This window comes from Delphinus delphis, chromosome 6 (genome assembly GCF_949987515.2).
Source record: "Delphinus delphis chromosome 6, mDelDel1.2, whole genome shotgun sequence".
In the NCBI taxonomy this organism is placed as follows: Eukaryota; Metazoa; Chordata; class Mammalia; order Artiodactyla; family Delphinidae; genus Delphinus; species Delphinus delphis.
Window position 1 is genome coordinate 26,203,403 of NC_082688.1, and position 288,358 is coordinate 26,491,760.

The following is a 288,358-nucleotide window of genomic DNA, read 5'->3' on the forward strand; positions in this document are numbered from 1 at the left end:
AACCTCTCTTTCTAGAATCCCTTAGACTATGTTGTAATTAGTTGTTTACAAATGTCTCTTTAAACTGATCAGTGATTCTTGGCTGTTGTGTTAAGGTTGGCAGATAGATAATGAATCTTCCCCTGATACACTCCCAACATTGGCTCCAAGTGTGAAGCTTATTTTTGCTACAACCGAGTATACACATTTATTATAGTGACTTCTGTCAGAAGGTATGATGAGCTGAGCAAGTTGTGCAACGTGGTATAAAACAGGGTGTTATTTGCTACAGGGAAAGGTAAGAATTGTCAACAGAAGGCCGGGAATGAATAGAGATCAGAAATTTATGTGAAGCCAGTCCACAGTTCTACCCCAACAATGGGACAGTGCTTTGTGATTGATGAAGGAAACTTAAACCCTTCAAATGCACACCCAAATTTCTAGTATTTAAGAGTGTATCACAGGGAATTACTTGGCGGTCTATTGCTTAGGACTCCGTGCTTCCAATGCCACGGGCCCAGGTTCAACCCCTGGTCAGGGAACTAAGATTCCACAAGCTGCGCAGTGTGGCAAAAAAAGAAAGAAAAAAAAAAGTGTATCACAAGTACAAAAAGAATGAGGCACCACTGGACTCAATGTTGAGTTCCTTGAGGGCGTGAATTTGTATTTGAATGAAAAATATAAGAGTAATACATAAGCGCGCCTAGAGCCCGTTCTCTGCAACGAGAGAAGCCGCCGCAATGAGAAACCCATGCACCGCAACGAAGAGTAGCCCCCTCTCGCAGCAACTAGAGAAAGCCTGCGCACAGCAACGAAGACCCAACACAGCCAAAAATAAATAAATTAAATAAATAAATTTTTTAAAAAAGAGGAATACATAAGAAACAGGACTGGTAGGTCTAAAAGGGGAATTGGTCAAGTAATTTACTGGTGACTGTTAAGTGTGTCACTTTTCTAATGTGAAGTAAAGAGATTTTTGGTAAAGTGATTGTCAGTGACCAAGTCGTTTGAGCAAATAAGTCCAGTTTGTTTTGTGGTTAAGATCTTGAGCTTTGGGAAGTCCCTAGTGGTCCAGTGACTAGGATGTGGGTTTTCACTGCTGTGGACCCAGGTTCAGTCCCTGGTCGGGGAACTAAGATCCCACAAGCCACATGGTGTGGCCAAAACCAAATGAAACAAAAGATCTTGCGCTTGTACATCAGATGGATGTGTGGTCAAACCCCAACTTGGCTGCCTATTACCTGTGTGATTTGGTTGCTTAATGTCTCCAAGCCCCACTTTTCTTGTCTTTAAATGAGGCTAATAGACTACATCGGTTGGGATGATTTTGCCTACAAGTAACAGACGTTCCAACAGTAAGATAACTGGCTGTTTCACATTGCTAGAAATTCAAAGGCACAGTGGATTCCATTGTGAGATTCAATGACTCTAATGTTCTTTCCATCTTTCAGCATTATCATCTTCAGGGTTCACTACTTTCTGAAGGGAAGTAGAGGCCACACATTCCAGTGTCTGTGGCTTAGGAGCAAGGGAAATTTTATCTGAAGACCACTGGATTAGCAGCTTACTCCCAAATTAATGACTGGTAGCAAGGATGGAATTATCATAACTGGTATAGACCAATCATCTCAGGACAAATAAATGCTGGAGAGTCCATCACAACCACTACAAAATCAACGTTTTTTTTTGGCCATGCCACCTGGCTTGTGGGATTTTCGTTCCCCAACCAGAGCTCAAACCCAGGTGCCTGGCAGTGAAAGAGCGGAGTCCTAACCGCTGGACCACCAGGGAATTATTTATTTTTTTTAAAGGAAACTGTTTGCTAAATTCTTAGCTCATTGTTTGGAACATGGTAAGAGGGTAGCTCTACTTACCAACCAGCCACGAATTCAGACCTAAAATGACCGACTCAAATTTTGGATTTGTAATAACATTTCTTGCCCTTTTCTTCCTTCTTTTACTTAGAAGTCATTTTTTGGCCTAAATCCCTCTTCTCACCGCTCATCAAAATTTGCCAGGGCTGTGTCTCACACACAGTGGACATAACTGTGAGCACCTTAATGTCCTGGTGCCTCTTTGCTCACCTGCCAGTGATTTTTAGGTATTGTAGTCTGAAAACTCTCTTTTGGCCTGAGGAGTTTGGATTTTGTTCTGTGTGTGTTCTTGAGGAAGGCAGGAAGCAATTCCTAAGACTAAGAGTCAGACCCTGGATTACGTGCTTTCATATAAGATTTGGCTGAAGCAGACCTGGGCTACCCTATCTCTCCCACTCACCAGCTGGGTAATCTTGTGCAGACTACCCTTTCCTGGGAGGCTCAGTTGTCTCTTCTGCAGAATAAGGATGATCTGCTGATCAAGGAAATAAGGGTTTAGAAAGGTTTCCTAAATAATTTAGCTCTATGAAGATACTAGTTATTTTTCCTCCACTTGATAGCTTTTTTGTGTACCATATAAACGTAATAGTCAGATGGGCATAGCCTACTCAAGGGGAAGGTAGAAAATAAACAATGCAAGTGACTTGATCTGGGAGCAGCTTCCTATGTTTAAAGAAAAAAGAAAGCATGTTTCTTCTTGTTCTTCTTCAGGAACTTCCCCACCCTTGATATTTGTAGTGACCTCAATGGGACTCCATTGAGACTCCATTGGGAGACTCTCCCAGTGTTCAGAAAATGTCTCTGACTGAACAGGAACAAGGTGGGTTGGTTGGTTTGGTCTATGTTTGGACCTATGGTCTAGGTGGAGAGTTCCACATTTCACCAATGAGAAGCAAAGTCATCTGCTTTTCTGGATTGATGGACAAAGTGCTATAAACCTTTACACATTTGGTAAATCAATGAAACCCACTCAAGGATAAGTGTCAGTCTCTAAGTGTTCTTTTCTGGGGTTTAAGACTGAAATGATCAGAGCTGTCTTTCAGATAATGAGAACTATCATTTCTCGGGAAGTAGTATCAAATAAAGTGACTTTTAGGGATATTCCTTGGTCTAATCTAAACTGAAACAGACACTGCACATGGCTTTATTTAGGAGCCTGGAAGTTGAACATAGAAGGAGTTCTTAACTCAACATCCTTGCAGATTGTAGAAACTGGTTGATATTTCCTGACAAGGCCTCTTGCCAATCTAACCTCTCCTAGCTAAGCTATTTTAACTCTGGTCTTAGGCCGATGTATCTCCTAGCAACACATCTTCTCCTAAATAAAAACAGATCTCCCAGATGGTCTCATTCACTCTTTCCTTCTATTGACCAACTGTGTTACCCTTTCGCATCACTTTCTCAACCTTCGTCATTATTTTTCTTTTCTATTTTCTTCTTTGCACCTCATTCTTTTATTGTCTTCTCTTCATCCTTCTAAGCTGATGATCTAGATTAGCACTGTCCATTGTGGGAGCCATTAGCCACATGTGTCTATTTTAGTATAAATTAGAATGAAAGAAAATATAAAAAATTCAGTTTCTCTTCAGTTGCATTAGTCACATTTCAAGTCCTTAATAACCACATGTGGCTAGTGGCCACTGTATTGACTGGACAGTGCAGATACAAAAGATCTTCATTATCACAGAAGATCCTGCAGATAGTACTGATCTAGGTATTCAACTTTTCTACTTCCTGTAGTGCTTTCCCCCCCTACTTTCAGCTAATGTCTACCAATTTTAACCCTTATTCTTATAAAAAGGTCAAAGATACTCATTTGAGACAAAAGAAATATCTTGATAAATTGTTCACATACGTGGCGCAAATGTTCTTTGTCTTGGGCATAGCCATTTTCTAGTTTCTGTAACCTTTTCAGCAGATTAAATTGGAGATCAGAGAGTTGTTGTAGTCTTTAAGATTTTTATTCTCCACGACAGAATTTCATATGAGCTATGAAGACATGTAATCCCTCATTCTTCGAGGCGGCCATCAGCACAATTCAACAGTGATTACTGAGTGGAAACTTTGTCATCAAAAAAGGACAGTAGCTTCCTTCACACCTGTTAGGATGGCTTTTATCAAAAACAAAAATGTAACAAATGTTGGTGAGAATGTGGAGATATATTGTATATTTTGGTGGGAATGTAAGTTGGTGCAGCCACCATAGAAAACAATGTGAAGGCTCCTCAAAAAACTAAAAATGGAACTACTGTGATCTAGCAATCCCCCTTCTGAGCATATACCCAGAGGAATTGAAATCAGGATCTAGAAGAGATATCTGCACTTCAGTGTCCATTGTAGCACTTCTCACAATAGCCAAGACACACACACACACACACACACACACACACACACTCACGCACACACACGGTGCAATATTATTCAACCTTAATGAATAAGGAAAGCCTGTCATTTGCAATAATATGGTTGAATCTGTAGGACATTATGATAAGTGAAATAAACCAGACACAGAAGGACAAATACTATGTGATACCACTTACATGATAAATCTAAGATAGTCAAACTCATAGAAGCAGAGAGTGGAATAGGGCTGCCAGAGGCTGCGAAAAGGGGGGAAACTAGGAGGTGTTAGTCAAAGGGTACAAAGTTTTGATTATACAAGATGAGTAAGTCCTAGATACCTACTATGTAGCATAGCATTAACAACACGGTATTGTGCACTTAAAAATTTGCTAAAATGGTAGGTCTTAAGTTAAGTGTTCTTATCACAAAATAATAATAAACATAATAATAATGATAATAAATAAGAGGGCAGGAGGAAATTTGGAAGTGATGGGTAGGTTGAAAGCATAGGTTGTGGTGATAGTTTCACCAAACTTATCTCCAAATTCATCGAGTTGTATACATTAATTATGTATAGTTTTTGTATGTCAAAAAATCTTATTCTATTTTATTAGTTATTTATTTTTGGCTGCATCGGGTCTTCATTGCTGTGTGTGGGCTCTCTCTAGTTGCGGCGAGCAGGGGCTACTCTTCGTTGTGGTGCGCGGGCTTCTCATTGCGGTGGCTTCTCTCGTTGCGGAGCACAGGCTCTAGGTGCGCGGGGCTTCAGTAGTTGTGGCATGTGGGCTCAGTAGTTGTGGTGTGTAGGCTCTAGGGCGCACAGGCTCAGTAGTTGTGGCTCACGGGCTCTAGAGTACAGGCTCAGTAGTTGTGGCACACAGGCTTTGTTGCTCCGCGGCATGTGGAATCGTCCTGGACCAGGTATCAAACCCGTGTCCCCTGCACTGGCAGGTGGATTCTCAACCATTGCACCACAAGGGAAATCCCGAAAATAAATTTTTTTCGAGAGGCCGATCTAACTTTCAGATGTTTTTCTCTACCTTTTTGCCTTTCCGTCCCTGCCAGCTCTGATCTTGACTTACTCCTCAAATTGACTCTTGCCCGTTGCTTTTTGTCAACCCTTTGATTAGGGTTGTCATCTTTTTCATTGGAGTCAGCTCCTGATTTCAGCCTGTTCTGTTTCGCTCCTATGCTAATCTTGCTAAATTTGATGACTCACCTGCATCATTGCCAATATGCAATCTCCCTGCACCCAGATTTTGCCTTGCCCTTCAGAATCTGAGGGCATACTTGGAGTCTGAGGAGACTCTGCTTAGTCCTCCAGTAACAAGCATGAGTTTTTTTTTTTTTGTGGTACGCAGGCCTCTCACTGTTGTGGCCTCTCCCGTTGCGGAGCACAGGCTCCGGACGCACAGCGTCAGCGGCCATGGCTCATGGGCCCAGCTGCTCCGCGGCATGTGGGATCTTCCCGGACCGGGGCACGAACCCATGTCCCCTGCATCGGCAGGCAGACTCTCAACCACTGCGCCACCAGGGAAGCCCCAAGCATGAGTTTTGACTTCTTCTATTTGCCTTGCACTCAGCTTGGAGAGATTGAAAAGTAAGAATTTTTACCTTCAAGGAGTTTACATACTTGCTGGAGATGAGGCAAGAAATAAGACCAGATGATTAACAAGGGTTGGGTCCATGAGTGGTGTAGACCTAAGAACGATTAGAATTAAGAGAAGCGTTTAGATTATTTCATTAAAGAGGTAGAACCTGGCTGTCTGAGGAAGTTTGGGCAAGGTTTGGATTGGCCAAAGGACAGCATCACAGTTGGTGGACTAGGGTAGATGACATGCGGACGAGAATCACTTAGGACTTGACTTTCTTCTACATGGTTTGCTTTCCTTCTTCATTTTCTGTTGACAGTCACATCCACATCTGGGCCCTGGGTGTCACCATCCTTGATTCTGACGCCTTCTTTTATGTGGTTTCCCTTGACTGCCTGTGCTAGTGACTATCCCAGGGAACTTAAGATTCATTTACTTTTATTTGTTGGGCATATAGGAGTACATTTGGGATCTTTCACTGGGGATAAGTCACTCATTCTAAGAGCTGAGATTAAGTCTGTGGCAAACTGTGCCCGTATCTCCCACCAAGATGAGAGAAAGAAACGTTGCTTGTTGGTTTCTTTTCTGGGCACTTCTGAGATCTTAACTATTTGAAGCCCTTCCACTGAGCTCATATCTTTCATGTATCAGTTTTGGGTATAGACGGGTATCCGGGGTTTATAACCCTTATTTTTCAGATGGGAGATCTGGATTTCCACGATCGGAAATGATGAGCTCAGGATGTGAGCTCCTCTAGGGGTTTGGGCTGTTCCTTTTTTCTCCCCAGTGCCTGTTGTTGTTCCTGGAACATATCAAGTTCTCCGTAAATGTTTTCTGGGTGAATATTTAATGAATGTCTCAGAGAAAACAACAGTAATGCAGCGTTTGAGCAGAGCTCAGCAAAGCTTTTGCAATGATTTAGAGTTCTTCTACTTGTTCAAAAGTGTCCAGTGTTTAAAATTACGTCCTCTCTGAAGTTTTGCAGTGACATCCCCCTCGACTGTTAGGCACCGATTCATTGTGATTTCATAGCACTTTTATCCCTCAAAGCACCAAACACATGATACTTTGTGACCTCTTCCCCTGTCTCTTCCTCTAGCTGTTGAGCTTTTTCAGGAAATCATTTCTTGTTTACTTTTCTAAGTTCAGTACCTGGCACATAGCGGGCACTCAATGATTGCTTTGAGAATAAATGGTCCTGTGGCCATATGTCACAGTGGATGCTGTCGGTGCTCTACACAGATGCCCTCAGATACCATCCCCAAGCTCCTGTATGGTTTGCTTCTAACAGTTCACACCATCAACCTTCTGGAGAGGACTAGCCTTGGGCCATTGGACACTCTGTGCCCTGACCTTCCAAGATACATAGTGCTCGGTAGTTTACATTCCTCAGGGGTATCCTGGAGCTGGTGGTTTACTGGGTCAGGAGTATGAAATCCCAGCTCCCTTTCCTCAAAGTTGAAAACAACTCTGCAGCCTTATTTATCCTCCAGAGCTTGTCGCAAGTTCAGATCGATGCTGGAACTTCCCCTGAGCTCACACCATGTTTGGCTTCTTTCTCTGTCTGTCCTGATTTCTCTGCCCTTCCCAGTTTCTCCTGAGAACACTTCTTCAATAGGTCTCCCCTGAAGGAATCCTTACCTCAGGTTTTGCTTTGGGGAAAGCCAAACTAAGACCTATGCTAATTCTGAATGTTGGAATTATACATGCAAGTTTCTCTGCAATTTATACTGAAATAATAATCATAGTTCAAACACTCAGGTAGTTTCAAGAAGTATTTGAGATAGACCTCCTGAAATAATTTCCAATACCATTTTTTATGATGCAACATACCTTTCATGGGGAAGTATAGCCCTTGATAAACCTATTGCTAGAGAGGACTGGCTTTCTTCCTCACAAAAAGAAGTGTGTGTTTCTAAGGAAAAAAACCAGGGAAGCCAGCACTGATGTTAAACTGGACCACTCACGTATTAGAGCTGAAGAGATGAGACCCTAATGTATGAGTCACAGAGAAAACACAGCTGGAATGAAGCAAGGCATACCAGCACATTCAGGAATGTCACCAATTCATTTCTGAATGCGGGGAGGGAAATGTAGTCAACTGTGTAACACATACCTCTCTGTTTGCTATTTCCCATTGCACCTCTTCGTGTCTCCTTTTCTACAGCTCTCCAGATCTGTTTCTCTCACTATCCCCACATAGCTGGTCAAATTTCCTTCCATCTCCTGGTGAGTCACCGCAGTAGGACCCCAGGTGCCAATGGAAAGAGTAATGGCTGAAAACTCTGGCTTTCTTAATGGTTGTGTGTATATTTCCAAGAAGAATAGATCACTGGCATTTTAAAGGGATCATAAATATACCATTAATGAAACTGGAAGCCATCTCTTCAGCAGCCAGATTATTGTCAGGCGTTGACACTGTTCCTAGAGGAGGGGAAAGCACTGAAATAAAGTTCCCTGGGTCTAAATATCTCCATGCTGCACAGGCGTTGGGTGTGAATGACACCTGGCGGTGCATCAATATCTTTTACGTGCACACTGTCCCTTCTTAAACCCTTGGGCTGGTGACAACTTGACACACAGAAGGCGTCGCTCTGCATAGGCTATTTAACCAAGGGAAGATGATTGTCAGTTTTCTCCAGCGTTCTTTTATTAATAGTCTGTAAACACGGACGTCCCTATTAGGTGCACATCCTTTTCTTTATTTGAAATCGCCATTAAATTACTCTCCCCAAATACTGTAGCACAGCCGCAGACCTCACTGAACATAAACTGTATAAGCTTGTCCTCTCTCCCTTGAGCTTTCCCCTGCTTAGCTGCCCGTCCTCCAGCTCTGAGTGTGTCATCCGGCCTGCTCCCCAGCTGAGCATAGTCAGGAAAATGGCAGCTCTCACGGAGAGACAGCAGAGCCATCCACGGTCATGGAACTATTGAAACATTGACAGATATGACAGATATTTCCAAAGCCGTGTGAAGCATTAATTTTAATGTACGCTGTGTGTCGTTACTTAGTAAATATTTATTTGGCCGTGAAAGATCGGAGAGGTAATCACTTCTTTCCTGCAAATACAGTTCCTGGCGGAGTTCCATCTCCCTTTTCTTGAGGGAGCTCAGGACTCGGTGGAGTTTGGAAACAGAACATGGGGAAAGAAAAGATGCAAGAGGCAAGATCTCTCTTCTAGAGTCAGACTTGAACAGTCTTCCGTGTTTCGTCCAAAGCGTTTCCTTTGGCCACGTGGACATAGCCTAACCAGGTTGGCTTAGCAACCAATAAGAACCTTGTTTAGCTAGAAAATAATTTCTAGGAGGTCTGGATTGCCAATGAGATCTTATCTGAAGACAGGTAGATCTACCTGACACTCTCTTCCACTCCACTTTTCCCACCTGAATCTCCTATTATAGACTTTTCATTTGACCTCTATAGTCATTGGCTGTCAAATATACACAGAGGTCTGTTTGGGGTCCATCTCTTCAGATGCACAGCAGGCCATCTAAGCTAAATGGATGGAGAAGCTGGAAGGCAGTAGATTGAGTTAGAATAATAATCATTGAACACCTGCAAAGGCATATTTATTTCCACATGTACTATCTCAGTTAATCCAAACAACTCCCTCCCATTCAGGCATTTCACAGAGGAGAAAACTGACACATGAAGAGGACAGAATACTTTTCCCAATGTCACCTAATGGCAGAATCAGAATTTAGACTTGGGACTTCCTAATCCAAGGTCTAGTGCTCTGTCAGCTATACTGGCACGGAGAACATTGCATACATAAAAGCATTTTGTAAACCTTAAATCTTTATGAAAATGTTAGTTACTGCTATTGTGAATAGTTAGAAAAATGTGCTTGTTAGTTTTGTCTGGCTGGCCAGCCGTCCAGGGCTTTTCCAATGAGGCAACGAACCCAACAGGGGTGAGGGGATGATCTGCCAAGCCTTTCACATCAACTCTGTGCGCACTAATTAAACATTATGCCTGGATAAATGGCCCAGGATGACAAAGTCCACAGCTTCTCACAGATGGTTCCAGGAAGTCGCATGGTTGGCTGGAGAGAATTTGGTCATGAATAAGATGCAACCTCAAACCTCCTCCACTGGTTCTGTGTGAACGGGTACATTAATCTTCCTTTGTATCAGTAGCAAGCTGTGGGGTGAATGGCAGGTGGGCCCCAGAAGTCAATTTCCTATTGGTAAGTATCTGCTAAATGTATGCTGATTTCATTATAATATATAAGGAGAGCGATATGTATATACTAGGGTATGAGATTGAGCTCTAAAATACTAATTCATTTTAAGTGTTTTTTTTTTTTCTTTGAACCTATGCTGTTTATCTTGGCAACCTCCCTTAAATATCCTTTGACTTTTTACAAGCTGGTTTATTTGTCAAGTTTGCTCTCTTCATTTCTTTGTATTCGGTGGAACTTCTCTGGGATTTTCCTCCAACAAAATTTTACACCAGAGAGGGAAATATACATAGTCTAATTCCCTAGGGAATGAAATAGGTTTACAACTTATGCAAGATATTAGTCATGCATACTATTATTATAATAAATATTAAGACAACTCTAGCTTGGAGTCTCAGAGGCAGCTAGCTGTCTACACAAAACTTTACTAAATCTGGAGTATGCTCTACCTTTTCTGTCTCAAGTTCTGCAAGTATAGAAAAACCAATTTTTTTCTTCACTTCAGTAGTAGTGTGACTGACTGATTACAGCTTTTGTGTGTGTATTGTGGTAAAGGTACGTTTTCCTGTGGAGTACCTGAAAAATCAGTCAGAAGAGAAACTACTTAAAAGTCTTGAATCGTCTAGTCACCCAAATGGGAATGTATTTGCTGATGGTTAACATGAAGATGGGTCTTGTACACCCTCTATCTAATGTTACCCAAGATATGTGACTTCAGTGGATCCACCCCACTGAGTCTTGGACAGGGACTCAACACCTGGTATAAGCAGACCATAATCTTATTTACCCCAAGCTCTTATCCAGATCCAGTATTGATATTTGGGGCAAGTCTTTATTTACTTGACACCATGCTGTTTTTTTTTTATATTTATTATCATTTATTATCCTGTTAATGCTTAAAAAATACTCTAAAGGTGGTTCGGTTGTTTTACAAATAGAGACACTGACCTCCTAGAAGATTTAATTGATTTGTTCAGGGTAGGAGCTGGGATGTGAACCCAGGGTTTCTAACTTTTAATTCTATTTCTTTCATTGGTGATTTGGTATAACAGGCTCCTGTTGTTAACAAGATATGGTCTGTTGAGCGAGGAGGAAACCACCAACCCATGCTGGTTAATCTTGCCCATCAGTCACCTTGCAGGCATCGTTGGTAGTCTGCACCCTCTTTTTTGCCCAACATTTAGCTTGAGGGTGATGAGGCATGATGGTTCTCCAATAATGCTCCTGCCCATAAATTCTTTACCCTCAACCAAGATTAATGGTGAACTATTTTAAAACAAATGATGGTGTTTGGTCATTCATTTGCTTCAAATAACTGACCTAGGGCTGATGCCTAAGGTGGAACTAGGCACCACTCTAGTTCACAAGCCCTTTAGAGACATCTACAGTCAATATTTCTAGTCCTAGAAGAGTCATACAAAGTCATCTGGACCTGGGATACAATAAAGAATTTAAACTTCTCTGTAGAGAAGAATCTATCTCCAAAGTCTTAAGAGGAAGATGAAGGTAGGGGGGCAGCAACCTTGATTTCTGTAATAAAAAGATGAGCTTTCTGGTCAATGTGTATGCAGTTAATTTCTGAAGATGAGTTTATTCTTGCCTTGTTAAAAAAAAAACTGAGCAATTTAGTTTTCCAAACATTTTGTGGCTGAGCAAAGTTGAAGTGAATTACTTGTGGTTAGAAGCCACGGTTTCTGTCCATCATCAAATGGTAACAAAGCCTCAAAAGTCCAAGACACATGTTTCTTTTGATTAATTCAATGCCATCGGACACTTCCTCTGCATTAGAAAGTGAGGTGATCTAGCCATGGTTGCATTTTGTGGAAGAAAAATGTGGTGAAAATTGAATACCTCTAGGGTGGCTTAAGGACCTTGTTTTTGGAGACCATGTGACATAGATTATGCTTCACTTCATTTCAGAAGAGTGAATACCAGGGAAAGTAATGCAATAGACTAAGAAGATTGCATGTTGAACTCCTCTTCCTGGAATGATTCCCAGAGCTTTCACTGCTTACTCTTCTCTGATGATTCCCAAATTTATATCTTTAGCTCAGGGCTTTGCAATGAACTCCAGACCCAATTTTCAACTGCCTGTTCAACAGTTCCACCAACGTGTTTTGCATACATGTATTACTTCTTTGACCAACAGAATCACTGTGCCTCTGTTTTCTTGTCTTTCTTAACTGTAGCTAGAGTCATTCTAGAATCGTTCTTTTCTCTTGTTCATTTGATGAATCCCTATGTTATGTTAATCCTACCTTAATAGTATCCCTCAAATTCAATTCTACTTCATTTACCACTCATTCCCACTTCTCTTTCCAGGATTGTTACAGACATTCCCCACCAATATCCCTGCCTCCACCTCTCCTCTCTCCAGTCTCTTACATGATTTGCTGTGAGAGTTTTCATCCTAAAAACAATGCCATCATGTTGCTTCCTTGCTTAAAGATCTCCATTGTCTTCTCCTTGGCAGCAGCATAAAGTTCAAACTCGTTCATATGGTTTACAAGGTCTTTCACAATCTGGACCTGACTTATCTTTTCAATCTCATCACTTGCCACTCCCCTCAATCACACACACTTCACAATCACCAAACCGAACTGTCTCGTTCCCTTAACACATGGTGTGTTTTCTTCATTGTGTTTGTTTGCATAAGCTTTTCCCTTGGCTTGGAATCCCCTCTACTTTTTCTCAGAGTCCCTAGTCATCTTTAAAAACAGCACAGTCACTGATAACAGGCATATTAATTGACCCTTTAGTCCGATCTAGGGACTATGTTAAGGGCTTGGCATGTATCATCTCAACTTTTAAAACAATCCCAAGATGTGGGTATTATTCACATTTTAAAGAGGAGGTAATGAGATTTAGAGAGCTTGGGTAATTGCCAAATTTACACACGGTATCCAGGCTGGAGGACTCTGGAGCCCATACTCTAATCTCTACAGCGTAGTGCTTGAAAAATTAAGTGATCGAATATACGAAAGGATGAACCAATAGTACTAGGAAGATTGTGAGCTTTGTTTTTGGAGAAAACATGGCATGAATTATATATTCTTTATCTTTAGAGTAGGAGCTACCAGCCCTTTTTTTGCACTGAGAATTGTAAATTTATCATCATTGAGCCTCTTCTCTGAAGCTCCTGTGATTACCGCCATAACCCATTCCAGGTAGGGTTCATAGGCCCTCCCACTGTGCTCCCATAAATTCGTACTTCTGTTTTTATCAGAATTGATAAGTGGTGAGTTCTGATAAAAAATTATCAAATATTATCAATATTGGCTCAAGTGTTTGTCTCTCACCAGACAATGAGCTCCTAGAGAATCAAGAAAATATCTCTTTCCTCTTTTAACTGCTGTGGTACCCAACATGATAGTTGGTCCAGAGTAGGCATATGGTGTGCGTTTCTGGAATAAGTGAATGAATGGACTTAACACCTTTGCTTTAGTCTAGGAGTAGATATAACTATTCTGATGCATAATATTTCTGCTTACGTTTACACTCAGTGAGCTTATACCTCAGAGTGACTGTGAATTGTAAGCTGTAATTCTGGGGTTCCTAAGTGTCTCTCCAGGCTGCTGTGTGCCTCTTCTAGTGGGAGCATCTTGCCATGCTAATTCTATGTCTAGAGTTTAAGACAGTTTATATTTTTGTCTGTAACCGGGCCTCTAAACACATGCTAATGATTTTCTCTGGTGCTCAACTGAAATACTGGTGATCCATTCTAATCCTAGAAGAAAAACTGGGTATTTTTGGCTTCTACAGTTGTTGAAGAATTATATTTTATAGGGACTTCCCTGGTGGTCCAGTGGTAAAGAATCTGCCTTCCAATGCAGGGTATGTGAGTTTGATCCCTGGTCAGGGAACTAAGATCCCACACGCCGCAGGGCAACTAAGCCCATGTGCCACAACTAGAGAAGAGAAAACCAGCACACCACAACTAGAGAGAAGCCCACATGCTGCAACGAAGAGCCTGTGTGCTGCAACGAAAGATCCCGTGTGCCGCACCTAAGACCTGACACAGTGAAAAATAAATAACAAATAAATCTTAAAGAATTATATAAAACAATGGAAAAATGGATGATTTAAGGAATTTCAAGAGTAGTATTTCTTTCTTTTTTTAAAAATTATTTATTTATTTTATTTATTTTAGTTTTGGCTGCATTGGGTCTACATTGCTGCCCTCGGGCTTTCTCTAGTTGACGCGAGTGGGGGCTACTCTTCGTTGCAGTGCGTGGGCTTCTCATTGCAGTGGCTTCTCTTGTTGCAGAGCACGGGCTCTAGGCACGCGGGTTTCAGTAGTTGTGGCACATGGGCTCAGTAGTTGTGGCTCACGGGCTCTAGAGCGCAGGCTCAGTAGTTGTGGCTCATGGGCTTAGCTGCTCCACGGCGTGTGGGATCTCCCCTGACCAGGGCTCAAACCCGCGTCTCCCGCATTGGCAGGCGGATTCTTAATCACTGCACCACCAGGGAAGCCCTCTATTTTTTTCTGTATTGAATTTTTACCTGAAACAAACACTGGAAACTAACCTTCAAATAAGATGTGACTCTACTCCTATTGAGTGGCGGATAGAGTATTAATGTAAAAGCTTAAGAAGATGATATTGAAATTCTAACTTGACTTCTAGGTCTCTGATTTGTAACTTGTCAGAATGATGTACAGCAATCAAAAGTCTTTTTATGAATTTATCTTCCCTTTTTGCGTGCTTGGTATGCTGTTTCTGCTGCGTAGACTGTTGCTAGCTGCCTAGGCCAACTAAAGCTATGGAGCCAAGTACTAGCAATCAGGCCAGGGGGAAATGCTATGGGAGTGCATGTAGGGCAGATAGGATAGCAAAGCCCATCCTAGGAAGAAATGTGAAAACGGGGGTGATAGTTGGGAGATGTGGTCAGGGCTTAAGTCAGTATCGGAAGAGCAAAATAGATTCTATGTTTCACAAGTGAAATTCATAACCTGGGGGTTGGCGATTTGATGAGAGAGGTGAAAGTTGACAGGAGCATATCGGCTTATAAAGTATGTGAACTTTGGTGAAGGCCCAGTTCGGACAGAGTGGTTTCCTTGAGGAATAGTCATATAACTAAAGTACGGATGAATCACCTGGAGACCTGCTCTTGCCAGGTGACACATTAACAACAGCCCAATAAGTGCAGATCACTGCCACCACCCCAAACCACTATCAATTTAACTCTAAAGACTGGAAAATGATGTGGATATTGACTATCTTTTCTTGAAGGACTGCTCCAGGGGTTTACACCTTATTTCTTTTCTTTTTTTTTTTTTTTTTTAAGAAGATGTAGGGGGTAGGAGTTTATTAATTAATTAATTTATTTTTGCTGTGTTGGGTCTTCGTTTACTGTGCGAGGGCTTTCTCTAGTTGTGGCAAGCGGGGGCCACTCTTCATCGTGGTGCGCGGGCCTCTCACTATCACGGCCTCTCTTGTTGCAGAGCACAGGCTCCAGACGCGCAGGCTCAGTAGTTGTGGCTCACGGGCCTAGTTGTTCCGCGGCATGTGGGATCCTCCCAGACCAAGGCTCGAACCCGTGTCCCCTGCATTAGCAGGCAGATTCTCAACCACTGCGCCACCAGGGAAGCCCTACACCTTATTTCATTCGGCAAAATATATTAAATTTTTTCTTCATTCATCCATCTGTCCAAAGACATAAAAAAATTTCCCTTCTTTCCATTTCCAGTTCAATCTCTGATTCTCAGTCTCTGACCCTAACTCTGTGTTCCTTGCCCCTCCGTCATTCCTTTCCTCTTTTTCTATCCTGGGACTACTCCGACTCCCCAGTCCAGAGCAGGATTCTGGTGAATAAAGTTCTCTCTCTCCTTGCAGAGATCAGCCCTCCTTTTTGAAGACTCAGTGAAGCCCTAACTTCATCTCTTTTAAGGTATATTTCTTCCAAACTATCCTGACATTGGAAAATTTTATGGGGAAAAGAATTTCCAAAGGGAAGGCATGTAACTTGATCCTTCCCAAGCGACAGTTGCTTCATGGAAGATCAGCTATTGACCAAGTTGGACAAGGCTAGGCTTTGCAAAGTCCCTGCCACTGGCAAGAACATCCAGAACCAGATTGTCCAAAGATATTGTATATATGGGTTGCTGCTTAAGAGTTTGTGGTTACAGCTGCATTCTCCACAGTGCCAACTATTAGGCAATAATAAAGGGGAGGACATGGCTAAAAGGGCAGTGCTGGTTTGAGGACACTAATTATTTGTTGAAAAATCTTCAGTTTTTTCCTTTGGAGCCAAAGATGATTTCTAGCATCAGAATAAATTGGTGCAATGGCTAAATTCAGAATGAATGAGATAGGCTTATACAGTTTTTCAGAGAATATTTTGGGAAATTTTCTGCCAACTTGTTGAAATTGGGATATTCAAATGATATTGATGATATTAAAAGTGGGAAATACATTTAGAGAAATAATTTGACAACATCTACGAAGTGTCTTAAAAATGATCATTAATTCCATTTCTGATTATCTCTCCAATGAAATGTCTGAAAAAATGAAGACTATGAATAAAGATGCCTATTGCAATGTTCTTTTTTTATTTTTCAGTTTTAATGTTTTTTATTGAAGTATAGTTGATTTACAATGTTGTGTTAAATTCTACTGTACAGCAAAGTGATTCAGGTATACATCTATATTCTTTCTTTTTTTAAATATTCTTTTCCATTATGGTTTGTCATAGGATATTGAATGTAGTTCTCTATGCTATACAGTAGGCCTTTCTTGTCTATCCGTTCTGTATATAAAAGCTTACATCTGTTAACCTCAACCTCCCACTCCATGGCCCCCTCAAGCCCCTCCACCTTGGCAATCACCAGTCTGTTCTCTGAGTCTGTGATTCTGTTTTTGTTCATTTCTGTCATATTTTATATTCCACATATAAGTGATATCATATGGTATTTGTCTTTCTCTTTCTGACTTACTTCACTTAGTATGATTATCTCTAGTTGCATCCATTGTTGCTGCAAATGGCATTATTTTGATTTTTTTTTATGGCTGAGTAGTATATATGTACCACATCTTCTTTATCCATTCATCTGTCGATGGACATTTAGGTTGTTTCCATGTCTTGGCTACTGTGAATAGTGCTGCTATAAATATAGGGGTACATGAATCTTTTTGAATTATAGTATTGTCTGGATATATGCCCAGGAGTGGGATTGCTGATCATATGGTAATTCAATTTTTAGTTTTCTGAGGAACTTCCATACTGTTTTCCACAGTGGCTGCACCATCTTACATTCCCTCCAACAGTGTAAGAGGGTTCACTTTTCTCCACACCCTCTACAGCATTTGTTATTTGTAGTTTTTAATGATGGCCATTCTGACCGGTGTGAAGTGACACCTAATTGTAGTTTTGATTTGTATTTCTCTAATAATTAGCGATGTTGAGTATCTTTTCATGTGCCTATTGGCTGTTTGTATTTCTTCTTTGGAGAAATGTCTATTTAGGTCTTCTGCCCATTTTTCGATTGGGTTTTTGTTTTTTTGTTGTTGAGTTGTATGAGCTGTTTGTATATTTTGGAAATTAAGCCCTTGTCAGTTGCATCATTTGCAAATATTTTCTCGCATTCTGTAGGTTGTCTTTTCGTTTTGTTTATGGTTTCCTTTGCTGTACAAAAGCTTGTAAGTTTGTTTAGGTTGGAATATATTTTAAAACCGCTCCAGAGTCATAGCCAATGTCAGCAACAGAAATTGCCTGCAATGTTCTTCGTAATAGAGATCAATTGGTAAAAGCTAAAGGGACTATTCTGTTGAGAAAAATATTATACAAATCATGGTAAACATGCTCAATGGATAATTAAGTGGCCAGTAACCTGGTACTGTTTATGGCCATGTTGTAATATTCAGTGTAAGATGTAAAGTTATAAATAATTACAAGTTTGTAAGAGATATACAAAACTATATATAATGTATATATGTATTAAAAAGACCCATATATATGCTGTCTACAAGAGACCCACTTCAGACCTAGGAACACATACAGACTGAAAGTGAGGGGATGGAAAAAGATATTCCATGCAAATGGAAATCAAAAGAAAGCTGGAGTAGCAATTCTCAAATCAGACAAAATAGACTTTAAAATAAAGACTATTATAAGAGACAAGGAAAGACACTACATAATGATCAAGGGATCAATCCAAGAGGAAGACATAACAATTGTAAATATTTATGCACCCAACATAGGAGCACCTCAGTACATAAGGCAAATGCTAACAACCATAAAAGGAGAAATTGACGGTAGCACAGTAATAGTATGGGACTTTCACACCCCACTTTCACCAATGGACAGAAATGAAAATAAATAAGGAAACACAAGCTTTAAATGATACATTAAATAAGATGGACTTAATTGATATTTATAGGACATTCCATCCAAAAACAACAGAATACACTTTCTTCTCAAGTGCTCATGGAACATTATTCAGGATAGATCATATCTTGGGTCATAAATCAAGCCTTGGTAAATTTAAGAAAATTGAAATCGTATCAAGTGTCTTTTTGGACCACAACGCTATGAGGCTAGATATTAATTACAGGAAAAAAACTGTAAAAAATACAAACACATGGAGGCTAAAGAGTACACTACTAAGTAACCAAGAGATCACTGAGGAAATCAGAAAATACGTAGAAACAAATGACAATGAAAACATGACCTCCCAAAACCTATGGGATGGTGCAAAAGCAGTTCTAAGAGGGAAGCTTATAGCAACACAATCCTACCTCAAGAAACAAGAAAAATCTCAAATAAACAACCTAACCTTACACGGAAAGCAATTAGAGAAAGGAGAACAAAAACCCCCCAAAGTTAGCAGAAAGAAAGAAATCATAAAGATCAGATCAGAAAGAAATGAAAAAGAAATGAAGGAAACAGTAGCAAAGATCAATAAAACTAAAAGCTGGTTCTTTGAGAAGATAAACGAAATAGATAAACCATTAGCCAGACTCATCAAGAAAAAAAGGGAGAAGACTCAAATCAATAGAATTAGAAATGAAGAAGGAGATGTAACACCAAGTAACACCAGACACTGCAGAAATACAAATGATCAAGCGAGATTACTACAAGCAACTCTATGCCAATAAAACGGACAACCTGGAAGAAATGGACAGATTCTTAGACTGAGACCTTCTGAGACTGAAGCAGGAAGAAATAGAAAATATAAACAGACCAATCACAAGCACTGAAGTTGAAACTGTGATTAAAAGTCTTCCAACAAACAAAAGCCCAGGACCAGATGGCTTCATGGGTGAATTCTATCAAACATTTAGAGAAGAGCTAACACCTATCCTTCTCAAACTCTTCCAAAATATAGCAGAGGGAGGAGTACTTCAAAAGTCATTCTACGAGGCTAACATCAACCTGATACCAAAACCAGACAAAGATGTCACAAAGAAAGAAAACTAAAGGCCAATATCACTGATGAACATAGATGCAAAAATCCTCAACAAAATACTAGCAAACAGAATCCAACAGCACATTAGAAGGATCATACACCATGATCAAGTGGGGTTTATCCCAGGAATCAAGGATTTTTCAATATCTGCAAATCAATCAATGTGATACACCATATTAACAAATTGAAGGATAAAAACCATATGATCATCTCAATAGATGCAGAGAAAGCTTTCGATGAAATTCAACACCTATTTATGGTAAAAACCCTCCAGAAAGTGGGCATAGAGGGAACTTACCTCACATAATAAAGGCCATATATGACAAAGCCACAGCCAACATCATTCTCAATGGTGAAAAACTGGAAGAATTTCCACTAAGATCAGGAGTAAGACAAGGTTGCCCACTCTCACCACTATTATTCAATATTGTTTTGGATGTTTTAGCCACAGCAATCAGAGAAGAAAAAGAAATAAAAGGAATCCAAATCAGAAAAGAAGAAGTAAAACAATCACTGTTTGCAGATGACATGATACTATACATAGAGAATTGTAGAGATGCTACCAGAAAACTACTAGAGCTAATCAATGAATCTGGTAAAGTAGCAGGATACAAAATTAATGCATGGAAATCTCTTGCATTCCTATACACTAATGATGAGAAATCTGAAGGGAAAGTTAAGGAAACACTCCCATTTACCATTGCAACAAAAAGCATAAAATACCTAGGAATAAACTTACCTAAGGAGACAAAAGACCTGTATCCAGAAAACTATAAGACACTGATGAAAGAAATTAAAGATAATACAAACGGATGAAGAGATATACCATGTTCTTGGATTGGAAGAATCAACATTGTGAAAATGACTCTACTACCCAAAGCAATCTACAGATTCAATGCAATCCCTATCAAACTACCAATGGCATTTTTCATAGAAGTAGAACAAAAATTTCATAATTTGTATGGAAACACAAAAGACCCCAAATTGCCAAAGGAATCTTGACAAAGAAAAACGGAGCTGGAGGAATCAGGCTCCCTGACTTCAGACTATACTACAAAGCTACAGTAGTCAAGACAGAATGGTACTGGCACAAAAACAGACATATAGATCAATGGAACAGGGTAGAAAGCCCAAAGATAAAACCATGCACATATTATCACCTTATCTTTGATAAAGGAGGCAAGAATATACAATGGAGAAAAGACAGCCTCTTCAATAAGTGGTGCAGGGAAAACTGGACAGCTACATGTAGAAGAATGAAATTAGAACACTCCCTAACACCATACACAAAAATAAACTCAAAATGAATTAAAGACCTAAATGTAAGGCCAGACACTATCAAACTCTTAGAGGAAAACATAGGCAGAACACTCTATGACATAAATCACAGCAAGATCCTTTTTGACCCACCTCCTAGAGAAATGGAAGTAAAAGCAAAGATAAACAAATGGGACCTAATGAAACATAAAAGCTTTTGCACAACAAAGGAAACCATAAATAAGATGAAAAGACAACCCTCAGAATGGGAAAAAATATTTGCAAACGAAGCAACTGACAAAGGATTAATCTCCAAAGTATACAAGCAACTCATGCAGCTTGTATGAGCAATCCAAAAATGGGCAGAAGATCTAAATAGACATTTCTCCAAAGAAGATATACAGATTGCCAACAAACACATGAGAGGATGCTCAATATAACTAATCATTAGAGAAATGGAAATCAAAACTACAATGAGGTAGAACCTCACACCGGTCAGAATGGCCATCATCAAAACATCTACAAACAATAAATGCTGGAGAGGGTGTGGAGAAAAGGGAACCCTCTTGCACTGTTGGTGAGGATTTAAATTGATACAACCACTATGGAGAACAGTATGGAGGTTCCTTAAAAACCTAAAAATAGAACTACCATATGACCCAGCAATCCCACTCCTGGGCACATACCCTGAGAAAACCATAATTCAAAAAGAGTCATGTACCACAATGTTCATTGCAGCTCTATTTACAATAGCCAGGACATGGAAGCAACATAAGTGTCCATCGACAGATGAATAAATAAAGAAGATGTGGCACATATATACAATGGAATATTACTCGGCCATGAAAAGAAACGAAATTGAGTTATTTGTAGTGAAGTGAATGGACCTAGAATCTGTCATACAGAGTGAAGTAAGTCAGAAAGAGAAAAACAAATACTGTATGCTAACACATATATATGGAATCTAAAGAAAAAAAAAAAGAAAAATGGTCATGAAGTACCTAGTGGCAAGACGGGAATAAAGACGCAGACCTACTAGAGAATGGACTTGAGGACACGGGAAGGGGGAAGGGTAAGCTGGGACACAGAGAGTGGCATGGACATATATACACTACCAGATGTGAAATAGGTAGCTAGTGGGAAGCAGCCACATAGCACAGGGAGATCAACTCGGTGCTTTGTGACCACCTAGAGGGATGGGATAGGGAGGATGGGAGGGCAGGAGACGCAAGAAGGAAGAGATATGGGGATACATATATATGTATAACTGATTCACTTTGTTATAAAGCAGAAACTAACACACCACTGTAAAGCAATTATACGCCAATAAAAACGTTAAAAAAAAAAAAAAGGAGTCATGTACCATAGTGTTCATTGCAGCTCTATTTACAATAGCCAGGACGTGGAAGCAACATAAGTGTCCACCAACAGATGAATGGATAAAGAAGATGTGGCACATATATACAATGGAATATTACTCAGTCATAAAAAGAAACGAAACTGAGTTATTTGTAGTGAGGTGGATGGACCTAGAGTTTGTCATACAGAGTGAAGTAAGTCAGAAAGAGAAAAACAAATACCGTATGCTAACACATATATATGGAATCTAAAAAAAAAAATGGTTCTGAAGAACCTAGGGACAGGATGGGAATAAAGACACAGACGTAGAGAATGGCCTGAGGACACAGTGAGTGGCTGGGACAAAGTGAGAGAGTGGCATTGACATATATACACTACTAGGTGTAAAATAGATAGCACAGGGAGATCATCTCGGTGCTTTGTGACCACCTAGAGGGGTGGGAGGGAGACGCAAGAGGTAGGGGATAATGGGATATATGTATACGTGTAGCTGATTCACTTTGTCATACAGCAGGAACTAACGCAACATTTTAAAGCAATTATACTCCAATAAAGATGTTTAAAAAAAAAAAAAGAGAGGAAAAAAACCCCCAACCCTAAACTGATAGTTGTAGTTGACTTAGGAGCTGATGCTGTGGGTTTCCTGCATCTTCTTTCCACTTTTCTATATTTAACATTTCTTTTATAAAGACCATGTACTTCTTTAATAAGAATAATAGTAGTAGTAGTAGTAGTAGTAAACATTGGTAAAAATATTTATTTATTAAAAGAATGTTTTTATTGAAGTGTAGTTGATTTACAGTGTTGTGTTAATTTCAGGCGTACAGCTAAGTGATTCCATTATATATATATATATTCTTTTTCAGATTCTTTTTCCATATAGGTTATTACAAAAGGTAAAAATATTTAAATACAATTCCAAATGGAACAGTGGTCTTGGGTGCTTAAGCTTATTGCTGTAAACACTTTCCTTTTTTTTTTTTTGTTTTTTGGTTCCACTCCCCTTAAAATGATACCTCACAATGCAATTTCTAGCATCGTCAGCTGTGAGATTGTTGTAATCTCAAGGAATGCATGCTGGTCTTAACAACCATGGCAACAGACTTTGCAAAAATTTAAATGGAATGTGTCTGATTAAGGATCTCCCACAACTGAGTTCAATTTGAATCTTACTCTCCTGGTTGGTGTTGGAGTTCTGTTTTCAATTCTAGCGCAGGTGCACTGTGGTACCATTGGAAGAGAATTGCCACTTATTCCCTGTGTGACATTTAGCTGTCACTTATCTTCTTGAATCTCGGTTTCCCTCTCTTTTGAACAAGGATAGTAATACCTACATCAGAGAACTGTTGACTGAAGCCAAGGAGGCAATTACTATACAGAAAAGCACCACGTAGACACTGGGGAAGCAGTTCAGTGTGTAGGAAAGTGAGCATGGTTTGTCGTAGAGCACACCTGTGTTCTCCTGGCTCTGCCAGTTGCTGTGTCTGAGGCCTTCAGAAGATGACCCAACACTCCTGACCCTTACTTGTTCCATTTGTAAAATGGGGATAATGGCACTCACTTTGCAAAGTTATTATGAGGGTTGGAAATAATATTTGTTAAGAAAATGCCTGATATGAAGCCTTTAGAATTAGTAACCACTATTTTTAAGTATTTATCAAAAGCAACTTGACCTATATTCCCTGAGTATGCTCCAACCATTCACATTCACTGTATCTGAATAATCAAGAACTCTTGATGACAGGTATGGGCACTGCTAACAATGTTCCTAGATTCCAGTCTAATGGATTCTGAAGAGCATGCTCGGCTAACGTTATCCTTTCTTCTGGAGAACTTGCACTTCACATTGCTAATTTTGTAAGTAGATTTTTTTTTTTTCCCCCAGTACGCGGGCCTCTCACTGCCGTGGCCTCTCCCATTGCGGAGCACAGGCTCCAGACGCGCAGGCTCAGCAGCCATGACTCACGGGCCCAGCCGCTCCGTGGCATGTGGGATCCTCCCGGACCGGGGCACGAACCCGTGTCCCCTGCATCGGCAGGCGGACTCTCAACCACTGCGCCACCAGGGAAGCCCCGGGTAAGCAGAGTTTTAATGTGAGTCTCTGCAACTTGGTTGGGTTTGCTATATCTGAAATGAATTATGGAGATTCTGGTCCCAGTAATTTTCTGATCTTGTAAGTCAGTTGTTTAAAGATTTTTGTCTGTGCTTTGTAGAAAGTACTGATTTGGAAGCTATGCCCTTGCTTTCTGAAATATTTAATCATGCAGCCTTGTTGATGATGTAGAGATTTTTCCTTGGGCCATTAAAAATGACCCCAATTCAGTTTCAATTCAGTGCGACCTTACAGGAGTTGGTTCACTGTGGTCTTTTCCAACAGGAGAATCTTGAAATACATACATTAGTGAATTCTAAAATCTGCCGTCTTGAGACAAAAGAGATACCTCTGTGGTGCAAATAGCTATGCGCTCAGCGGGGTGCTGACTGGATTTGTAAAATGTCAATCTCTAAACAATGACTAATGATTAGAAGATAAGTGCTGCTTTAATACTTTGGTCATTTAATTTCATATCCTCCCCTTAGGTAAAGGAGAATCTGTGAGAATTCTTACCATCTGGTTGGTGGGGGATTGAATGAAAGCCCCTAACACATGAGTTCTGTGAAGAAGCATGATGGTTAAGGACTCTTAAGTATCGTCCAGGGTAACCATTTAAGCACAGAATGTACTCAGTTTCGGGGTGATGTCAGGATTAATTTGCTTACTGAGAGAATCTTAAAATGGAATTGCAATGCATCTTGTTCCATTTTCTCCATTTAAATAAGAACTCATCTTACTAGAAGTGACAGGATTTGAAGCCATAGAAAGAAGCTTTGACCATGATTGCAACACTGAAATATATTACATTGGAGAGCTGCACACCTACATAACTGCACCCCTGTCTGTAACATATGCATAAAGAAATCCCCCAAGAGCAACAATAGTAGGAAATTTTAAGCATTTCCTCCTAGGGTTTCTCCCCCTTATCTAACATACACCAGAACAGTCAATGAGCTCTGGACGGCTTGTTGGCTTCGGAACAGGGATTTTCATCCAACTAGAAGCAAGTGTTCTATTTTGAACTGTGGATGAAAAGTTATTGGTATGAAAGTGTACAGGAAGGAAGAATGACATCAACCTCCTTGATGAGCAATGCAGGCTCCTCACATGTTTTTCAGGTGGCAGAGAACATGACAGAACACTGCAGAATAATGATTCCTTTCTTTCCATTACACACATTGGTAACAACTCTATGATAAAACAACAACAACAATAATAATAATGGTAATAATAGTAATAGCTAACATTTATTGATAAATTCATTAGTGCCTGGCAATGTCTGACACATACTAAGTTCTTAATCAATGTTAGCTATTATTATTTCATTATCATAAATGTTCCTGATGGTAGAGCTATTCCTAATGCTTATACTATACAATATGTATATTTGTGTGTATATGTGTGTATATATATTCATTTAATTCTCAAATCAACACTGTGACATCGTGTTATAAGCATCCCAATTTTACAGGTGGGAAAACTGAGGTACTGAGAGGTTGCATAACTTTCCCAAGGAAGGAAGCACAGTTCATAAGTGGTGAGGCAGAGGTGTGAACCCAAGTGGAATGGCTCCAAAGCCTGAGTTCCTACCTCCCTGAGTACTTGTTCATGAAAGAACAGACACAAATAAACAGAGAAAAACTGAGTGCAGACTATCACTCACTTTCTCCATTAACACTTGCTTGAACTTGTTATTATTTTGTTGTTAATTTGAGTGGAAACTTGAGTAAAAGGACTAAAAAATGTAGAGAAGAAAAACTCAAAATGGAGCAAAATGTTATTCATTAATATTTTCCCTTACCAAATAGTAAAAGACCAGATTTTGGTTGCAGAACTCATTAGTCCAACTCATGATAAACTATTGTTTTGTGGGATCACCATTTGAGAACTACTGGGGTATGAAAAAGAACCTTGGGCTTGAGATAGAAACACAGGGTCTTATACATTTTTACTTCTGGGCTGCTCTATGGTTCTGGGCATGGTGAACTAGAAAAAGGTTGGAGAATGAGGTGAAGTGTCACTAGTGCACACCAAGACATCTCCCAGCAACTTGTCTTGATTTACACTCTATCCCTTATACTCTCCCCACTGCCTGATTGAAGCTTCCCAGCTTGTGTATCTTTCAAATCCCACACATCCATTCAGTCCTTTCTCAAGTCATAGCTTCTCATGAGACCTTGCTTGCCCATGTCAGGTCCTCACTGAGCTCACGCGGGCTTCACAAAGGCTGCCAGGCCAATAAGAACCTGGGAGGTTTTCAAGATGTTCTTTTCGTAATTACCATGGATCCTCAGCTCGAAGGTAAACATCTTGAGGTCGGGGCTGGATCTTTTTTGACTGTTACCTTGCCTGGCACAGGTCTCAAGACATGTCTGATGGTGGATGGTGTTGAGTGAGGGAATTGAATTTGTGTTGCCTTAAAGCTCTTCTCCTCTGGTGTCTGAAAGGGCCATCCATCGAGGAAGATAGAAAAGAAACATTTTTAAAGTCTGTATAACAGAAAAGTGCTTTTAAAAAAAACCACAGGGCTTGCCTGGTGGTGCAGTGGTTGGGGGTCCGCCTGCGTATGCAGGGGACGTGGGTTCATGCCCCGGTCCGGGAGGATCCCACGTGCCGCGGAGCGGCTGGGCCCGTGAGCCATGGCCGCTGAGCCTGCGCGTCCGGAGCCTGTGCTCCGCAGCGGGGGAGGCCGCGGCGGTGAGAGGCCTGCGTACTGCAAAAAAAAACAAAACCAAAAAACAAAAAACCACAATGAACTGTTTGAGAGGTGAGTTTCTGTCAAATGGAAGGCTGAGAACCTTGCTGAATTTGACCATGAGAACTAGGGAGAGCTGACTTGTTCTGAACGGCAGAGAGGAATTTGGATTTCCAGGGGAAATCTGGGAAGAAGGTAGGAGGGGGTGGAAAAAGGAGCCAGGAGCAGCTGGGAATTTAGGTGTCCTGGGGGGCACAGGTCACAAAAGGAACTCTCCTAGAGGCGGGGTGGCCCGAAAGGACTTTTAAAGACCAGAAATGTCTAAAATGAGATATTCACTTGTCTGATTTAAGTGTGCTGTTAGACCCCTTTACTCAGCCCTGTGTGTGTGTGTGCGCGTGCGGTGGTGGTGGTGTTGCTTTTGTCTCTGTAGAAATTGGCAAAGGGGCTCGGTTTCACATTTTGTAACTGTGGAATAAGGAATCAGGATTGCAGGAAGTGGACACAGGCTTGGGGTCAGAAGCCCTCTGGGAATTTGCAAAACTCTTGGAGAAGGATTTGACTTTTTTACAAAGCATTGAATTAGGATTCAAGTCCAGAGTCCAGCTCTTGAGGGCCAAGTCTCAGGTGATAGCTGGGTTACATTTGGCAAGATTACATCTTGCCCTAGAAATAATAGAAGTGATGAAGTACTATAGTGAAAGGAGGCCAAACTCGGAATAGGACGACAGGGTTTGTAATTTGACTCTGTGACTTACTGTTTGGGGCCTCAGTTTCATCATTTGCAAAAGATACCTACCTACCCAAAAGGTATGAAAATGAGGATAAAATATGGAACACATACTAGCATATGGTGTGTGCTCGATATGTGAATAGTTGGTCCTACTTTAAAATAGAGTTGATTCAACTTTCAAATCTGTGACGCTCATGCACTAGCAAGGCTAGATTATACCTAGTAACAAACAGTCCACAATTTTTATTGGTTTTTAACAATGAGGTTTATTTCTCACTTGCTGTGTACACATATCACAAAATGGCTGGATATCTGCTTCTGGGTATTCCATTCCGGAACCAGGACGATGAAGCAGCTATTATCATTGGCCATCATGAGAGAGAGGAGAAAAGCTTGGAAAATCTACAATAAACTCTTTAAAAACTTTTTTAAAATTTTATATTGGAGTATAGTTGATTTACAATGTTGTATTAGTTTCAGGTGTACAGCAAAGCAATTCAGTTATATATCTATATCTATCTATCTATCTATCTATCTATATATAATCTTTTTTCAGATTCTTTTCACATCTAGGTTATTACAGAATATTGAGTAGAGTTCCTTGTGCTGTACAGTAGGTCCTTGTTGATTATCTATTTTATATATAGTAGTGTGTATATGTTAATCTCAACCTCCTAATTTATCCCTTCCCCTCAAACTTTCTCCTTTGATAATCATAAATTTGTTTTCCAAGTCTGTGAGTCTGTTTCTGTTTTGTAAATAAGTTCATTTGTATCATTTTTTTAGATTCCACATATAAGCAATATCACATGATATTTGTCTTTCTGACCTACTTAGTATGATAATCTCTAGGTCCATCCATGTTGCTGCAAATGGCATTGTTTCGTTCTTTTTATGGCCGAGTAATATTCCATTGTATATAATGTACCACCTCTTTCCACTCCTCTGCTGGTGGACATTTAGGTTGCTTCCCTGTCTGGGCTATTGTAAATAGTGCTGCAATGAACATAGGGGTACATGTATCTTTTTGAAGTACGGTTTTCTCTGTATACATGCTGAGGAGTGGGATTGCTGGATCATATGGTAGCTCTATTTTTAGTTTTCTTTTTTTTTTTTTAAGGAATACAATAAACTTTTGAGGAGAATGTAACATTCCCATGTGCCTGCAAAGTAGAAAGCTGCAATTATGTAGCAAATAGCACTAAGGCTGACACAACAATATGTCATGCTTTACTGTTTCTCCAGTCTCTTCCTGAAGGCTGAGGCATGGGGCTGTTGGGCAGCTCCTTTCTGGGAGTGGCAGGAAGTTTCCTTGGCTTACTGTACCCTCTCAGGATCAATTACCCTCTGGTTAACAGCAGAGGATTGCTTTCAATGTATCATAATGATTTTGAAGCAGTCGATTTTAAACATCATTTAATTGAGTCAAAGATTTAGACAGTGCAAGTGCAGGATTTCCTGATGCAAGTTCTGATGTGCTCAATTTTATGGCATTTGAGGCTAATTCTTCTGTCTCCATAAGAGATAAAGATACTTTATATTCCAAGTCGAATTTGAATAACTGTTGCTAAAGTCAGATCATCCAAGTGTTGAGTATGAAGCGTCTCAGTTCTGTTATATCTCACGATGATATGTTTACAGGCTAAAGTATATATCTGTACACATGTCTGCCTGCGTGTACACTCTGAGAATAGAAGCATATTTGTAGAGGTAGATTTTATTTATGGTTCTCCAATTGTGCCATTAAAATATGAGGGTGTGGGAACTGTTAGAGTTGGGTTTCTGAAATAATCATAGAAATGGAGACAAATCTGGCCAGTTTGAGTTCTTTATACTTTCTCCCACCTGCCTAAAATCATCATCAGCTATGCTGATCGCCGCCCCCCCCCCATTTTCCCCAAGTGCTGTATACTTTTGTGCATACTGAGGCATAGACCAACCTCACTTTCTTTACCTAGAAGATTCTTGCTCCTTAATTACTTAGCTCAAATATCTAGTTTCTTCTGTGAAGTGGTCTGTATTTTACTGAAAGAGATCAAACTGCTCCCGCCTCTCTAATTCCAAAGCACTTTGACGGTGATTCTCTCATAGCGCTTAGCATATTGCATTGTGATGGTCTGTCTCTCCCCCCCTGGTCATTTCTATATCACTAACACCAAGCGCAATTCCTGGTACACAGTGGATGTTACATGAATAAATAAAAGACATGAAGCTGGAGCTTGAAATCGGGTCTTATAATCATGACTGCAAATCATGTTTGATTTTTTCACACTGCTCGTGACTGACTTAGCAGTAGAGATGTTCTCCTTAAGAAAAAGGTTAAGAACCTCATAAAAATATAAGTTCCTTCCTAGAACATGTGTGCTTTGAGGACAAGGATCTTTTTTGACTTATTCAATCTTATAATGCTGGTGCCTAGAATGTTATCTGATCTATAATAGGGAGACAACAAATATTTGTTGAATGAATCTGTGAAATACCAATAGAAGACATTTTAGCCATTATGACCACTGGGCATTTTAAAAATCATTATTTTCCCTTAGCATACCAGGTAGAGGGAATAGGATGCCGGACAAATACATTGAGATGTTAGGGGAAAAGAGGAAAGGCTGGGAGCATGGGGTCATCCAGGATGGGCAAGTCTGTTTATGGTAATAAAAAGGAATTCTGTGATCCCCACGGCTTACCTGAGATTCTCTGCGTTGAAAGAAACAGGGTGATTTTGAACCACAGGCTCCCTGCTTTGCCACCAGACATGCCAAACTCTTGGGGACTCCAGTGTCTGGACTATAGTGTTTCTTCTTTATCAGAATCATGTAAGTGAAATTGTCATCTCTCTTAATAAACCTCAGACCTAGAACCTCCAAGTTTGGCGACAGGGTAAAGCCCTGGTGGGTTCAGCTGGCTGACCCTGGTTGCCATGACTCCATCCTTGCTAAGATTTCCCTTCTCCTGTAGATTTCTCTGCCACCACCCAGCCTGCTCCCCCAGGAATATGTTGGCCAAAGTGTCCACACACATTAATTCACTACAGTGGTATAGTGAAGTGGATAAAGGTGTGTTTCTTCCGTTGGGCATCCAAGACTTGGCTTTTTGGCTATGACAAAGCTACTTCACTTCTCTAAGCCTCAGTTTTCTTAAGCGCAAAATGGGGAAAGTAATGGCGTTACCGATCGAATTGTGTCTCCCCTAAATTGCTAACCTTAACTGCATTTGGAGGTAGCACCTTTAGGGATGTAATTAAGGTTAAATGAGGTCATAAGTTCAGGGCCTTAATTTGATAGGATTGGTGTCCTTATAAGAAGAGGAAGAGACACCAGTCTTCTCTCTCTCTCTCTCCCTCTCCCTCCCTCTGCACAAGAACAGAGGAAGGGCCACATGCGGACACATGAGAAGGCAGCTGTCTATAAGCCTGGAAGAGAAGCTTCACCAGAAACCGAATTTGCCCAAGCCTTGATCATGGACTTCTGGTCCCCAGAAGTGTGGAAAAATAAGTGCCTGTTGTTGAAGCCACCCAGTCTGTGGTATTTTGTTATGGTAGCCTGAGCAGACTAATACAAATAGTATCTCGTAAAGCTCCTGTGGGAAACAGGTGGGGACTCAATAAATGTAACTCATGTTTGTTGTAACAGTGATTCAAGCAGCTGAGAAGAGGATGATTCACAAATAAGACTTTAGTAGAGGTCTGGGGATAACCAAAGGAGCACAGTCACATCCAGATGGGTACAGGGAACCTTCTGCTGTTCTTTTCTTTGCAGGCAGATAGGGAAAGTGGAGTTAAAAGCCTGAAAGTCCAGGACCGTCCAACAAAACCCGGGCCCCGTGGTAAAGCTTCGTGGAGCCTTACATGGACTGGGCGGTAGAAGGTGGTGTCTTGTTTTTCAGAGAGACATTTCTGGCAGTTGTACATTTATTACCAAGAGTCAAAAATAAACATTATCACTTGTCCCCTCGTCTGGGGCTTGGTGGGGGAGACATCTACTGGTCTTGGTTTTGGTGAGAAGTTTTGTCATTGTGCTGGTGGTTGTTTTTGAATTTTATGACACAACCATTGGACTCTATATTATCCAATTTCATGTGGGAAGCAACACACTGGTACGTCCTGTGGTGAAAAACATTCTTGAGAGCCAGTCCTCTGGCTGCCTCGCATCTCCCTGAACATTGTTGTACTTGCTTCCTCTGCAACATTCCTTGCGGGTATCCATGTGTCGCTGAGGTCTGCCTGGCCACCTTGAATAAATCGCAGCCCTTCCTCTCCTGACACCCCCTCTCTTGTGTGCTATGACATTTACTTCCTTATGTTGTCTCCCTGCATCCACGAGTGTGAGGACTTGGACTGTTCTATTTCCTGCTGTGTCCTTAACGCTCAGAACACTGTCTGGAACATTGTAGAGATTCAAGACACGAGCATGAAAAAAGTTAAGTGAATATTCTTATTGTTCTTAGTTTTAGCATCATCAGTACTATGATAATGAAAGTCTTTCTGGGGAAGGTTGGATTATGTCTACCTCTTTGAAGCTCACCCTGAACTCGGTCATCTCTGGTTTACCTAACCAACACTGCCCCCATGGAAGCCCTTGGCCTTGTCCCATTTCTCCATGGCCTCCCCCTAGTCCTTCTCCCTAGTAGGAGTTAACTTTACAACCCAGTGAACTGCTCGGCGACTTAGTACTCCTCGTTGTAAACAGAGTGCAGAGCGTGCACTGAGAAAGATGAAGCTCAGAGTTTTAGGCAGTAATTCTTCTTTAACACACATTTATGAAGTGCTCAGCACAGACCAGGATCTGTTAGCATCTGTTAAATGGAGCAGACACAAACAAGAGTGGCCCTCGTGCGTTGAGTTTGCGGACAGCCTCAACATGTGGTGTGTGACACAGTACGAGGGGTGAGTTCAGGGGTCTCAGGGAGTACAGAGGAAATTTCCCCACCTCACCTGAGTCCCCATCTGTTTGTTAGAACTGGGCTTATCATGTGACATGTGGTGATAGAGGCGAGTCATCTATGCTGCTGAGATAAACAGGCAACCCCCCAAATGCTGAATGCAGTTAAATGTAATGGATTTTTCATAAGACATGTTGGAGGTATACCACTGGAGTGGCTTCCGATAGTTTCCAGAGGTTATTCAAGGTTTCTTCATGTCTTGGAGAAGTAACAGAAGTTGTTTTCTTTTTTTCATGGCCACATGGCCCTTTAAAACCCACATTGGACACGGGGATCAGACTTGCCTTTTGCACGTTATATTCAAGAATGGGGCTGCCTCGCTGAATCTGGCGGTGGTCTTCACCTAACCTGTACCAGAACACATGCTTTGTCCAGAAAGACCAAGTCACGTGAGTGTCTTCAGAAGGCCAAGGAGTGAAATACTAACCCTGATTTTCATGCCAAAACCTAAAAATAATCTAAGTCCAGAGCACAGCACATCACAGAGGTCTCCTCAGCTGCAAAACTGTCTTATTTTCCTTCGCTCTCCAGTGCTTTCCATGTGCCTCCTTTATATGAGCTTGTTGGTTTGTACTTCATGGAGGCAAGATCAGACGCTAAATTTCTCAGTTTTTAAACTGGAGAAATTATTTGACAAAACTGCTCACCCTCATTCATGTAAGGACAGCACCTATTCTTGGGAAACTTTAACTTCAGGAGTTAATAAATAGGTTTTGATGTCATGCCTGAGAGGAGTCTTGGGTTTAGATTGTACCTCATCTCATTTCAGAGGCTGTTTGGGACTGAGAGAGTTTCCTTAAACGTGTTAGGCCCTACATATGGTTCTAACTATAATCGTGTTCTCAAGGGCCTAGGAGATAGAGCTCTCCAAGAACTCTTCTTATGTCCAGACTGGGAATTGGCTGTGGCTAGCTTGGCTTGAGGACACACTCAATACTTTGAAAGCTTTCCTCCAAAACCTCCCTGCTTCTTCTCCCTGCTCTGTCTGGCTTTCTCTTCCAGCCCAGGATTCTGAGCTGGGTGTGAATTCATTTGAGGGAGGTGTCATGATGCCTCATCTCTGCCAATGACATGTGAGGGAGGAACGCGTGGTGTTATGAGGTGCCTACCTGTTACCAGGTTTATCCACAATCCCAGATATGGTAGCTGTCTGTCCCTGGAGCCCTCAGCCATGCCCAGTGCAGGTCTTAAAGCTCACAGCTTGGCCCTACCCAGTCACAGAGCCAGCCCCGTACAGGCTTGGCCCTTTGACAGGGGCTTCTTCCCACCAGGAGGTGGGTCTGATATGTGTCTTGCTGCCATCATCATCTCTATTTCCAGGGGAGCTGGGCCTGGCCCGCATATTAGCTCAGAACCTTGCCTGCCTTATGCTCCACTTTTCTTGACACCGGAACTGAAGCCCTGAGTCCAATGCATTGGCTGGAACACTTGTCCAATGGAAAGGTGATGTGAGCCATGCATGTAAGCTACATGTGTAACTTGACATTTTCTTATAGCCGCATTGCAAAAGGTAAAAAGATGGGAATTACCCCTGGCGGTCCAGTGGTTAGGACTCCGAGCTTCCACTGTAGGGTGCACGGGTTCGATCCCTTGGCGGGGAACTTGGATCCCGCATGCTGTGTGGCGTGGCCAAAAATAAATAAATAAATAAATAAAAACCAAACCAAAACAAAAAAGAGAAACAACACCGAAACAACACAAAGAAAAAGGTAAAAAGAAATAGGTGAAAGTAATCTTAATGGTATATTTTATTTAACCCAACATAACCAAAATATTATCATGTCAACATGAAGGCAATATAAGAAAGAGTATTAATGAGCTATTTTGCTAATCTTTTTCATACTAAGCCTTTCGAATCCAATGTGAAGTTTACACTTACGGCACAACGTGGTGGACTAGCCACACTCCACGTGCTCAGTAGCTACATGTAGCTGTGACTATCTTGGTGGACGATACATGCCCCAATCCCACACTGGTTAATTCGGACATTGTTGCAGCCTGGAAGGGGGACCTGGAGTTGGTGAGCTGCTATTCTCTGTGAGGGCATTTCTTTTTTCTTTTTTTTTTTGGCCATGCCATGCGGGATGTGGGATCTTGGTTCCCTGACCAGGGGTCAAACTCGTGCCGTCTGCATTGGGAGCGTGGAGTCTTAACCACTGGGCCGCCAGGGAAGTCCCTCTGTGAGGGCATTTCGGATGGGAGGTCGCTGTCCACCAGCTCAGCCCCCAGCTTTCCCTGGAGACTGAAATCGACCTGCAAAGGACATTAATTATAGTTTACCCTGGGCCAAGCCATGTGCTAAGAGCTTTGCGAGCATTATCTCATTCTATCCTCAGGACAATCTGGAGGTTCTTTTATTACCTCTGGCGCATAAGAGGTTATGTAAGTTGCCTAAGGTCAAAGAGTTGCTAAGTGGCAGTGCCAGGATTCAAAACCAATACTGTCGAACTCTGGAGTTTGAGCTGTTACCTGCTGTGCTGTATCCCCTTTCCTCTCGCCCTCTTGGACATTGGGACTTGGAAGGCTGCCCTGTCTCTCAGAGCCGAGTTTACTCTGTCCTCCATGACTGTTCCTGCTTACTCACCTGGCCCTGCTGACTCAGCATGGACATCCCAGCATGCTCTGCAGCTCAGCCTGCCCAGGTTGTGGTGGTAACAAGCCTCTCTGGCACTGGGTTCCAGGAAAAACAGATCTGTAGGGCGATCCATGTGATACATTTCTCTCTCCTCTGTTTGGAAAAGCCGGTGAGCCCTGAGTTCCTGGCAGGCTTGCTTGCAGCTAATGAACTCAGGAATATGGAATTAGAAAACATAGCCCAAGCCAGTTGCTCGGCTAATGGAGACATATTACGTGTCTCAGGAGCTTGTCTCAGGTCTCCAGGGACCTGGAGCCTCTGGTGTTAAACAGCTGCTTTAGCCCATTGTCTGACCTGGGAGCGGGTGCTGTGGAGAGCTCTTATGAGGAATCCTTGGGGACTGGAGGAATGTTTGCTATGAGGTGGGTTTTTCTTGGTGCAAACACTCCCAACCGGTCTGATCTTCTCCTGGGAGGAAAGAAGGATTGGACAGCGTGCAGTGAAGATGCAGAGAGCGATGAGTAGCTCATGGACCTTCATGACCTCTGTGGGCATTCATCGTGGCGTGACACTCAGCTGTGTCCTAGGGGTGTTTCCTCCACGCCACGGGCATAAGATACAGTCTACGTTCTGAGCTGGCTCACTTTGTCCTGGGGAAGCAGAAGGGGCCCAGGACTGTACTGAGCCCCTGAATATAGGAAGCATGTGCGTCCAAACATCATGCACGACCTTTGGGGCCATACTGACAAGACACTGTGTGCTCTGAGCCTCGGTTTTTCTACCTCTAAAATTGGGATTCCACTTTAGGGGGATTGCTGGGTACGTGAAAGTGACTAGCACATTCCTGGTTCATAGAAGACCCTCGACGTATGCTAGTATTCATTCCTATAAACAAGGTCAAGCTGTGGAAGTGCAGAGAAAGGAGTGATTAATTCCAAGAGAGCGAAATCAGAAAAGATTTGATGGAGGAGGTAGGTTTGGGCCTTGACTTTGACAAAGGAGGAGTCAGAGAGATGGAGAGTTGGTGGGTGCATTTGGGGAGAAGCAGTCAAGTTGTCTCCATACAAGTGAACTCTGGGTCTGCACACTCTCTTCCTGGATTCTGATCTCTTGACTCTCTCGAGTCTGAATTCGGTCCCAATCCACGTGCTCCCATAGCCCCCTGTACTTCCCTATCCGGCGCTTGTTGAGTTTTATTGATTGTGGGTGTACTGGATCGAATAACGTTCCTTCAACATTCATGTCCACCTGGATCCTCAGAATATGACTTTATGTGGAAATAGCGTTTTGCAGATGTAATTAAGGTCACACTGGATTAGGACGGGCCCTAAATCCAACGACTGGTGTCCTTATATGAAAGCCAGAGGAAGACAGAGAGAGAAGAAGATGATGTAAAGATGCACAGGGAAGAAGGCCAGGAGACGACAGAGGCAGAGATGGAAGCGATGCAGCTACAAGGAATGCCAAGGATTGCTGGCAGCCACTGGAAGCTAGGAAAAAGCAAGGAAGGATTCTTTCTTTAGAGCCTTCAGAGAGAGCATGACCCCACCAACACCTTGATTGTGGATGTCTAGACCCCAGAACTGAGAGAGAATACATTTCTCTTGTCTTAAGCTTTCCAGTTTGTGGTAATTTGTTACGGCAGCTCTAGGAAATTAATAGCACAGTGGGAATATTTAATTCTTTCTCTATTAGCCTATGAGTTTCCTTACATGGTTGTGATTTCAGTGCCCAGTACAGTTCCTAGCCCAGAGTAGACATTCAGTTTTTGCTTGTTGAGTGAATGAATGAATATCACTTGGCCGTTTAAAGCATGAGCACTTGGTGTGACATAATTTCCAGTCCTCCCCACCCCCAGCATTATCTACAGCACCCTGTACCTATTATGTGACCTTTTAATAGTTTGATTCGTGTCTAGGTTTCATTTCTCTTTCTACGGTTGCAGTTTCTAAAAGGGTACAGTGGGATCCTGCCAATATGGCCTAACATAGTGTCCAGTACTGGCTTGGGGTAGACCCTGCACAGTCCAGGCCTCCGTAGCCTCAGAGAGGAGCTCTGGAGAAGATCGTGAATGGACAAGCTTCAGTTATTACCTTCAAAGTGGACAAAATACTGTTCCGCTCCCAGGATTCTTGTATTAAACGAGGGAACCAGCACAAGTGCATGGAGGTGCTTGTTAAGCGGTGAATATTGTTACGACAGTTTGAGTCAAATCTGGTTTCCCCTAAGATCAAGACGTGGCTGGGAAAAAAAAAAAGACATGGCTGGGTTTGTTCAGAAGTCTGATGGGATGGGCTCCTCTCTGTTTTATGTGCCAGCAGAAGAGACTTCATTCTAAAGTTAGACATGATTATTCCGGTATCAAAACTTTAGAATTTATAGGTAAGGATGGGTCGCCCACCTTCAGCCGTAGTGTCTGCCATTCAGAATTCTCCCCTGGTCCAGCCCTCTGTAGATTCTTATATGGACTCCAGAGAAAGAGCGAGCTGCAAATAAGCATAAATACATCACTACAGTTGTCGTAATACTTCCACTTACAATGGAGCTTATAAGACTCTCCCTCCACTTCTGCACAAAGATGAGTTGACTTAAGTACCTTAAAGACTGATGGAAACAAAGTGCTGCTTTGGCATCTTCAGAACTACCTCACATTAGCTGCATTTTTGGTGGGTACGTGGGAGGTGTTTTGATGGTGTGCCCTAGCAACATTGTTGGGGTGCCTTTACACAGCTGTGAAGGTGATGGACATCGGGGAGGTGTTCTGGACCAGGAAGGGAAGACATGGTATGTGGTGAGAGCAGACAGAGTGAGGAAGTGAGCATGCGTGAGACAGCCCTTAGAGGCCTCCTGGGAATCAATGGGCAAAATGATGAGGATGATGCCCGAGTCCTCCGGGGGTCAGAGGAGTGAATAGAGTCAGACCTACTGAAATACTGTTTTAATGAGAATCCATTTCTATCCCACAGGCTGCTTTGTCCTGGGACCACACAGGCTACATTGATACTAGGAGCCTGATAATCCCATTGAGCCTGAATTTATTTGCAGGAGTGAGTGGCATAAAGAAAAGGATACACGCGAGGAGGAAGGTTTGAGTAGACGGTTCAAAATAAGAGAGGCAGCATTGGGTCTTGTTATCAGTAGGTCCATGTGCACCAGGTCTGGACTCTATAAGAGAGGTCTGTTGTTTCCATTTGTGCATAGAACTCAGCAGGGTCTTAATGCATTAAAGACTAAAGGAGAATTTTTGGCACCTCTGAGGAAGACAGCTTTGGGTATCATCCTTTGGTGTCAGCACATTGGAATGCCCATTATTCACCCAGAGAACAGCAGGCAAGTACTGGAGGGACCTGACGCCCAGGGACAGCTCCAGAGTTTCCATCTTTTACACACTGTCCAGCGTGGCTCAGTCAAATCAGCATCCCTGGTGCTGTGGCCCAATGAAATGTCATAGAATTTGGACACCTCTTCTTGAGACAAAAATGGAGGTGGATACAGGGAAAGGCAATTTCAACATCTCTCATCTAGAGTCAACATCTAACAATTGAAGGACTTCCCTGGTGGTCCAGTGGTTAAGACTTCACTTTCCAATGCAGGGGTGCAGGTTCCATCCCTGGTCCGGGAGCTAAGATCCCACCGGTTTCGTGGCTGAAACACCAAAACATAATACAGAAGCAATACTGTAACAAATTCAATAAAGACTTAAAAACAAATGGTCTACATCAAAAAAAAAAAGTCTTAAACAAAACAAAACAAAACATTTAACAGTTGAGATGGTTTTGTTCTCGTGGATCAAGAGTGGATTTAAGAGACAGTTGCCTCTTAGGGAAAGAATAGCTGCTGATCAATCCTTCCAAAACCAATGTCACCGTTTTCGATAGATAAATCAATTTTAAACTCATTTATAGTGAATAATCCTATTTAAAAAGTGGCATCAATCGTTAGGTTGTGTACATTTTGCTGTTAGTTTCTCTTGGTGAACGTGCCAGGAAATTGAGTTGTTTAAAAACTCTATAGATTTCATATATACCTGTGTGTATATGTGTGTCTTGTATATGCATATATGTATACATGGCTAATCGGAGCATTACATCTGCTTTGCATTTTTTCTTATACTTAGGTCTCATTATTTTGAGGCCTCTCCTCCTGTCCCTGTTAAGTTATTTTTATTCAAATTGGTAGTGGTGTGATGAAATTGGTCCACATTGAAGGACACAGATTCTACTTGTAACTGACCTATTTTAGGAATATTCTTGAGGATATTGCTCATTACATTATGTAGTTTCTTCTTTAGGAAGACTAGTGGGTGAAAGCTCTCCCTGGTTTCAGCAGCAAGAATAGATGAGTTTCCTTATTTATTTATTTTGGGGTATATCTGATTTGATCCTGCTTTGTAGACAAAGTGAATCTTCTAACTTGTTAATCTTGTTTCCTTTTTAGCATTGGTTGCTAGGAAGCTCAGAGCCAAAGTTTGGCTTTATTTCTATGGTGATGTACAGGATTTACTGACTTGCATTCGATAAACTAGTTTTACCCTTGAGACTACTATCCTTATTTCTTTTATGTGCTTCTCAAATGATTTATTTTTAGTTCAATTTATCTGACAGTGCTATATGCGTCTTTATAAGTTACCTTAAGTACCTTTTTGGAGTCAGGCAGAACAATAAATACACTCATATTACAATATTGTTCTTTAACTTTGGGTTGGAGGAAAAGGTAAGGACTTAGAATCAGTAGACTTGTCACAACTCACCTCATTTGTCTGATTCTCAACTTCTTCATCTATAAAATAGGGCGAACAGTAAATTCTATCCCAGTGGACGCTTGTGAAAACCAAATGAGACAGTGGATGCAAAAGTACTTTGTAATATTACTTGTAATAGTAAAAACATGAGACTGCTTTTCTTTTCTATTAAAAATCACATGTGTGATACATGTAGTTTGAACATAAAGTAGTACTAAAATCTTACATAAAATTTAATAATTCCTTGCCCCAACTTTTTCTATCTCTGGTCTGTATTTCAGAGGGAGCTACTTTAAACTCGTTTAACAGTTTCTTTTGATAGTTATCTTCAAATATATGAATAATATACTTAAAATTGTTTTTTTTGATATGTATTAGATTCCTATTATGTTCCTTGAGGATTTGTCTCCCTTATAAACCCATTTCTTCCCTTTCCAATTCTCCAGCTTCCCAATATAATTATACAATATTTTTGACCTAATTTATAGATAGGGCAATACTGTCACAACTACTTAAATAGTTCACTACCTAGCTAAGTAGTATGAATTCTTTATCATATAATTTTTGTTTTTTATGCATTTAATAAATACCTGAATTTTTTCCACTTATTTAATTTTCTGTTTACTTATCACACTATTTTTTTTTTCCTAAGCACAGCAACAGACATGTCAAACACCCAGCAGTAATTTTTCCGAATGCTTAAATACATAAAGTAAAAGCTATCAATTCTATATTTTTTTCCTGGGAAGTTCTTTCCTATAGTTCTCAATACCCCTCATCTAAACTGGATGGGTTTTTCTCTAGGTTTGGTGCACATCATAAAATTCTGTTTGCCACTCTCCTTTATTCCTTAATCTTTGAACTTCCATTTTCTCAACCCAGTCCTTCTTCTGCTGAAGTACATCCTTTAGTAGTTTCTGAGGAAAGGTCTAAGAGGTAAACATTCTTGAGGCTTGGCATATATAAACATTGCCCTATTTTTCCTTCTAACCTGAATGATAGTTTAGCTTGATACAAAATTCTAAGTTAAGAAATGTCTCACAAACTTAAAGGCCATACTTCACTAACTGAAAATGAATGTTGATGCTGAGAAATCTAATGCCCTCTTTTATGTATTCCTTGTCTGTGACCTATATGTTGTTTCTGGAAGCTTTTTGCATTTTCTATTTATCTCTGACATCTTAAAATTTCATGATGATTTGCATTTATGTATGTTCGTTTTTGTGTACGTACACACGGGCCCCTTCAATTAAAGATTTGTATCCTTTATTTCTTTGATGATTTCTTTTCCTTCTTCTGGGTTCTATTTTTCTTTAATTTTCATTATTGGGATGTAGTTCCTCCTGGTTGATCCCCTTCCTCATCTCTGTGTCTTTTCGTTCTGTTTTACATAAGATTTTCTCTACTTCAGTACTTCTCATGAACTTTTACTTAGATTAACGTATTTTAAATATCGGAGAGCTCTCTCTTCTCTGATTATTTCCTTTTTATAGCACCCATTTCTTGTTTTATGGATGCAACAGTGTCTCTTATCACTTTAAAGATATAAGTTTCTTTTTCAAAAGCTCTCTTAAGCTCCCTATGTTGTCTCTGTTCCCTCCAAGTTTCTTTTTTTAAAAAAATACTTATTTCAACTCTTAAAAAAAAATCACGTCGATGGCATTTCTTAAATGTCTAATTATGCTCTCCACTCTGTTCTTACTTAAAACTGAGCCATTATCTGGAAGCTGTGTGTGTGTGTGTGTGTGTGTGTGTGTGTATGGGTGTGAGTTGATTGAATGTTTATGAACTGGTAGGCTTCAGTCTCGGCAGATCAAGGATGGAAACTGTCTCACCATGGGTAAAACCCTGGAAGGTTTGTGCATGGTCTTTTCTCTAGAACTGTTTAATTTTTCCAGAGATAGAACTTCAAAATGTCTGCTTTGAACTGTTTAGATTACTGACCTGTGGAGGCTGCAGTTCACAGGTCAACTTACTTGTAAATGGCTTGTTTCAGTCTTGTCCCCCAGCCCCTGCTTTCCATTGTGCTTGGTGCCTCTGAGTCTGGGGTCTGTCTGAAATACACCTCTGTCCTACCACCATGGAGGCTGAGGAAGGGGTAATGATCTAGCTGCCTATAGTGAAGGAGGGGTTGGGGGGGTCCCATTCCTCTCCATACAGACCTTCAGCTAATCCCTCTTTTATTTTTATATTTCAACCCCCTCCCTCAAGTTCTAAGCTTCCCTCTCTTTCCCTCCAGGGATCCTACAGAGAAAAATGCCCAGTAACTTCTCAAGATTTTATTCATCCATCTGTAGGCACTGAGTTTGTAACTTCCTCTGCTCAGCTAAGTTCTAAAAGCTGTTGAATTTTCATCTTCTGAAGACTTTTTATTTCTGTTCTCCTTGTCCTTGGATGTCTTATATCCCTTCCTTTACTACCATTTTAGTGAGGTTATGAGAAAGGGAAAAGTAAAATAAATCCAGCATCTTTAACTGGGAGACTTATTTGAATTTCATAATGAATATATCATTATTTAAACTTTATTGAGATGTAATTTACATACAGTAAAATGTACCCAGTTTAAGTGTACAGGGTAACGACTTTGGACAAATATAGCCATGTAACCACCCCAATCAAGATATACTTTTGTTGAAAGAAATACCGCCATTTGCGAAAATACGGGTGAAACTTGAGGGCGTTATGCTAAGTGAAATAAGTCAGACAGAGAAACATAAATACTGTATAATCTTATTTATATGTAGAATCTAAAAAAAATCTTCGAATTCATAGAAACAGAGAGTAGATCAGTGGTTTCCAGGGGCTGGGAGGGTGGGAGAAATGGGTGAAAGTGGTCAAAGGGTACAAGTGATAAGATGAATAAATTCTGGGGATCTAATGTACAGCATGATGACTAAGTTAACAACACTGTATTGTATACTTAAAAGTTCTTACCCCACACACAAAATGGTAACTGTGTTAGTGATAGATGTGTCAACTAAACTTGTAATCATTTCACAATATACACACATATCAAATCATCACACTGTACACATTAAACTCGCACAATGTTATATGTCACTTATATCTCAATAAAGCTGGAAAAAATATGCTGTTATTACCCCAGAAAATTCCTGCTTGCCCCTTATAGTCAGTCCCCCTACTCCTAGCCCCGGACAAGCGCTGGGCTGCTTTCTGTCACTATAGATTACAAATGTATTATTTTTGTTTCAGAAATGATAAGAGGGGTTATGTGGTTTGTGAGATTGTGAAGAATTTTTCAAAATTGACTTTGTATTGAAAAAACTAATATATTTTAGAAAAACATAAAACATACATCTAACTTAAAAAAGTATACAGTAAACTGTAGAGTGCTTGCCAAACATTACTTAATATATTTTTTAAATCAACATGTACCTTACTGGAAATTGACAGGAGGAGAGGGATTTTGCCAGGGGAGGGTGGTTCAAAGCTTGGCCGGGAGATGGGGCTGAGAGTGATAGCCGGACCATCTGGAATCCCAAGTAGAAATTTACCACTTGTTTCCCTTTGGAGAAACTGGGAACTGGAGAAAAATTATCCTAAGTCTCTGTGAGATGAGCGGCCAGTTAAATGTTCACGAGCCGCTTCATCTTTGGAGCCGAAGAGAAGGACTGTGCTCTCAAGGAATATAGGCGGTAGAATCAATAAGGTACCTTGTTCAGATGGTGTTTCTCCCATCTGTGAGCAGCACAAATCCAGGCAACCTAGTTGTTCAACAGCAATAGAAGCAACAACAGCATGCAGATCTGAATGAGGAGAGCTTAAGTTAAGAGCCGATGTTTCTCTTGGATATAAACAGAGTAGGGGGTTGAAATGTCCCTAAAGTCAGGAGGGATTTTCTTCCTTTTTTAAAAAAAATTAAATTGGAGTACAGTTGATTTACAATGTTGTGTCAGTTTCAGGTGTACAGCAAAGTGATTCAGTGATATGTATATACATGTATTCATTCTTCTTTTTTAAACATCTTTATTGGAGTATAATTGCTTTACAATGGTGTGTTAGTTTCTGCTGTATAGCAAAGTGAATCAGCTATACATATACATATATCCCCATATCTCCTCCCTCTTGTGTTTCCCTCCCTCCCACCCTCCTTATCCCACCCCTCTAGGTGGTCACAAAGCACGGAGCTGATCTCCCTGTGCTATGAGGCTGCTTCCCACTAGCTATCATATATTCATTCTTTTTCAGATTCTTTTCTCGTATAGGTTATTGCAGAGTATTGAGTAGAGTTCCCTGTGCTATACAGTAGGTCCTTGTTGGTTATCTATCTTATATATAGTAGTGCGTATATGTTAATCCCAAGCTCCTGATTTATCTCCCCTCCCCACCCCCGATGTTTGCCCTTTGGTAACCATAAGTTTGTTTTCGCTACCTGTAAGTCAGTTTCTGTTTTGTAAGTAAGTTCATTTGTGTCATTTTTAAAAAATTAGATTCCGCATATGAGTGATATCATATGATATTTGTCTTTTTCTGTCTGACTTACTTTCTACTTAGTATGATAATCTCTAGGTCCAACGAGGGATTTTCAAGTCCTTGAACTTCAATGTTTTAAAAGGGCAGAAAAGCACACATCTTTAGGATGAAGGTGATTAATAGCTGGTTGGAATTATGTGACATATAAAAGTTTCTTTTCCTTTTCAATTCCAATCAAAAAGCCTTGAACTTAAAAAAATGAAATCAAGGTTTTTTTTCTTTTTAAAAGTTTGAACTTTGATAGCATAAATGTTCTTCATAGTTAACATGGATTCTTAATGGACAAGAAGGATGAAGAGACTTAGTGGGAAGGGGAGGGGTAAAACAATTCTATCACTCGGAACACTTAAACTCAGTTGAAGAAAAATCAATAACCATATTCAGGTTGTTGTGGAAAAATGACACAATTAAAATTCACTTTACTCATGAGATTGCATTTGAGTTTTTTTTTGAGGTTGAAAGGGAAATGTAGTTGGGAATTTAATATTTAAATTTATTGAAAGTGAGTCTGTCACCGCTGGGATTTCTGATAACTTTGGACGTTAATAAGGAGGCAGATCAATTATAACAGCAAGGGTGTTGTTGAAAGTGCTACTTGATGGCATGGGACAGAAGAATACATGTTCATGTAAAATGGTCTGATTGGATTTAGTGATCTAGTTTTCACTGTAATCTTATTCGACAAATCTTCAGTTTTTCTTGCTCTTTTCTCTTTCCTAACCCTTGACTAAGAGAAGTAGACACTGGTTGAGTAGTCAAAGAGCTGTGACAGATGACATCCAGAAGAGTCTTACTGGCCTTGGGAAGACAGGTTGTAGTGTGACGCCAACAGTTTCTTCAGTTGCCTAACAAGGGGCAACCTGACAGTGGGAAGAAAAAAAGGAGAGAAGAAAAAGGAGGCCAACCCAGCTTCAGTTTGAAAATTTTAAATGTTTTCAGGTAGTTTTTTGATTTTCCTGTGTTAGAAAGACATTTCCATAAAGGTTTTTTTTTTCATTTGTTTGCTTTTTGTTTCATTTTCTTTCTTTTTTAAAAAATTTATTTTATTTTATTTATTTTTGGCTGCGTTGGGTCTTCATTGCTGCGTGTGCGCTTTCTCTAGTTGCGGTGAGCGGGAGCTACTCTCTGTGGCAGTGGGCAGGCTCTAGATGTGTGGGCTTCAGTAGTTGTGTTGTGTGGGCTCAGTAGTTGTGGCTTGCGGGCTCTAAAGCTCAGGCTCAGTAGTTGTGGCACACGGGCTTAGCCGCTCTGCGGCATGTGGGATCTTCCTGGACGAGGGCTCGAGCCTGTGTCCCCTGCATTGGCAGGCGGATTCTTAACCACTGTGCCACCAGGGAAGCTCTGTTTGTTTTTTTTTTTTTTTGGCCTCGGCACTCAGCTTATGGGATTTTAGTTCCCCGACCAGATATTGAACCTGGGTCTTCGGCGGTGAGAGTGCAGAGTCCTAACCACTGGACCGCCAGTGACTTCCCTCCGTAAAGGGACCTTAAGAGTAAAACCACAATTAACTGGGAGATTAGTGAGTTTCTGATTCATTGAGTTTCTGCTTAGTCCCAACTTATCAAGGTAAAAATAAAAACGAAGTCTAAGTTTGTTGAGAAAGGGGCTTGGGATGTTTTTATAGTTAGAGTATAGGGTTCAGGGAGTTGAGTTAAATGCACATTGGCTCAGGCCTCAGGGTGTTGAGGGTCTGTTATCCCCACCATCACCACCAATTACATGTTCTGGTTGTCAGTTTCTTCTTTTATTTGGAGAGTCTGGGGAAAACAGTAAGTGAGGAGTTTGGTTCATTTTGTTCAAGCTACTTGATGTTTACCTGTGTTTGCAAATGCTCTGTAACTATAAGTCCTATTTTAGTTTAAAGCAAAGATAAGAATAGCCCAAGCCTGGGCTTCAGGAAGCTGGGAATTCTAGTGTAGGCTGTGCTCACTGTATGATCTTGGGCAAGTCTTCTCGTCTTGGTTTCGAGCTTTTTTGTGTGTGGTAACATATATATAACATAAAACTTACCATTTTGGCCCTTTTTAAGTGTACAGTTTAGTGGCTGTAAGTACATTCACAGTGTTCTGCCGCGATCACCATTATCCATGTCTGCAACTTTTTCATCATCCCAAACTGAAACTCTGTCCCCATTAAGCAACAACTTCCCGTTCCCCTCTCCCCTCAACCCCTGACAACCCCATTATACTTTCTGTCTTTATAAATTTGACTATACCAGGTATCTCATATAAGTAGAATCATACAATATTTATCCTTTTGTGTCTGGCTTATTTCACTTAGTATAATGTCTTCAAGGTTCATCCATGTTGTAGTATGTATCAAAAATCCATTCCATTTTAAGTCTGAATAAACTTCCATTGTAGGTATACCACATTTTTTTTATCTATTCATCTGTTGATGGACTTTAGGGTTGTTTCCATCTTTTGACTATTGTGAATAATGTTGCTATGAACATGGGTGTACAAGTATCTGTTTGGGTCCTTGCCTTCAGTTCTTTTGGGTATATATACAGAAGTGGAATTGCTGGGTCAGATGGTAATTATATGTTGAGTTTTTGACTCATTGCCATACTGTTTTCTGTCGCTGCTGTACCGATCTACGGTCTTTTGCTGTTGAGGATAAAGTTAGCTGTGGGGTTTTCATATATGGCCTTTATTATGTTGAGGTAGTTGCTTTATATGCCTAGTTTCTTGAGTGTTTTGGTTTTTTTTTTTTTTTTTTTTTTTTTGCAGTACGCGGGCCTGTCACTGTTGTGGCCTCTCCCGTTGCGGAGCACAGGCTCCGGACGCACAGGCCTAGCGGCCACGGCTCACGGGCCCAGCCGCTCCGTGGCATGTGGGATCCTCCCGGACCGGGGCACGAACCCGTGTCCCCTGCATCGGCAGGCGGACCCTCAACCACTGCGCCACCAGGGAAGCCCTCTTGAGTGTTTCTATTGGCTTCAGTTTTTTATCTGCAAAAATAGCAGGTTGCATAAGGTGACTCATTCAGCATGATAAACATGGAAGTGTATCATTAGGGGACCTTTGATACTTAAACTTTTTGAGACTTGATTTCTCATTTGTAAAATGGAGATAATAGTGTCCACTACACATGGTTATTGGACATACTACATGAAATGAAATATGTCGATTGCACAGAACACATAGCAGTTTAATAAATGTTAATTCACTTGTCTACCCCATTTTGTCATTCAACAAGCATTCATCTAACCCCTACCTCTGGGCAAGTTGTTGGGAATATAGAGCTGATCAGCACATAGAATTTGCTCTCAATATGCTTACAGTTTATGGGTCTCTGTGCTCTCTTCCTGTTCCAATAACCTTTTCTCATTCACTAACAATAAATACTTTGTATGTCTACTATAGACCAGACGCAGAGCTAAGCACAAAGTTAGGTGCTAATAGTCAGTGGTGACTCCCTCCCTTTTCCCCAACAAACACACACAAAACAGATACAGTCTTTTGCCTTCATGAGCTTACAACCTCGTGGGGGATATAGAGAATAAATAAAAAAGGAAATACGTAATTTTCAATTGTGCTTGGTAAGTGCTATGGAACTAATAGAATGCTATGAGAGGGTGAGTAATAAAAACAGACAAATTGACTGGAAGATCAGAGAAAAACCTTGGTCAGAGGTGACATAAAGCTGAGGCCAAAAAAGGAAGAAGGAGCCAAGAATGGGAGGAGTGGGAGAAGGAGAAGCCAGCCAGAGAAGATCATATATACAAGGTCCAAGGTAGGAAAGGACATAGTTTGTTAGATGCTAAGTTATGGGGAGGTGGTTCAAAATGGTGGTAGTGGAAGGCAGAGGCCAATGGAAGAAGTTTGGATTTCACTCAAAGTTCAGGGGGGAGCCAGGGAAGTAGGGTGTATGACATGATCTGATTTATATTTTAGGAGGCATGCCCTCACTGTTGGACGGAGGATGTATTGTAGAAGTCAAAAGTAGAAGCAAGGAGTTAAGATGGGAAGAACCTGTGTTAGTTCAGGGGAGAGATGACGGTAGCTTGGTCAAGGTGTGGCGATAGGGTTTCTGGTTTTGGTTTGAGCAACTGGAGAGATGGTGGCCCATTGAGTTCTGTTCTTGTAAATAAATATTTAGGTCAGATGGACATATTTGTGGTACTCATTACTGGGAAAGCTACCTCATTACTTTGGATTAGTTGTAGCCCCACTATTGGATTTGTCTTAGAAGTGTCATGAGACTCTCCTCCTGCAAACTACTCAAGCTTCCTAAGATGTTTCTTTTACAGCCTAAAGTAGATTCAGCCATTCATTCATTCAAGAAGTATCTACCAGTATTGTTAGAGGTGCTGGGGATAGAGGAGAGGATGAAAACGCCAAAAATCCCTATTCATGTGGGCTTTATGTTCTACAGATGTGTGGCAAAGATTTTGTTACATTTGACTTTCTCTAGGGGACTGAAAGGATTTCAAATATTAACATTTCTTTTTTGAATTAAATTTTATTGGAGTATAGTTGCTTTACAATGTTGTGCTAGTTCCTTGCTGTACAGCAAAGTGAGTCAGTCATATGTATACATATATCCACTCTTTTTTAGATTTCCTTCCCATTTAGGTTACCACAGAGCATTGAGTAGAGTTCCCTGTGCTATACAGCAGGTTCTCATTAGTTATCTATTCTATACATAGTAGTGTGTATACATCAGTCCCCCCAAATATTAACATTTCAGTTTCTCTTGCTTTTCTTTTCTTTTTCCCCTTCTTTCTTTTTCTTTTGCTTTTAAGAAAAAAGGACAATCAGTAAGCACTTGTACTTAGGAACCAGAACAACTTAGCTCACATTTAAGTGTAGTTGACCCTGGTCAAGTCACTTCGTTTCTCTGAGCCCCAGTTTCCCTTTTTGATTCATGGGGAAAATAAAGAAAAACCCGACTTGCAGGGATTTGCGAGGATTGAACTCACGTCTAGGGGAGGGCTTCTCAAAATGCAAGTGTTCAGTAAATGGTAGCTATTAATAATCTTATTATTATTGATTGATTTGTTATTGACATTCTGGGCTAGATCCCCACTGAGAAAGCGTAACCCAAGTCCAAACTTTCAGATCACAATGAGGGATCAGGCTGTCATCAAAAGTGGGTTAATCCAGGCTCTGACATTTCTTATCCTCGTGACCTTGAACAAACACTTCGTAACTCTCAGCTGCAGTTTGCCCATTTGAAAATTGGGGACAGTAATGTCCAACTCATAGTATTCCTGTAAGGATCAAAGGAAAAAGTTTGCATGACGGAATCCAGCACGGGGGAGGGTAATTACTACCATAGGGAGTGATGAAGACCGGGGACTCTGCAGCTGGACTTGCCAGGCTTAAAGCTTGGCTCTTGCACTTACCCACTGGTGCACTTGGGCAAGTTACTTAAGCCCATGCACTTCAGTTTCCTCATCTGTAAAAAGGAGATTATAATAGTGCCTACCTTGTAGTGTTGTCTGAGGATTAAATGATTTAAGGGCTCAGGGCCTGGCATATAGAAGCACTACACGATGGCCATTGTTATGATCACTATAACTACTATAATCATCTTGTCTGCCCTCTGTCAGAGTCTGTAGAATGCCTTATAAAACCATTTATAATCTCTCTCCCCATCCTCCCCCCACATTAAATGAATGAGGTCTTAAAAAAAAAAAAAAAGAGCCTCCACCCACGAACTGAAATTCCCCTGTTGGGAGTACTTCCCCATCTCCTGCCTGTGGTGACACCACCTGGAGGGCACACGCCTCCCTCCCCACCTTGGCTTTAGCAACAGGCCTGCTGGAGATCTGAGCAGATGTTTCTGCTTTTCAGACCCAGGCATTTCCTCTCTTCTAGGAGCACATGCCAGCACAGTCAATATCTGGAAACCTGCTGCTTCACAGTAGGGCTGAGAACTAAACTGGTACTTTACTAGAAAATGGTAATAAAGCAATTTAAATTGCTTTTCATCCTCCTTGCTCTTAACAGCTTTTAGGTTCATACGAGACCAATCAATTAATCCTGCTTCAGAGCTGCAGGAATGGGGTGTTTTCCAGCCCCTGAATAAAAGATGGGCCCATAACAGAGATCTCCTAGCGCTACCCGCGAGGACCATCCTGAGTCTGGTGTCTGGGGCAGTGGTGAGCGGAGGTGCCCAATTGGGCGATGCCATGTTCCTGCAACCTGGCTGGCTCCCCAGATACTCATGAATCGCCTCTGCCCCAAAGGTGAACCGTGACTATGATTCTGCTTTGCACACTCCTTTCCTCACCCGCTCACTTCCTTCAATTCCTGGTTTCTTTCTGGGAGGGTTAATAAGGTAGAGATGATGATTTACCTGGATGGAAAAAGACACACAAATATGAAAAGGAGTTGCCTTTTCTTTCCTGACCAAGTGCAAGGTAGCTCGATTAAAAGCTTCTTCTCTCACCCCGAGGAAGTCCTCACTCATCCCAGCATCTCCAGAGCTGTGCCCAGCATAGAGTAGCTCTTAGAGAATAATGCAGGAAGTGAATTAAAACAAAAATGAAGTGAAAACTTTGAAAGAAGGGAGGTTAGGGCAGGATTTTTTTCCCTTCCCCTCATGACCAAGTATTGAATGTTATTCTTTTAGGAATTAAGTTCTTAAAAACAAAACAGAACAAAAAACAAAACCCCACAAAATGTAGGACCGAAATATAAATGATTAATCCGTAAGTGGAAGGTAGCAGATTGAAAGTGATCAGTGCGAGGAGACTGTCTCATTGTTTCTCCTGCAGACAAATTGGTGACGGGACGAGTTGATGCTTTTCCCTTGTTGTGGAATCAGTGTGGGATATTTCTCCATCTCAGCACAGATTTTGCCAGAAGTTGTCTTGAGACCTCAAGCACAACTTGTTTAGACATTTTCCAGTTGTAATTTTTTTCTAGGCTGTTAAAAATATTGACTTTGACAGCTTTAAAATGATGGCCTCAAAATTGGAATAATTTACATTCTGGAATTAAGATAATTCAGGCATTTCTGCTGGCAACGACAGCGTGTAGGAGCCAGTTATATAAATCCCAGATTGGAGGGAGACTGAGCCATTAGCATAGATTGGTCTGCTGTGGGTATTCAGAGCAGTCACCTTCCCATGTAAATGGATCTTTCTGTCTCTCCCAGGCAGGCCCAGATTCTGAGCTATTTTCGGAGCTCCTTTTGGATCAGGTGATGTAGAAGAGGGTGGGCAAAGGCCGCCGACTCAGGCTACATGCCTGTTGCTGGCCTCTTGGTGCTCTGCAAGAGACGCGGAAGGCCTGAGGAAAAATTCTAGCCGCTGTCTGGCCGTTGTGTGTTTACCCTAGACGTTCTCCCCTTTAAATCCTGGGTCTGAGTCCCAGGGAGTCAACATAGAAGGCATTCAGAGCAGCTCAGTGGTCCTGGCCCTGGCCCAGAGCTCTCTGCCAGATTTCAAACACACCTGCTAAACAGATTCCTTTCTCCCAGCACTCTGCTGACATTTTCAGCTGGAACCAAAGTCCCTCTCTTGGTCCATAGCATTCCTTTGACTGCTAACTGGATCATCTGTCCACTCCTTTTCTCAAGAGCTGCTCCTTGACTCTGGCTGGAAACACCTAAATCAAAAGGAAACCTGGTTCTGGGACTTCCCTGGTGGCACAGTGGTTAAGAATCCACCTGCCAATGCAGGGGAGCCCTGGTCCGGGAAGATCCCACATGCCGCGGAGCAACTAAGCCTGTGCGCAACAACTACTGAGCCTGCGCTCTAGAGCCCGCAAGCTGCAACTACTGAGCCTGCGCTCTAGAGCCCGTGAAGCACAACTGCTGAAGCCCGTGCGCCTAGAGCCTGTGTCCCGCGACGAGAGAAGCCACCGCAATGAGAAGCCCGCGCACTGCAATGAAGAGTAGCCCCTGCTCGCTGCAACTAGAGGAAGCCCGTGCGCAGCAACGAAGACCCAACGCAGCCAAAAATAAATAAATAAATAAATTTATTTTAAAGAAAGGAAACCTGGTTCAAACCCCAAGGCTACGGCTGGGAAATGATCACGTGGTGATCAGTTTCCGTAGGGAAAAATGAAAGCAAAAGCTTCCCATTTGGAGTTCCTCCTTCTCTTTCTTGGTACCAGGTATATTAGCTCCAAATTGCTCTGAGATGTCATCCACATTTGACATGTGGGAAAACACAGAAAACCTAATGAATTTGCCCAGGGATACCTGACTGGTGATTGGGTCAGATGGACCCCAAGCCTGTGGTTGGGATGTTTTAGCTGTCACTTCCAGCAAAATGCTGAGGACTGAGTCTGTCTCCTCCGTGGAATCCAGCAGGTAGAAGAGACACGATAGATGACTAGGTCCTCTCTCAAATATGTGGCTTATAGATGTTTTTGTTTTTGCGGTACGCGGGCCTCTCACTGTTGTGTCCTCTCCCGTTGCGGAGCACAGGCTCCGGACGTGCAGGCTCAGCGGCCATGGCTCACGGGCTCAGCCGCTCCATGGCATGTGGGATCTTCCCGCACCGGGGCACGAACCCGCATCCCCTGCATCGGCAGGCGGACTCTCAACCACTGCGCCACCAGGGAAGCCCTATAGATGGGTTTAAGTTCAAATCAGTCACAGCATCTTTGGCCTTTGGAATTTTATGATTTGGAAGAGTATCAAAAGGCATCGAATCCAGCTCCTTAACATCCAATGCCTGAAATCCTTAAGAATATATAAGTAGTTCTCGATCGGGGATGATGATTTTGACCCTCAGGGGATGTTTGGCAATGTCTAGAGATATTTTTCGTGCTCCCAACTGGGCTGGGGGTGCCTCTGGGTAGTAGAGGCCAAGGATGCCCCTAAACATCCTTCAACGTTCAGGCCAGTCACCCCTCCTCGGCACAACAAAAAATTATCTGGCCCACTGTGTCCGTAGTGCCAAGGTTGAGAGATCCTGATATATGGGAAGGCAAGATGATAAAAACAGAGCGATTGGAGATAAGCTGGACCAAGGTCCTCATTGTTACAGACGGGGAAAAAGAGGCCCAGAATGGTGAAGTCACTTAGGCCTGATTGCACAGCAAGATTTTGGTAGAGCTGGATCTACATGCCATTTGATACTGACACACGAGGTATCTATATAATATTAAAGTGAAAATTTGTCTGTACATGCGATGCACTTATAGAAAAATGTACAAAAAATATTAACAGCTATTATCACCAGGCATAGTTGTCACATTTACTCTGCATTCGAAGTTACAACAAAGATGAATGAAAGATACTGCCTGGATATAATTTCTATTAAAAAAAACAAACAAACAAACTGTTGAAGAAGCTGAGGGACCGAGAAGGAAATAAGCTAGCTTAAAATCTCACAGCCAGTAAGTGGCAGAGCTTGGAATTAAGCCCATTTTCTCTAACTCTTAAATCAAAGGCCTTTGGGGTGATCAGCCTGGGCCTTGGTTATTCCCATGACTGTAGAGGCATGAAAAAAAAAGAAAAAAAGAAAGTTACTGTCCTTATATGTGAGAACTGAAGGATGTTCAGACACCTTGTATTGTATCATAGTTGTCTGCATTTGATATATCTTTTGAGTCCACTGCTATGAGTACTGCATTGACTTCTGTTGGGTGTATAAATTACTCTAAAATTTCTGGAAGATAATTAAGTACTATGTATGAAGAGCCACCCTTTGATACAGGGATTTTACCCATTGGAACCGGTCCTAAGAAAACAATCGAGTGCAGATAGATTTATGCACGAAGATATTATGATAATAATAATGGCTGGGATTTATCCAGCTCACGCCATATGCCAGACTCTGTGTTAAGTGCTTTACAGGCATCATCTTATTTACTCCTTATAACAATGTTGTGAGGTGAGTGTTATTCTCATCTCCATTTAAACACGGGAAGCTGAGGCTTAGAGCGCCTCAATCATTTGGCCAAGGTTACTTGGCTATGATGTGATAAAAGGGATTCAAAGCCGGGCAGCCTGATTCACAGGGTTTCTTCATTTTCATGACGCTGCAATACTGACTGATAGCAGTAAATCACGACTTCATTGGGGAAAATTGGAAGGAACCTGAACGTCTAACGTGAGTGCTCTTGTTTAGGTGAATTATGACCTTTTACCTCTTTTTGTACCTTGGCCTGAAGTACTCTTGACTGTGCCTTCCTTGGGTAACAAAGACACAGATGTAGACGTGCTTAGTGACTTTGCAGATAGTTGGCGCTTGGGTGGAATGTTATTTGGAGCTTAACTCTGGTCACAGGAAGGAGGATGCAGCCGACTGGAAATCAGACTGACCTCAGGTTGAATCTGGGTTTGGCACGTCCTGGAAGCTCAGTCTCTGATGAGTCACCTTTTCTTTACCGAACCTCACGTTAAAATAGGGTCGTCACATCCACCTTATGGGGTTGCTGTATGGAATCGCTGACTTGCGGAAGTGCTTGGGGCATACAGTAGGTGCTCACTGAGTCAGACAACTGCAGATAGGCAGAGGTGGAGCCCTCTACTGGTTAGGGCTTTGAGAAGCAGGGCTTGCTGTTGTCCTAGGGAAGTGGATTCCCAGCTGTGCTAGGGATGAGGAAGTCGGTGAAGGGCACCTGAGAACCCTGCATTCTTGTGGCGAAGTCCTGTGAGCATCTCTAAAACAATGTAAACAGGATAATTGGCTGTGGGAATTGACACAGGCAGGAAAAACCGACTGGGAGAAATCCAGAGACCTGAAACAGAGGACTCTTTCTTCTGTGGAAGTCCCAGCAGGTCTCTTGGACTTAGTTCGGTTGTACCTTGGAAGGGGAGAAGCTTGGAGAGGCTTGTGTGACCAAGGAGCTGCCTCTGACATCTGGCCCAGCCTCGGACCAGACCTGCTGGTCCTAAGAATTGACCTTGGGATATTACTGCAGTGACTGAACTCTCATTTCCTGGTCAAGCCCAGAATAATCTTTGTTTCAGAGGTGATTCATCTTGGAAAGGCCGGGACTGGTGGTCCTTATCACAAGGGTTTGACTCACAGATTGTGAGAGCAAGAGGAGGCCTTGGAGAGAAATCATCCCAGTAAGCTTCTCGTTTTGGGACATGAGAGAGTCTCAAAGAGACGAAAGGACTTTACCGTCTGGCCAGCTCCTAAGGGACAGGGCCAGAACACCATCCCAAGCACTGCTGACTCAGAGTTCAGAAGAGCTGTTTTCCCCTAGTACATGAATGTTGTTTATTTGTCATCTTGGAGGGTCTATTTATCGAATTATGGCTCTTTACTCAAGCAGTTAAGGAACTTACGGACTTCTGTAAACTCAAAACGTGTATGGTGAACACAAAGAAGTATATATCCTGTCCATAGTGCTGCCAATTTTAATCCCCAAATATCTCTTGACTCTATTTCCCTCCCTCGAGGGCAGACATCTTTTCTGGATCTTTGTAAGTATCTAACTGGTTGTCCCATTTTATTAACTGCTTCTCTCCTTGAACCTTTTTTTATCAACCCTGCCACCAGCATCAATTTTCAAGGAAATCTTTCCATGGTTCCGTTGCTAAGCGGACAAACTCAAACATCTTGGGAGGACACATTCAAGACCTTTTTATAATCTGAGCCCAATCTCCCTTGTCAGGTTCTTTTTTAAAAAAAAATTATTTATTTATTTCTTTATGGCTGCATTGTGTCTTCGTTGCTGCCCGCGGGCTTTCTCTAGTCGCAGCGAGCTGGGGCTACTCTTCGTTGCGGTGCTCAGGCTTCTCATTGCAGTGGCTTCTCTTGTTGCGGAGCACGGCTCTAGGCGCGTGGGCTGCAGTAGTTGTGGCACGTGGGCTCAGTAGTTGCGGCTCGTGGGCTCTAGAGCACAGGCTCAGTAGTTGTGGCACACGGGCTTCGTTGCTCCACAGCATGTGGGATCTTCCCGGACCAGGGCTCGAACCCGTGTCCCCTGCATTGGCAGGCGGATTCTTAACCACTGTGCCACCAGGGAAGTCCCCCTCATCAGGTTCTTGTCTAACAGTGCTGCCCACCCAGGCATGATGTACTCCTGGCACATTGAACAATTCACAGTAGCTGCTCCACGTCTCCCTGCCTTTTTCTTACAGGATTCCCTCTGCCTGGAAGGCCCATCTTCTGTGCACCAGCTCAGAAAGCTTTTGCTCATCCTTTTAGCACAGCTTCTTCCTGAAGCCCTGCGTCATACTTCTCCAGGCAAAACCCACCATCCCCTCTGCTCTGTTTCTCCAAGCCTCTGCACACACTTGCATTACAGCTCTTGTATTGTATTGAGGGGGGTTAATTATTTGCCTGACTCTTCAAGGAGGCTGTGACTGAGCATTTTCACTCTATCTCGCCTGCTTCCAGGTTCTAGCATCGGGCCTAGCACAGAATGTGTTCAATAGTGTTTTCTGATTTAATGAATAAATTATTGAATTCACTTAAATAAAAATTGTTTATTGTGTATCTGTTGTCTTGGGAGGCAAAAGATGTAGGTAGATGGTCACCAACTTGAGGGTCAATTTGAGATGGTTTGAATTAAATTATAGCCTATGTAGGACAGAGAAATTTGCTGAGATAGAGAAAATACCAGTGATTTTAAATATACACCCCAGATAAAAATCATAAGGGAAGATGCCTCAAAATGCAGGTGCAGAAAAGAAACAGAACTGCTTCTCATGTGGACAACTCTACCCTGCATACACAGGGGGAGTGACACATGTTTACGTAGATAGTGAAGACATGATGATTTCCAAATGCAGTACCATGGAGGCCAACTGGAATGCAATAAAGTGTTTAAGTCTGATGAATACCAAAGTGTTGGTTGCAACATCATGTGCTTTAGGCAGTCACTATGGGAGAGTTCGTCCTGTGTCAAGGACAGCTTCTTGGAAGAGATAAGCCTTGAGAAAAACTCCCCTTCACCACCATCACCACCACTACCAAACACGGACCTACTATTTTAATCCCTCATGGCTTCAGATGTAATCTCCTGACTTACGTGTGGTGGATCTGACCTCCTGTGTTTTGAACTTTTATGTTTAAGACAGTACCTTTTAGAGGGATTTGATGTTCTTGAGTCAAACTATGTTCAGAGAAGAAATGAAAAGCTAGAAACTTTCAACAAACATTTTCTTAGACCTCAACTGACCCACAGGTGACTTAATTGATAATGAAGTCTTTCAAGTTCGTATCCTTTTCATCCACTAATATTTTATATTTGCCTGTAAGAGATGTGGAAATGGGTTTAGAAGACATAGATGAGAAATGACTCCATTGAATTTAAAAATCCCTAATTAAGAAAAATTATGCTACTGTGTTAAGGTTGACATCCTTTGCTAAAAAGATTTGTATTAGTCATGATTTTTATCTGTCCAGTTAATCTTATTTTTCATCTGCCTGCATAGGCAAAAGCAGGTTGTGTTGAAAGATACTTCCTCATAGTAGCTGGATACTTCTACATTTGCCATCTTCCTGTGTGTTCCCAGCAGCCTGGGATGGGGGACTTAATAGACCCATTTTACGGATGAGGACTCTGAAGTGCAGAGATGTTCAGTAATTTTTTTCTTTTTTTTTTTTAATTGGAGTATAGTTGCTTTACAATGTTGTGTTAGTTTCTGCTGTACAATGAAGTAAATCAGCTATATAGTAATCTTGTAAAAGAAGCAAGTGGCACAGAAGAAACTTAAACCTAGATTTTGTGACTTCCGTTGTAATGCTCTTGGGTGGTTCGTAGCTCCTGGATTTCCATCTTGTCTCCATCTCTACTTACAAATATGATTTGGAGTAAGTTACTGTTCTCTGAGCTTCAATTTCTTTATCAGTAAGATGGGCATTACGATATCTCTGTCTCTGGATGCTCTTAACTTCAGGAAACACAGAATGTGAGGAAGTAAAACTAGCAAATGTAAATAAATGCAACTGATTCCCTTCATGTGGCTGGAATGTAGGGCGGGGAGCTGGAGTGCTGGGACTTGAGGACCTACTTTAGAAGGTGCATGCCAGTTTATTCAAGATCTCATGGAATTTGCATTTAATCCCAAGGGCAATGGAGACCATTGAAGATTTTAAGATGCTTTAAGAAAATGGAGAGGGGGGGACTTCCCTGGTGGTCCAGCGGTTAAGACTCCGTGCTCCCAATGCAGGGGGTCAGGGTTTGATCCCTGGTCGGGGTTCGATCCCTGGTCGGGGTTCGATCCCTGGTCGGGGAACAGTCCCTGGTCAGGGTTCGATCCCTGGTTGGGGAACGATCCCTGGTCGGGGAATGCTCCCTGGTCGGGGAACTAGATCCCACATGCCACAGCTAAAGATCCTGCATGTGGCAACAAAGATCCTGCGTGCCGCAGCTAAGACCCAACGCAGCCAAAATAAATGTTTATTACGAAAAGAAAATGGAAAGATGTGTCTTTTCTAGCAGAGTCTCTCTGGCATGGGATCCTACAGGAGTGTCTTAACTGGTCTCCCTACATAATTTCCCTCTCCAGTCCACCTCACAGTGATATTTCTGCACCACATTCTGGCATCTCAGTCGCCTGCCTACAAACCATCACTAGCTCTGCGTATCTCACAGGATGAAAGTACAAGCCGTGTATGCTGGCATTCAAGGCTCTTCACCCTTGGCCTTTGCCAACCCTTCTGGGTTTGTGTTGCTCCCCTCCCCCAGCAGTGGCTCACCCTGATGGAAGCCCCATGATGGTCACTGCTGTTCCTTGCCCTTGTACACAACACTCCTGGAGGTGCAATACTTTATTCTGGTATCCAACCAAGGGATGCAATGCTAATCATTACCGAAACTCAGCTCAGCCAGCTCTGTCCTGCCTTACTGTGATTATGCGTCTGCCCCAGCCATCAGACTGTGAACTCCTCAAGAACAGTGGCCTCGTTCAGTGGCTTATTCAGCTCAGAGGCTCTAACATGCAGCACAGTGCTCAGCCCCACGTGGATGCAGCAGATGTGCAATGAGCCAGCATGGGCTCTGGGGTCAGGCTGCCTGAGTTCCAGCTCGAGCTTTGCCACTCACTAGCTGTGCAGGTCAACGCAACCTTACTGTGCCTTGGTTTCCTCATTTGTAAAGAGTACCAGCCTTCTAGGATTGATGGATTATGTGTACGTATGTATCTCTGTTTAATACTGATATTATCTAGCAGCATCATAGATAGAGTGGTATATATGATGTATAGAAGTGGCTAATATATAGTATATCTATACATTTGTATAGATAGATATAGATATAGTGTGTAGCATATATAGTGATAATAAAAGGGCTTGACACACAGGGAGTCCTCATCAGACATCAGAGTGGGTGTCGTTAGCATCCTGATTGCAGCCTATGAATTGGAAAAGCCATAAAATGCTCAATGATTTTCTACTCCTTTGGACTTACTGTTAGTCATGGAGATGCAGCAGGATTTGGGGTAGAGCAATCTATGAAGTCAGAGGTTACGTTTACCATAAATTTCTACTTTGAGCAGGGCAAATACCTATTTCTCCAGTCTACAAAAAAGGAATCCCATCTAGACAGGTGAGTGGAAGCTGAAACAGAACCTTGGAATGGGACATGGGCTCCATTTCCCCTTGGTACTATTGATGAATGCACTCAAGCTGGGCCATGCCGATGACACGTGGGGGTAGCATCCAGACAGAGACGGCACTGGGTCCAATAGTAGAGAGGTCGCAGTTTGTCTTTGCAAACGCTTTCTCTTGCCCTTTGCTTACCTAAAGATCTCAGAGTTCTAGCTTCAGATGAAGCTTGACCCTCCTTACTTGTCTCAATCAAAGCTGACTGTCTGTGTCCTCAGTCTTTCAAGATCCTGCTTAATTTCTGCAATGGTGTGATAGTTTGTGGTAAATGGTTTTTCAGATGAATATGTTCTAGTTACCATCTCAGAGTCTTCCCGGGTGACAGTAACCCTTTAGCAAGACATAGCAGACTAGTCGGGACCATGAAACGTTTAGACACGTAGCCTCTCAGCTGAAGGTTGTTGATGGGGATGTCAGTGTCCAACCCTATGTTGATGTTCTGATGACATAGAGATTGGTCCATTTGCAGCTATACCACATCCCATCAGTGACCACCTGTTTCAGGAATATGTGAGACTATCCTCAGCTCTAGGACTAAACCCATTCCACGTTTCTGGATGCCCAGATAACCAATGAATAAGTTCAAGTATGTGTGGGAAAAGGCTCACACGTGATGGTGGTGGTAGTGGGTAGCAGTGGGAAATAGGGAAAAATAAGAGAGGAAACCTAGCAGCATCTCCAAGAAAGATGCTCAGACTCCATGGGGCTGACTTCCGTTTCAGATATCATGAAACTAATGGTCCAGTCTTTAATAAAGTGAATGATTGCCTAATAAATAATATATAACATATAAAGGCAAAAATGCTTGTTCTCTAGATCTGTTTATTCAGCTGCTAAGATTTATATCCAGGGCACTTTCTCTTTTTCCCATTAAAAAATCTATTTCATTGAAAAGATACAACATCCTTCTGGCATAAGTTCTGATGTAATTTTTTGAGAAATGTGAAATGATGAAAATAGAGAACTTCTCCACCAAGGCCTTGCAAACCAGCTGGTTAATATTTATCTGAAAGAACAAAAGAGGGTATAAAGTGAGATTGTGTACATTCGGGGTGGGCTGGAGTCAGGAGGTGTGGATTCTAGTTCCCTGTCTGTCACCAACTGGCTGTGTTACCTTGGGTAAGTGACAACTGAACTCCTGTGACCTAGACTGACCTCATCCGAAAACTGTGCTTGACTTAGAGGGTCATCAAATTCCCTTCTTCGTCTCTGGTGAAAACATACAGTAGTCCCTGAGGGCTGGAAGCTCTTCAGAATTCATTTTTTATGACCTGTTGCCCCAGATGAACACCGAATGCCCACGGCGCTGCTTAGAGCTTTTTCTGGTGCTTTTCTTAAACCATCGCCAAGGAAAGAGATTCTGCAAGTTGCCTTCGTAACTCAGTCCACTGTTTAGCACCCCCTCCCATCTACTGGAGTTCTTCCTTTTACACTGAACGTTGTAGAATGCTTTAAAGAACCCCCCCCCACACACACACATACACCCCCACACATACACACACACACCCTCCTGACTGCAGAGGACTATTCAGATGCAACAGGTGCAGTGAGTTATAGATCTTACAAAGGACACAAAGAAGCACCCAGTCGGCAGGAACAGCGGTTGCCAAGAATTTAATTCATCAGTACAAATCCAAATTTACAAAGAACTAATCCCACATAATGGATAAAGGACAAAAAAGAAGGATTAATGGGGGAAAAGGGAGTTTCTGAAAATTCACATCTCAAGCCTGCTAAACTCCTTATTTGGCCTGCTTCATTTTCCTTCTTTTCCCAGCACACTTCATTTTTCTTAAGAAAAATAAAGTCGTCTGTGATGAATAGTTGCAACCTAAGAACATGTATGTGCTCAACTGCTCTGAAGTTGGTCTGAATGTGTCTGGGTGTGGAATGGCGCTTGTGTTGGGAATGTGGAAGATTGCAGTTGGAAATAATGAATCCCTTCCTCAGGACTCGCATGGCCCTTGCAGAGTCAGGGCAAAAAGCTGTTTCTTCTCAAATGAAAAGAAACCTTCTTTCTCTCAGCTGTGGAAAGAATATTCTTCTGGTGACAATCCAAGATGAGATGTTGGCCACCCAACATCTGAGGGGTTCAAATTCATCAGGCCTTTCTTCCAACTCCTGTTAACGGCTCACTTCCATTTCCAGCATTTCTCCTAACTCTGCTCTCCACTGCTCACTTTCTGGTTGCAGTTGCTTCCCATCGAAAGCACCAGTGCAACTTCCGTGACTTATCCCCATCATGTATTTAATTTTTCTCTTATGAAGCATCTTGCCCATGAAGACCAGGACAATCTTCCTAAAATAAAATTCTGATTAGATATTAGGTAATTCTACTGTCAAAGGCACCTGCTTTTTTATTTTGCTTAATTTTAGACCCTTTCCCTGAGTTTCAGTGGTGGAAACCCATGGCATCTGCATAAGCTTATTTTCCACTAGTCCCTGCACATGCCTCATGACGGCTAAAATGGAATTTTGGTTACTGGATACATGTACACACACACAGTGAAGCTCTGGTGTTCCAGTCAGAAGACCTGGCCGTGAAATTTGCTTTCATCTCTTACTAGCTGAATGGCTTTGTGTGAGTTCCTTAACCGAGCCTTGGTTTTCAAATATGTTAAAAAATGGTCTTAATGCAGCCAGTGTGATGAGATTTTTGAGAAGGTTGAGGTCAATTGGTTTCTATTCTTTGAAGCCCTTTCTGATCTCCTCAACACCCAAGCATTCCTCCTCTCAGCCTCTGCCTTCTCCAGAGCTTCCACCCATCTCTGAACAGATTGTGTTCCAATTATCTGATAATAACAACTAACATTTCTGAACACTTAATTTTCATGTGTCAGGCATGATGATAAACACTTTACGTATATCTTTTCCATATAATCCTTTCCACCTAGCCCTGTGAGGTAGGGACGATTATCATCCAATTGACAAGTCTTTGAAGGTAAAGAACATGTGAAATTCTCTTGTATCCCTTTTGCCAAGCACTTGCTTGGCAAATGACGGATGCTTGCGGTAGGCAGAATTCTAAGTTGGTCCCCAAGAATCCTGCCCCCTGGTGTCCATGCCTATGTAATCTCCTCCACTTGAGTATGCGTGGGAACTGTTCATATGATGGATGTTATATACCTATTAATATGATGGATGTCACTTCTATGATTAGGTTACATTATGGGGTAAAAGTGAAGGGATTTTAATGATCTCATGACTCCCTAGCCTGCAGGGTAGATTTGTGAAAGATTTGTCTACAGTTGATAGTTGAAATAATGGCGAAGCTGAGCTTGACAAGAGAAAGTGTAAAGGGAGAAGAGGAATAGAGACAGAGCAGTGACCATCACATTCACTCTGGTGGAGCAGAATAAGCCTTCCTGAACAAAAAGGAATAGGGAAGCAGCCTGGAATAATGCATTAACCCAGAAATTAACAAGGTAGCATTTTAAAAGTTACAAATTACCCATCCCCCAGTGGACCCTAAATTCATATTGATTTTCCATCCTCTTTCTTTTTCTCTACTGTCATTCAGGGTAATGAAAGTATTTTTTGAGGAATGTCGTATTTTGCAAAACATTTTTATGTGATCTTATCACAAGTTACTGAGGTAGGTATTATCATTACTATTTCATAAATGTGTAAGCCAAGGTATGGAGATATGAAATAGCTTGCCAAAAACTCAGCCACCTAATTTATGATTAAATCAGGATTCACATTCAACGGTCTGTCTCCTAATGCTCTGTTTTTCTTTCTTTTTTTAAAAAATTTTTATTTATTTATTTTTTGGCTGCACTGGGTCTTTGTTGCTGCGTGTGGGCTTACTCTAGTTGCGGCGAGCGGGGGCTACTCTTCACTGCGGTGTGCAGGTTTCTCATTATGGTGGCTTCTCTTGTTGTAGAGCACGGGCTCTAGGCATGCGGGCTTCAGTAGTTGTATCACGCAGGCTTCAATAGTTGTGGCTCACGGGCTCTGAGCTACAACGAGATTTAAGAATTCCCTTTCCTAAAATGATCAAGTAGGGTTGTAGGTGTCTGGATAAAATATTGCACACAGCAATGGAAGTGGGATGAGGAGATTAAATGTCCGAAGGCTGGTAAAAGAGAATTAGAGGAGAATATTCCAGGTCTCCCCAGATTCTAAAAAAAAAAAATTTTTTTTTGGCTGCATTTGGGTCTTCATTGCTGTGCGTGGACTTTCTCTAGTTGTGGTGAGCGGGGGCTACTCTTCGTTGTGGTGCACGGGCTTCTCATTGCAGTGGCTTCTCTTGTTGCGGAGCACGGGCTCTAGGCGCGTGGGCTTCAGTAGTTGTGGCGCACGGGCTTAGTTGCTCCGCGGCATGTGGGATCTTCCTGGACCAGGGCTTGAACCCGTGTCCCCTACATTGGCAGGCGGATTCTTATCCACTGCGCTGTGCCACCAGGGAAGTCCCCTCCGCAGATTCTTCAACTTGCAAGTCAATCAACTTCTCAGAATGCTGGAGATGCCATACTTGCCCCTCGTGGCTTCAATGTCCCATAAAAGACATGACAGAGCTAACATTTACTCACCTATTATTGTAGAAAATTGAGTAAAAGCTTTTCCATTTCCAAATCATGCATGAGTTATCAGCAAATTGCCTTTTCTGCTGTTGACAATTCTGTGTTTAACCCAAGAGGCTTTTGCTTTTCTTGTTAGGGACACAAAATAATAATAATAGTATGATCAAGGTGATGATGATGATGATGATGGATATTGAACGCTAAGGCATTGTGCTGCATGGTTTACAGATTTGATTTCGTTTAATCATCACAACAATTCTGAGAGATTTAGAAATTTTTATCTCCATTTTGCAAATGAGGAAACTGAGGCTTGGGAAAGTTCAATGATCTATTACAGAATACAGAGCTAGAGAGAGTAGAGCAAAGTTTTGGGTAAAGATCTGACTCCACAGCCCTCTGACCCACTAAGCTATATAGCTACTGAGGTATCTGACCACTGAGCTATATGACCCCTGAGCTATATGCCAAAATGCTGCTCCACACAGGTGGTTTGAGGTACAGGAGTAAACATATTCCTGATCTAACTGTTTCACTTTACATCTTTTCCTTCCTTCCTTCCATGAGCTGTCAGTAACAGTAGGTAGAAAAACACTATTAGGGCTTTAACAGGACATGTGATACAGAGTCTGACATCTAGTCTCTGTGTCTTAATAACTATGGGAACTTGATCAGTTTAGTTCAAGTGATGGTTATTGAACACACACTGTGCGCCAGATGCGGAATTAGGTCCCTGCTTCCATGAAGCTTAGAGGGAAGACAGGTGTTGAGTAATCAGATATGAGTGGGTGTTAAAGACAGGTAATCTGGAAACATCCAGCAAGGAGACCTCCTCTAGTCACTGAATAGTTTGACCAACCTTAGTTTGCCTAACTAAAGAATGGAGATGGTACTGCTCTCCTCATTTCATAAAAACCAAAGTATTGTGTATGATTGTATCATGTAAAATGTAAACATGTAAATGTGAATTATCCTATTATCTGGAATTGTTATCGTGAGATTGATAAGGTCCCCGTCAGCTATTAATCTTCCCATTCCATATTACTTCTCTGTAGGCATCATACCCCCAATTTGTGGTTTTGAGAAATAAATTCTTAGAGGGTGTATATTCAAACCTACACATTAGGCAGACTGTGGACATTAGGCAGCTTAAGGACTTTGCAACTAATTTGTTCATGAAATACATGAACAATAGAACTATATTAGCATTTAGTACCTTGAATTCACAAAAATGCTGAATTATTGATTGGGTGGGAAAGATAGGGATTTATACCTAGACATAGAGTCAATTGGAAGTTTACCAAAAAAATATAGCTATGACCCTTTATTGATACAGTTGGTGGGAGACTTTACTTTTTTCTCCGCTCTTCTGTTTTCTTCCAATCGTTTTAAGTGTTTGGCTCAAGGAAAGAAAATAGTTCCATTTAGCCAAAAACATAGGCATTTCCCATAAATTCTGTAGTCATGGTCTTGAAGTGAAATCTCAAAACTGAATTTCTAAGAGGATCCGTTGGAAACTGATGCTTGATGTAGGGAAGGAAAAGCTTTTACTCAATTATCTACAATAACAGCAGGGGAAATGCTGAAAATTACTGACACAGTAAATGGATTTTTGCATAAATGTTCTCTGTTTTCAAGTTTACCTTAGTGTGAAAGACCTTTATTATGAAGCGGTCCCTCTAGCTCATCTCTTGTTTTTCAAAGAATAGAAGATCGATTTAGTTTTTTGTCAGAGACAATGGACAAATCACCATGGTAGACTGTTTAGTCTTAAACATCTGGCAGCTCCCAAGATTTGATTTTTCGCAGGTGGACAATGTTTGGTGGCTTGGACACAGGATAATGTGATCTTAAATGTGGACATCTCTTTCTATTTTCTTCCCTTTTTAAAAAACAGCTTTCTTGAGATATAACTTATATACGCGAAGTTCAACGTTGAAAGTATAATTCAGTGGCCTTTAGTATATTTACAGAGTCATGCAGCCATCGTCATAGTCTAAATTTAGGACATTTTCATCACCTCAAAAAGAAATCCCATTAGTAGTCACTCACATTCCCTCCAACTCTGCCAGCCCCTTTCAACCACTAAACTTTCTGTCTCTATAGATTTGTCTATAGTGGGCAATACATATAAAGTGTATCATACAACGTACATGGTCTTTTGTGATTGACTTCTTTTACTTAGCATAATGTTTTTTGAGGTTCATCTGTGTTGAAACATGTATCAGTACTTTATTCCCTTCCATTGCTGAATAATATTTGATTGTATGGATATGCCACATTTTGTTTATCCAAAGTCCTACTTTTTAAAAAATTGAAGTATAGTTGATTTATAGTGTTGTGTTAGTTTCAGGTGTACAACAAAGTGATTCAGTTGTATATATTCCTTCATAATATATATTCAGAATATTTTCAGAAATATTTCTGAATATGTATTCTGAATATATATTTTCTGAATATGTATTCAGAAAAAATAGTTCAGAATTTCAGATTCTATTCCATTACAGGTTATTACAAGAAAATGAATATAATTCCCTGCGCTATACAGTAGGTCCTTGTTGCTTATCCATTTTGTATACAGTAGTTTGCATCTGTTAATCCCAAACTTCTAATTTATCCCTCCCCTCTCTTTCTCCTTAGGTAACCATAAGATTGTTTTCTATGTCAGTGAGTCTATTCTGTTTTGTAAATAAATTCATTTGTATCATTTTTTAAGATTCCACATATAAATGACATATGATATTTACCTTTCTCTGTAAAGTCCTACTTTTTATTTATTTATTTATTTATCTATTACCTCTTTGCAACCCTTGCCTCCGTTGGTGATTCCTTGGAAATCCTTCTTCCCTTGATTTCTGCAACACCACTTTTGATTTTCCTCGTATTCCTCTGGCCCTTTCACCTCAAACTCCTTCATGGGATCCCCTCTTTCCACTCACTTTTTAGCCATTGATCCTCCTTGGACAGGTCCACTCTTCAGACTCAGCAACAGGGAGCCCTGGCCTGAACAACATCCTTTAGAAAGTCCCATGTATCATACCCTCCCAATATGTTTATTGAAGGACACAAGGACACCTCTACCATTTGGTATCCAGTGCTCAGCAGGGGCATACCATGTCTCATAACCTTAACCAATTACTCTCATGACTAACACTGTTCAAGCCCCAGGGAAATCCTTCCCTACATCTTTCAACCATGACTTCTAAGCAAAAGACCTCTAAGTTCAAGTCCCATAATGGTGTGTGGGTTATGCTGCTGAGGAAGCCAGAGATGGGCACTGCTTTGGAGTATAGGGAGGATCTGAGTGGCAAAAGTGCTTAGATAAAAGGAAAGACAAATTAATTAACGTGTCAAAACTTTCCTCTCAGATACCATGAATGCAATACATTCTTATATAATGAAGTATCATTTCTACAAAGTACCAAGTGTCCATTTTCTTGCTTTTCTTCACTTTCTGATTCAGAGTTCTAGAAATATTCTTGAATGAATGTAAAATTTACAGTAGCGTCACATAGAAGCAGAGAAACATTTTGTACTGTTAGCTCATATTTCTCTTAAATTTGTATATATGAAGGTTTAGGTGTAATAAGGGTGAAGTATGACACTGAATTTTTATATTGCTCTATAGATCTAGATACTACTCTAAGAGATAATGAAGTTACAATATTCTGGAATATTGTTTATATATTCTGTATATTACAGTGTTTGAACATAACATGTAAAATTAACAATGCATTTCTGAAGTGAAGCATTACTTTAACAGTTTTTTGGACATTTCCAATTGCTACTGCCTCAGTTTTCTATTTTGGCTACTGTGAAAAGAACATGAATTATATGAGAATCTTGATTATAACAACATAATTTGTGATTTTTTTGAAACGAAGACAAGAAAATAAATTTCAGGGAACAAATTGGTAATAACTCATAAAGTGTGTATGAATTTTTTTTATCCCTTATTTGCACACTGTTGGCCTACCAACAGAACATGCAGACCTTTAAAATAGTATTTGAACTCAGTCATCTTATTAATATTTTGCCAAATTTTAGTCATCTAAAATCATTATTTTACACATTTAAAACTGTATTATCACAAAGATATAATCTTATTTATTTTAAAAATAAATGTATTTATTTATTTATTTTTGGCTGCATTGGGTCTTCGTTGCTGTGCGAGGGCTTTCTCTAGTTGCGGGGAGCGGGGGCTGCTCTTCATTGCAGTGCGCAGGCTTCTCATTGCAATGGCTTCTCTTGTTGCAGAACATGGGCTCTAGACGCACGGTCTTCAGTAGTTGCAGCACGCGGGCTCAGTAGTTGTGGCTCATGGGCTCTAGAGCACAGGCTCAGTAGTTGTGGTGCATAGGCGTAGTTGCTTCGCAGCATGTGGGATCCTCCCGGACCAGGGCTCAAGCCCGTGTCCCCTGCATTGGCAGGCAGATTCTTAACCACTGCGCCACCAGGGAAGTCCCACAAAGATATAATTTTAAAAGTAGCAGGATCAAACATTTTCACAGCCTGTTAATTTGATGTTTCACTTTCAAGTATTTAACCATATGCATGGGACTTCCGTTGGTACTCTTGCCCAAGACCCCATAAATGTAGACTGTCCTCAGGGATGTTCATGAGGATGCCTCTTTTTTCACTTTATATCCTTTCTCCAGGTGATATCCATTTCTATCTCTTTGTACCACCTATTTGCTGTGGAACTCAATTTTCTTTTTCCTATCGAGATTTTTCTCTTGAGCTTCAGATGTGTATATCTTTTTCTTTTAACATCTTTATTGGAATATAATTGTTTTACTATGTTGTTTTAGTTTCTGCTGTATAACAAAGTGAATCAGCTATACATATACATATATCCCCATATCCCCTCCCTCTTGCGTCTCTCTCCCACCCTCCCTATCCCACCCCTCTAGGTGGTCACAAAGCACCGAGCTGATCTCCCTGTGCTATGCGACTGCTTCCCACAGGCTATCTGTTTTACATTTGGTAGTGTATATATGTCCATGCCACTCTCTCACTTTGTCCCAGTTTACCCTTCCCCCTCCCCGTATCCTCAAGTCCATTCTCTGTGTCTGCATCTCTTTTCCTGTCCTGCCCCTAGGTTCTTCAGAACCATTTTTTTTTTAAGATTCCATATATATGTGTTAGCATACGGTATTTGTTTTTCTCTTTCTGACTTACTTCATCTGTATGACAGACTCTAGGTCCATCTGCCTCACTACAAATAACTCAATTTCATTTCTTTTTATGGCTGAGTAATATTCCGTTGTATATATGTGCCACATCTTCTTTATCCATTCATCTGTCGATGGATACTTAGGTTGCTTCCATGTCCTGGCTATTGTAAATAGAGCTGCAATGAACATTGTGGTACATGACTCTTTTTGAATTATGGTTTTCTCAGGGTATATACCCAGGAGTGGGATTGCTGGGTCATATGGTAGTTCTATTTTTAGTTTTTTTGGGAACATCCATACAATTCTCCATAGTGGCTGTATCAGTTTACATTCCCACCAACAGTGTATGAGGGTTCCCTTTTCTCCACACCCTCTCCAGCATTTATTATTTGTAGATTTTTTGATGATGGCCATTCTGACTGGTGTCAGGTGATACCTCACTGCAGTTTTGATTTGCATTTCTCTAATGATTAGTGATGTTGAGCATCCTTTCACGTGTTTGTTGGCAATCTGTATGTCTTCTTTGGAGAAATGTCTATTTAGGTCTTCTGCCCATTTTTGGATTGGGTTGTTTGTTTTTTTGATATTGAGCTGCATGAGTTGCTTGTATATTTTGGAGATTAATCCTTTGTCAGTTGCTTCGTTTGCAAATATTTTCTCCCATTCTGAGGGTTGTCTTTTCGTCTTGTTTATGGTTTCCTTTGCTGTGCAAAAGCTTTTAAGTTTCATTAGGTCCCATTTGTTTGTTTTTGTTTCCATTTCTCTAGGAGGTGGGTCAAAAAGGATCTTGCTGTGATTTATGTCAAAGAGTGTTCTTCCTGTGTTTTCCTCTAAGCATTTTATAGTGTCTGGCTTTACATTTAGGTCTTGAATCCATTTTGAGTTTATTTTTGTATATGGTGTTAGGGAGTGTTCTAATTTCATTCTTTTACATGTAGCTGTCCAGTTTTCCCAGCACCACTTATTGAAGAGGTTGTCTTTTCTCCACTGAATATTCTTGCCTCCTTTATCAAACATAAGGTGACCATATGTGCATGGGTTTATCTTTGGGCTTTCTATCCTGTTTCGTTGATCTATATTTCTGTTTTTGTGCCAGTACCATACTGTCTTGATTACTGTAGCTTTGTAGTATAGTCTGAAGTCAGGGAGCCTGATTCCTCCAGCTCCTTTTTCTTTCTCAAGATTATTTTGGCTATTCTGGGTCTTTTGTGTTTCCATACAAATTGTGAAATTTTTTGTCCTTGTTCTGTGAAAAATGCCACAGACGTGTATATCTTAACGTCTACCTTGGATCCTCCACCTCCACCTTGGACACAATATATCACTAACTAAATGCACTCTAATTCTGCTCCTACTCAAATTGACTCCACTGAAACCTGGGAATCACCTCTGCCTCCTCATCCTTCTTCCTCATCTCTTCCTCCAATAGCATCTTCGCTGTTATCTTCTGCTGATCCCACCTACCTGGTGTCTCTTGCCCATCTTCTCTTCTCCATTCCCCTTGCCATGACCTTTGTTAAGTCATTCCTCACTTTATGTTTATTTTTCTACTAGTCTTCATGATTCCAGGATTGGCCCTTCCGGCAAAAGTCTGATCAGTTTACTATCCTGCTTAAAATTTTCCAGTGTCACATCAGGACCTTTAGGAAAAAGTCCAAACTCCTTAATATGGTATAAAGGGCACTTTGTGACATAGTCCTTACCGCCTTCTTCTCCAGCCACATCTTTTTTTTTTATTTAAAAATTTTTAATTGAATTTTTATTTTATATTGGAGTATAATTGATTTACAATGTTGTGTTAGTTTCAGGTGTAGAGCAAAGTGATTCAGTTATACATATACATGTACCTATCCTTTTTCAGATTCTTTTCCCATATAGGTTATTACAGAGTATTGAGTAGAGTTCCCTGTACTATACAGTAGGTCCTTGTTGTTTATGTATTTTATATATAGTAGGTGTGTATGTTAATCCCAACCTCCTAATTTATCCCTCCCCCTGACCTTTCCCCTTTGGAAACAAGTTTGTTTTCTATGTCTACAGGTCTGTTTCTGTTTTGTAAATAAGTTCATTTGTATCATTTTAAAAATTCCACATATAAGTGATATCCTATGATATTTGTCTTCCTCTGACTTACTCTGCTTAGTATGATAATCTCTAGGTCCATCCATGTTGCTGCCAATGGCATTATTTCACTCTTTTTCATGGCTGAGTTGTATTCCATTGTATATATATACACCACATCTTCTTTATCCATTTCTCTGTCAGTGGACATTTAGGTTGCCTCCATGTCTTGATTATTGTCAGTTGTGTCCAGCCACATCTTGAAACAGTTTCCCCCTTGCTCACTGCTGTGCTCCAGTCACAGTGGCTTTGATATTCTGAATTGCACCATTCCCCCTTCAGCATCAGTGCCTTTGAACTTGCAGTTTCCCTTTGCCTAGAATGTTCTCTCTTGCCATATTTCGCCCCTTCACCCAGTGTCTTGGTGAATATATGATAAATGTCTATCTCTACTATAGGTGATCCTTTTGGGCAAATTTCACATATTTTTTCCATCACAACTTTATTCCTAGTATTTGACTGGCACAAAGTAGACACTCATTTGTTGAATGAGTAAAAGGCTCGTTCATTGCTGTATCCCCAAGGCCAAGCAGGATGAATGGAATAGATTAACTGTTCACTAAATGCTGAATAAATGAAACAGATAAATGGATGCATTCTATAGGAATATCTAGGTAGTTGTCTGAAGGATGGCTCTTTGGAGCCTGAAGTCACTTGGAGGTCCAGCAACTTGTCCCTTTAATTCACTAAGAGCTTAACTAAGTGCTGGTTGTGTTCAGGAACTTAAACGGAATAGGTGGACATGGTAACGATCATGAAGTTTGCCTCTACCTGCATATGGTCTAGATTCTCTTTTTGGTAAGAGATGTCAGGGGGCTGGCTTAGCAAGTGAGTGTTCTGTAAGTGTAAGGGAGGAGAAAAGGGTGGTGTGTGATTTGGGCATGGAATTAAGGGACCATATAGACTTGATAATTCAGTGTAGACCATTTAATCAGTGGGTCGCCCAGCTGAGGATGAAGGCCAGCAACACCGCCCACAGCAGGACTATGGGACCAGGGATATGAGGGGGAATGGCCAAAGCAGGTATGGGGCCTCACCTGTTGGTTATGTTATAGCAGGTAGAAGGGCTATGCTTTAAAAAAAAATCTTTAAAAGTTTCAGTCAATTTAATAAACCAAATGTATTACGATTATTTTGGCCTCAAGTAGCAAAGGAAACTAATTCTGAGTGGCTTACCCAATAAAGAAGTATATTATTTCATATTATAAGAAATTTAGAGATAACGGGGACCAGTGTTGGTTACTCAACAGCACAATATCAAGAATTTGGGGCCTTGTTTCTTTCGTCTCTGCCATCTTTGTCCTTGTCCTCAGGCTAAATTCTCTCTTGGTTGCAAGATGGCTGTTGCAGTTGTAGATATCACAGATAGGCATGACAAGGTCCAGCGGAAAAAGAGAGATCAGGTTTTCCTATGTATCTTTCTTTTTTTTTTTTAAGGAAAAATTTTCCTAAAAGTCTCCAGCAGATTTTCTCTCACACTTCATTGGCTTGAATTACATCCATGCCATCATCTAAACCAGTTGTTGTCAAGGGGAATAGGTTCATGACCCATCCCTGGGACTGGAACTAAGGGCATGCATAGGCAACCAATGGTATCTGTTTTCCTCAGGCTTACTCTATCCTGAACTTCTGACTCAAAAGCTTTGCCAAAGAAAATGTATCCTCTTTCCCCCAAGCTCTCACTCCACTGGAGGAGAAGGACTGAATTTCAAAAGAATTAATGAATTTTTGTGTATAGACTCCATTATACGCTGGAAGCATAGTCAATGGTCCCATCTCTGTGGGTTGGGTGTAAGTTACAGAGTCTGGAGAGCAGTCCAGGGGTGCTGGAGATTAATTGCACAATGCATAAGAGTGATTAAGTTTAATCACTGTATTTTCTCCCCCCTCTTACAAAGAGCAGCATAGGTGGGGTTTACCAATTGTATCAATCTGTTCCAGCTTCTAGGCCAATAGTATTTGCAATTATGTGGCCCTGGAGTCACATTTTCTGTTACCATTAACCAAAGGAGCCACATGAGCCTAATAGAATATTCTAATACAGAAATAAAAGGTCTTGCAACTTTGCAGGTTACAGAAGAAGGACCCACACTCAGCCTATTAGCTTTTGCCTGAGACTGTGATTTCCTCAGACAAAGCTCCAAGCTTGGCTTTGTATCCAGAGGGAAAGAAACTGGTCAAACCAGTTTATTTTTTTAATCTTTTGTTTTCCCTTCACCATTTTTTATCTTTGAAAACATTAGACTACCACGCAGACAAAATTATGTCAGAAAAATGAAATTCAATCAAGCTGAATGTTCCAGAGACACTTAATTCAATTCCAGAGATACTTTTTGAGCCCCTACTATGAGTAAAGCACAGCACTAGATATTGTGGAGAACTCACAAACTAGCAAACAGGTCACCAGATACACATTTTCTGAGAACCTACCTTTAGCCAAGTACTTGGATAAGTTTGGGGGTGTAAGAGGCATGAGAGCTTTCTCTGTTTCCAAGGTATACGTGTGTTTGGAGTGAGACAATACAGATAAGTAAAAACTCCACTGCTATAGACTGAATATTTGTGTCCTGTTCAAATCCACATGTTGAAACCTAATCCCCAGTGTGTTGGTATTTGGAGGTGGGGCCTTTGGGAGGTGATTAGATTGTGAGGATGAAGCCCTCATGAACAAGGTTAGTGCCATTTTAACAGAGACCCCAGAGAGCTCGCTTGCTCCTTCCACCATGTGAGGACACAATGAGAAGATAGCTACCTATGAACCAGGAAGAGGGCTCCCACCAGACACTGAAGCTGCCAGAGCCTTGATCTTAGACTTCCCAGACTCCAGAACTGTGAAGAATACATTTCTGTTGTTTACAAGCTCGCTAGTTCATGGTAATGTGTTATAGCAGCCTGAATGGATGAAGATATCCACTGAAGTTCATTGTGATATGTCAAGTTATTGCTGGTTTCTATGGCATCAAAGAGATGGCCAAACCAAGGATGGGAAGAAAGTGAGGAAGTCATTTCCAAGGAAGGGGTACTTAGGTGAGTATTGAAAGGCAAATAGGGGTTTGCCGGATGATCTTGAGCCCTAATTTTCAAAAGTAGAAGTAAGATATTTACACCAAAAGCTACAAGTCAAGACATCACGTGCAAAGTTCTCTAAGGGGGCATGATGCAATCTTCAAGGAGGAAGGATCTTTTGTTCTGGGCTGGGGTGGTCGAGTGGGGTAGTAATGATTAGAAATGGGCAAAGGGCATTCCAGGCAGAGTGTGCATTGTCAGTATGACAGAAATAAGACAAAGTGTAGAACATTTTTTTTTCAGTCTTTTCCACTTACACTGTCTTCTAATGAGGAAGAATTTTTGCTTGTTGGATTAGCTCTGGGGCTTTCACAGGAAAATTCAAAGAAGCCAGGGAGGCTGACATGTTATAGATATGAAGAGCTTAGTCTAGCAAGGAGACAAAAGAGCTTGATGTGGGCTCGAAGGCAACCTTGGAGTAGGAGTTGGGGAGGAGAGAGACTTTGTGTCAGCCTTGATGCATGGGAAAAAATAAGAGAAAAGAATGGGGAAAGACAGGTTTTAGGACGTTTTCCTGTGTGTTGTGTGAGCATGTTCTCCCTTTTGGTGTTTTTATGAAACACTGCCAGGGGTTTAATTAATTTTACATGTTTGGGTCTGGGTTGATGTTGCTTCAACACAGCGCTGTATTAAGATGGTGTTATATGGCATCTGGGCTTTACATGGAATTAATAAGCTAAGGTGTAAAGGTGAAAAAGCACAAGCAGAATTGGAAAGCAAGAGTCACACTGGATGACAAAAGACAAGGCTGCTTGAAGTAGAGTCCTGGGATGGAAGTTAGGTTATCGCAGCAGTGGAGGGCTTAGACGTCAAGGTTAGGAAGGTGGTATGTGCTCCTGGACGAGGCAGAGCCTCTGAGGTTTCTGAATAGGGTGGCTCAGTGTCAGAGACAGGTTTTAGGACAATTGCACTGAAGGTGGAACCGGTGGGAAAGGGATAATGGAGTAAGAGATATCAATTAAAGAGCGTTTACAAAACCCGATGCCAAAATAATAGATTCAGAAGATTTTTCATGGAATTGATTTGCTTCTTTATATCAACCGGGGGTTTGGGTTCATCCACACGCAGGCTTCCCCAGGGCTACAAGATGAAAACATGCTCGCCAAACTCATTTCTACTTTTTATTTCTATTATGTAAGGAATGACGGAGGACTTACAGAGTGCTCAGGGTGGATCTGGAACATAAGGCAATAGAGCAAGTTTTATATTGATCCCCCACCAGGTGGCTGGCACCAGGGCCTTGAGCACCGAGCTTACCCTATAATTATAGTTACCAGATCAACACAGAAGCCAGCTCCCCCCAACTCCCACCACCCAGATGCGGGTGGTGGGGGGTGGTGGTGGGGGTGGGGGCTGTAATCTAATGAGAGGCAGATGTCAGCAGGGAGCAGATGTTTGCAGCACTTTAGTTTATATCAAATTAATCATCTCCTGACTTCAAGGTGCTTCTTGGAGTCCAGGAAATGTCCCTGTAATAAATTGCTCCTGGGATTAATTTTTAAAGTGAGAATGTATATGCCACTGTCTTGAATGCTTTAGAAGAGTTCTACCCAGAACCAGAGGAAGTTTTTTTTAATATGGACAAATTTAGGTGGAGGTAAAACAACCAAATCCAAACTCATAGATCTATTTCTAAACAACAGAGAGGCTGCCTTTTTATTAATAAGATTAGCTGCTGGTGCTGCTCATTAGTCTGCCCGCCCTTTCATTACTTAGCAAATAATTTTTATGGACACACTGTGTACTGAAACCACCAATAGTGTGTGAAAACACAGATGCTGACCTCATGGAGCTTGCAAATCGTAGTAAATAATCATGCAAATACACCTAAAATTACAAATGCAGTGAGTGCTGTGAAAGAGTTATGTGATTCCTAAAAAGTGTTCATGCAGGGTTTGGTCTTAAATCTGCAAGACCTGAGAAGTCTTTTCTGAGCAGGGAACAAGAGCACAGCTCCTCCTTCTCCCTTTCCTTCTCCTTTCTTTTCTCCTTCCTCTCTCCCTCCTCTCCCATCTCCTCCTTTTCCCCTCCCAATCTGCTTTCTTCCCTCCTTCATTCTCTTTCTGTCCTCCATTCCTTTGCCCTCCTTCCCTCCCTCCCCGCTACCTTCCTTCCATTGTTCTTTTCTGTTTCTTTTCTCTTTCTTTTCTTTGCTCTCTTTTTGTCACCTTTCTTCTCTACTTTTCTTCTATTCTTTTCCCCAATCGTCCTTGAAAGCTAGTTAGGGACCCAAGCCCTGCCCTGGGTCTGGTAGGCAGTAGAGGGGTTGAACAGGGAACTGTTCAGAGTGCTCAGAGACAGGGACTTCTCTGGTGGTCCAGTGGTTAAGACTCCGCGCTCCCAATGCAGGAGGCCCGGGTTCCAGCCCTGGTCAGGGAACTAGATCCGATGATGCAACTAAGAGCCTGCATGATGCAACTAAGACCCGGTGCAGCCAACTAAATAACTATTAAAAAAAAAGTTCTCAGAGACAATGGGCAACTAGTTGAAATTCAGGACCACAGGGGCAGGTGTTATATTGGCAGTAAATACAGGGGCTTCTGGGAGGTCACAAGAGGGCCACCGGACTCGAGCTGGGGGATTGGACAAAGGGTGAGAAAGCGGTTGATACTTGAGATAAGTCTTAGAGAATGCTAGGGGTTAGATGAAAAGCAGAGTAGAGGACCTTGCAGGCAGAAGAAAGTTCCCATGTTTTCAAAACAAGAGAGGAAGCATGATAGGAGTGTTATATCCTGGGGAAGACAAAAAGTTCAGTATGACTGGGGTATAATCCAGGAGATGAGATGGTTGGAGAGATGGGTAGGAGCCAGGTGGAGGAGAGTGGCATAGTATTTTGTCCTGGGTGCAGTGGAGAGTCGCTGAAGCTTGCAAGAAGAGAATCACATAATCCAGTCCACCAAGATCTTTTCAGGCTGTAGGATGGTCCTACTCACTCCTAGCAAACAGGATATCACACATACTCACATGTGACTTTTCCAAAACATTGTTTCAGACTGTGAGGCCCTGGAAGTGTCTGGCAAATCCTTAGGTAGCCTCACATTCCGGAACAAAATGAAATCTCAAACGATTAGACTCTTGACTGTGTTGCAGTATCTCCTTCCCCATCTCCAAGCTCTCCATTCTACATGACCCGCCCCCCCCCCACCCCCACTGGAGATGAGTAAACACTATTGGAACATCTTCTTAACTGCTGGGACTTTTTCATTATTGTTATGATATAAGGTAAACCATTGCCTTTTGTTTTAAATGGGTGTTGCCTTTCAAGGTATCAATATAAACATAAAAGAAATAAAATAAGCCTATAAAGGATGAAGGTCAGAAAACATCCAGGATTCAAAACCAGGGTTTTTCAACCTCAGCACTATTGACATTTGGGCTAAATGATTTTTTCTTGTGTCTTGCATTATGGGATGTTGAACAGCATCCCTGTTCTCTACCCATTGGATGTAGCCCTGGCAAGCAAAAATGTCTCTAAACAACAAAATCAGTACCCCAGAAATAAACCTGTGCATATATGGACAATTAATTTACCACAAAGGGGCAAAGAACATACAGTGGAAAAAGGACAGTCTCTTCAATAATTGGTGCTGGGAAAACTGGACAGCCACATGCAAAAAAAATGGAATGACCGTTGTCTCACACCATACACAAACATTAACTGAAAATGGATTAAAGATGTGAATGTAAGACCTGAAACCATAAAACTTCTAGAAGAAAATATAGGCAGTATGCTGTTTGACATTGGTCTTAGCAATATCTTTCTAGATATGTCTCCTTAGGCTAGGGAAACAAAAGCAACGATAAACAAATGGGACTCCATCAAACTAAAAAGCTTCTGCACAGCAAAGTAAACCATCAATAAAACAAAAAGACAACCTATAAATGGGAGAAGATATTTGCAAATGATATATCCAATAAGGGGTAATATCCAAAATATATAAAGAACTCATACAACAAAAATGAAAAACAACCATGTTAAAAAATGTGCAGAGGAGCTGAATAGATATTTTTCCAAAGAAGACATACAGACACATGAAAAGATGTTCAATATCACTAATTATTAGGAAAATGCAAATCAAAACCACAATGAGATATCACCTCACACCTGTCAGAATGGCTATTATCAAAGAGACAAGAAATAAGTGTTGGCCAGGATGTGGAGAAAAATCTTATACACTGTTGTCGGAAATGTAAATTGGTGCAGCTACTATGGAAAACAGTATGATTGTTCCTCAAGAAATTAAGAATAGAATTACCGTATGATCCTGCAATCCCACTTCTGGGTATTCATCCAAAGAATATGAAAACACTAATTCAAAAAGATATATGTACCCCTATGTTCACTGCAGCACTGTTTATAACAAACAAGATATGGAAACGACCTAAGTGCCCATTGATGGATGAATTGATAAAGAAGATGTGGTATACACACACACACACACACACACACACACACACACACACACACACACACACACAATGGAATACTACTCAGCCATAAAAAAGATGAAAACTTGCCATTTGTGACATGGATGGACCTTGAGGGTATTAAATGCTAAGGGAAATAAATCAGATGAAGAATAACAAATACTGTATAGTTTCACTAATATGTGGACTATAAAAACTAATAAACAAACAAAAGTAAATAAAACAAAGAAACCAAACCAAACACATAGATACAGAGAACACAGCAGTGGTTACCAGAGGGGGAGGGGTGAGTGGGCGGCTGAAATGTGTGAAGAGGATCAACTGTATGGTGACAGATGGAAACTAACTTTTTGGTAGTGAGCATGCTGTACGGTATACAAAGTAGAAATAGAATGTTGTACACATGTAACTTATATAATATTATAAATCAGTGTTACCTCAATTTAAAAAAATCTCACTGTGTACATGGACCACTTTTTCGTTGTCCATTCATCCATCGATGGACACTTTAAAAAAATAAAAAGAATGTCTCTAGATATTGCCAAATGTCCCCTGAAGGGCAAAACCCCACCCCCTGCTGAGAATCATTCTTCTAAACTGTACAGCTGGAAGTTTTGTAGATAGGTAGAAATTCAGATGAGATTTAGCCAAGGTATGCTCAGCACATTCTTCCCATGTTTAGAGTCACATCAGGAAAGACCTTGGTGACATCTGATGTTAAATGAATTCTGCATTGTCTCCAGAAGCACATCTCCCCAGTCTCAGGCCCCTGCTAATTATTAGACCACCTCTTTCTTTCATCTCCAAATGCCTTTAATGTGTTATTGTGGCACAGATCCTACTTTCTCTCCAATTACATGATCAGATGGACCTTTTTCAATTTGGCTTTCAAAGCTGGTTACTCCTAGGAGACAGCTTTGCTAAAAGCATTTAATGATCAGAGAGGTAGCCAAGCCATAGAGGTGCATATCTGCAGGGATGGGCAGAATGGGGACGCCGTCTGGGGTTCTGTCCATCTTCGAGGGCTGCCACATCTACCATTCCTCCCCAAGTGGGGCCTGCTGGCTTTATTTAGGTTTTGCCTTTCAGATTTCTGTTTGATATAATGCCAGCAGCGACGTTTCCCAGGCAATACGGGAGGCTGCTTTTCCCCAGCTAGGTTTTGTGTGCTGCAGTTCGGTCTCATATATTAACATCTTTTCTTTTTTTTTTTTTTTTTGTGCGGTACGCGGGCCTCTTACTGTTGTGGCCTCTCCTGTTGTGGAGCACAGGCTCCGGACGCGCAGGCTCAGCGGCCATGGCTCACGGGCCCAGCCGCTCCGTGGCATGTGGGATCTTCCCGGACCGGGGCACGAACCCGTGTCCCCTGCATCAGCAGGCGGACTCCCAACCACTGCGCCACCAGGGAAGCCCACCGGTCTCACATATTAAAATGATGATGTTTTGGAGTCACCACTAGGCTGCTGACTAGACTTGAAGCCCCTTGAGAACCAAGAACACTGTCCTTTTTCTCTTTTTTTTCCAGTGCTTATATATGCTCTCACACCTTAAGGGATGCTCAGAGGCACCCTGCTGGCTGCTTAACATGGATGTCTTCCAGCACACGTGTGAGCCGTGGACTTGACACATTTGGCAGCTCTGTGGGGCGTCTCAGTATTCTGAGCCTCCACTATGGAGGCGAACCCATACTTCACCTGGAATCTTCAGCCGGGAGACTGTATGCTATTTTTAACAGTGTCCCTTTTTTTTTTCCTTCCCAACATCGTTCTTTAACAAGGTCGTGTCATTATCAGTTATTTAATATTTCTAAAATTAGAAGCAGTTTCACCGCTGCGGCAGCTTCAGCGTTAGGCCAGACTCTTTGAGCCTCTCCTCACACTGGGGCTACTGATACAGGTTAGTGCTGAGGCTTCCTGCTCCTTCTTTTTCTAGCTTACAGTGAGTTCAAAATTCAGCCAGGCTCAACTTTTCGCTCTCCTTTGGTCGGGCTTTTCACTTATTTAAGGAATTGAAGTCGCCACCCTTAAGCCCGGGGATTGAGATTTGGCTGCGTGGTGGGTAGTCAATGCTCTGTACTCAGTGATCTCATCCAAGTAGCTCAAGATAGCCCGCTGACTGGCCTAGAGAACAGGCAAGGCAGAGAAAGGGGGGTGTAACAATGATTCCTTCCCAAGCAGCCCTTCCTGCTTCTTCCTAATAAAGCAACCGTGAGTTCTGGGTATCATCAAGAGGAGGCAAAGTGACAAACAAATAGAAGAAAGAAGGGAGGACGCAGACTGTTCATCACCTGTGGTGTGCCAGTCCCTGTGCTAAGGGATAGAGAGACCATTATAAATGCCATGGTCCTGCCCTCACCAAACTCCTGGTCCACATGCAAAGGGGAGACTGGGAGTGAAAGCTGGACCATGATTTACACCTATCCAGACAGTTTCCCTTAGCACTTCCTGGAATATAAAGAATTTTTTTTTTTTTTGTGGTACGCGGGCCTCTCACTGCTGTGGCCTCTCCTGTTGCGGAGCACAGGCTCCGGACGCACAGGCTCAGTGGCCATGGCTCACGGGCCCAGCCGCTCCGCGGCATGTGGGATCTTCCCGGGCCCGGGGCACGAACCCGTGTCCCCTGCATCGGCAGCTGGACTCCCAACCACTGTGCCACCAGGGAAGCCCTATAAAGAATTTTTGACTATCTTATGGAATCTCTGTGTTGCATGGGTACCATTACTATCCCCATTTTACAGAGGAGAAAACTGAGGCTCAGACAGGTTAAGTAACCTGTCCAAGGTTACTTTACTGATAAGGGACAAAACCAGGGCCGGAATGCAGATCTTCCAACTCCAACTTGGAAAAGTTCCATATTCCCACCTGCACTCATCTTCTCTCCTCCACCCAACAAGTCCTCAGTGAAATCTCACTATTGAGCTCCTGGCAGAGTCTATGGGTCCTTGTGCCATGTCTAAAGACAATAACTACTTCTCTTTCCACAAGGCTCCATGTAGACTGAAGAATCATTAATTAGATGTGCTGGAAATCCACAGTCCACCTTCAAGGGCAGCCTTCAAGTAGAGTCCTCAGGGCCATTAATTATTAGCCTGTTTCCATTTTCCATTGTGGAGTACGATTCTCAATACACCTACAACCTGGATGAATTATTTAACCTAAGTTACAGAGACAAAAGAAAACCTGTCCACCATCAACTGGCATGCATATGTGAGCTGTGATTCATGTAATTAGTATCATGCCTAGAACAGTGTAGATACTTAGAAAATAGTGGTTTTATATGGGATGAATAAATAAAAGGCTTACTGCCAAGATATTTACTCAAAGTGGAAAACCTCAGTGGCTCAAGTAGGCATATTGTTCACATCATACCAAAAAAAACAGCCTCACTGATTTTTTTTTCCCCCAATGGAACTGGCCCGGTGTTGAGTGTGTATCTGGGACAATTAGAGATTATGTGGGATTTTAGATTTGGTACGTGGCCCAGTTAATGCACATGACCTCTAATTACTGTGTGGGATAGTGAGAAAAAAATCCAAGGGTTATAGACTCAGAAGATTTGTGTTAAATCCTAGTTCTGCCTCCTACTTGGACCAATCATTTAATTTCTTGGAGCCCCAGTTTCCTCCTCTGTAAATGGAGATAACATCAACAGAGAGCTCAAGTATTGGTTGGTGAGTATATGCTGGCAATGACTGTGGAAATGCACTGTCCACCATCACCTGGGATGCAAGTGTGAGCTGTGATTCATGTAATTAGTCACCTGTGTCCTCATCAACGTTGAATGAGTGGAACAAACAGCCGGCTTTCTGATTATGGTGTTAATAATCATGAATAGTAATTAATTGGAAGTGGCTTGGGTCCTTGCTCAGGTATGTCACCCATCGAAACTGGAGGAAAACCTCCCTGAGTGCTGTTGGAAGGCCATGTGGATTCCATTCGAACTTTGGGGCCCCCCATGGTTATTTTGGAATCATCACCGGCTGAAAGCATCTGAGCGAAGAGCTTTGATATTCTCCCGCACAATGTGTTCAATCAGAGGATAAGGGACAACTGACTTCCCTGAAGCCAAACCAGAGCTGTGTGCTGAGTTGCAGTTTGCCTGTGTGTTCAGATTCTTTTCTACAGTTACCTCCAAGTGGGAGATGAAATGGGTGCTTCTGACCCTTAACAGAACCCTACTTGCTGAAGGGTAGCCAGAAAATGAGGAGGAGCTGTCATCCTCCTGGGGTTTGTTCTAACACCCCTTTCTCTTGGCAGACATATGGGTGAAGAACTCTGCCACAAAGTCTACAACAAGACAAGTTTAGGGAGTGGAGACAGGGTTTGACCAAATCCGTGCCCTCCAATACCTCATTTTGAGGAAATTGGGCATCAGAATAGAATAAGAACAGAGCAGACATATCCCAAGATGTAAGCCCCCTCCTTATTTCTATTTAAAAAGTTAACCTTTAATCTCCTTTGTACCTCGCGTTTTCTTTTCCATAGAAGCTTTGTCTTTGCTATCATTTCAGCAGTTTTTATCCCTGCTAGCTGCTAGCTGTGCTCCACTCCATCAGGCTAACCTGGATGATGCGTGAGCTATTAAGAGAACACACTGTTTCCTTGGGGAGTCATTTATTCCCATGATCACTGATAATAGAAAGTCCTTTTCTGGGCTTGATGCTAATGACTTCTCAATCCAGACTGGGTGCATTTTCTCCAATTGTTGGTTATTCTCGAGCTATCACCGCAGCCTTGTGGAAGCCAGGATGGAATATGCTTCGTGGATCCATTCTGTGCTCTGTTTTGTTGATTGTCAGCAAGGTGGATAAGGTAGTAGAAGTGAATGGGTGTTGGATAATCCTATTCATGAATAGACAAAGAAAACATGAAGTGCTTCTATTTTCCTTCTTGTTTGGAATTCGGAATGGATTGATAAACAAACAATGAGAAGGTGTCACTAGACTTTACCACTTCCCAATTCAAATCTAAATTTGAAAAGTGAGATTTCTCATAGGCACAGTGAGAAATATTTTTTAACTCCTTAAATGTTTAAATTTGAGTTAATATTATCCCTCATACACTGTTTGTTCCTCAGGGGAGCCATATTGTTTCTGTCAGCTCAGCTGAAAGTTCTGGAATTTTCTATGACTCTTTCTTTCTCATTCTGCATATATGGTGTCTAATTCTTCTACCTGTGTTTTTGTAGTTCTTAATTATTTTTGCCTTCTAATTTCTACCTACCTAGGTGTGATCACTATTATCTTGCTTTGAGTCACCTGAAAGGGCTTGTAACTGATCACCGTGGCCCCAAGCTCACTTGACTTCAGTCAGTCCTGGATCCAATTTTGAGATCAGTGTTCTGAAAGCAACATACCATTCCCTGCTCCAAACCATCACTGACTGCTCCTTTATAGTAAATAAACGCCATGTGAGATTTAAAGTCATTTGTAACCTACCCCAACCTACTCAGACCTTTCCAAGACTTTTCCCCTCCATTCCCTTTAACATCCAGCCACACTGATTCAGTCATCCCTTAAAATAGCTTTCTACTTTTTGTCTCCACCTCTATGCCCATTCTGTTACCTCTTTCTGGCCTTCCATACCTTTACATCCTAATGTGTACTTTTGAGTGCCTCTTTTTAATTCTTTAATAGTCAACGCAGACTGGACTTCCCTGGTGGCGCAGTGGTTAAGAATCCACCTGCCAATGCAGGGGACATGGGTTGGAGCCCTGGTCCGGGAAGATCCCGCATGCCACACAGCAACTGAGCCCATGCGCCACAACTACTGAGCCTGCGCTCTAGAGCCTGCAAGCCACAACTACTGAGCCCACATGCCACAACTACTGAAGCCTGCACACCTAGAGCCCGTGGTCTGCAACAAGAGAAGCCACCACAATGAGAAGCCCGCTCACCGAAACAAAGAGTAGCCCCCGCTCACTGTAACTAGAGAAAACCCGTGAGCAGCAATGAAGACCCAACACAGCCAAAAATAAGTAAATAAATTAATTAATTAAAAAAAAAAAGTCAATGCAGAATGATGTATCATAGTCATATGCATATCTTTTTTGTCTCCCCACTGGACAATGAGATCATAAAGGATAGAGCTATGCCTTATATATCTTTACACTCTCCACAATGCTTAACATAATATAATGCCTTATCATGGGTTCCATCCCTGGTCGGGAAACTAAGATCTTGCATGCCACCGTGGCACAGCCAAAAACAAACAAACAAAACCAAAACAAACATAATAACTTATACAGAATACACTGTCAATAGGTATATTTACTGAATGAATGAATGTGTAAATAGAGACAGAATCAACATATTGTTTAGACTTTGGACTACATCATACCCTGAAATATAGTGAATGGAAACATTTGCAAAATGAATTGATATTTTCAGTGCGCAATAGAATTGAGAATCTTAAATCTTTCTAGTCTCATCAAGGCCAGAGCTCCCTACTGTTCTCTTGCTTAATCCTTCCTCATTTTCATTTCCTTGGACCCTTACCCCTTCACCATCTCAGAAATACAACGTGCTATATAGAAAAAAATTTAAAAGCTGTTGGCATTTAAAGATTTGTGGCAGTTAAATCCCTTCTCCATAACTCTGCCAAACTGTCTCAACTATTCAAACACAGCCTGTAAATAAAGACGACTCTTTGTGATCAGATAATGGGCAAAACCATGCAGTGGGTCACTCTAGCCAAAGCCATCACTGAAACAAGTCAACAGTCTCCTGGAACCTTATCCTTTTTGCTGCTTTTACATTGACATCCCCACATTCTAGAAAACTGGCCTCCTCCTGATGTTTTGGAAGAGTGCAGGGTCCTACAGTGCAGTTCCAGTAGTCACTGGGACATGTATGGACATCTGTACAAGGGTATATTATACGTGAAAGCATGGCTCTTTTCATGTATGGGTTAGTTTTACCCCAAAGTTTCCAAGATCTTTTGAGGCAGAAAGAAAATGCAATTCTCAATTTATTCCTGCTTTAAAAAAGGGACTGAGTCCAAGGACTCCGAGGTTTGGTTTGGATGAACACCCAGAAGTTGGGATGACTATCTGAAGCTCTTGCATCTGCAAATTTGGGCTGGATCAACTGAGGACAGGCGTTGTCATGACATTTCCAATACTCCACAGTGCCATTCAGGCTGGAAAGGGGCATCTCCTTCACCATAATACATTAAAATTTGGGGAACTTGAAGAACAAACAGGAAAAGTAGGGAGAGAAGAAGGGAAAGTTTGATTTCTTTAAGTACTGACAGTCTTTCATTGTCTCCAAAGTTGTGATTATACTGCTTATAGCTGGGTCAGGCTATGACATACAACTGTTATGGGTTAATAATGGGCAACTTTACAATAGATCTGCAGATCCACAGAACTTGAGAGCTAAAGGAGGACCTTGGGGACCTTCTAGTCAAACCATCTTTTTATACAGATTATAAAGCTGAGGCTTGGAGAGAAGAAATGGCTTGCCAAGGACGCAGAGAGTAGAGCTGGGATTCATTCCAGAGTCCTGACATTTAGTCAACATGGTTATTCTAAATCATTACCCAGTCAGTTCTATTGTAGCACATCTAGATGGATTCAATGGGCTGTGATCAGAGTAAGGCTGAGTTTTACCGAAGTTCTCATTTTTATTTAAACTGACTTGATTTTTGTCAATTTATTTGTCGAATGAGGGCTTGAAGGGTGGGATGGATTAATAAAGGATGGGAGCTTTCAGCAGGGCCCAGTAGGACAGTCATTGCTGACATTCTTTTGCTGGGAAGGAGTAGTATTGAGAGTTCTGAGCCTTCAGGGGAAATGCTTTCCTTCGTAGTGGAATATGGCCTCCAAAGATTGGAGGAAAAAAGCTCATTTAACCAGAATCCAATTTAGGAAAGCATATGTCACCAACCAGAGAACTAACCAACCAACCAGCCAACCAGGAAATAAAGGAAATGGCACAGGGTGCCTGGAACCTTTCATCGAGCAAGGGCTGGAAAGTTGGGGAGTCTTGAGTCCAAAGCAAGAAGAGAGTTGCAGGCAAAAGAGTTGGCCAGAGGGTCCCCAAAGGCAAGTTGCTTCTGCACATAAACCTGTGGTGAAAGCCATATTTTAAAGCTCCTTCATGCGCTTCATTTTTGGTTTCTAATAGTTTCAGAATCTTCTTGATGGAAGAAATTTTATGTGTTTGCGAAACTCAGTTTTCTAATTTACCGATGCAGTGTATCTTTCAAATCTTACTAGCCTGAAAAATTAGATTTACACACAGGGTTATTAGTGATGTTTAAGTCTATCATGATAAAAAATCACACAGCAGGAGGAGCAAATTTGAAACAATCCTAGACAAGTGTGTTGAAGTCCACCCAAGATGAAGACTCTTTAACTATAGACCTTGCACAAGAAGGGAATCAGGATTACTTAGTTTAGTTAACTGCCTTAAGGTAAGTAAGGCATTTTTACCTCTTCCCCTATATTTTTTTTTTTAAATTTGGGAGTGATATCAAATGTATTAGATGATTGATTCAGTATCCAAGAAGTCTCAAGTCTGAAGCTGTGAACAGAGAAGTTAACTAACACAAAGACGTAAAGCAGTATGTCCTTTGATCAATGATCAAGGTTCTAATATACTGCATGATTTTACTGTGGAAAGTCAAATTATACACTAATTAATCCACTTATGACTTGAATAGGAAGTGGACACATATTTATGGAAAAAGAGGGAAAATTTTAGTGATTATAGCCTTAAAAGTTTCTTCCTAGGCAAAAGTCTCAGACAGTTCATGAAAGAGATAGATTGTAAAGCTTAGGGGCCAGAATGGGTCCACTGAGACCTGGTCGTGCTAGACTAACTTCTTTTTCAAAACAGGTTAACAGGGGAAATGCTATAGACATAATGTGTCTGCATTTCAGTTTTTCCGATGTGTCTGTACTTCACTGAAGACTACAGAGTCCTACAGACGGAAGGAATGATAGGCATAATGTCATCCCAAGCTTTTCTGATCTTATGAAGATGATGGTAGCTGATGCTACAATTAAACTAGACAATAGATAATCAGTGACCACTCTCAGAACTGATTAATGCATGGATGGAAACCTGGCACTCTATAGGATGCTTTTCTTGGTAGTTTCCAGTTTAACATTTTATATTAGAAAATTTGTTGAGCAGTATTATACATGGCAATTCGGGGTTGGTATCCAATAAGGTGATAAAGGAATCAGTAGCTGAGATTTCCCCAAGTCTGAAACCATGGGTGAAATATTGAAAGACATGTAATAGGGATAGATGTAAAGTGCTGGGGAAAATATTGAAGGTAGAAGGTGGGAAAGAAATGGCTGACATAGCAGACAGCACAGTGTGATGGCTCATTTTATCAACTTGACTGGGCAATGGGGTGACCACATATTTAGTTAAAAATTATTTCTAGGTATGTCTGTGAAGGAGCTTCTGGTTGAGATTAACATTTAAGTCAGTAGACTGAGCAAAGCAGATTACCTTCCCCAGTGAGGGTGGGCCGCATCCAATTCATTAAAGGCCTGAATAGAATAAAAAGCTGAGTGAGAAAGAATTCTCCCCCTCTGCTGGGCTGTCTTTGAGCTGGGACGTCAGTCTTCTGCCTTCAGACTCGGATTCAGACTGGAACTTAGACCAATGGCTCTCCTGTTTCTCAGGCCTTTGAATTTACACTAGAACTATGCCATCAGCTCTCTCCCTCCACCCTGACTAATAACAGCTCCCTCCTTCACACACACAAAAAAAGACAGGTGGAGAGGTGGAGGATGCTAAACTTTGTATAAGTCAAGAGAGTCAATGACTAGAGCACATCTTTGGTCTAGAACAAGCAAGGCAGTATCTTACTTATTACTCTGATCAGATTATAGAGTATCATGTTCAGTCCTGGTAATCCCAGTATAGGAGGAAAAAGGTCAAGCAGGAGGAAGTCCAGAAGGAAACAACCTAGGCAGATGACGCATCCAAAGTCATGCCAGTAAAAAATAGTCCAAAGAACTGAGGGTGTTCTTTCAGGGAAAACATTTCAGGGAAGGATATAACAGCTGACTTCAAGTTCTCAAACTGCTATCAGCCAGAAAATGAATGATACTCCTTCAATGTGATTCCAGGCAGCAGTGCCATAGAATGAACATTTTAAGGACAAAGAATTTAGCCCAATCTAAGGAATCACTTTCTAAAGATGGACTAGACTGAAATGAGAGTATAAGCTTTCTTCATGGAATCCATGTGACATTAAGTGCTGGGTAGCTTGGGTTTCCTGGTAAGAGTAAGATTGGCATCAGTTATCTTGAAGATGCTTTTCAATGCTTTTTTAATCTATGAAATTGCTTTTCGTAGGGAAAGTGATGGTTAGTCAAGCAAATAGTATAATGTGATAAAATACTATTTAATAGAAGACACTTTTCAAAGGACTTAATTCATTTATAAGCAAACTGTTAACATCCACTTTCTGAAGTAGGTTCCCTATGAAACTTTCTGTGTGAATACTTTTTAGTTACTTCAGTTTAAATGCCTATGTCTTTTTGAAAGTAACATTAAGGATTAAAAAAATACTGTAACACAGATTTTTCACTAATTCAAGCATTAAAAAAAAAATTAGCCTGAATGAATCCCACTGTTTTGAACACGTGAACGACAGGTACTAGAGAAAAAGTAATAATAAAAACAGCAGCTTAGCTTGGTTGAAAGTGCTTACCATGTGCTGGTTATGGTTTTAAGCATGCATTCATTCACTGACATGAATTTACTCTCTTAATCTTCATAGCAACGACATGAAGTAGCTACAATTATTATTTCCATTTCTACAGATAAAGAAACTAAGCCATAGGGAGGTTAAACAATTTGTCGCAGGATATACTGTTTCTTTAAAAACTTTTATTTTATTGAAGTATAGTTGATTTACAATGTTGTGTTAGTTTCTGGTGTACAGCAAAGCGACTCAGCTTTATATATATACATATATTCTTTTTTAATATTCTTTCCCATTATGGTTTATTACAGGATATTGAATATCATTTGCTGTGCTGTACAGTAGGACCTTGTTGTTTATCCATTCTACGTATAATAGTTTGCATCTGCTAATCCCAAACTCCCAGTCCATCCCTCCCCCACCCTCCTTTCCCCTTGGCAACCGCAAGTCTGTTCTCAATGCCTGTGAGTCTGTTTCTGTTTTGTAGATATATTCACTTGTGTCATATTTTAGATTCCACATGTAAGTGATATCATATGATATTTATCTTTCCCTTTCTGACTTACTTCACTTAGTATGATAATCTCTAGATGCATTCATGTTGCTGCAAGTGGCATTATTTCATTCTTTTTTTATAGCTGAATAGTATTCCATTGTACGTATCAGGATGTATTGTTAATCAGAAGCAAAGCTAGAATTCTTTTTTCTTTTTTTTTCAAAGCTAGAATTCTGATTCTAGAGTCTACATTCTTATTACCACAATATTTCTTTTAAGGAAATTTTCGATTTTACAGAGTTGCATGTAAAAGTAAACCTTGGAATCTCTGCATGTGTTCCTTGGACACCCTACACGTGGGCAGCCTCATAAAAAGTATCAACTGCGATGGTAGACAAATGGTTTCGTTGCTTGAGCTCACACTTCCATTGAGACAGGTATGCAGGTCGAACATCCCTGTGATCTAGTAATTAGTTGATGTTTCTAAGTAATCCCCAAAGAATATTGCCTTGGCAGGCTGCAACTTGAACTTTTTGGGTGCTTTGCTTCTAATATTGCACCGATTAGAACTCATCTGAGCTGCATCTGTCTTGGGAAATTTGACTTCATTAGACCTGAACTCAGATCCTAACTCTGTTTCTTACAAGGTATATGGATTGGGGCAAATTAACTATACCAGGTGACAGCTTCCAACTTGTGAAATGGATACCTACTTTGCAGAGTTTTGGTGAAGAATCCATGAGGTGTTATGTATAAACTTCCTTGCAAAGATGTGACACATAAAATAAGTATTCTAGAAGTGGGACTTCTTTTTTTTTTATTTGATAAATGCTATATATTCTACTTAAAATTTTTTCGATACTGCTGGTTGAGGGAAAAGTTTCTCCTTGTAATCTGAGTTTCTGTTTGAAGATAAGAATCACATTGAGAATGGCTTCCAAATAGTTCGTCAAGTTTAAATAGGCTCCTGTGTGCCTCCAGTGGGGAGTTAGCTGCATTCCAATGCCATGTGTAACTGGGGATTTTTCATGCTTTACACAAACATTACAGTGCATCTTAAATTTCCCCCATTATAGGTATTAATGATATGATTGTGTTGTAGACCTGGCCATGTGAAATATACTTTCCATGAGGTGCCCAGGCTTTCCACAAACATATTGGGCACCTATTGTGTTCTTGCCTCAGAGTAATATGAGTATTATGCTTATGGAGTAGGCAAAAGCTCTAGAATACAATGTAAAAAAAGGTTACATTACAAAGTGCTTTGCAAACATGGAGAATAAATAAGGGCAGAAGAAGGGAAATCCTTCTACCTACAACAAACTCACGTATTGTGTGTGGTTCATGACATAGATGTATATATTTGTCAAAATTCATCAAATGATACACCTAAGATTCGTACATGTCACTGTATAGAAATTTTACCTTATTTCCAGTGCTTTCTAATGTACTCTTCATCTGAGTTCTTTAGCTCTAAAATTTGTTTGGTTCTTTTTCAGAGTTTCAATCTCTTTGGTAAAGTATTCCTTCTGTTAATTTTCTCCCCGAGCTCATGGTACATCTTTCTGAGGTTTCTTGTAGCTTGTTGAGTTTCTTCGTGACAGCTATTTTGAATGCTCTATACGTTTTAGCAATATGCCATAACGGAAAGTTTGGTTTCTGGAGAACTGTCATTCTCTTTTCCCAAAACACTAATTCATAAAGATATATGAACCCCTATGTTCATCACAACATTATATTTTTTAACATTTTCAAAAATTAATAAACTCTATTTTTATGGAAGTTTTATATTAACAGCAAAATTGAGCAGAAGGTGCAAAGATTCCCATTTACCCATATGTGCCCAGCCTCCTCCATTACCAACATCCCTCACCAGGGTGGTACATTTGCTACAGTCCATGAGCCTACAGCGACACATCATTATCACCCAAAGGCCATAGTTTAATACATTAGAGTTCACTCTTGGTATTTTACGTACCATGGGTTTGGACAAATCATCACAGCATGATTTACGATAGCCAAGATATAGAAATAATCTAAGTGCCTATCAGTGCATGAATGGATAAAGAAGATGTGATGTGTATGTATACACACACACACACACACACACACACACACACACACACTAAAATACTACTCAGCAGTAAAAAGAAGAGAAATCTTGCCATTTGTAACAGCATGGATGGACCTTGAGGGTATTATGCTAAGTGAAATAAGATGGAGAAGACAAATACTGTGTGATTTCACTCATGTGGAATATAAAAAAACAACCAAACAAAGTCAATGAACAAACCAAACCAAAACAAACATGTAGATACAGAGAACAGAGTAGTGGTTACCAGAGGGGTTGGGGGTGGAGGGAGGGTGAAATATGTAAAGGGAGCCAACTATATGATGATGGATGGAAACTAAACTTTTGGTGGTAAGCATGCTATAGTGTATACAGAATTAGAAATATAATGTCGTGCACAAGATGCTTATATAATTTTATAAACCAATGTTACTTCAAAAAATTTAATTAACTAAAAAATTTGACCTTAAAAAGAAAAGAGAAAACACTGAATTTTAAGCTTCTCTTTCTTCATCAATGAAACCAAAACCTGGAGTCATATTTGCAAAGCATAATGCCTGGAGATAGCAGTGTTCTGTTAGGGACAGCAATCCTTCAAAACAGGAACTTTTCTCCAAAACAAAGAGGTCATATACTTAATATATAAAAAGCTCACGCAACTCGCTAATAAGAAACCACTGAAACTTCAATAGAGAAATGGGAAAAAAAATAAGTGAACTTAAAAGTTTAAAAAGAACTATACATAGCCAGTAACCATGAAATAATTTTCCAACTCATTTCTAAAATAATGATAAAGTAATCTCTTCTGAGGACTTACAAGGTTTATATGCATAATCTCAATTAATATAGATGATTAATAAACTTGCCGAACAAATTCAACCTCACCAGTATTTTAAAAAGGACAATTAAAATAATAACTTACAGTTTTTTCTAACAAAATAATGAAGTTTAAAAAAGTATAACAGGGCTTCCCTGGTGGCGCAGTGGTTGAGAGTCCGCCTGCCGATGCAGGGGACAGGGGTTCGTGCCCCGGTCCGGGAAGATCCCACATGCCGCGAAGTGGCTGGGCCCGTGAGCCATGGCCGCTGAGCCTGCGCGTCCGGAGCCTGTGCTCCACAACGGGAGAGGCCACAACAGTGAGAGGCCCACGTATCACAAAAAAAAAAGTATAACAGTGCTGGGTAGAGTGTGATTGAATAATCACTCTCAAATATTTCCAGTGGGATATAATTTATTACCACTTTTTGGAAAGTGTTTTTGCCATATGGATTAAGAGTTTAAAAAGGAAATATACTCTTAGAATTAGTAATTCCACTCTGGGATCTTTTATAGGAAGTAGTCAAAAGTATACAAAAGTGCAACTATAAAAATGTTCATGCCGGACTTCCCTGGTGGTGCAGTGGTTAAGATTCCGCACTTCCACTGCAGGAGGCATGGGTTCGATCCCTGGTCGGGGAAGTTCTGCATGCCGCATGGTGCGGCCAAAAAAAAAAAGTTCATTCCAACATTCTTTATAATTTCAGTACAACTGAAAACAATCTGAACATCTACTATAAAAGGTTGGTAAATGGCTTAATGGAGTGTACTCACATATTGGAGTAATGGAGCCCTGTCCATTTCCCTTCCTGGGGTCCCTAATTGTCATCCGATCACTGATCAAGGTACCTGAGGGGTCCAAAGAGAGGGGAACCTTTCATCTTCTTGTTCTGCCCTGGAGAGTAGGGAAACATTTAAGGCCAGATTTACAGGTTGTCTTCTAAGCTTTTGTGCATTTCCAAGGGACAGAAACGTCTTACAGGGAGAAAGGCTGATGGTTAGGCAGGCATATTTTCATGTATTTCCTTTATCAGTCCCTTTCTCCTTCTTTTCCTCGTTCTGTCATCCTTTCCCTTGTCACTTCCTCTCCCATCTTTCTCCTTACCAGGTTCTCCGGGCACTGAATGAATCCTAGGACTTAGGAGAGGGCGCCTGGTCTCTGTCTATATGAGGAAAGCACGTGGGTTATTGCAAATGTTGGGACCCCTTCCTTGTGCTCCTCCAGGCCCCTGTACACAGTCCTGTCACTCTGTATTGTACTACCTGCTTACTTGTCTGCTTTTTCCACTAATTCCTCGAGGACAGGAATATTGCCTTATTCATCTTGGCGACCCTAGATTTAATATATGAAATTAAATATGTTAATTTCATATATTAAATTGAGAGATTAGATAAAATAGTGGTTTAGTTCTGTATTCAGACTACCTGGGTTTTCATCGTGGCTTTGCCATTTCTTAGCTGTCTGACTTTGATAACACGCTTATCTGTATCTCAGTTTCTTTATTTGTAAAATGGGATTCATCAAAGCTTCTAAACTTACGAAGTGACTGTATTAAACGCGTTAATACACGTCAAGTTCTCAGAACAATGCCTAGAGGACTGTAAATCCTCAGTAAACGTTGGCTGATATTAATATTCACATTTCATAGCAATTATTCTTTTTATAGAAAAATTGCTCTGTTGAGATAAACATAGCCTTCCTGGTCAATGAGTTCTAATCACCAGATAATCAATAAGTTTGCCTTGGGGACACAAACGCACATTATTTATCACTTGGAGTTCATTCCAAGTGTTTGCCACGATGTCTGGTAAATAGTAGGTGCTCATTACGTGTTCAATGAGTAGATAAAAATATGGATCGGTGGTAGACATAAAAAGGGGAGAAATTTGTAGCTGCTGTAACAAACATAGTGCCTCGTTTTTGGTGTCTCAATGACTGTGGAAGTTCTCTGGTTTGAAATTGGACATATCCCATCTTTTAGGGGGAGGCCACATGGCTTAATGGGAAGAGGCAAGGGGATGGAGTCAAGTGATTTGGCTCTAAACTGGGCTGTGCCACTTAGTAGCTGTGTGACTTCAGACAAGTCAACTGCTTTGGTCCTCTGTGTTCTCTGTAAGATAAGGTTAACATTCCGCACCTCTTGGAGCTGTTATCTTATTGCTGTTATTGTTGTCTCACTTTGTTTTTTGTTTTGTGTGCACAGTCTTTATTTCAAAGATTTGTTAAAATACCATTGGTTTATTCCTCAGGGCAAGCGCAGTGTCCATGCTCTGCAGAAACTTAGGAACTGTTACAGAACTTTACAGAAAAGAGGACAACACTTTAGCTGAAGCCTGCCTGCTGACCATGGAACTAAATATGATCAGGTGTGTAGATCACTTACTATAGTGTATGTATGTATGTATGTATGTATTTATTTGGCTGTGTTGGGTCTTCGTTTCTGTGTGAGGGCTTTCTGTAGTTGCGGCAAGCAGGGGCCACTTGTCATCATGGTGTGCGGGCCTCTCACTGTCGCGGCCTCTCGTTGCGGGGCACAGGCTCCAGATGCGCAGGCTCAGTAGTTGTGGCTCACGGGCCCAGTTGCTCCGCAGCATGTGGGATCTTCCCAGACCGGGGCTCGACCCCGTGTCCCCTGCATTGGCAGGCAGATTCTCAACCACTGAGCCACCAGGGAAGCCCACTATGGTGTATTATAGTTACTCTTATTTCAGACCGTTTTATGTTGATTCACAGGCTCAGTGGTGAGGCTCCTGAAATCTAGTTTTCTGTCTGATAAACAGTGAAGATTGGTGGTCATGAAGCTCTCAGAGGTGACATGTAACCAAGAACAGGGAGGTTACTCAAATCAGGGCAGTTATTGAAGATCAACATGGAAAGAAAATTTGTTACATATGGACTTAACGGAAAGTACGCCCTAATTTACGTCAAGCTAATCCACGAAGCTGCTCCTGGGAGTATGTCTGGAATTGTCTGTGTGATGCATTATATCAGAGATTGTATTCTGATTATATTCCTTTAATTCAATCAAAGGGGTTGCCTTGGGCTGACCTGTAGTAGATTGTGACATCAAATCATTGTCTGGAGCTAATACACAGAATACAAATGGGGTTTTGTCTTTTGACTTAAGAAGCAGAAACATTTTATTGAGAATATCTGCAACAAGGCTGTTATCTAGAATTGTTTGGCTATTTGGAGTGTCCAGGGCTGTCTAGGCGGGATTCCGATTTGCAGTTTTTGCTTTCATCAAATACTTCTGTAAGCACTCACTGTGTGCCAGGAGATGTGTGAGGTGCTAGGGACCCAAAGATGAACAAAATACTGTCATATTCTGGCTTGAAGGAGCTCACCCTCATGGAGGAGAAAAACGTTAATTTTTAAAAATGTAGTTGTATCCATGTTCTAGCAGAGATGTGTGGAAAGTGCTGTGAGGCACAGAAATAGGAGTAATTATTCATCCTGGAGCATCACAGAGAAGGTGGGACTTTGGGTGGCTCTTGAAGGACAAGTGGGGGCTGACCAGAGAAATAAGAGAGGGGTGTCATTCCGGAGAGAGAAAAGAACACTGGCTGAAGGAGCATGGCGTGGAGACATCCACCACGTGGGTGGTCGGAGCCCAGAGAACGTGGTGGAGCGGTGAGAGAAGGGTGAGGTTGTTACTGACCAGGGTTCTTGGCCTTCCCCAAGAAGGGCCTTCCTCTTAGGAATTGATAAGAGGCCAGACAAGAAATTCAGGCACAGCTTTACTGGGGCCCCAGTGCAGAAGGGGGGGAGCGAAAACAAGTAACAGGTTCCCTCGCTCTGTCCCTGAGGGTGGGGTGAGCTGCTTCCTTATACAAGGTGAGGGTGGGGGTGTGTCCAGGGGTTGGGCTGAGGCGGGGCTTAGATGGTTTGCCCACCCCTTTGGTGGTGTTGAGTGCAGGGGGCATGTGCAGTACCCTGCTTTTGCCCCCGACACCCTGTTTTTGCTCCTGGCTCTTCAGAAGTGGCAGTTGAGTTTTTGGAAATTTTCTGTCTTGTCCATAATTTGCCCCAAATGCCCATGCACGCAGTTATTTTTAGTCCCCCATAGTTTCTATGTATTTCGTTACTCGAGGAAACATTTGTCCTGGTGCAAGCAGTGCAGCAAAGGGTCCCAGGTCCCAGTTCCCAGTCTGTCTCAAGGTCACACTGTTGAAGACCTCAACAGGTGACTTTTTTGAAAGTTAAGAAATAGGACTCTAAAATGACGTAAGTAATCAAAGTCTTGTTTACTGCAAAATCTAAAAAAATACTGCAAAGTTGCCTGAAGTGAAATGGTAAAGTTCTGTTTTTCCTCCCCTGCCAGGTTCCAAATCCCACTCCCAGAGAGAACCGTGATTGACAATATTTTTAATAAATGCATCCGTAGGTTTTCTATGCATCTATGACCCATATAGGTGCAGTATGTGTGCATTCGAAAACACATTTTTCCAAAAATGGAATCAATATTTATGTACAATTTGCTTTATTGTCCATGTAAAATTAGATTTTTAGACATCATTCCACATCAGTCCATTTATTTCTGTCTTATTATTTTGAATGGCTGTATGGTAGTCCATCGTCTAGGGGGGGGCTGCAACTCTGGAAATTTCCACTGACTTTCTTAGATCTCAAGTAAAGATAGAAGATAATATAGATAATCATTCAAAATATACTTTTGGGTTAAAACCATCCTGCTCGTGGGAGGGGTAATTGTCCTCCCAGGTCTCCTAGAGTTACTCATCTCCACAGAAGTACCATGCTATTTGGTTTGAACAGGGGTTCTCAGCATTTTTCTGTTCGTAGGATTGTTGCAGAGGAGTTGGCGCTGAGAGCTAGATGTTGAAGCATCATCAGAGGCTCATCAGGCAGGAAAGCTTAACTCTGCTCTGAGCTGAATGCCGCTGGGCTGGATTCAGGTGGGTGGGTGACTGTTTTTCTCATTTTAATCTGTTAGTCAACACACAAGTTTTGAATACTTGTGCCCAGTATCAAGCAGCAGGGAAAACATGATTCCTGCCTTTGAATAACTTATTATCTGGTTAGAGAAACAAGACTCATGAAGTAGTTAGTGTGATCCATTAAGCTGTATGTAAGTGGTGTTGAATTATGTCCTATAGAAAAGCGCTGTAGCCACCGCAAAGAAGGATGAGATGAGTGTGGGCTAGGGTAATCAGGGAGGTCTCTCTGGGTTGCGTGAGATGTGAATGGACCTAGGAGGATGAGTAGGACTCGAATAAACAGGATACTGAAGAGGGAATTTCCAGTCAAACCCAGTGCACGGTCATACCCATGCAGTTGATTGATAGGAATATTCAATCCAGTTGTTTGATTAAATAAAAGGAAAGGTCTACATTTTCTGTCTGTAGTCTTCAGACACCAAAGCATCCTACAATACTCCTTTGCTCATGAGTCACAAATTTCTCCTGGTGAATAAAGAAAATAATAGTCACTTCCTATCATGAAGATAAATTGTACAGCTCTGATACCGCTGATGGTTATGCCTCATCCCTCCTATTTTCAGGCATGTCATCACTTTTATTACCTCGGTTGCTGGAGAACTTTGATTCACTGCTGGTTCTAAAACCAGGGCAAGATGTTATGTTTGATTTTCAGATGTTTTGACAATAATCAGAAGATAGCCCAAGATTTATGAAAGAAGAACTGTCTAAAATGGATAGGATGCTGTTATGAACTCTGGTCCATTGAAAAACCATGGTGTTGGTGACTTCAGAAAAGCCTTTGAGTCCACCTTTACTCCAAGTATTTTCTCAGTGTTGTGTTCCCAGGGGATACCTCAATCTTCCGTAGGTTTCCCTAGATGTGTGTCTTAGAGATTTCTCTCTTAACCCAGGTTATGGGAAACCAAGGGAGGTTTTTAAATCTAAGTGGACAAAGGATCTGAGAGAATGAAGACTATCCTGGGAGTTAGAAGACCTGGTTTATATCCTTCATCTGCCATTTAATTTGCCTTATGATCCTGGGCAAGTTACTTCACTCACTTGGAGGGATTAATGTTGTGAAAATAAGAAATGTTGTTCAATGAGGCAGAATGCTTTCTCTAAAACCCTCTCAAAAACACAAGGTTGAACTAGCTCAGGTGTTCTTATCATAGGGAATTGTGGATGGACGTGAGGTCAGTCTTGAACCTCTTCAGTTTTATGCAAAATTTGGTGTACATGTGTATATTTCTGGAGAGAGACTCCATAGCTTTCATTAGATTTCGAGAGAAGTTCATGACTCCCCCAAAGTTAATCATTTCTGGATGATAGAAATTCTAAAGGCTTTCTAGGTTTGCAAATGTTATCCTTCTTTGATTTTCTATCTTTGTAGTAAGACTTATAGAGTAAATATTTTTACAGGGAGAGGACTGGCAGAAATCCCTTTAAATCACACTTTCTTCACTTTAATCTGAGGCTAATTTCATATCATGGAGGAATATATTTTACTAGAGAATTCTATGCATACCAAAGTCTTATAATTTTTGGTCTGTTAACCTTGGAGTTGTTTATATGCCAACAGTGTTTTTTATTGCATTATTAACACTGGCTACTCTAAATGACTCTGGGGAGAAAACATTGCTCCTTTGACCCAAGAGTCTTCCCCAGGGTTGTCTGCGATCTATCCCTGAATTAAGAAGTTAGGTATTCCAGGGGAAACATTTATTCACTATCTTACTTTACTTTCCTGACAAAATATCTTTTCTGAGTCGTTTACTCTTATTTCCTCAGTGTTTACATTTTTAGATGGTCACTATAAGGCTGTGCCTTTGAACAAAGAATCTGTGTTTTCCATAGAAGCAGAATGAAGGCATTGTTCGGTGTTACCCAACGTCTCCTATATAAAAACCTCTCCTGTATAAATATAGTCAATAATATCCTTGGGGAAAAAGTCTTTGAAAAATGAATTAGTAAGCTTTCTATTAAAAGGTGACGTATGCAGTTTATTTCCCTTTTGGCTTTATCTGCCAGTACTCTCAGAGCTTGTCCACGCTCAAGTGTAATTTACAGGAGTTTATTCATTATAGGTATTTGCATGCCTCTATCTTCCTATATTCACTCCACTTTTATAATTTACAATTTTTGTGGATTATAAAATAATAAGTTTGCATTGAAAAAGATTGTACAGAAGAAAGTAAGAATCATGAGTACTCTCATCATTAGGAAAAACACATGTTAACTTTCTGGCTTCCAGTGTTTCTTTTATGCATAGGTACCCTTTACATAATGCTGCAAATTGTATACATACTGTTATATAAACTCCCTTTTTATTATATTAATATTTATAATATTAATATACTATGAGCGTTTTCCATTCCTATTTTCTTTTTTTAATTAATTAATTATTTTTTTAACATCTTTATTGGGCTCTAATTGCTTTACAATGGTGTCTTAGTTTCTGCTTTATAACAAAGTGAATCAGTTATATGTATACATATAACCCCATATCCCCTCCCTCTTGCGTCTCCCTCCACCCTCCCTATCCCACCCCTCTAGGTGGTCACAAAGTACCGAGCTGATCTCCCTGTGCCATGTGGCTGCTTCCCACTAGCTATCTGTTTTACATTTGGTAGTGTATATATGTCCATGCCACTCTCGCACTTTGTCCCAACTTACCCTTCCCCCTCCCCATGTCCTCAAGTCCATTCTCTATGTCTGCGTCTTTATTCCTGTCCTGCCCCTAGGTTCTTCAGAACCATTTTATTTTTAGATTCCATATATGTGTGTTAGCATATGGTATTTGTTTTTCTCTTTCTGACTTACTTCACTCTGTATGACAGTACCTAGGTCCATCCACCTCAGTACAAATAAGTCAATTTTGTTTCTTTTTATGGCTGAGTAATATTCCATTGTATATATGTGCCACATCTTCTTTTTAATTAATGTAATTTATTTTATTTTTGGCTGCATTGGGTCTTCGTTGCTGTGTGCGGGCTTTCTCTAGTTGTGGCGAGCAGGGGCTACCCTTCGTTGCGGTGTGTGGGCTTCTCACTGCAGTGGCCTTTCCTGTTGCGGAGCATGGGCTCTAGGTGCGCGGGCTTCAGTTGTTGTAGTGCACGGGCTTGGTTGCTCTGCGGCATGTGGGATCTTCCCAGACCAGGGCTCGAACCCGTGTGCCCTGCATCAGCAGGTGGATTCTTAACCACTGCGCCACCAGGGAAGCCCCCTATTTTCTTTAAGAGCATGAGTTTTGATGATAGTATGATGTTCTATAATAAAGATCTACTATTATTTTAAATAATTCTAAGGTTGACATCTTTATGCATAAATGTTTGTTCTCCTTTTTATTTACTTAGAATAAATATCCAGAAGTGGAATTACTAAACTTATTTTAAAGATTTTCATTAATATTGAAATTTTTCTTTCCATTAATGTTGCAGCAACTTATACTTCACACCAGCAGTGTTTGAGGGTAGCTGTTCCCTCACACCATTGTCAACACTGAGCAGGATTTTTTTCGATTATAAGAAAAATTAGAATTCATCGATTATGAATTCATCTAATAGAAAAAAAGATATATGATTGTTTGAGCTTACGTATCTTTGATTTTAGTATGATTTGATATTTTAAAACATTTTATCAACTATTTGGAGGTTTCTATATGTGTGAATTGTCTATTGTTGTCCTTTGTCTATTTTTCTGTTGAGGTATTGGCTTTTTTCCTCATTGTTTGGCAAAAGTTCTTTGTATATTAAGAATCATATCCTTTTGCCATCTGTCTTGCATATGTTTCTCCCATTTGTCAGTTGCTTGTCCACTGCTGTGAGAGGCATATAGTGCAGGGAGTACAAATAAAGACACCAGAGCTGAACTCTCTGGGTTCACAGCACAACTCAGAAATTACTTAATATCTCTGTTCATCTCTTTCCTGTCTCTAAATTGGGATCATAGTGCTATCTCTCTGATATGTCAATACTTGGAGCGGTGCCTGGCATATAATGTGCAGTCAGTTAACACTAACTAGTTTTATCAATCACAAATTTATTTTCAAATACTGTGTGTTCTATTGTACTGATTTCATAGTTGTCTTTTATCTTTTTTTGTGGGGGTGGAGGGATGAGGAGGGTGGGAGAATCAAAGGAAGGAAAAAAATGCGTGAGTCAATTCCATTAGCACTCTGTGACAGTTTTGTAAAGAACAAACGATACTTCTCCAATTCCAGGTTTGATTTCCACCCAAAATATATGTAGGTGCATAGAAAAAGGTAACTCGATAGACTTGGAATGTGCTGGTCATCAAACACATAGGCTTTTGCATCTGTTTAATTGTTTTGTTTTAAATGACAGATGATGTTCCAGTGACCTTTTCCTGTGAGGATCTCAGGACGTCCCACAGGTCTTTAATTTAAGCCTCATCTTTTCCATCCAGGAAATAATGCAAGTAGGGCTCTCTTGCTAAAGGGGAAGAAAATGACAGGTTTATTCATGAAGGAGCTGCCAGTTAGACATCTACCCCAGAATGACATAGAATAATTTGGCTTGAGACCGGAGACCCCACCAGCTGAAAATAAAACAAATTATATTCCAAATCTGATTTTGAAATGAGAAGTGAAGAGCCTCCAGTTTGAAAATAATCACATCCTCTGTATCTTCATCCTCCAAATGAGCACTCTCTTCCATTTTAGTCAGTCAGTGTGCAATGTTCCTTTTATTTCTGTTCTCCAAGTCTTGACATCACTAAAAATAAATGACTCAATTACACTTGTGCATAGGCAGCTGGAAAACTACCAAAATCTTCCCCAGCTCTAAACTGTGTAAACAGAGACACCAGAGGGGGGGGGGACAGAGAGAAAAAGGAAACAAAAGTGAAGAGTGCAAGAGAATTTTAAAAAGAAAAAGTTACACAAAAGAAGGTCCCAGGGAAGAGCGTGGAGTGTTTATTCCACGTCTTGGTTCCCGGTGGCACACTGCAGTCTATAAACCTCTGGATCCAGGAAGCAGACCAGGTGGAAAAAAAGGATCAAGAAATTTTATAAACACCTTGCAAATCAATGTGTCCGGCCAATACACATTCCAGCGCTCATCCTGGGAAAGTGTTGGCGGTTGCCTCTGGTCTGATGCCTCAGGATCTTGGGGGCCTCATCTAGAACTTGAGGACTAATGGGAAAAATGGAAACAGAATCCCAGCTGGCCAGCCAGCCCCAAAATACAACCACAAAACCCCATCAGTTTCCAAAGACTGGTCTTTTGTGGTGGCTCTTAGCTCACAAGGCACAATTACAAAAATGAAATGTTCCAAACGTCCTATACACCCACAACATTCTTTCTTTTATTTACAGTCTTGGGTGGAAGAATATACTTTGTCTCCTAGTGTCATTTTGCCAGGAAAGAAAAGCAGGTTTGGCCAGCAGAAAACCTGGTCGTCTTTATTCCTTCCTTCGTGTAACTCTGGAGAGGAAGGGAAAGGTCAGGTCAGCTGTGTGGCTCGGCTGCATCACCCTGTTGCTGAGCTGCGCGTTACCTACATGCTTCCAGGGGAGAACCTCGCTGGAGATGAAAGTAGGTCACCAGGCGGTGAAAGGGGCAGGAGACTTGACCGAGGATAATGAGATGCGAGAGCTGGGTTAAACCCAGGCCCTAGAGCCCTGGGTGCTTCCTCTCCACAAAGTTGGCCAGAAAGGAAAAGGCGAGGGTTTCTCCGTGACCTCGCTCTCCTTCTCCTGTTGTCTCTGCCCCTGCTGTGCTCTCGTTGCAATCAGTAAATGAAGTGTCTGTGGGAGCCAAGGAATCTGTGAAGGGACCCGCATGGGCAGTGGCAAAGAGCTTTCCTCTTTTTCCACACAAAGACAGGCCAAAGGGGAATGGTTTAAATTGCTTCCAGCAGGATTTAGGTTCTGCAGGAGGAAAATCTCTCTGAGTATGATGAGCCTCTGGAATGCATTACTAAGGGAAGCAATGGAATCCACTTCAGAGATCTCCGAGGACGCCGTGGAATGCTAATCTTTCCTTAATGGCTAATATTTTGGTGTAATCAGAGGCGGAGGCATGGATGAGCTTTTAAGTCCCTTTCACTCCTGAGATTTGAGTGTACGCTGGCAGTAGGATGAAATATCAGTTGTCCTGTGACATCTTTAGTACCCACACCCAGCTTCATTCAGATCACCTGAGGCCCTTTGGGCATCTCCCCTACCGCCCTTCCCCCCTCCCCCACCACCACTGGTGATTAGTTTTGGGACCTTAGTGTATAGATCTGGTGGTGTCCGGACGGGGGAGGGGTGATGGGAAAGAAAAGAATCACGTTGAAAACAACAGGAGTAAATGGACCAGAGAGGGAGTTCGAGCCAAATTTCTAGAAAGTGCTGAAATTTGAGTGAGGGAAATGATGATAATCTATCAAATATTACAAGGGGTAGAAACCATGACAGAACTGGAAAGCAGAGCCAAGGCTCCCAGGCTGGGTAGAAGGAAGATGAAAAGGGAGGATGTGAAGAGCAGGATTCTTACTTATGGGACCTTTGGGACTCCCAGGCTCGCCACAGGTGTATCCAAGGAGTTGAGGAGGAAGTCAATGAATGAGCGAAAAAATGCACTAAAAGTTGGATATTAACAATAGTTAACATTCAGAAATTTACAAATGAATCTACGAATGGCTTCAAAGAGATCTTTATGATAATAAGGTGATTATATCACTTGTAGTCCCTTTTAATTTCTTGGGCCAAAGCTAGTGGGTGGAGAATCGGGATGAACTTGTTTTTGCTCTCTGAGGTGCTTCACGTGGGTAAATGAGGGCCACCGGTTTGAGAGTTAAGGCCTGGCTCTCAGCGAAGATCCCATAGATGGGTCTGACTGGCAAGGTCATCGCTGGGGAGCAGACAACCGGGTGAGTCGGTCAGGCCCCGTGGAGGTCCAGAGCTTAGTATGAAGATATGCTCACTGGTGCATCTTCATTGTGAGACTATTTGCCTGTGCAGAGAGCCAGCGCCTTTTCTGCTTTACTTTTGCCTCCAGAGCAATTTTGTCATGTAAGGGTGCTCACTTCTACCGATTACTTCGGTAGAAACAACCTGTATGTTTACATGATGGAGTATGGGCTAGCCAACAGCCTGCTTTCCAGTTTGTGAGGTTTTTAAAAATTTTATTTATTTAATTTATTTATTCTTGGCTGCATTGGGTCTTCGTCGCTGCACATGGGCTTTCTCTAGTTGCGGCAAGCGGGGGCTACTCTTTGCTGCACTGTGTGGGCTTCTCATTGCAGTGGCTTCTCTTGTTGCAGAGCACGGGCTTCAGTAGTTGTGGCTCTTGGGCTCTAGAGTGCAGGTTCAGTAGTTGTGGCGCACAGGCTTAGTTGCTCTGTGGTATGTGGGATCTTCCCGGACCAGGGCTCGAGCCCGTGTCCCCTGAATTGGCAGGAGGATTCTTAACTACTGCGCCACCAGGGAAGCCCCAGTTTGTGAGTTTTTAAAAATACTTTGCCCTTCCCTTATTATTATTTTAAAATTAAATTGTTTTAATTGAGGTATAGTTGATTTACAGTATATTAGTTTCACATTTACAACATAGTGATTCAATATTTTTATAGCTTATACTCCATTTAAAATTATTATGAGATATTGGCTATGTTCCCTTGTACTGTATATTACATCTTTGTATCTTATTTATTTTGTGCCTAGTAGTTTATACCTCTTAATCCCCTCCCCCTATTGTGCCCTTCCCCCATTCCTCTCTCCACTTCCAGTTTGCGAGTTTTTTGTTTTTTAACATCTTTATTGGAGTATAATTGCTTGACATTGTTGTGTTAGTTGCTGCTGTATAACAAAGTGAATCAGCTATAGTACACATATATCCCCATATCTCCTCCCTCTTGCGTCTCCCTCCCACCCTCCCTATCCCACCCCTCTAGGTGGTCACAAAGCACAAAGCACAAAGCTGATCTCCCTGTGCTATGAGGCTGCTTCCCACTAGCTATCTATTTTACATTTGGTAGTGTATATATGTCCATGCCACTCTCTCACTTTGTCCCAGCTTCCCCTTCCCCCTCCCCACGTCCTCAAGTCCATTCTCTATGTCTGCATCTTTATCCCTGTCCTGCCCCTAGGTTCTTCAGAACCATTTTTGTTTTTTTTTTTTTAGATTCCATATATATGTGTTAGCATACGGTATTTGTTTTTCTCTTTCTGACTTACTTCACTCTGTATGACAGTCTCTAGGTCCATCCACCCCACTACAAATAACTCAATTTCGTTTCCTTTTATGGCTGAGTACTATTCCATTGTATATATGTGCCACATCTTCTTTATCCATTCATCTGTTGATGGACACTTAGGTTGCTTCCACATCCTGGCTATTATAAATAGAGCTGCAATGAACATTGTGGTACATGACTCTTTTTGAATTATGGTTTTCTCAGGGTATATGCCCAGTAGTGGGATTGCTGGATCATATGGTAGTTCTATTTTTAGTTTTTTGAGGAACCTCCATACTGTTCTCCATAGTGGTTGTATCAATTTACATTCCCACCAACAGTCAGTTTGCAAGTTTTTGAGCTAACAAGCAAAGAGAAGTGGTTAGCCTTCCTTTCTCTTGCATTTCACAGTGACATTCATGCAAAATTGTCTTTGTACCATGAACTAGGCTGTGGAAAAGGGAGTTGAGGATGAATAAGACAGGGTTCCTGCCATCAAAGCAGTCCATTCAGGAATAGCTGTTAGCTTGCATCAAGGCTTCTGTGTGGTGGAAACCAGGCAGAGAGGACAGAGGGAATGAAGCCGCCGGTCATGAGAAGCATGACTCCTGGCATCACATTTTGTTTCACTAAGACACTGATTTAATGAGAGAACGTAATCAATGGAGGTGAGTAGAAGTCACAGCCCTTGGAGAGAGTTGGTTAATACTATAGCCTTTGCTTTCCTTCCCCACAGGCAGACTTTTAACTGGAATACTTGAAGCCCCATCATTCTCTAAGATGAAGAACGAGGAGTGTAAAACCAGTCTGCAACCACAGCAGCTCTAAGGCACTAGGTAGGTATTGAAACTTGGGTTTCTTTCCTTGATGCCTCTCATCAGAATGGATTTGAGGCAAGAGGCTCTGCGATTTTGCTGCTCCCCGGGAATGGGTGGAGTGACATGATGGTTGAACAGCAGGGATGATGTTAATGACCCAGGCCTGGGAGTTGTTGAACTGGTGGTAATTGTCTGAATACTGCCACTGACATTTCTAGGAAGGAATTTTGGCCCTGATGAGTTTGGCTGCAAAATGGTGGTAAGATAACCTTCCCTTCCCCCTTCCCATTTTCAGTTCCTCTGGGGAAGAGGAAAACCCCAGACACCAGCTTTCTGGTAACATAAGAAGCTTCCCATAACCATGTACTGTAAATTATAATAAGCACGACCCTTCTCCTTCTCTTCCTCTTTGTTTCGCTCCCTGAGCAATATTGTAAGAGTCTACACAGTCTCATAAGGGACTTGGCTGGCAATCAGTTGAAGAGACTGTTCCTTTGGCAGCGGCTCCAGGCGACTAGACTAGACTAATGTATTCCTTTCTGCTTAGTTTTTACAAAATCGCCTTATGGTTCTATGCAGCTGAGCGGCTGGAAGAAGAAACCCAAGCGCAGAGAAAGTTAAGGCGCAACCTGGCAAAGCCACTCAGCTAGTATTATTTCACCCTCGTTAAGTCACGGGGCCGGACACATGCAGCAGAGTTGCTGTCCCCTCGGGATGTGGCCTCTGGACAGTCAGTGAGGTCCGAGGTCTCTGGTTGACCCAGAGGCAGCTGGGGCTGCGATGAGTCTCTCCGGAGATAAAGTGTTCTGGGCTGACTTTGTTTTCTGTGTGGCACATCCCCCTCCGACTCCACCTTTGGTCTTTCGGAATCTGGCTGTGTTGGGATGGGAGGATACACGTAGCACAAACACCCCTGGAGACAAAGACCACCCACCAGTTTGCCCAAGTGAAGCTATTTGTAAGACCATTTTTGCCTATCTTAGAGTCATAAGAAATGAATTTTCTTAATTCCAACACTAGCCACCCATGTGATCTAGGGCACGTTGTAAGACTTTTGCTCCCAAATCTCTTATTTATCACAGGATGGGGGAGGCAAATGATCTCTAAGTTCCCTTGTTGCTCACTTAGAAAGAGCCTAAGAAACCAAGTCTTATTTTCTGGAAGATGCATTACCAGCAGATGAAAACATTTTCCCCACCTCCTGAAAAACAAATAGATAGATAGAGTCTTATCAAAACTTAACTGAGGTTTCTAATCATGCTCTTAAATTTTGTTTTGTAGAAAGTGAAATAAATTCAGACCAAATGTATCTCACATGAAAGAAGTCAAGCTTAGTAAACTGCAGTGAGATGGGGCAGCCTGGATGAGTCTTAGTCTGAGGCTGGGCCCCATCCACAGATGCTGCAAGAAAGTTCAGTCCAGCGTAAGCGCAAGGCCCACAGCATATGCATGTCTGGCTCTAATGGCCTCTCAAAAGCTTCTTTGCTTGCCCCATGTACTAGATAGTTCATTAAGAGGACAGCTTCCATGCATGTCCACAGTTTTAGCTCTCAAGCACTTACTCTGAATTGTTCAGTGATGCCATTTTGTTGTGGACCCACCCAGCTACTAACCTTGGTACTTATTCTTTTGTTTCTGTACTTGCTTCACCCTTTGAACTTGATGGTGAATATTATGGTTCCAGCTGAACTTCCTTCTGTAAGACTTTATTTCACCCAGATACTCTGCTTTAGGCCTCCTTGGTTGAACCTGGCCTTGGTCTCTCCCCATGGTGAGCTCTGTCACCATGCGTACGACACTCACCAGTTTTAGCTGACTTCCTTGTGCAGCTGCTGAACATGGTCATAGATAATAGGTGAAAGAAGTGCAAACGGTTAGAATCAAGGGGCTCGGAAGATTTTAACAGGGTTTCTGAGGGAGCAGCAGAGAACACAGAGCAGGTGATCCTCCACGTTCAAGGTGTATAATGGGAATCAAGGATGGATAGTAGGGACCCAGCTACTGGACTAGAGTTCAGAGTTTGGGTTCTAGTTCCTGGTGATTAAGATGGTGAGGGTTCACACAGGATCAAGGTTCTCATGGCTCCAGGGATCCTCCAGGTCTATAATAGTGATACCTATTAGAAAACCTGAACACATCAGCATTTTCACTTACTGGACCATAATAGTTATGTTCCAGGTGAGGAATTCTAGCCACAGTGAGGTATTCTACAGACAGTCTGCAGTCTCTGAAGAAATGCACTGGTGACCGTTAGTTAGTCTGTTGCTTGGTACCTACTGGGGCTCTGCTCCTTTTACCTTGCCTTTCACTGCAGGTGGCAGGTCTATCTCACCTGGTCCAAATAAAAGCTTAACTCCCCCGGTCCATTTTAAACCAGGTCTTAGAAGTTGTGATATTTTCAGGCTTTCTGGGCCAGGTCACCTCCATGCAGTCAAGGTTTCCTCTTGTGAAACAGCCAGTAGAAGGGTTGTCGCTGAGGGGAGTGAGCTGAGCTATAGGTGAGAGGGTTGGACAGCATGGGGGCGACGGGGGAGGAGTCTAGTGCACGAGCCAGGAATGAGTTGGGGACATGGCCCTTGCTGGGGACTCAGTAAGTACTTGGGAATGACTACGTGAGGAAACCATTCTTTCCAGTTTTTCCCAGACTCAGGATGAAGGATTAAGGCTGACGATTCAAACTGACATACTGTCCACAGAGGTGACTCAGCGCTGAGTCCAATGAGAGGCTACTTTGCATCTCTAACCCCGGTCCTGGTTGGTCTTTCGGGGCAGGTTGAGCTGTGGGGAGGAAGAGGTGTGCGGAGGCAGAGTTGCATGCTGGGTAGGGCTTTGCAGGGCAATGTTTTTCACAGCCAGCCTATTTCTGGCAAGAGGTATTACTTTCTAGGCAAGTGTCTATTTGCTATGTTGATCTAATACAACATTAACTTCTGAAACAGTTGTGCTCATTTTGCCAATTTTCCAAACTTAAGATGGGAATAGAGTTAATAAAGTAATGGAGGCATTTTGGATGGTGAAGCGCTGCTTAAAAAATGGCCACATGTGTATAATTTTACACTTGCTTCCTAAATTCCCATGCCTGGAAGGAGCCTTAGAAATCACAACCTCTTGTTTACAAACAAGAAAACTTAGGTCAGGAGAAGGAGAGGATTTGTTCAAGGTTACATGGTTATTAAGGGAAAAGGCAGGATCAGAGTCCAAGACCTCAGGCTTCCAGAAAGTGCTGTTTTAACCCTATTCCAATCTTTTAATTCATGAATGGATGCCATTGAGGGATTTTTAGAGATTGCTTTAGCATCGGGGAGCAATCAACTTTGCTCCAGCACAGACCATGGCTTTGTCTCGGTAGGCAACTACAGCCATGTAGAATCGTGGTCTTTTGTTTTTTTTTTTTTAGGGGAGTTTCAAAAGGTCTGATGAAGCAGTGGGAAGCTTTATTTCACCTTATATATTTTGTATATATAATATGTATCTTATAAGCGGATAGTTCATCTTATAGTCTCTATTTTATGCTATGATATTATTTATCATCATAAGCTGATTCATTCACAAAGTGCATTCCACAAGTACGTGGGACTGACGATCAGCACCATTTTAGGTACCAGAGGGTTTAATGGTGATGAATAAGGCAACCTCAATCCTTGTTCTTATGGAGCCTTCAGCCTAGTAAAGGATCTGGAAAGCTATTTTTAAAGTCCCACTTCATTGTTCCTATCCAAAGTCCCCTGTAGACTATATCCTTGTCCAGCTCCCTGCCGTGACATTCTATTAGATAAAACACACTTCAGAAGAGTGAAACACTTTCCCCAAATTTAACCCTTGGTCAAATAGTTCTTGGAGAAGCAGCTCTACTAATTCAGAAAGCAAAGCGAGAGGAGTTTGAAAAGCCTTAAATGTCAGGAAAGTATGGAAACTGCTCACAGCAGGAAAGTGACTTGTTCAAGACCTCAAATATTGGTAGAGCCAGGAAGAGAACCAGATTCCTAGGCTCTTATTTTGTTACTCTTTTACAAGAATGAAATCTTCTAAAAATTCAAAAACATTCTAAAAATTCGAAAACATTCCTAAAAACTTGAGTCATTCCTTTATACAAAAGGAAAATCTACGGAAAGGACCACATCATTTGCCCCCAATGAGTCTATTTGTTTCCTGCTCTCACCCTAGGACTTGGCAAACTGCCTTGTACAAAGCAGGCACTCAATACACTTGTTACAAATGAACGAATGAATGACTGTTATGGACATTAATGTAAAGTATTAACTTACATTGATTGTTCATAGACACGTATGAAGCACAGTTTGGAAATTCATCCATGATGCCCCTAGAGGAGCTTTGTGTAGGATTTTTGAAAATTCTGTTACATTCCACAGGAAAGGGAAATGAAAGCTATTTCTGTGTGGTTTCTCCGTAGGTGAAATTGAAAATGATTTTTTTTTTTTTTTTTTGCGGTACGCAGGCCTCTCACTGTTGTGGCCTCTCCTGTTGCGGAGCACAGGCTCCAGATGCACAGGCTCAGCAGCCATGGCTCACAGGCCCAGACGCTCCGCGGCATGTGGGATCTTCCCAGACCGGGGCACAAACCCGTGTCCCCTGCATCGGCAGGCGGACTCTCAACCACTGTGCCACCAGGGAAGCCCCTGAAAATGGGTTTTGCTGTAGAGTGTCAGGCTGGTCTCCAATATATTATAAGATCACCTTCAAACTGACTTTTACTTTCTGAAGAGAGGGTAGGAGTAGTAACGTCTTCTTTTAAACACTGGTCAGTCTGGGAGAAACAGAAGGACATTTGAAGGGAATGGAGAAATATAGAAAAAAGGAGAACTATGTTAGTATATTACTATCTACAAAACATTTAAACACCCACTGCCTCATATGATCCTTAAAAGCAATTCTGTAGATGCTATTATTATTCCCATTTTACAGACGAAGACACTGAGGCATAAGCGTATAAGCTAGGAAGTGTCAGACCTGCGCTCAGAGCGAACTCTCCTGCCTTTAGGGCTGGTGCTTTTGGAAGCATCTCACCCTTCTTTGTACACATGGCAATGTCACAGCCACCTGCACACGTACAGGCTTTTATCCATGAATCACGACATGGGAGGTTTTGTGGTGAATCTGTCTTAAAAATGATGGATGCTGTACATTGGTGCACATTCCCTATTTTAGTTGACAGCATCACCTTGTGGATGAAAATACATCTGGTGTGTGTTTTTATTTGTAAATATATGTATACTCTGTCGATCAGGGGTAATGAGCCAAGCTATTATGCTGTCAATCAGAGGTGTTTTGGGGTTGAAACTTCCTTTCCCGGCTTTATTTTTTAGTAATCAACTCTTAAAGAGGGATCAAATAATAATATTTAACTGATGAGTGAAGAGAATGAAGGCTGGTTTGTTTCTGGCCATCTTGGTTAAAACTTTCTCCTGTTTTACCTGCTTAATTAATATTTTTGTTTTGAAAAGTGGGAATTAGAATGTATAGTATTTGTGGCTTTGTGGCAAGAACTAAAAGAGCAAAGTAAAATAATAACATCTTAGCAGAATCTCACTGTTTAAAACAAAAGAATGATAGGGCCTCAAGCCCCCAAATCTTGAAGTTCTGCCATTTCAACTTTGGGTGATTTTAAAACTCTCTTAGCCTCAGTTTCTTTATCTCTCACATAGGGAGAATAAAGTCAAGCTTGTGGAATTGTCCTCAAATGCCTGGTGACCTGGGTCCATATTTTGAAGATTGTAAGAGAGTCCCTGCATTCAAAGGCAAGGAATGAAAACTCTAAGACGTCCACCCAGTGCAGACAGAATCCCCAGCCCGCAAGCAGAAATGTAGACACATTTTAGCAGGACCCTTAGATAGTTCGGGTTCTTTCGCTGCTGCAGTTTTTGGTTGACAAATGGGCTCATAAAAATATTTTTATTATCCACAGTGAGAAATGACAAATACCCTGATTATTTTCCCCCAAGGTTTCTCAAATGAGAACAGAAAACTAACAACCCAACTTCTCGGTAGCAAAGTAAGGGCAGCTTATTCCAATGAATAGATTATTAATAATTCTAGTCGATTATAATTAATTACTAAATTTAATAATTTGAGAATTATTAATTTGAATGGTTATTTGATAGAGAATTTAGCAATCTCCATTCCATTACATGTGATGTCTTGATGAAACGTTTCCTTCAGAAGTTTCATTGGAACAAAGTTTTGTGTTTAAAAAAATTTTTTTTCCCCTTTTCTTGTAAGAGAACGCCTTATTGGGCAATCCATGCACAGCGGGAATGGATTATAAATAATGGCTCCTGGGCATAGAGTCTGAAAAAAGCCGGCCTCCTTAGCTGTACACCACACCAGCCTCTCCGCAGACTGCCAACCTCCCTCCCTGCATCCCCGCATCCCCGCATCCCCCAACCCCTCCGTCCCCCCCCACATCCGCCCCCAGCCCAACCCTCATGCCGAAGGTCTTCAGGGCAACCTTTCCGTTTGAATTTCCCGGCTTTTTGTCAGTTTCTGTCAGAGCCCTCGCCACCTTCTTCCACTGCCTGCAGGGCTTTGTTTTCCCTTCCCCTGCATTTGCTCCCTGTTAGCCCGTGTCCCGTGCCGGCGCATTTACAGTAGGCAGAACGCTGCTGACAGATGGTGGGGGGCTGGGAGTGGGGCTGCCTTGGCGCCGGGCCAAGGGATGTGCCTCCCGCCGGAATGCGCAGCCCAGAAGCTCCTCCTCGAAGCCGCGTCCGTTTGGTTTGGTTCTGTGGGCGTGTTTGTGTGTGCCCGTGCCCACGTGGCATGTTTTGTTGTGGTGGTGGCGGCGGTTGTGGCTGTTTTTGTTGTTGTTTGGGCCAATGACAACAGAGGCCTCGCTGGCTGGCTGCTGCTCTCCACTCTTGGCACTTTCCAGACTCCCAGACAGGAAATTCGCCTAACGTTTGCAGCTGTGAATTGGCCCATTTTTCTGGAAAGAGGATAAAGAAAAGAGTTCTGTGGGATCTTTTGCTTCTCTCGCACAAGCAGGGACGCGTTGAATACAAACAGGGACCTGGGGGGGGGGGGCCGGGGAGGACGGGGGAGGGAGAGACTGTGCACTTGGAGCATGCGCAGTGCTGTTCCCTGCGGCTTGATGTCGGGCTGCCCGGCAGGTGACACTGCCTTGGGTCCTGCTGGGGTTTCGGCAATTTGAACCCATCTGACAGCCAAGAGAGACTCCTTTGCTTTCATTCCTTCAACAAATATTTAGAGCTTGCTCTGTGACTGGTGGTTTGCTGGGGGTTGAGGGTACACCAGGAAACAAAACAGATAAGGTCTGTACCTCATGCAACTAACAGCTGGGTAGACAAAGTGCAAGTAAGCAAACACATGTCACAATCACACCCTTTTAGCAGTGTTTTCCATGCAACTTAATAGGCTGCCGTGGTAGAGAATGATGATTGTAATGATGATGATGATGGTGATGATGATGGTGGTTCACAGTTTTTAACGAGTACTTCTTATATGTTAAGCACTGTTCTGAAGGCATTGCTCACTTAAACCTCATAATAACTCTATGGGGTGAATATTATGCAAAGAGGCATTTGGGGGTGGTCAGGAAGGCCTCTCTAAGGAGATGACATCTGAGCTGAGATACGGAGGATACAAAGGAGTCAGCTCTTTAGGCAGTCAAGGGGAGGGAATAGCAAGGACAAAGGTCCTGAGGTAGAGAAGAGCTTATGTGTATTCAAGTCATTGAGAAAGACCTATGGGATAGGGGGAAGAAGTAAGATGGTGACTGGAGTAGGAATTGAGGAGATGGTGTGGTGTGGGATAAACTTGGGGAAGTAGTCAGGGCCCTTGTGAGGACTGTGTCCTGGAAAGCCTTATAAGAATGGGAAGCCATTGTTGGATTTAGAGCTGGGAAGAGATGTGATTGGAATTACATTTTTAAAAGATTTCTCCATCTGTACTGGGGAGCATGAAATGGATTGGATCATACAAGTGTGGAAGTGGGAGTACAGAAAGCTATCACTGGCAAGAAATGATGGTGACGTGACTTAGGATGGTAGCTATGGACACGGAGAAGTGGAGGATTAGGTCTCTGTGTTGGAGGTGGACACAAGAGGAAGTGCTGACCCACTAAGTTGATGAGGTGGTGAGACAGAGTAGTCACGGCTGGCACCCTGCTTTCTGGCTCTGGACACTTGATGGTGACGGATGGAAAGGACTGATGACGGACCACGGGTTCCTCCCTTGGCACACACAGCAAGTTTGTACCTCTTTGTATACTGGAAAGGTCAGTGCCCAGAGAGGAGATCTGAGGTCCTGGAACAAAGAGGAAATACCTTCAACTGAGGGGAAAAAAGAACCACCATATCATAGCAGGAGAATGATCACCTTACCTTTGTGACATGATGTTTTTACGCTTTAAGTTCTGTCCCTTGCCTTATTTGTTCTTCATTATAATATTGTGATAGCATTATGATTACTTCAGTTTTACAGATGGAGAAAACGAGACTTGTGGGAGTGAAGTGGCTTTTCGTGGTCATGCAGCTGGTAATACTAGTTATTGTCAACATGCATTGAAAACTAACTTTGTACCAAGTGTTCTTCTGGGTGCTTTACATATGCTGAGTCTTCATAATCATCTAAGGTAGATATTACTTTTTCCCCATTTTTGCAGAGGGAAACTGAGGCATAGAATGTTTAAATAACTTGTTCAAGGTTGTATAGCTATCACTGTTACTATGTCTATAAGTAACAAAACTGGGCTGCAAATCTAGCTATTTGTGTCCTCAACCACCATGCTACACTGAGAATGACTGAATTAGGACTCTGACTGCCACAGCCTCTTCACTATTCTGAAACGCTTCCTCAATGCTACTTCTGCTGATTACTCTTCCCCTCCAATGGATCTGTGTATCTAGGCCATTTGCAGTTTTGCTTTAGGCAGCCCATTTAGATGCCCATTCCTCAAATGTTTTCCTCCAAAGCCTCTACAGCATCATGATGTGACATCCGACAAGAGACTAGAACTCTTTTGTTGAAGTGACATACATTTCAATCCAATCAAAATTCAAAAAGAAAAGAAAGAACCTGTGAAATAATTTGGTCTGTATTTATTTATTTATCGGAAACCATTTTTTTTTCTGTTCTAAGTTTAAAGTTAATACATACGTCATGGGATGTGACTTCTTATTTTCTTGAAATTCTTAGGGCCAAGTAGGAAGGCAGGCATGTAAACATTATATCAGTTTCATTTTCCTGTCTCTTAAAAGATGATCCATGCACATAACAAAGGTGAAAGACTTAGGCCACAAACAGTCTCCACGTATCCCCTGATGAAGGTCCTGTGGGTGATCATCTTGGCAGCACTGAATGTACTTCATGTCACATTTCTTCATTGAGGGCGGATAGGAGAGCGATAACGCCAGCTTTCTTTGTGCATATGTATCCGATCAAGCTTTCTGACTGGTTGTGAGAGTGATGATGAACATGCATTCCGGCACTGCACAGCCTTCCAGAAAGTGGCTCTGTTCCTGAGTAGGGTTGAAACAACCACAGGCAATGTGCTTTTTTTTTTTGCTATTGATTGGTTGAGTAACAGTGGAGCTGGGTCCTCATTCTGAAAATGCTCTCTTGGTATCTCTCATCCCCAGATGGTGGTGAACAGCTGCCTCACTTCAGGCTGGTGGTTCTGAAGATGAGGTGAGATGATTTCTCCATTCTGGCCACCATTCAATCAGGTAGCGAGGACAAGAGAGGCAAGATGCCTACATCATATTTCTCAAAAAAATTACTGCAGAATGTTGCTTTATGTTGTTCCCAAAATGTGCTCCTCAGTTAGGTTTGGGAAATATTGCATTCTATTTCTGCCATGTATTGGCATATGAAAAGCTCTAAGTCCTACAGTAAAGAAACATGTTTGATTTTGCTGAACATAGTACTTCCCAAACTATCTATTGTCGTGTGTGCGATAATCAGTTGCGTGAACCATGCCCCAGCCAGATCATTCTTTAGCCCATTCAATGTGTGTTGAGACCAAATATGCCTTAAATAAATCCCTAAGAGAAAAAAATAATGTCTAGGGTAAGGTGTTTCCAGTCAGATGACCTGGAGCTCATGAACTGTCTTAGTCTATTAGAAATTCTGTAATTTGGGGGAAGCATACTTAAATTCCTTGAGTTCCTTCATTTGTAAAATGGGAAAAGGAATATTTTTTTAAAAGGTGATTGTGATTTATTTATTCATTAGTGAATGTAATCACTGAACAAATATTTATTGAATGTCTTCTCCATGCCAAGTATTGTGCCGTGGACTGGGGATTCAGGAGTTAGCCAGCTCTATTAGTCAATCAGCGTTCTCTAGAGAAACAGAATCAATAGGAGATAGATAGATAGGTAGATAGATAGGGAACCAATCATAGATATATATTAGAAGGAATTGGCTCTTGCAGTTACGGAGGCTGAGATATGCCCACTGCAAGCTGGAGACCCAGGAAAGCCAGTGGTGTAATTCAGCCCAAGTCCAAAGGCCTGAGAATCTGAAGCTGTGAGGCAAGAGAAGATCAATATCCCAGCTCAGGCAGGAAGGGCCAAATTCTTCCTTCGCCTGCCTTTTTGTTCTGTTTGAGCCCTCAGTGGATTGGATGATACCCATCACATTGAGGAGGGCAAGTTGCTTTACTGAGTCCATTGATTCAAATGCTAATTTCATCTGGAAACACCCTCACAGACACATCTAGAAATAATATTTAGCCAAATATATGGGCACCCCGTGATCCAGCCAGGCTGACACGTCAAATTAACCATCACACCAGCCCACTCGGAGTTGTATTGCTTACTCATGAGAAGTCCCTGATCTACCTTTTGCCTTTATACTGTCCTGGGGCATCAGTTTCTGGTCCTATGTTTTGGTATTACATAGCAAGAGAGATTCACCAGCAAGGCTGGTCACTGCCAGACCAAGCCAGATGTTTTTCAGAACCTCCAAGCAGAAAGGAGTGTTACTCACAGCCTGGATGGGTAATGTAAGATACACCCAGGTGAAAAGCAGCTATGTGTCAAGGCTTCTACAAAAGTTTTAAAAATGCTATTCTGACTTCTACCCTTTGTACTTTTTCTCTTTTTAAGCCTGTAGTATTCAATCTCTGCTCTTTCATTGGAGAAATTTATTTTTAAAAATTGACATATGAAAGATTTTCCTTTGAAGATGAATATATTACTGAGGGGAGAGGGGGAAAACATGGCAGATGGCTGGTTCACTTGTGTCCCATGTTGTTATTACTAGTGCCTGGATAGAGAAGATACTTGGTCTCCTCACCTCCTCCTTCCCTCCTGCTGCCCTCCTAGCCTTGAAGGGAGCCCTTTTAAAAGAGGTCACCCTTGAGGAAAGCACTAAATTAACCATACAGTCAATACAAGGCCTTGGTATCTAGACAAAGGGCTTACGGACCATCGTGCTTTTGCTTGTGGTTCACTGGCTCCTTGCTTACATTTTTAAGAAGTTGGTCCAATAAATTCATCAATACTCATAACTCATCCTGTTCAGAGCTTCTGGCTCACAGATCTAGGGCAACTTGGAATCCTTGGAGATGGGGTGGGTACAAGAATTAAAAACAAAAACAAACCTACTTCCTCTATGTGATTACTCAAATGGAGGGCAAGAATATCAAAACAGATGACTCTAAGTGGGAATTCAGTGGGAATGGAGCGACTAGCAACTTTTTGGCCTTTTGTCGTATATTGCTCCCAAATAGGGTTTCTCAAACTCAGCACGATTGACATTTGGGCATAATTCTTTGTGCGTGGTTGCTGTGCTGTGCATTGTAGAACGTTTAGCAGTATCCCTGTACTCTACCCACTCAATGTCAGTAGCAGCTGTTTCCAGACATTGTCAAATGTACCCAGGGGACAGGGACAAAATCATCTCCAACTGAGAACCATTGGCTAAAAGCAAGAATTCTTAAACATTCTGTGGCAATGGATCCTTTTGGTAATCTGGAGGAGATGATAGACTCTTTTCTTTAGATTAGTGTTTCTAAATGTATAAAATAAAATACACAGAATAACAAAGGAAAACGTTTATTTTAAAGTTATCAAAGTATTAAAAAATCAAATTTGTGCTATGGTAATTTATGTGCTTCTATTAACATATTAAATAAAAATACCTAAAGCTGGACCCAAATAAGTACCTTACTTTCAAAGCAGTGGTGAGCTCATAAGCTATTTCAAGAAACCTGCAACAACCATTATGTAGATATAAACATACCTGTGACTTGAATTGTGACAAAATTCTAAGACTGCTACAGTCTGTTCCCTACATTTATATCTGAAGGTAATGTTAAATTTCAGTTAGCAATTGATGGAAACGAAGATGTAACTTTTTCTTGTCCATGTCCACAGAGCACCTGAATTCAGCGGTACTGAATGCAGAACTCCCTTTTCTAAAGTGTGAAGGAAAGAAACCATGTAAGTTGAAGTTCTTTTTGTGATATTTAATTAATAACCCCAAATTCAAATCAGAGTGCCTGAAGTGAAGGTGAAGCTTTGGCAGTCGAACAATTATGAGCAAACCACGAGTGCAGAGAGAATCTTTAAATCCAGGAAAGCACGCAGTTTACAGGCATAACCTAAGCACTCCATCTTACAAATGCAGAACTCAAAGACAGCAGAAGAAAGACTATAAAATCATTGGGCTAAAACCAAAGAAGGTATCCTGGTGTGGCTGAGGGGTCTGAAGGTCTACTGGGCTCTGCTGATGGTGGTGACAGCAGTACTGTTGGGAATTGGCGCGGCCAACAACTAGCTGCACATCTGAGCAAGTTACCTAACCAGCTAGGCCTCAGGGCCTTCTCTGTAAAGTGATGGACTCAGCTCGGGCCAATGTTGATTGAATATCTGTTGCTCACTGACATAGTTTAATACGTTTCCACCCATACAAAACTCACTTAGGCTAACCAAAATCACAGAAACGTGTACTTTAAGGTGAAGGCATTGAGATGGAAAGAGAGATTAAGTCAAGTTGTTTAGTTGTACAGGTAGTTAATGGAAGAGTTAAGTAAGCTTGTTGGGACAGGAGCTGAGTTTATTTTTTTTTCCAGGAGTCTTGGCAAGTGCCAGGAGTATATTAGGCACTCAGTAAATAGTTGTTGAATGAATGAATAAATGAGTATATGAATGCATCCATAAATCACAAACTTCCATTTTTAAAGCTGAGTCAACCCATTTATCTCTTAATATTATACTCTTTGAGTAGAGGAATTGTGGGGATACATTTTTATCTCATTTTCTTATTGTGTAATTCTAATACACTTATCTACTCATAAATCACACACACACACACACACACACACACACACACACAGAAGTGTCTTATTTTGTGGGTCTGTTGGCTCCTGTGGGATAGAGAAGTCCAGTTCAGGGTTATCTTCCAGAGAGTCCTGTCAGAACCTTAACCAGGTTCTACTGACAGCAGGATGGCTCCTGCAAGATTTATTGCCATGTGATGTTACCACCCTAATGAAGTCAAGTTTCTGATAAACTGATTGGGCCAGTGAACATGTGGTAATGAAAACTACTATATAAAAAAAAAACAAAAACAAAAAAAACACAAAACTATATAGAGATTATTTAAAGTATACCTGAGGATATGCACAGGTTATATGCAATGCTATACCATTTTATATAAGGGCCTTGAGCATCTGTGAATTTTGATATTCGTGGGAGTCCTGGAATCAATCCCCCGTGGATACCTAGGGACGACGCTACATGTCCTGTTTTTTTTTAATAAATTTATTTATTTATTTATTTATTTACTTGGCCGTGTTGGGTCTTCGTTGCTGTGTGCAGGCTTTTCTCTAGTTGCGGTGAGCGGGGGCTACTCTTTGTTGCAGTGCGTGGGCTTCTCACTGCGGTGGCTTCTCTTGTGGAACATGGGATCTAGAGCGCAGGCTCAGTAGTTGTGGTGCACGGGCTTAGTTGCTCTGCGGCATGTGGGATCTTCCCGGAGCAGGGATTGAACCTGTTTCTCCTGCATTGGCAGGCGGATTCTTAACTACTGCGTCACCAGGGAAGCCCTCTATATGTCATGTTGAATGAGGCGCGTCTATTCACTTTTAGTTCGTTATTATCATGCTAGAATGTAGGTCTAAAGTTCTTCCAGACTTTTAAAAATATCTGAAATTTGAGTTTTAAATGTTGACAACTCCTTTAAAATGTTGAAGACCCAGTGAAGGCCAGATTTGATCCTAGGCTGGCCTTGGACGGTCTCCAAAGTCTTGCAGTATCAACAATTCAGTGAATACAAGTAGATGTGCTTATTGTCTGTGAAATAATTCTTTAAATTCACTTTTTATAGTGCTTTACAATTTGCAAGTCGTTTGCATGATTTTATCTGAGTCCCATGAAAACTTTGTGCACTGCTGTTACCCTGTTTTACAGAAGGGGAATCTTAAGTTCTGGAATGTTGAGTGACTTGTTCACAGGTCCAGAGCAAGAAAGTGGCAGAACCTAGGTCCATTCTGTAGTCTTGAACTCCCTGGCACTTCTGCCAACTATACTGCCTTGTCTCATCACACAAGACCTTTGTAACTGTATTTCTGGGGGTCAATAAGAGGAAACATCACCACTCCAACCATTGACCTGTACAAGTCTGTCCTTGGAATTAGGAAAGGTTATGAGATGATCAATCTTTCAGAAGGAAAATCTGAATCTCTATTCTTGTACCACGTTGATGTCAGGTCAATATTTCTTCTAAAGCTTCAGGCATTCCCCAGTCACTTCAAAGTAGAAGTAGGACTGGGGGGAAGGAGGCTTATATCCTGATCATGATTCAACTGCTAACTGGCTGTGTGACCTGAGGCAACAATTCCTTTGTCCTCTCCCTGAACTTTAGGTTCCTCATCTGTAAAACAGGAACTGTGATATGTTAAGTGGCAGAGCTGGAGGCCAGATCAGCACCCCACCCCATCCCATGAAATGTCACCAGCTTATCCTTTAGAGATCACAGGTAATTGGGGGAAGCAGCCCTCCGACATGCAATAGCTCTACAGGGTGATATGCGCTACTAATGAGAGATGCATGGAGAATGATACATAAAGAAGACACACCGCAAGGCATTGAGGTATTTAGTAATTTTTAACTCTTTCTATTAGTGATTATAAGTAGATGTAGTACAGAAGCTGGCTCAATTTGTGCTATTATCTTAATACCTTTCAGAAAGAATTAAAAACCGTGAGTATAAAAGGATATAAAATAGAAAGGAGTCTCCCTCTCACTCTGACCTCAAATTCTACTTTCCAAAAGGTAGCTTATCACAGATTTCTGTGTGCCTTCTCAGAATTTCCTAGATTTACAGAAGTTCATTTGAGTGTGGTGTATATGTCTATCTCTATTTGTGTCTGTATCTAGTTTTATATTCCCTGTTTTTCACAAATAAGAGCATGCTACACACATCCTTCTCTACTTGCTCTTCTTAGTTAAAAATTTAGTACATATAGATCTATCTCATTCTTTATAGTAGCTGTATAGTATTCCATCATTACATCTCTCTCTTCTCTCTCTCTCTCTCTCTTTTTTTGGCCACACCATGTGGGATCTTAGTTTCCCGACCAGGGATCGAACCCGCACCCCCTACAGTGGAAGCGTGGAGTCTTAACCGCTGGACCACCAGGGAAGTCCCACCATCACTGCATCTCTTTATGTGCCTGTCTTAGTCAGTTATGTCTTCTATAACAAATCCTCATAGATTTGGTGGCTTAAACAACTTTTGTTTTTCACAGTCTTAGAGACTATAAAGTCCAAGATCAGGATGCCAGCAGTGTCAATTTCTTGAGGAAGGTCCTCTTCCTGGTTTACAGAGGGAGCTGTCTCTTCCTTGTATCCTCACATGGCAGAAAGCAGAGAGGAAGAGGAAGCAAGCTCTCTTGTGTCTCTTTTTATAAGGGCACTAATCCCATTTATCAGGGCCTCACCTTCATGACTGAATTACCTCCCATAGGCCCCACCTCCTGAAATCATCATAAGTTAGGATTTCAACATATGAATTTGAGCACACAAAAATATTCAGTCCATAATATTTATTTAATAATTTCTAATTGATGAACATTTAGTATATGCCTACTCCTTCGCTGTTTCAAAATGTTTCAATGTACATTCTTGTGTATATCATTGTATACAAGTTCATCTTAAAATAAATTTCTACTATTGCTTTATTATAGGTTTTGAACATTTACATTGCTCTTTAAAAAGACTGCACCCTTAATACTTTAAGGAACATTTTGAGAAAGTACTGACACATTTTTACTAATGTGCTGTCTTATAAAGCTTTGATTTTTGTCCACTGAGAGGTGAAAATATTCTGTTTTTATTTGCATACTTGCTTTTAGTGAAGTTGAACAGATTTTCAAATGCTTTCTAGACATTTGTGTATCCTGTGAAGAAGCTCACTTGTGATCGTTATCCATTTTTCTATTGGGTTGTTAATTTTCTTTCTTATTGAATTATAAGAGCTCTTCATATATTAAGGAAACCATACTACTTGTATGTCACAGATGTTGCACTTTTTTCTGCTGTTCGTCTTTTGTCGTAATATCTTCTACATACATCTTTTTAAAGGTCTGTTTTTCAATGGTTTAAAACTCAGATTATTCCTCAATGTTACTCTGATTATGTGGCTGATGCTGCTGAAAGTTGGGTTTGCACAGCTTCACTGAGAAGCTTCTCTTTGTTTATCACAAGGGGATGATGTAACACTTCTTGAGGACCTGGTTTCTGCCACTGTGAGTCATTCAATTACTGGAAAAACTAAATGACCACTGGACACTATTGGAACATTTCCCATAATTCTCTAAGGAATTGAGGGCATTCTAGAGGGAATGTTTCTCATTCCCTCTGTAACCAGTCATTATCCTGACTGACTTCAAGGCTTTGTCTCTGTGTAAAAAATTAAGGAAAATCCCAATGCAAGAAAAGTTGCCCAAGTTATTTTGAGTTTATAAAAAACTGTTCATCAATGGAAGCAGGAATTTTGGAAGGAAGATCCAGAAGACTTATTGGAGAAGCTCAATGCCTTCAGCCATCATGATTTGGTTTGCAGGCCACACAGTGAAGTGCTTAGAGTATCCCAGCCAAAGAAGAGAGGACTTCCATTAACCAGGCAGAAATATCGACAGAAGAACTTGACTTCAGCCTGAACCAGTGGAGACAAAGATCATACACAGTCACCGAGGTAAGAGAGGTGCACGATTTTATTCTGACCCAGATTTGATAAGACAAGACACAAAAACAAACCCCTCACTATGGACTTAGAGGATGGGCTCTTCATTTGAAAACCATCTGGCATGGAGCTGTCAGATTCACCATCTGAAATAGCATCAGAGATATAAGGAAGGGAAGACTACCTTTCTTCCAAGGTCACAAGCACCACCAAAACAGAGGGTAGGGTCCTGGCAGTGCACATCTATGCCATCAGGGTCCTAGCTGATTGACCAAAAAACCATGTTTATTTAAGGGGAAAGGTGGTAGTGTGCATACTAGTCTATAAGGGATATTTGCCTATAGTTGCTTATGACTCTTGGTTGTCTATTTGTTTATAGTAAGAAATAGAATGCAGTGTGTTGTACAGCTGTTGGCTTTTCCGGCTTAACCAGAGATAAAAATTCTACATTAGGTGAAGTAGAGAGACCAATTGACCCTGTTTACCCAGGACTGTCCTCGTTTTAGTGCTGAACCTCCAGTGTCCTGGGACACCCCTCAGTGTCAGGCAAACTAGGAAAATTGGTCACGCTAGACCTCAGTCTTGTCCAACTTATTCTTTCTCTAGTCTTGTTAGTCTACAGAGAAGTTAAAAAAGATAAAATGGGTTTAAATTTAAGAGGAAGCTTGGTAATATATAAGTAGGATCACAGCTTTGGAGTGAGAAATACTGGAATCAGATGTGCAAGACCATACTCTCAGGAAGAGAAAAACACTTTTTGAGGTCACTTCTAGCTCTGTGATTCCCTGATTCTACAATCAACTCCTATCATCTTAGGAAAGTTAGGTGAGCTGTAATGAAAATAACCTTTATTGCCATTTATTGAATAGTTACTGTGTACCAGGCACTGTCATAAATTCTTTCATTTTAGTCTCATGACGGCCTTAGGAAAAAGATATTATAGATAAAATTTATAGGTGAGAAAAGCCTAAAGAGGTTATGTCATATCCAAAGTTACACAGGTAGCAAACGGTGAAGATGAAATTTGAATTTAGGTCTGTGTTGTTACAAGGCCCACGCTCACACTAGTTCTACCCCATCTTCCATTATCCACAAATAGTTCTGAGCAATCATTTCTGCTGTCTCTCTGATGTGAGGTTATCAGTACAGCCTATAACATGATCCCTGGAGACCAGAGAAATAGTAATACTAACGTGCATTTGCATAACTTATTTTGCATTTCAACACACTTTTACTTCTCTTTTCTACTGTCATCATCCCAAAGATGCTGGGAAGTAGCTAACATTGATCTTATCTCTATGTGAATGAAACAGTTGATGGACACACAGGGGATTTGTAGCAAAACAGGACTCACAGCTACAACTCATGATCCTAACTCTTGAGTACCAAGTCCATTCTGCAGAGATTAAGGGATTCTGTGACTTTCCTGGTTGATATCAAAGGCCTTCCAGAATGTGGCAGGAATCAGTCCAACTACATTTTCCCCACTTCTTTGTCTCCCTCACTAGATGGTAAGCTCTGAGAAGGCAGGTTCAAATGTCTGTCTTACTCATTTCTGTATCTCCAGAACTTGACACACAGATTCTCAATAAATACTTGATAGATAAATGGATATCCTGCACAAACCTTTCTCTTAATTCAGATGGTGGTTCCCATTTCCCAATTCCCCTGCCATGGTTGCTTGCCACCATACTTTCTTTCACACCATTTCCTCTGCCTGGAATTCATGTTTTCTTCCCTCATTTCTACATGATCTTCAAAGTATGGCTCAAATACCACTTCTTCCAGGCAGCTTTCCTAGCCCTCTCAGCTGCAAATGTTCTCTCCTTAATACCCAGCATCTGCCACTAGCATCCCCTCTTTTGTTGTGTTTACCTCTGTCTCTCTTTTCTTATAGTGATTTGTAACTTGTGTAAGCAAAAGGGAGTAGTGGGGACTGTGGCTAACTACCTGGTAGCTCTTCCATCTGATAGTGGCACAGCTGCTCAATTTTAGTCCATTAGATTTTCCACATTTTTTTTAATGGAAACTGAATTTGAGTTTTAAATCTTGGTGACGCTGTCAAAGTTCTAAAGACACAGTGCAGGCCAAATTTGAGCCCAGGATGGTCAGTGTTCCAATATTAACCATTCAGTGAATGCAGTACATATGCCATTGTCTGCAAAGTCATATTTTAGTTAACATTTTATGTGCTTTAATGGTTGCAAGTCACTTTCATGATTTTCTACGAGTCTTGTGAAAATGCTGTAGGGTCCCGTTATGCCTATTTTACACAGAAGGAAACTGAAGCTCAGGATTGTTGTTAAGTGGTTTACCTAAGGTCACACAGCACGAAAGTGGCAGAACCTGGACGTGTTCTAAGGTCTTGACACTCCCAGCCCTTTCTGCCAGCCACGTTACTTTATCCCTCTCCTCCTGGACATGTTAAGTGTAGATACCCGTATAAATCTTTTCTGTTAGCCACCGTTACATAGTAGTGTCTTATATATATAAGTGCTCAATGCATGTTTGTTTATATGAAAGGAAGAAAGAAAAGATATAGATACACTTAGAGGTAGAAAAACAGCCAACATGGATTATATTTCCCTTTTTATTCCAATGGACCAGTTGCATTACAATTTTCGTAACTACTTTCCGTGATGTAGGAATCCACCATCAGAAACTCAAACCATTCCATTTCTTGGTGGGAATTCTTTGAGCTCTCATTACTTTCATGGATGTAGTCTGTATTCAAAAGTGTTTCTGTAAATATGTATTGATTAGCTGTGCTAAGCCTTCCTTATAAAAGATTTGAATGTGTGTGTATGTGTGCGAGAGAGAGAGAGAGAGAGAGAGAGAGAGAGAGAGAGAGAGAACAGAGAGGTCTGGATTATTTGAGGGTGTGCTTAGTGTTATGGAATTAGGGAAGCAAAAGAGATGAATAAGTAAGTGGTCTCTGTACTCTAGTAGTTTGTATTTCATTAGAGTTCTAATATGTAGACGGGGAAAATAGTACCGTTTTAAAGAAAGGAAAGACTGGGAGAGAAGTAGATCTTAATGAATCAATAAAAATTTATTTGATTCCAACTCAGCCCAGATATAAGAGCCTCTGTCTTCAAAAGATTTACGATCTAGTTGGGAGACAAAGTTTATACATGTTCACACAGATACACACACTTATATTCGCATGCAAACTCACTAGCCAGAAGTATCTTTACTTACTTTTACCTCTAAGGTGATTTAGGGCTAAATCATTACTTTTGGTCCTCCATTATTTTTTAGACACACTGAATATTTTTCAAAACATGTAATTTTGGAAACCCAAATAGTTTTTCTTCTATTTAGCCAATCATTCTCTAACCTAATTTGTATATTTTCCTACTTAGCTACTCTGAAAAGAAGCCAACTTGCCACATTTTCATGTAAGAAAGACTCCTTGGTACTTTCATTTGCATGATGCCAGGAACTGTTATTTCCAGTCTGAATCAAATAAAAATCACTCTACCCCCAGGAGATGCTCTTGTACCCTATCGAGAGCCCCCTGTTCCCCAAACACAGTTTCTATCCCCCTCCCTGGGGGCCAGGAGGACTTCATTTTTATTTTTCTGTAGGCTCTTTAAGGCAGCTTCGGATGAACTGGACCTCTCTTTATTTTGCACAGCTCCTGTGAATAAGCCCTTGAATCATGAGTCCACAGCTTGGTCCACCAAGTCCAGGGGCTTCTGGAAAGAACCCAGAGTCTCTGCATCCTTGGGCATCAGCCCATACCTCCGAAGGAGGCCAGCAATGGTCTCTGCAGGCTCTTCTAGTTATAAGAAGGAGTGAGACAGGGATTGGATGGTCGAAATGTGATGCCTCCACTTGGAATCAGAAGAGGAGGGCTTGAGACGAGGGCTGGTAGTTGTTGCTCTCTATTAAGAGAGAGCACCGCTGCATGACTGGTGTGTACGCTGCCCATAGCCACCTATGTGGCCAACTCAGTGGGATTATCTCTTAGTGAGATTTTGAAAAGATGTTTGCTATTGTTTTATCCACCTGAAGGAAAATATGAAAAACTATGGATCCAAGACAACATCAGACCTTTGAGATTTACCTCTCTGCTATTGCTATTTCAGAATTCAAATAAAAATCCACAAAACTGTTTTAAAAAATGTAGACATCAAGAGAATCACTGAACAACCCTGAGATTGTGGGCATTCAGGCCAGGTGCTGGTTTTCAGCGCAGTATTGTTTGACCCCAGGTTTTTGTTTTAGATTTTCCACTCTGAATGCTAGATAATATCTAATATAAGGCTCAGGGAACTGGGGCAAGATAATAGCATTCACATGACACTTGCTAGAGAAACTAGAAACATTTAGTAATTTATATACTCAGGCAAAATAAAAATAATTTGCTACTTTAATGCATTTTGATAGAGCAATGTTTTGTGTGATAGATTTTCTTATCACAAGGAATAGCTGTATGATTTTGATAAGATATGTGGTGCTTTTGGTTTTCATTCCCAAAAGACAAAAAACAAACAAACAAAAAAAGCAGAACAAAAGCAAAACAACCTTTACTTCCTGACAGAACCTGAAGATGACGCCCATCTGAGTAAATGATTCTTCTCCAACCGTCTGCTTTCTCATTAGCTGGTGAGGGGCACAGATGCCTCTTCCCTTCCGTCTTCCAGATCTCCACACCGTCCCCATGCCGAGCTTCACCCATCATTATAGAAGCAGATGGGTATGATGCAAAAGGTTCACACAAACCTCCCCTGCCTCATCTCAACCGTGAGACTCAGAGCAATTTTTTTTGTCTTCTCTGAGACTTCCTCACAAATCACACGAGACTAACAATACCTACTGCACAGGTTGTGAAGCTGAGAGAGTCTAAAATTCCTTTTCTCCTGCCCGGCGAGGGGGTAGCCCCATGACTTAGTTTTAGGTTCTCGCTACCTTCCCTTGTCACCTGCATTTCTTCTATTGATACTTCTCTTCCCAGAGCCCCTTCCTGCCATCTCACATCTCACAGAGCATCTCTGGAGGGCCTCTCTTTGCCAACAGTGACCACATATATCACAGAGATGGTATGGGGGGGAACCTCCTCGTCTAGAAATTCGTCTGTGGGATTGTCTGGAGGAAACTTGACTTGCAAAGTGTCTCAGCCTCTCTTGTTGTTCTGGACATGAAGCAGAGGTGGAAGGTTAAGAGTCCAGAAATCAGTGGACAACCCCTGAAAGGAGGTGTAAGTTACTGAGTGTGAAAACATAGGCTCTGAAGCTGATGCTGGGGTTTGGACTCACCACCCTCAGAGGCTCTAACCAAGTAATTCTAGTTGTGGTTCTTGCCTGTTCCTGCTCCTGGCCTTTGCCTGTACATTTATATGTCTTGGAGAGTCCTCCCCACTCCCATTTGTACATATCCTTAAAGGTCTGGTTCAGTCTCACATCCTTCATGAAGTCTTCCTAGATTTATTTTTGCCTCTATGCTTATTATTGCTTATTTCACGAAGGTGGTACTGAACACCCACCATCCTGAATTATGCTGTGTGTGTGCAGCTTGTTTCCCACCACCCCTGAGGCTGTGACTGCCCTTGGGTGGAGAGCATCGTAAAGGAGAGCTGTCAGAGGCTGGTTGGAAAGAGTAGCCATGAAGGGAAACTGGAACTGACTCTCCCAAGGGAAAGGAAAAGTGAGAGGGTAAGGATACGTGGGAAGGGAGAGGAAAGCAAAAAGAAGAGGCTCAGTAAGCCTATTAAATTTTCTTGCAACCTTTAAAAGTTTCACCCCCAGGGACTTCCCTGGTGGCGCAGTGGTTAAGAATCCTCCTGCCAATTCAGGGGACATGGGTTCGAGCCCTGGTCTGGGAAGATCCCACATGCTGTGGAGCAACTAAGCCTGTGCACCACAACTACTGAGCCTGCGCGTTAGAGCCCGCGAGCCACGACTACTGAGCCCACGTGCCACAACTACTGAAGCCTGTGCACCTAGAGCCCGTGCTCCGCAATGAGAAGCCTGCGCACCGCAACGAAGAGTAGCCCCGTTCGCCGCAACTAGAGAAAGCCCGCGTGCAGCAACGAAGACCCAACGCAGCCAAAAATAAAATAAATAAGTAAATAATTTTAAAAAATAATACAGAAATGAAAGGTTCACCCCAAGGAGTTGTGGTCCATAAGCAGTTTAGCCGAGCAGCACCCCTTGCATAGCAGGTGGATTCTTAGCGTAGGGTGAAGGAGGGTGTCTTGGTTTGGACTGTTCTAACAAAGTATCATAGACTGGATGGCTTATAAGCGATAGAAATTTCTTTCTCACAGTTGTGGAGGCTGGAAGCCCCAGATCAGGATACTGGCATGGTTGGGTTCTGGTGAGGACTTGGTTGGGTTCTGGTGAGGTTGCAGACTTCTTGTTGTGTCTTCAAATGGCACAAAGAGGGCTACAAAGCTCTCTGGGGTCCCTTTTATAAAGACACTAATCCCAAGCATGAGGGCTTCACTATCATGATCTAATTATCTCCCAAAGGCCCTGCCTCCCAATACCATCACATTAGGGTTAGGATTTTAAGATATGAATTTGCCGGGGGAACACAAACCTTTAGGTGATTGCAGAGGGGATGTCCGAGTGAGAACTGGCAGAGGATAAAAGTGGTTCCTCAAGTGGTCAAGCAGTGGAGGGTTCCTGCCCAGGCCTGTGATCCAACATGCACGTAGCTGCAGGAAGGCTGGCCCTGGGTGACCATCTTAGTTATTAACAGCATCCCCCCTGCACTCTCAAAAGTATCTTGGGAAGGGTGGTAAGTTATATGTTCACCCAAGACTGGAGGCAGCCCCTTCCACAGAGATGTTTTGTTTGCTTGTTTTATTTTGTTCTGTTTTGTTTCCCATTGTAAAGCATTATTGCCCAGTGTAAAAGCATTATGTCATGGTCTTAGTTTCACTTAAGGTCAGACCATATTCCTCATGAAGGTGGGCACAAAACATTGGACGTTTATATGCTGCATTGATTTTTTAAAAAATCATTGTTTTTAACTAATAGTGAAGGATATATATACATATATCACATTAAGAACACATGTTAAAATGAGTGGGCAGCTGGTGGTCTGAATCATGTGCTTGAGTGTGCATGCCTGTGCACGGGAACACACACACACACACACACACACACACACAAATAGATTCAGTGGGAGCGGGCAGGAGGGTGGAAGGAACAGAGTTGGTGATTGAGGCCAAGGTGAATGGCATTCAAAGTCCAAGGTAACCCACAAGTTCTCAGTGTTGCTACATAGCTCGTGCTCAATGTTTGATTTACATTCCATTGTATCTTCAGCTAATTAAGTTCTTATGATAATTTGGATAGGAGAGAGCTTATCTTGCATTTCAGATACTTCTAGGCTTTCTAGAAAAGGACAACCCGTCATCCATAATATCCGATGAACCTATCCCCAGGCGAGTGATACAAAAATCACACTGACAGGTGCGAGGATGAGAATTTGTGTAGTACTTTCCGCACCCCCTATGCCTCAGTTCTCAGCAACTTCACCAGGATATACTTTATACATGAGGGAACTATATTCTCAGAGAGGGTTAGCAGCTTGGAAAAATCACAGAGCTAGTAAGTAGGGGCAGGATTGACCCTGGGAGTCCACTCTGTGGGCTCTCAGCCTCATCCTGGCTGCAAAATACAGAAGGCAGTGAATGCAGTGAATGCAGTGACATGGTGAATCCAGAGACATAGACGCCCTTGCATTGGATCTTGAGCTCCTGTGTTCACTGAGTCCATCCCTGATCTACTGACTCCTTCCAGGCCTCCCTGCATCCACATAGCCTTTCCCACATCGCCACACCTCAGACAGTATTATGTTACCTGACGATGTCATCTCCTCCCACCTTTCCCCCCTCCCAGCCAAAGATAATTCCATATATTCACATGGTTCTTGGTACAAAGACCAAAAGCTTCAGTGCAGCTTCGTAAGACCTGGTGGGGTGTGACCTGGACCACCCCACCACTGCTCCCTGCACCCACCCACCAGGATCTGGCACTCCAGACCGCTGCCCCCTCTCAGTTCCCCTGACGGCTCATGCTGCCACCTGTCTCAGAACTTCTGCCACAAAATTCCCTCTACCTGGAAGGGTCTCACCTGGTTAACATGTACCCATCCCTCAGATCTCAACCTGAACATTCCTCCTTCAGGAAACTTCCATAAGCCACTCAGACCAGGTCTCAATAGACTCTATAGGTTTGCTCTGTAACACTTGGCTTTATAACCACCAATGTCATTTTATCTTTATTGGTATAATTATTTGTTTGATATCTATCTTTTAAAAAAGTTTTTTTATAGAAGTATAGTTGATCTACAATGTTGTGTTAATTTCTGCTGTACAGCAGAATGATTCAGTTATACATATATATACATTCTTTTTTATATTCTTTTCCATTATGGTTTATAATAGGATATTAAATATAGTTCACTGTGCTATACAGTAGGACCTTGTTGTTTATCCATTCTATATGTAATAGCTTACATCTGCTCACCCCAACCTCAAACTCCATCCCTCCCCCAACCCCCTCCCCCTTGGCAACCACCAGTCTGTTCTCCATGTCCATGCGTCTGTTTCTGTTTTGTAGATAGGTTCATTTGGGCCATATTTTAGATTCCACATATAAGTGATACCATATGTTATTTGTCTTTCTCTTTCTGACTTACTTAGTATGATAATCTCTAACTGCATCCATGTTGCTGCAAATGGCACTCTCTCATTCTTTTTTATGGCTGAGTAGTATTCCATTGTGTATATGTACCACATCTTCTTTATGATTGATACCATCTTTATTAGACTATAAGCTCCATGAAAACAAGGGATTGCTTTGTTTTTCATCTTGCTTTATCACTAACATCTAACTCAGTGCCCGACATGCAGTGGATGCTCAATAAATAACTGTCGAATGAAACTTCTTTGCTCTCTAATGGTCCCATATGGCTGTTTAAATGTAAATTAATTAAAATTAAATAAAATTTAGAATTAAGTTCCTCAATCACACTAGTGACGTTTCGTGTCCTGGACAACCACATGTGGCTATTCCGTACTGGACAGTGCAGTCCTATAGCTTCTCCATAATCACAGAGAGTTCCGTTGAACTGCACTGCCTCAGAGGTTTGCAGAACCAAGAAATACAATGTATTTGCATCACGTTCGTGTCCAATATGGGCAAAGGTTAGGTTTTTCTTAAAAAAATTTCAAGAGATGCTGTTCAGTTTGGCCCGGGGATCCCTGGGGAATCTGTTCTGTGAACAGAAGAAATCTGAACATGAATCGGCAGAGAATTCTAGATGGATTTTTCACTCACTCATTTTCATTCATTAGATAGTTGTTATGTATTGCACTGGCTACATGTAAAGGAAAAATCATTCTGAATTAAAAAAAATTTTTATTGACATATGTAGTTGATTTACAATGTTGTATTAGTTTCAGGTGTATAGCAAAGTGATTCAGTTTATATATATATATATATATATATACACACACATACATATATACATATTCTTTTTTTTTTTTTTTTTTGCGGTACATGGGCCTCTCACTGTTGTGGCCTCTCCCACTGCGGAGCACAGGCTCCGGATGCACAGGCTCAGCGGCCGTGGCTCACGGGCCCAGGCACTCCGCGGCATGTGGGATCTTCCCGGACTGGGGCACGAACCCGTGTCCCCTGCATCGGCAGGCGGACTCTCATCCACTGCGCCACCAGAGAAGCCCTATACATATTCTTTTTAATATTCTTTTCCATTATGGTTTATCACAGGATAATGAACATATAAAATATTTTTTTGGAGAGGCAACAGAGGTCAATGATGGAGAATACAGACTGTGAAATCAGGAAGACCTTTGTTCAAATGTTGACCCTGCTGCTCGTGTGTGTGGCCCTGGGCAAGGTGTTGAGCATCTCTGAGCTTCAGTTTCTTCCTATGACAAATGGAGATCGAAGTAGTACTTACCTGATAGGGTTAGTGTGAGTATTAAATGAAATAAATGTGAGATTTTTTATTAATAGTAACTTTATTATGAGTCTTTTAATTTCTATTCTCGTTTGGGATTGGCGTTAGCTTTCTGCATTTTGCTTGTCTGTCCTTCCCGAATTCTGATAAAAATATACTGGCATTTTCTCTTTCAAAATAAATCAAATGCTGGTTCCTGTATTCCCATTAGGTTTCAGTTGATAACATATGAAGACAGACTTGCTCAAGACTCAGTGGTAGTTTTGTCTTGCTACCAACCTTCTTGCCTCGATTATCCCACCTGCAAAGTGAAACAGAGCCATTGAGAGTTTTCAGAAGGGTGAAGGAGGTTTGCGTGGCTCACAGCCTATAATTGATAGGGATCTAATTGCATACCCTCTCCTGGATGCTGGGAGAACCCAGGAGGACACAAGCAGTTATTTTTTCATGAAGACTTTGAGCAAGTTGGTGAGCAGCCCTTAGGGCTGCCCTTCCAACTGTAGTACATTGAGATCAAGTTTCTCATTCAGTCTTTGAACTTTGATTGAGAACCGTGTAAGAGGCCCTCTGCTAGGAACTGCAGATTCCAAAATGAGGAAGACATGGGCCCTGTCTTTAAGGAGGCCACAGTCTAATCAGGGAGGACAGTAATCCTAGAAGTCTCCCTGGAGGATATTCCACCAGCTCAGTGCTGGATAAAGAGAAAGAAATAGGTGGAGAAGAGGAGGGTAGTTTCAGAAGCGAGAGCGCCATGCACGTACGCATGGAGCGAGAGAGTGAGTTAGTGGGTGAAAGTGGGCAGATGGTGATGAAAGATGGAGCTACATACGTATAAAAGGGTCAGATTATGGAAAGCTTTTTAAGCCAAAGGAGCTTGGACTGAGGGCCATGGAGAGCCACTGAAGGATTTTCGCAGTGAGTGACACAATCAGACACAATCACATTTCAGAAAGATCACTCTTACTTGCATGAAATCATTGGAAGTGGACAAGAATCAAGGCAGAGAGAACTGATCGGAGGCTGATACAGTGATCCAGGTTAAGACACGATACTGGCTTGAGCTAAGGTGACAATAGGAAAATAAAATAGGATTAAGAGATATTAACAGGCAGAATGAGTAAGGTTTATTAAGCAATTGTGTAAGTTGAGTGATGGAACTGGAGAATCAATCATTACCTCTGTTTTTCTGGCTTGGGCAAAATGTGCTGATAGCATTCCATCAGTTAGAAATTCAGGAAGAGGAGGAGGGAAGGGGATGAGTTAAATATTAACCATGGGGTGCTTGTAAGACAACCAAGTAGAGATGTGCGTTCAGCAGATAGTGATACACTTTTGGAGGTCAGAAGAGGGAGCCGGGCTGCCATTAGCATGGCTGAAACCATGGGAATATTGGAATGAATTTATTTGTTGAAATGAAATTTGAAACCACTGAATAAATAAATAAAGGAAGGAAGTCATCCATGGAGCAAAAGCAGAGGGAAGAGAGAAGTAGCCATGGGATGGGCCTTGTTTTCTTTCTCAGTGACCATATATATATTTCACCTACTGAGGACTCAATGGTCTGGTTGTGTCAGGCTGAAGATGGGAAAAGACTTTGGGAAGCCACAGACATTATGCAATTCAAGATCAGCAGATTTTTAAAGATGCTGTATTTTGCTATCTTTGCAGCCAAGTTAAGTTGTAGCATGCAGAGTCTCAGTGAGTGTATAATCTGATGGGCAAACAACCAAAACTACTTTAAGAGAGAGAGAGAGAGAGAGAGAGAGGGAGAGAGAGGGAGAGAGAGAGGGAAGGTTGGTTTCCTGCATCAGCGATGACATAAACACAAACATGGCCACAAAAAGTGAAAATCATTTTCTCAGAATTGCTGATGTAATCCGTGGCTGGGCCCGTTCTCCTCAGTCTTGGAGACCCTTAATCCTAATACAGTCACTGTCTTTTGAACAGCTTCTGGCAAGTTGCTCAAAAGCAGTAAAAAAATTTTAGTGTAAGATGTGATCCATTTCTCAGTCGTATATCTGGGAAATGAGACTTGCCTAGACTGTTAACACATCTCTGCTCACCCTATGTGGTCCTAATCACCGTCGTCCTCCCACTCCCAAGTGCCAGGCTGGTGTCATAATGGATAGAGGATTTGCAGAAAAATTCTCTCTCATCAACCCTGTTCTAACAACACCACAGAGCCTACTGCATATTCTACCTTTGCTGTAAGCTGAGCTACTCTTCACATGAATAGGACTTAAGTGCATGCCAGGAGGCTAAATTATGCAATGGAGACCATCACTGTGTTTCAGAGAGGAGAATTCAGCCTTAAATGATGGGGCCAGAGGTCACACTTGGAGTTTCCAATTGCTCTGTCTTTCAGCCCCCAAAAAGCTTGCAGCTTTCATAAGAAGCTCTTTCCAAGAGCAAACTATGCTAGCGTTACTTTTTTTTTTTTTAACTTCACAAAAATGTCCTTTGGCAACTCAAAGCACATGAAAAGCAAGAGTATAAAAAAGTAAGGAGGCTTCAGTGGGTGTTTCATGCTTGTTTTCTGACACCATGAATTTAATGCTTATCCAGGTGTGTGCAAAAATCAGAGTGGCTAGCATAGTTTAAGCTCTAACTTTTCTGCAGTAGTAAGGGGCTCAGAGAAAGGAACGAGGCTGTGTATCTCAGGCACTGCTGGGCAGGTGCTCAGAGTTCTACCTGAGAACTTGAGAGAGTCTGGGGATCTTCACTGGAGGAACCAGTCACCCCAAAATTGAGCTGATGGCCAGTTCCCAGGCCGAGTCTCATCCAAACCATGAGGAATAAAAATTCCATCTTAATCACAGGAGGTGAGGAGGGAACTATCATTAAAAGAAGAAAGTCAAGGTGTACATCTTGGTCCAGAAGTAAAAACAATAATGAAAAATTGTGTCTCTTTATATTATAGGCCCTGGGCTGGTGCTTTATAAACTATGATGCGGGTATTATTATTCTTCCAATTTTACAGATGAGGAAGATGAGGCACGGGGAGATTATGTCACTTGCTCAAGTTCACATCTAATCAGTGGACAGGAAGGGACTTAAACCCAGGTCCACCTGACTCCATAGCCTGTTGTCCTACCCTCATTTTATACTAGAAAAGAGAAGGGTGATGCAGAACAGAGCATGATTTTACCCTGATACAAGTATTGCTACTCGGGCTTTCTTTTGATTTCCACGTGCATGGAATACCTTTTTCATCCCCTCCCTTTCAGTCTGTGTGTGTCTCTAGATCTGAGGTGAGTCTCTTAGTGGCAGTATATATACAGGACTTGTTTTTGTACCTATTCAGCCACTCTATGTCTTTTGATTTGAGCATTTAGTCCAGATACATTTAAAGTAATTGTCGATATGTATGTTCTTATTGCCATTATGTTAATTGTTTTGGATTTGTTTTTGTAGATCTTTTTTTCTCCCTTTCTTCTTCTTTTGTCCTCTTCTCTTGCGATTTGTTGACTGTCTTTAGTGTTGTGTTTGGAGTCCTTTTTTTTTGTGTGTGTATATCTATTATAGATTTTTGGTTTGTGTGTATATCTATTATAGGTTTTTTTTTTTTATAGCAGTCTATAGAAATACATGATTGTTTTAAGTTGCTGATATCTTCATCTGAAATTCATTTAAAAAACCCCCTGCATTTGTACTCTCCTTCCTTCATAATTACAGTTATTTTCCTCTTTTTTATTGAATTATAGTTAATTTACAATGTTGTGTTAGTTTCAAGTGTACAGCAAAGTGATTTAGTTGTACACACACACACACACACATATTCTTTTTCAGATTCTTTTCCATTATAGATTATTACAAGATATTGAGTAAAAAGATACATGCACCCCAGTGTTCACTGCAGCACTGTTTACAATAGCCAGGGCATGGAAGCAACCTAAATGTCCATCCAGAGGAATAGATAAAGAAGATGTGGTACATATATACAATGGAATATTACTCAGCCATAGAAAAGAATGAAATAATGCCATTTGCAGCAACAAGGATGGACCTAGAGATTGTCATATGGCTTCATATGGCTGAGTGAAGTAAGTCAGACAGAGAAAGACAAATATATGATATCATTTATATGTGGAATCTAAAAAAAATGATACAAATGAACTTATTTACAAAACAGAAATAGAGTCACAGATGTAAAAAACAAACTTATGGTTACCAGGGGGGAAGGTGGGGAGGGATAAATTGGGAGATTAGGATTGACATATACACAGTACTACACATAAAATAGATAACTAATAACAACCTAGTGTACAGTACAGGGAACTCTACTCAGTACTCTATAATTACCTATATAAGAAAATAATCTAAAAAGGGGTGATATATGTATATGTAAAACTGATTCATTTTGCTGTACAGAAGAAACTAACACAATATTTTAAATCAACTATACTCTAATAAATAATTAATTAAAAAAACAAGATATTGAGTATAGTTCTTGTGCTATACAGTCGGTCCTTACTGTTTACCTGTTTTATATATAGTAGTGTGTATATGTTAGTCCCAAACTCCTAATTTCTCTCTCCCCCAGCCGCCCCCCCGCCACCCACTATGCCCTTTGGTAACCATAAATTTGTTTTCTATGTCTGTGAGTGTATTTCTGTCTTGTAAGTAAGTTCATTTGTATCATTTTAAAAAATTAATTAATTAATTTATTGGCTGCGTTGGGTCTTTGTTGCTGCGTGTGGGCGTTTTCTAGTTGTGGTGAGTGGGGGCTACTCTTTGTTGTGGTACACAGGCTTCTCATTGTGGTGGCTTCTCTTGTTACAGAGCACGGGCTCTAGGTGTGTGGGCTTCAGTAGTTGTGTCACTTGGGCTTCAGTAGTTGTGTCACTTGGGCTCAGTAGTTGCGGTGCATGGGCTTAGTTGCTCCGCAGCATGTGGGATCTTCCTGGACCAGGGCTCGAACCCGTGTCCCCTGCATTGGCAGACAGATTCTTAACCACTGAGCCACCAGGAAAACCCTGTATCATTTTTAGAGATTCCACATATAAGTGATATCATATGATACTTGTCTTTCTTGTGTGACTTACTTCACTTAATATGATATTCTCTAGGTCCATCCATGTTGCTGCAAATGGCGTTACTTCATTTTTTTAATGGCTGAGTAACACTCCATTGTATAAGTATACACCACATATTGTTTATTATTACTGTCTTTGATGTCATATTTTGCATCTAATTGTTTTGTGTATCCCTTAACTGCTTATTGTGGATATAGATGATTTTACTACTTTTGTCTTTTAACCTCCTTGCTAGCTTTGTGTGTGGATAATTTCCTACCTTTACTGTATGTTTGCCTTTACCAGTGAGCTCTTTAATTTTGTAATTTTCTTATTTCTCCTTGTGGCCTTTTCCTTTTTTTTGTCTAGAGAAGTCTCTTTAACATTTGTTGTAAGGCTGGTTTGATGGTGCTGAACTCTTGGCTTTTGCTTGTCTGTAAAGCTTTTGATTTCTCCATAAAGTTTGAAGGAGAACCTTGCTGGGTAGAGTATTCTTGGTTGTAGGTTTTTCCCTTTCATCACTTTAAATATCATGCCACTCCCTTCTGGTCTGCAGAGTTTCTGCTGAAAAGTCAGCTGATAGCCTCATGGGAGTTCCCTTGTATATTATTTATTGCTTTTTCCTTGCTGCTTTTCATATTCTCTCTTTAATATTTGTCATTTTAATTACGATGTGTCTTGGTGTGTTCCTCTTTGAGCTAATCCTGTGTGGGACTCTCTTTCCTGGACTTGGGTAACTGTTTCCTTTCCCAGGTTAGGGAAGTTTTCAGCTATTATGTCTTCAGTATGTCCTCAGGCCCTTTCTCTCTCTCTTCTCCTTCTGGGACCCCTATAATGCAAATATTAGTGTGCTTGATTTTGTCCCCAAGGTCTCTTAAACTGCCTTCATTTCTTTTCATTCTTCTTTCTTTTTTTTTTTTCCGTTCAGCGGCAGTGGTTTCCACTACTCTTGTCTTCTAGCTCACTGATCTATTCTTCTGTATCATTTTGCCTGTTTTTGATTCCTTCTAGTTTATTTTTTATTTCAGTTATTGTATTCTTCATCTCTGTTTGGTTTTCTTTATATTTTATAACTTGTTAAAAACTTCTAACTTCTCACTCCATACATTCATTCTTCTCTTGAGTTCATTGATCATCATTACGATCATTACTCTGAGCTCTTCCTTGGGTAGATTGCCTATCTCGAGTTCACTTAGTCCTTGCCCTGGGGTTTTATCTTCCCTCGTCTGGAACCTGTTCTTCTGCCGCTTCATTTTGTCTAAGTTGCTATTTGTATTTTTATATGTGTGACAGGTTAGTTAACGTTTCTTGATCTTGGAGAAGTGGCCTTCTGTAGGAGACGTCCAATATGTTCCAGCAGCACACTCCCCTCTTGTCACCCAAATTTTATGCTCTAGGTGTGCCCCCTAAGAGGGCTGCATGGGTCCTTCTTTTATGGTGGGCTGACTATGTGGGCAGTCTGGTAGGCTTGGTTGGCCCCTAGTCCAGTTGGTTACCAGGTCCTGGCTTGTGCAGATGCTGCTAGCTACTGATTAGCCGGGCCTGGTCATGAGGCATCCAGCTTCAGAACCTTAGGGAGCCCCAAGGTTAGTGCTGGCTCACTGATGTAGGAGTCCAGGTCCAGAAGACTCCAGGGCTGTTGCCCACCCACTGGTGGATGAAGCCACATCCTGCAGTTAGTGCCAGATTAATGGCAGGCAGAGCCAGGTCCTGGAGGCCGTCTGCAGGGCCCAGGGATCCCGAGCTGGTGTCAGATCGCTGGGTGGGATGGGGGGGTTCCTGACACAATTAGGTATGAGATCTGGGGTGTCCTGAAACTTGCGCTGGCCTGATAGTGGGCAGGGTCAGGGACCAGCTAGTCACAGGGTAGGGTCTGGCTTTCTGTAAATGGGCTGGGTCCACATGCTGTGGGGTTGTGGTTTTTTTGTGTTTGGTGTCTGCCCCCTGGTGGGTGATGCTGGTCTAGAGGCTAGTGCAGGCTTCCTGGAGGGCATGGCCATTGCCTGCCCACTGGTGGGTGGAGCTGGGTCTTGGCCTTCTGGTGGGCAGGGCCCTGTCCAGGGGCATGTCTAGAGGTGGCTGTGGGCTCAGGAAGATTCTAGGCAACCTGTTTGCTGATAGATGGGGCCATGTCCCTACCCAGTTTGTTGTTTGGCCTGAGGCATCCCACTACTGGTGCGTACAGGTTGTTGGGTGGGGTCACGTCTTGGCACTGGTGAGCCAGTGGTACCTCCAGCATTGGCTTCCATGGTAGAGGAGCATTTAAGATATGGCTTCCACCAATGTCCATGTCCCCAGGGTGAGCGGCAGCCATCCACTGCCTCTCCAGGAGACCCTTCAAGACCAGTAGGTAGGTCTGGCCCAGGCTGCTATCATATTATTGCTTTTCCCTAGGTCCCAGTGCATGTGAGATTTTATGTGTGCCCTTTAAGAGTGAAGTCTTTATTTCCCCCAGTCCTTTGGGGCTCCTGAAATTAAGCACTGCTGGCCTTCAAAGCCAAATGCTCTGGAGGCTCATCTTCCCAGGCCCACACCGCTGGGCTGGAGGCTTGACTTGGGGCTCAGAACTCTCCTGTGGATGAACCTCTGCAATCTAATTATTCTCCAGTTTGTGGGTTGCTCACCCGGGGGGTATGGGATTTGATTATATCATGAAACTTCCCCTCCTATCCATCTCCTTGTGGTTCCTTCTTTATGTCTTTAGTTGTAGGAGATCCTTTCTGGTAGTTCCTGGTCTTCTTCATCGATGGTTGTTCTGAGATAGTTGTGGTTTTGGTGTGCTTGTGAGGGGAGGTGAGCTCAGGGTCTTTCTTCTCCACCATCTTGGCTGCTTTCTGATTGCACCCTTTTAAAACAGCCTGGGGTCCAGGCTTGGTGAGAGAGTTCTAGGTGCCGCTCCTGAGACAGCCTGTTGTACTGAAGATGTCATCAGATAGATGGGCTGGCAAGGAAACTGACAACCAAGACAACTCTCTAGACTGACAGTTGAGTGCAACACAGAGAGGGGGATATTCTGCCACCCAGACATGCATGCCTGTTCTTGCTTTTTATCTTGGTTACTGTGAATGAGAAAGGGAAGTAGCTAGAACTCTGCCAGCACAGGTGATATTGTACAATGTAGCAGGAGCTGCAGGAACAATAAGGTTGGCTCCACATTCAGCGTGACTCTGGAGAGACTCACCATAAAAGAGACAGAAGTGAGTCATGACTGTTTTGAGTCACTGCAGGAACCCCAAAATAGGAGGTAATGACTTAAGTGGGGGCTGGGATACTGGAGATTTTGCTCCAGGAAACTCCTTGCCCTTGCTTAGCACAGACTCTCCAGATTGGCTTTTGTGTTCCTTAAACCTACCAGCCTGTTCCTACCTCATGAACATGCTTCAGCTTTTCTCAGAGCTCCACCTGGAGAGCTCCTTCTTGGTCTTCCCATCTTAGTTTTGAGGTCACCTCTTTAGGGTGGCACTGTGTCATCAAATCAGCAGCCTTTTCCCAAAGCCCATGCACTTGTCACTCTCAGCCACATTACCCTGATTTCTCTTCACACAGCACCTAAATCATCTTGTTCCATTTGTCTGTTTACATGTTAAGTATCTCTCCCCCTTCCTTGGAATGTAGGCTCCACTCTTTCAGAGACCTCATCTGCTTCACTCAAGGCTGTACTCTAGCACACAGAACCACGACTAATTTAGTGAATTCTCAAGAACTACCTCTTGAATTAATGAATGAGTGAATGAATCAATGAGTAGAATATAGCTGTGTCATTATCATGATTATAACTTTTTTATGCTACTAAGCCCTTGATGGTGGGAGGAAATGTGTGTTCCCAGATGGCTAAGGCCCAGACGATCTACTCAGAAACTGATGGAGAGGAAGCAAGAATAATCAGGTACGGCATCTTTTGTGGGCTAATGGCATCACACATGCTAAGTCATGTAGCTGCTGCAGGTGAAGAAATGTAGGCATAGGCTACATAAGCAGTAAGTGTAAAGAGCAGAGGTATTTACTCAGGTCTCTGGTTCCAATGCTTTTTCCATGCAAACAAAGGGCCAAGTAGAGTTCTAAGTATTCTGTTATTGACCTTATTTTGCAAATTGGGCACAGAAAGTTTTGGTAATTGGCATAAAGTTGTTTAGCTAAAAAGTAGAAGTTAGCTCCAAAATCCATGCTCCTAATCACTGGAATATAACGACGTCTTCCAGATCAGATGAAGAAGAGTCTTCTTCTGACTCCCTTTTGCGAGAGCACTGAAATCACAACTAGCTGCTGAACAGTCATCGACAGGAAGACACTGGAACTCACCAAAAAAGATACCCCACATCCAGACACAAAGGAGAAACCTCAGTGAGCTGGTAACAGGAGTGCAATCACAATAAAATCAAATCCCATAACCACTGGGTGGGTGACTCACAAACTGGAGAACCATTATACTGCAGAAGTCCACCCACTGGAGTGAAGGTTCTGAGCCCCACGTCAGGCTTCCCAATCTGGGGGTCCAGCAACAGGAGGAGGAATTCCCAGAGAATCAGACTTTGAAGGCAAGTGGGATTTGATTGCAGGACTTCAACAGGACTGGGGGAAACAGAGACTCCACACTTGGAGGGCACACACAAAGTAGTGTGCACAACAGGGCCCAGGGGGAAGGAGCAGTGACCCCAGGGGAGACTGAACCAGACCTACCTGCTAGTGTTGGAGGGTCTCCTGCAGAGGCAGGGGGTGGATGCGGCTCACTGCGGGGACCAGGACACTGGCACCAGAAGTTCTGGGGAGTACTCCTTGGTGTGAGCCCTCCTGGAGTCCCCCATTAGCCCCACCAAAGAGCCTGTAGGCACCAGTGCTGGGTTGCCTCAGGCCAAACAACCAACAAGGAGGGAACTCAGCCTCACCCATCAGCAGAGAAGCGGATTGAAGTTTTAGTGAGTTCTGCCAACCAGAGCAACACCTAGCTCTACCCACCACCAGTCCCTCCCACCAGGAAGCTTGCACAAGCCTCTTAGGTAGCCTCATCCACCAGAGGGCAGATAGCAGAAGCAAGAAGAACTACAATCCTGCAGCCTGTGGAACGAAAACCACATTCACAAAAAGACAGACAAAACGAAAAGGCAGAGGACTATGTACCAGACGAAGGAACAAGATAGAACCCCAGAAAAACAACTAAATGAAGTGGAGATAGGCAGCCTTCCAGAAAAAGAATTCAGAATAATGATAGTGAAGATGATGCAGGACCTCGGGAAAAGAATGGAGGCAAAGATTGAGAAGATGCAAGAAATGTTTAACAAAGACCTAGAAGAATTAAAGAACAAACAAACAGAGATGAACAATAAAATAACTGAAATGAAAAATACACTAGAAGGAATCAATAGCAGAATAACTGAGGCAGAAGAACTGATAAGTGACCTGGAAGACAGAATAGTGGAATTCATTGCCATGGAACAGAATAAACTAAAAAGAATGAAAAGAAATGAAGACAGCCTAAGAGACCTCTGGGACAACATTAAACACACCAACATTTGCATTACAGGGGTCCCAGAAGGAGAAGAGAGAGAGAAAGGACCTGAGAAAAAATTTGAAGAGATTATGGTCAAAAACTTCCCTAACATGGGAAAGGAGATAGCCAACCAAGTCCAGGAAGCTCAGAGAGTCCCAGGCAGGATAAATCCAAAGAGAAACACACCAAGACACATAGTAATTAAATTGACAAAAATTAAAGACAAAGAAAAATTATTAAAAGCAACAAGGGAAAAATGACAAATAACGTACAAGGGAACTCCCATAAGGTTAAAAGCTGATTTCTCAGCAGAAAATCTACATGCCAGAAGGGAATGGCATGATATATTTAAAGTGATGAAAGGGAAGAACCTACAACCAAGATTACTCTACCTGGCAAGGATCTCATTCAGATTCAACTGAGAAATCAAAAGCTTTACAGACAAATAAAAGCAAAGAGAATTCAGCACCACAAAACCAGCTCTACAACAAATGCTAAGGAACTTCTCTAAGTGGGAAACAGAAGAGAAGAAAAGGACCTGAAAAAACAAACCCAAAACAATTAAGAAAATAGTAATAGGAACATACATATTGATAATTACGTTAAATGTGAATGGATTAAATGCTCCAACCAAAGGCCACAGGCTCGCTGAATGGATATAAAAACAAGACCCATCTATATGCTGTCTACAAGAGACCCACTTCAGACCTAGGGACACATACAGACTGAAAGTGAGGGGATGGAAAAAGATATTCCATGCAAATGGAAATCAGAAGAAAGCTGGAGTAGCAATACTCATATCAGGTAAAATAGACTTTAAAATAAAGAATGTTGCAAGAGACAAGGAAGGACACTACATAATGATCAAGGAATCAATCCAAGAAGATATAATAATTATAAATATATATGAACCCAACATAGGAGCACCTCAATACATAAGGCAAATGCTAACAGCTATAAAATAGAATATCGACAGTAACACAATAATAGTGGGGAGCTTTAACACCTCACTTCTACAAATGGACAGATCAACCAGACAGAAAATTATTAACAAAACATAAACTTTAAATGACAAAGTAGAGCAGATAGATTTACTTATATTTATAGGACATTCCATCCGAAAACAGCAGATTACACTTTCTTCTCAACTACACATGGAACTTTCTCCAGGATAGATCACATCTTGGGTCACAAATCAAGCCTCAGTAAATTTAAGAAAATTGAAATCATATCAAGCATCTTTTCCTACCACAACACTGTGAGATTAGAAATCACTTACAGGGAGAAAAACTTAAAAAACACAAGCACATGGAGGCTAAACAATATGTTACTAAATAACTAAGAGATCGCTGAAGAAATCACAGAGGAAATCAAAAATACCTAGAGACAGATGACAACGAATACATGACAATCCAAAACCTATGGGACGCAGCAAAAGCAGTTCTAAGAGGGAAGTTTATAGCAATACAATCCTACCTCAAGAAACAAGAAAAATCTCAAACAACCTAACCTTACACCTAAAGGAACTAGAGAAAGAAGAACAAACAAAACCGAGAGTCAGTAGAAGGAAAGAAATGATAAAGATCAGAGCAGAAATAAATGAATTAGAAACAAAGATCAATCAAACTAAAAGCTGGTTCTTTGAGAAGATAAACAAAATTGATAAACCTTTAGCCAGACTCATCAAGAAAAAGAGGGAGAGGACTCAAATCAATAAAGTTAGAAATGAAAAAGGAGAAGTTACAGCGACACTGCAGAAATACAAGGCATCATAAGAGACTACTACAAACAACTCTATGCCAATAAAATGGAGAACCTGGAAGAAATGGACAAGTTCTTAGAAAGGTATAACCTTCTGAGACTGAACCAGGAAGAAATAGAAAACATGAACAGACCAATCACAAGTAATGAAATTGAAAGTGTGATTAAAAATCTTCCAACAAAAAAGTCCAGGAACAGGCATCCCTGGTGGCGCAGTGGTTGAGAGTCCGCCTGCCGATGCAGGGGACACGGGTTCGTGCCCCAGTCCGGGATGATCCCACATGCCGCGGAGCTGCTGGGCCCTTGAGCCATGGCCACTGAGCCTGTGCTCCGCAACAGGACAGGCCACAACAGTGAGAGGGCTGCGTACCGAAAAAAAAAAAAAAAAGTCGAGGGCCAGATGGCTTCACAGGTGAATTATATCAAACATTTAGAAAACAGCTAACACCCATCCTTCTCAAACTCTTCGAAAATAATTGCAGAGGAATGAGCACTCCCAAACTCATTCTCTGAGGCCACCATCACCCTTATACCCAAACCAGACAGAGATACTACAAAAACAAAATTACAGACCAATATCACTGATGAATATAGATGGAAAAATCCTCAACAAAATGCTAGCAAACAGAATCCACCAATACATTAAAAGGATCATACAACATAATCAAGTGGGATTTATCCCAGAGATGCAAGGATTCTTCAGCATACGTAAATCAGTCAATGTGATACACCATATTAACAAATTGAAGAATAAAAACCATGTGATCATCTCAATAGATGCAGAAAAAGCTTTTGACAAAGTTCAACACGCATTTATGATAAAAACTCTCCAGAAAGTGGGAATAGAGGGGACCTACTTCAACAGAATAAAGGCCATATACGACAAACCCACAGGAAACATCACTCTCAATGGTGGAAACTAGAAAGCATTTCCTCTAAGATAGGGAACAAGACAAGGATGTCCACTCTCGCCACTATTATTTAACGTAGTTCTGGAAGTCCTAGCCATGGCAATCAGAGAAGAAAAAGAAATAAAGGAATACAAATTGTAAAAGAAGAGTAATACTGTCACTGTTTGCAGATGACATGATACTATACATAGAGAATCCTACAGATATACCAGAAAACTGCTAGAGATAATCAGTGTATCTTGTAAAGTAGCAGGATACAAAATTAATGCACAGAAATCACTTGCATTCCTATACACTAACAACAAAATGTCTGAAAGAGAAATTAAGGAAACACTCCCATTTACCATTGCAACAAAAAAGAATAAAACACCTAGGAATAAACCTACCTAACGAGGTAAAACACCTGTACTCAGAAAACTATAAGACACTGATGAAAGAAATCAAAGATGACACAAACAGATGGAAAAATATACCATGTTCTTGGATTGGAAGAATCAATATTGTGAAAATTACCATATTACCCAAAGCAAGCTACAGATTCAGTGCAATCCCTATCAAATTACCAATGGCATTTTTTACAGAACTAGAACAAAAAATCTTAAAATTTGTAAGGAGACACAAAATACCCCGAATACCCAAAGCAATCCTGAGGGGAACAAAACGGAGCTGGAGGAATCAGACTTCCTGACTTCAGACTATACTACAAAGCTACAGTAATCAAGACAATATGATACTGGCACAAATACAGAAATATAGATCAATGGAACAGGATAGAAAGCTCAGAAATAAACACAAACACCTATGGTCAATTAATCTACAACAAAGGAGACAAGAACATATGATGGAGAAAAGATAGTCTCTTCAATAAGTGGTGCTAGGAAAACTGGACAGCTACATGTAAAAGAATGAAATTAGAACACTCCCAAACACTGTACATAAAAATAAACTCAAAATGGATTAAAGACCTAAATGTAAGGCCAGACACTATAAAACTCGTAGAGGAAAACATAGGCAGAACACTCGTTGACATAAATCGCAGCAAGATCTTTTTTGACCCACCTCCTAGAATAATGAAAATAAAAACAAAAATAAACAAATGGGACCTAATGAAATGTAAAAGCTTGTGCAAAGCAAAGGAAACTATACACAAGACAAAAAGATAACCCTCAGAATGGGAGAAAATATTTGCAAATGAATCAATGGACAAAGGATTAATCTTGAAAATATATAAACAGCACATGCAGCTCAATATTAAAAAAACAAACAACCCAATCCAAAAATGGGCAGAAGACCTAAATAGACATTTCTCCACAGAAGACATCCAGATGGCCAGGAGGCACATGAAAAGATTGTCAACATCACTAATTATTAGAGAAATGCAAATCAAAACTACAATGAGGTATCTCCTCACACTGGTCAGAATGGGCGTCATCAGAAAATCTACAAGCAACAAATGCTGGAGAGGGTGTGGAGAAAAGGGAACCCTCTTGCACTGTTGGTGGGAAAGTAAATTGATACAGCCACTATGGAGAACAGTATGGAGGTTCCTTAGAAAACCAAAAATAGAATTACCATATGACCCAGCAATCTCACTACTGGGCATATACCCAGAGAAAACTATAATTCCAAAAGACACATGCACCCCAATGTTCTTTGCAGCACTATTTACAATAGCCAGGTCATGGAAGCAACCTAAATGCCCATTGACAGAGGAATGGATAAAGAAGATGTGGTACATATATACAATGGAATATTACTCAGCCAAAAATGGAACAAAATTGGGTCCTTTGTAGAGACGTGGATGGACCTAGAAGCGGTCATACAGAGCGAAGTAAGTCAGAAAGAGAAAAGCAAATATCGTATCATGTATGTGGAATCTAGAAAAACGGTACAGATGAATCGGTTTGCAAGGCAGAAATAGAGACACAGATGTAGAGAACAAACATATGGGCACCAAGGGGGGAAAGCTGGGGGTGGTGGTGGTGGTGGTGGGAGTGGTGGGATTAATTGGGAGATTGGGATTGACATATATACACTAATATGTATAAAATAGATAAGTAATAAGAACCTGCTGTATAAAAAAAGAAATAAAATTCAAAAAAAATGTATCAGTTGTTGAAGAAAAAAAAAAAAAGAGTCTTACAAGGAGGAGACAGCCAATCTAGGACTATCACAATGTGAGGGGACTGTGGGAAAGGCCTTCCAAGCCAAGGATATCTGTCTGAGCTATAGCCTGCTGTGTTCTTCCTTCCTGCCTCCTGACTTTCTTACTGACCTGTCTGAAATCCATATATTCTCAGAAATATTGCTGCCTCTGATTTCTGGGTAAATGACACAGTGGATACTAGAGTAGACAGGTTTCATGAAGGCCATTGCTTCTCTTTGAACCATTCTGTCTTTACTGTCTCTGAGCCAGGTTCATGGTGGTCCTAAGTGTTTGTTGTCTGAAGCATGCATGGCCAGGTGGTCCAGCCTAAAGGTTCTGCTCTATAAAGTGTGGACATAGTGCCCACCGAGTGGGCACTATGTTATAGGTCCCCATTTGCCTTTCACGTGTAACAATTAAATAGCTTCACGGCAGCCTGGTTGCCAGCAGGCTCACACCCCATTGCAGTATAATCACATCTAATCTCATTGAGCTGTGCTGAAAGTAGCTATGATTGGTGGTTTTATCCAAAATAAAGACAGTTTCTATATATTGATTATCATACAGAGTATAAAATCATCATCAGTTACCTGGAAAAGAGAAGCAGGCTGCCAAGGGAAATGGTCAGATATTCCGTTTGAACAGGGGAGGGAAGGGGGAGGCGGACCAGTGAATTTTAAGGTAATAGTATCAAATTACCTGAAAATGCACACAGTATATTCTTGTAATTTGCAACAACAGAGAGCCCAGAAATAGGTCAATCATCTAAGTGAGTCTTCCAAGTTTTTCTCTTGGTGATGCACTGAGCCAGCTTGCATTAGCAGTCTTAAAGGGGCTGGGGCCAACCAAGACAGAGAGGGCTGCGGAGCTCCTTCCTTCTTGCACTTTATAACTCATAGTGGTACCTTTTCAGTCAGACATGGCTCCACCCAGTTTCTTGTATCCAGTTAACTATCCACAGAGATTCTCAGCCACTGTCATGAGTGACTATGGGAAGAGTAATGAGCGGGAAGGTGACTGGACCAGTCCGTCTGATCCTGGGGCAGAGAGTGGAGACGCTCACTTCCAAAATGAGTTGGAAGGCATTTTTCTGCAATGGCCTTCCGCAAAGGAAGAAGGAAGGAATCTGCCCATTTCTAAAGGTTACATTTCTAACCACAGAATTGAAAATGAACTGGTTCTGTTATTTATTGCAAGACGAAGCTCATTATTCTTCTTTCTAGCAAATATTGAAACAAAAATTGCATTAAATGATTCAATATCATTCATGAAAAACACAGTACAAACAAGACAATCCATTCATAATCTTTTTATTGCAACATATTAAGACTGGTCTTGGGTAATTCTTGAGCCCAGTTTCCTCTTCTGTTAAACGGAGATGGCAGTGATGACAACATCTTCCACATAGGGCTTTTTCGAGGAATTTAAATATATATATAAAAGAAGAAGAAGAAATAGATGGAACTCAACAAATAAGTACAGAATTTCCCTTTAGAAATTATTTATGTGAGTCCTCTTAAAGTTTTTATCCATATAACTATATCATTTTTATACAGCTATGATTATTACAGAAATATCACTGGTATCTCCTTTAATTTTTCCCCCTAGTTCTTTCTTCATAAATATGCCATTGTAAGAGCTGCATAAAATTCTGTTAAATGGGTATTTATTTAATTCATCTCCTGTTGTGAGATATTATCTTTCTATGATAGATATTTCAGTCAATGTCTCTGCTACAAGGATTGTTCTTCCTTTTGGATTAATTTCTCAATATAATGTGAAGTGGGGTTTTGGGGTCAAAGGTATTGTGATACCATAGGCACTGGAAGTAGAAAGGCTTAACCTGGCAGGGAAACCATAACAATAGTCTTATTAGGGGAATAACAGTCAAAGCCAAAGTTAGTTTGCAATGCAAGAGTATTAGATAGAAAATCAGTACAGTTTCCATTTTATAGGTGAAAAAACCCTGAAAATTTGGAGAGGATATTTAAGAATAGAATAGACACATAAAACAGTCAAGAAATAGAGTAAAGGCCTTCACGTACTATGATGTTGTTGAGGACAAGTAGGTTGGTCAACAATATTCTTGCATGTTCTGAACTGGACGGCTATACCATAGCAGTGGAGGAGGGACCAAAGTGTGAGAGAGGAGGGAACAGGTGGTGGCTTGATGGAATAGAATTTGCAACTGGCTGACTCTTAATGAAGATTAATTGTGGCATGTCCATTAATGATCCCCAGGTTTTTATCTCTAAAAGTGGAGGATCTCAGCGCTCCCATTTCATGTGATGGTTGCATGGGATTTCTGCTAGGTAAAGATTGACTTCCATTGTTCCTTTCAAGGAGGCAGAGATGGGGGACAGATTTTAACCTTCACCTATTGGATTTTATTTAACTTAATTATTGCAATTATAATTAAGCATGAGTTCCCAGGGAATTTTTGGTTTCTGAATAATGACTAAAGTTTTAATATTTTGGAATAGCAATTAATAAACAGGACAAAATTAGCAGAATAAATGAAGAGAATAGAATGGGATCACCAAAAGCTAGGTTTTTGGGGGTTTTTTGCCTTTGATTACATTTGTCTTTATAAACTAAAGTTTTCCCTGATGGCAGTATTCAGTACAAAGCTAGAAAGTGGGTAGTCCTCCAAGTATATGGTTACAAAGAAATAAGGCACAGCCATAGCTGCTGAATTGCTGCTACCAGGCCCGGGGGTCCATCCTTAGTCCCTACAGAGAAAGGAGTGTACATTTTCCCTGGATTATGAAATCTACTGCCATGACTTCAGTTATACTCTCTATATAAGTGACTCCAGTGTCCCCATCTCCAGCTAAGACCTCTCTCAAGTTCCAGACTGGTAGGGATGCCCATGTACCCACTTCTCCAATTGGATATCCTTGAGCATCTGTAATTCAACTAAACTTTTTCTCCTCCTTCATATCTCATCTGCTGCCCCATCATACCCTTAACTTCATTGCAAGTGCTTCTTCCCTATCTTTGAAGTTTCCATGAATGGCTCTATCCTCCACCCAGTCACCCAGCCAGACCAGGGATTTATCCTTCTCTCCTTCCTCCCTCTTATGTTCAAGCCATCATCAATTTACCCACTTTTAACTGCCGAGTGTCCCTGGGATTCACCCCCTCCTCTCAACCTCTGTAATGTCTGCTCTGGGTTATTCCCTTACAGTCTCTGGCCTGGGCCAGGCCAACAGCTTCTTCAGTGGCCTCCCTGTTTCCAAGACTTGACTCCTTTCAATGTATCTTTGCTTTGCTGCTGAAATTAATATTGTAATAAACAAAGGTGACCGTGTCACTTCCTTGCTTAAACTTTTTCAATGATTTCACATATAATGCTAGGAAATCAGTACATAACATGCACGTGTGTGCGTAAAGGAGTGAATGAGTATAAGATACTGACAGAACACCTTAACTTACAGGACCCTTCATGAACTGCCTCTGCCTCCATTTCTAGCCATATTTCCTGCAATGTCTAACCCACTACTTTAGATACTAGTAGTTTCGGAAATATGCCGTATTGCTTTACTTCTCTGGACAGGCCTGGAAAGCTCTTCCTCATTTGGATAACTTTCAGACTTCCTTTGGGACTCAGCTTGTGTGTCACTTCCTCTGGTTCACCATTTATAATTCAGTTTTCCTCAAACACTTAATTATCCTACTGTGTGCCAGGAACTGTGTTAGGCACTGGGACCAAAATGGCAGATTAGATCATCTCTGCCCTCAAGAGAGGAGGGAACAGACAAGTGAGGAGACAGACATGGAAACAAATAAGCATCATTCATTCACTGAAAGAAGAACTATGAAGAATGCAAGGAAATGGTGAATAGGAAAAAGGAGAAATACAATGTTTAGTTTATCAACTCTACCTGTAGAAATTGAGGGCTTGGTGGTAAAAAATTCCAAGCAAATGGGCCAATATGTGCAAAAACTTTTTTTTTTCTTTTTAAAAAAATGATTTTATTTTGAAACAGTTATGCAAAAACTTGAAAGGGACTGGAGGGGTGATGTTATGGGTTGAATTGTGTCCCCCCAAATTCATATGTTGAGGTCCAAATCCCCAGCACCTCAGAATGTGACCTTATTTGGAAACAGGATCTTTACAGAGGTGACCAAGTTAAACTGAGGTCGCTAGAGTAGACCCTAATCCATATTGACCGGTGTCCTTCTAAGAAGAGGACAATTGGACACAGACACATAGAGAGGGATGACAGTGTAAAGACACAGGGAGAATACAGTCATCTACAAGCCAAGGAGAGAGGCCTGGAACAGATTCATCCCTCATGGCCCTCAGAAGGAATCAGTACCTTGATCTCGAACTTCTAGCCTCCAGAATTTGTAAGACAATACATTTCTGTTGTTTAGCCATCCAGTCTGTGGTCCCTTGTTACAGAGGCTTTAGTATACTAATACAGATGGTAATTTCTTTGGGTTTGAAGACGGTAAGAATGGGCAGAGTTAAGAACAATTATGGGAAGTCTCATGTGACACACTGAGGTTTCCTTTTCCAATTGAAGTTTGGAAATTTATTTTGTCAGTGATGAGAGCAGTGAAGACAATTAAGCAATTTAAGACTGAATTGGAGAAAATCCATTCTGGTGGCTGGGCAGGGGAGGGGTCAGGGGTGGAGAAGCATGGGGAATGGTTGACTATAAAACAGCTGTGGCAGTAGTTCAGATAGGAGGGCTGAGAGCTTGGCCCAAGGCAGTGGCTGAAGGTTGGAGGAGATGAAACAGTATGAAAAAATTTAGGAGGGAACATTGGTGGGACTCAGGGACTTGACCAGATGTGTGAGTGAGTGGCGCTGCCTAATTGCTTTAATTGCATTTGTCTTTAAATTAATATTATGTGGGACTAAAGAAGCCTATGCCTGAAAGTACAAATAAACAAGACAAGTCAAAGAAGAATCTGATACAGACAATCATACGCTTCCTCCCGAAGGCTCCAGCCCTGATTCAGACATCATGGCACACTCCAGACACTTGGAAGTCATAATCCTAATGCTTCAGTATTAAAGAACAATTGGAACTTATTGAAATTGATTATGTATAAAGCCTATGAACAGATGAAACTGTTAAAAGAAGCTACCAAGAGAATAAAGAAAACATCATTGGACTTCCTTCTGGAGACAGCAAAGAACATTCTTCTTCCCTTTCTCCCTTCATCCTTTCCTTCTTTCCCTCTTTCTTCCTTTCAACAAATAATTCCTGAGCTCCAACTTCATGTGGGGTGCTACATTAAATGCTGCGGTACACAGAGAACAAACAAAGCTTTGTCAGAGGAACTTATGATTTACTGGAGGAGAGACGTATAAACCCAGAATCACAGTCTAGTGTAGTAAGAGCTGTAGGCACTGTGAGCTGCTTAGCAATGCCTGCTGTGATTGGAGGAACTAGGAAAGACTTCCCAGAAGTGGTGACTCAAGCTAGATCTTGAAGGCAATAGGGAAGGGCTCAAAGTGTGGGAGAGGGTGGTGTCTTCAAGGAAATGTGCACAGTTGTGTGGCTGCTGATTGAGGCCATCTCAGGGCAGACAGAAGCCACGTGAAGTGGCTGGAAGGACAGCCTAGAGGTCTGAGCTTGCAAGCCTAACATTTTGCCACTGAAATCACCAGTGTGGACAACACCATGGCACCAGAAAATTTTTTTTTTTTTGCTTGGAGTATAAGTTGATTTACAGTGTTGTGTTAGTTTCTGATGTATAGCAAAGTGATTCAGTTATGCACATATATATGTATATATATATTCCTTTTCATATTCTTTTCCATTATAGTTTAGCGCAAGATACTGAATATAGTTCCCTGTGCTATACAGTAGGTCCTTGTTGTTTATTTTATACACAGTAGTTTGTATCTGCCAATCCTAAACTCCTAATTTATACCCCTCCCTTCCCCCTTTGGTAATCAGAAGTTTGTTGTCTATGTCTATAGGTCAGGTTCGTAAATAAGTTCATTTGTATCATGTTTTAGAGTCCACGTATAAGTGATATCATATGATATTTGTCTTTCTCTGTTGGACTTACTTCACTTAGTATGATAATCCCTAGGTGCATCCATGTTGCTGCAAATGGCATTATTTCATTCTTTTTTATGGCTGAGTAATATTCCATTGTATGTATGTACCACATCTACTTTATCCATTCATCTGTCAGTGGACATTTAGGTTGTTTCCATGTCTTAGCTATTGTGAATAGTGCTGCTATGAACCTCAGGGTGCATGTATCTTCCTGAATTTGAGTTTTCTCTGGATATGTGCCCAGGATTGGGATTGCTGACACCAGAAAACTTTTTTCGTTGTTAACATCTTTATTGGAATATAATTGCTTTACGATGTTGTGTTAACTTCTGCTGTATAACAAAGTGAATCAGCTATATGCATACGTATATCCCCATATCCCCTCCCTCTTGCATCTCCCTCCCACCCTCCTTATCCCACCTCTCTAGGTGGACACAAAGCACCGAGCTGATCTCCCTGTGCTATGCAGCTGCTTCCCACTAGCTATCTATTTTACATGTGGTAGTGTATATATGTCAGTGCTACTCTCTCACTTCGTCCCAGCTTACACTTCCCCCTCCCCATGTCCTCCATTCTCTATGTCTGCGTCTTTATTCCTGTCCTGCCCCTAGGCTCATCAGAACCATATTTTTTTTAGATTCCATATATATGTGTTAGCATACGGTATTTGTTTTTCTCTTTCTGACTTACTTCACTCTGTATGACAGTCTCTAGGTCCATCAACCTCACTACAAATAACTCAATTTCGTTTCTTTTTATGGCTGAGTAATATTCCATTGTATATATGTGCCACATCTTATTTATCCATTCATCTGTCGATGGACACTTACGTTGCCTCCATGTCCTGGCTATAGTAAATAGAGCTGCAGTGAACGTTGTGGTACATGACTCTTTTTGAATTATGGTTTTCTCAGGGTATATGCCCAGTAGTGGGATTGCTGGGTTGTATGGCAGTTCTATTTTTAGTTTTTTAAGGAACCTCCATGCTGTTCTCTATAGTGGCTTTATCAATTTACATTCCCACTAACTGTGCAAGAGGGTTCCCTTTTCTCCACACCCTCTCTAGCATTAATTGTTTGTAGATTTTTTTTTTTTTTTTTTTTGCAGTACGCAGGCCTCTCACTGTTGTGGCCTCTCCCGTTGCGGAGCACAGGCTCCAGATGCGCAGGCTCAGAGGCCATGGCTCACAGGCCCAGCTGCTCCGTGGCATGTGGGATCTTCTCAGACTGGGGCACAAACCCATGTCCCCTGCATTGGAAGGTGGACTCTCAACCACTGCGCCACCAGGGAAGCCCTGTTTGTAGATTTTTTAATGGCCATTCTGACCAGTGTGAAGTGATACCTCATTGTAGTTTTGATTTGCATTTCTCTAATGATTAGTGATGTTGAGCATCCTTTCATGTGTTTGTTGGCAATCTGTATATCTTTGGAGAAATGTCTATTTAGGTCTTCTGCCCATTTTTGGATTGGGTTGTTTGTTTTTTTGATATTGAGCTGCATGAGCTGCTTGTATGTCTTGGAGATTAATCCTTTGTCAGTTGCTTCATTTGCAAATATTTTGTCCCATTCTGAGGGTTGTCTTTTTGTCTTGTTTATGGTTTCCTTTGCTGTGCAGAAGCTCTTAAGTCTCATTACGTCCCATTTGTTTGTTTTTGCTTTTATTTCCATTTCTCTAGGAGGTGGGTCAAAAAGGATCTTGCTGTGGTTTATGTCGTGGAGTGTTCTTCCTATGTTTTCCTCTAAGAGTTTTAGAGTGTCTGGTCTTACATTTAGGTCTCTAATCCATTTTGAGTTTAGTTTTTTATGGTGTTAGGGATAACATCTTTTACATGTAGCTGTCCAGTTTTCCCAATACCACTTATTGAATAGGCTGTCTTTTCTCCATTGTATACTCTTGCCTCTTTTATCAAAGATAAGGTGACCATATGTGCATGGGTTTATCTCTGGGCTTTCTATCGTGTTCCATTGATCTGTATTTCTGTTTTTGTGCCAGTACCATACTGTCTTGATTACTGTAGCTTTGTAGTATAGTCTGAAGTCAGGGAGCCTGATTCCTCCAGCTCCGTTTGTCTTTCTCAAGATCTGAGCAACCTTCTTAAAGGCTCTGCTGTTAACTTTTGTGTAAGACAGCATTACATGGTGGAAAAGCTGTAGAATTTGTATATTAGTTGTTGCCCAGTGATGCACCAGCCTTACATCCTGTTAAGTTTCTGTGTTTCTCTCAGCCTTCTTTGCTTCCTTAGAAGTCCTCATACGCTAGCCTTTGATTAACCTTTTCTTGGGAAAGCTGCAGCCACGTGGACTCAGGGGTTCCATAGTAGAAGTACACATACAATGAGAGGGAAAGAGAGTGGACTCCAGTCTCTTCAGGGGTGGATGCCAGAGCCACCAGCTGGAGTTGCAATGAAAGCTTTGGGGGAATTAGAGCATGGCTACCACCAGCTTCCTGGGTGAAGTAAAGGATTTAGAAAATCAAAGTTCTCCAGTCAGTAGCCTTTGGCTCCAACAGGGCCATTCTACTCAAAAGGCACACCCAGGCATGGAAAATCACAGACTAGAAGAATCATAGGGCACCAGTACAAGAAGGAACCTTGTAGATCATTGAGTCAAATTCCTACATTGCACAGAGGAGAAACCAGGACTGGGAGATTCTAGGGGGGCTCAGCTAATCAAGCATCATTAAGCACCTCTTTAATCCCCTTTATTAGGAACTTTATTAGTGGAAACCTGGTGTTGGAAAAAAGCTTATTTCGCCTGAGCAGTTGGTTTGTTCCTTGTCTTTTGGGCATGGAAAACATAATTACCGTTAGTATTACCAGGTAAGATACAGGAAGCCCAGATAAAGTTGAATTTCTGGTGAACAATAAATATTTATTTTGTATAAATATGTCTCAAATATCATATGGGACAACTTACACTAAAGTTATTCATTTTTTAAAAACAAATTCAAATTTAACTTGGCATCAAATTATTATTATTACTATTATTATTATTATTTTGCAGTATGCGGGCCTCTCACTGCTGTGGCCTCTCCCGTTGCGGAGCACAGGCTCCGGACGCGCAGGCCCAGCGGCCATGGCTCACGGGCCCAGCCGCTCTGCGGCATGTGGGATCTTCCCGGACCGGGGCACGAACCCGTGTCCCCTGCATTGGCAGGTGGACTCTCAACCACTGCGCCACCAGGGAAGCCCCTAATTATTATTTTTTTAGCAACCCTAATCATAGTGTCATTTCATGTATCACCATTGCCTCCTAATAGAACTTTATGGTATGCACTTAACTTTATCTTTCCTTCCCATTTGTTTGTGTTCCCTTCACCTTCTTTTGTTTATTAAAAAAAATCAAATTGTTATAAGTATCTCAGTAAGCCATATCAAAAACTTTGCTTTTATATGATTTAAAAAAAGAACAACACAAGATTAAGTAATTATTAAGGGCCAGACTTTGTACTGTATCCTGCAGATGTTAATGTGAGTAATAATTGCTATTTCATCTCAAAAACCCTAGTCATGTGGAGGAGATAGTCATTCATGTAAACAATGATAATGTAGAGAAATGAATGATGAATATGGCCCAAGGTCACATAGCTAGTTGGTGGCAGAGCTAAGATGTATTTCATCATGCTATATTCCATGTAGTTGGCTAGCTGACAACTCTTTCTTAAACATGTCTACCTGTAAATGCCTATAGGACAGTGCAGAGGACACTGGCTTTCTCGGAACTCATCCTTTTTCTGGAAATAGCACCCCCTTTGGGGGCAAAATTGCTCCCCCTCTTACTTAAACTTTGTAATATGAATAGGAGTTAACAATCAGAGAACTTGTCCTCCACAGTCTTGGGTGATTGCTTCAGAGTGTGGACACATGATCCAAGCCAGGCCCGAGTCCTTCCCCAGGAATTTCCAAATCGGAAAAGGCAAAAGCCAGTCCCTCTCTGGTGGCAAAGAAGCAAATATAAGTATCAGCCATATTGTCTGCTGTGTCGACAAAGCCTGGCTGAGCACATACAGGTAATATGCAGAGAGCAGCAGAGACAAGAGATGAGATAGCTCTTGTAACAAGTGAGTTTTTAATTTCAGCTGTTCTCAGAGCTCAGCTGCAAATCTGCTTAATCCTTTTAGCCTAAAATAATTTGAATTGTGTTCTGTCACTTGCAATCAAAAGGGCTGGAGTTAATAGAGATGGTTTGAGTTGAATAGCATTATCATCTCCCCAACTCCTAAACCATAAAGGGGCACCAGAGTGGGCTTTTGGAATTCTGTGGCTCAGAGCACAGTTTATACACAGAGCTGCTGATTCTGCCTCCAAACAGTGAAGAAAACCTCCTGACCTTCTAAAGACTCTGCCCAAACCAGTGTTTTCCCGACCTGCTTCCATGATGCCCTCAAAATTCTTTCACTTATGACAAGGTTGTATCCAGCAAAATCAAACAGCACTGCAATGGGTCGATGCTGAAGAGCTAAGCTGACCTCAAGATCTCTAAACTAGCTTCATGCTGCTGTTATAACTGCTTTGATTTTCAAGATGGGGACATTGAAACCCAGAGAGGAAAAGTAGGTTATTCAAATTCATACATATTTGGCTAGGTGTATTCTAGAATCTATATCTTTTGCCAATTAGAACATTGCATCTTTCCAAGATGCTCGCTCTTAATGGCTGGTATCATTCATTGAGGATCCTCAATGTGGAAAGAAAGTGTTGATTGTGATGAACATAAAAAGAGCAAAAACTTTTCAGGCTATATGGTTGTGTATTTAAATGAAACGGTCATTTGGGGGAGAAAAACCGGGAACGTTGTTAAGACATAATATTCATTTAAGCATCTCCATTTTGGGTACACATCACAGTCATTTGTGAAACTTTTCAAAAAGAAAGATTTTGGGGTTTCCTCCACTCACACCAAGATCTACTGAGTCAGAATGTTTGGGAGGTGGGTGTCAGATTTTATATATTTAAAGATCTCCGAAGATAATTTTGGATTGAACTGATCTAAGGACCAGCATTTGGCATTACTAATATAGATTTCTTGGTCTACATCATCTGTTATTTTATTAGCAACACTTAGGAAAAAAACCTCTGTTAGGTGTATTGATGTAAAATCAATACAACTGTTTATACAACCAATGTAGACCTGCTATTTAAGCAATGCTATAACCCACTCGGTCAACAAATATTTACTACTTCCCTACGAGTTGCTGGGTTCTGTGCTAGGCTCTTGGATTCAAAGATGAGTCGGATGGAAACCCTGCCCTCAAGGAGCCTAGAGGGGGAGATAACACATGTTCAAATGAGGTTGGGATGTCAGAGCACCATGGGTGAGTGTTCCAGGGAAGAAGTTGGAGAGAATTAGGCAGAGCTTTGTGGAAGAATATTTGAACAGGGTCCTGAAAGCCAGGTAGGATTTGGATTAACAGATGAGAGGAATCAAGTCAGACAGAGGAAAAAGCATTAGCCTGGGAGCAGGGAGATAATAGCAATAATTATGATGATAGTTATAATAATAAAGCAGCAAGCAGTTTTTGAGAGCTTGCCATATGTACCAGTTACTTTTATAAGTGCTTTACATGGTCATCTCTTAATCTTCAAAACAAAGCAATGAAGTAGGTACTTCTGTTATTCCCACTATACAGCTGAGAAAACTGAGTTCATGGTAGATTTGGTAACTCGCCTAAGGTCCTGCCTAAGTTCAAATAAATTAGGTGGTGGAAGAGGGGCATTTCTATTTTGTTCTATATTTGTTTGTGGAATGAATAGATATTTTAATTCAACACCTTCATTTCACAGATGAGGAAACTGAGGCTCAGAGAGGTCAAAGGACCTCCCCAACGTCACCCAGCTGGTTAGTGGCAGAGCCAGGATGAGAGTCATTTTAGTGCGCTTTGTACTATGCCACGGTGCCTGCGTGCACTATGCATGCAGTGTGAGACTGAGTGAGAAGAAAGGGTTAGGATAGCATTTCCTTTTATCATAAAAATTTGGAGGAAATGTGATATCTGGAAAGGTAACTAAATCCAGAGCTGACCCCTAACCAAGCTATAGCTTTTAAATGCGGGAGAACAAATACAAGGAAGAGGAAGTAAGTAAAGCACAGTAGAGTAGAACTCATTTTGGACAAACCTTACCTTTGTGTCCTCATCTGTAAAATGAGGAAATTAGATGGTTCTTCCGTTTTGGCTATTCTGTGTGATCCTAGGAAGGACTAGAAATAGAGATCATGTCCATGTCTGTCTGTCTGTAGGTTTAATGGCCTGAAATATAGCCAGCAATGGATAATCATGGTCTGTGAAACCTACATCTGGGGGCCACAGGGCAGCTGCTAGATAAACAGAGAGAACAGCATTCTTCGGCTGAGATCTGATTCTACACGTATGGGGCTGAGAAAAATCTCTTTATCCATTTATGGAAACTTCCAGGACCCAATCAGTTTCCTCCTTCCAAACGAAGGGACGTAGCAAGAGAGAGCGTCATTTTCTGTGGTGGGAAAGCTGAAGAAAAGACAGAGCAGATCTTGGGTCGAGGCCACCTGGCCTTTTCTGGTTGTTGTTTGTTTTAGCCCAGACAGCATGCCTCACTTGACCCCAGAATCAAAAGCTTTACCCCCTTTAAGTAACAACACAGGTTCACATGTATTCCTTGTGCTGTGCTATATTTTTTTTTAATTAAAATAAAAACAATTAAAATATATGAGAGTTGAGGGTTGTTTATAATTCATTTTGATTTATGCCTTTGCAACTAATGCCATCTGTAGCTGCTTTACCTCTTTAGCAGCCTGAGAAGAGCAGGGATCCTGGAAAACATTTTTTTCCACACAGAAGCAATGATTACACTTTGAATTTAAACAGCACCCATTTCTGGAGAGCCTCAGAGAGACCTTGAGAATATTTTTTCATTTCTCATTTTAAGAAGACTGTGAGGCTGCTTAAAGAGGGTCTTTTGCCAGGTAGACAGTTAGACAGTGAGGCAGACAACTAGCCTCCTGATTTCCTGAAAACTTCTCCAGTGAGTCTTTTCATTGCCAAAGTCAAGGTTTTACATGACCCAAGCACTAAAGGACAGTGCTTATTTATTGAGTCCCTGTTCTCTGGTGAAATGCAAAGGCAAGGAAAGTCCTTGCTCTCAAGTTTTGTTTGTTTTGTTTTTTTTAATATCAGAGTCAATATTGAGCATAATCAGAGAAGAAATTTATAAATATGGAAAAGGGAAGTCTAGAAAGAAACCTGAGGTGTTAGTTTGTAATTGAAGATGGAATAAATTCATAGCTTTGCTTTGAAATGTCTATCTATCTAGATATAGAAATACACATAGATGTGTATACATGTATGTATATGTATGTGTGTTAATGTATGTATATATGTGCATAAGTTTCTTACCTCTGTCCGCTGAAAGGGCCTAGAAGCAATGCCATTCCCATAGCAGTGAGCACACCAGGCCCCCACATCTTGCTTTTCAAGTAGAATTTTCCACTAAAAGGAGTCAAGGCCCCTTGGAAAAAAGGGTTGACTCCAGAGTTGGGGCATGAAAAGTGTAACATGAGCTTCCCAATTTTTGGCAACAGAAAGTAGGAAAGTGCTGGAAGAATATGGGGAGAAGTCAAAAGGAATCAGGGGTTCCTGCTGACCAAATCTAGGACAATTTAAGAATCAAAAGAAATGGTTGTAGCAGATTGCCTCCTGTTGCAGAAAACAGGAATTACTGGGTCTGTCATGAAGAGAGAGAGAAAGAGGAAGAGAGGGAGAGAAGAGAAAGCTCTTCCTTGTAGTAAAACGCCAACTAATCAATGATAAATGTAGTGAGGATGAGGAAAATAGGAAGTGCTTATCAGGGCAGTGGCTGTTTCAGGCAGGAATTATTAATGAATGCCAAAGTAGGTGAGTGGAGGCTTGTTGAAGTACAAGATATTGGTTAGTTTGGAATATCTTGCTATAAAATATTTATTAGTCACAAAGATAAATTCCAGAGTGGAGAAACCTGGCAGAAAGCAATTTGGACCACCTGGTTGACCAATTGGGGCTGGTTAGAGTGACATTAGGTACCTCCCCATGGAATGCATTATGAGGAACAGAGCAGCAAGTCTATGATATTTTTGCCAAAAGTACATGCTCTGGGTCTGTTCATGAGGAGACATTGGATGAACCCAGATTGAGAGACATCCTATGGAATGAAAGACTTATCATCCTGTCAAGTTCAAGAAAGACTGAAAAAGATGGAGGAACTCAAGAGACATAGCAACTAAGTGCAATTCATGACACTGAATTGGATTGTAGACCATAAAGTGAAAAAGGGACACTGTTTAGAGAGAGAAACAGCTGAATGGGGCCTGTAGATGATGGTGCTATATTGATGTTGATTACCTGAGTTGAATGGGGACACTGGATTTTGTTGGAAAGGGTCTGTCTCTGTTTTGGGGATATACATATTGATCTCAACAGATTAAAAAAAGAAGAAGAATATTTAATGTGTGTATGTGTATGTGTGTGTGTAGGGTGGGGAGCAAAAATATAGCCCAAGGCTGACAACTGAGAAGTCTGGGTGAAGAAGATATAAGATCTCTTTGTACTGCTCTTGCAACATTTCTTTTTAATTTTTTTAATTTTTAAATTTATTATCATATCTATTTTATTTAGTTTTTAAATTGAAGTATAGTAACTGTATAGTATTATATAAGTTACAGGTGTACAATACAGTGATTCACAACTTTTAAAGGTTATATTCCATTTATAGTTATTATAAAATATATCCTTGTAGCTTCTTTTATACCTAATAATTTATACCTCTTACTCCTCTACCCCTGTATTTCCCCTCCACCTTCCTCTCCCCATTGGTAGTCACTACTAGTTTGTTCTTTAGATTTGTCATCTGCTTCTTTTTTAAGTTATATTCGGTAGATTGCTGTATTTTTTAGATTTCACATACAAGTGATACACAGTATTTGTCTTTTTCTGTTTGACTTATTTCACTTAGCATAATGCCCTCCAAGCCCATCCATGTTGCTGCAAATAGCAAAGTTTCATTCTTTTTAATGGCTGAGTAGTATTCCATTGTATGTAGACACCACATCTTCTTTATCCATTCATCTGTTAATGGGCACTTGGGTTGCTTTCATATCTTGGCAATTATAAAAACTGCTGCTATGAACATTGGGCTGCATGTATCTTTTCAAATTAGTGTTTTTGGCTTTTTTGGATATATACCCAGGAGTGGAATTGTTGGATCATATGGTAGTTCTAATTTTAGTTTTTTGAGAAACCTCCGTACTGCTTTCCACAGTGTGCTCTTGCAACATTTCTAAACATTTAATACTACTAAACAATCAGAGCTAGTTTTGTGAGTTCAGATGAAAGTATGCTTCAGTCTGAAGCCTTTCTCATGTCCCCACACCGTAATCGCAAATATAGTCATTAAAAGAATCATTCTCTCCACACCAAGAATTTGTTTATTTATTCAACAAACATTTTCATGTACTTAGTACAAGGTACAAAGTATGGTAGTAGATGATAAGAAAGGTAGAATTAAGCTATGGAGCTCAAAAGTAAGAGATTGTATTTCATTGGGAGGACAGACGAGATTTCATAGAAATGAGGTTTGAGATACGTTTTTAAAGCAGGTTAAAATGCAGTCAGGGAGAACCAGGAAGAAGGCATTCAAAGCAGAGGAAGGAGACAGACAATGACATATAGTTAGGGAAAGAGGAGTGCTGACATCAATACTATTTGGATTATAAGGGGCAGAAACCTATTCAAACTTCTCAAGAACAAAAAGAGACCTTATTGTTTCCTACAAATGAAAAGCATATAAGTAGTCTAGCGTCAGGTATAGTTTGAACCAGGTGCCTACAATATGCCATTGGGACCAGATTCTCCATCTAGAGTGGCTCTGCTTCCCTCTGTATTGACCTAATTCTCAAGTCACCTCTCCCTAGTACTAGCTGCAGTGGAAAGGCGCAAGAATCTTGGTGGAAAAAAGAGTTTTTCTTTCCCAAGAGCTTGGGAAAGAATTATACACCAATTATGCCCCATTGGTGTAGCTTCAGTCTCAGGCCTGTTTCAGAATCAATCACGATAAAAAGAATGGAATACTCTAATTGCCAGGTCTTGCCATTATTCTTTACGGGGGTTGGGGTGGGGTTAGCCCTGAAGAACCACAAGACTGAGAGTTGAAGATTAGCAGTTTTCTAAAGGAAAACTCAAGTGCTGTAATCAGAAAAAGAAAAAATGGGCATGGAGCAATCTAACTCCACCATTGAGTGTTTGGGGAGCACTGACTGGTCCAAACTGACTCTAACATGGGCCATATTAAAAGAAGAATAGTAATTAAAGTGGGAAGCAATTGTTTGGAAGGTCTTAAATGCTAGACTGAGACCATGGTTCTTATTTTTTTTAACATATATTTTTTTAACAAATTTATTTTATTATTTTATTTTATTTTATTTTATTTTTTGGCTGTGTTGGGTCTTCATTGCTGCGCGTGGGCTTTTCTCTGTTTGTGGCGAGCGGGGACTACTCTTCGTTGCAGTGCATGGGCTTCTGATTGCAGTGGCTTCTCTTGTTGCGGAGCACGGGCTCTAGGGTGCACAGGCTTCAGTAGTTGTGGCACGCGGGCTCAGTAGTTGTGGCTCGCGGGCTCTAGAGTGCAGGCTTCAGTAGTTGGGGCTCATGGGCTTAGTTGCTCCACGGCATGTGGGATCTTCCCAGACCAGGGCTCGAACCCATGTCCCCTGCATTGGCAGGCGGATTCTTAACCACTGCGCCACCAGGGAAGCCCCATGGCTCTTATTTGATGGGTTAGAGCAGGGAGTAGCAAGCTCTTTCTATTAAAAAAAGATGGAAAATGTTTTAGGCTGCAAAGGTGATATCGTCTCTACCACAACTACTCATCTCTGCTGTTGTAGCGTGAAAGCAGCCATAGACAATACATAGAAAAAGAACATGTCTGTGTTCCAGTAAAACTTTATTTCTGAAAATAGGTGGTGGTCTGGATCTGGCCTGTGGGCTGTAGTTTATAGATATGTGATTAGAGGAAAAGCCATCTAAAGTTTTGAGCGTACAAATGATATCATCAGAATTATGCCTTGGGAAGAGGCATCCAGGTCCTGGATGGAAAATGGATTAGAGGGAATAGACTGAAAGTGGGAATACAAATTAGGAGGCTGTTGCAATGGTCCAGATGTTTGTACCATGAAGAAACCACAGCTTTTATGAGCCAAATGTACCTGGGAGTTTGGCCTTACAGACTTTAGCTGGCGCACAGCTGGGTCTGTCTGTCCTTAGCTGACCTAGTTTCTCAACATCTTGCCAGTTCAGCCACCTCTGAAATCCTGTGTCGGAGTTTGTAAATCATCTTGGGAACTTGATTATTCCTTTTCTTTGCTCTACAGTATTTTTGATTTTGAGGACTAAGTCTGTACTATTTGTATGAGACGGAAAAATCAATAGAAAGAGAAAGTTTAATAAAAAAAAATACATTCTCCATTGACTTTAATTAACTTGGCCTTAGGTTTACAACTCTGGCAAGTATGGAAAATAGAAAAAAAAAAAAACCCCAACCTTACATCTCACCCTATACACCAAGCTTTTTAAGACTAAAATCTCAAATTAAAATTCATGTGTATCAGCAATTTATTTGCCAGCAATAAGTGGAAGAAAAAGAATAAGAAAGGAAAGAAAAGCAATTTTCTAGTAGGATCTGACTGAACAGCCTGGCACTTCTGATTCCCACGATAAATGACTGAGTACCAAAATCAGGTCAATGATTTACTGATGTCAGAGAACCTTGCATTTTTCTCAGATGCTCATGGCTTTGCTGTGTTCTTCAGTCTCATGACTCAAGACTCATAGTCTTTAAGACCTGTCTGCTTGTCCCTTCAGCATGGCTGCTTTCTGCTTTAGGGTGGGGTTCTCTTGTGAGGGGGAATGACATGACATGGGCACCTGCCTTCTGCCAGGTGCCTGCAGAGAAAGCCCATGAATTTGCAGACAGTTCATGTAACTGTGAGACTTTCCTATCATTTACAGTGACACATGGCTATCTGTAGACATGTACGCTAGTGTAGTACATAAACACACACACACACACACACACACACACTCATGCGTATGGGGTGCCACTGCAGTCCATAAACTCACATGTACATTCAATTGCACGATAGGTACATGAATGAACCATTATACCATTATCATAGGTATAGCTTATCTAGACATGATCAAATGAACTGTGTCACACAAATATATACATACTATTTCTATTTCTCAATATGTATATAACATATTTAGACAATAAAAATACACATAAGGCTAAATGCATTTAAGACTAAAAACATAAACATGTCTCTGTGTGTATTCCACATACATGCATAGCATCATCGTATTGTACCCATATGCTTTATATGATCGGGTCCCCAGCACCTCTCTGACTATATTCCCTAATACTCTCCCTCCATCCTTAACATTCCAAGATACTCCTTGCTGTTCCATAATGTCAGGTTACATTCTCACCTCAGGGTCTTTGCACTGATGGCAACTGGAAAACCCTAGCCAGCAGCTATCACATAGACTATTTTCTCACTTTCTATAAGTCTTTGTTCAAACATCAGCTTCTCAATGAAATCTGCATAACACTCTATCACTCTGTTTAAAATTGTAACCCACCCACTCCAGCCACATTTCTCATCTCAGTCCATAGTAGCACTTACCTTCTAAGATATCATATAATTTATTTATTATGTTTACTCTTTAACATTGTGCCCCCCCCACCCCAGAATGTAATTTCTAAAAGGGGCAGGGATATTTGTCTGGTGTGTTCACAGACATATTCCAAGCATCTAGAACAGAGCCTGATTCATAGGAGACATTTGGTATATTTGTTGAATGAATGAATAGATATATTCGTATATGAATATGTAAATATTTGTAAATCAACATATATGTATGTATGCTTGCTGGACCATATCCATATAACAAGAGTGGCAACATCCATCCCTATAAAAAATGTGCATTGTGGCATAATCTGAATACATGTATATATACGTGTGTGTGTGTATGTGTGTATGTTCAAGGAAACTGAGACACATTGGTAAGGGGTGTGTGTATGTGTGTGTATGTGTGTGTGTGTGTACTGAAAGTATTTGCTCCTGTTAACTGTGCTCAGCAAAATTCACATTAGGGTGTGGAAAGAGTTGGATCTCACGACTCTCTGTGAGCCCAGCTACAGGAACCTATCGTTACAATCCACAGAGAGATAAGTTCAGGGTGATAAGAAGTTTTGGAAAAGAAACTTCCTGGACACTGGGACACAGATTTTGGACTACGAGAACTATGTTAGTTCTTAGAACCTAAAGGTTATGCATTTAGCTCTGTCTTCTGTTAAGCTTGATAACGAACACAGAATTTCAACTTTGAAAACTTTGCCATAAGGTGAGCTAGAGGAACAAGGCAGAACAGCTTTTACGGCTTTAGATCTGGGCTCAAATATATCTCTCTCTTTCAAGATTTCCATCGCGTTCAACCTGGGGAATATGAACAAGATGGGAAGTTTAAGTCAGAAGCCTTGACTTTTGGAGATTAGAGAAAATAGAAAAAGTCACATACTTCTCTGCTTCCCTCATCACTAACTAACTCTGTGTCTGTGTGTTTGTGTGTATGTGTGTGCACGTAAGCATGTGTATAATGGGGTAGGAAATGTTTAAGAGATAGTTTGATTTTTTCCACTAATGTAACAAGGAAACCAAGTCCAGATCTGAGCCTCCCTCAAGGAGTTGGATAGATGCAGCCCATCAGAGACTCAGGATACCCCTGAGGCTCCTTGAGAGTCTTCTGGAACTACCAGAATTTGAATTGCCCTATCTGGCTTTCTGACTGCCTTGTGACTTCTCTAGAGACATGGCAAATTTCCAGGTCCTAATCTCCCTCACATCCTTTGCTCTTTGACCTAAAAATATCTATGAGACATAGCTATGGTGACCATATAATTTATTGGCCAAACTGAGACCCTTTGGAGAGTAACGGGGACTATATTGCTAGTTATGTCTCTTCTGCCTGTTCTTCCTCCTCTTCGTCTTGCTTCCTACGTATTCACATGACTGTTGAGTGTGTATTTTGTGCCAGCTACTGTGCGGGTCCTTAGGCATACAATGATCTGCAAAAATAACAGTATATGTCCTCATGGAGCTTTCGAGTTTAGTGAAAGAGAGGTGCTGACTCATTCTTTCAACAAATAGTTCTTGAGTATCTACTGTATATTTGGTGCTATTTTAGACACTGGGACACAGCAGTGATCAAAATAAATAAAGTCCCTGCCCTGCCCTTATGAAACTTAGAAACAGACATAAATAAAATTTTCATTATAAACTGTAATTCCTTCTCTGAAGCAAAGAGGTACAATGCTAGGAAAATCAAACAACACCCGATTCTATTCTGGGGTCAGGAACGACTCCTCTCAGGAAATGATATTTGAGTGAAGGGTTAACTAGATGAAGGAGAGCAAAAGGATAGAGAAAGAACCTTTCGGGCAGAGGAAAGAGCATGTGCAAAGGTCTTGAGGCAAGAAGAAATATGGTGTCTTCAAGGAACCAGGAGATTGGAGTACAGATGCAGGGTGGAGGTGGGTGGTGGGTGACATGAGGTGAGTCTGGAGGAAGCAGGAACAGACCTCATAGAACTTTGTAGGCTGCGGTAAGGCCCTACTTTCCACCTGGTTGCCCAGGGAGATGGTGTGTTCCTGAGATAGTTCCTGGGGTATTGCAGCAGCTTCCCAGTGCTCAGGAAGATGAGCCTGAGTGCTCAGGAAGATGCTCAGGAAGATGAGCCTGAGTGTAGCCCCACAGACAGAGTCTAGGGCTCTGATAAGACACAGAGAACAGTCAGATGTCTTCCTGTGTGGTCACACCCAGGACAGGAAGTGGCAGTGAGAACTGGTGGGACAGAGGAAACCTGTGGTCATGATAAAAAGATGCGGTCTCAGATGAACTGGTAGAGACCATGCCTGGGGGTACTGTTTATATTCATGCATTTATTCAGTCATATTCACTGAGCCCCTAGAAACCTTGTTAGGCAGTGAAGAATCAACCATTACCATGATAGATGCTATTTCCACCACCAAGGGAATTATATTCTATTTGACAGAATAGGTCTAGGCACCATATTTTAAGAGGGACACTGAAAACTAGAGTCTGGGCCTTACAAAAATGATAAAGAATCTAGACGTCAGAGCCCATAGAGAGTTGAAGATCAAAGGTCAACATGGTGATTGTCTTTCTGTTCTCCGCAGGAGAGGGTGCAGGAGTATTCTGTTGTATTTCAGGAGGTGGGAGTTGAAGCAGGGGATAAGAGTTCTGAAGAGGTCTGTGCTGGTAAAAAATAAGCAAGAAGACTGTTTTCACGGCAGAAGAGTTTTGGGATACAGTAAGGTTCCCTTTCACAGGAAATGCTTCAAGTTTGATCTAGTGAGCATCCGGTATAGATACTGCTTCCGGGGCCAGAAGATGAGCTGAGAATTTTCAGTTTCCTAAGGGACCAAATGTACGCATATAATGTAGAAGAAGTAAACCCAAGAATGGGGAGGTGAAATGAGGTGGTGAAGAGAAATGGTTAGTTGTGCAACACGGAAGGCTCAGGCTTCCTGGTTGTACCCTGAATCACTGGTGGTAGGTACTTCATTATTCAACGTGCCATCTCAGAGCTCTGGTAGGTAAAAGGATGTCCTCTCAGGTTTGGGAACAGAAAAATTGTCTGGTGCGACACTGTGCTGCTCTATCAGCTCCTAGCCAAGTGGTCAATGGGAGGCAAATCTCTTGGATCTGGAATCTTTCAACTATAAAATTTTTTAGTTTTAAGTCTCGGATTCTATTAGGCAATGTTTAAGCAGTGGATTCTGATCCTTAATGAAAGTCTGGTGATAAAGTTCATCGAAGATTTTTGTTATCCCTGAGACTGCTCTTCACCTAAACCCAAACCTTGAAAGAAATGTGTTGTGAAGTCACTTTGAGAAGGTAAATTCCTCCATCCTTAGATAATCTGGCAGGGACGCTGTTAAAAGGATTTAGTGTTTGTGTGCTAATTTTAGATCCTTGGAAGAGCTGATGAGAGTAGCTATTATTATAGTTCTCTCCATTTTAGAGGTGAGAAACCTGATGCTCACAGAAGCAAGAGTTTTATTCAATCATCTACGGAAAGGACTTGCATCAGTCTGAATAGACTGGACTATATGGCAGTAACAGGCAACCCCCAAATCTGTGGGATATCAAATAATACAAGTTTAATACCCTCTCATGCGAAGTGTGGAATTGAGGGTCCACTAGGAGGCCTGCTCTGCATCATCAGGGTCCTCACTCTGGGACGCAGACTGACAGGGCAGCTGTAATTGGTGCATTGGCCATCACCATGACAACAAGAAACGAGAATTCACCAATTCTTTAATCTGCCATTGAGAAGTGGCTCACCCGACTTGTGCTCATGTTTCATTGGTCAGACTTAGACCACAGCTAACTTTAAGTGGGTGGAAAATTCAGTCCAGCCTGGGAGAGGAACTGGACTATTTGTAAACGGCCCTAGTGACTGCCAAAATGCTAGGGGTGGGATTCCAATTCATTTCCTCCATCCCAGCAAATCCATTTCCTTTTCTCTGAACTCATTGTCTCTTCATGCTAAGTGTGGAATCAAGACTGAGGTTGACATAAGCAGTCCTAGCTGGAAAACTAGCTGGAAAAATCCATTATTTGCTCGCTTCTCAGTTTTGTCTCTTGGTTTCTTTTTTTTCCCCTAGACCACAGCCTTTTGGATGTTAACATATGTCAGGTTCCTCCTTCCATGTGACAGTGTGGTCTGGCTGGGAGACATTGGACTAGGCTCCTCCGAGAAGATTTAACTGTTATAAACCTTGTTATGTTTTCTTAAGTGAATTGTTCAAAGATTTACCTGGAACACAAGTCCAAAGGAATGATAGCTATTCTCTCCATAGAGGAAACACATTTCATCTACCATTAAAACATGCTTCCAGCTCTACCACCAGCCTTCTCAATACATACATACATACATATATACATACATACATAAAAATTCATAAATACATAAAATTATTGGTGGGGGGGAGACAGTGGAAGAAGTAATCCCAGAAACATTGTTACTTATTGTTCCCAAATGTCATCTTTGATCCTGTGGACACTGTGTCTTCAAGAATCTCTAGCCTAGACTACTATGTGTTGAGTTTTTTCAAATTACTTGAACTACTGCAGACAAGAGAATCCCAGAGTCCCTCATTTCTCCAATAAATTAATCCTAACATTCATAGCGGCATCAGAAGTGAGAGAAACAGTATCAGCTAAAAGAGAGAAATGAGATATTTATTAAGAATTCACACAACAAAAATAATAAATAATCAGGTAAGCAGTAGTAAGAAGGAATCTCAGCAAAACCAAAAAATGTCAATGGTGATGATTTTTGACTGAAGTTTCTCTTCTCTGAACCCAGTGTATATAACTGGAGAGTTTTGAACCAATATCCTTTTTACTCTTTTGTGCCCTGGATGTTAAAGACATCTAGATAAAATGATCATATAGACAGAATTGTCAAGTCGGTAGATGATGTGTGTACTTGCTACACCTTGATTTATGGCCCCTTATGCCACAGAGCCCAATAGGTTGATGGGAAGAAGGAGAAAACATAAACTGATCAGGATCCATGCTTGGTGGTCTTACGTATATTAACTTATTTAATACTATGCAATCCCTGCAAGTTAAGTGTTACTATCCAGTGAGGAAGGGAAACAAGGATCAAAGAGATTTAAGAGCTTTCTTAGGAATACACAATTGGCAGAGCAAAAATTCAAACCCAGATCTGGCTGACTCTCAGATGCAAGCTTTTTTTTTTTTAAACATGCATTACTTCCTCTTGCTGACCATAGGGCTCATACCTGAGAGGACTAGCTAATGATTTAACCAAATTGTAATTCCCTAGAGAAATGCCAACAAGGGCTAAAACTGGGCAACCCCGTCATGCAAGGTGGTACAATCCACTGGCTGTGGTTGGAGCGTAGGTAGTATATGGTAGCATCCTGGATGCAGCTGTTCATTTGCCACGGAGGAGGGTGTTGGAACAGATTTCTATTGTGAATGTATGCTGTACACAATTTGCACAGCTGTATATGGCACTGTTTCCTGGACGAAAGGTTTAGAAACGTGGACAGCACTTAGCTTTCCATAGATGGGTGTAGGCAAGAGTTAGCGTGGAATCCAGGGCCCAGCCAGGCCTGCTGGGCTGAGAGCTGGACTCCATTACCAACAAGTAAGAAAGTGCTAGTTAGCAAAGAGAATCCAAATGTCTTCATACACACTAAGTAAACACATGTAATATAAGGACCCAACATTTCAAAGTCGATCAATCATTGCTAGAGATAGGCAGAATGTTTAATTACTTGGGATTACAGCTCTGTAGATGGGACAATGACCAAAATAAATGACCTGCTAAGCTTCTTGGATATGGTGACGTCTGAGCTTAGTCTTGAAGGACATATGTGAGTTAGCTCTGAAAGGTCGGGAAGGACACTTCAGTAAAAGTGAGCGGTAGGTGCAAAAGCAGAGAAACAAAAAGAAGGTACTCCCCATTCCAAGAATATGTATTTCAGCGTGGTTAAAAGAAGTAGCACTGAGATATGACCCTGAAAAGGAGACAGGAACCAGATCACGAAGGGCCTTTTATGCTATGCTAAAGAATTCCAACCTTATCCAAGGGCAAGAAGAGTCCACGAAGTGTTTTAAATAGAGGAACACCATAAGCAGGTCTGTAGTTTAGGTAGACACCGTGGCCATAGAAAAAAGATTGTTGGAGGCAAAGGAGGGGGACAGAGATTGGGACAGAAAGATCAGTTGGAAACTTGCAGAAATCCAGCCCCCAAATGGAGCAAGGCAGGAGGTTATGGGTAAGGAATAAGAAAAAGGACAAAAGAATCTTTAAGTAATAGTCCCATAGAACTTGGTAATTTACAGGATGTGGGGTTGGGAGGAAGAATAGAAGTCAAGGATGAAGCCCTTATTTCTGGGAGCATGAGAGGGTGGTACATTCAAGCAAATGAGGAATGAAGGAGGAGGAGCAGGTTGGGGATTAGAAGAAGGGATGTGCTAAGTTTAGACTGGGGTACCTCCCCCAATCTGAGATTCCTTGGGGACATCCAGTGAAGACATGCCATGGGACGTCATGCATATGAGTCTGTTGCCCAGGAGAGAGGTGTGGGATTTGTATTCCCCGGATTGAGTTGGGACTCATCCAAGCACGAGCCATGGTTGAAGCCACAGGGGTAGTGAGATCATTCAGAAAGAGCAAGCAAATTGAGAAGATAGCCAAGGACATGACCCTGGGGAATATCAGTGTGTGCAGTATGGGCAGAGAAGGAGAATTCTGGCGAATTAGATATAGAGGAATGATCAGAGAAAGAGCAGAAAGGCCACGGAAGTGGAGTGTAATGTAATGCAAGGGAAGTGAGAGAGCCAAGGAAGGCATGTGCAACAGAATTAGATGCTACGGAGAAGGCAAGTCGTATAAGGACAAAATAATTTTAAGTGAAGTTGATGACGATAGAAGCCAGACGATAGGGAGTTAAGTATGAGGTGCAGACAGGGAGTGTAGACTATTCTCCAACTTGAGTCTAAGCACATTTATTAAATACAAAATAAGTATGTAAATTCCCACACGATAGTAACTATTCCTTTTTCAGCCAACAGTTGCCCCTTGCAAGTTCTCTGTCTGTTCCACCAGGACCCCAGATATTCCCAGCTCAGAGGCTTCAACTCCTGGGAGCTCTTTGAAGGAAGAGTCCATGTGAGGGGAAAGTGTAAGAAAGGTTGTCTCTAAAAGGTTGAATGTTTTCTGTCCCCCTCCCCCAAGATGGAAGAAAATGGAGTATGCTTCTATAATAGTAGCAATGAAATAAATACGTTTGTTGTCATTAAAACCTGTTCCTACAATCCTCATAGCTATGAGGGAAAGATATTATCACGCATGTTCCTGCTTCCTCATCTACCAAATTCAAGTGGGAAAATAGGTTTCCAAAATTATAATTTAATGTTAGTAACTATGTAAAATAAAAAGTTGACTTCTGCTTCTATCAAAAACAATCATATTTATGTTTAAGAAATGAACAACTATATGTAAGAAAGTTCTTTAATAAATAAAAAATTTAAAGCTACTTTTAAAGATTATTTAGTTATGAAGCTTCAACTATTTGATTTTGGAAAAAGATTATTATTCTTTTTCTCTGACCATGATTATCCTTGGCTAATCTAAAGAAATAGATTAAGAACCAGGAACAATTGCCAGTCCCCCTCCCTATCCTTATACATCCATCAGTGTTGTAGGGAATGTACCTTAGGGAGAGATTCTCTTCTTGGGCAAAGTGTCAACCTACCAGAGTCTTGGTTTCTTCATCTTTAAATGGAGCGATTTATCTTTACCTTATGAGATTGTTATGAGAATTAGAAAATTAACACAGCGCCCGACACATAGGTGTTTCATAGATGGCAGCTCTACTAAATGCTCATGTTGAGATTAATTGCTCACAATAAAGTGAAAATCTTAGCTTTATAATGGAGTGATCAAATTTAGCATCACTAATCACAGAACAGCCTGACATTATGTGTTTCTGAAGGAATATGGAATACTCGGCATCACCATTGAAACATTCTTGCAAAATACCATATTTAGCTTGAATCGAATCAAGTTTCTAGTCTTAGCTTCTAGGTTAGAGGAAACACAGGTAATTGAGGAAGCAGTTAAATGACACCACAAAGAAACCATGAGACAAATTCAGAATGTGGATATTTTAATGACAACTGACATGGTATCTCCAAAAAGTGTCATGATACAAAGTTTGTGTGGGGACTTCTGTAGAGTAGAAGAGACAAAAGTGACCTAACAATCAAACAAAATGTAGGAGCCCTCATGGATCCTAATTTTTTAAAAATCCAAAAAATATAATTTGGGATCAGTTTGGAAAATTTTTAATATAGACTAGTCATTAAATGAAGATTATTTTCTGGATGAAATGGTGGTATTGAGGTTATGTAGACTAATGCTTTTATTTTTAGGGGATGCAGGTTGGAATATTTAGGAGTAAAGAGTCATAGTGTTTATGAATTATTTTCAGCAAAAAATAAACACATATATGTATAGATAGAGGTATAAAATAAATACAGCAAGATGTTAATTATTGAGTCTAGATGGTGCGTATGTTAGTGCTCATACAATTCTTTCAACTTTTCTGTGTGCTCAAAAATTTGATAATAAATATTCAGAAGAGAAATGGAAAAGAATTTACTTAGTAAGATGACGACAGCCAAACTGACTTAATCAAAAGCAGCAAATTTAGCAACAGAATCTCAGCACACTATCCATAGCATGGAAGAAAAGTTTTTGTATATTTTTATATGAACATGGAATGCTAAAAATAAAATATAGATAAAATGTAAACAGTTTATTATATACTCTAAGCAATTTCATAAATTATTTAAATAAAAATACATTCAGGAAGCTAAGGGTTTATCTGGCACTAACTTGAACTTCTTGAATTTGCTAATACTGAGAACTAACCAGGTGGTGATAACTATTGCTCCCTCTTTTGGAGAAGAATGTAGATCTGTCTCACTTTTATTTTTTTCTCTTTTGGGTTCTGACCATTGTAGCAAGGGTGGGCAGAAAGTTTTCATCCATCCCTCCATCCATTTATCCATCATTCATTTATTCTAGTCACTGAGTTCTAGGGATACGGAGATGGAGAAGCCCACAGCATAGTGTGAAAAACAAGCATTTGCATGAATAACCACAATGCAGCATTACAGGGGGATTAGGAAAGGCTATAAAAAGTGCTTTAGGATATTAAAGAAGGGAATATCCAACTCTGGCAAGGAAAGTTTGAGAAAGTTGAATTTGAGTTAGTTAATAGGAGAAAGCAAGGGACAAATCAAATGCACTACATTTTTAGAACTCCATTTGAATTTATCTACAGACTTTTAATTTATACCTATTAAAAAGTTTTGGTTCTTGTACCATTTCACAGAAAACATAAGACTTAGTGAGAATTTCTAGAGGTCCTTCTCTATATAGCTCTCTTCTTTCTAGCACCTTGCCTTGCAAATTCTAGCTGCCATAGCAGCCCTGAATTCTGATCTACGTTTCCTGTTGCCCAGGGAGACTGATGCTTTCTGTTTGGCTCCACTTCTGTGAGCAGAAGTTTAAAAAATACTCCCATGCAGAAACCTAGGATGAATGTGGAGCTCACCTTATGTGTCTCGCTGCTCTCAGAGTTAGAGTTCTGTACTCTGCTGTGCAACGCCTGAAAACAGTTGCTTCATGTATGTGTCCCATTTTAGAGTTGCTTACAGTGGGACAGTGAGAATGATACCCATTAATTCATCATGGTTGAACTCCATGACTATTAAAAAGGTCACAGGAGAGTATTGTCAAGCCCATATTATAAGGTACAGAGAAGATATGTATATATCTAAAATATATACACATACATATTATATGCATGTCACTGTATCACTGCATATCAACAAATATCTATGTAGAGTGATATATACAAAAATATATGTATACACCATGTGTTATTTTACATTTCCCTCAATGCATTCTTTCAGAAAGATGTTTTAAAAGGGTCCTATTTATTCTTCACTCAATTTAAACCAGTTTGTAGACATAAAAGACCAACTTACCAATTTGGGAGAATTTGTCAAGTGAGGCCTCCAGGACTATGGATAACATCTAAGCCCCCAGTGGCATTGTAGTTAAGCCTTCCTCACCCTCTGCCCTCATTTCCTGTTATTTCATATCCCATCCCAACCCCTGTACCATTTAAGGCCCCTAGAAATCTACTTGCGATTTCCTAAATATATCATACTCTTTCACACCTCCATGCCTTGCATATGCCATTGTCTCTGCTTGGTATGTCCTTCATTTCTCCTTTTTTTTTTTTTTTTAAAGATAACTGTTTCACCTTTTCTTCAAAGGCTGTTTATTTTCCACCAGAAAAACTAATTATCCTTCCTTATTGCTGCCATAGCTTTAAATTCTTTCCTCTAATATGTCATTTATCTCAGTGTCTTGAAATTACATCTTTATGTATCCATCTCCCTACATCCCATCCCCATTAGACCATAAAATTAGAGTCGGATCATGTCTTATTAATTGGTGTACATTCCCATCACATTCACAGTACCTGGAACATAGTAGATTCTCCGTGAATGTTTGCTAATTAGATGAATTAATAAATATACATATGGTGAAATGAAAATAGTTGTTGCTACTTTCTAATGATAATACTCCTAACCCCTGGACAGTAGGATCTAAAGACCAAGTCACATGCTTCCCAAGCTGTCCAACATTCACTCTTTTGTCTCCGGGTGCAGATCTGAATTGTATCATTTCTCAAAGACCATTAAGAAGCCTTCAGAGAAAGCACGAAAAATTACCGCCAGTGCCGGTTTGCAATAATGTCCTTTTGTTCTCAGATAGTCTCCAGTTGACAGTTATCAAGGTTGTTCTAATTTGTGTCAAACGGGCCATCTACAGGGAACATTTTGGAATAGGGAAGGTTCAAGAGACAGAAAAAAAAGTAATGAATATAAAGTGTAAATGCCATAGTAAAGTAATAGAGACATATAATAACATCAAGGGAAATTTGACCTTCTGGCCAGAAACTCGATCGTGAACCAATTGGAGAACTTTAGAAAATTGGATCAGCCTCAATAGTCACAGAGTAAACATGGGAAGTGCAATCCAGTCTTATTAAACATAATGCACACTTAATGCATAATTTTATTGCAACCAATTTCATGCTGCTGCTTTAAGTGAAGCTGGGTTTACTTCCATTGCACCAGTCCACTACCATTAGTGCCCCTTAAGAGAACAGCAAGGCCAGTAAACTGTTACTGAGCTGATCTCTTCCTCAGCCCGTATTTTCTGCTCCATAAATTCACCCTGCTCCCACTGCTTGTACTGAGATCTTGTCTCCATTCAGAACATGGCTTTTGAAACACTACACTATTTTGGCAAGTTGTTTGCATATGGGAATGTTAGAGCATTTCCATTTTATGCCAGCATGGAAAGCAGTGAACCTTTGTCATGGTAGAATGTTTGTTGAATCCTAGACCCAAGACCTAGGGTTCCTATTATCTGTACATTCAGTCTGGGACAGAGGTAGCCTCTGCTCTGTGATAAGAAGGGAGATGTGATTATGAACCAAATAAAAAAAAGAGAGAGAGAATAAAACCCACAATATGCCTCTTCTTTGCCTCTTCTTGAGGCAAATTTTTTCCTGTTAATGTTAATTTTGGAAAATATGTCCTCACATTGTTATGTTTGTCTTGCTCTGGGGTCTGGTCTTCATATGTCTAAGTATAATGGGATAAGGTGAGATGCTAAGGAGAGATTATAAAATCCAAAGCCTGATTACTGATTTTGGGGTCCCAGTTCCGCTGTTACCTGTGTGTGCACTCAGGAGATCATGACACCTCTCTCAGCCTCTTTCTTCATCTCTAAGATGAAGTCCATAGTCATCTTGCGAGCAGTAGTTGAGGGCAGGCTGCAAAAGTACTTTGTAAGCTTAAAAGTGGTTTGCACATGTTATTGGAATGAAAGAAAAAATATCAAATGTGTTAAGTTATGAGCAAACAAAATCCTGGAAAAGCCACGCATCTTCCTGTAACCTAATAGACATTAGATTTCTAAAGATACCTAAACGTGTATTGGATGCCTTTTAATTCTTCCACAGAATTCTGAATTCACCTCTCCCAAAACAAAATCTACATAAAATTTTTGTGTGGAAACAAAATTTCTGAAAATATTTTCCATCTGCTATGAGGTGAGAAAGCAGATAGTACCAAAGTCTATGAACATAGGCAACAGCAGCAGAAGAGCTTCAGAGATTTCCGGGGCTCTTTAAATCTTGTACAAAGCTTTGCTTTGCCCTTGAACAGCTCACTCACCACAGGACTCCCTTGAACGCGCCTCTCTGCAGGAGCCGTGGAGAGCTCTGGCACTGGGGTTTGTAGAGGCCTCGTAAGAAGTACTCTCGAGGAGGCCACGGGAGATCCAGAAAGAACAAGACTCATCTGCATTCTGAATTCTGGATTCATCTGTATTTCAAAGAACATCTATAGAGGAAGGCAACTGCTTCCGGATAGTTAAACATTAAGGCCAGTCAGAGTTTTCTACAATTTCCAAAATCTACCTGGTGTTGTAAAGGGAACAGTGTTCAGTTGTGCATCACGCTATGGCTGTTCAAAAACGCTAAGCGAAGCCGCTCCAACGTAGCAGAGGATTGGGGCTGTGCCGCTGGGGAAACTGAGGCTGGTTTGGGGAAGGGCAGAGGCAGCATAGGCTACAAATTCCCTTTGCTTCTGAGATCACCAACATTCTTACATTGTTTTGTTTGTTTTTTTAATTCTTTATATGTGTGCTCTGTCCATTTCCAAATGGAATTGGAGGTTCATTGATTTGTTCACGAATAAACATCAGCAGAACCCAGGATACTGTTAGCTGGTCCTGTGCTAGGCCCCCAGGATACAGAGAGGATTCTTCACTGAAGGATTTATAATCTATCAAAGAAACAATCCAGACCTGAAAGTAGCATAATAGAAGATAGGGTGCAATTAAGACCCCAGAGAGAGAGATGAAATTCAAGGTTAGAGAAGTTCAGAGGAGAGATGGGTCATCCCAGCTGAAAAGATATTTATTTTGTACTATATCAAAATTAGTTATTAGTACTCTATTATTATTAATATTATTCTTATATAATCTTTAAAAATCCTTTCCAGATTTAAAGCATAATGTTTTAAAAATCTGGGCAGCACACATCGCCTGCTCTAGGGCACATCAAGTTATCTACCAGACGTGTGGCACCCACAGCATGACGTACCAAAGCTCAATGTTTAGTATGTTAGGAATGAAGTTGTAATTGGTGAGTACAGTTTAAGATGACCCCTGACATTAAGTGATGGGTTGAAAGGACCATGTGAATCGGGCATTTCAATGAATCTAATCTTCATTGAAGAGGTGGCCAGCTTACCTTCAGGTCATTTTTCTGCATTCTTGGACATCATTGTCCTTCTTTACTTCCATGTGGTAACTCGACGTTTAACACTTGCTACCTTACTTCTCTCTCTCCTCCTCCATTCCCTCCTCTTTATTCTCTTTCTTCTTCTCCTCTTCTTCCTTTTTCTCCCCCTCCTCCTTCTTTACATCTTTAAATTGAGATATAATTCAAATATCACCATTCACCATTTGAAGTGTACAACTCACTGGTTTTTAGTATATTCTTAAAGTTGTACAACCATCACCACTATCTAAATCCTTCACCCTCTGAAAAGAAACCCCATAACTCTCAGCCATGACTTCCCTGCCTCCCACAAACTCCTCTTTGTGCTTCCCTAACCCCAGTCCTAAGCAACCACTAGAAACCTTTGTCTCTATGGGTTTGCCTTCTCCAGATATTTCGTGTAAATGGAATCGTACAATATGTGGTCTTTTATGCTGCCTCCTTTCATTTAGCATAATGTTTTCAGTGTTCATCCATGTCGTAACACGTATCCTTTGTATGGTTGAGTAATATTCCTTTGTATGAATATACCACATTTTGGTTATCCATTCATCAATTAATTGACATTTGGGTCGTTTCCACTTCAGGTTATTATGAATAATGCTACTATAGATATTTGTAGACAGGTTTTCCTGTGGACATAACGTTTTTATTTCTCTTTGTTATATACATAAGAGTGGAATTACTAGGTCATAAGGCAAGTCTATGTTTAACATTTTGAGGAACTGTCAGACTGTTTCCCAAAACAGCTACACCATTTTCCATTCCCACCAGCCATATGTGTAAGTTATAATTTCTGTTCGTCATGGTCAACATGTGCTCTTGTTCGTCATTTAGATTATAGCCACCGTAGTGGGTATGACGTGGTATCTCATTGTGGGTTTTATTTGCATTTTCCTAATGGCTAATGATACTGAGTAATCTTTCATGAGCTTATCGGCCATTTGTATATCTTATTTGGAGAAAAAGTTTTTGCCCTCTTTTGATTATTGAGTGATAAGAATTCTCAATATATTCCAGATAAAAGTTTCTTATCAAATATATCATTTGTAAATATTTTCTTCCATTCTTTGTGTTGTCTTTTCACTTTCTTGATGTCCTTTGAAGCACTAATGTGTTTACTTTCAATGAAGTCCAGTTTTTCTATTTTTTGCTTTAGTCACTGTACTTGTGGTGGTATACCTAAAAAAAAGGCTTTGCTTAACCCAAGGACACCAAGATTTACTTTAATGTTCTCTCCTAAGAGTTTTATAGTTTTAAGCTTCTACATTTAGGTCTCTGATCCATTTTGAGTTGATTTTTGTATATGGTCTGAGGTAGAGGCCAACTTCATTTTCTGCCTGTGGATATCCAAATGTCCCAACATCATTTGTTGAAAAGACTACCATCTCCCCATTGAATGGTCTGTGAACCTTTGTCAAAAATTCACTTCATTTCTTGATCAGTACAAGACATCCACAGTGGAGACTTGAGAGAAAACTACCACATTATTCTAGACAAGGGAATAAAAGAAGTCTAGGCATCTAGATAACCCTGATAATTGTGTATTGCTGTAAGATTGGAGGAAAAATGATTAATCCAGGAGTAATAAGCAAAAGAAAATATGGCAACATTACATGAGTCCAGTTGTTTTTCCTATCCTTCTCTACTAATACTAAGTGTGTGCTACAGGCTAGAGATTGGCAAAGATCTTAGAGATATGATAGCAATATACAGAGTTAATGTTTCTCATTAGAAAGAATGCTTGGAGTTTTTTTGGGGGGTGTATGTGCAAATCTGGGAGCAGTACACGTTTCAGAGACATTGAATAAGTACACAGGAAGGAAGGAAACCTCTCTCTCTCCATCAGCATCCATGGGTGGACAATATGGGCATTCACAGACTCAGATGGCCTAGCATCGTATGTAATTCACAGGCATAATGCTTCTTGTTTTGTTTTTTTACATGTTTTTATATGTTTATTTGACATGTTTATTTGGCATGATGATTGCAACAAACATATCCTTCGTTTTTTTGGGTTTTTTTCAGCCATAGTTTATTCGCGAAAAGATGATTAAGGAAGGTAAGATTATAATTTCTTATTTTAACAAAAAGAAATATCTTTGCCAAAAATAAAATTGCTACATTAACATTTTTAGATAATTCTACATTATAAAAGGAATGAGAATTATTTCATATTCTTTGTGTAATTTTACTTTTCTGGTCACACACTACTGGAGAGGTACTATAATATGAAAAATTAGTTCTCCCTCAATAGAGTAGAGCAATGGTAAAGAATATTGCTCAAGAGTGATCATCCCCAAAACATGACTTTGATACCTACTTTTACATTTACATTTGAGTTAGGGTTATAGTTAATGATCGGGCACCTTTACGTGCTAAAAGAAATATATTTTGCATCTTATGTAAAAGACCTAGTTCTTAAACATAATTAATTTAAGTAGTACTTTGAAAAACATGCAATACAATGCAAATGACCTATTTAAAAATTAGTTTTGTTGAAAGAAATGTGTAATTTTTTAATATAGGAGGAAACCTAAAAATACTAACTCCTTTAGTCAAAGAAAATATGAGTCTTGGAATTTCTCATTTGGTACCTTTTATAAGTACTTTAATTCTTTTCATTTCATTGATATATTTATCTCTGTTTAATTTTTTGTCATTGTTTTTTACTTTTTACTGTGAAAAAAATTTTTTTGATTTCAATTTTATTTTATTTATTTTTATACAGCAGGTTCTTATTATCTATTTTATACACATCAGTGTATACATGTCAATCCCAATCTCCCAATTCATCACACCACCACACCCACCCCCCACACCCCGCTTTCCCCCCTTGGTGTCCATACGTTTGTTCTCTACATCTGGGTCTCTATTTCTGCCTTGCAAACCAGTTCATCTGTACAGTTTTTCGAGATTCCACATATATGCATTAATATACGATACTTGTTTTTCTCTTTCTGACTTACTTCACTCTGTATGACAGACTCTAGGTCCATCCACATCTCTACAAATGACCCAGTTTCATTCCCTTTTATGGCTGAGTAACATTCCATTGTATATATGTACCACATCTTCTTTATCCATTCATCTGTCGATGGGCATTTAGGTTGCTTCCATGATCTGGCTATTGTAAACAGTGCTGCAATGAACATTGAGGTGCATGTGTCTTTTTGAATTACGGTTTTCTCTGGGTATATGCCCAGTAGTGGGATTGCTGGGTCATATGCTAATTCTATTTTAGTTTTTTAAGGAACCTCCATACTGTTCTCCATAGTGGCTGAATCAATTTACATTCCCACCAACAGTGCAAGAGGGTTCCCTTTTCTCCAAACCCTCTCCAACATTTGTTGCTTGTAGATTTTCTGATGATGCCCATTCTAACCGGTGTGAGCTGACACCTCATTGTAGTTTTGATTTGCATTTCTCTAATAATTAGTAATGTTGAGCATCTTTTCATGTGCCTCTTGGCTATCTGGATGTCTTCTGTGGAGAAATGTCTATTTAGGTCTTCTGTCCATTTTTGGATTGGATTGTTTGTTTTTTTGATATTTAGCTGGATGAGCTGTTTATATATTTTGGAGATTAATCCTTTGTCCATTGATTCATTTGCAAATATTTTCTCCCATTCTGAGAGTTGTCTTTTCGTCTTGTGTATAGTTTCCTTTGCTTTGCAAAAGCTTTTACATTTCATTAGGTCCCATTTGTTTATTTTTGTTTTTATTTCCATTACTCTAGGAGGTGGGTCAAAAAAGATCTTGCTGTGATTTATGTCAACGAGTGTTCTTCCTATGTTTTCCTCTAAGAGTTTTATAGTGTCTGGCCTTACATTTAGGTCTTTAATCCATTTTGAGTTTATTTTTGTGTATGGTGTTCGGGAGTGTTCTAATTTCATTCTTTTACATGTAGCTCTCCAGTTTTCCCAGCACCACTTATTGAAGAGACTGCCTTTTCTCCATCATGTGTTCTTGTCTCCTTTGTTGTAGATTAATTGACCATAGGTGTGTGTGTTTATTTCTGACTTTCTATCCTGTTCCATTGATCTATATTTCTGGTTTTGTGCCATTACCATACTGTATTGATTACTTTAGCTTTGTAGTATAGTTTGAAGTGAGGGAGTCTGATTCCTCCAGCTCCATTTTTTCCCCTCAGGTTTGCTTTTGGTATTCCAGGTCTTTTGTGTCTCCATACAAATTTTAAGATATTTTGTTATACTTCTGTAAAACAAATTGCCATTGGTAGTTTGATAGGGATTGCACTGTAGCTTGCTTCGGGTAGTATAGTCATTTTCACAATATTGATTCTTGGTATATTTTTCCATCTGTTTGTGTCATCTTTGATTTCTTTCATCAGTGTCTTATAGTTTTCTGAGTACAGGTCTTTTACAGGTAGGTTTATTCCTAGGTATTTTATTCTTTTTGTTGCAATGGTGAATGGGATTGTTTCCTTAACTTCTCTTTTGGATCTTTCATTGTTAGTGTATAGGAATGCAAGAGATTTCTGTGCATTAATTTTATATCCTGAAACTACCAAATTCATTGATTAGCTTTAGTAGCTTTCTGGTGGCATCTTTAGGATTCTGTATGTATATCATGTAATCTGAAAACAGTGACAGCTTTACTTCTTCTTTTCCAATTTGTATTCCTTTTATTTCTTTTTCATCTCTGATTGCCATGGCTAGGACTTCCAAAACTATGTTGAATAATAGTGGCAAGAGTGGACATCCTTGTCTTGTTCCTGATCTTAGAGGAAATGCTTTCAGTTTTTCAATGTTGAGAATGATGTTTGCTGTGGCTTTGTCATATATTGCCTTTATTATATTGAGGTCGGTTCCCTCTACGCCTGCTTTCTGGAGAGTTTTTTTTTTTTTATTATAAATGGGTGTTGAATTTTGTCAAAAGCTTTTTCTGCATCTATTGAGATGATCATATGGTTTTTATCCTTCAATTTGTTAATATGGTATATCACATTGATTGATTTGCATATAGTGAAGAATCCTTGCACCCCTGGGATAACTCCCACTTGATCATGTTGTATGGTTCTTTTCATATGTTGTTGGATTCTGTTTGCTAGTATTTTGTGGAGGATTTTTGCATCTATATTCATCAGTGATATTGGTCTGTAATTTTCTTTTTTTGTAGTATCTTTGTCTGATTTTGGTATCAGGGTGATGATGGCCTCATAGAATGAGTTTGGGAGTGTTCCTTCCTCTGCAGTTCTTTGGAAGAGTTTGAGAAGGATGGGTGTTAGCTCTTCTCTAAACGTTTGATAGAATTCACCCGTGAAGCCATCTGGACCTGGAATTTTGTTTGTTGGATAATTTTTAATCACAGTCTCAATTTCAGTGCTTGTGATTGGTCTGTTTATATTTTCTATTTCTTCCTGGTTCAGTCTCAGAAGGTTGTGCCTTTCTAAGAATTTGTCTATTTCTACCAGGTTGTCCATTTTATTGGCATAGAGTTGCTTGTAGTAGTCTCTTACGATGCTTTGTATTTCTGCAGTGTCAGTTGTTACTTCTCCTTTTTCATTTCTAATTTTATTGATTTGAGTCCTCTCCCTCTTTTTCTTGATGAGTCTGGCTAAAGGTTTATCAATTTTGTTTATCTTCTCAAAGAACCAGCTTTTGGTTTTATCGATCTTTGCTATTGCTTTCTTTGTTTCTCTTTCATTTATTTCTACTCTGATCTTTATAATTTCTTTCCTTCTACTAACTTTGGGTTTTGTTTGTTTTTCTCTCTCTAGTTCCTTTAGGTGTAAGGTTAGCTTGTTTATTTGAGACTTTTCTTGTTTCTTGAGGTAGGATTGTATTGCCATAAAATTCCCTCTTAGAACTGCTTTTGCAGCATCCCATATATTTTGGATCATTGTGTTTTTGTTATCATTTGCCTCTAGGTATTTTTTTATTTCCTCTTTGATTTCTTCAGTGATCTCTTGGTTATTTAGTAACGTATTGTTTAGCCTCCATGTGTTTGTGTTTTTTATGTTTTTTCCCCTGTAATTGATTTCTAATGTCGTAGGGTTGTGCTTGGAAAAGATGTTTGGTGATTTCAGTTTTCGTAAATTTACCGAGGCTTGATTTGTGACCCAAGATGTGATCTATCCTGGAGAATGTTCCACGTGCACTTGAGAAGAAAGTGTAATATGCTGTTTTTGGATGGAATGTCCTATAAATATCAATTAAATCTATCTGGTCTATTGTGTCATTTAAAGCTAGTGTTTCCTTATTAATTTTCTGTCTGGATGATTTGTCCCTTTATATAAGTGAGGTGTTAAATTCCCCTACTATTATTGTGTTACTGTCGATTTTCTCTTTTATAGCTGTTAGCATTTGCCTTATATATTGAGGTGCTCCTATGTTGGGTTCATATATATTTATAATTGTTATATCTTCTTCTTGGATTGATCCTTTGATCATTATGTAGTGTCCTTCCTTGTCTCTTGCAACATTCTTTATTTTAAAGTCTATTTTATCTGATATGAGTATTGCTACTCCAGCTTTCTTTTGGTTTCCATTTGCATGGAATGTCTTTTTCCATCCCCTCACTTTCAGTCTGTATATGTCCCTAGGTCTGAAGTGGGTCTCTTGTAGACAGCATATAGATGGGTCTTGTTTTTGTATCCATTCAGCGAGCTTGTGTCTTTTGGTTGGAGCATTTAATCCATTATAGTTAAGGTAATTTTCAATATGTATGTTCCTATTACCATTTTCTTAATTGTTTTGGGTTTGTTTTTTCAGGTCCTTTTCTTCTCTTGTGTTTCCCACTTAGGGAAGTGCCTTTAGCATTTGTTGTAGAGCTGGTATGGTGGTGCTGAATTCTCTTTGCTTTTGCTTGTCTGTAAAGCTTTTGATTTCTACATCGAATCTGAATGAGATCCTTGCGGGGTAGAGTAATCTTGGTTGTAGGTTCTTCCTTTTCATCACTTTAAATATATCATGCCACTGCCTTATGGCTTGTAGAGTGTCTGCTGAGTAATCAGCTTTTAACCTTATGGGAGTTCCCTTGTATGTTATTTGGCGTTTTTCCCTTGTTGCTTTTAATAAGTTTTCTTTGTCTTTAATTTCTGTTAGTTTGATTACTATGTGTCTTGGTGTGTTTCTCCTTGGGTTTATCCTGCCTTGCACTCTCTGCACTTCCTGGACTTGGGTGGCTATTTCCTTTCCCATGTTAGGGAAGTTTTCAACGATAATCTCTTTAAATATTTTTTCGGGTCCTTTCTCTCTCTCTTCTCCTTCTGGGACCCCTATAATGCAAATGTTGGTGCGTTTAATGTTGTCTCAGAGGTCTCTTTGCCTGTCTTCATTTCTTTTCATTCTTTTTTCTTTATTTTGTTCCACAGCAGTTATTTCCACCATTCTGTTTTCCGTTCTTCTGCCTCAGTTATTCTGCTATTGATTCCTTCTAGTATATTTTCATATCAGTTATTGTATTGTTCATCTCTGTTTGTTTGTTCTTTAATTCTTCTAGGTCTTTGCTAAACATTTCTTACATCTTCTTGATCTTTGCTTCCATTCTTTTTCTGAGGTCCTGGATCATCTTCACTATCATTATTCTGAATTCTTTTTCTGGGAGGTTCCCTATCTCCACTTCATTTAGGTTTTTTTTTTGGAGTTTTATCTGGTTCCTTCATCTGGTTCATAGTCCTCTGCCTTTTCATTTTGTCTGTCTATGAAGGTGGTTGTCATTCCACAGGCTGCAGGACTGTAGTTCTTCTTGCTTCTGCTGTCTGCCCTAACATACCCTTTATAAATTAATTATCTGTCTTTCTATATTCTTGTCCAAAGATTAACTATCAAGGGGGTATGGGCAAGACTCCACTTGTTCTGCCTAACAGACATTCCTGGGACTGCTGGAAGCAGCCTTCTGGAAGTGCGAAGTTTGTGTGTGTGTGGCTGACGATAGCTTAAGACATGCACATGTTGCTTTTGAACTTTGGAAAAGCTGATTTCAAATGAAGACTAGCCATAATTCCACAACCTGCCTCTCAGAGTGGGGAAGGTGGGAAGAGAAAGTGAAGCAAATCTTAAACAGGCAGTTCTGACTGTAAATCTATGGGGCAGCCCAAGTGGGAGAGATTCTAAGAGCAAAGATGGCTGTAACAAAGGAAGAAAGGAAAAACAGCATGTAATAGAAGACAGTAGGAGAAGGCATGGTAGAGAAAAGTTAGGATGTATCAAAACTCTTGGAATGTATGAAGGCACTAGAAAAGGTGAATCAAACATGGTTAGAGGGAATCAAAGCCCATCCATGGTTTCCATTATGTTTCATATCATGTATTTTCTTTTACATCTTTACCTCCCACTTATGCATCATTCATCAACCATATGGTTCTGGCCCCTCCACCTTCTCTAAAATTTTTCTATCCAATATTACCAGGGACCACGTAAATTCTAAACCTTATAGGCATCTTTTAGTGTTCACCATCTTCTGCTCATCTTCTCTAAAGTATTGCAAAGCTCAAACAGTTCTTCCTTTTTGATATTCTCTCCTCTCTTGACCCTTCACTCTCCTCCTCCTTTCCTAATTTCTAGTTTATTTCCATCTACCAATCTTTTTTTTATTGGAGTATAATTGTTTTATGTTGTGTTAGTTTCTGCTGTACAGTGAAGTGAATCAGCTATATGTATACCTATATCCCCTCCCTCTTGGACCTGTCTCCACCCCCATTCTACCCATCTAGGTCATCACAGAGCACTGAGCTGAGCTCCCTGTGGTATACAGTAGGTTCCCACTAACTATCTATTTTACACATGGTACTGTATTTATGTTAAACTTAATCTCCCAATTCATCCCACCCTCCCCTTCCCTGCCGTGTCCACATGTTTGTTCTCTACATCTGCCTTTCTATTCCTGCCCTGCAAATAGGTTCATCTGTACCATTTTTCTAGATTCCACATATATGTGTTAATATGTGATACTTCTTTTTCTCTTTCTCACTTACTTCACTCAGTATGACATACTCTTGGTCCATCCATATCTCTACAAATGACCCAATTTCATTTCTTTTTATGGCTGAGTAATATTCTATTATATATATGTACCACATCTCCTTTATCCATTCACCTGTCAATGGATATTTAGGTTGTTTCCATGTCCTGGCTATTGTAAATAGTGCTGCCAGGAGCGCTGGGTAAATGTGTCTTTTTGAATTATGGTTTTCTCTGGGTATATGCCCAGGAGTGGGATTGCTGGGTCATATGGTAATTCTATTTTTAGTTTTATAAGGAAGCTCCATACTGTTCTCCACAGTGGCTGTATCAATTTACATTCCCACCAACAGTGCAAGAGGGTTCCCTTTTCTCCACACCCTCTCCAGCATTTATTGTTTGTAGATTTTTTGATGATGGCCATTCTGACTGGTGTGAGGTGATACCTCATTGTAGTTTTGATTTGCATTTCTCTAATAATTAATGCTGTTGAGCATCTTTTCATGTGCCTCTTGGCCATCTGTTTGTCTTCTTTGCTGAAATGTCTATTTAGGTCTTCCGCCCATTTTAAAATAATTAATTAATTTTTGACTACGTTGGGTCTTCGTTGCTGTGCGTGAGCTTTCTCTAATTGTGGCGAGCAGGGGTTACTCTTTGTTGCAGTGCATGGGCTTCTCACTGTGGTGGCTTCTCTTGTTGTGGAGCACAGACTCTAGGTGCGCGGGCTTCAGTAGTTGTGGCTCGCAGGCTCTAGAGCACAGGCTCAGTAGTTGTGGTGCATGGGCTTAGTTGCTCCGCGGCATGTGTGATCTTCCTGGACCAGGGATTGAACCTGGGGTGCCTGCATTGGCAGGCAGATTCTTAACCACTGTGCCACCAGGGAAGTCCCCACCCATTTTTTGATTGGGTTGTTTGTTTTTTTGATATTGATCTGCATGAGCTGTTTGTATATTTTAGAGATTAATCCTTTGTCTGTTACTTTGTTTGCAAATATTTTCTCCCATTCTCTGGGTTGTCTTTTCATCTTGTTTATGGTTTCCTTTGCTGTGCAGAAGCTTTTAAGTTTAATTACGTCCCAGTTGCTTATTTTTGTTTTTATTTTCATTACTGTAGGAGGTGGGTCAAAAAAGATCTTGCTGTAATTTATGTCAGGGAGTGTTTTTCCTGTGTTTTCCTCTAAGAGTTTTAAAGTGTCCAGTCTTAACATTTAGATCTTTAATCCATTTTGAGTTTATTTTTGTGTATGGTGTTAGATAGTGTTCTAATTTCATTGTTTTACATGTAGTTGTCCAGTTTCCCCAGCACCATTTATTGAAGAGACTATCTTATCTCCATTGTATTCTTGCCTCCTTTGTCATAGATTAGGTGGCCTTAGGTATGTGGGTTTATCTCTGGGCTTTCTATCCTGTTCCATTGATCTATATTTCTGTTTTTGTGCCAGTACCATACTGTCTTGATCACTGTAGCTTTGTAGTATAGTCTGAAGTTGGGGAGTCTGATTCCTCCAGCTCTGTTTTTCTTTCTCAAGATTGCTTTGGCTATTCAGGGTCTTTTGTGTTTCCATACAAATTGTGTAATTTTTTTGTTCTAATTATGTGAAAAATGCAATTGGTAATTTGATAGGATTGCATTGAACCTGTAGATTGCTTTGGGTAGTATAATTATTTTCACAGTATTGATTCTTCCAATCCAGGAGCATGGTATATCTCTCCATCTGTTTGTGTCATCAGCATGCCCTGCAGTTCACTCACACTCTAAGAGTTTTGTATAATTTGTCCAATAATGAACTAATTATTTTTCTCAAAAATTATCATCATCCTCCAGCATAGACAGCTGCTATAAATGCCAAACTAGTATCTCACACTCAGCTTCTCCCTTCTGCATTCACTAGGTACATTCTCCGTGACATCTTTCTCCATCACTCTCTAACACCTTTAATGATTCCCCATCATTCACAAGTTCAAGCCTGACTATAAGGCTTCATTTCTGTTTCTGGGTCTTTAGACCAAGTTTCTTGGTTCCCAGGGTTCCAGGCCCCATCGTGGTTGATGGCTTTGGGATTTTCTTTATGATCTCCCTACTCTGGTCCTGGTTGCTTGACCCTACTTCTCGGACTATGAATAAAACCATTGCCCCTTCACTCCATCTTTGCATATGAAATATTCTCCAATGTTCTCAAGTCATCCTGCTGTCATTTGACACAGGTGATTTTGTCAATATTCGATTTATCTTTACACACACATAAACACACATATTGCACCATTCAGTTGACCTGAGCACCCATTATTTACTCAAATGCGTGCCTTTGTTCATGTTAAACATGCACGCGTGTGCTCGTGCATGCACATATACAGCGACATGGATCATGATGAGTTAACTCTAACAGGTGTGTAAAAGCCTTTGAAGTTATGGTGAACAAGAAGCTGAATATGAATCGATAGTGAGATGAATTTGTCAAAAAAATGTGCATGCTATCTTGGTTTGAATGGAGGGAGGTAAATCATACATTCATCTAACAGTATTATTGATTTTCTATGCTGGATGTTCCAGATGTGATACAGTTCCTGCCTTTTTGAAGTTTAATGTCTATAGGGAAAATATACATTAAACAATTGTATCCGTAGAAATGAGTATAAAATTATAAATTGTGATAAATTCTGTAAGGGAGAAGAACAGAGTGCAGGTATAATGGAGAGCTAATTTGGATTAGGAGGTGAGAATGGCCTCTCTGGGGAAGTGAATGAGAATTGAAGGGCAGAGCCAGGAGATGTGTGAGGAAGAGAATTCCAGGCAGAAGGAACCAGGTGACAAAGGCCAGGTTAAGGAGCTGAATATTATCGTAGGTTTAATGGGCGATCATTGAAGCTGGGTTTTAGTGGATAGGCATCATCTCTTTCACGGTGGTTATACCACCGCAGTGTGGAGTAGACTCTTTATTCTATTTTGCAAAGTTAATGTTATTATAGATAGATTATAGCTTTTAAAAACCAGTGTTGCAGATGAGAAGAGCCCCTGAAAGCCAGGAGGAAGCTAGTGGTGATTAATCTGGAGAAGACAAGATGCCAAGAAGAAGAAAGGAAAGAAAAATAGTATTTATTGAGCGTTTGTTATATGGTAGTCACTGTGTTAGGAACTGTCACATATATTATCTCATCCGATCCTTACCACAACCCTGAAAGGTAGGCGTCAGTTCCATTTTACAGATGGAGAAATTGCGGTTGGGTAAGATTTAATTGTTTGCACAGTTAATAAATGGTAGAACCAGCTTTCAAACTTAATTTTACTTGATGTTGGTGCTCTTCTGTGACACCATTTTCACAAGATAATTATTTTCAGATCTCCAAAGAGTTGTCAAGAGTCAGAAAGATAAGCTTCCTAGGTTCCCATAACAGACTAAGGCAGCATGTGCAGCTGAGGGTAGAAAGGGTTCAGTTGAAGCAGCATCAATGGAAACAGTGGAGTTAGGAGCCCCATCAGTGAGGAAGTTAGGTGAGGCAAATAGACCTGGAAAGCCAGGGGTTAGCAGAGGAATGCAACCGAGCGTCTGGAAGATGCAAAGGAGAGTCTGAGAGTGGGGGGAACCTATTCAGTGAGTCCAAAGCTGTGGCAGCCATATGTGCACTCCTTGGACCACCCCTAAAGAACGAGCTGGGCCGTGAGCCGTGAGGTATAGAGCCTTGGAGCCACACTCTTCCTGGGCATTCTTCTCTGGCTGGTTACCAAACACAGTAGCCATACTAGGGCCTGACCACTTCTGCCCAGGGCGAGATTCCTCAAGCAGGCATTCTTTGCTCTGGAGCCTCTCAGTGGATTCTCTAAGACTTTGTCAGATGGTCATTGAAGTCTAAAGCTCTCCCTGCCCAATCCATCTGCTTCCCAGAAGACCTGAACTGACGCAGAAGCAAAAAGTAGAGGGAAACTAGGAGTCAGGCTGCTGGCTTGGACCATGATATTAATAACAAAGTTTTATATAGCACTTATTATGTGCCAGGCACTGTCCTAGAACCCTTATGTCTATTTACACAAATAGTACATTTAATCCTCAAGACACTGTGAGTGAGGACTACTATTATTATCACTTATAGATGGGGATTCTCAGAAAAATACATAAATTACTCTAAGATCTCACAACTAGTAATTTGAAGATCCAGAATTTGTACCTGCGCAGTCTGACATAGAATTAAAGTTTATAACCCCTGAGTTCTCTTTGGGCAACCCACTTCAGGGCAGTTATAGATAAACTTGAAAGACACAGGATGAAGACCTTGTAAAGTATTTGCCTTGGTGTGGGGTGGGCTTCCTGATCTCTCTCTCCCCTCTCACTCTCCTACACTTTGTTCCCCCAACAATGGGCTTCCTTTCTTTTCCAGATTTCTCTGGGCCCTTTGTCTTCTGGGCCTTCACAAGAGCTATTGCCTTGGCCTGGTACCCTCCTCCTCAAATTTGTCTAACTTCACTGGTCCAAAGTCTACCGATCCTCCAGGTCTCGGATTATCACCATGGCCTTGAGGAAATCTATCCTAACCACCAGCCTGTGTTCAGTCACTCCATTACACTCATTCATGGCATCCAGTACTTTTCTTCCAGAACTCCTATTACACCTTCAATGATGTAACTAATTTGGTAATGACTTGTTTGATGGTCATGAATACATTGATTGGATGTGGCTCTACCCCAGCAGCTTGGGTCTCAGCCAAAAAGGAGAGAGGGTAGACAGAGGCTTACAGTAGGTGCACATCCTACTCAGAAGAAGAATATATGTTTGAAAAGTAGGTCGGGATGACATAGACAGGCATTGCGTGTACCATCACCAGAGGTTGTGAAGAGGATAGTTGACACCTGGTGGGAATTTGGGAGAGGAGAAGCCACATTGCAGGTCTGATTACAGAGCCCATTGTAAACCTTCTGTCTCTGAGCATCCCCGAGTGACCTCTCTGATGTTATACGTCCACAGGTGACCTTCCATCACCCAGAGGATGTGTATTTGATCCTCATAAAATAAGGCAGCACAAGGTGGTGAAACATCTAGAGGCAGAACGTGGAGCGTCGTCTCTGTTTTGGGTTTGGTTTTTATTCCTGCACTGCTGAAAGCCAGGCCCCTCCTTCCCCACACCACCCATCCTGTTTCCTTAGCTGAGAAATGAAGAGATAGACTAGATGATCCCCAAGGTCTTTTAATTCTGAGAATTATAGGCTATATTTCTTAGGATGACTGTTCCACCCTTTCAGAGTCCAACCCTTTTTAATATCATAGGCCTTTTTCCTGCCTTATCAGTGATCGACACAAGGAAAAAATGATCCTTGCCTAATACAGCTGTAGCTTGAAAGAATTGTAATGAAAAAAAATTATTTTCTATAAGACTTTGAATTTCCTAAAGCTCTTACATAAATAAATTGTTTATCTAATTTATCTCAAGAATGATGTGACACGGATGATATTATTTCCACTTTATGAATGATGAAACTAAGTTTCAAGGAGGAACGTAATATGCCCAGGGTCTCAGTGCTGGAAGCATTTCTGAGGCTCGAACCAGCTCTGAAGCTCAGCAATGTTGTCATTATTGTATGTTGTCAAGTAGGGTCAAGGAACAAAATTTAAGTAGTATTTGTACGCAGTGAACGTGCATGTAAACTTGGTCACTGGCTTTGTATATGTAATCATAACTGAGAACTGAAAACCAATTATTTCATTCAGCGGATTATTTCACTGAAGATCAGTTCATTAAAGAAATATTTGTGGAAGTATTTAGCAAGTGAAAAATCCATATATTCTTGCTATGAGTGTACTTAATAAAGGAAAAAACCCCAAGGACACCTGTTTCAGTCATTCTTTTTCAGGCTAAACATTCCAAGTATCTCAGCTTTTACAAGTGGTAACCAAGCAATATATCTAAGTAGTGGGGAAGAAAAAGAAATATGGGGAGAAAATTATTTTGGTATCAATCTTTCAAAGAGTTATTGTTTGAAGGCAGATTTTAAAAAAAATTCTGAAAAGTACCTTTGTTTTTTTCTCTCTTGATGGCTGAATGGGCTTTATGTTGGAGTGGTTTGGGTGGGGAATGTTTTCTCCAGAAAGACAGCATGGTTGGGGGATACAGACTGGGGTTGAGCGGAGGTGGACTAGGTTCTCATCTCAAGTCACTGGTCTCTGGGAGATTCTGGATGAGCCAGTGTTACCTGTCTGGGCCTTCCATTCCCTAACTGTAAACTGGGAGTAACTTGTCAAATGTTCAGACGTAATGGCCAACATAGACATAGTTACTTTAATCCTTGTGTGTAAGACTTTAGACAGCTTAAGTTCTTCCTTATTCATCATCTTATTTATTTTCTCCCCAATTCCTGAGACATAGGTAAGAAAGAGAAGTGCACGTCCCCTTGGTAGACAAGGAAACTATTACCCAGGTGAGGTAAATGGACTTGCCCAAAGTTGTAGTGCTAGGATGGTGGGGAGCCCGGACTTGACCTCAGGTCTGACGGTTCTAATCTGGGATGTTTTCTCCTCCACCATGAGGTGCTGACTTGCAGAGGCGAGCCAGCTGAACGAAAGTTCTGTGTTTCCTTTCTAACATGCAGCTCTGGAGAAGGATGTGTAAGGTGACTGAGGCTGGTGAGAAAGGAATTTATGTGGAAGAGGCATCTGTGCATTAATGCGGTGAGTGAGAAGTCGAACTAACATCTAATTTTAGTTTGCAGCTAGTGCCGTGTTCCTGTTAATCGTATTCAGTCAGGCTGACTAAGGAGAAAAGAATAAAATAAACATTTCACTTAACCTTTACAATTTGTATATTTTGATGGTCCCACCAGCTTTAGAATACCATTCCCCCTGTAATTGTCAGCCATTGTCTATGCTCCCCACATACTCAACTGCTTCTCTGCTCTCAGTTCTTTCTCTTCTCCTCCTATTTCATCCTTAAGATGTTTCCTTCCCCTGCTTCCTACCTCCTGGCACCCCTCACGCCCACCGCCTTCAGTCCCGAGTCCCTGTTTGTTCTCTCTTCTCCTCCTCTACTTGGAGACATGAAGCTGGTGCAAGTGGAGTTGGAACAGAGGTCACTCAGAGGTGACCTATTAGATGTTCTGCACACAAGGATCTCCAGGAAGAGGAGGGGCATGAAACCCCATAAACCACAGAAGCAGGAATTTGACAACCTCTTCAAGGCACAGGAAACAAAGGAGGAGGAAAAGAAAAGAAGCAAGTGAAAGAGTAAAGTAAAAGAATCTTTTTATCTTGACATTCTCATCCTACCTAGGAAAAAACCACCACCAGGAAAACATGAAGTGAAGGCTATGGAATGGAAGTGCTCTTTGTGTTATTGTGTTCAACGTGGTAACTATGAATGCAAGAATTCAACAATAATAATACAAGGGATTGGGGTGGATGAGGCAGTGGAGTTTAATACAGAGGGATTATCATGGTACAACTCCTCAGTGGGAGTTGGAAGTTATTTTCAGGTTGATCTGAATCAGAAAGTTATATATCCCAACAAAATGTGAGCAGGGTGCAAATCTCTTACTGTAGCCAGCTGGCCAGAACTCAAAGCCTCTAGAGTAGATTTGTGCTGGGCTGTCCAATGTGGTAGCCACTAGCCACATGTGCCCTTGGAACACATGCAATTTGACGAGGCCAGATCCAGATGTTCTGCAAGGCTGAAACACACACCAGATTTTCAAAACATAGTATAACAGAAAAAAATAAAAAGGAATGTGAAAGATCTCATTAATGATTTTTGAAACTTGATAACATGCTGAAATAATGTTTGATGATTTTTAATATATATATAAAATTATTTTTTTACTCTTTTTAATGTGGCTGCTAGAAAATTTGAGAATACATATATGATTCATATTTGTCCGTCTCATTCTGTTTCTATACGACGGCCCTGGATTAGAGTTCCAGAGTTGCAATTAGGAACAAACAGAAAGAGAAATCCTTTCCAGAATCATGATTAGTATGCCCAGTCTAGGCAACACTGGAGAGTATGTGAGGCAGAAAATTGTCTTAAAGAGTGTTGTTGATAAAATCTAGGTACTCCAAGTGAACGTTGAACAACTGTGGGTAGAACTAGAAAAAACAGGCCGATGTTGGCAGCGTGTGGTAACAGAAACAACTTCTCGGAGAAGGCAGTGCATGGAGCGAGTGGAGTTAGAATCCCTCCAGGAGGGGAAGCCAGGCCAGATCAGCCAGACTTTTCATTTTCACTATATTTCCCTGAAGTTGTTTTCGGTTTTAGTGAGGAAGAATGGAAAGTTCTTAGGAGGAACATATTGTTACCTACATAGTACTGTATAAGACATTGTGCATATTTGCATACAAATGGTTACACTTAATGTAAAATTGCAGTTAGTCCTGCACGGAGCGTGAATTTTATAATGCCCAATAAATCCTTTTGTGGGCTTTGTTAAGGTCCATTTTAGGAACTGCTTTAGGTATTCTTGTGGCTCGCCATCTCAATTTGTATTTCTTTGGCGTGCAGGATCTTAGTTCCCCAACCAGGGATCAAACCTGTGGACCCTGCAGTGGAAGTGTGGATTCTTAACCACTGGGCTGCCAGGGATGTCCTTCCATCTCAATTTGGAACTACCTCAGACAAAATTCCAGCGACCAGAGGATCCAAAAAAAAAAGCAAGTGATCCTTCATAATGAATGTGACTTCAGCCAGGCCCATCTTAGCAGGAGATGCTTCAAGTCCTGTTATTAACATTCCTGTTCACTGAAATCCAGTTTTTCAAAACCCACTGTGAAAAGGAGTCCTAACTTAAGATCTTTGTAAACCCAGTGATCCAAGAGGAGACACACCCATCAAGCCATCAGTGTAACCATGTATGTGTGGGTCACTTCCACAGGGGGAATTTAATGATGATTTCAACTGTTCCTTCTGTATCCTAAGGCCACTCTTCCCAGCGACTGTGGCTGTGGACCAAGCTGGGTCCCTTTGGGTTTTCTGTTAAAAATATAATATTGGTTTTTGAAACAATCAAGAAATCTAATACCAGAAACTTTTTTTTTTCTTTGTCTTTAGTCTTCTTTGGCTCTAAATTGCAACATAAGAATAGAAGAGGTGGCTGTTTTTAAACCTGAGAGATAATAGGTAACTGAGAGTCTTTGCTTGTCTAACATAAACACAAATGAAAGGGAAGCCACTGCAGGATGAAACCCAAAAGCCAGATTTTAACCCTCTAGCGGGAGATACAAGAAAAAAGACTGAAGTTTTTTGCATTCTCTTTAGAGACACCCCAGTAAAGAAGTCTTCTCTATTCCTTCTAGGTTTAGAAATACTCAAGGGAGAAGCTAGTCCCATCTATAAACACTCGTCATAAGCACGTTTCTTACAGCTGCCTGCTTCAGGCTTATCAACAGCCTTGCCTCCTGGGTTGACCATTAAGGACATCTGCAACTTACTGTTTCTCTTCTTCTGTTTTTCAACAGTACAGGTACCAGTATATAGTTTCTTGATTACTGTCATCAACATAGGTTACCAAGCTTTATAAACTTTTCCATTTGGTAGTTTTTCACAGAATCAATATCATGTTCTGACCTTAGTATTCAAGATTCTAATTGTATCATGGACAATCAAGCTCCCGTTCTGTCCCTTAAAAGTTATAAGATCTTGGGCAGGTTATATAATCAGTCTGAGACTTAGTTTTCCTCATCTATAAAATAAGGATAATGATTTTTCCCTCATCTGGAGATTGAGTGAGATGTGATCTACAACATTGAGTGAGATGTGATCTACAACAGCTATGCTCTCTGTGTCACATAGTAGGGAGGCAAATCATGGTTGCTGAATAGCTGCTTCTTAAACGTGGTTCTAAAAGGCTATTTTAAGAGACAGCTGCAAGAAACCTCAATTTTCTCCCACAATGATGCATGGTGATCAACAATGCAATTCTGTTCCTGCCAATCATTACAGCAGGAAGAGATGGAAACACTTGGGGCAGGGAAAGAAGCTGAAGGAGGTTTTGGGCTCTTCCATTTAAGTTAATAATCAAAGAATAATTGTTGAAAAGTTCCCAGTTCTCAGTGGGTGTGGTCTTACCCCAGAACCTCATTTCACAAGATGTTGGCTACCATTGTGATCCAGGTTAAACGCAGATCATGTTACCATATCTTGATATTGCTCAATTCATTCCTCATCCACTCATCAAAAAATGTATTGTGCTCCTAACAGGTGACAAGTACTGTTCTAGTTATTGGAAATACAGATGTCAGCCAAGTAGGCAGTGTCCTGGCCCCCACAGAGCGTCCACCCTGGAAGGAAACTGGCATTTAAAAACATCACCAAAAATAAATTCACAGAGAGGATCTATGTTAGAAAGCATATTGCCTTGGAACTTCATAACAGTAACCCACCATGGCAGCACAGATCACATCATGTTATATGGAAGTGAGCCTGTAAGGCCCCGGGGAGCCAGGAGCAGAGGTGAGGCTGGGCTTTTCCAGCTCCACCACCCACTACAGGGAGCATGCTGGGGCCGAGGATGCAAAATAAATAAATCTTCAGTTTCCTCATTGTAAAAAGGGGAGAATTCCTCACTCTTGGGATGGTAAGAATTAAAGCAGCTATAGAAGAAAAGTGCTTAGAACAATACCTGACACTCAGGTTTCATTTAAAAACACATGGTAGCGACCTTCAAGATGGTGGAGGAGTAAGACATGGAGATCACCTTCCTCCCCACAAATACATCTACATGTGGAACAACTCCTACAGAACACCTACTGAATGCTGGCAGAAGACCTCAGACTTCCCAAAAGGCAAGAAACTCCCCATGTACCTGGGTAGGGCAAGAGAAAAAAGAAAAAACAGAGACAAAAGAATAGGGGCGGAACCTGCACCTCTGGGAGGGAGCTGTGAAGGAGGAAAATTTCCATATACTAGGAAGACCCTTCACTGGTGGAGATGGGGGGTGGGCGGGGGAGAAACTTTGGAGCCACGGAGGGGAGCACAGCAACAGGGGTGCAGAGGGCAAAGTGGACAGATTCCTGCACAGAGGGTCAGTGCCGACCAGCACTCACCAGCCTGAGAGGCTTATGTGCTCACCCGCCGGGGCGGGTGGGGTCTGGGAGCTGAGGCTCCAGCTTTGGAGGTCAGATCCCAGGGAGAGGACTGGGGTTGGTGGCATGAACACAGCCTGAGGGGGCTAGTGTGCCATGGCTAGCCAGGAAGGAGTCCAGGAAAAAGTCTGGAACTGCCTAAGAGGCAAGAGACCATTGTTTCAGGGTGTGCAAGGAGAAAGGATTAAGAGGACCGCCTAAACGAGCTCCAGAGATGGGCGCGAGCTGCAGCTATCAGCATGGACACCAGAGACGGGCATGAGACGCTAAGGCTGCAGCTGCAGCCACCAAGAAGCCTGTGTGCAAGCACAGGTCACGATCCACACCTCCCCTCCTGGGAGCCTGTGCAGCCCGCCACTGCCAGGGTCCCGTGATCCAGGGACAACTTCCCCAGGAGAACACATGATGCACCTCAGGCTGTTGCAACATCATGTCGGCCTCTGCCACCACAGGCTCATGCCTCATTCCATACCCCTCCCTCCCCCTGACCTGAGTGAGCCAGAGCTCCCGAATCAGGTGCTTCTTTAACCCTCTCCTGTCTGAGTGAAGAACAGACACCCTCAGGCAACCTACACGCAGAGGCGGTTCCAAATCCAAAGCTGAACCCCAGGAGCTGTGAGAACAAAGAAGAGAAAGGGAAATCTCTCCCAGCAGCCTCAGGAGCAGCGGATTAAATCTCGACAATGAACTTCATGTACCCTGCATCTCTGGAATACCTGAATAGACAATGAATCATTCCAAAATTGAGCTGGTGGACTTTGGGAGCAACTGTGGACTTGGGGTTTGCTTTCTGCATCTAGTTTGTTTCTGGTTTTATGCTTATCTTAGTTTAGTATTTAGAGTTTATTGTCATTGGTATATTTGTTTATTGATTTGGTTGCTCTCTTCCTTTTTTTCCATATATAGATATATATATTGTTTTCCTTTTTCTCTTTTTGTGAGTGTGTATGTGTATGCTTCTTTGTGTGATTTTGTCTGTATAGCTTTGCTTTTACAATTTCTCCTAGGGTTCTGTCTGTCCATTTTTTTTTGTTTGTTTGTTTGGTTTTCTTAGTATAGATTTTAGCACTTGTTATCACTGAAAGATTGTTTTTTAGGTTTGGTTTCTCTATTCTTTCTTTTTTATTACTTTTTAAATTTTTAATAATTTTTAAATTTTATTTTAATAAATTAATTTTACTTATTTATTTATTTTTCTTTCTTTCTTTCTTTCTTTTCTTCTCCTTTTTCTTCTGAACTGTATGGCTGACAGGGTCTTGTTGCTCCGGCCGGGTGCCAGGCCTGTGCCTCTGAGGTGGGAGAGCTGAGTTCAGGACATTGGTCCACCAGAGACCAACTGACTCCACATAATATCAAATGGCAAAATCTCTCCCAGAGATCTCCATCGCAACACTAAGACCCAGCTCCACTCAATGACTAGCAAGCTACAGTGCTAGATACCCTATGCCAAACAACTAGCAAGACTGGATTGCAACCCCACCCATAAGCAGAGAGGCTGCCAAAAAATCTTAATAAGGTCACAGACACCCCAAAAGACGCCACTGAATGTGGCCCTGCCCACCAAAAAGACAAGATCCAGCCTCATCCACCAGAACACAGGCACCAGTCCCCTCCACCAGGAAGCCTCCACAACCCACTGAGCCAAGCTTAGACACTGGGGGCAGCAACCAAAAACAATGGGAACTACAAACCTGCAGCCTGCGAAAAGGAGACCCCAAACACAGTAAGTTAAGCAAAATGTGAAGACAGAGAAACACACAGCAGATGAAGGAGCAAGGTAAAATCCTATCAGACCAAACAAATGAAGAGGAAATAGGCAGTCTACCTGAAAAAGAATTCAGAGTAATGATCGTAAAGATGATCCAAAATCTTGGAAATAGGATGGAGAAAATACAAGAAGTGTTTAACAAGGACCTAAAAGAACTAGAGGACAAACAAAGAATGATCAACAACACAATAAATGATATTAAAAATTCTCTAGAAGGAATCAATAGCAGAATAGCTGAGGCAGAAGACAGATAAGTGACCTGGAAGATAAAATAGTGGAAATAACTATATTGAGGACAGTCTCAGAGACCTCTAGGACAACATTAAACACAGCAACATTCGAATTATAGGGGTCCCAGAAGAAGAAGAGTAAAAGAAAGGGACTGAGAAAATATTTGAAGAGATTAGAGTTGAAAACTTCCCTAATATGGGAAAGGAAATAGTCAGTCAAGTCCAGGAAACACAGAGAGTCCCATACAGGATAAATCCAAGGAGAAACATGCCAAGACACATATTAATCAAACTGTCAAAAATTAAATACAAAGAAAAAATATTACAAGCAGCAAAGGAAAAGCAACAAATAACATACAAGGGAATCCCCATAAGGTTAACAGCTGATCTTTCAGCAGAATCTGCAAGCCAGAAGGGAGTGGCAGGACATATTTAAAGTGATGAAAGGGAAAGCGCAACAATCAAGATTACTCTACCTGGCAAGGACCTCATTCAGATTTGATGGAGAAATTACAACCATTACAGACAAACGAAAGTTAAGAGAATTCAGCACCACCAAACCAGCTTTACAACAAATGCTAAAGGAACTTCTCTAGGCAGGAAATACAAGAGAGGGGAAAGACCTATAAAAACAAACCCAAAACAATTAAGAAAATGGTAATAGGAACATACTTATCGATAATTACCTTAAATGTAAATGGATTAAATGCTCCAACCAAAAGACATAGACTGGCTGAATGTATACCAAAACGAGACCCATATATATGCTGTCTACAAGAGACCCACTTCAGACCTAGGGACACATACAGATTGAAAGTGAGGGGATGGAAAAAGATATTCCAAGCAAATGGAAATCAAAAGAAAGCTGGAATAGCAATTTTCATATCAGACAAAATAGACTTTAAAATAAAGTCTATTATAAGAGACAAAGAAGGATACTACATAATGATCAAGGGATCAATCCAAGAAGAAGATATAACAATTGTAAATATTTATGCACCCAACATAGGAGCACCTCAATACATAAGGCAAATGCTAACAGCCATAAAAGGGGAAATCGACAGTAACACAATCATAGTAGGGGACTTTAACACCCCACTTTCACCAATGGACAGATCATCCAAAATGAAAATAAATAAGGAAACACAAGCTTTAAATGACACATTAAATAAGAAGGACTTAATTGATATTTATAGGACATTCCATCCAAAAACAACAGAATACACTTTATTCTCAAGAGCTCATGGAACATTCTCCAGGATAGATCATGTCTTGGGTCACAAATCAAACCTTGGTAAATTTAAGAAAATTGAAATCGTATCAAGTATCTTTTCTGACCACAACGTTATGAGACTAGATATCAGTTACAGGAAAAAAACTGTAAAAGTACAAACACATGGAGCCTTAACAATACACTACTAAATAACCAATAGATCACTGAGGAAATCAAAAATAACTAGAAACAAATGACAATGAAAACACGATGACCCAAAACCTATGGGATGCAGCAAAAGCAGTTCTAAGAGGGAAGTTTATAACAAAACAATCCTACCTCAAGAAACAAGAAAAATCTCAAATGAACAACCTGACCTTGCACCTAAAGTAATTAGAGAAAGAAGAACAAAAAAACCCCAAAGTTAGCAGAAGGAAAAAATCATAAGTTCAGATCCGAAATAAATGAAAAAGAAATGAAGGAAACAGTAACAAAGATCAATAAAACTAAAAGCTGTTTTTTTGAGAAAATAAAGAAAGTTGTTAAACCATTAGCCAGACTCATCAAGAAAAAAAGGGAGAAGACTCAAATCAACAGAATTAGAAATCAAAAAGGAGAAGTAACAACTGACACTGCAGAAATACAAAGCATCATAAGAGACTACTACAAGCAACTCTATGCCAATAAAATGGACAACCTGCAAGAAATGGACAAATTCTTAGAAAAGCTCAACCTTCTGAGACTGAACCAGGAAAAAATAGAAAATATAAACAGACCGATCACAGGTACTGAAATTGAGACTGTGATTGAAAATCTTCCAACAAGCAAAAGCCCAGGACCAGATGGCTTCACAGGTGAATTCTATCAAACATTTAGAGAACAGCTAACACCTATCCTTCTCAAACTCTTCCAAAATATAGCAGAGGGAGGAACATTCCCAAACTCATTCTACGAGGTCACCATCACCTTGATACGCAAACCAGACAAAGATGTCACAAAAAAAGAAAACTACAGGCCAATATTGCTGATGAACGTAGATGCAAAAATCCTCAGCAAAATAGTAGCAAACAGAATCCAACAGCACATTAAAAGGATCATACACTATGATCAAGTGGGGTTTATCCCAGGAATGCAAGGATTCTTCAGTATATGCAAATCAATCAATGTGATACACCATATTAACAAACTGAAGGAGAAAAACCATATGATCATCTCAGTAGATGCAGAAAAAGCTTTTGACAAAATTCAACATCTATTCATGATAAAAACCCTCCAAAATTTAGGCATAGAGGGGACTTACCTCAACATAATAAAGGCCATATATTACAGACCCACAGCCAACATCGTTCTCAATGGTGAAAAACTGAAGCCATTTCCACTAAGATCAGGAACAAGACAAGGTTGTCCACTCTCCACTATTATTCAACATAGTTTTGGAAGTTTTAGCCCCAGCAATCAGAGAAGAAAAGGAAATAAAAGGAATCCAAACCAGAAAAGAAGAAGTAAAACTGTCACTCTTTGCAGATGACATGGCACTATACATAGAGAATCCTAAAGATGCTACCAGAAAACTACTAGAGCTAATCAATGAATTTGGTAAAGTAGCAAGATACAAAATTAATGCACAGAAATCTCTGGCATTCCTATACACTAATGATGAAAAACCTGAAAGTAAATTAAGGAAACACTCCCATTTATCATTGCAACAAAAAGAATAACATACCTAGGAATAAACCTACTAAGGAGACAAAAGACCTGTATGCAGAAAACTATAAGACACTGATGAAAGAAATTAAAAGTGATATAGACAGATGGAGGGATATACCATTTCTTTCATTGGAAGAATCAATATTGTGAAAATGACTCTACTACCCAAAGCAATCTACAGATTCAATGCAATCCCTATCAAACTACCAATGGCATTTTTCACAGAACTAGAACAAAAAATTTCACAATTTGTATGGAAACACAAAAGACCCCGAATAGCCAAAGCAATCTTGAGAACGAAAAATGGAGCTGGAGGAATCAGGCTCCTAGACTTCAGACTATACTACAAAGCTACAATAATCAAGACAGTATCGTACTGGCACAAAAACAGAAATATAGATCAATGGAACAGGATAGAAAGCCCAGAGATAAACCCACACACATATGGTCACCTTATCTTTGATAAAGGAGGCAAGAATATACAGTGGAGAAAAGATAGCCTCTTCAATAAGTGGTGCTGGGAAAACAGGTCAGCTACATGTAAAAGAATGAAATTAGAACACTCCCTAACACCACACACAAAAATAAACTCAAAATGGATTAGAGACCTAAATGTAAGGCCAGACACTCTAAAACTCTGAGAGGAAAACATAGGCAGAACACTCCATGACATAAATCACAGCAAGATCCTTTTTGACCCACCTCCTAGAGAAATGGAAATAAAAACAAAAATAAACAATTGGGACCTAATGAAACTTAAAAGCTTTTGCACAGCAAAGGCAAACATAAACAAGACCAAAAGACAACCCTCAGAATGGAACAAAATATTTGCAAATGAAGCAACTGACAAAGGATTAATCTCCAAAGTTTACAAGCAGCTCAATATCAAGAAAACAAACAACCCAATCCAAAAATGGGCAGAAGGGCTTCCCTGGTGGCGCAGTGGTTGAGAGTCCGCCTGCTGATGCCAGGGACACAGGTCATGCCCCGGTCTGGGAAGATCCCATGTGCCACAGAGTGGCTGTGCCCGTGAGCCATGGCTGCTGAGCCTGCGCGTCCGGAGCCTGTGCTCCTCAATGGGAGAGGCCACAACAGTGAGAAGCCTGCGTACTGCAAAAAAAAAAAAAAAAAAAAAAGCAAAAATGGCCAGAAGACCTAAATAAACATTTCTCCAAAGAAGATATACAGATTGCCAACAAACACATGAAAGGATGCTCAACATCACTAATTATTAAAGAAATGGAAATGAAAACTGCAATGAGATATCACCTCACACCAGTCAGAATGGCCATCAACAAAAAATCTACAAGCAATAAATGCTGGTGAGGGTGTGGAGAAAAGGGAACCCTCTTTCACTGTTGGTTGGAATGTAAATTGATACAGCCACTATGGAGAATAGTATGGATGTTCCTCAAAAAACTAAAAATAGAACTACCATATGACCCAGCAGTCTCACTACTGGGCATATACCCTGAGAAAATCATAATTCAAAAAGAGTCATGTACCACAATGTTCATTGCAGCACTATTTACAATAGCCAAGATGTGGAAGCAACCTAAGTGCCCATCGACAGATGAATGGATAAAGAAGATGTGACACCTGTATACAATGGGATATTACTCAGCCATAAAAAGAAATGAAATTGAGTTATTTGTAGTGAGGTGGATGGACCTAGAGTCTGTCATACAGAGTGAAGTAAGTCAGAAAGAGAAAAACAGATTCTGTATGGTAACACATATATATGGAATCTAAAAAAAAAAAAAAGGTCATGAAGAACCTAGGGGCAAGATGGGAATAAAGACACAGACCTACTAGAAAATGGACTTGAGGATATGGGGAGGGGGAAGGGTAAGCTGTGACAAAGTGAGAGAGTGGCATGGACATATATACACTACCAAACGTAAAATAGATAGCAGTGGGAAGCAGCCGCATAGCACAGGGAGATCAGCTCTGTGCTTTGTTACCACCTAGAGGGGTGGGATAGGAGATGCAAGAGGGAGGGGATATGGGGATGTATGTATATTTATAGCTGATTCACTTTGTTATAAAGCAGAAAATGACACATCATTGTAAAGCAATTATACTCCAATAAAGATGTCAAAAAAAAAAAGGAAATGTAGAACTTGAACAGGCTTATTAAAAAAACCCAAAAAACAAAAAACCACATGGTAGCTGCTGTCAAAAAGTACCTAGAAGACGAATAACCATATAATGGTGTCCTAAAATTCCTAGGCAAAGGTCCTAGTCGCTTCCAGAAGAGAGATTGACTGTAGCAGAGTGTGCAGGAGCCTAGATGGGTTTCGAACATGAAATAGGAGCGTGAGGTGGGACCTGGCTGTGATGACATGAGGAAGTAGCACGCCCCACACATGAAAGAGCATGGCTCGTGGTGGAGGGTAGACTGTAATTGCTTCTTATGGTTGGAATACAAGTGTCCTGGAGGAGGGGCGAGAGATGGGCTGGCTGAGCCCAGAGAGTAATCCCCTTTTCCATGGCTGTCAGGAGCTCCGGAAGGTGATGAGAGGACAGAAGAGCCGGAGAAAACCTCCCAGACCCAGGCGCAGACGCGGTGGGCCATTTGGACCTCCATCATCTGAGAGGTGAAACCCCAATCGTGTGCCAAGTTGCCTCTTCAGGCTCTGGTGTCTCCCCACAGTGGACTGTTTGCCTGTCTGGAATGAGATAATTTGTCAGACACCAGCTGCTGATCATGCTTTCCTCATGGGCACATTTATTATGATGTTACAACGCGCATGAAGAATCTTTACCATCTCTCGAGTGAAAATTATTAAACTTTTTTTTTTGGCAGAAATTTTCAAACCTTCCCTCTGCCAGAGACAGCATCGGTCGTAGACTGTGTCGAGGGAGCAGAGCGAGGGGGGGATCCTTGTCATAATGAACAAAACAGCAAGCAGAGAACCCCAGGGTGTGGGGCTGGGGAAGGAGGACCCTCCAGAGCTTTGTGAGTAGCCTGGGAGTTTGGGAGCGAGGAAGTTTGGGCTGTGCGTTTCTGAGAGAGTGCAGAGGATGCGCTGGCTGGCTGGCTGGTTTCTAGAAGTGCACCATGTCTAATTATGTACTAGGAAGCAAGAAAAGGTGTAGGTCTGTCTGTCTTTCCAGTTCAGAGGGAGAAAAAAAAGATGTGGTGTCTCGCGTCTAAGAAACGAACAGGCTGACCTTTTCAGAGCGTCTGAAAGAAAAAACCAGATGTATTCCTCAAGAGTCACTGTGACTGAAGGCTTGCATTGTACACTCACATAAAGGGGGAGCTAACCAGAAAACAGCAGCTGATGATCTGAAGCCAGGCTGTGCTATTGTCCGGCACACAAATGTTCTACAAGGACCCGGACCACCATGCGGTTCTCTGTCCACAGACTATGGAGGTTGGAGGCGGGGCTGGGGAGTAAGGGCTTTTTTCCCTGATTTTCTTTCTTCCCCTTCTGAAACCTTTTCCTTCCAATCCCTCTCCAACCACTCACATTCAACTGCTAGCAATTCTTCCCACTGACCCTCTTCGCTCTCCAAATGGGGTGTGGGTCTCTGAAGGTTTTTCTCTTTGTACCTGACAATCCCATGTTGCAGGCCGGCTCCAAGGGAGGAGGTGAGGAGGTCTCAGCTCCCTGGGGACAGTGACCGGGAACGGAGTGGCTGTGATTTATTTTCCATCGAGCAAAGTCATAGCCAGGCAAATGTGGCTTGGGACGCAGACAGGAGATTCTCCCCAGCCTCATCAAGGGCTGCTTCCCTATTGTCCTTGGGGAGGCTCGGGTGAATGCGGGTGGTGTTGGAGGGGGGAGGGGGAGGGGGAGGGGGAGGGGCAGCAAGATGAAAAAGAGGAGGCAGCTGAGGGAGGTGAAGTGAGATCCCGTGTCCATTCCAGGTCAGGTCTTTTAGGTTTGCTTCATCAGCCTTCACCATCCTCAGCTTCACTGGAAACACTGCAGCCTCCCTACAAACTGTGAAGTCCTTGAAGGGAGACGCTTGCCTTATCCTCCTTCTTGCCTTTCCATTGCCTTCACTCTTATATTGGCTCCAAGCAGGTTCCCAGTGAATGTCTACTAAATGGCATTAACTCTGTGCCCCCAGATCTTTGGATCGGGTTCATCCTTGTCATTCACAGAGTATCTCCTCCCAGCAGCAGCTCCATTGACTAACTAATGTGAAGAGGCTCCTGTCCCAGAAATTCTTTAACACTTCATTCTGCTGGAGTTTTTAATTGGGGGCGGGGCATGTCTGTAGACATTTACTAAACAACATTTATTGGCCAGCAGGCAAAGAGAAGTTCATCTAACAAAATGAAACCATAGCTCTCTGTCCTTTTAAGTGGTCTGACCACACTTTTCATAATCCGCTTGAGGCAGACTCAACAATATTCCAGAAGCAGGATCTTATTACTTCTATAGTTGAGATGAGAAATCCTACTACCTAATGGCTGGACACTGGAACACTTCGGGTCGAGCCTCAGGTGCTGTCCCTAAAGTAACAGGTTATACCCTGTTTTATATTTGCCATTGCACTTTGCACTGAAAAGAATTCTGATCATACATGTTTGTTTCTTGTCTCTTTCTCCCACTGGACTCTAAGTTCCAATGTAAAGACAGCAACAACAACGATTAATATTTATGGAATGTTTAGTGTGTGTCAGGTACTATTTCAAAAGCTTCCCATGTATTATCTTATTCAACTTTTCGTTTTATGAAACTGTATTCCCAGTGTCAAGAAGAGTGGTGGGCACATTTGGAATTTAATAAATACTTCTCGAACCAGTAGAAGGAATGAATGCTAGACTCTTCCAAGATTGCAACAACTAACAATCAAAGCAAAGTCCTAGGGGAAAAAAAAGGTGTTATAAGGATGTGACCACGTCAAAGGAATATCCTAATGAACCCTCGAAAGTACAGGTAAACCTTGTTTTGTGTGATAAATTTCATGGCCCCTGGATTTTTCAGGATATAATCTTATTTAAAAAGCATCAAGGAGTTAGTTATTTTAAGCCAGTTCTGTTGTGGAGTCTTTTGTTAAGCAAAGACACGTTTTGTAATGAAAATAAATCATCCCCCTCTTCGAAAATAGTAATCACTGGCAAGAACATCACAGATTAGCATTCTTCAAAGTGCTTTGCTACATATATACACATATATTTACACATAGGCTTTTAGCATCACCAGAGAACTCAGGCATCTATTCAGTGACAGTTCCTTTAAATACTAAGAAGCAAATACAATACTCCATTGAACAGATAAGGAAACTGAGGTGCAGGGCAGTGACATAATTAGTCCAGAGAAAGTCCCTTTGACAACTTCTGCCTCTGAAGGGTCGTCTCAGGCATGTTGTCATTTTGAATCTTGACCTGGGATAATTCAAACTTAGAATTAGCCTCACTGGTTAGGTTGTTTCCTGATCAGAGATGCCTGTTTCATACCCAGATTTAATAATTTATTAAAAAAAAATACTTATTGAAGTCCTTTTATGTGGCTGGCATTGCTCTGGGAACTGGGAAATCTGAAAGGAAACAAAATAGAAAAAAATTCATGCTCTCAAAGACTTTTCTGGTAACTCACTGTCCAAAATGATAGTCACGAGCCATATGTGGCTATTTGAATTTGAATTAAATTAATACATGTTTAAAAAATCAAAAATTCAGTTCATCATTTTCACTAGCAGATTTCAAGTTCTCAAATACTTGAGTTTTAAGTCAAATATTAGTTGCTACATACGACTAGGGGCTCAGGTATGGGAGGGCACAGTTATAGAATGCTGCAGAAAGTTCTATTAGATAGTGCCACTATGTAAGGGACAACAGACAGACAATAAACAGATATCAGTACATACAGTAATGTGTCTGGTGGCGGTGAGGGCTGTGGAGCTGATTAAAGCAGCGTTAGAGGACAAACAGAGATGGGCAAGGAAGTGCTCATTTATACGGGGTAGGAAGGGAAGATCTCTGAACAAGGGCCTGAATGGAGATGACTCAGACCCCATGGGTGGCTGGGGGGTGGAACATTCCAAGTAGGGAAGTGCTTTAGTACACTGCCCAACAGGTAGGATGCTTGTGAGGCCTTTCTGGTGGGAATGGGTGCATGAGGAATGATTGGGGCTGAAATTAGAGTGGAAGGCTGGACCAGATCACACAGGGCCTCGCAAGTCATGATAGACCTCGGATCTCCTTGAGGGCTGAGTGCCAGCCATTTGGAGATTTGCCTTTACCTTCCCTTTCCTCTTTTCCTCTCAAACTTTCCCTCATTCTCTTTCTCCCTCACACCCCTGTGCCTTATAACAACTCCTGTCTTTGTAAGAATAACAACCGGGAGAGTCACGCTTGGTTGACATTTTCACCTTCTGGCAGAGAGATACCGTGGGTAGTAAACAGTAGTCATCAGGGTAATCCACGCGAGTCCTAGACTTTACTATTCACCAAATCAAGGTGCTACACCATTTTTCTTCTTCTTGCATCTAACTCCTTTATTGAGCATGTACTGTGTAACCAGTGGTTTGCCCAGGAATGAGGGGATTCCCAGGACACCGCACTTTTCATGCTAAAACCAGCAAAGTCCCAGGTCAATCGTGGTCTGCTTGGGGTGGACATTGTGACTATAAAAACACAGTGCCGTATATCCACTAATATGTATAAAATGGATAACTAATAAGAACCTGCTGTATAAAAAACAAATAAAATAAAATTCAAAAACAAAACCAAAAACAGTGCCTGCCTTCGAGATGTCACAGCCTGGGAGAGAAAACAGACAATACAGAGCTCTGAGTGCTTTGATGGAAAAGAACACAGGAGCTTTGGCAAGTCGTACACTTGCAAGGCCTGAGTGCAGTGAGGGCAATGAGGGAGGACCTTGGCTTCAATTCTTTTTTTTTCCCTCTCTTTTTTTAAATTGAAGTGTAGCTGATTTACAATGTTGTGTTAATTTCTGCTGTAGAGCAAAAGGATTCAGTTATACATATATATATTCTTTTTCAAAAATTCTTTTCCATCATGGTTTATCATAGGATACTGAATATAGTTACCTGTGCTATACAGTAGGACCTTGTTGTTTATCCATTCAATATGTAATAGCTTACATCTGCTCACCCCAACCTCCCACTCCATCCCTCCCCCAATCCCCTCCCCTTTGGCAACTACCAGTCTGTTCTCCATGTCCATGAGTCTGTTTCTGTTTTGTAGACAGGTTCATTTGTGTCATATTTTAGATTCCACATATAAGTGATACCATATGTTATTTGTCTTTCTCTTTCTGACTTACTTCACTTAGTATGATAATCTCTAGTTGCATCCATGTTACTACAAATAGCATTATCTCATTCTTTTTTATGGCTGAGTAGTATTCCATTGTATATATGTACCACATCTTCTTTATCCATTCATCTGCTATTGGACAGTTATGTTGTTTCCATATCTTGGCTATTGTGAATAGTGCTGCTATGAACATAGGGGTGCATGTATCTTTTTGAATTATAGTTTTGTCTAGATATATTTGGCTTTAATTCTTGAAGCTGACTAAAGATGTCTACCTTGCTGCCTCAACTCCCATGTCTTTCTGGGCTCTCTGCAGAGACTTCATTAACAGGTAGACTGATGTGCACCCACGTGGCCGACTGTTTTCCACTGTGCCTTCCCCACCGGAAGACCAGATCACCACCTGACCTCAGAGATGCCACCAGCTCCCAGTTGCTCCATTCCTATTGCTTTGTTTGATTAGGAAGTCCTAGAAGGGGAAGGAGTGACTACATATGTGTCCACGGGGGTATCAATATTTGGGCAAAAAAGGCTGTTGATCACATCTGTCATTCTTTGCTGGCATCAAGAGAACTCGAGGGCATCTTCAAGAATGTATGTTCATCTAAATACGTGGGACAGAGGCGTCAGGCGGAAAGGCTTTTCCGAGGCATGCTGCATCTTGCTCGGTGAGTGCGCATTTCTCAATTCTTCCTCTGAAGCAGATGTTAAAACCTGCAACACAGTCATTTAGAATTTCAAAGGCTTATTCTTCAGGGGGTGGGCCACAAAAGACACCACCATTATTCACATAATGCTGGAATAGTGGGGAACAGCCACACACCATTAACGAAGTCTGTGCAGCAAACCTTTATGGAGAAAGGCAAGAGCTATTCTGCCAGGATAAAGAAGATGCCTCATTACAGTGGCTTTAAGAAAAGATTATTATCATTATTGCTTTTTAAAATGCGCTCCTGCATCCTACCTAGGTTGGGAGAGCTTAAGAGGAGAAAAGCCAATTTTTAAAAGTAGTTCATAGATCACTAAAAAGTCACAAAACGCTCAACATTCAGTACACATCTCCCCCCACCCCCAACCCCATTCTCCTCTCAGAGTTGAGGATGTCAATCTGCTTTTAGAAAAAAATCCAACACCCCCATCAAGAGACCCTTCCTTTCTTCAGACAGACACCTCTCAGTACTGCTCTGCCTGGTTTTAAATGGTGCCAGAATCCTAGCCAATGGTTCTAAGGACCAAACAAGATGGAGCTTCTCACACAGAAAGCTGCTGGTCCTTCAACATTATCTTGCTTGGCTTCACCTGTCATCTCCCTTTCCTTTGTTTTGGAATCACAGGAGGCGAACGCCACAGATCTGAGTTGGAAAACCAGGAGCCCAGGCTGCAGAACAGCCAGCAGACAACATTGTCTCTGAACTGCTATTGTTTCTATTTTAGGAGCACATTGAGTGATTAGCTTGGGTAACAGTAACATCGCATTACCTTGCACAGGCTGGAAATGTCTTTCAATAAGGAGGCAACACGGAGGCCATGTGATACAATCCCGTAGACAGAGCCAAGTGGAATACATCAAAGAGAGCCTTGATGCAGATGTTTCATGCAGAAGAAAATTAGGTCAGAGACCACTTCAATTTCAGCTTCTGCCAGCCTCGTTTGAGAGCTTCCAGTGAATTCGTAATGAATAGCTTCTAGGGCACTTTTCTCTCACTCAGTCACAGGCTGCCACAGCCAGATGAGCGTTCCATGTGGAATCTTCTCTCATTATTTAAAACTGCTACTTTGTGTTCTGAAATTCCAGAACCCTTCCAATGCACCACCACTCTGGCCTGAAACAAAAAGACTTGGAAAAGGCAGACAATAATCTGCATCATATCCTCTCTCTCTCTCTCCTATGCATCATACACATACATGTTTTTTAATACATCCCAAGCCCCTTTTTCATCTGTCCGTGCAGGTACATAAACCTTTGCTGAGGAATATTGGCGATGTCAGGCTTTTTTAAATCTTACTCAACTTTGAAGAAGCTGAGTGGCCTATAGATGACCAAAATGCTTTGTCGGCTTCTTGCAGGGAGCGTGCATGCGTGAGTGAGTGCGGCATGCATGTATAAAAAAAAAAAAAAGCTTTTCTCTGAAAAGAGCACAGAAGGGCAGTGTGACCTCCATGAAAGTGAATGATGCATCTTTTCCCTGCCCACCCTCAGCCCCATCGCACATGTTATTTATTATATTGGAGGGTGAGTTTCTAGAGCACCCTGGGATCTTCCTGTTTCAGATGCTTTTTCTGCCTACCCTTTGCAGGGTTCACACTGACAAATCCTTGCTGATTGGACTGGGGGTGTGTGGAGGGATGACTTCAATTCATGGCAGGAGAAGAATCATTAGATTCTGAATGCATTTAGAAGAGGGGCAGAGAGACAGACACGGAGGATCACAGAGGCTGCTCAAAGCTGGTGACGCTCCCATTTCCCATGGGAAAGGAAAGGAAGTGGCGGCCACAGCTCCAGCTCCCCATGACACAATTGCTTTGTCTTTGCAACCTCCAAAGCACCAGGGCATTCATTCAGGGTTGTTCTCAATTCTAGGGTTTGCACAGCGGTGGCAGAAAGCCTCGGAAAAGCCCTCAAAGGTCTGCTTCTGCTCCAGTCAAGGATGGAAAGGCACCAGGAAGATGTTGCCTCTCTGGTCGTGTCATTTAAAATGCTTTCTCTGCCTTAAAAAGACACTAGTCTTTCTGCCATGCTTCCCCAACTTGGTCTCCTCCCTGCCAGCGCTGTCCTGTGATCTCTTTCTTTCGATTTCACAGAGATGCACACACGCACACGCACACGCACGAGCGCTCACGTGGACACATGCTTACACTCAAACTCAGTTAAAATTTCTGAGGAGGACAGAAGTGCAGCGGAGGCAATTACAATGAAATAAAAAGATGACCTGATGGAAAAGGAGAACTAGTTTAAGCTCCACCTATGTGTGAACTTGGACCAGCAGCTCTCTCCTCTGGGCTCAGGGTCCATATCCGGAAAATGTGGGTACCAATCCCTACATCCCTCACAGCTTTGATGCTGACTCAGTAAATGATCTTTCTCATGTGTTATAAGCAATAGACATCATGTGGAAATGTTTGGCTGTGGTTGTAGCCCCAGATCTACCTACTGAGATGCTAACAAAGACCTATGACGCTCATAGACTAGCAGCAAGGAATATGGGCTTGGTCATGCAGCAGTGAGACAGCGTGATTCCTTCCAGACACACTGCAATGGGGCAGCTCAACACAGCAGAAATAACATTGCCTTTGGAATCAGCTAGACTTGAGTTTGAATTTCGGCTCTGTCACTTCCTGGCTGTGTGACCGCAGGCGAGTCACTTAGGTTCTCTGATCCTGAGTTTCTTCCACAGTAATACTGGGGTGATACTCACTATGAAAGGTTGTTACAAGATTAACTGAAATATATGAAATATATGTGCCTGATACATGGTAGGTACTCAGCAAATATTAGTGTTATTTTTATTATTGCTATTAAAATTAATAATGGAGACATTCATGCATATATGCAGAAATGGCACGTATGACTTAATGTAGTCAAAAATTAACACTTTATTTGAATTGATTTTCCTTGCTCCGTGTGGAGAATCTAGACACATGTATAGACACGCACAACATACCACATGTGTGCACGCATGAATACACACATGAAATGCAGTTTATAAAGGCAGTAGCAACCATAGTTATTTCAAATGCTTATTAGAGATTTTGGCAAATAAGTGCTCAGTAAGTGCTAATTACATTTATTTTTATTTACAACAATATCTTTTGGTGTGAGTTCCCAACTTATCATGTACCCCTTGCCCATTCTCTTCTCTGAAAAGGCCTCTTCTTAAGAGGCAACTTGGTGCAGAGAAAATCTGTGTAAGTAGGAGTCAGGAGCCATCAATATGATGCTGAGTTCTTGATCACAAAACCGTAGCACTTCAGAGCTTGGCAGGTGAGAAACTGAAACACAAAGAGATTACGTGACTTGACCAAGGTCATAGAGGAACCTCAGTTCTCATGGAGTCCTCCCCTATGTCCTTCAGCATCATAAGGTTCAACGGAGGCCCTGAGCCTGAAAATGCTTGGCAGCAGTCAGGTGCTTTCCACCTGCCAGTGCCCCCTTCCCCAGCACCTGCCAGCCTTCCTACCGCAGCCCTGGCAGAAGGCCATCGTCACTGCAGTGACTGCAGAGCTGTCTGCCACCAGTGGCACCACTGTCCAACAGAGCACTGCCTGCCCAGAACTGGATTTTGTCCCTGTCAAGTTATGGGCCATGGAAGACAGCACAGCCTTGGGAAGGATGTCCGTGGCCCAGCACGCTGAGCAGCCTGGGCCAGTACCAAGACTGAGAGTCAAATATTGGTCTGCCAGGCTCTGGCTCTGTGTGCTGGTGTGTGACCATGGGCATTTCCAGAAGCTAGAGAGGCCAAATCAGGGGAAGAGAAACATCCATTTGTTCTGTTCTACACCTATTCATTCGCTCACTTGCTTACTCATTTTCCCATTCATTCATTTAGTTATTCTTTGTTGAAACAAGGCTTCTACGATTTCACTATTTAGTGAAAGAGATTACATGGATAGAGATACAAACCAATTACAGTACAATATGGCGAGTGTTATAATAGCGAAATACCGTGGCCGCACAGGAGAGGGAGGCGTTCAGTTTTCCTGCTTTACAAACACTAGTGGAAGTAGAGATTGTGTAATAATCAGGGTTGGATCCTAGAAATAAAACAGCTGATAAATAAATGTCTATATACACACGTTTCTACAGACATACACACATATGCATTATACATATGCCTATATTCGTAGAGATTTGGCCTTATACGATTGTGGGAGTTGGTTTAACAGTCTATACATGGCTGTTGTCTGTACCAGGGTTTGGGAAACTTTTTCTGCCAGATAGTAAATACTTTAAGCTTTGCAAGATATATGGTCTCTGTAGCAACTACTCAGCTCTGCCAGTGAAACACAGAAGTAGCCCTTAACAATTCATAAACAAATAGGCATAGCTATGTTCCAATAAAACTTTACATGCATAAACAAGACAGGGGCCGGATTTGTCCTGTGGGCCATAGTTTGCCAACCCCTGGTCTTTGAGACTGGGTATGGAGGCCAGAGTCAGTAGGATGGCCACTGGGGAAGGAAGATGGATGTGAAGGGGAGGAGAGCAGTGCAAACTGGAGCCCATTGACCTGGGACTTGTGTCAGTCTCTCATTGCCTTCAGGTCTTCAGCTTCAGTGATGTATGTGTCTTGCCGGAGAAGTGGTGCCTTTCATCCTGGAGCTAAACCTACACGTGACCCAGGAATTGGAAAAACTGATATAAGGTTCATTGGGAACTGGAGTTGCTGCTGGTTTGGCTGCTGCTCCATGACAACAAGGTAAGTCAGCAGATAAATAACAATAGTGCCTGGTGCTCTTAAGTTGGTTGACCTTCTGAGTGTAAAATGCATATAGCTTCTGCTTCAATTCAACCGTCCAAAACTCATGCAAAATGACACTTAGGACCCACTCTAACTTGGAACAATGTAGGGAAGGAAATTCCGCCACATCATTCTTGTCTAGCTAAGTGATTCAATCAAGTCCACACAGATGAGAACATTTCAGAAGAGTTAACACTGAAAGCGGATGTTAAGCATGGGTGAGGATTTTCCAGGCAGAGGGCGTCTGTAGAATCCTCAGACAGTGTGTTTTGTGAGTGATCCGTTTTAAAGTGACCCCAACACAGAGCTCAAAAGGAAAAAGAAACAACCTGGTTTTTGCCTGCTAAACATTTGAAAAATTTATTTTCCTAATTTTTCACTGATTAACCATTTCCATCAGAATCCAGATGTGAGCAGTAAATGCTCACAGACTTGACTCAAGTCCCCACCCCCAGCTCCCGCATCCCTTGCAGAATGAGGATCAGTCTGCCTGGCCATCCCCAGCAGGCAAACCCACTCCTGGGACAAGCTGGCTGATCTGTCCATGTAGCTCTGGGCATCTAATGAGAATATTCACATTTAGCGATGGTTTAGCAGACAATTCCCATAAAGCTCTATTTCGAGTCACAGCACTGAATGTTTCCCCCTTTTTTAGTAACTTGTTCTTTCTTCCTGTGTTTTGTCTTCATTAATGCTGTCAGATTTTACTAGATGTTCTGGAACCAAGAGTTATATTTAATGCCTTATTCTTTCCAGTTCTTTCACTATATTGACATTACCTCCACAATACTTCTGGTCACCATCCACTCATCCATTCTCTACCCATATGTCCATCCTTCCATCTGACTTTGCATTTATTTGTCCATCCATTCATCTCCTTTTCTTTTTGGGTTACCATCCCATTTCAGTCTTCTATCATCTTTTGCTTACATGATTATAAGATCCAGTATATTTATTTTACTGAAAGGCTGAGTGAATGAATAGGATGTAGAGCAACACAGGCTTAGATTTGAATTTGTGTCTGTCCTTTACTAACTGTACAACCTTAAGCACATAATTGAAACTAAGTCTTACTATTCATGTCTCAGGGTTGTTGTAAGCGTTGAGATAAGGTGTATGTAGTAGATGATAGAATACCAGGCACATACGAGGTACACAGTAAGTATTATTTTACCCCCTTCTCCCTATTTCTGCCACTACCTTCTACCTTTTTTCAGATATCTTCTTCATAAATGCAACCAATTGTTACCTAACATCCCAGCCTTTGCTGAAGCCATACTGCTTTCTAAAACTGTATCCTCAATTCCTCACTTACTATTGAGATTCACCACTATTTGTCTCTGGGTCTTTGATCATGGAAACTCTTCTCATCAAATTATCCATTGTCTTATTTTTTTCTTTGTAAGAAATTTATCTGATTTCTTGGATCTACCCATTCCCCAGATAGAATGCTACCTCTTCCCATAACCCTTCCAGAATCCCCCAAATTGAAACTTTTGCTTCCCCTGCATTATTATAAGACTTTATTTGATGGGAAGGGGAAAGGGAACTGCGTTTTTGAGCACTCTGTTGAGTGTTGATACTTGCATCATATATTTTTTACAACCTTATAAAGTAGTTATTATCTTCATTTTTCAGCAGAACTTTCCCAAGGTCATTCAGCTGGTGAGGACCAGAGCAAAAATTCCAACCCACATCTATCTGATTCCAGATGTCCTTTTCATTTCCCTCTGCCTTGCCTTCCATTTTCTACACAATAATAGTGATAATTACATTTTGACATCTATGAAATATTAAAAAATAAAAAACATGATTGGTTCCATTAATGAATTATATTAAAGGATAGGGATAGTATTTTATTTTTTCTTATATCACCTTAAGTGTTCTGGTTTAACAATTTAAACATACCATTAAGGATGTGGTAAATGTTCAATTAAATAACCTTCAATGAGCATATAGAACTTTCACTAGAATTCTTACTCTTGGGAGGTTTTTCCCCAATTTCAAATGTGGTAAATGACCAAAAATCCTTCAGCCATCATATTCTCAGGGTATGGTCAATTTCAGCTTTCTTTATTTTTAGTAAGGATGTCTAAAACAAAGAGAAAATTATTATTATTTGGTTAAGTTCTTATCACAATGGGCTATTTTGTGAAAATCCTTGGGCCGATCCCTGCAGCCAGCAGGCAGCCAGCCCACTTGTTTATCTCTCCATGGCGTTAGTAACCCTGTAAAAGTTAAATCTGTTTTATTTATAGGTTGGAAGAGACTTCACCCATGAGGAGTGCTGCATAAATAGACTTTCGCCATCATTCTCCAAAGAGGTTGGGAAGGAACCACTCATGAGGAAAGCCTGGAGGGGACAAATTGTCAGAATGAAGTATGGTCCTTTGTTCAGAATCAGAAGAGTTACCCACTCGAATCATAAAATACCAGATGAAGCTCACTTCACTAAACATGGGTGAGCAAATGGAAAGAAGAAAGACATGGTGACAGTGAAAATGCCCAAGATGTAGTCCCTCCAGCTTAAATGAAGGCAAGTTCATTTGGGATCCCAGAGGTTATACTTTTGCCAAAGCATGCTTTGAGTTAGCACAGAAAAGAGTTAGAGCTTTATTCTTTCTTTCTTTTTTTTTTTTAATAGAATGAGATTGATTGGGCAATGTAGAATAACCTGCCTGTGTTTATGTCTAGTTATTTGTCCTTGAGTGTAAGAAGAGCAACTCAAAGTTATTTAATTAGGGGACTGCAAAGACCAACCCGTCATTAAATATATTATGAATTGAATCAACATCAGTTAAATAATCATGTTATATCTTAAGTCTGCCAACTCTTTGGAGAGGAATGAGATAGTTATGCTCTTTGATAAACCCCCAAAGTCTGTGCTGTCCTCATAAAAGGAGATGCTGCTGACTCACCATGAGCTTTGAGATCTTTTCCAAGAGAAAGAATGGGTTTTTGCTGCACAGTCCACATGAGCTTGCCTGGTGCCCCTGCTGATTAATGGCATTTATTCCCCAGAGAGCTGCCTGAGGCTGAAGGCAGAGATATGACATTGAGACAGAGCTAACCTAACTGGCTCTTATGGGGGTCAGTCTCACGCCTGACTCTTCACTATAGTGTTCTAAGCATTTCAGTTAACTGGGTGTGTCTCCCCTTCCAAATAAGTCTCAGCCAGTCCATAAAGGGGAAGATGGCATTCTCAGATATCAGGTTTCAGGCACTGTACCTTTAGGATGCGTGGAGGTTTGCTTTCAAAGCTGGGTGTGGGACCTTCTAAAGAGAAGCCCTGCATGGTCATAAACTATTCATGTAACTTATCATGTTTCTAGTACTAGCTACTTTCTAGTTCCCTTCCCTTGTCTCATCACCACCTGTCTCATCTTGACAACTCTGATCTCAGATCTGCCTTCCATTTATTTTTATTGTATTCACCCTCTCATCCTGGAAATGACACCCAGTCTTGTCGATTTGATACCTGACCTTGACTTACCCTGACTCCACTTTCCCTACTTGTACTGGAGGTGGGTGTTGGCATCAGACACATTTGTCAGTATCTCTTCTTGATTCCATCCCCTGCCCCATTTTTGGCTTTGCTCTTTTTATGAAAACACCGGTAACTCCCAGACATCTCACTCCATGGTGCAAAGCCAAAGGCAGGACAGGGGACCGAAAAGGCTCCCACAGATGAAGTCTGAAGTGTTGCACGCCTGAGGGAACATACTCCATCATCCTTGCACCCAAGCCACAAAAGGGGTAGTGCAGTTTCATATATCCAGAGAACTCTTAACTAAAGAGGTAGTTGCACCCATTTCAGACTGTACCTCAATGTGTCTGTGTCTTGAGAAAAACCAACTATGTCATTGTGCATCACCCAATGTGATACAATAGAATATCAAGTGTTTTGGAGTCAGGCAGACTTGGGTTTGAATCCCGATTCTACTCTTTGCTCACTGTGTCCTCTCAATTAAGCATCTTAACTTCTCCAAGCCTCAGTGTTTTCATCTATAAAATGAGAATACCTACTTTATACTGTCATTGTGAGAAATTTAAGAGGTAGTGTACATAAAATACAGAATGTTGCATATGGTGTTTAATAAGTAGGGTTTATTATTTTTTTTTATTATAACCATGATAAGGTCCTAATGCCTAAATTCTGGCAAGAATGGAGAAATTCTTAAATATTCAGGCAGCTCATTTACTGATAGATGGGCCACAGGTTTCTTCAGGCACTAGGCTGGTTGTTCAGTGTTGTAAGTCACCAGCTGGCTTCCTGCCTGAACTTTTAATCTTGTCCCCATCTCAATTTAAAGAGGGTGAGAAAGCAGAGACATCAATCGTTTCCTTGTCAAGGACAACAGCCCCTTCCTTCTTCCTTAGTTCTCTCCTGGGGCCCCATCCACCCAGTGCCAAGGGAGGGCGCTGCCGCTGAATACAAATCACCACGTGGTGGGGAGGCTTTGTGCCTCCATGGGAGCCTGGAGCAACTTCACTGTCTCTGTGTAAGGCTGTGATGAGTCCCATCCAGTCCTCCCACTCCTGGGGTTAAGCACCCCACCGTGTTCCACAGTCTCCCTGGGTAGTGATGTAACCACAAGCATGGCAGTTACCCAAGGTACTGGGACACAGACTTTATTGATTTGTTCTTCTAATGCATTAGGAGGAAACAGGAAACCTCAGGAAGGTCACAAACGACAATTGTGCATTGACTGGCACAGACATTGACTTCATTCAGGAAAGAACAACTCAAGTGGCCTTGCTATCAGAGAGGAAAGGAGACCATAGATGCATGACTCAAAAATGAAGACGATAAGCATGGGCTGGATCCAAACGCATCAGAAAGAACTGAAGCATGTAATGCTCAAGCTCCAACTTGAGGGAAAGTCTTTGTTCATTGACTGGCAAGGCCAGATTCTCAATCAATGTTGCTTAACAGTGGGATGAAGAAATAAACCAGGCAAGAGTGATCCCCTTAGGTCTTTGCCCTATTAAGTCCCTAAGCAGCTCTCTAGTGTTCTGCTACTTGATCCTGTGGTTACCTGTCCTTCCATCCCACCTTCATGATCTTGAAAGCTGAGCACTTCAGACAGCTTCCCATGCATCCTCGCTCTTCTCCCTAGCTTGCTCCCCTCCGTGATCCACCTTGGAATCATTAATCATTAAAAACTCACAGCATGATTGAAATCACCCTAGACTTTCTGCACCCTCTTTCTTTTCCAGACCTGTGTTCTGAACGTTTGGGGTGTGTCTCCCGTATGTCTAGGCCAGCCTTGTCTTCCCTGATGATTGGAAGAGTTGAAATCTTCCTCTGAGGGTTCTGATTATTTCAATGTTATCAACAAATTCTTGTTTGCTGGTGACAAATTATTCCAAAATGTCAACTCCCCATGTTAGTCCTTTATCTTCTAAGAAATGAAACCTTCTACAAAATCAAGCCTTTCCAGATGTTCGGCCTTTAATCATTTCAGGAGATTCTGGATAGGATGCTAAGGTCCCTTCTAATCCCATGAGTTTAGATAACTAAAGCCAAATCATTGGTCCAAGACTCGATGGAATATTTACATTTTTCTAGAAACATTTCCATATTGATTACTAGAAATGGGAAAGTGACAGAGTACCAAGGAGAGATGGGCCTTCAGAATGTACTTTTGTTTAGGCTTTTGTGGACTCTGTATTGACATTTAGTCTCTAATCCTGATTTGAGCAGCCGTATGAAATACCATCTTGGCATTGGGAGAAGCAACAGAGAAGTGGTATCTCTAACAAAAAACATTACGCTAGAGTTTACTCATAATCAGTGTGGAGACTGAGTAAGGACAGCCCAAGGCTTCTGTGGAGGTCAGATTCTAGCAAAGGGATATTGCTTGTCCCAACTCTGCCAGTCACTCTCTCTGTATCTTAGGTACAAGACATAAATTTTGTGGGCCACAGTAGACTCATGTTTCAAAGGGATTTCTAATAAGTTAATTTGGAGTTGCTTTGAAGATTAAATGAGACAGTGGATTGTAAATAGCTTAGCACATAGTAAATGCTCAATAAACATGTGTTTTTTCCCTAAGGGTCCATAAGATGTCTAGTCAGTGGAATGTAGTTTCACTCTTAGGATTAAACAGCTAATATTTATTAACCACTAACTATATGCAAGGTAATGTGACAAGCAATTTGAAAGTAATATTTTATTTACCTAGATACAAGTTTTATACTTATTTTTCAAATAACGAAAGTCAGGCTCAGAGGGATTAAATGACTTTCCTTACATTATACAGCTAATCACTAATAAACCAAGATTCACATCTTAAACTTTCTCAGTCCAGAACCCATTCTCTCAATCACTTTGTTGTAAGGACATTTTAGAATGAGAAATCAGTGGTATGACTTTAATAAGCTAAAAAAGAAAAAAAAAATCCAGTGAACTGTAGAGTCCCTGGGGAAATAGAGGCTGGAGAGTACAGGTGGAAAAGCACTAAAATAATAGATTCCAGTATCGATCTAGTGAGCTGGGCTAAGGAGAAGGAAATTAGTAGGATTTGTAAAGTTGTTATTAGTATTTGCCAAAGATGTTTGCCATCTCCCATGTTCTTCTTGGAAATGTTGCCTTTTGAATATATTTCTGGCAAACAAGATCACAAAAAAAAAAACCCCATTCTTCTTTCCTTCTTACTCAATCTTTTCAGCATTGGGTGCCATATTAGGTACTGAGAGTACAGAGATATGGAAAATGGGGCAAGATTTTCTTTTTTTAACATCTTTATTGGAGTAAAATTGCTTTATAATATTGTGTTAGGTTCTGCTGTATAACAAAGTGAATCAGCTATATGGATACATATATCCCCATATCCCCTCCCTCTTGCATCTCCCTCCCAACCTCCCTATCCCACCCCTCTAGGTGGTCACAAAAAACCGAACTCAACTCCCTGTGTGATACAGCTGCTTCCCACTAGCTATCTATTTTACATTTGATAGTGTATGTATGTCAATGCTACTCTCTCACTTCGTCCCAGTTTACCCTTCCTCCTCCCCATGTCCTCAAGTCCATTCTCTACATATGCATCTTTATTCCTGTCCTGCCTAGGTTGATCAGAACCTTTTTTTTTCATATATATGTGTTAGGATATTTCTGACTTACTTCACTCTGTATGACAGACTCTAGGTCCATCCGCCTCACTACAAATAACTCAGTTTCGTTTCTTTTTATGACTGAGTAATATTCCTTTGTATATATGTGCCACACCTTCTTTATCCATTCATCTGTTGATGGACACTTAGGTTGCTTCAATGTCCTGGCTATTGTAAATAGTGCTGCAATGAACACTGTGGTACATGACTCTTTTTGAATTACGGTTTTATCAGGGTATATGCCCAGTAGTGGGATTGCTGGGTCATATGTTAGTTCTATTTTTAGTTTTTGAGGAACCTCCATACTGTTCTCCATAATGGCTGTATCAATTTACATTCCCACCAACAGTGCAAGAGAGTTCCCTTTTCTCCACACCCTCTTCAGCATTTATTGTTTCTAGATTTTTTTGATGATGGCCATTCTGACTGGTGTGAGGTGATACCTCACTGTAGTTTTGATTTGCATTTCTCTAATGATTAGTGATGTTGAGCATCCTTTCATGTGTTTGTTGGCAATCTGTATATCTTCTTTGGAGAAATGTCTATTTAGGTCTTCTGCCCATTTTTGGATTGGGTTGTTTGCTTTTTTGATATTGGGCTGCATGTGCTGCTGCTTGTATATTTTGGAGACTAATCCTTCGTCAGCTGCTTCATTTGCAAATATTTTCTCCCATTTTGAGGGTTGTCTTTTCATCTTGTGTATAGTTTGCTTTGCTGTGCAAAAGCTTTTAAATTTCATTAGGTCCCAATTGTTTATTTTTATTTCCATTTCTCTAGGAGGTGAGTCAAAAAGGATCTAGCTGTGATTTATGTCAAAGAGTGTTCTGCCTGTGTTTTCGTCTAAGAGTTTTATAAAGTGTCTGGCCTTACATTTAGGTCTTTAATCCATTTTGAGTTTGTATGATGTTAGCAAGTGTTCTAATTTCATTCTTTTACAGGTAGCTGACCTGTTTTCCCAGCACCACTTATTGAAGAGGCTGTCTGTTCTCCATTGTATATTCTTGCCTCCTTTATCAAAGATAAGGTGACCATATGTGTGTGGGTTTATTATCTCTGGGCTTTCTATCCTGTTCCATTGATCTATATTTCTGTTTTTCTGCCAGTACCATACTGTCTTGATTACTGTAGCTTTGTAGTATAGTCTGAAGTCAGGGAGCCTGATTCCTCCAGCTCTGTTTTTCCTTCTCAAGATTGTTTGGCTATGCGGGGTCTTTTGTTTTTCCATACAAATTGTGAAAATTTTTGTTCTAGTTCTGTGAAAAATGCCATTGGTAGTTTGATAGAGATTTCATTGAATCTGTAGATTGCTTTGGGTAGTAGAGTCATATTCACATTGTTGATTCTTCAAATCCGAGAACATGATATATCTCTCCATCTGTTTGTATCATCTTTAATTTCTTTATCAGTGTCTTATAGTTTTCTGCATACAGGTCTTTTATCTCCTTAGGTAGGTTTAATCCTAGGTATTTTATTCTTTTTTTGCAATGGTAAATGGAAGTGTTTCCTTGATTTATCTGTCAGATTTTTCATCATTAGTGTATAGGAAAGCAAGAGATTTCTGTGCATCAATTTTGTATCCTGCTACTTCCAAATTCACTGATTAGCTCCAGTAGTTTTCTGGTAGCATCTTTAGGATTATCTATGTATAGTATCATGTCATCTACAAACAGTGACAGACTTACTTCTTTTCTGATTTGTATGCCTTTTATTTCTTTTTCTTCTCTGCTGTGGCTAACACTTCCAGAACTATGTTGAATAACAGTGGTGAGAGTGGGCATCCTTGTCTTGTTCCTGATTTTAGAGGAAATGCTTTCAGTTTTTCACCATTGAGAACAATGTTGGCTGTGGGTTTGTCATATATGGCCTTTATTATGTTGAGGTAAGTTCCCTCTATCCCTACTTTCTGGAGAGGTTTTATCGTAAATCGCTATTGAAATTTGTCAAAAGCTTTCTCTGCTTCTATTGAGATTATCATATTTTTTGTTTGTTTGTTTGCGGTATGTGGGCCTCTCACTGTTGTGGCCTCTCCCGTTGTGGAGCACAGGCTCCGGATGTGCAGGCTCAGTGGCCATGGCTCACAGGCCTAGCCACTCTGCAACATGTGGGATCTTCCCAGACCAGGGCACAAACCCATGTCACCTGCATCGGCAGGCGGACTCTCAACCACTGCGCCACCAGGGAAGCCCTATCGTATGGTTTTTATACTTCAGTTTGTTAGTATGGTTTATCACATTGATTGATTTGTGTATATTGAAGAATCCTTGCATTCCTGGGATAAACCCCACTTGATCGTGGTGTATGATCCTTTTAATGTGCTGTTGGATTCTGTGTGCTAGTATTTTGTGGATGATTTTTGCATCTATGTTCATCAGTGATATTGGCCTGTAATTTTCTTTCTTTGTGACATCTTTGTCTGGTTTTGGTATCGGTAATGGTGGCCTCGTAGAATGAGTTTGGGAGTGTTCCTCCCTCTGCTACATTTCAGAAGAGTTTGAGAAGGTTAGGTGTTAGCTCTTCTCTAAATGTTTGATAGAATTCGCCTGTGCAGCCATCTGGTCCTGGGCTTTTGTTTGTTGGAAGATTTTTAATCCCAGTTTCAATTTCAGTGGTTGTGATTGGTCTGTTCATATTTTCTATTTCTTCCTGGTTCAGTCTCGGAAGGTTGTGCTTTTCTAGGAATTTGCCCATTTCTTCCAGCTTGTCCACTTTATTGGTATATAGTTGCTTGTAGTAATCCCTCATGATTCTTTTTATTTCTGCAGTGTCAGTTGTTACTTCTCCTTTTTCATTCCTAATTCTGTTGATTTGAGTCTTCTCCCTTTCTTTCTTGATGAGTCTAATGGTTTTTCAATTTTGTTTATCTTCTCAAAGAACCAGATTTTAGTTTTATTGATCTTTGCTACTGTTTCCTTCATTTCTTTTTCATTTATTTCGAATCTGATCTTTATGATTTCTTTCCTTCTGCTAATTTTGAGGGTTTTTTTGTTCTTCTTTCTCTAATTGCTTTAGGTGTAAGGTTAGGTTGTTTATTTGAGATTTTTCTTGTTTCTTGAGGTAGGATTGTTTCGCTAGAAACTTCCGTCTTAGAACTGCTTTTGCTGCATCCCATAGGTTTTGGGTCATTGTGTTTTCATTGTCATTTGTTTCTAGTTATTTTTTTATTTCCTCAGTGATCTCTTGGTTATTTAGCAGTGTATTGTTAAGGCTCCATGTGTTTGTATTTTATTCAGTTTTTTTTCCTGTAATTGATATCTAGTCTCATAGCATTGTGGTTGGAAAAGATACTTGATATGATTTCAGTTTTCTTAAATTTCCAAGGCTTGATTTGTGACCCAAGACATGATCTATCCTGGAGAATGTTCCATGAGCACTTGAGAATAAAGTGTATTCTGTTGTTTTGGATGGAATGTCCTGTAAATATCAATTAAGTCCTTCTTGTTTAATGTGTCATTTAAAGCTTGTGTTTCCTTATTTATTTTCATTTTGGATGATCTGTCCATTGGTCAAAGTGGGGTGTTAAAGTCCCCTACTATGATTGTGTTACTGTCGATTTCCCCTTTTATGGCTGTTAGCATTTGCCTTATGTATTGAGGTGCTCCTATGTTGGGTGCATAAATATTTACAATTGTTATATCTTCTTCTTGGATTGATCCCTTGATCATTATGTAGTATCTTTCTTTGTCTCTTGTAATAGACTTTATTTTAAAGTCTATTTTGTCTGATATGAAAATTGCTATTCCAGCTTTCTTTTGATTTCCATTTGCTTGGAATATCTTTTTCCATCCCCTCACTTTCAATCTGTATGTGTCCCTAGGTCTGAAGTGGGTCTCTTGTAGACAGCATATATACGGGTCTTGTTTTGGTATCCATTCAGCGAGTCTATGTCTTTTGGTTGGAGCATTTAATCCATTTACATTTAAGGTAATTATTGATAAGTATGTTCCTATTACCATTTTCTTAACTGTTTTGGGTTTGTTTTTATAGGTCTTTTCCTTCTGTTGTGTTTCCTGCCTAGAGAAGTTCCTTTAGCATTTGTTGTAAAGCTGGTTTGGTGGTGTTGAATTCTCTTAAATTTTGTTTTTCTGTAAAGGTTTTAATTTCTCTGTTGAATCTGAATGAGATCCCTGCTGGATAGGGTAATCTTGGTTGTAGGTTTTTCCCTTTCATCACTTTAAATATGTCCTGCCACTCCCTTCTGGCTTGCAGAGTTTCTGCTGAAAGATCAACTGTTAACCTTATGGGGATTCCCTTGTATGTTATTTGTTGCTTTTCCTTTGCTGCTTTTAATATTTTTTCTTTGTATTTAATTTTTAATTGTTTGATTAATATGTGTCTTGGCATGTTTCTCCTTGGATTTATCCTGTATGGGATTCTCTGCGCTTCCTGGACTTGATTGACTAGTTCCTTTCCCATGTTAGGGAAGTTTTCAACTAATCTCTTCAAATATTTTCTCAGACCCTTTGTTTTTCATGTCTTTTTCTGGGACCCCTAAAATTCAAATGTTGGTGCATTTAATGTCCCAGAAGTCTCTGAGACTGTCCTCAAATCTTTTCATTCTTTTTTCTTTATTCTGCTCTGAGGTAGTTATTTCCACTATTTTATCTTCCACATCACTTATCCATCCTTCTGCCTCAGTTATTCTGCTATTGATTCCTTCTAGGGAATTTTAAATTTCATTTATTGTGTTGTTAATCATTGTTTGTTTGCTCTTTAGTTCTTCTAGGTCCTTGTTAAATGTTTCTTGTATTTCCTCCATTCTATTTCCAAGATTTTGAATCATCTTTGCTCTCATTACTGTGAATTGTTTTTTGGGTAGACTGCCTGTTTCCTCTTCATTTGTTTGGCCTGGTGGGTTTTTACCTTGCTCCTTCATCTGCTGTGTTTCTCTGTCTTCTCATTTTGTTTATCTTACTGTGTTTGGGGTCTCCTTTTTGCAGGCTGCTGGTTCATATTTCCCATTGTTTTTTGTGTCTGCCCCCAGTGGCTAAGGTTGGTTCAGTGGGTTGTGTAAGTTTCCTGGTGGAGGGAACTGGTGCCTGTGTTCTGGTGGTTGGGGCTGGATCTTGTATTTCTGGTGGGCAGGTCCATGTCTGGTGGTGTGTTTTGGGGTGTCTGTGAACTTAGTATGATTTTAGGCAGCTCCTCTGCTAATGGGTGGGGCTGTGTTCCTGTCTTGCTAGTTGTTTGGCATGGGGTGTCCAGCACTGTAGCTTGCTGGTCGTTGACTGGAGCTGGGTCTTAGCATTGAGATGGAGATCTCTGGGAGAGCTCTTGCCCATTGATCTTATGTGGGGCTGGAAGGTCTCTGGTGGTTCAACGTCCTGAACTCAGCTCTCCCACCTCAGATGCTCAGGCCTGACACCAGGCTGGAGCACCAAGGCCCTGTCAGCCACATGGCTCATGAGTAAACTGCAAGCTGTGCAGGCCTGCCTCTGAGTTGGGAATTAGTTACCAAATCTTGTTTACCCCAAGTTATTGAATTTTTTTCAATTTCCTCACATTGCCTGCTGGTCTTGGAGGGTCTCCTGGAGAGGCCAGGGGGTGGGGGCGACTGTGGCTCTCATGGGGTCATAAAAGCTGGTGGCGGAAGCAGGGACCTACATCAACTCTGGCTGGAGGCAGAGACATATATTTTGGGTCCATGGCACCGAGACCTGGCCCCACCCACCATTCAGGGATAATTTTTATATTTGATATGTTTGAATTATAGGTGCAATACATTGGATGTGGCAAGGCGATCTGAGGCAAGATTTGGATGAGCTTTGAATCTACACTGAGAAGTCTTGACTTGGGCAACACCCTTACACATGGAGCTGTTTAGGAGGGGAATGCTGTAAGTGCTGCAATTTCTAAAACTCACTTTGGACCAGTGATGTTGCTAAAGTTTGTCACTTGGTGATGCCAAGAGGTTCATAGATGTGATGACATGAATACCCTAAACTTGCAGCTGAAAGTTGTGTTTTATGTGCATATGATTTTTTTCCTGAGGAGAGTGTCCATAGCTTTATTCTCAGAGAGTAAGTGACACAGAATGATTAAGATCAAATACCATTTGAGCTGACTTAGAGGAAGAAAAGTTAGAGGAAAATATGTGAAAATTGGTGAAGAAGATAGTCAAGAGATGAGTATGAGCTGAGGTAGTGGCCATGGGGATGAATCCAGCCGATATAATGGCTGGTTAGCAGCTAGGAATGGTAACTGGAATTGACAATCAATCAGGTGGACGGTGATAGAGAGGAAAGATTAATTCACCAAGAGAGGAAATATAAGTGAGGGTATAAGCTTGGTGGGGAGGGTGGGTGGGGAGTAATACATTTAATATTGGTATTGATTGCTCTTTGATTTGCAATTATCATATTGCTATTTTCTCTATGAAGCTTAGAACTTGCATCAGGAAGTGTAATTTAACTCATTGACATACCAGGCAAGTCAGGGAGAGCATGCTGATTTGAGATTTGTACTTCAAACACATAAAGGATTGTTTTTAATAAAGCTTGGATATATACCTAAAATTGAGGGGCATGACCTCATCTCCTATTTCCAGCCCTCCCACCCCTCCATAGTCTCAGAGACAAAGACAGGAATTCACAATGATCTAGGGTATGTTTATACAATGCTAGATGCTTCCAGAAATTTGTAAGTATTGGCATAATCCAGCTCTCTTCCAAACTGGGTATAGGAAAACTCTAGTTATTGCCTGAATTTCCCCTTTTTATAAAGCTATTTGGCATTGGGTAGATACAGTTAAAGTCATATAAATGCCTTGACCATACAAAGGGTGAAATCTTAGAAGAAGATTTTGAGCAAATACCATGTGCCAGGACTTTATCTCATTGTAAATAGTAACAATTTAACAACATATTCTTAGGGTATCAACCTTGTAGGTAGATATTATTATCCTTGTTTCAGAAATGAGGAAAATGAGAGTGAGAAACTAAGAAACTTCCCCAAGTTTGTCAAAGTAGGAAGTGGCAGAACCCTCCCAATCCCCATTCCAAACGTTATTTGACCATATCTGGACCCAGTGATCCCATTCTTTCCCAGTGTCCCCATCCCCTTTATGCCTCTTCCTTTCACTCTGCACTCAGCTTCGATTCCAGAATTTGCAGCTCTAATCGGGTTCTTGCATACTCTCACATTCCTAGCCCCTCCCACCTCCCATCATCCTCAACCAGCAAAACGCAGCCCAGAAATCCCAGCCTGCCCAGTTTGTTCTTATACCAGAGTCAGTGATGGTGGGCTGGAGAAAAACACTCAACCATGCTGACTGCTCTTACCTTCAATCTGTGACCTTGTCTGGCAACCTTGCCACATTTGTTCAGTCAATTGCTCTTTCATTTATTCAAGACAACCATGGTCTCGAGTCTTCTCATTTCTCAAATTTCCTGCCCTTGTCCCCTTCTCCTTACTTTCTGATGAAGACTTTGCTTCTTGTTCGACTGAAGAAGTAGTCACAATCTGAAGATGAATATACCTATTCTTGTGACCAAATTTAACCAATGTATCTGTGTCTTAACTTAGAGACTCTGCTTTCCTGCTATTTATATATTTACTCATAAGAATTGTTTATGCTCCTACTAAGACCAACACCTCCACTTGTGTACAGAACCTCATCCCTTTCCTCCCCTCCTACCTTGTTCCTGCAGTGGTCTTTCCTCTGTCCTCATGACCACTTTTCCCCCTCACTACTGATCATTGCCATTAGCAGGCAAACATGCTCCACCATCGCCTATCTTATGAAAACAAAACTCACCTTCCACCAACGTTCCCTGCCAACTCTCGCCATGTGTTTTCCTGTGTCTTTTAAAGCAAAACTCCTGTAAAGGACTGTCCATCCATATTTGCTGTCTCCACTTCCTCACTTCTAATTCCCTTTTTAACCTGTGCTAATCAGGCTTTGGCTCCCAGTCCTTCAAAAGCAATTTCGAAAAACCACGCTTGTCAATGTCACCAAAAAACAACATGTTGTCAAATTCAGTGATGAATTCTCAGCACTACTTTTAAACTCTTAGGAGCTCTGACAAAGTCGTTTACTTCTTCCTTCTTCAAACACTCTGTTCTCTCGGCTTCTAGGGTAGTGTGTTCTGGATTTCCTTTTCCTTCACTGGTCACCCCTTCTTAGTATTTTTCTGACTTCTCCATCCCTGCTCTAACCTCTAATCCAAAGATTTGGCGTGGTGCTCTGTTGTTTTCTCTTCTCCACCTGCATTTACTTCTGAATGATCCCTTATAATCTGATAACTCCCAAATTTCGATCTCTTGTCCTAACCTCTTCCATGAGATCTGAGATAGCAAACTATGCATTGAATATTTAGTGTCTAAGATGGATGTTATAATTAACATGACCAAAAAAACCCTCTTGATTCTCTCTTTCCCCCTCGCAATAATCTGAGTCTTCTAAGTCTTTATCAAAATTTAGAAATCATTCTTGATTTCTCCTTTCCCCTCGCTTCCTATATCCAAAACATCAGCAAATTTTGCTGGCTTTACCTTAATATTATCACTTCCCTCCAACGCCACCTAGTCTAACCCACTATTGTCTCTTGCTTGGACTACAGAAGCCTACAGACCAATCTCATTGCCTGTTCTCTCCCCAGCAGTAAGTGTTATTTTTTTTAAATCAGTTGTGTTTTGTGCTCCTAAAAGTACTTCAATTACTTTTCATTTTACTGAGAATAAAATTCAGACTACTTAATGGCCTATCAGGCATTACTTGATCTAGCCATTGCTTACCTTTCTGACCTTATTTTCTACCACTTTTTCCGTTGGTCAATTGTGCTATATTTATGCTGGCTTTCCTTTAACACACTAAACTCATTACTGCCCCAGGGCCTTTGCACTTCTTAATCCCTGAACTGAGAATGCTCTCAGTCCAGATATTTGCAGAACTCCTGCCATTGCGAAGTATAGAGCATCTTAAAAGCACAGAATATCAGAGTTAGGAGAGTCTAAGGGATTTTCAAAACCCATCCCTGCATTTTCCAGCTGAGAAAAGTGAAGCCTAGAAAGATTGAGAGCTGCTCAAATCCACACAGTAAGTGACCAAGCTGAGACCACCTCTCTTGACCAATGCTTTCCTTTAAATTTTGTTGGATGAGCTAATTACTCTGTGTATGGCATTCTCATTTTTTTGGCTCCAAATCGACTGTGATTAGTTTTAAACCACAATGCAGTTTGTCCACCAGAATAACATGCTTCTGAATTCTTTTGATGTATTCTTTTCCGGGGCAGTTGGCTCCACTGGGTGAGCTGGGGTAGAGAAAAGAGGATGGGAATGCAGGGGTGATGATATTTTAATTACTTAGAAGTATTGGGTTGGCCCAAAAGTTCGTTTGGGTTTTTCCATAAGATGTTATGGAATAACCCGAACAAACTTTTGGGCCAACCCAATATTTGGCATTTCTCTGTGAGATCAAAGTGCCTCACCCAGGTGTTAATTCAGTCCTCCTGCTAGCCTTCTGAAGCAACTTACAGAAACCAGTGCACAGATGAGAAAACTGCGTATGTTATCTCCTGTGTATATTACTCACATCAGAGTGACTTTTCTAAAATATGAAACTGGCTGTATCATTCATCTGCTTAAAATCTTTGCATGGCCCCCTTTGCCCGTAGGGTAAATTCCAGTCTCTGTAACCGGGCTCCCCAGCCCTTCACAGCCCATGCTTTCATCATTAACCGCATCCCCTTCCACTCCCTTTCATAGACCCACTGCTATCGCCCAGCGGCTTTGCATGCTTCAGCCACATGTGTCATGCTCACCATCTTTCACCTCTCCAGGCCTTTGCCCATGCCGTTTCTGCTCTGCACAACCTTATATACCTGTTGTTTGTTAAAGGAAGCAGGTGTTTCCACTTCTGAGCATCCTGTGAGGCCTTTCTTGGGCAGTGTCATTTGCTTCTCCAGGATCTTGAGTATCGCATCCTTGACCCTAGCATTTATCAGTGTGTGGCGATAGGATAGTAACTGAGAACATGCTGGATGAATGAGTGAACGAGTGAAAGTGTCTAGCATGCTGGCAAGGAGTGAGAATAGCCTCCCCAAAGAATATTTTAATGGATTCTTATCTGCCGCCTCCTTGACCACGCCTCTTTCAATCCCACTTATATTTCACAGACTTTACGATAATCTCTCCCCAGAGTTCGAGAGACCAATTACTCTTGCAAGGCTCCTTCTGGCAGGCACTGCCCCTGGCTCTCTAAGGGGCCTCTTGAGCCATCTATGAGGTCCCAAATGTGAACACATGCTATGGGATTTCACATTCATTTGTTGATTGCAGGGCACTCACTGCTAGTGGTCTGCAATATGATTTCTAGGTTGTCTGTGGATGCTGTGAATTTATTTATAGATGATTTAGGAGGAACTCCTTTCACATTTATGATAACAAACGACACTGTTTCTGTCTAAAAAATCATTTAGGTTTAAAAAGTGAATCAATTTAAAGAGAAATATTAAAAGGTATATAAACTGACATATGGCAAAAATAGTGAAGTGGTGCCTGAATGACTGATGTGTTTTATTCATGTAAGCGCTCATCTGGGCATTCAGACATCAGGTGTTTATGGTGCATCACTTGCCAGGCCCTGTCCTGTGTAAGGGGTATGTAGATGGTGAGTGGTTTGGGTCTTGGTCCCCATGTCCTTTAAATTTTAGACTCTTCCTGGACACTCGGCAGGATGCTGAGAACAATTTGTTAATATCCACATTGACGTGGGGTGACCGGATTGGGTGGAAGTAGGACAAGAAAAATATAAACACATACACCTGTAAATGTACATGTGAGTGTGTACCTGTGAGTGTGGGCTGGATTTACTGTTTTGTTTCTAATCGGTGGAATATGTCTGGGGTCTATGCACACTCACCCACACACAACCCCTCAAATGTGAGAAGTGGAGAGCCGTACTTCATGGGAAAATAACTTGCCGGGAGGGGAGCTGTAGAGTAGACGGTGAGTGATGGGAAGAGGATAGACAATGGCATCGGATCATAAGTAACACTTCACCCCTCTGAGATTCAGTTTTCCTCTGTAAAATGAGAGGCTTGGACTGGATCAGTGACAGAAAATACATTTCCCTGATTGAGCTTACGTTACTGGAGGGCTTTGGTGAGAAGGCTTCTCAGGGCAGATCCTGCTTGACCCCCTGGTAGGTCATTACTTCCCCTTGAGTGTGAGTTAGACTTGTTTTGCTTCTAACAAATAAAGTAGAAGTGGTGTGATGCCATTTCTGAGATTAAGTTATAAAAATACTGTGCTTCTCCCTTGGGTCATTCATTCTCTCTCTCTCCCCCCCCCACTCCCCCCCAGCCCGCCTCTCTTTCTTTCTATCTTGGAAACCAGCTGTCATGTTGTGAGCCGCTCAAAGAAGAGGTCCCTGTGGCAGGGAACTCATGTCTCCAGCACACAACCAAGGTGGACCTGAATCTGCCAACTGCCGTATCAGTGAGCTTGGAAATGGATCCTTCCTGAGATGAGTCTTTTTTTGTTTTTCTGAGATGAGTCTTGAGATGACTGCAGCTTCTGCAGACACCTTGATTGTAGCATTTGGGGAGATCCTAAGGCAAAGACACCTAGATAAGCTGAACCTGGATTCTTGACCCACAGAAACTGTGAGATAATAAACTGTTGCTTTAAGCTGCAAAGTTTTAGGGCAATATATTATGTTGCAGTAGATAACTAATACAGAACTCTAAGTCTGGCAATCACAAAGGTCAGCCTACATGAGTAGCATGCAGGTCCAAGTTTCACATTCTATACAGTAGGAACCACGGGCTCAGATCTCGATATGGCCACAAAAACATCCTCTGCACATATAGGCACTTGGGGACCAGGGTCACACTTTATCCTAGCTCCAAACTTGTATTCCAACTTTCTACTGGATATTGTCAAAAGGATGTACCACCGGCACCTCCTATATAACATCTCTGAAATTCTCCTCTACTGTTCCCTATTTTCTGTTCAAGCCCTAAATTTTAGGATCATCAGTGATTCCCCCTTTGCCCTCACTCACTGTATCTTTATTTTTTTTTTGGCAGCGTTGGTTCTCCGTTGCTGTGCATGGGCTCTCTCTATTTGGGGCTAGCGCTCTTTGTTGCGCTGCACGGGCTTCTCATTGCAGTGGCTTCTCTTGTTGTGGAACACGGGCTATAGGCATGAGAGCGTCAGTAGTTGTGACTCGTGGGCTCTAGAGCGCAGGCTCAGTAGTTGTGCTGCACGGGTTTAGTTGTTCCGCAGCATGTGGGATCTGCCCGGACCAGGGCTCAAACCCATGTCCCCTGCATTGGCAGGTGGATTCTTAACCAGTGCGCCACCAGGGAAGCCCCTCACTCACTGTATCTTATCTCTAGGATTCCCCCAACTGCCACTGTCCAAGTTCACTACTAGGATCTCACATCTGATCGGCAGAAGCCTTCTACCTACAGGTATTCATTGCTTTCCAAAAGTTCACTTTACACCACTTCGCTTTTACTGAAGACCTACATTAGCACCTGTTTTCGCTAACCGAAAAGGTGAAAATTGGAAATTGCCTTCCGCGTCTGTCTTGCAGTGAGCGTTTATAGATGCAGTGCACGCCCGCTCAGTGGGGGTGGCGCCGCCAAGCGCCTTCCCCGGGAACTGCGCTCAGGATCTCAGCATCCAGCCTCCAGAGCTTTGAACTGCGCGAGCATCTGTGCTTTATCTGGATTTATTTTGTGCATCCGTGACCAAGATGTGTTCCATGGTAATTGTTTCTTTGCTTTACGCCATTTCAGCTTACGAATCGGTTCATAGGAATGCCGTATTTTCGGATAGTGGGGAAAGCCTGTGTCTTCTCGCTTGTCTCCAGACTTCCTTCTGTTCTGCAACTGTTACAAAGCCTTGCCCTTTTATCACTGAATGTTTAATATTTAGTGTGGAAAGGAGCAAGTGAAAGTATAACTATCCCTTATCCTATCATCATAAAACCTGACAATTTTTGTATGCCCTTCTAGCCTCTGTCCCTGTACAAAAGTGCATTTCACTTGAGGGTAATGATTATACATATATATATATATATATATATATATATATATAATTTTTATGTTTTATTTTCCGCACTTCATTAAATGATAAGTATTTTCCCAGCTTGCTACCTTATCTTTGAAATTATCACTTTTATTGGTGCTTATTATTCCAAGGAGGGGATATTACCTTAAGATACTTATCTATTTCTCTGTTGGACATTAGAGTTGTTTCTAATATTTGTTGTTATAAGTAATGCTGGATTAATCTTCCTGGGTAAAGTTGTTTGCTTCTCTTCAGTAAATTCAGTATAGGACATTTTCAGGAAGAGACTTCCTTGGTCGACTATTCTGAAGAAATTTTTGTACAGGATAAAAGTCCCTGATTGCTTTCTAGAAGGCTGACTCTAGGTGACAAGAGTGTAAAATGACATCTTTTTATTAAAATTTTTTTTTAATATACAACACAAGTTTTTAAAAATCCACATGGCAAGTAACTCATTTGAGAGCACCAGAAAGTTCACACAGTAATATAGATAAATAAGTGGGTCTAGGTGGAAGAGAGGATTAGAATCATTTAAAATTCAAGTTATTAAGACTGGAATTTTTTTCCTTCCCTATTCTAATAATCAAACAAATAACCCTCACTCTCTCTGTTTATTGACTTCTAGGAATGTAGGGGCCTATTAATTTCCATACGAACTTTGTAAACTTTCGTCCTACTATAGTGCTGTGCCCTTCCCTGCAGGATGAGGAATCTGCCGGGCATGGAGCCCATAGCCCTGTCCTGGATCAAGCTCTGGGCACCTGGGATGCCAGAGTCCCTGCCAGAATGACCCTGGGCCTGATGTTCACTATCATAGATGACGATACATTTAACGTTTTTTTCTAAAGCTTCCTCCATCTCCGTTTCTTCCTTTTCCATGTGTTTCTCTTCCTCCTCTTCTTCCTTTTATTAGCAAGCTTCGCACACTGCGGTAGCATTAATACAGAAGTCAAGAGTAGAGCCTGTGGAATCAGATTGCCTGGGCTCAGTTCAGCTTTTATACACTCAAGGAACATGAACATACACACGATTACCTCTCTGTTTCTTGGTTTCCTCATCTGCAAAATGAAGGTCATATTAATACATCCTTGTGGAGTTGTGATGGTGGTTAATAAGTCAATATACATGCAACAATTAGAACAGAGTTGGCACGTCGTAAGTGCTCGATAACTACCAGCCTCTATAACCACATTCTTCCAGATTATTTCCTTAGAACAGATTCCCAGAAATAGAATGACAGAGACACAGGAAAGAGTACCTCTTATTCTTGTTCTACGTATAACAGCCCCCCAATTTTTGCACTGATTTCCTCTGGATGGAGGTGATATTTCCAAGGACTCTGCCTCAGTGAGGGCTGAAGATGAAGGCTTGGAGGCTAAATGATTCACTGTGGGCATGATGCTGCCTCAGTCCTGGGCAGCCAGGCTGGCATCTGAGGAAAACGCAGCCAGGCTCACCGATGTTATGAAATTGGCTACGCAAGGGTGTCAGGCAACAAGCTGATACTGGAAAGAAGTTGAGGAGAAATATGATTGCCTCAGGATAGGGACTGCTCTTGTCAGGAAAATTCCTAGGAACATGAAGAGAGACGTGCTTAAACGCTTCTGTGAGTCATATCCAGGAATTTGTAGAACAAAAGGGCGATCACGCCATGGCCAAGCAGGGCTCCTGACAGAGAGCTTTTATGGAAGGACCAAGGAGGGCCAGAGAACACAGAACAGACCAAGTCATTACCACCCTGGTGATTCCTGACCCACATTCACAGGAGCTGGTTCCCCTTTCTTCTTCTTCTATGAGGGACATTAATAGTTCAGTTCTTTTCAGTAGACAGAGAGGTTCTGGGTATCTGAGGGGCTTGAGAATGACTGACAGAGAGGTCTGCAAGAAGCTCAGCGCATGCTGACAAGACCTGACTTCCCAAAATAACTTACTCACCAGTTCCTTGTTGCCAGTAATTTAGCAGCACTTGGGGTGTTTTCGTGGTTGCCTGGGAAGTCAGGGGCACTGGCGGATGCTGTTGTTACTGACAATGATGAGAAAAGGGTGAGGGGTGACGATGATGATCATGATAATAATGAAAGGAAAGAGGAATGAATAATGATCGAGTGCACCAACGCTGGGTGCTTGTACATTATTTTAATTTACTCTCACGACCCGCCGCCCCCCCCCCCCCACCAGAGTTGGAGATAATTATTCCCATTGCACAGAAGTGCCTCACGGGGGTTAAGTTCCTTGCCCATGGCCACACAGCTGCTCAGTGGCCACCAGGGGGTTAAATTCCTGTCCTCACTTCAAGTCCTGGGCTCTTTACATTACATGCAGCAGATGAAAATGACACACACACACACAACTTACCTTGGGAAAAGACCCCTATGTAACCATCCCGAAGGGCACTGGAATTTTTGTAATTATAACACTTTCTTTGTTAACCGTCCTGTACTGTGTCTTCTGTTATAACAAAGCCCATCGAGCATGTTTTAATTGCCAGGGCTTTAGAACAGAAACAAGTTCCAGATTAGTGATAACAGTCTTGAGATGTAGGGACTAGAGCAGGCTGATCACAGTGGGTTAGACCATTGGAACGGCCAGCAGCCTTCACCCAGAGATCCTAGTGACTTGGATCCCTATGTGGGGCGGCTGTTAGATTTCTCAGCAGACCAGTTTTCCCAGTTGCTTATCTTTCCTGAGCAGCCAGAGAGCCCTTTTGGTTTCACCCTGAGGTGAAAACCTGAGGCTGCCCAGCTTGTCAGAGTGCCCAGCAAGTTTGTTGACCCGATTAACCTATAATAATTATCTTCGGAAGCTATTCGGTAGGCAGAAGGGACTAGACAGATAGCCCTGTTGGCTCAGCCTTCACAGTTCATTTCCACAGGGCTTTCCCCTTTGGGTCCCTGGACATGAGCTAAGTTCACCCCCTCATATTTCTTTCCTTTCTCAGCTTGTCCTCTCCCCTGCCCTCTGTCATACACATGCCAGGGTCACCGATTTCCTTGTATAAAAAGATGCAGAGTGGAGAAGGGAAAGAAAGGTGAATTGCTCATCTCCAGGACCAGCTAAACGGTATAATGCATATTTAATATGAATGCCTTGCAAAGCGGTAGTTATGTCTCTCAAGAATGATGGAGTTTTTCAGGCAAACAAGAGAAGGGAATTTCCCAAAATGCTCTTCACTGGGAAGCGAAGAATGTCAACTTTTCCCTGAATCGGCACTGCCTGGTGGAGTGGTGGTAAGAACATGGTTTGTATAGTTTCTAACCTGGTTTGAATCTTGGTCTTATACTTTCCTCGTCTTCTGAACTTGAGCTGATTTTTAAACTTCTCTGAGCCTTGGCTTCCTCATCTTTCAAGTGGGAATAATAATACCTAGTCCTAGGGTTGTTATAAGGATGAAATGAGAAAATGTGGATAAGAAGCTTAGCATGGTGTCTGGCATAGAGAAACATCCAGTAACTGGAAGCTATGGTGATGTTGCGTATTGTTACCTGGGGCATCAAAGCCAAGGGGAAGCTCAAGAAACATACGACCCTATAGGCCTGGTACCATGAAACAAGGGGGAGTCAGGAGCCCAGGAGGCATGGCATGAAGGGATTCCCAAGGGGATCCCCTTGAGAAGGCGTCTTCCACAAAGGAAATGGACTGGGTCTTGCTTTCAGGAGATGGTGTATGACAAGACGGTTTGCTTTAGCCCTAAGAGACTGGGAACAAGAGCTTCTTTTCATAAACCACGATGCCCCTTGAGCCTTATGACCTCATTCTTTTCTTGAAGTAAGGCTCAAAGAGCAGCTATCAAATGATACCCATCCACTTGAAAACACTGATCTGTCTCAGCAGGTTGCAGGCAGGGGAAGGTCACATCATGTTCTAGGCCAATGTTATTGAGGTCTGCTTTTCTGCTTTTTCATAATAATTCCGTTTTGCTCCTGCGGGGGGACCTAGTACCAAATTACCTGTTACTTACACTTTTTAAAAAGGAAAAATATAATGATACTAAAAAAGATTTGGAAAAAGAAAACGAGTCATGATCATTATGGACTTTTAAAATGTTTGCTTCTTTCACCTACAATTTTTTGTTTTGTTTTTGCGGTACACGGGCCTCTCACTATTGTGGCCTCTCCCGTTGCGGAGCACAGGCTCTGGACGCGCAGGCTCTGGACGCGCAGGCTCAGCGGCCATGGCTCACGGGCCCAGCCACTCTGCGGCATGTGGGATCCTCCCGGACCAGGGCACGAACCCACGTCCCCTGCATCGGCAGGCAGACTCTCAACCGCTGCGCCACCAGGGATGCCCTCACCTACAATTTTATCATGTCTTTTGTATCTTCTCATAGCCTTCATGGCTATCACCGTAGACTGCTCCACAGTATTCCTGTCCCCTCTTGTTGGACCGTTAGGTTGTTTCACTTTTTTTTCTCATTCAGGTCAGTGCTGCAAAGAGTGGTATCCTCTATCCATGCATTTTATTCTTTTAAATGATTTTTGGGAGATAAATTCCTACCTAGTTTAGAGTGATTCATAGGTCTTTTTTTCTTTGTTAATTTTTTAATTGAGGTATAGTTGGTGTGCACTATTATATGTTTCACATGTACAACACAGTGATTCACAATTTTCAAAGGTTATATTCCATTTATAGTTATTATAACATGTTAGCTATATTCTCTGTGTGTACAGTATATCCTTGCAGCTTATTTATTTTATGCATAGAAGTTTATATCTCTTACTTCCCTGCCCCATCTTGCTCCTCCCCGCTTCCCTCTCCCCACTGGTAACCACTAGTTTGTTCTCTAGATCTGTGAGGCTGTTTCTTTTCTTTTCTTTTTCTTTAAGACTTTTTTTGATGCGGACCATTTTTTAAAGTCTTTATTGAGTTTGTTACAATATTGCTTCTGTTTTCTGTTTTGGTTTTTTGGCCACCAGGCATGTGGGCTGTTAGCTCCCTGACCAGGGATCGAACCTGTACCCCCTGCATGGGAAGGTGAAGTCTTAACCACTGGACGACCAGGGAAGTCCTAGTCTGTTTCTTCTTTTGTTATATTCACTAGTTTGTTTCATTTTTTAGATTGCCCATTCTTGATACGTATTACCAAATTTCTCTCCGGAAGGCCTGTACTAATTTGTTGCCCTTAGAACATATCCTTACAGAACTGCCAGGCTTGGATGTTATTTCTTTATTTTTAATTTGCTAATTCTTTGCCTCATGGCTTGTGCACATAGCCATGGGTCCAAGGCTTATTAACTCTTTGTGTTTCCCCTCAAGATGGCCTGTTTTTACAGCCAAACCTAAGTTGAGAATCCTAAGCATGACTGTGACGGGTCAGCGCTGGATGTCCTGAGGGGCCTTACTTCTCATTCCACCCTGGCCCTGGAAATCTGACCATCTTACCCTGGCGTCCTGTTCTCAGTCCACTCTCCAAGCACTATGCTGGGCACTAAGGGAAGAAGGAAGGAGCAGGGTAGGGGTACACAGATTAGTGGGGGAGACCAACAAGGGACGCACAGTATGGGGTATGGGGCAGGGGAGTTCCCAGGACCCAGGTGGGGAGCTCAGGGATTGCTTCCCAGAGATAAAGCTTAGGCTGACATTGGAAGGACGAATAAGAGTGTATCAGGTCAACAGAAAGGAAAAAGTCATCCCCTCTGCCATTATCACCATCTCCCCTGATCCCTCCACCTCTGCACCTTCTCCCAATACTTGAGTCACACTGAGCTGCTCACACTTTTATGCCCAGAGTTTGCTCAGACCGTTCCCTGCCTTGGAAGCTCTTCATCCCTATCCGCTCGCTCAAGTCTTACTTACTCTTCAAAGCACAGGTGAAATTCACTTCTCTCTAGCTTCCCTGTCCCAGTCTAGAGGCGGAGGTAACCCCAAAGGAGGCTTTCTATTGCTCCGTGTAACGTCCCACAAAACTTAGCTTAACGACAGCCATGACTTTCATCACATGTTTTGCTCCTCCACTGAACCGTGAACGTGGACTCTGTGTGACTCCTCTTAGCGTTGCTTTGCTGAGCTCAGGGCCTGACTCAGGGGGTGCTGGGTGACCGCTGAGCCATGATGAACTCATTGAAAGATCACTTCTTCAAATGCAATCCCTAAGCCCCACTGCTGGAACTCAGTAGCTTCTCAATAAATAAATACACACTGAAGACATTTAAATATTCCTGTTCCATTTCCATTAGATCTCCCTTCAGGAAATCACTATTTTTTTTTCCCAGTGGTCTTTGCGAGGATGTCCACCTCCTATTCCATGTGGTTTTCTCTCCTGCCCAAGAAACCTGAGCCTTCCTGAAGATCGTAGTCGACTTCACCAGCCCCACCCACCAGCAGGCAGGCCAAAGCTTGTCTCCTGTGTAACACAGAGCCCTTTTTTCTCCTTGTGAGAAAACCAAACCTCCTCTGCTATCTGAGATGAATAACCCCTGCTAAAATAGAACCCACTGAGTCTTCCAGCCAAGGAGGCGGCCGGCTGGCAGAGTTGGGGAGGTGAGCACATTTTGAAGCATAAAATTTCCCAGGATTAGAGCATTTCATTAGGAGACTTCTGGATGTGTTTTTCCCCTCTAAAGACTTCAGTGAGAGTCCAGAGAATTTACCAACTACAGTGAAACATTCTTTACCACCAGGAGCTCAGTTGCCCATTAATTGTAAACAAGTTTGTGTGTTGATCTAACAAATGCCGATTTATTTTTGTCGGTTCATCCTGTTTCATTTTTAATTAAAATCGTTGCATTGATTTGTTTTTAAAATAATAGCGAAGACTCTGACTTTGTAGGTTGAGAAATAAATTATCATTTGAAGGATTAGAGTGGTTCTTCTTTTGATTTTAATAAAGATTAGAAGAAGAAAAAGAAGCACAAAGGAATGAATGCAGCTCCCCCAATATAATGAGTTAGACGGCTCCCTCCCCCACCTTGATCAAACAAAAGAACAAATGTATTAGACAAAGAGTATAGATTTGACAAACCATCTATGCTCTCGCAAAGGATTTTCCAGGGGATTTGGAAAGTTGTAGCCTGCCCATGTTCTCTTATTTCTACGTATATTAAAGCCAGTATGCTTTAATATTGTTTTTGTGTGTGCTTTGCTTCCTGGCAATAGAGTCTTTCTTTAAGAAAAGCAATTGGGAGACACCCTAGTCCTGGTTAATCTGTTCCCCTTTTCATACACAGACCATTGTCTGGATGTGCTTCCCAAGAGGCGCAGGCTTTATGTCCCAGGCCCCTGCTCCCAAGTCGGCAGCGTGTACAAAGGGAACAGCACATCTTGGGAAGAGACTGCTGGATTTCCATTTGACACTGGAGCTGTTTTGCTTTGTGCAAACCTCAATGCAAAATGTGCTGATTCCCAAGGAAAAACAAAAAACAAAGTGAGGAACAAATGTGGTGATTTGTCAGTTTGCCACCCAGACCCTCTACCCCAAAGGGGAAGAGTTTGGGAAATTCCTGCTGTCTTCATGGGTGACCACGGGGCTCCGAGGGCTCAGTAAATGATTCATCCCTCTGGGGGTGCTAAGAGTCTGGCCACATCTCTAGAATAGGAACTTCTGGAACTGTCCCTTTGTCCCTGTATCTGCTGTGACTTTCCACCCAGATGCAAGAGACAGGGCCAGCTTATCTGTACTCCAATCAGTCAACTCTGACGACACACCCCAGGAGTTTCAACTGGGCTTACTTGATGGTTGCCCTTTTCATATTGATATTAAATTACTACGTCTTCACTGTTTGTTTGTTTCTTTGAATTTATAAATACGGCCTTGGCCAAACACACACACACACACACACACACACACACACACACACACTCACTCCTCTGGATGACTCTGAATCTCCCTCTCTGTTTCCTTCCCTCTCTTCTTCTAAGTGTCTTAAGACTGCTGTCCACTTCCTTTCTCTCCAAATCCACCTCCCACTTACTCCTCAAGTCATGGAGTATTGAGTGCTGCCTTTCACCCCCGTCTGTGGTCCCATCCTGGCTGAGGTCACTAGCACCAGCCATGCTATTGTCTTGTTTGTTTCTTTACTGTCTCTTCTTCCAGACCATGAGCACTTTCAGAATTGGGGGCTGTCATACTTTATTCATCTCTGTGTTCATAGCATCATGGCGTTCAGGACCTGTTTGACTCAAGGAGCTTATTCCAGAACTATCACATTGTCACAGCTTTTCTTCTTGAGTTATGGAAAGAAATAACAGGTTCTGAGCATTTTGTCTTGTACCAGGCATGATGCTGGAAATAGCCACATACATTTTCTCCATCATCTTTACTCCAAAAAGGCATTTTTGCAGGTAACACAATTCAGGCTCTGAGAGACTAGACTACACAGCTAGTAAGTAGGAGATGGCAGATCTAGGGGGGCTGTGTTTTAAAGGCATTTCTGTTCTCTGGGCTGGTTTGGATTGTGGTCCAAATGTTGCAGGCATTGAGAGCGCTCCGTACAAATGGAAGACTCACCTGAGGTAAACGTGGGCTCCCCAAAAGCTCAGGAAGTGGGAAGCAATCTCCAGGCTGCCCTCCTGGCTGGAGAGATTGATTCTCTTCTTAGGAAGCTCATGAGTCTCATATTGGAGAAGCAGCAGCAAATATTTAATATATAGTGAGATTTATGCTCTGCTATGGTAATAACGTGTTAAATTTATCTTCAGAGTAATCCTACGTGGAAGGTACTATTATTCGTACTATTATTCTATTGATGAGAACACTGAGACGCAGAGAGGTTAGGTAACTTACTCAAGGTCATATAGCGGGTAAGTAGTAGAATTAGAATTTAAATCCAGACAGGTATCATTGCAGAGTCTAGTATTGTATCCCAGAGGTAATTCTCTTCTTTCTAAAAGTCCTGGAGTTTCCACGTTTGCCTGGGGGTGAGAATATCTTGCATTCTTATCATGGATTCTCTAAATTAAACATGTTGAGTTGTTTCATTCTTTGACATGCTGCCATCATATTGACAGTTTACCATCTCGTTTGCTCTTTGGGGCACATCCTCCACTTCATGGGTCTTCCTCTTAACAGCAAGAAACCCCAAACGGAGTAAGGTATCCTAGGAGGCATCTGCTGTAGCATAATTCCCTAATGGGTCAGTTTTTGTGGCCATGTCCCATATATTAATTTATGCTATTCTTCCTACTAGATACCTCCTGAATCTTTCTTGCAGTGAGCTGCTGGCACACTCTCCTATGCTTCTTTGATGGATAATTTGGGAATAAGTTCAGGAAGTCCCTTAAATTTATCCTTGATACATTTCACGCTATAAGATTCATTTAACCCATTTTTTGCAAGTGCTTTCTTCAAGTCAGCTACGAGTTTGGCACCAAAAGATTTTGCAAGGGTATAGGATTTAGAATCAGAGAACCTTGAAATCAGAGTCTAGCTTGTCACTTACGAGTTATTTGACCTTGGGTAATTCCCATTAACTACTCTTGCCTCAGTTTTCCCACCTGTAAATTAGAGCTAATGGTATTGACTCTAGAGAACTGGGGAACTCATTGAGAGAAGGACTTTTAAAACTGTATTCCTATTATCATGACATTCATAAATATTTCGGTTACCGACCTGCCTCCTTGGACTCTTTAATCAGTAGAAACTGATAAGAGGCCAGATGAGAAATTCAGGCAAGTCTTTATTGGGACTCACGCTACAGCATGGAGGAAGCAAGAACAAGAAACAGGTGCCCCTGCTTACTCTCCGAGGAGGGTGGGGCTGGTTCCTTAAATAGGGTGAGGGTAGGGGCTGATTGGTGGATGAGGCGGAGGGGTGTCTGAGGTAGTCTGCCCACCCCCTCGGTGGTGCGTGTGCAGGAATCATGCGTAGTACCCTGCTTTTGCTCTTGTCCCCTTTCATCCTGGAGACTCCCCGTTGGGTCACCTTTTCATGACCCCCCAGTACTTTTCTGTTTTGTGTTCCCACCTCCGGCTGGTAGAAGGGCCAGTTGAGAGAGGAGCTGGGCTGAACCAAGTCCCTCCGGAGACCGCCTCATGGTAAGACCATCTCTTTGTTTCTCGTTTGTGACTTTAGTTTAAGTTTCTGTAGTTGGTACATGTTGAGTCTCGGTCAGTGAATTTAAAAGGATCTATGTTTTATGTGGTTTTGTCTATCCAACTTCTCCTGCAAGTCTCTGCTGCAATGGTGGGCATGGGTCGAGCTCGGAAGCCTTGAAATGCAAACACAGCCCACACTGCCTGAGACTCTGGCCTTGGGTTACTTACTAGGACTTTAAAGAAGAGAGAGAAAAGAAGAGGAGCTTGCATTTCTCTCCCTGTGCCTTTAAAATGTAACTGTTCTGCCTGGGCTCTCAGGAACTTATCTGATCACTGTAGTCCCTGCAGCTGAGGGGAAAAAAGAGGAGGCCTTTTTAAACTACAGCAGGAAAACTATGAGATCTCTGGCTCTGTCTGTCTTTATGTAAAAAATTAATTTGCAAATGAGCTCTATTTAACTGGCTTAAAGGAAATTAAGCACTTGTATAAACTCTCAGAAATATAGAAGAAATTGGCCAAATGAATTTATTAAATTAATATCTGCTATTAAAGCTAGCTTGAACTTGTGAGTTGGATTAATACAGACATGCCTTTAGAGTCATCAGTATTAGATATCATACTCTTATTGTACCTAGGGTTACTGCAAGTCAGTAAGTGCACGTTGTTTCTGTTGTTTATCAACCAGGAAAATGACATGATGAAACTTTTAAGTAAATGTAACTGAGATAAGAGCTTTCAGGTAAACACTATAGGAATAATTATGTTTGGGGAATGTCTATCAAAGTAGTCTCTGCAGATTTTGGTTACTTGAAACTTTTAGTTTTGCTACATTAAATGAAATGATAGGAATTTATTGACTATTCAGGTCATTTCAAGTAAGATAAAATACTGGAACATTAATTGCCAAACAGCTTTAAGTTTACCTACTTTTGTCTTAGGAGAAACTGAAGCTGTTTGGGTTTATTAGACACGTCTTATACCACACTGAGGAAAGACGCTACTCCCTTAAAGGAATTTCAGATGGGCATTTGAGGAGAAATTTCTAATCTAGGATCATCCCTGTGTTGATTAATAATCTAGGTCAGGGACTCTTGCCACCTGCTCAACCTCTGCGAGTGGCCCTTGTGCCTTCCAGAGGGCTTTTCCAGTGCCTCAACCTGAATTCCCCATACAACTGGGCCCGAGGCGTGGGGTACACTAAACTAAACTGCACAAAACAGCACTTGCTTCACATGCCCCGGGATCGCCCCCTACCCCCCTTCCCGGAGGTATAACTACACCAGATATCCTACCTCTTAACTAGGCAAAGTACGTTACCAGCCCAGGTCCTTGGACTCTTTAATCAATAGAAATTGATGAGGCCAGGAGAGAAATTTAGGCAAGGCTTTACTGGGACAGGTGCTGCAGCTTGAGGGAGTGAGAACAAGAAACAGGTGACTTCGCTTGCTCCCGGAGGGAGGAGGGGGCTGGTTCCTTAAAGGGGAGGAGAGGGGTGGATCCATATTGATGGGTTGGGCTGGAGGGAAGGCTTGGGTGGTCTGACTGCTCCCTTGGTGATGCTGTGTGCCGGGATCACGTGGAGTACCTTACTTTTGTACGCAGAACCTCCAAAATGTCAGTTTGTTTGTGGCCCTTTTGTATCTTATTGTTCATAATTGCCCTGACTGCTCAAGCATGTAGTTATTTTCGGTCCCTCATAGTTTCTTTGTATTCTGTTGCTGGAGGAGAAGTCTGTCCAGGTGCAAACACTCTGGTAGAAGGTCCCAGGCCCCAGTCTATCTCATTTCAAGCCTTGCTAACTATCCAAGAGCCTATCTAAAAGTGGAGAAAACAAATTAGCTTTGACGAAAACAAATTATGACAACGTACACTTTCTTAGCTTTGACTTCTGTTCATATGCATTATGCTAATGTTACCATTTTCTGCAGGGTCTCCAGCAATTTGCTTTTATTTCTTAGAAATGTTTAGTAATTGTTTGCTGAGAAACTAGCAATGGAATCTAAAATACCTATCCCTAGAAGTACTTCTGGTGAGCTTTAGTATTTGCATAAAACTTCAGTAATACGGTCACCTGTGCAAAGTGTTACTAGGGGGTCATCACCTTCTGGAGATACAACCCTGGGCTGGGGCACACCAGGCAAAGAGTCTGATTTTATATGGCCTCTGTCTCTGGCATAGTCAGAGGCAAGGGTGATTTCTGCTTTTCAAGCTTCTTCTGGGGGCTCAGCTGCCAGCCCTTAGTTGGAAATATGAGAGAATAAAACAACAGGAAAATAACTTTCATTCCTTATCCAAATCACAGTTGCACCTCGACAATACTGATCTCTAATCATCTGAACTACCACATTTTGGAGCCTTTTGCTAGCCTTGACTTTCAAAGTCATCCCAGTCTTCCAGCATTTTACAGACTTGTCAGACTCTTCCATAACAGGCGCTGATCACTTTTATCTGCCTGAGCCTTGCAGACTTGGCGGACTTCTGAACTTGCCCTTTGCCTGTGCTGACACCGGATACCTGCCTAACCCTCAAGTCTCCCACAATCCTCCTGCCTACAGTGTGAGCTGTAAATCAAATTCTGCTGTTACCAGTGAGGAGAGAGCTGTGAACTATATTCTTGAAAGGTTCTACTAGGTCTTCAAGAGGGGGAAAGTTCATAATAAAATATTTTTCCTATGCTCAGGCAACAGAAGCCTACACAGCTGATTTAAATTGAATTGGAAGCTAATGGGGCAGGCAGTAAACCTTAGTGGTTAGGACAATGGACTTTGGAGTGAGACAGACCTGGGTTTGAATCCTAGCTCTTTGAATTATTGGCATAATGTGGGGGCGAGATGTTGTCTTCCTAAGTCTCAGTTTTATCATCTGTAAAATGGAGATAGTAATGCCTGTCTCATAGGCATTGTAATTGTATTCCATGAAATAATGTATAATGTGTTTATCATAGTGCCTTGTGCATAATAAACACAAGTACTAGTTTCTATTTTGTAATTTTATGTAGCACCCCTTTTGCAAAATTCAGTCCAGCCCAGCCCATCTGACCATACTGGTCCATACTCTTTCTACTGTATCAAATGGCTTCAGTTTATGCCCTCAGACCTATCAGCTGGTTCACAAGATCTCTCTTCAGTTACAGACTGTCTACTGGATTTTTTATTTCAGTGACTATATTTTTCACTTCTAGAAGTTCTAGTTCATTCTTTTAAAAGTAGCTATTTTTTCTGGGTGTCTCATTTTGGGGGGAGCTATTTGGTGTACCTTTAAACTATTTAATATACTTGTTTTATAGTATCTATGAAATGGATTATATGAGTTCTTTAGGGCTGAATTCTACCATTTTTGTTTGCGCCGACACTCACGATAGATCAATTTTTGGATATGTTTCCACTTTGGATTGAGAGTTATCTTGAGGAGGTCTTTATCTGTGGAAATCATGTTCAATTTTGATTGCAGACATTTGCCCATAAGAGTGGTGATATTTTCTTCTTATAGATGCTTCAGGGGCATTGGAAGTCTAGAACCTATTCTGTGTAATAGTCCAGCTCGGTGGTTTCAGGATCATATGAGTGAAATCAATTAGGGCTTTAGATATACATGTGGTGCAAGCTGGTGGTTACAGACTTTTCCTAACTGCCAACTGTTTGAGGGAGACAAGGTTTCTTGTCATCTCTTTGGGGGTAGGCTGATTATTTCTGGTTTATCCTTTTATTGTATGTGTTATTCTTCATAGAGCCTGTTGTTCTGCAAGTGACTGAGTTCTGACTCTCCCCACCTTGCATAAGCACAAGATCTCATGTCTTATTACAGCATGGGCATTAAAACTAAAGCCCTGAGATTACTGAGAGTGACCGAGCCTGACCCTGGTCACTTCAGGGTAGCTGCAGTATCAGCAGACATGCCTACATCCTTGCTTTTGAGTTTCTTCTCCATTTCTGACCTCTGAGGATTTCTCTTTCTTATGATCTGAAATCATGCATCTAAATGAACGTTTGCTCATTTTATCTAGCATTTATAAACATTTGTGGAAGGAATTTTTTCGGAATATCTAGCGTGCATAATGTTGGAACCGCAAGTCTCGTAATGGAAGAATTTCTCCCGTTGTTCGAGACATCCCATCCTTAATGCTTTCTTTACTGTGAATGTCTCTACTACAAAGCTGGTGCTCATGGAAGCTGCCTGGCCCTGGGATTGTTTTTTAACAACTTGAGGGGTCTCTTTCAAGCCTCTGTGGGTTAACTATTTCCTGCCCATTAGGCATGAGTAATCTTTAAAGTGGTCTTTATCATTCTGACTGAAACTATAAGGTATTAAGCAATATCCTAGATGATTTCCATTCCTCTCAATTTGTATGTTCCTGCTCTTGGCAACATTTCCCCAAGACAATAAGAAGTATCTGATTATATATGCATGTATTTCCTATGAAACCTTTACAGTATTGAAATCCGAAGAGCAGAGAGAGACCTGCATTTTCTGGGCCACATGAACCGTGGAAGGGAGACCCATTCTTACTGCTTTGGGTAACGACAACTAATTTCCCTTCAAGAAATGATCGGTCATCTCCATAGCTCAAGCCGACTAGGTCTTACCTCACTAAAACCAAAAAATTAGAATAATTTGCCTGAGTGGGAAGTAAACACGTATCGGTTCAAACACACACTGCCACCTTCCTCCACCACTTTTTATACCGAAATGAGCTTCAGATCTTCTCAATAAAAGTCATCAGGTCTGTACGATCCAGACAGCCCCTCTTTGGCCCGGGAGATGTGTCTGTTTTGTTTCATATCACCTCATTCTGCAGTAAATTGTGACTTCTGGGGCGCAGGGGCAGCGCAATTACTGAGCTACTCTATAAAGGGCTTAGGCTTCAAGAGTGAAGGAGCAAAATGTTTCCTGATTGGCAAGAAGCCACAGGATTATTTTATTTTAACTAAAGATATATGAGGCATGGAGGAAAGCACGTCAACTTTGGAATCAGTCAGAAATGAATTCCAGTCCCGGTTCTGTAACTCATGAACGGTGTGATACTTGACAAGCTAGTAAGCCTCTTAGAATCAATTTGCAAGGCATAGGAAGCTAATATTTGTGGAAGGTCCAATTTAGGGGCCGCATAATATTGTAGAGAAGATCTTAGAACCATCCGGGTGTAGGTTCAGATTTGGCCTCTGCCATTTTCTTTTGTCTAGAATGGGGACAGCAGTACCTCCTGCACAAAGTTGTAACGATTAAAGTCAAGGAGAAAATCTCTGTTAAGCAGCTGGTCCGTGATGTGAGTTCCCTTCTTTGGTTAGGCAGTCCTTGGCTCGGTACATACCAGTTCTGGTCCCTTGCTCCAGACTGAGGGACTGAGCGATTCGACTCAGTCCTACGCTTACAGTGCCCTCTATGCGGGAGGAGGCCGTTTGCTCGGCTTTTCGCTCCAGGTACGATGCCCCTTTCATTCTCCTTCCTTCAATTTTTTTCCCAGAGGGTTATTGGAAGCTGGGAATGGCTGCAGGCCAGTAGGCCGCTTCCTGCCGACCACCTGGCCCTCCCACAGAGCTTTCTCTCTTACAGCCTCTGGGCCCACGCAAAAGGCCACTGGCTTAGGCCTGGCCTTAGATTCCTGAGAGGCCTCTGGAATTTTCTGGAGACAGACTGGGCTGTGTCGGCAGCCCACAGCCTGGAACAGAGGGAACAGAGGTATATGGCAGGCCGTTCCTTTGAGCCTCTCTCCCTCCCTGAGGCTTGTGGTTTTAAAGCTTTAATTGCCGAGATCAGAGCCACTCTGTTTCAATGCAGCGCCAGGAAGGGCCACGCCAGCCTAGTGCAGGTGATGGCGGCTCCTTCCAGAGGTCCTCAGCCTGGCCTAGAGAAGCGGTGGCTGCAGGGCCCTGGAGCCTCCTGTGGGGCTTGTGTTTCCCTTCCTATTAAATCCTCTCTGTGCTCAGAAGGCCGCTCCACCTGCCCATCTCTCCAGCTTTGCCTCTGGTGTCTTTCAAAGCTTCAGTGTTTCCTCAAATTAAGAGACCCAGCTGCTCGAGGCCCTTTGTTCGGTGTCTCTGGGATGACCTTTCAGATGATTCGTCCCCACTTGCAGGGGCTCAGCTTCGCTGGTATTTAGACTCCGAGCTTCCCTGGCTAATCGGAATTTATTATCCTCTTTGTGAGGAGACTCTGAGGTTCTTTCTCTCCAGGGAGGGCTGTCTTCTGGGTGAGTGATACATGGGCTGGCCCTGGCTCCCTAATCCTGGCAAGCCCCGTTTCCAGGTTGCGTCTCCATGGGCCCCAGAGACTCCGCGTGTGTGTGCGTGCGCGTGCGCACACACGCTCGCTTGGTCATGGAGAATAAGGACTTTCAGATCTCAGGGTTGTTCTGGGATAAAGGAATCAGATTAGAGTTGAAGGAACCTGGAGTCTTCTTGGCCTCGCTTTAACAGCTTTGCGAGAGCTGTTTAATTATTCTTGCAGATCTGAGTAAGTCTTGTTGGTGGAATTTTTATTGTAGTAAACTATATATAAATTTTAGTCCGTTTTAAGTGGACAGTTCAGTGTCGTTAAGTGCCTTCACATTGTTGTGCAGTCATCACCGCCATCTGTCTCCAGAACTTTTCCACCTTCCCAAACGGAAACTCTGTACCCAGTAAGCATTAACTCCCCATTCCCCACTCCTCCAGCCCCAGAAAATCACAATGCTACCTTCTGTCCTATGAATTGGATTACTTGAGTTATATAAGCGGAATCATACAGCATTTGTTGAATACTAGTCCATTGTACAGGTGTGCACATATTGTTATCCAGTCACCCACTGATAGACATTTGGGTTGTTTTCACCTTTTGGCTATTGTGAATAATGTTGCGAAGACCATTTGTGTACAAATATCTGCTCAGGTCAACTACCTTCAGTTCTTTTGGGTATATACCTAGAAGTGGAATTGCTGGGGCATATGGTAATTTTATGTTTACTTTTTTGAGGAGTTGCCATGAGGTTTTCCACAGCGGCTGTGCCATTACAGCCTGTCTCGTTTTTTATAGTAGCTATCCTAGTGGGTGTGTGGTGTATGTTCATTGAACTTTGAGGGTGATAAAAACGAGAACTGCCATGTTGATCATTTATTAAATTCATACTGTGTACTAAATATTTAACACAAATCATCTCACTGAATCTTTAAGACAATCCTGTGTAGTTTGCTGTTATTTCTGTTTTACAGAAGGGCAAACTGAAGCTCAGAAAAGTTATGTAACTTGCTCAAAATCAAACAACTGAAAGTGAGCAGAGCAGGGAGTCCAATGCAGGGGTCAGGGTCCCATGTCCATGCTCTTGCCACTAGACAGCTAGTCTTCTAACCACATAGTCGTGCTTAGAGGAAAACTTAGGATTTCCCCCACTGCCAGTGGACAGCTAATTACAGAAGGCTTCAAAATGTAAAGCAAAGACTTTCCATAAATGTGGGGAATTAGGATGTTGGCAGGTTTGCTGGGAAAATGTCTCCCCCTCCCACCCACACAGTGAAAATATAGTCACCCAGGAGACATTCCAAGCCTGCCTTGAACCTTACTAGGTGTGACATTGCTGTTGTAGATCCTAAGGCCCTTCCTTCAGGGAGCACACCATCTAGTTGGGGAAACACCTCCTAGGGTAATCATGGTATAGGGCGCTGTGAGCTGGGGCAGAAGAGGCAACTACAGAACAGTGTGCAGGGTGTTGTGACTAGGGAATACAGAGAGGGTCTTAGGAGCACAGATGGTGAGAATAATCGACTTCATCCTTCAGCATGAGGACCAGGAAAGGATTCATATCAGAATCATCACTGGAATTGAATGCTGAAGGCTGAGCTACAACATGATAGTTGGAAGCATGGTGACAACAGAGGGCAAAGGTATTTTGTGCATAAGAACAAAGGCTCAGAGGATGGAGAGAATGTGGTCTATGTGAAGTGGTGCAAATATTTCAGTACATCTGTAGCATAAGAGACGTGTTAAGGAGTGGCCGAAATTGGATTGGAATTATAGATACAGGCTGTCTCATTGAAGAGTCTTATCTAACAAAATGTTTCTATTGGTCTTGTAGTTGATGGAGAGGCATGGAAAATCTGTTTTAAGCATGACAGTGACCTGGTCAAATTTGTGTTTTAGAAAATCACTTTTACACAACCTGAGGTGAGTTGGAAGGTGAGATCTGAGGCTAGCAGTAGGGAGACTAAAGCGTAATAATAGCTTACATAAACTAACTGCTTGCTATGTGAGTGCACTGTACAAAAACATGACATGCATTACTCATTCAGTTTCCATAACAACTCTGTGAAAAATGTATTATCCCATTTTACAGATGGGGAAACTGAGGTTAAATAACTTGTATAAGGTCACATTGCACTAAGGGTGTGGCTAACATCTTAATCAGAGCTGTCTTAGTTCACAGCCCAAGGAAGAAATGGCCCCTGAAATTAGGGCTGCCATTTAGGAAGAAAAAGCTGACTGATACCCAAGGTATTTAGAAGGTGGAAATAACTGAAAATGATACTGACTAGATTTTCCAGGGAAGAAAGGAAAATGAGGTGTCAGTGAAGGGTCTTTGATGCCTCGTTTGGAGGACTGTGTGTTTGGCTGTGACTTCTACTCAGAGGAGAAGCATAGGAGGGTGGAGGAAAAAGATGGTGGGCTCTTTTCTGGACGGGTTGTAAAGCCCATAGAAATCAAATGTTGATCAAAGATATCTTTTGAAATATGAACTTATGTCATTATCATTAGTGATGAATCTTCCCTTGAGATGCCAGTGACAGTTGCACACATATGTAATGTACAAATAAATTAGTAAGTATATAGTTATTGGAGGTGCATTCAACTTTCTTTACTGATCCAGATGAATGATAAAAAAAAGTTTGGGAATTGGGAGTATGGGATTAACAGATGCATACTCCCATACATAAAACAGATAAACAACAAGGATTTAGTGTATAACACAGGGAACTATATTCGATATCATGTAATAAACTACAATGGAAAATAATTTTAAAAAAGAATATAGATATATACACATATATGTATAACCAAATCACTTTGCTGTACACCTGAAACTAATAAAATTGTAAATCAACTATACTGCAATTAAAATTTTTTAAAAAAACTAAAAAAGTTTGGAAACTACTAATTTTATAATAGATTCATAGAAATCAAGATTAAAAGTATATTCAATACCAAAGCATTGCCTAAAACATGGAGACAATATTTTTGTGATGTATGGTTTTCTTGACCACCTGGTCCCACTTATAAAAAGTCTGTGTTCTATTATTTGATAGTATATTTATTAGTTACATATATTCAACACTGGTGAACCTATTCCACCTTCTTAGTCCTCACTCCTAATATGTTATTTCAATCCCTGGTCACATTTTATTAATTTTAATTTATCTTGTTTTAGAATTAACCCTGCAAAACTATTCTCTGTAGAGTCTCTGGACAGTGTCGTTTCATTGTTTAAAATCTGTCAGTGGCTCCATATTGCCCGTATGGCACTCAAAGTCTTGGTCACCTGTGTCTTTTCCTTTTCTCTCACTGTCAGCTACAATGAGATATTTATGGAGATACAAGCAAGCCCTGCCACTTTCCAGTGCTGTGTTTTTCACTCCCAATATACCCATATTCTTTCTTTCTTATTGATCTAGAAACCACCTATTTATCCATCCAAACCCTGTTCTTGTCTCCTCTAAGAACTCCCCTCCAGACCCCAGCAGAGGTGTTATTTCCCCTATGTCTACAATATACCAAATACATACCTGTTTAACACTGTTATAAACTTATGGGTTACCAGGGGATGGGGGGGGGAGGGATAAACTGGGAGATTGGGATCTGATATATACACACTACTATATATAAAATAGATAACTAATAAGAACCTGTTGTATAGCACAGGGAACTCTACTCAATACTCTCTAATGGCCTATATGGGAAAAGAATCTAAAAAAAAGTGGATATATGTATATAACTGATTCACTTTGCTGTACACCTGAAACTAACACAACATTGTAAATCAACTATACTCCAGTAAAAATTAAAAAATACATTTGATGTGTCTGTTTCATGCCATAGACGGTGAGCTCCTTAAGGGTAAGGACTGGATTTGTATAGCTGTGTAGTCTCTCACCATCCCTTATAATATACCAAATACAAGAAAGGCTTCAACAGGTGTTGGTGAGCTAAATGAATGAATGATTATTTATTGTCAAAATTACATAAGTTAATATGTACAAAGCCCTTAAAGAGTGCCCATAATTGGTGTTATGTAAGTATTTGCCACTATCTTTCTCCTCTGTAATTTCTTTCAATATTTCTTTCCAATTGGTTTTGTCATCCAAGTAGATCAAAGGAAAGAAACATGGCTTCACATTACTTCATAAAACCTCCTCTAAGCACTTAGTTAACTTCTCACACATTCATCAAGCATTTGTGATCCCCACTGTCCAAATTTCTGTTGATTTTCTTCCTAACCATGTGTGGTCGAGCCCTCTGAGTACATTCTAATACCCCACCCGTCTGTAGCATAGATGTATTTACTTTCTTTTCCCCACCAACATTCTCCAATCCCTCTCACTTTTCTAGCTTTTGCAATGGTGTTTTCCATCTCTCTTGAATCTCAGGGATTCTTTGCAATAACATTAATCTTTATTGCAAAAGACTGCCACATTCTTTTGGTATGGATTTATCTTTGCAGATTTTGCCCCAGATAAATAAATAAAATGGAACACCACACTTCTGGAACTGAACATGGAAATTTGTTTTACTTTTGTGAGGCTGAACATTTATTTATTATTATTTTTTTAAATATGGAACGCTTCACGAATTTGCGTGTCATCCTTGCGCAGGGGCCATGCTAATCTTCTCTGTATCGTTCCGATTTTAGTATATGTGCTGCCGAAGCGAGCATGAGGCTGAACATTTAGTGATGAATCCATATTGTACTGACGGCAACTGCTTCAAAAATTTCATATGTTGTATAGCCGTTGGTAATAGTGCATATGCATGTGGGCAGGGAGAACTGTGCAAATATCAAAAATAATTATGATTATTAAAAAAAATTCCACTAGGTGTTCTCAGAAATGAATCTTCCAAATTACTTTTGCACAATTCAGGAAAATTGAAATGTGCATTTCAATAATTGTAGAAAAATTTTCAAGCAATCTCCTCTCATTTAAGTCATCCAGTTAAGGTGCTGCTGTTACAAACAAAAGGATCGTAGATACGTCAGACACAGCAGCCATACTGTCAAAACAGAACTATAGAGATCATGAGAGTCATGCTTTGTTTGTAGACAGTTTACCAGGGATGATATTGTTTGGATTATTTTGTTTGGTTGGGCAATTTATTACTAATATTCCTCAAAAGTCATTACTAAAAAGCATTATTGTTTCACTTGTTCACGTGCTCTTTATCTATTCTTCATGTGTGAATATCTCCATTTATCAACCCATCCACCCATCAAGTTCATGTTTATTAAGCATGACTCTGCATCAGGGCCTGAGCTAAGTTAAATTATAGGAGTAGGAAAACCTTTTGACTTGGGCCTCCAGCCTAATGTGGGCCACAAATTTACTTAGTTTGGGGTCTTTAAATTTCCTCCATGAGTTTAATATCAACTGTAACTTTGTATGAAAGCTAGATTTTTTGGGGGGGTGGGCAATAATTAGTGCATTACATAGATAAAGTACTTTTAGTGTCTTTTTTTGCGTTCATGTAGTTTTAAGTAATCAAATTATGACCAGGGATTTAAATGCTGAAGATGACCCTAGGTTTCTCTGACTTCCTTGAATACTTGAAATGAGGTTCTCAGGGAGAAATATCATTGAATTAGTGGGTAAAGGATAGAAAGATACTCTAGCCCTGTGCTCAGGAAACTGCTGTCTCCTAGACGTGTGGGACAAAGAACAATAAGCCAATTATTAATCCTTGTGATTAGAGCACTGTAACCACAGACCAGGGACATTTTGAGGAGAGAGGGGTCTCTTCCTTTCAGGGGTGACGGAGATGTTTTCAGGAGGTTCTTGAGTTGTGGCGTGGGAATGGGTTTCACAGAGAAGGTGGTGAAGACAGCTTTGGAAGAGGGATGCTCCAAAGCTTTCAGTCTTGGCTCAACAGTTATGACTGAGGTGTTAATGATTAGCCTCATCTGTAAAATGGGGATGGGGACACCAACCTCAAAGATTTTGGGGAGGATTTAGCTTATGTTTGCCAAGTGCTTATTAAGTTATATTAAGCAGGGAATCCTAGTAGAGGTGATGGTCTAGGGCAAAGAAGGAACAGAAGCAGGAGGAAGAAAAATATTTGGAGACTGGTGGTAAGGCCAGTTTGCCTAAAACTTGGGGTTCTTCTATAGAGAACAAGAGGCGGTAACTGCAAATTTGCCGTTTGTTTAGTGACCTTGAATTGGTGACTTAACTGTCTGGATTTTTAATTGCTTATCTCTAAAACGGGTCAAGAAACATGCTGCCCCCAGTGGTGGGAGGGAAGATGCAGAAATGTTGTCTGTGCAAGGAAGGCCTTTGTGTTTCTCTTCTGACTGATGTTCTCTATTCATCTGACTGTTTCTTACCAGTTGCTGCCCAGGGGTGAATTCCTGGTAAAGATATACACTTCTTTGGCCATATGTCCTAAGTCAGCTACGTTGTTTCTCATAATGAACACACTTCTGATCCAGAAGATGGGTTCCAAATATCCTCATTGTTTATTATAAGCCAGTGTAGCATTCTAATTTGTTGGTTTTTTTTTTTTTTTTAAGAGCAACATTGAAACTATACCTTCAGCTAAATTGAAACTATTCCTTCAGTCAATCTCATCATTGACTCATTTGGTGGAAACAATTTTCTCATCCTAATTGGTGAGATCTGGGTCCTTAGATCAGACAATTTATTTCTGTGTTTTCCTACATTTTGGAGTGCTGGTTAGTTTTTCTTCTCTGGTCTCCTATGACTACATCTGCGATCCTACAAATGGCACACTGATTACAGAAGTCAAAGCAGGTAGAATGGTAGAGACTTCTTGTGAGAAACACAGAGAGCGAGGACAGCGTCTTTCTCATTTCCCAGTTATTCATTCAACAATCACCAAGTACCTGCTAGGTTGCTGGTGCTGTGCAGGAGCCAAAAGAAAGCTCAGAGAGATATCATCTGTACCTTCAAGGGACTTGCCAGTTGTGGGGACGGTGGTTAATAACACCAATAGCCAATTTTTTAATGAAGAAGTTCAGTTGCTCCAGAAGCACTGGGGCGGAATGACCAATTCAGCCTGCTGGGAGAGCTGGGAAGGCCTCACAGAGGAGGTGATGTTAGACTGAACCACAAACACGAGAAAGAAAAGAGATGAAGGGCCTTCCAGGCAGATGAATGATTACTTCAGAGGAAGGTCAGGCCATAGAAAGGTATAAAGCTTTAAGGGGTTCAGAGAAGGGAAACATAGCATTTCATAAAGGGGACAAAAGAGACACTTCAAGGAAGAAGTGGTATTTAAAATGGGCCATGACGTTTCAGAAGGCACGGAGGGGGCTACCGAGAGCATTTCCAGTAGCGGGAATAGCATGAACAATGGTGTGGAAGTGGGAAAGTTCACGAGGGCGTTTAGGGAACATGGAGAGCTCAAGTATGCTTAGAATGTAGGCTGGGTGTAGTTAAGACTGGAAAGGTCAGGTGCAGTTGGATGATGGAGAGCGCACAGTGGTTTTTTTTTTTTTTTTTTTTTTCCAGTACTTGGGCCTCTCACTGTTGTGGCCTCTCCCGTTGCGGAGCACAGGCTCCGGATGTGCAGGCTCAGCGGCCATGGCTCACGGGCCCAGCCGCTCCGCGGCATGTGGGATCTTCCCGGACCGGGGCACGAACCCATGTACCCTGCATCGGCAGGCAGACTCTCAACCACTGCGCCACCAGGGAAGCCCGAGAGCTCCCAGTGTTGATGAGAGGGCTGGGGCCTAATTCTGTTATATGGTAGGAGTCACCAAAAGTTTGATTTGGGGAGATGAAAGCCCATTCAGTTTAATTCCACCAATATTTTCTGAGCTTTTGCTCTGAACCAGGTATTTTGATAGGACCTAAAGACACGACATGAATCAGGCATGTTTCCTGACCTCTTGAATCTCCCATTAAACTATATCTATGTATGTCTATACCTGCTCTTACACCTGTGACTATATCTCCATCCATCTCAGTCTGCGTCTGTAACCAGATCTATAGCTATGGAGAGATTAACCCGATGGTGGTGTGTAGAATGGTTTGAAGCAGAGGAGGTGAGATGGGGGTGGTGAGTAAGCATCAGACATTCAAGTGAGAAGGCCCTGCACTAGTCCGGAACATGAGGACGGTGCAGCGTAGCAAGAAGAGCTCTGTCTTCAGAGCCCAAGGAACTTGGAGTTGAATCCTGGCTATATTGTGAACTCTCATTCAGAATTTCTCCAAGTAACTTCCTCAGCCTCATTCTTTTCATCTATAAAACAAGATCATGACATTTACCTTTGAGGAGGGATGAGAAGATTAAAGATGATGTAGTGAGCACGTGGCACCGGCTAGCATCAGGGGTTGGCAGTGATGGTATCTGTGGTTGAGAGGCTGCAGTGGCTTTGGAGCGCGACTTCTACTCAGAAAGAAGTGGATATGTTATCCCGGGAATGGAGGCAGATTTGGTGGCTCCCGGCAGGGAGTAACGATGTGGCTTTGACTCAGCCCACCCTTGGACCTCTATGTTCACCTTCCCAGGTAAGGAGCACAGATACTCCTTGCTTGGCTGGCAGAGCCAGGCTCAGCTGGGGAGGCCCTTTCGCGGGCTGCTCTTCCCATGTCCCCAGTGAACCCACTGACTCCAGAGCCTCTGTGAGGCTCTGGCAGTGAACGGGGCTGCAGGTCGCTCCATCTCCAGCAAACATTTACAGTGGCTCAGTGCCTCTTGCTTCTGCTCTGACACACAGGAAACTGAGAGCCGGGCCTGCGAGTGGTAGCCAAGAGCATGTGCTGCCAGCATGGCAGGAAGGAGCTGCAGAGGCCCCGAGCAAGGGTGAGGGTTGCTTCTAGCTGCGGGGAGTCTCCTCCGCTGTCAGCCTCTCAGCTGCGGCGGCAGCTTCTCCCGGGAGTTCAACTGAAGTCTTGAAGGAGCGGGACTGTCTCTCGGTTCCTGGCTGATGTCAGGTGGCTTCCAGGGGTGACAGTGCCCCTGTGAACCAGGGGGAAGCTGCGACAGAGTGAGGAAACATGGCAGGATATTTCCAAAGGCAGATCCTCCTGGGGGTTCTTGTGTGTCCGGGACTGAGGCTCACCTCTGTGATCATTAGCATTTGTTAGCAGTTGGGTGCTAGTAGAGGTTGAACAGTCAGCTCTCTGGAGGTAGAAAGGAGAGAGGCAGGGAGGGAGGAAGGAAGGAAGGAAGGAAGGAAGGAAGGGGGAGAGGGGTGAGAGAGAGGGAAGGAGGGAGGGAGGGAAGAAAAGGAAAGCCCTTTTCCAAGGTATAGAACCTTCCACCACAGGAAGTGTTAAGGTATCAACAGGATCCCGCTGAAGGTAAAGTTGAAAAAAGATGCTCGGTAGCTCATCATTATGTGGTATTTTCACCATTGATACATGAGATACAAATAACCTCAAAAGCAGAGAGAAATAGTAATCAGGAAGTGAGGAATTTTGAGTACTTACTATCTTTGTTCTTAATATAATTGATTTCCTTATAATTTTATATAATTTAATATTTAATAATGGCTCAGTTTAACAACTGGCTCACAAAATTCCTGATTTTTTTTTTTTTAAAGAGCTTCTCTGTTCCACCTTCTCTGGGGAATAACTCTCCAGTCTCATGCTTTCATTTGAGAAGAAACATTGCCTGCCTGATGGGTGTATTGTAGGGGATCTGGGGATTGGATTTTTTTTTTTAATTTATTGAGGTAAAATTCACGTAACGTAAAATGAGCCATTTTAAAGTGAACAATTCAGTGACATTTAGTACGTTCACAAGGTTGCGCGACCACGACCTCTATCTAGTCCCAAAACATTTCAGTCACGCCAAAATAAAACCCTCGTATTTGTTTCCTTGGGCTGCCGTCACAAAGTATCAGGAGTCTTAAACAACAAAAAGTTACTTTCTCAAGGTTCTGGAAGCTAGAAGTCTGAGATGAAGGTGTCAGCAGGCTTGGTTTCTGCTGAGGGCTGTGAGGGAAGAGTCCGCTCCAGGCCTCTCTCCTTAGCTGTAAACGGCCGTGTTCTTCCTGTGTCTTCTCATATGCTCTTTCCCTCTGTCCCTATCTGTGTCCAAATTTCCTTTTCCCGTAATGACACCTGGCATATCGGATTAGGGTCCGCCTTAATAACCTCATTTTAACTTAATTACCTCTTTATAGACCCTTTCTCCAAATACAGTTACATTCTGCCCTACTGGAGGCTCGGACTTCAATATATGAATTTGAGGGGGGTCACAATTCACCCCGTAACAACTCTATGCCCATTATGCAGTTTCTCTCTGTACCATGCCCTGCCCCTCCCAACCCCCAGGCCCTGGCGACCAATAATCTGCATTCTGTCTCTCAAATTTAACGTATTCTGAATATTTCATATAAATGAAATCATATAATATGTGACCTTTTATGTCTGGCTTCTTTCACTCAGTGTAACGTTCTCATTTCCATGGGAGTGTGGGGCTCACAGGAACATCATTACTCATATGTATTCTGGTTTTAAAAAAATGAGAACCAGTGGTCTAAAAAGCTACCAAGAACAACTGCTCCAAAGTTCAGGGATTCTCTTGGCGTCCACAAAACTGACCGATATTTGGCAGATAACCTTGCCTCCTTTTTATGAAACTAGAGGCAAGAAGACTGGTCAAGAGATCACCGAAATAGCTGAGGCAAGACAGTTTGAAGGCATGGACTAGGGAAAGGACAGCGCGAACGAAGAGAAGATTGATCAGTGATCAGAAGATGCAAATCATTCCCCGAAGCTTAAGTATTACATATTTGAAGGTATAGGAAAGTATAAAGACAATTAAGTATCACTTGTGATGTTACAACTCAGTGATAAATACTGTAAACATTTTGACATACCTATGTTTTTTTGACATACCTATGTTTTTATCAAAGAAAAACAAATACAAACAAAAGTGCACAAGTGATGTAATTTTAGAAAGTGAACATACTCATGTATCCACCATCCAGATCGTGATGTGTAACATTGCCAGTACCCTAGAACCCTCACCCATGCCTCTCCTACCAAAGGTAATAATTACTAGGTGTGGCCTATTTTTGAGCTTTCTATAAAGAGAATCATTTTATGTTGTTTTTCCTTTTCTGGCATTTTTCCCTTACATTCCGTGAAGTTGATCTATGTAGTTATGTGAAATATTTGTGCTTTCATTTTCCTCCTGTTGTATAAATACACCACAGATCATTAACCGATCTCATGATTGATGGGCATTTGGGATATTATAGGATTCTTGCCAGAAACATTCTTGTTTTTGTCTTTTGTGCTCGTGTGTACACCACATACTGACACATCTGTACCTGGTAGGATAAGTCCACCTGAGTTTTTCTCCTTGTGTTGAGTACACATCTAGGGGTGGCATTGCTGGTCATAAAGTTTGTATGTTCAGGGTTGGGAAATCCCTGTCAAAGAGTTTTCCACAGCCGTTGTACCACTTTACACTCTTACCGACAGTATATGAGGGTTCAGGTTATTCTACATCCTCACTAATAGTTGGTAATGTCAGTTAACTTCACCATGCTGGTTGATCAGTGGTACAGAATTGGACTTTGTTTCCATTTCCCTTATGATTTATGATGGTGAGTTTTTCATATGCTTGTTCACCATTTGAGATCTTCTTTTGAGAAGTTCCTGATTGTCTTTTTTTTTTTAAATAGGGTCCTTTCTTTTTCTTATTTGGTAAAAATTCTTTATATATTCTAGATATGAGTCCTTTATCATAGGTATATGACAAGATTTACATATCATATATATTGAGATTGATGTAAATATGTTTCCCATTCTGAAACTTGTCTTTTCATGAGCAGAAGTTACAAATTGTACTATAGTCCAATTTATCAATTTTTTCTTTTATGTGTCCAGTTTTAAAAATTTACCTATCCCATGAAAATAGTCTACATTATTGTCTAAAAGGTTTATTGCTTCAGCTTTCATATTAAGCCTGTGATCTGTCTAGAATTGATCATTATGGTACAAGGTGGAAGTCAAGTTTCGTTATCCTTATGAATGTCCAGTTGATCCAGCACCATTTACGGAGCAGATCGTATTTTTTCCTAGGCTATGGTACCTTTGTGTCATAGATCAAGAGACTGTATATGTGTGGTACTGATTCTAAACTTTTTACTCTATTCCCTTCATCTATCTTTCTACCCTTAATACTAATAATATATTGTCTTATAGCTCTATAAGGAAGTCTTGATATCTAGTAGAATAAATCCTTTGAAGTTTTTCTTCAAGATTATTTTTGCTAGTCCCAGCTATCTCCATTTCCAATGAAACTTTAGACTATTTTGTCAATTTCTTCAAGACTTGCTGGGACTTCACTAAAAACTAGTTTGTTTTTTGCTTTAAAACTCATGAGCACGTTTTGAATTTTAGCAAATGTTTCTTATGCATTATATTGAGATAATGATATGGTTATTATCCTGACAGTGAACTGTACATATTGGTGTTTGAAAATTATACCGGGGGCTTCCCTGGTGGCGCAGTGGTTGAGAGTCCGCCTGCCGATGCAGGGAACACGCGTTCGTGCCCCGGTCCGGGAAGATCCAACATGCCGCGGAGTGGCTGGGCCCGTGAGCCGTGGCCGCTGAGCTTGCGCGTCTGGAGCCTGTGCTCTGCAAGGGGAGAGGCCACAACAGTGAGAGGCCCACGTACCGCAAAAAAAAAAAAAAAAATTATACCGACCTTCCATTCCTGAAACAAACCCAGTTTGATCATGATGCACTAGTCTTTATATATAAATTTGCTAATCTTTTGTTCGGTGTTTTTGCATATATGCTCATAAGAGAAATAGGCCTGTAATTTTACTTTCTTAAAGTGTTTTTATCAGATTTTGTGTCAGAATTATGCTGGACTCATAATGACTTGGAAGTATTTCCTCTATTTTCTAGTCTCTGAATTTTTAAAATATAAGATTGTGTTCTTCCTTAAATATTTGTAAAAATACACAAATGAAGTCACTTGGGTCTGGAGAAGTCCCTATAGGAAGGACTTTTTTACACATTCAATTTTTTAATAGACGTATAGGCTATTCAGTTTTTTTAAAAATTGTATTGGAATATAGTTGATTTACAATGTTGTGTTAGTTTCAGGTGTACGGCAAAGTGAATCAGTTATACATATACATATATCCACTCTCTTTTTTTTTTTTTTTAGATACTTTTCCCATATAGGCCATTACAAGGTTTTGAGTAGAGTTCCCTGTGCTATACAGCAGGTTCTTATTAGTTACCTATTTTACATATAGCAGTGTGTATATGTCAATCCCAATCTCCCAATTTATCTCCTCCCTCTCCCCAACTGGTTAAAAAACACTTTTCTTTATGCATATCCAATGGTTTTAGTTGGAATTGTTTCCCTGCCCATGTTGAAGAGTTTTCTCTTGCTAAGGAAATTATCCCATTTACAGTTATATTCATAATTGTGCTGTTTTGTCTTACTTCTGTTATCTTGATTTATATTTTATATTCTAATAATTTTTTTCTATACTATGCATATATGTAGAATATCTTTTACTCTATTTTTATCTAATAATTTAGAAGTTTTAGAGCAAAATTCACATGACACTTCTGAAATTTCTGTCTGGGATTGGGCCATTCTGGGTTATGTTCACAGATTGCTGGGGTGTAAGTTCACTTCTCTAATGTTAGGGATACTTACATAGAAACACTTGAACATCTGTGTCCATTTTTAAAAATTACTTTTGATGACTGAAGCTATATTATCTAATTTTCAAAGTCAAAAATAAAATAGTATTTCTTAAATTTCTACTCTCTCAAATAAGGAAATTAACACACTTTAACTTCTCCCTCCCCCCTACCATATTTTTTCAGTTTAATTGATATAACCTAGAATTTTGGACCCAGATTATTATTCTAATTCAGATATGATTTTTAACAATTATTCAAAGTTTCTAATTCTTATTTACTATGCAAACACTTTATGGTACCTTTATGGTTAAAGTTAGACAATACAGATAAACATCCTTAATTTCTATTTTTTAAAAATATAAAGAAGGGGTAATAATTTTGTCATACTGGTGTGAGATAGGAATCAAGTTTAAATGTTTTCCCATTTAGTTAGTTTATAGAACATTGATCAATTTGGGTCATCATCTTTATCATGTATATTTTATATGTGCTTTCCTTTGCCTAAATATTATATTGCACTATATCACAGTAAAGTTAACTAAATAATACTAAATGATACTAAAACTAGGTTCCTGTGAGCCTCTGGTCACAACATTTTCATCAGCTGATCAATACATAACCTTGCTTTATGTGTATTTCTGTTTAAAGGCATACACACACACTTTTCACACACACACACACACACACACACACACACACACTTGTGCTGGGGAACACCAGACAGCACCTCAACACTACACTTGGGGGCCATTTTAAACGGTGAACTCACCAACAAAAAGCACACAGAAAAATGAAAATGTGGCACTAAATGTACTGCAAAAGGACACATTTACATTATAAGAACTGAAAAAAGAAGGCAGAGCGTTGCCTTGTTTGACCGCAGCTGGGGACATGCAAGTCAGACGACTCAAATTTTTTGCCACCCTCTGAGTGACTGTGAAAAGCACTGTGAGTATTAATTTGGGGGTTACTAATAATTTTAGTGAGCAGGGGAATTTGTAAATAGAGGATCTGCAAATAATGAGGGTTGACTGTGTGTGTCTGTATATATATGATATATATATATATACACATATATATAAACTATTGGTAGGCTTGTCATGCTAAAATAATTCTTGGCTATTTTTGAGGGTTTATTTTCAGAAATATTCTTCTCTGACTCATCTCAGTTTTTTTACTCAGCGTTTTTTTGTTTTTTTTTTTAATGTTTCTCTTCTTTCACTTTACATGTACACTCAGACTAATCATCTCACTTTGGTTTGTGTCCATCTCTTCCCTAGGGTATATGTTTACTTTTCCCAGCTATTAGGAATCTTTGGCATGGATGGGTCTAGAGATCAGGAATAATGGCTTGCCTTTGGTTCCCCTTCTGCCTTTTTGTATGGGTACAGTCCTTCCCCATGTATCACTGGTGGGCAAGTTGATGGGCATGATTCCCTATCTGTTTCTCAGTTATTAACAGTTTTTCACCTATTGCAATGATTCCCAACTATAGCCATTAGACCAATGCACACTTGAGATGAAGTGTTCACTGGCCTACTGTGAATGGAGAAAAATGCCAGCATTGTATTGAGAATAAATTTACTTAAGGGACAATTCTTGATTTGAAATTATTTTTCCATGCTTTGGGAATTAAACTCCTTTTGTTCTTATTTTTTTAATGTTTTTACTTATAAAATAAAGCAAATTGCAACCCAATATGATTCAAAAAATTTTATTTGACATTTTATTAATGTATGAAATCCAGAAGTCCAGACACAGTACACTCTGTTCTAGCAGTGTTATCTTTTCCTTCCCCAACCATCGTCCTCCTTGCAAAGATAGATGGATTGGTAGATATAATAGGTCCTGGCATATTATTATTGTTACTATCTAAACACTTGATGTATATGAACTTATTTAATCTAAGTAATACCTCTGCTAAGTAGGTAGGTACTATTATTATCCCCATTTTACAGATGGAAGAATTAAGGCACAGAGGGACTCAGTTTGTGGCGGATTCAGGATTTGAACATGGGTGGTTTAGTTTGAGGCCACTCTCCTAAGCACCACACTGAGTTCCCTCTCTACCTGCTTCACACCTAGACCATGGTTCCCACCTGCATTGTTGGGCTCTTCCTGTTCCCACTTCTGACTTTAGTGCTTTACTTGTAGGGATTGCATTTCCCGGCACGCAGTGCTGCTATCACTCCTGCCCACCTCTCCTTTCCTGCCCTGTTCCTGCCACATTCCTGCTTCCTTGGATGAACAGGGATGGCCAAGACTGGAGGTTGAAGGAACACAGAGGAAGAAATATAACGTGCCTGATTCTTAGTACAGAGGAAAGAGAAGCTATTTCCTGTTTTGCTGGAGATTCTGACTTTCTCATTCCAGATAAGACTATTTGGAGACACAAAGTATCTTCCTACTTTTAGACTTTTTTTTTTCTTTTTTTTTGCTAAAAGCAATCTGGTCTGTGCCATACACTTAAACCTGGATATGTTTTCCTTACTCCATCTCTTTGTGTCTTACACATTCAATATCTTTCGTATTTTGAGACATTATTCCTCAGCTTCAGCTTTTAAGGCTGTTTGGAGTTTCGTTTTTGTTTTTTGTCTTTACGAGTATATTGGCAGAAGCTATGTTAGTCACCATTTTAAATTCCAAGCAGGTTCTCCCTAACTAACTTTTTTTCTGTTTGCTTTAGTAATGTTTTTCCAAAAGTAAGTTCTTCTGAAGCTTGACTGGTATGTTTTCCTCCTTTTATTTTGCAGCATCTTTTCACTGCTTTCATTTTGGTTCTCTCTCTGTTCAGTCAAGTAGAAAGAGGACACATTGTACACAAGACTTATGTTTTCTCATAAACAGGATGGGTGGGTCCTTCCTGATTTTCCCTTATCTATTTTTCCCTTCATCGCTTGACTTTTCGAAACCCTGTCTCAGATCCTTGACTAGAGGGCTGGCTATTTTTCTAGTTCTCTGTATGGCTTCCTGAGCAGGGGAGGTGGGGAGGTGGGGAGGTGGGGATGTTGGCCTGGGCCGCCCCTTAGGGGACTCGTCTCTGTGTTTGATGCTTCTGCCACACCCACGACTCAATGTTTGTCTCCCTCTCTTAGCCGTTACAGAGGCACATGTGCTGGTCCTGCCTCCTGCTTTGTGCCATTGCGCATGACCATGAGGAAGCCTCACTATCTTACTGTTCTCCTTGGTAGCACCTCTGCAAACCCACTGTGGAATGCAGTCAGTCTGCAGCTGTAGACGAGGCTCCTGGTGCAGTGTTTCCTTGCTATGCTATCGCCTGACTGTGCCCTCAAGCCTCCTCCCTCTAATCCAGAGAGCTTCGGCCAGACTTTCCCATTGAGCCTCGTAACTTCCCTTGCTCTGGCCCAGCTCTACTCTTCCGGTGAGAAATCCCTCGAAGGTTGAGGCATATAGCCAATAACGTTACTAAGTTCTCAGAGCCAGTGCAGAATTGTTGGTATTTTTATATTCCTTTGGTCATGTCAATGGGATTTGGAAAGGGCCTTTCAGAGACCTGTGCCCAAATCACCATCTTCCATTGACATCTTTAATATTTATTTTCTGGGGGGCGGGATTGTGCCAGGTACTTTCTCACTTATGTGGTCTTATTTAGTCCACCAGATATCCCTTTAAGGTGTTTTATCATCAACCCCATTTTGCAGACAATTAAAGTGAGGTTCAGAAGGGCATGTTAATCTGTTTGTACAGCTATTTAGAACTGAACCCAGTAGGAAGTAGAGCCCACTTTGTCTGATACAGTGGGATGCTTTATTACCACCCTGCTTTGCCTCCAGTTAATTACCATGCTTAGGAGAGGCACGCAGAGGCACAAGTACAGTCTTTGACCGCATGTGGTCTTGTTACTTTCTTGCTGTGTGACCTTGGGCCAGTTATTCAAGTTTCTGCTTCAGTAAAATGGGAATAATAACATATGCCCTTTTAGAATTGGGAGAGGCAGTGCATGTTAGGGCCTTCAAACTCAGATGCCTTTAGGAACATGGCAGGTGGCATAAATATGTGAGGTGGCCTCATGTAAGATGATCAGGATTGATGCGGGACTGTGAACCCTGAAGAGGGCCTATTCTGAAGACATCAGAGTCTATTTGTTAAAAGTCATTAGGCTGACTGTATGGCCACCAGAGAGGTTAAAATGAAAAAGAGAAAAATGTCAAAGATGGGGGGAAATTGAAATTCTCATAGATGGCTGGTGGGAATGTAAATTGTATAAACTCTTTGGAAAACCACTTTGGAAAACACACGCATTCTTTGACCCAGCATTTCAACTCGTTGAGTGCACACACAAACCAAATGAGTACAGATGCCCACCAAAATTCTCTATGTTCCAGAATGTGCAAAATAGCTCTATTAATAATAGCCCCAAAGTGGAAACTACTGTCACTATGACAGTGGATCAATACATTCTGGAATGTTAGCACAATGGAATAATACAGAGCAATGAGAATGAAGAAACTACAACTATAGGCGACAGTACGGACACATCTTATGATCATAAGGTTAAGCAACAGAAGCTACACAAGGAAGAATACATATTGTATGATTTCAAAGTTTGAAAAGTAGGAAAAATGAATCCATGCTGTAGGAACCAGGATAGTATTTAGTGACTGGAAAGGAGGTTTTTGTTTATTTGTTTTGCAGTACGCGGGCCTCTCACTGTTGTGGCCTCTCTCGTTGCGGAGCACAAGCTCAGGACGCACAGGCTCAGTGGCCATGGTTCACGGGCCCAGACGCTCCGCGGCATGTGGGATCTTCCCAGACTGGGGCACGAACCCATGTCCCCTGCATCGGCAGGCGGACTCTCAACCACTGCGCCACCAGGGAAGCCCTGGAAAGGAGTTTGAGAGGGGTTTCTGGGGTACTTCTGCTGTTCTGCTTCCTGATCTTTTTACTGCTGTTCATTTTATGAAAATCACTGAGCTCCACTCTCTGGATCTATTGTTTGTGTGAAAATATATATATTCTTTAAGCCACTTCTATTCTGAAAGAAGCTTTACTGATATAAGATCTATTGAAGGGTTTCAATCAAAAGGTGAATATGACCAGGCTAAGGTATAACGTGTGTTTTGAATGTGAGAGTGAGAGGCAGGGGACAGGGAGACCAGTAAGGAAGCTTGTAAGAATCAGAGTGAAAGTAACAGAGAGCTGAACCCACACACTGAAAACCTACTAAACCAGTGATCTGAAAGCAGCAGTTATTCTCATATCATCTGTAACATTTTTACTCAATACTATTTTCTTTAAATAGCTTCCTTTTCAAATAAAGGGGATTGTCCATCAGAATTTTTAGGTGCTAGTTATTTTTTCAAATACACATTAAATAAGTAAGAGATTGTCTCCATTTTAGATTATGACAAACTAGCTTTTATGGACTGATTCTCCCGTTGAAAATAACTAGTAACCTGGATAAAAATATTTCAAATCAGCCCTTGAAGGTCCAGGATCCTAAAGAAAAGAGGAACATGGAGACATTCTCTGATGATTTTCCCCTTGAGGGACATACCAATCCACAGGTGGCAGGTGTGAGAGTGAGAAGCCGATCAGAACTTTCCACAGTCTCTCAGGCTGAGGAGACAGACAGTGTAAGTTTGGGGCCTCGCAAACAATGTGGATTTTCAGCTGGGACTGCTGAAGGGCTAGAGGCATAAGAGTAAACCAGAAATAAATCCACCCTCTCAATGACTGAAACCATCAAATCAGCTTAATGTCTGATTGCAGTAAAGTGCATTCCCCGTAGCCTACCTAATATTAGTTTAGACACTTATTATTCCTTTTCCTGGATCCCTGCAGCTCTGCTTTCTCCAGAGGCAGAAGTGTGGTGAGAAAAATAACCACAGTGATACCTACCGTTTATTAAGCATTTGCTATGTATCATTCTTACTCCTACACTGTGAAAGAGGGAACATTATAATCCCAATTATCTATTAAGAAAACTGAGTCTCAGAGTTAAGTAACTTGCCCAAGGTCACAGAACTAGTAAATGATAGAAATCAGATGTGACTCATTTGTGTCTGTAGAGCCTGTGTGCGTTCATTGTGCCCGCAATCTTTTGTTAGTTTCTAGCTGGCCTTATGTATACCACGGGCAGTGCTGCCTTAGTGACAGTGCAGTGGTACCTGGGTCTCATGGACATTGCATGTGCCCAGCTGGCAGGTCCAAGAGGTTCCTCTTTTAGGCAACAAAAGTCAAACGTAAGTTCCTGGGACTGGGTCATAATTCCAAGCTCCCCCACCCTCCGACTATTGGTCCAGGTTCTTTATGAAGTTTCTTGGTACCTGGAGCTTTACCTCATCCCACTTCCATCAGTTGTTTCCTCCTACTGTGGGGCTATGTTGCCAGCAATCTTTACATACAACCTGACCTTTCCCTGCTTTTCAATAGACTGCTATCTTTCCTGAGTCCGTCCTGTTAATTTTTATGACATTTATTTCAATAAAATGTAGTTCATCTGATTCCATTATTCAGACTAAGCTCTAGGCCAATGATAGCAAACTGTTTTTACTTCTGATGTTCTCTCCAGTCAGTTGATAGCGGCTGCCTGGAGCACGATGGCAGCAGGACTGTGGGGCACACTCACATGGAGAGGTAGAGCGTGCCTGGCTTGATGAATGATGTCTGCTGTGAGCACTGGTTGTGAGGGAGGGAGAGTGTTCGCTTTACACCACGTGTTGGTCTCTATTACTGTATGCTCTGGCCACTGTTCACCTTCCCAATGACCCCGATTTTGTTTCTAGAAGAATGAGCTGAGTTTTTATTTTGAAATTCCCTTCTAGTGCAGTTCCATAAGGAAGGATGCCCCACTGGTCACGTTGAGTTCCTTTTAAACTCGTTTCAGGTGATGTGTATAAAGGTTCAGCTGCTTGCTAGGAAATATCAGAGCAGAGACATAAACCTAGGCTCCTAGGAGCAAATTCTCCAATCTTTCTGCTGTCCTCAGATGTCTCTCCATAGGCCTTTCTACAGCTGATTATGGTTTATGAACCAAGAATTTATACACTCGAGCTGATAAGATTTTTTTTTTCTGAGCTGTGACTATTTTTACATGAGAAGCCTAGCAAGCTTATAAAAAAGAAATCACATTTAGTTACACATTTAATGAATCACCTTCTTTATTGAAAAGAATCAGGTTACATGGAATCAGGATGGTCCCTGAACACCAAGACCATATCTTTTGCATAAAAAAGAAATGTGTGAAAGAGGAGAACTGACTTACGTCACTCACTGGGCAGTGGTTGTGGGCACCTTGGAGCAGGTTTTTCTTCTTTTTTACCTTCGAGGTGCTTCTATACCTGTCTCCCTTTTTGCCTTTAAGTCCCTCTCTAACAAATTCCCCCATCCCTTTGGTTTTACTTTCTCTGCAACATCTATTATTTGCTGTCTCTCAGTGAACAGTTTCAGTCAAATTAACCAGTTCTAGTCCCAGAATTTCCAGAAGAGTAGCTTCGTGTCTATAAACTGATTTCTACCTTTGAGCCAGGAAAATGTAGCTGTTCACTTACCTATATACCACGTGGTTTTATATATGTTAATCCATGGGAAAATGAAGAGGTTTGTGCACAGAGGGTATTATAAGCCAGCTGAAAACGCTGAGACCTTGGAAAGATGGAACTTGAAAGGAAGCAGAGAGGTCATGTAACCTACCCACTCACTTTATTTTTTATTTATTTATTTTTTTACATCTTTACTGGAGTATAATTGCTTTACAATGCTGTGTTAGTTTCTGCTTTATAACAAAGTGAATCAGTTATACATATGTTCCCATATCTCTTCTCTCTTGCGTCTCCCTCCCTCCCACCCTCCCTATCCCACTCCTCTAGGTGGTCACAAAGGAACGAGCTGATCTCCCTGTGCTATGCGGCTGCTTCCCACTAGCTATCTATTTTACGTTTGGTAGTGTATATATGTCCATGCCTCTCTCTCGCTTTGTCACAGCTTACCCTTCCCCCTCCCCATTTCCTCAAGTCCATTCTCTACTAGGTCTATGTCTTTATTCTTGTCTTACCCCTAGGTTATCCATGACATTTTTTTTCTTAAATTCCATATATATGTGTTAGCGTACGGAATTTGTCTTTCTCTTTCTGACATACTTCACTCTGTATGACAGACTCTAGGTCCATCCACCTCATTACAAATAGCTCAATTTCGTTTCTTTTTATGGCTGAGTAATACTCCATTGTATATATGTGCCACATCTTCTTTATCCATTCATCCGATGATGGACACTTAGATTGTTTCCATGTCCTGGCTATTGTAAATAGAGCTCCAATGAATATTTTGGTACATGACTCTTTTTGAATTATGGTTTTCTCAGGGTATATGCCCAGTAGTGGGATTGCTGGGTTATATGGTAGTTCTATTTGTAGGTTTTTAAGGAACCTCCATATTGTTCTCCATAGTGGCTGTTCCATTTACATTCCCACCAGCAGTGCAAGAGTGTTCCCTTTTCTCCACACCCTCTCCAGCATTTATTGTTTCTAGATTTTTTGATGATGGCCATTCTGACTGGTGTGAGATGATGTCTCATTGTAGTTTTGATTTGCATTTCTTTAATGATTAATGATGTTGAACACTCTTTCATGTGTTTGTTGGCAGTCTGTGTATCTTCTTTGGAGAAATGTTTGTTTATGTCTTCTGCCCATTTTCGGATTGGGTTGTTTGTTTTTTTGATATTGAGCTGCATGATCTGCTTGTAAATTTTGGAGATTAATCCTTTGTCAGTTTCTTCATTTGCAAATATTTTCTCCCATTCTGAGGGTTGTCTTTTAGTCTTGTTTATGGTTTCCTTTGCTGTGCAAAAGCTTTGAAGTTTCACTAGGTCCCATTTGTTTATTTTTGTTTTTATTTCCATTTCTCTAGGAGGTGGGTCAAAAATGATCTTGCTGTGATTTATGTCATAGAGTGTTCTGTGTATGTTATCCTCTAAGAGTTTGATAGTTTCTGACCTTACATTTAGGTCTTTAATCCATTTTGAGCTTATTTTTGTGTATGGTATTAGGGAGTGTTCTAATCTTATACTTTTACATGTAGCTGTCCAGTTTTCCCAGCACCACTTATTGAAGAGGCTGTCCTTTCTCCACTGTACATTCCTGACTCCTTTATCAAAGATAAGGTGACCATATGTGTGTGGGTTTATCTCTGGGCTTTCTATCCTGTTCCATTGATCTATATTTCTGTTTTTGTGCCAGTACGATACTGTCTTGATTATTGTAGCTTTGTAGTATAGTCTGAAGTCAGGGAGCCTGATTCCTCCAGCTCCATTTTTCGTTCTCAAGATTGCTTTGGCTATTCGGGGTCTTTTGTGTTTCCATACAAATTGTGAAATTTTTTGTTCTAGTTCAGTGAAAAATGCCAGTGGTAGTTTGATAGGGATTTCATTGAATCTGCAGATTGCTTTGGGTAGTAGAGTCATTTTCACCATGTTGATTCTTCCAATCCAAGAACATGGTATATCTCTCCATCTATTTGTATCATCTTTAATTTCTTTCATCAGTGTCTTATAATTTTCTGCATACGGGTCTTTGTCTCCTTAGGTAGGTTTATTCCTAGATATTTTATTCTTTTTGTTGCAATGGTAAATGGGAGTGTTTTCTTGATTTCACTTTCAGATTTTTCATCATTAGTGTGTAGGAATGCAGGAGATTTCTGTGCATTAATTTTGTATCCTGCTACTTAACCAAATTCATTGATTAACTCTAGTAGTTTTCTGGTAGCATCTTTAGGATTCTCTATGTATAGTATCATGTCATCTGGAAACAGTGACTGCTTGACTTCTTCTTCTCCGATTTGGATTCCTTTATTTCCTTTTCTTCTCTGATTGTTGTGGCTAAAACATCCAAAACTGTGTTGAATAAGAGTGGTGAGAGTGGGCAACCTTGTCTTGTTCCTGATCTTAGTGGAAATGGTTTCAGTTTCACCATTGAGGATGATGTTGGCTTGGGTTTGTCATATATGGCCTTTATTATGTTGAGGAAAGTTACCTCTATGCCTCCTTTCTGCAGGGCTCTTATCATAAATGGGTGTTGAATTTTGTCGAAAGCTTTCTCTGCATCTATTGAGATGATCATATGGTTTTTCTCCTTCAATTTGTTAATATGGTGTGTCATACAGATTGATTAGCGTATATTGAAGAATCATTGCATTCCTGGAATAAACCCCACTTGATCACAGTGTATGATCCTTTTAATGTGCTGTTGGATTCTGTGTGCTAGTATTTTGTTGAGGATTTTTGCATTTATGTTCATCAGTGATATTGGCCTGTAGTTTTCTTTCTTTGTGACATCCTTGTCTGGTTTTGGTATCAGGGTGATGGTGGCCTCGTAGAATGAGTTTGGGAATGTTCCTCCCTCTGCTATATTTTGGAAGAGTTTGAGAAGGATACGTGTTAGCTCTTCTCTAAATGTTTGATAGAATTCGCCTGTGCAGCCATCTGGTTCTGGGCTTTTGTTTGTTGGAAGATTTTTAATCACAGTTTCAATTTCAGTGCTTGTGATTGGTCTGTTCATATTTTCTATTTCTTCCCGATTCAGTCTTTGCAGGTTGTGCGTTTCTATGAATTTGTCCATTTCTTCCAGGTTGTCCATTTTATTGGCATAGAGTTGCTTGTAGTAATCTCTCATGATCTTTTGTATTTCTGCAGTGTCAGTTGTTACTTCTCCTTTCTCTTTTCTAATTCTGTTGATTTGAGTCTTCTCCCTTATTTTCTTGATGAGTCGGGCTAATGGTTTATCAATTTTGTTTATTTTCTCAAAGAACCAGCTTTTAGTTTTATTGACCTTTGCTATTGTTTCCTTCATTTCTTTTTCATTTATTTCTGATCTGATTTTTATGATTTCTTTCCTTCTGCTAACTTTGGGGGTTTTTTGTTCTTCTTTCTCTAATTTCTTTAGGTGCAAGGTTAGGTTGTTTATTCGAGATGTTTCCTGTTTCTTAAGGTAGGATTTTATTGCTATAAACTTCCCTCTTAGAACTGCTTTTGCTGCATCCCATAGGTCTTGAGTCATCGTGTCTCCATTGTCATTTGTTTCTAGGTATTTTTTGATTTCCTCTTTGATTTCTTCAGTGATCACTTCGTTATTAAGTAGTGTATTGTTTAGCCTCCATGTGTTTGTATTTTTTACAGATCTTTTCCTGTAATTGATATCGAGTCTCATAGCGTTGTGGTTGGAAAAGATACTTGATACAATTTCAATTTTCTTAAATTTACCAAGGCTTGATTTGTGACCCAAGATATGATCTATCCTGGAGAATGTTCCATGAGCACTTGAGAAAAATGTGTATTCTGTTGTTTTTAGATGGAATGTCCTATAAATATCAATTAAGTCCCTCTTGTTTAATGTATCATTTAAAGCTTGTGTTTCCTTTTTTATTTTCATTTTGGATGATCTGTCCATTGTTGAAAGTGGGGTGTTAAAGTCCCCTACTATGAATGTGTGACTGTTGATTCCCCCTTTTATGGCTGTTAGTATTTGCCTTATGTATTGAGGTGTTCCTATGTTGGGTGCATAAATATTTACAATTGTTATATCTTCTTCTTGAATCGATCCTTTGATCATTATGTAGTGCCCTTCTTTGTCTCTTCTAATAGTCCTTATTTTAAAGTCTATTTTGTCTGATATGAGAATTGCTACTCCAGCTTTCTTTTGGTTTCCATTTGCATGGAATATCTTTTTCCATCCCCTTACTTTCAGTCTGTATGTGTCTCTAGGTCTGAAGTGGGTCTCTTGTAGACAGCATATATATGGGCCTTGTTTTTGCATCCATTTAGCCAATCTGTGCCTTTTGGGGGGAGCATTTAGTCCATTTACATTTAAGGTAATTATCGATATGTATGTTCCTATTCCCATTTTCTTAATTGTTTTGGGTTCGTTATTGTATGTCTTCTCCTTCTCTTGTGTTTCTTGCCAAGAGAATTTCCTTTAGCATTTGTAAAGCTGGTTTTGTGGTGCTGAACTCCCTCAGCTTTTGCTTGTCTGTAAAGATTTTAATTTCTCCATCAAATCTGAATGAGATCCTTGCTGGGCAGAGTAATCTTGGTTGCAGGTTTTTCTCCTTCATCACTTTTAATATGTCCTGCCAGTCCCTTCTGGCTTGCAGATTCTGCTGAAAGATCAGCTGTTACCCTTATGGGGATTCCCTTGTGTGTTATTTGTTGTTTTTCCCTTGCTGCTTTTAATATGTTTTCTTTGTATTTAATTTTTGCCAGTTTGATTAATATGTGTCTTGGCATGTTTCTCCTTGGATTTATACTGTATGGGACTCTCTGTGCTTCCTGGACTTGATTAACTATTTCCTTTCCCTATTAGGGAAGTTTTCACCTATAATCTCTTCAAATATTTTCTCAGTCCCTTTCTTTTTCTCTTCTTCTTCTGGAACCCCTATAATTCGAATGTTGGTGTGTTTAATGTTTTCCCAGAGGTCTCTGAGACTGTCCTCAATTCTTTTCATTCTTTTTTCTTTATTCTGCTCTGCAGTAGTTATTTCCACTATTTTATCTTCCAGGTCACTTATCCGTTCTTCTGCCTCAGTTATCCTATTAATCCCATCTAGAGCATTTTAATTTCATTTATTGTGTTGTTCATCGTTGCTTGTTTGCTCTTTAGTTCTTCTAGGTCCTTGTTAAATGTTTCTTGCATTTTCTCTATTCTATTTCCAAGATTTTGGATCATCTTTACTATCATTATTCTGAATTCTTTTTCAGGTAGACTGCCTATTTCATCTTCATTTGTTACGTCTGGTGGGTTTTTATCTTGCTCCTTCATCTGCTGTGTGTTTTTCTGTCTTCTCATTTTGCTTATCTTACTGTGTTTGGGGTCACCTTTTTGCAGGCTGCATGTTCGTAGTTCCCGTTGTTTTTGGTGTCTGTCCCCAGTGACTAATGTTGGTTCAGTGGCTTGTGTTGGCTTCCTGGTGGAGGGGACTAGTGCCTGTGTTCTGGTGGATGAGACTGGATCTTGTTTTTCTTGTGGGCAGGTCCACGTCTGGTGGTGTGTTCTGGGGCGTCTGTGGACTTACTATGATTTTAGGCAGCCTCTCTGCTACTGGGTGGGGTTGTGTTCCTGTCTTGCTAGGTGTTTGGCATAGGGTGTCCCGCACTGTAGCTTGCTGGTCATTGAATGAAGCTGGGTGCTGGTGTTGAGATGGAGATCTCTGGGAGATTTTCGCCATTTGATATTATGTGGAGCTGGGAGGTCTCTTGTGGACCAATGTCCTGAAGTTGGCTCTCCCACCTCAGAGGCACAGCACTGACTCCTGGCTGCAGCATAAAGAGCCTTTCATCCACATGGCACAGAATAAAAGGGAGAAAAAATAGAAAGAAGGAAAGAAGGAAGGAAAGAAAGAATGAATGCAAGAAAGGAGGGAGCGGGGAGGGAGGGAGGAAGGAAGGAAAGAAGATAAAATAAGATAAAATAAAGTTATTAAAATAAAAAATAATTATTAAGAAAAAAAATTTTTTTAAAAGAAAAAAAATACAGACGGATGGAACCCTAGGACAAATGGTGAAAGCAAAGCTATACAGACAAAATCTCATACAGAAGCATACACATACACACTCACAAAAAGAGGAAAAGGAGAAAAAATGATAAATCTTGCTCTCAAAGTCCAACTTCTCAATTTGGGATGATTCGTTGTCTATTCAGGTATTCCACAGATGCAGGGTACGTCAAGTTGATTGTGGAGCTTCAATCCACTGCTTCTGATGCTGCTGGGAGGGATTTCCCTTTCTCTTCTTTGTTCGCACAGCTCCCGGGTCTCAGCCTTGGATTTGGCCCCACCTCAGCGTGTAGGTCGCCAGAGGGCATCAGTTCTTCGCTCAGACAGGACGGGGTTAAAGGAGCAGCTGATTCGGGGACTCTGGCTCACTCAGGCCAGGGGGAGGGAGGGACACGGAGTGCCGGGCAAGCCTGTGGCAGCAGAGGCCAGCGTGACGTTGTACCAGGCTGAGGCACGCCATGTGTTCTCCCAGGGGAGTTGTCCCTGGATCCCGGGACCCTGGCAGTGGCGGGCTGCACAGGCTCCCGGGAGGGGAGGTGGGGTTAGTGACCTGTGCTCGCACACAGGCTTTTTGGCGGCGGCGGCAGCAGCAGGCTCAGCATCTCCTGCCCGTCTCTGGGGTCCGTGTTTTTATCCGCGGCTCACGCCCGTCTCTGGAGCTCCTTTAAGCAGCGCTCTTAATCCCCTCTCCTCATGCACCAGGAAACAAAGAGGGAAGAAAAAGTCTCTTGACTCTTCGGCAGGTCCAGACTTTTCCCCGGACTCCCTCCCGGCTAGCTGTGGTGCACTAGCCCCCTTCAGGCTGCGTTCACGCCACCAACCCCAGTCCTCTCCCTGCGCTCCGACCGAAGCCTGAGCCTCAGCTCCCAGCCCCGCCCATCCCGGCGGGTGAGCAGACAAGCCTCTCGGTCTGGTGAGTGCCGGTCGGCACCGATCATCCGTGCGGGAATCTCTCAGCTTTGCCCTCCGCACCCCTGTTGCTGTGCTCTCCTCCGTGGCTCCGAAGCTTCCCCCCCTCCGCCACCCGCGAAGGGGCTTTCTAGTGTGTGGAAACCTTTCCTCCCTCAGAGCTCCCTCCCACTGGTGCAGGTCCCGTCCCTATCCTTTTGTCTCTGTTTATTCTTTTTTCTTTTGCCCTACCCAGGTTCGTGGGGAGTTTCTTGCCTTTTGGGAGGTCTGAGGTCTTCTGCCAGCGTTCAGTAGGTGTTCTGTAGGAGTTGTTCCACGTGTAGATGTATTTCTGGTGTATCTGGCACAAGGTGGCCATCCCTGGTTTCACATCAACATGATCTCAGGCACAAACCTCCTTGTTTTTCCTTGTTGAAACAACTAGCCCGCCATCCGCACGACTGTCGTGGCTTGGGCTGCCGGCGCCCCTCCAGAGCCGGCAGCCTCAGTGAGGCTGCCCTCCCCTCAGGCTCTGGGGCAGTTCCGTGACGGCAGAGGGAAGAGACCCCAAGGCGGGCTACCCACTCACTTTAAATGAGAGCACAGAGGGACCCAGGGAGGTGGGCAGAATGTTTGATCCCCCAGTGTTATGGGCTGAATAGTGTCCTCCCACAATTCATGTGTTCACGAACTAACAGCAAGACCTTACCTCCAGATACAGCCAGAATATGGTTATAGTTGGAGATAAGGTCTTTCAAGAGGTAATTAAGTTAAAATGCAGTCTTGAGGATGGGCCCTAATCCAATCTGACTGGTGGTCCTTTCGAAGGAAAGACCATGTGAGGACACTGCAAGAAGAGAGGCTTCAGGAGAAACCAAACCTGTTGACATCTTGACTTTGGACTCTCTAGCCTCCAGAACTGTGGGCAAATAAATTTCTGTTGTGTGTCACCTAGTCTGTGGTATTTTGTTATGGCAGCCCTAGCAAATGAATACACCCATTTAGTAAGTGGCAGGAACGGGATTCAAACCCAGGTCCCTGAATCAAATTCTAGGTCTTTTCCCTGTCTATTCTGTCTGTAATGAACCCTAGCACTGTTCATGACAGAATATAAAACACAAATCTGTCTTTCCTTTTAGATTTATGGATTGAAGACTGCTATGTCAGGATTAGATTGAACTATGAGTAACATAAAACAAGGAGGGGGGCTTCCCTGGTGGCGCAGTGGTTGGGAGTCTGCCTGCCGATGCAGGGGACGCGGGTTCGTGCCCCGGTCCGGGAGGATCCCACGTGCCACGGAGCGGCTGGGCCCGTGAGCCATGGCTGCTGGGCCTGCGCGTCCGGAGCCTGTGCTCTGCAGCGGGGGAGGCCGCAACAGTGAGAGGCCCGCGAACCGCAAAAAAAAAGAAAGAAAGAAAGAAAGTATCACAGAAAGTAGAAGCTGTAAAAAAATAACTAAACGGAAATTCTAGAACTGAAAAATGTAATATATAAATATTTTACTGGAAGAACTTATCAGTAGATTGGAGATAACAAGAGTCAGAGGATTTGAAGATAGATCTATATAAATTGTGCAACCATAAACAAGGAGAGGGAGAAGAACACAAAATGTTCATTACTTGAAAATGATATTCTCATCTTTAGAAAATACAAGGAATCTACATATACATTTTTAGAACTAATAAAAGATTTAGCAAATGTATCTGGATAAAAAAATCTCATTCTGATCCACCAGAAATAATCAAATATAAAAAATAATATAAAATAGCAATTAGGTATCAAGGAAACATTTATATTGCTGAATTCTAATTACTAATACTTTCTAAAGATTTTTACATCTACATTCAGGAGGGATATTGGTCTGTAGTTTTCTTTTTTGGTATGATTGCTATCTGATTTTTGTCTCAGGGTAATACTAGCTTCATAAAATGCATTGGGAAGTATTCCTTCTACTTTCTGGAAGAGATTGTGTAGAACTCATAGTAATTCTTCTCTAAAACTTTGGTAGAATTCCCCAGTGAAACCAACTATCAAATTTTTTGATAGCTACTGAGCTATTCAAATTATTTATTTCCTATTGAGTGAGTTGTGGTAGTTTATGTATTTTGAGGAATTGGTCCATTTCATCTCAGATGTCAAATGTATAAATGTAGCTTTTTCCTGGTAGTCCCTTATTCTTGGATAGGTGCAGGGCCTATAGTGATGTACACTGTTTCATTTCCTATATTGGTAATTTGTGTCTTCTTTTTTCCTTTGTTTAATCTTGCTAGAGGTTTGTCGATTTTATTGATCTTTTTTTAAAAAATCAGCTATTTGTTTCACTGTTTTTTCTATTTTTCTGTTTTTGTTTTCATTCATATCTGCTCTTACCTTTATTATTCCCTTCCTTCTGCTTGCTCTGTGTTTATTTTGTTCCTCTTTTCCTTGGTTATTGAAGTAGGAGCTTAAATAATTGGTTTAAGACATTTTTTTCTTTCCTAATGTAAGTGTTTAGTGCTATAAATTTTCCTCTCAGCACTGCTTTATCTGTGTTACATAAATTTTAATATGTCATAGTTTCATTTTCATGCAGTTCAATGTATTTTATTTTCCTTGAGACTTCCTCTTTGACCCATGGGTTATTTAGAAGTGTGTTGTTTAGTTTTCAAGTGCTTGGATATTTTCTCTTAAGTGTCTATTGATTTCTTATTTGATTCCAATGTATTCAGGGAACACACTCTGTATAATTTCAATTCTTTAAAATTTGTTGGGGTTTGTTTTATGCCCCAGGACATGGGCTATCTTGGTGAATGGTCCATGTGTGCTTGAAGAAAATATGGTCTGTACTGTTGTCAGTTGAATGTTTTATGTATGTCAGTTAGACCCTGTTGTTGATTGTGTTGTTCAGTTCTATATCCTTGTTGATTTACTGTTAGTTCTATCAACTTCTGAGAGTGGGGTTGAAGTCCCCAACTTCAACTGAGGATTTGTTCTTTGGCTCCATCAGTTTTTGCTTCATGTATTTGAGGCTCAGTTGCTTGATGCGCACAGGTTTAGGATTGTTTTCTTCCTAGTGAACTGACTCTTTTATCACGATGTAATGTCCCTATTTGTCTCTAGCAATGTTATTGTTCTGAAGTGTACTCTACCTGATGTTAATATGGCACTTCATGCGTTTTTTTAAATTAATGTTTGCATGATATAATGTTTTCTACCCTTCTATTTTCATTCAACTTATGTCATTGTATTTGAAGTGAGTTTCTTTTAGAAACCACATGGTTGGATCATGGTTCTTTTTCTTTTTTGTTGTTTTTTTTGTTTTGTTTTAATTTACAGCACCAATCTTGGTATTTTAATTTGTGTATTTAGACCATTTATATTTAAGGTAACTATTGGTATATTAGGGCTTAAGTATGCCATTTTATTGTGTATTTTCTGTTTGTTTCTTCTTTCTGGTTCCCTTGTTTCTGTGGGTTACTTAAACATTTTTTATGATTCTATCTTGATTTATTCGTATAATTTGAATATATCATTTTGTAACATTTTCTCATATAGGTATTGGAATTGGAATTTACATAAGTTATCAAAAACTGCTGGTATCATTTTATCACTTTGAAGTGTAGAAAACTTATTTCCATTTGTAATACTCTTTATACATTAAGGATATTAGTTGCTAAATAGATGGGATTTATTTTTCTTATTTGTGAGTTTGAACTTGAGGTGTTACATACAGAAAAAAAATTTAAGTTCTTCGGTATCACTTCTCTTCCTTTATAGTTTTTCTGGTTGTTTAATGATCAAAAGGTCCCCTTATAACTTTCGCTCTGTTAAATATTTCCCTAAATTTAGAATTTTCTTGTCAATCTTGATATAACACACACACACACACACACACACACATATACATATACACTCATCATCTTTGGGATTTTGAGAAGGATGGTATTAACCTTATAACTTAATGTGCAAGAATTAAAATCTTAACAGTATTGGGAAACACGTACCCCCTTCCCTGGATAGATAGATAGTTAGGTAGATGATACTGATATAGATACTATCTCTTGGTAATATTTTGTCATTTTTCATTATGGAGACCCTACAAATTCCTCCTTAAGATAACTTCTAAGCATTTTATATTTTATGATGTTCTTATGCATATCATCTTTTTATCTCTTATAACTTTTCACTGGCTGTCAGGAAAAAAAGCTGTTGATTTTGAATAATTATCTTGATTCTAAACTCTCTTTTTCACTTAGTGTTTCAGGATATATTCTTGAGGTTTCTAGATTTATAATTTGATACATTCTTAATAGTATGGAAATAGTTTAAATATAACTAGTTTATGAATTCGATGCTTTCAAAGAGAAGCAGCATATAAACGAAAAAACATACATTTTCTTTTCTTTTTTTTTTCTGCGCAGGGAGCCCAGGGAAGGGAGGCTCGCCTGGGGGGGTGGGGGGCTGGGGTGCTCGGCCAGCGCCTGGGCTCGGAGGAGGTGGGGTTGCATATTTGGCTTGCAAGAGCGCAGGGAGCCTTGGGGGTGTAGCTTTTAAACAGGGTAGGAGGAAATCGGCTGTATACGAAGGGTTGGAGGGGAAAGGAGGACGCGCTTAGCTTGGGGGTAGAGGAGGACACGCAGTCCGTCAGGTGGGGGAGGAGGAGTGGAAGGCGCTCGGAGCAGGGAGGAGAAATGAGAGACGGGAGCACTGAGGGTGCGGCGGGAAGAGAAAAGAGCTTGCCTGCTCGACGTGGGGTGTGCCCCCAGGGCGAGGGAGGGGGTGGTGCCTACCCGGGGCGGGGGAGGGGTGGCGGGAAGGAGGAATGCCCGCCGAGG

At 41.2% G+C, this 288,358-nt stretch overlaps 2 long non-coding RNA genes and 1 other non-coding gene across 20 annotated transcripts; 2 read left to right on the top strand and 1 right to left on the bottom strand.

The window, feature by feature from the left end:
• Nucleotides 1-9,719: 9,719 nt before the first annotated feature.
• LOC132427182 (uncharacterized) lies at nucleotides 9,720-214,695 on the top strand. 17 transcript variants are annotated; one of them, XR_009519818.1, is made up of 15 exons: nucleotides 9,720-9,978; nucleotides 23,880-24,070; nucleotides 95,374-95,490; nucleotides 97,928-98,040; nucleotides 106,979-107,078; nucleotides 115,513-115,671; nucleotides 116,678-116,726; nucleotides 119,423-119,488; nucleotides 124,116-124,247; nucleotides 195,489-197,186; nucleotides 199,555-199,623; nucleotides 199,800-199,966; nucleotides 209,008-209,467; nucleotides 211,219-211,406; nucleotides 214,068-214,695. It is a non-coding gene; the product is annotated as an uncharacterized lncRNA (long non-coding RNA). The 17 variants fall into 17 exon arrangements; XR_009519830.1 differs by lacking the exon at nucleotides 97,928-98,040 and adding an exon at nucleotides 121,914-122,141 and having other exon boundaries at nucleotides 116,678-116,764; XR_009519823.1 differs by lacking the exon at nucleotides 97,928-98,040 and adding an exon at nucleotides 121,914-122,141.
• Nucleotides 214,696-218,836: 4,141 nt separating this feature from the next.
• LOC132427183 (uncharacterized) lies at nucleotides 218,837-239,322 on the top strand. 2 transcript variants are annotated; one of them, XR_009519834.2, is made up of 5 exons: nucleotides 218,837-219,168; nucleotides 221,469-221,746; nucleotides 232,037-232,159; nucleotides 237,629-238,743; nucleotides 238,869-239,322. It is a non-coding gene; the product is annotated as an uncharacterized lncRNA (long non-coding RNA). The 2 variants fall into 2 exon arrangements; XR_011246508.1 differs by having other exon boundaries at nucleotides 218,857-219,168; nucleotides 237,629-239,322.
• A 20,781-nt stretch (nucleotides 239,323-260,103) lies between these two features.
• On the bottom strand, nucleotides 260,104-260,210 carry LOC132427791 (U6 spliceosomal RNA). Its single transcript, XR_009519997.1, has one exon. It is a non-coding gene; the product is annotated as a U6 spliceosomal RNA (small nuclear RNA).
• Nucleotides 260,211-288,358: the final 28,148 nt, after the last annotated feature.